Here is a 265,984-nt window from a genome sequence, read left to right as displayed (position 1 = left end):
TGTCCTGTCATGCTAGTCTGGTCCTGTTTAGCTGTCTCTGTCCTGTCATGCTAGTCTGGTCCTGTTTACCTGTCTCTGTCCTGTCATGCTAGTCTGGTCCTGTTTACCTGTCTCTGTCCTGTCATGCTAGTCTGGTCCTGTTTACCTGTCTCTGTCCTGTCATGCTAGTCTGGTCCTGTTTAGCTGTCTCTGTCCTGTCATGCTAGTCTGGTCCTGTTTACCTGTCTCTGTCCTGTCATGCTAGTCTGGTCCTGTTTAGCTGTCTCTGTCCTGTCATGCTAGTCTGGTCCTGTTTACCTGTCTCTGTCCTGTCATGCTAGTCTGGTCCTGTTTACCTGTCCCTGTCCTGTCATGCTAGTCTGGTCCTGTTTACCTGTCTCTGTCCTGTCATGCTAGTCTGGTCCTGTTTAGCTGTCTCTGTCTGTCCCTGTGCTGTAATGTTAGTCTGGCCCTGTTTAGCTGTCCCTGTCCTGTCATGTTAGTAGGGTCCTGTTTACCTGTCCCTGTCCATGTTAATCTGGTCCTGTTTAGCTGTCCCTGTCCTGTCATGTTAGTCTGGTCCTGTGTAGCTGTCCCTGTCCTGTCATGTTAGTCCGGTTCTGTTTAGCTGTCCTTGTCATGTTAGTCTGGTACTGTTTACCTGTCCCTGTCCATGTTAGTCTGGTCCTGTTTACCTGTCCCTTTCCTGTCATGTTAGTCTGGCCTTTTTAGCTGTCCCTGTCCTGTCATGATAGTCTGGTCCTGTTTACCTGTCCCTGTCCTGTCATGATAGTCTGGTCCTGTATACCTGTCCCTGTCCTGTCATGTTAATCTGGTCCTGTTTAGCTGTCCCTGTCCTGTCATGTTTGTCTGGTCCTGTTTACCTGTCCCTTTCCATGTTGGTCTGGTCCTTTAGCTGTCCCTGTCCCGTCATGTAAGTCTGGTCCTGTTTAGCTGTCCCTGTCCTGTCATGTTAGTCTGGTCCTGTTTACCTGTCGCTATCATGTTAGTCTGGTCCTGTTTAGCTGTCTCTGTCCTGTCATGTTAGTCTGGTCCTGTTTACCTGTCCCTGTCCTGTCATGTTAGTCTGGTCCTGTTTACCTGTCCCTGTGCTGTCATGTTAGTCTGGTCCTGTTTACCTGTCCCTGTCCTGTCATGTTAGTCTGGTCCTGTTTACCTGTCCCTGTGCTGTCATGTTAGTCTGGTCCTGTTTACCTGTCCCTGTCCTGTAATGCTAGTCTGGTCCTGTTTACCTGTCCCTGTGCTGTCATGTTAGTCTGGTCCTGTTTACCTGTCCCTGTCCATGTTAGTCCGGTCCTGTTTAGCTCTCCTTGTCATGTTAGTCTGGTACTGTTTAGCTGTCCTTGTCCATGTTAGTCTGGTCCTGTTTAGCTGTCCCTGTCCATGTTTGTCTGGTCCTGTTTAGCTGTCCCTGTGCTGTCATGTTAGTCTGGTCCTGTTTAGCTGTCCCTGTGCTGTCATGTTAGTCTGGTCCTGTTTAGCTGTCCCTGTGCTGTCATGTTAGTCTGGTCCTGTTTAGCTGTCTCTGTCCTGTCATGTTAGTCTGGTCCTGTTTAGCTGTCCCTGTCCTGTCATGTTTGTCTGGTCCTGTTTACCTGTCCCTGTCCATGTTAGTCTGGTCCTGTTTACCTGTCCCTGTCCTGTCATGTTAATCTGGTCCTGTTTAGCTGTCCCTGTGCTGTCATGTTAGTCTGGTCCTGTTTACCTATCCTTGTCCATGTTAGTCTGGTCCTGTTTAGCTGTCCCTGTCCTGTCATGTTTGTCTGGTCCTGTTTACCTGTCCCTTTCCATGTTGGTCTGGTCCTTTAGCTGTCCCTGTCCCGTCATGTAAGTCTGGTCCTGTTTAGCTGTCCCTGTCCTGTCATGTTAGTCTGGTCCTGTTTACCTGTCGCTATCATGTTAGTCTGGTCCTGTTTAGCTGTCTCTGTCCTGTCATGTTAGTCTGGTCCTGTTTACCTGTCCCTGTGCTGTCATGTTAGTCTGGTCCTGTTTACCTGTCCCTGTCCTGTCATGTTAGTCTGGTCCTGTTTACCTGTGCCTGTGCTGTCATGTTAGTCTGGTCCTGTTTACCTGTCCCTGTCCTGTCATGCTAGTCTGGTCCTGTTTACCTGTCCCTGTGCTGTCATGTTAGTCTGGTCCTGTTTACCTGTCCCTGTCCATGTTAGTCCGGTCCTGTTTAGCTGTCCTTGTCATGTTAGTCTGGTACTGTTTAGCTGTCCTTGTCCATGTTAGTCTGGTCCTGTTTAGCTGTCCCTGTCCTGTCATGTTTGTCTGGTCCTGTTTACCTGTCCCTTTCCATGTTGGTCTGGTCCTTTAGCTGTCCCTGTCCCGTCATGTAAGTCTGGTCCTGTTTAGCTGTCCCTGTCCTGTCATGTTAGTCTGGTCCTGTTTACCTGTCGCTATCATGTTAGTCTGGTCCTGTTTAGCTGTCTCTGTCCTGTCATGTTAGTCTGGTCCTGTTTACCTGTCCCTGTGCTGTCATGTTAGTCTGGTCCTGTTTACCTGTCCCTGTCCTGTCATGTTAGTCTGGTCCTGTTTACCTGTGCCTGTGCTGTCATGTTAGTCTGGTCCTGTTTACCTGTCCCTGTCCTGTCATGCTAGTCTGGTCCTGTTTACCTGTCCCTGTGCTGTCATGTTAGTCTGGTCCTGTTTACCTGTCCCTGTCCATGTTAGTCCGGTCCTGTTTAGCTGTCCTTGTCATGTTAGTCTGGTACTGTTTAGCTGTCCTTGTCCATGTTAGTCTGGTCCTGTTTAGCTGTCCCTGTCCATGTTAATCTGGTCCTGTTTAGCTGTCCCTGTGCTGTCATGTTAGTCTGGTCCTGTTTAGCTGTCCCTGTGCTGTCATGTTAGTCTGGTCCTGTTTAGCTGTCTCTGTCCTGTCATGTTAGTCTGGTCCTGTTTAGCTGTCCCTGTCCTGTCATGTTTGTCTGGTCCTGTTTACCTGTCCCTGTCCATGTTACACTGGTCCTGTTTACCTGTCCCTGTCCTGTCATGTTTGTCTGGTCCTGTTTACCTGTCCCTGTCCTGTCATGTTAGTCTGGTCCTGTTTACCTGTCCCTGTCCATGTTAGTCTGGTCCTGTTTACCTGTCCCTGTCCATGTTAGTCTGGTCCTGTTTACCTGTCCCTGTCCTGTCATGTTAGTCTGGTCCTGTTTATCCGTCTCTGTCCTGTCATGTTAGTCTGGTCCTGTTTACCTGTCCCTGTCCATGTTAATCTGGTGCTGTTTAGCTGTCCCTGTCCTGTCATGTTAGTCTGGTCCTGTTTAGCTGTCCCTGTGCTGTCATGTTAGTCTGGTCCTGTTTAGCTGTCCCTGTCCTGTCATGTTAGTCTGGTCCTGTTTAGCTGTCCCTGTCCTTGTCATGTTAGTCTGGTCCTGTTTAGCTGTCCCTGTCCTTGTCATGTTAGTCTGGTCCTGTTTGGCTGTCCCTGTCCTGTCATGTTAGTCTGGTCCTGTTTAGCTGTCCCTGTCCCTGTCCATGTTAGTCTGGTCCTGTTTACCTGTCCCTGTCCATGTTAGTCTGGTCCTGTTTACCTGTCCCTGTCCTTCAGCAGGTGCTTAACAGTCTTTTGTTTGTTTTTGGTGATTTTTGTGGGAGCAGGTTTTGGTGATTTTTGTGGGAGCAGGTTTTGGTGGTTTGTGTGGGAGCAGGTGTTGGTGGTTTGTGTGGGAGCAGGTTTTGTTGGTTTGTGTGGGATCAGGTTTTGGTGGTTTGTGTGGGAGCAGGATGTGGAGTTGGAGTGGAGGGAGGTTTGAAGTGTGTCCCTCCTGAAAGCGGCTGATGACTCTGTATGGGGAGACAGGTCTGACATTTAACTCCCAGCTGCTGTTGTGTGTCTGTCTGACAGCAGCAGCTCCCACTTCCAGCACCTCCTCTGAAACGCCACAACTCCCTGCTCCTGCTCCTGCTCCTGCTCCTGCTCCTGCTCCTGCTCCTGCTCCTGCTCCTGCTCCTGCTCCTGCTCCTTCTCCTGCTCCCTGCTCCCTGCTCCTGCTCCTGCTCCTGCTCCTGCTCCTGCTCCTGCTCCTGCTCCTTCTCCTGCTCCCTGCTCCTGCTCCCTGCTGTCAGCCCGACTACAGCAGGAGCTGGGAACCGCTTCACAAACCAGCTTCTACCACACACAACTTAACACACACCTTCACACGTCCACCAAACACACAACTTAACACACACCTTCACACGTCCGCCAAACACACAACTTAACTCACACCTTCACACGTCCACCAAACACACAACTTAACACACACCTTCACACGTCCGCCAAACACACAACTTAACACACACCTTCACACGTCCGCCAAACACACAACTTAACACACACCTTCACACGTCCACCAAACACACAACTTAACACACACCTTCACACATCCACCAAACACACAACTTAACACACACCTTCACACGTCCACCAAACACACAACTTAACTCACACCTTCACACGTCCGCCAAACACACAACTTAACACACACCTTCACACATCCACCAAACACACAACTTAACACACACCTTCACACGTCCACCAAACACACAACTTAACACACACCTTCACACGTCCGCCAAACACACAACTTAACACACACCTTCACACGTCCGCCAAACACACAACTTAACACACACCTTCACACGTCCGCCAAACACACAACTTAACACACACCTTCACACATCCACCAAACACACAACAACATGTGATGAGTTTTCCTACAGCGACCCCAACATTAGAAACAGTCAAACATTGGTTTTGTTCATATTTCCATGAAAGCTGTACACCGTGCTAAGATCATTAATAACATTATTAATAAGATTAGTACTAAGATCATTAATAACATTATTAATAATTATTAATAAGATTACTACTAAGATTAAGATTACTACTAAGATTATTAATAACATTATTACAAGTTTAATAGTAAGATTGATAATAATTATTAATAAGATTAGTACTGAGATACTAATATTATTAATAATTAAAATAAGATTAATACTAAGATTATTAATAAGATTAACAGTAAGATTATTAATACTTATTAATAACATTAGTACTAAGATACTAGTATTATTATGTAAGATTAGTGCTAAGGTTAATAGTAAGATTATTAATAATGTTTAATAAGATTAGTACTGTGTTAGGGTGATGTGTGACCCTAAGACAGGTGTGGGTCATGTGACCCTATAAAGTCGGGGGGGGTCCAGTGATTACATGCAGTCTCTCTGTGCAGAGTGCAGAGGGAAACCCCACCAGGTGGTCACACAGTCTGTGGTGAATGACGGCTCCTTTCTTCCTGCACGATAGATTTGGGCTTTACCACTCAATTAAGTTGCTTTATTTTGGAGGTTTAATGAAGGCGGCTCATACATGACCCTTAAGACCAGGGCGGCATACACAATGTGTGGACAACACGATGGCTAATGTGTGAGGATAGTTCAGCAGAGCTCTACGTGTGGGGTAGTTAATGCCTGCTGGGTCGTCTGGGTGGAGGTTTGGAAGGTGTCCTCCTGGCTCCAGGTCTGTTCAGACGGTTTGTGGCAGATTTCATGTTGGACCTCATGAAGCAAATTTAGAGAAGAGCTTGTAGCTGCTAAGTGTCCTGTGACGGCTCTGTTTGTTTTACTGGCAGGAAAGCTAGCAGGGTGGATCCTCTATCAGAGAACCGGGCTTTCTAAACTTGGACTAAGTCACGTTCCTGGTGGCCTTCGCTTTCTCAGCTCCCCGATTCTGCACCGCGGACTGGAAGTCTGGATTCCGCTTGACTCCTTGCTATTAGATCTGCTCTGCCACTTCCTGGTTGAGTGTTCACGAGTGGTCAGTGCTTTAACAGCTCTCAGACCAGGACCAGGATTTAATGATGTGCAGCTGTTCCTATGTGACACATGAGCCACCAACCCTGACAACTGAGGCCATTGCAAAACCCAGACCGAAATGGCCTGGCAATGTAAATCATCTCTCTCTCTCTCTCTCTCTCTAGCCCCCCGCCCCCCCCCCCCCCAGGGTTCTGCGGACAGAAATAACTTCAGTCTACTTTAGTTTGTTGATCTTCTCTGGTCTGGCATTGAGAGAAGTTCTGAGAATTAAATATAGGAGTAGGTCTACTCTTCTCTGATAGTCGCACAGAAAGAACTGATCAAAATACTCACACTTCCTCACGGTGAACTGCTAAAGAGGCGGTAAACCTGCTTTGGGTTTTTTTGTTCTTTATCTGGGCTGAAATCATGTTGGCATGACCCCAGGTTGGTCACACTGATCGCCCTGGAGTTAAATTTAACAACAAAAGAGGAGGGCATCAGCAGCTCGACAGTCCCCCGGCTGGTTTCCCTGCTCAGGCGTCCTGTGTTTGGCTAAAGGTTTGTTAACCAGAGAAACCAACGTTCTGGTTCCAGTCGTCTCTCAGCGTGGGCTGAGAACCAGCACCACCTGACTCTACATGGCGTGGTCTTCCTGGGGCTTTAACCATGACCCTGATGTGGCCAGGTATCCTTCTGCCCTGAGTGTGTACAACATATGACCTTATGACCTCTTCATCTTTCGGCTGCTCCTGTTAGGGGTCGCCACAGCGGATCAGCTGTTTCCATCTCCTCCCAGCACTACCCTAAACATGCCAGCACAGATACCCAGAACTACACAACACCAGCCAACACCACCTAACACAAGCCACACGTAGCCAAAACGTACCCAGAAGGACCTAAAACATGCCAGCACAGATACCCAGAACTACACAACACCAGCCAACACCACCCAACACAAGCCACAAGTAGCCAAAACAACCCACACATACCCAGAAGGACCTAAAACATGCCAGCACAGATACCCAAAACTACACAACACCAGCCAACACCACCTAACACAAGCCACACGTAGCCAAAACGTACCCAGAAGGACCTAAAACATGCCAGCACAGATACCCAAAACTACACAACACCAGCCAACACCACCCAACACAAGCCACACGTAGCCAAAACGTACCCAGAAGGACCTAAAACATACCAGCACAGATACCCAGAACTACACAACACCACCCAACACAAGCCACACGTAGCCAAAACGTACCCAGAAGGACCTAAAACATGCCAGCACAGATACCCAAAACTACACAACACCAGCCAACACCACCCAACACAAGCCACACGTAGCCAAAACGTACCCAGAAGGACCTAAAACATGCCAGCACAGATACCCAAAACTACACAACACCAGCCAACACCACCCAACACAAGCCACAAGTAGCCAAAACAACCCACACATACCCAGAAGGACCTAAAACATGCCAGCACAGATACACAAAACTACACAACACCAGCCAACACCAGCCAACACAAGCCACAAGTAGCCAAAACAACCCACACATACCCAGAAGGACCTAAAACATGCCAGCACAGATACCCAAAACTACACAACACTACACAACACCAGCCAACACCACCCAACACAAGCCACACGTAGCCAAAACAACCCAAACGTACCCAGAAGGACCTAAAACATGCCAGCACAGATACCCAAAACTACACAACACCACCCAACACAAGCCACACGTAGCCAAAACGTACCCAGAAGGACCTAAAACATGCCAGCACAGATACCCAAAACTACACAACACCACACAACACCAGCCAACACAAGCCACACGTAGCCAAAACGTACCCAGAAGGACCTAAAACATGCCAGCACAGATACCCAAAACTACACAACACCACACAACACCAGCCAACACAAGCCACAAGTAGCCAAAACAACCCACACGTACCCAGAAGGACCTAAAACATGCCAGCACAGATACCCAAAACTACACAACACCAGCCAACACCACCCAACACAAGCCACAAGTAGCCAAAACAACCCACACGTACCCAGAAGGACCTAAAACATGCCAGCACAGATACCCAAAACTACACAACACCAGCCAACACCACCCAACACAAGCCACACGTAGCCAAAACGTACCCAGAAGGACCTAAAACATGCCAGCACAGATACCCAAAACTACACAACACCAGCCAACACCACCCAACACAAGCCACACGTAGCCAAAACAACCCACACATACCCAGAAGGACCTAAAACATGCCAGCACAGATACCCAAAACTACACAACACCAGCCAACACAAGCCACACGTAGCCAAAACAACCCACACATACCCAGAAGGACCTAAAACATGCCAGCACAGATGCCCAAAACTACACAACACCAGCCAACACCACCCAACACAAGCCACACGTAGCCAAAACAACCCACACGTACCCAGAAGGACCTAAAACATGCCAGCACAGATACCCAAAACTACACAACACCAGCCAACACCACCCAACACAAGCCACAAGTAGCCAAAACAACCCACACATACCCAGAAGGACCTGAAACATGCCAGCACAGATACCCAAAACTACACAAAACCACACAACACCACCCAACACAAGCCACAAGTAGCCAAAACAGCTCAAACGTACCCAGAAGGACCTAAAACATGCCAGCACAGATACACAAAACTACACAACACCAGCCAACACCACCCAACACAAGCCACACGTAGCCGAAACAACCCAAACGTACCCAGAAGGACCTAAAACATGCCAGCACAGATACCCAAAACTACACAACACCAGCCAACACCACCCAACACAAGCCACAAGTAGCCAAAACAACCCACACATACCCAGAAGGACCTGAAACATGCCAGCACAGATACCCAAAACTACACAAAACCACACAACACCACCCAACACAAGCCACAAGTAGCCAAAACAGCTCAAACGTACCCAGAAGGACATAAACATGCCAGCACAGATACCCAAAACTACACAACACCAGCCAACACCACCCAACACAAGCCACAAGTAGCCAAAACAACCCACACATACCCAGAAGGACCTAAAACATGCCAGCACAGATACCCAAAACTACACAACACCAGCCAACACCACCCAACACAAGCCACACGTAGCCAAAACAGCTCAAACGTACCCAGAAGGACCTAAAACATGCCAGCAGATACCCAAAACTACACAACACCAGCCAACACCACCCAACACAAGCCACAAGTAGCCAAAACAACCCAAACGTACCCAGAAGGACCTAAAACATGCCAGCACAGATACCCAAAACTACACAACACCAGCCAACACCACCCAACACAAGCCACAAGTAGCCAAAACAACCCACACGTACCCAGAAGGACCTAAAACATACCAGCACAGATACCCAGAACTACACAACACCACCCAACACAAGCCACACGTAGCCAAAACGTACCCAGAAGGACCTAAAACATGCCAGCACAGATACCCAAAACTACACAACACCACACAACACCAGCCAACACAAGCCACAAGTAGCCAAAACAACCCACACGTACCCAGAAGGACCTAAAACATGCCAGCACAGATACCCAAAACTACACAACACCAGCCAACACCACCCAACACAAGCCACAAGTAGCCAAAACAACCCACACGTACCCAGAAGGACCTAAAACATGCCAGCACAGATACCCAAAACTACACAACACCAGCCAACACCACCCAACACAAGCCACAAGTAGCCAAAACAACCCACACGTACCCAGAAGGACCTAAAACATGCCAGCACAGATACCCAAAACTACACAACACCAGCCAACACCACCCAACACAAGCCACACGTAGCCAAAACGTACCCAGAAGGACCTAAAACATGCCAGCACAGATACCCAAAACTACACAACACCAGCCAACACCACCCAACACAAGCCACACGTAGCCAAAACAACCCACACATACCCAGAAGGACCTAAAACATGCCAGCACAGATACCCAAAACTACACAACACCAGCCAACACAAGCCACACGTAGCCAAAACAACCCACACATACCCAGAAGGACCTAAAACATGCCAGCACAGATGCCCAAAACTACACAACACCAGCCAACACCACCCAACACAAGCCACACGTAGCCAAAACGTACCCAGAAGGACCTAAAACATGCCAGCACAGATACCCAAAACTACACAACACCAGCCAACACCACCCAACACAAGCCACACGTAGCCAAAACAGCTCAAACGTACCCAGAAGGACCTAAAACATGCCAGCAGATACCCAAAACTACACAACACCAGCCAACACCACCCAACACAAGCCACAAGTAGCCAAAACAACCCAAACGTACCCAGAAGGACCTAAAACATGCCAGCACAGATACCCAAAACTACACAACACCAGCCAACACCACCCAACACAAGCCACAAGTAGCCAAAACAACCCACACGTACCCAGAAGGACCTAAAACATACCAGCACAGATACCCAGAACTACACAACACCACCCAACACAAGCCACACGTAGCCAAAACGTACCCAGAAGGACCTAAAACATGCCAGCACAGATACCCAAAACTACACAACACCACACAACACCAGCCAACACAAGCCACAAGTAGCCAAAACAACCCACACGTACCCAGAAGGACCTAAAACATGCCAGCACAGATACCCAAAACTACACAACACCAGCCAACACCACCCAACACAAGCCACAAGTAGCCAAAACAACCCACACGTACCCAGAAGGACCTAAAACATGCCAGCACAGATACCCAAAACTACACAACACCAGCCAACACCACCCAACACAAGCCACAAGTAGCCAAAACAACCCACACGTACCCAGAAGGACCTAAAACATGCCAGCACAGATACCCAAAACTACACAACACCAGCCAACACCACCCAACACAAGCCACACGTAGCCAAAACGTACCCAGAAGGACCTAAAACATGCCAGCACAGATACCCAAAACTACACAACACCAGCCAACACCACCCAACACAAGCCACACGTAGCCAAAACAACCCACACATACCCAGAAGGACCTAAAACATGCCAGCACAGATACCCAAAACTACACAACACCAGCCAACACAAGCCACACGTAGCCAAAACAACCCACACATACCCAGAAGGACCTAAAACATGCCAGCACAGATGCCCAAAACTACACAACACCAGCCAACACCACCCAACACAAGCCACACGTAGCCAAAACGTACCCAGAAGGACCTAAAACATGCCAGCACAGATACCCAAAACTACACAACACCAGCCAACACCACCCAACACAAGCCACACGTAGCCAAAACAACCCACACGTACCCAGAAGGACCTAAAACATGCCAGCACAGATACCCAAAACTACACAACACCAGCCAACACCACCCAACACAAGCCACAAGTAGCCAAAACAACCCACACGTACCCAGAAGGACCTAAAACATGCCAGCACAGATACCCAAAACTACACAACACCAGCCAACACCACCCAACACAAGCCACACGTAGCCAAAACAACCCAAACGTACCCAGAAGGACCTAAAACATGCCAGCACAGATACCCAAAACTACACAACACCAGCCAACACCACCCAACACAAGCCACAAGTAGCCAAAACAACCCACACGTACCCAGAAGGACCTAAAACATGCCAGCACAGATACCCAAAACTACACAACACCAGCCAACACCACCCAACACAAGCCACACGTAGCCAAAACAACCCACACGTACCCAGAAGGACCTAAAACATGCCAGCACAGATACCCAAAACTACACAACACCAGCCAACACCACCCAACACAAGCCACACGTAGCCAAAACAACCCACACATACCCAGAAGGACCTGAAACACGCCAGCACAGATACCCAAAACTACACAACACCAGCCAACACCACCCAACACAAGCCACAAGTAGCCAAAACAACCCACACGTACCCAGAAGGACCTGAAACATGCCAGCACAGATACCCAAAACTACACAAAACCACACAACACCACCCAACACAAGCCACAAGTAGCCAAAACAGCTCAAACGTACCCAGAAGGACCTAAAACATGCCAGCACAGATACACAAAACTACACAACACCAGCCAACACCACCCAACACAAGCCACACGTAGCCGAAACAACCCAAACGTACCCAGAAGGACCTAAAACATGCCAGCACAGATACCCAAAACTACACAACACCAGCCAACACCACCCAACACAAGCCACAAGTAGCCAAAACAACCCACACGTACCCAGAAGGACCTAAAACATACCAGCACAGATACCCAAAACTACACAACACCAGCCAACACCACCCAACACAAGCCACAAGTAGCCAAAACAACCCACACGTACCCAGAAGGACCTAAAACATGCCAGCACAGATACCCAAAACTACACAACACCAGCCAACACCACCCAACACAAGCCACACGTAGCCAAAACAACCCACACGTACCCAGAAGGACCTAAAACATGCCAGCACAGATACCCAAAACTACACAACACCAGCCAACACCACCCAACACAAGCCACACGTAGCCAAAACAACCCACACATACCCAGAAGGACCTGAAACACGCCAGCACAGATACCCAAAACTACACAACACCAGCCAACACCACCCAACACAAGCCACAAGTAGCCAAAACAACCCACACGTACCCAGAAGGACCTGAAACATGCCAGCACAGATACCCAAAACTACACAAAACCACACAACACCACCCAACACAAGCCACAAGTAGCCAAAACAGCTCAAACGTACCCAGAAGGACCTAAAACATGCCAGCACAGATACACAAAACTACACAACACCAGCCAACACCACCCAACACAAGCCACACGTAGCCGAAACAACCCAAACGTACCCAGAAGGACCTAAAACATGCCAGCACAGATACCCAAAACTACACAACACCAGCCAACACCACCCAACACAAGCCACAAGTAGCCAAAACAACCCACACATACCCAGAAGGACCTGAAACATGCCAGCACAGATACCCAAAACTACACAAAACCACACAACACCACCCAACACAAGCCACAAGTAGCCAAAGCAGCTCAAACGTACCCAGAAGGACATAAACATGCCAGCACAGATACCCAAAACTACACAACACCAGCCAACACCACCCAACACAAGCCACACGTAGCCAAAACAACCCACACATACCCAGAAGGACCTAAAACATGCCAGCACAGATACCCAAAACTACACAACACCACCCAACACCACCCAACACAAGCCACAAGTAGCCAAAACAACCCACACATACCCAGAAGGACCTAAAACATGCCAGCACAGATACCCAAAACTACACAACACCAGCCAACACCACCCAACACAAGCCACACGTAGCCAAAACAGCTCAAACGTACCCAGAAGGACCTAAAACATGCCAGCAGATACCCAAAACTACACAACACCAGCCAACACCACCCAACACAAGCCACAAGTAGCCAAAACAACCCAAACGTACCCAGAAGGACCTAAAACATGCCAGCACAGATACCCAAAACTACACAACACCAGCCAACACCACCCAACACAAGCCACAAGTAGCCAAAACAACCCACACGTACCCAGAAGGACCTGAAACATGCCAGCACAGATACCCAAAACTACACAACACCAGCCAACACCACCCAACACAAGCCACAAGTAGCCAAAACAACCCACACGTACCCAGAAGGACCTAAAACATGCCAGCACAGATACCCAAAACTACACAACACCAGCCAACACCACCCAACACAAGCCACACGTAGCCAAAACAGCTCAAACGTACCCAGAAGGACCTAAAACATGCCAGCACAGATACACAAAACTACACAACACCACCTAACACCACCCAACACAAGCCACACGTAGCCAAAACAGCTCAAACGTACCCAGAAGGACCTAAAACATGCCAGCACAGATACCCAAAACTACACAACACCAGCCAACACCACCCAACACAAGCCACAAGTAGCCAAAACAGCTCAAACGTACCCAGAAGGACCTAAGACATGCCAGCACAGATACCCAAAACTACACAAAACTACACAACACCAGCCAACACAAGCCACAAGTAGCCAAAACAGCTCAAACGTACCCAGAACGACCTAAGACATGCCAGCACAGATACACAAAACTACACAACACCACCCAACACCACCCAACACAAGCCACAAGTAGCCAAAACAGCTCAAACGTACCCAGAAGGACCTAAAACATGCCAGCACAGATACCCAAAACTACACAACACCACCCAACACCACCCAACACAAGCCACACGTAGCCAAAACAACCCACACGTACCCAGAAGGACCTGAAACACGCCAGCACAGATACCCAAAACTACACAACACCAGCCAACACCACCCAACACAAGCCACACGTAGCCAAAACAACCCAAACGTACCCAGAAGGACCTAAAACATGCCAGCACAGATACCCAAAACTACACAAAACTACACAACACCAGCCACTGAGGCAAATCTGTCATTTGCGATTTTGGGCTGTACAAATAAAAGAACCGAAAGTACCCAAAATAACCAGAAACTACCAAAAACAACCCCTACCCCTACTAATACTACTACTACTACCTACTACTACTACCCTAAAACAACCGGAAACTACCAAAAACAACCCCTACCACTACTACTACTACTACCCTAAAACAACCGGAAACTACCAAAAACAACCCCTACTACTACTACTACTACTACTACTACTACGACTAGTACTACTACCCTAAAACAACCGGAAACTATCAAAAACAACCCCTACTACTACTACTACGACTAGTACTACTACCCTAAAACAACCAGAAACTACCAAAAACAAACCCTACTACTACTACTACTACTACTACTACTACTACTACTGCTACTACTGCTACTACTGCTACTTTCGGCTGCTCCCGTTAGGGGGCGCCACAGTGGATCATCCGTCTCCATCTCTTCCTGTCCTCTGCGTCTTCCTCTGTCACACCAGCCACCTACATGTCCTCCCTCACCACCTCCATAAACCTCCTCTTTGGCCTTCCTCTTCTCCTCTTCCCTGGCAGCTCCATATTCAGCATCCTTCTCCCAGTATACCCAGCATCTCTCCTCCTCCACACATGTCCAAACCATCTCCATCTTGTCTCTCTTGCTTTGTCTCCAAACCGTCCAACCTGAGCTGTCCCTCTAATATACTCCTTCCTAATCCTGTCCTTCTTCATCACTCCCAGTGAAAACCTTATCATCTTCATCTCTGCCACCTCCACCTCCACCTCCTGTCTTTTCATCAGTGCCACTGTCTCCAAACCATACAACATAGCTGGTCTCACCACCATCTTGTAAACCAGGGATAGGCAACCTGGTCCAGAAAGGTCCGGTGTGGGTGCAGGTCTTTGTTCCAACCAAGCAGTTACACACCTGAGTCTACAAATCGAGGTCCTTAGCGAAGACTCTTGGATAACTAGTGGAATAAGGTGTGTAACTGCTTGGGTTATTATAACCAGCGGGGTGGGGGAGGGGCGGGTTCTGAAAAAGGGCCGGGGTACTGTAGAAAAGCATGCATTTAAAACAGAACAGAATGACATGCAGTGGGGTACTTTACCTACATCATATCGTGGGTGGTGCTGGAGCACAGCTGGAGGAGCAGGCAGTTAATATATAAAAATGTAACATCTACTAAAGGTCGACACATGTGCACCAGCTCATGGAGGCCACAGTGCTAACCACTGCACCACCCTGCTGCCCAGTCAACCAACCAGTCACTCAGTCAGTCAGTCAGTCTATATATACACGTATATATATAGACACACACAGCCCACTGCAGTACAACACACAGCCCACAGCAGTACAACACACAGCCCACAGCAGTACAACACACAGCCCACAGCAGTACAACACACAGCCCACAGCAGTACAACACACAGCCCACAGCAGTACAACACACAGCCCACAACAGTACAACACACAGCCCACAGCAGTACCACACACAGCCCACAACAGTACAACACACAGACAAAAACACATCCAAGAACTACAACAACACACATATCAAACCAACACACATATCATATATGCCAGCTCTCCCAGCCAGTCCAGCGCCAGCTCTCCCAGCCAGCCGACAAAGACCAGCCTTCCTGCCACTCCGGAAGCAGGTGGGGACATGTATTGGGCAGCATGGTGGTGCAGCGGTTAGCGCTGTTGCCTCACAACAAGAAGGTGCTGGGTTCGAACCCCAGGGTTTCTACCCGGCCAATTACCCCACTTCTCTGAGCCGTCCCGGTCTCTGCTCCACCCCCTCTGCTGATGCGGGGAGGGCTGCAGACTACCACATGCCTCCTCCCATACATGTGGAGTCACCAGCCGCTTCTCTTCACCTGACAGTGAGGAGTTTCACCAGGGGGACATAGCGCATGGGAGGATCACGCTATTCCCCCCAGTTCCCCCTCCCCCCCGAACAGGCACCCTGACTGACCAGAGGAGGCGCTAGTGCAGCGACCAGGACACATACCCACATCCGGCTTCCCACCCACAGACACGGCCAATTGTGTCCGTAGGGACGCCCGACCAAGCCGGAGGTAACGCGGGGATTCGAACCGGCGATCCCTGTGTTGGTAGGCAACGGAATGGACCGCCACGCTACCCGGATGCCCCAGGTGTGAATAGAGCTTTAAGGAAGAATTCTGACTTGGGTTTCAGTTTGAATCTTACTTTGACAACTCATCGACAGCCACATAATGAAAATCTAGACAGAAACATGTATCCTGTCCTGGAAGGTTCTGGAAGCAGAGGGGAGGGGTGAGTGTACTGTCAGTATTACACATAATGAAAATCTAGACAGAAACATGTATCCTGTCCTGGAAGGTTCTGGAAGGGGAGGGGTGAGTGTACTGTCAGTATTACACAAAATGAAAAACTAGACAGAAACATGTATCCTGTCCTGGAAGGTTCTGGAAGGGGAGGGGTGAGTGTACTGTCAGTATTACACATAATGGAAATCTAGACAGAAACATGTATCCTGTCCTGGAAGGTTCTGGAAGGGGAGGGGTGAGTGTACTGTCAGTATTACACACAATGAAAAACTACACAGAAACATGTATCCTGCCCTGGAAGGTTCTGGAAGGGGAGGGGTGAGTGTTCTGTCAGTATTACACACAATGAAAAACTACACAGAAACATGTATCCTGCCCTGGAAGGTTCTGGAAGGGGAGGGGTGAGTGTTCTGTCAGTATTACACATAATGAAAATCTAGACAGAAACATGTATCCTGTCCTGGAAGGTTCTGGAAGGAGAGGGGAGGGGTGAGTGTACTGTCAATAATGACAGACTTCCTTTTCAAGACAGTTAGCACCTGCGATGGTGTAGTGAAGTGAAAGCCACTGTATTGTGTCATTGTTCAGTTACAGTCACTGTGTCTCTGCATGTACCCATCCTATTGTATAGCAGCAGTGGGCAGCTGCAGCACCCGGGGACCAACTCCACTTCTTCTTTCCAATGCCTTGCTCAGGGGCACAGACAGGAGCATCAACCCTGACATGCATGTCTTTTTGAGGGTGGGGGGAAACACCCGGAGGAAACCCACGCAGACACGGGGAGAACATGCAAGCTCCACACAGAAAGGAGCTGGGACGGCCTGGGATTCGAACCCAGGACCTTCTTGCTGTGAGGAACAGTGCTGACCACTGGGCCACCGTGCCACCCATAATAGACCCGTTTCAGCTGTTTGGTTTCATCATTCTTCTTTTAATGGGAAGTGAAGAGATGAACCCTAACACCCAATCAGCTGTCCTGCCCTCCGCAAGCAGCATCAAGAAGACATGATCAGTAAGGTCAAATAAGCAAAAAATAAAGGACAAACCAGTATAGTTACTACTAATATCCCTGCTTTCAAGTGCTAGCTACATAGCTGATATATCAGACATAAGTATTGATCCAGCTCACATGTAGGGTTAGATTCTGGTTAGGCTAAAGAAGGTCAGGTAGTGACAACACATTGCTAGATGTTACCAAACCAGGAGTTTCACTTTACCACTATAAGCTTCACATGTGCGATCAGAGGACGCTGACCAGTCCATGTAGCCCCCCCTACAGGGATCCCTGGTGACATGTGAGATGGTACAGAATCAAATCAGGGTTTGGATGTGGAATCCTTCGTATTGATAGGAAGTGCGCATGTTGACACTGTTTGTTCCTGTGGCTGTAATGGGGGCAGCTGGCCTGTGACTGACAGAGACAGCCCATCTGTCCTTTTGGTCAGCAGCTATGTAATGAGTCAGGGAATCTCATCGCTTTACCATAGAGATGTCCTCGTCTTCTGAATCCATAGGTTCTAATGCCGCTAATGTTCTGGACGATGATCAAGCATAATGACACATCAGAGATCGGACCCAGACTCTGACCAAATCAAAGCTGGATTTAAATCAGGGGCTGACTGACAGGTGGGAGGTTGCATAAATGGCTGCCTCTCTCAGCATGCCCCCAGAGAGGCTGGCCAATAGCGAGGGGCCTTGTGGTGATGATGTAGATGTTCCCCTGGTATATAACCTTAAACAACCATATTGTGACTTCTGAGCAGTTGGAGCATTCCCAGCCTTGCCTCAGGTGTAGGGATTGCGTCGGGAAAGCAAAACTACACGGCTCAGTCACTGTGTAGTTTTGTTTTTTGGGGATATTTCGAGGGTCAACCATTCTCACCTTGGAATTTTCTGGAAAACATTCTGGATAAGGAGATTGTTGCTTTAGTCACCTGGGCTCTGTCCCATCAGTTCAAGGCACCCTTGTGGATACAAGTGAGTAGTTTGCTGCTTGTATCCATCTGCACCGTTCAGCCATTGTTGAACCAAATGTGTCATGTGATTGTGTGATGTTGGGGGTTTCTGGGCTCATTCACGTCTCACTGTTAGGAGAGAATGAGGGTGTGATTGGCTGCTCATGCATACTGAGTGCACTTTGTGTTTTTACTGAATTGATGTCTTAGATAAGGGCTGTTTGTGACAGCACCAGGGTTACCACATGCATGCAAATGGTGCAATGGTTTGGAAAAGCCAAGAATAGCCCCTGATAGCATCAGTGTGGCGTCTAAGCTGGGTAGCTATGTCTTTTTAAGGGAATCAGCGGCAGGGCTATCAGTTGTACCTCCAGCTATGTGCCACATGGTGTCTGTCAATCAAATGGGCAGGGGACAGGGTATTTTTGGCCACTGCCATATCTGTCCCTCAGATGCCAATCTTTAAGTATAACAAGTTAATTCCACTTTCCACAGAGCTCCTTTGTAATAAAGCGCTTGTAGGTACATGACTTTATTGGTCAGCGTTTGGTAAGAATGAAGAGTTTGCAGTAGTGGTGACTCGACTGTATGAACCATGTGAAGACGGGTTGGACAGCTCTAACAGACAGCAGCAGTCTATTCCAGGCCGTGCTAGTAGCAGCCCAGCAGCAGAACCTATCCCTGCAGGTTAATAGAAGAGGCCCGACTAGTAACCGCCTGCAGGTGTTCGGTTTACTGACAGTTCAGTAAGCTCACATGGCCCTACACTGGATATGTTATTAATAATGATGTTTTCATGTGCTGTGGTGTTGGATGCCATTTACATTTTAGCCCCTGAGTCCCTGCCCTTAATAAAGATCATTTATATGGATGCACACTTTGTTAATTAATGAGCTTAGATAGATAGATAGACAGACAAGATAGATAGATAGATAGACAGATAGACAAGATACATAGATAGACAGACAGACGAGATAGATAGATAGATAGATAGATAGATAGATAGATAGATAGATAGATAGATAGATAGATAGATAGATAGATAGATAGACAGACAGACAAGATAGATAGACAAACAGACAAGATAGATAGATAGATAGATGGATGGACGGACAGACAGACAGACAGACAGACAGACAGACAGACAAGATAGATAGATAGATAGATAGATAGATAGATAGATAGATAGATAGATAGATAGATAGATAGATAGATAGATAGATACTACTTTTTTGAGGTAGAGGATGCAGGATAGCACAGGTATTGTACTACAGATGTAAAGCTATAGATATCTTTAGTAGACCAGATGTAGGTTTTTGCAGTTTTGTTGGGTTAGGACTGAAGGGTTAGGATTGTTGGGTTAGGACTGATTGGAATCCAGCAGTGTTACTGGAGTGGGCCTCTTACCCAGCCCAGTAATAGTGACTAACAAAATAAGTGAATATGATGCTGTTTTTTCCATGGAGCCTGTGATTATACAGAGCTCTTCCTCAACACATTTGGAAAGTGACCGCAGAATAAATTGAGGCTGTCAGAAGTTTCCTCAGTCTGGCGGTGTTTAAATCCTCCACCAAGAAGACGAGATCGTTTCAGATCTTTATTTAAGCAATCAGTTTATGAAAAGAGCACGGAAAAAAGTTAGTATGATTTTAGAGAAAACTAGCTCATGTAAAGTATGATGGCTGAAGAAGCTTGGTCCTGGTTGTGTTTGTCATTGTTTTACAGGTTGTGTGTGTAGCAGGGCAGTGTTTTGACATGTGCAGCATGTGTTAGGAAAGAAAGTACGTGGTGGTGTTTTATCATAATACTTTTGGATTGATATGACGTAGAGTATTGTCTGATAATGGGTCATGTGCTGTATTACTGAGGGTCTGCACAGATAAAGAGGTGACCCATGAGACCAGAGGATATTATTAGTGGCTGACCTGGGACTGAACACTGAGGTCCACCACAGGAGTTATGTTGGGAGTCTGGTTAGTGTTTCCACTGCGTGAAGGGTAATGTGTTATGTAGGAGTTTTGATGTCATATGTGTAAGTCTCCATGACTTCAGCTGGCTGTTTTAAATTGAGCTTTGCTGCTGGGATTCAGTGGTAAGCATGTGTGAGACGTTGTCCAGGTTAGATGACGACTGATGAGTTAGCAGGCCTGCAGCTGCTGTTGTCCTCCAGCATCAACAGCAGAGATCAGGTACGGGGCAAAAATAACACATGGAAGATAAAGAATCAGAAAGCCTCGTTGGGGCTCCTTCTCTGCTGTTGTCGGACAGAGGGAAGCCTGGCTCCGTCTGAGCCTGGTTGCAAACCCAGTGAACTGGACTGAGATTAAAGCTGGACTGATGGGGGTAGCTAACAGGTGCAGAGGGAGCTGAGAGGAGCAGAAGTGATGACTTGGAGCTCCTGCCGGTCTATAAATACCCTGTAAATACCACGCCGCTCTCACTCAGTTATGGAGCCTGTCAGCTTCACAGAGAGCCTGGCTGAAACACTGCCATGTCAGATGATACTGAAGACCAAACTGAGCTGGACTTGTTCTTTATCCAGGAGACACAGCATTTATTAGCTTTACGTAAAATGCTGACTGACAACACTGCACAAAAGCCAGGTTGTGTTAAGTCTCATAATGCTTATCTTGGAATTTTCCTGGTAATGTAATACCCCACTGGCACGTATTATCTCTTGTTTCAAGAAAGTGCACTTGTCTCATGATTAGAAGACTTGCTAGGGAACATTTTCACTGAACAGGGAAAGAAATCTCAAAACAAGGAATCTTAGAACCAGGACCCTCATTTGACAATAGGACTTGTTTCAAGATATTTGTTTAAGAAAACAATGACAGTTATCATGAAGCAGGTGTACTTTCTAGAAACAAGCAAAACTTTCTGCCAGTGGGGTGAAACAGTTTTCCTCGTAATATCTTGAGATAAGCATTATGGGATGTAGAGTTCCTTGATAAGCTCGTGTGTTTTTGCAGCACTTACTGATGTCTAAAAACGCCTCAGAGTGGCACACAGGAAGCCCTCCCTAACAAAGATGAAGTGATCTGACTCCACCACTCGCTGGCTGGATCCAGACTGCCCTCATGTTAGGACAGAAATTCCACCGCTCACTGGCTGGATCCAGACTGCCCTCATGTTAGGACAGAAACTCCACCGCTCACTGGCTGGACCCAGACTGCCCTCATATTAGGACAGAAACTCCACTGCTTGCTGGCTGGATCCAGGCTGCCCTCATGTTAGGACAGAAATTCCACCGCTATCTGGCTGGATCCAGACTGCCCTCATGTTAGGATGGAAACTCTACTGCTCGCTGGCTACATTCAGACTGCCCTCATGTTAGGATGGAAATTCCACCGCTCGCTGGCTGGATCCAGACTGCCCTCATGTTAGGATGGAAACTCTACTGCTCGCTGGCTACATTCAGACTGCCCTCAGGTTCGGATGGAAATTCCACCGCTCGCTGGCTGGATCCAGACTGCCCTCATGTTAGGACGGAAATTCCACCGCTCGCTGGCTGGATCCAGACTACCCTCATGTTAGGACAGAAACTCCACCGCTCGCTGGCTGGATCCAGACTGCCCTCATGTTAGGATAGAAACTCCACCGCTCGCTGTCTGGATTCAGACTGCCCTCATGTTAGGACAGAAACTCCACCGCTCACTGGCTGGACCCAGACTGCCCTCATATTAGGACAGAAACTCCACTGCTCGCTGGCTGGATCCAGACTGCCCTCATGTTAGGACAGAAACTCTACTGCTCGCTGGCTGGATTCAGACTGCCCTCATGTTAGGACAGAAACTCTACTGCTCACTGGCTGGACCAAGACTGCCCTCACGTTAGGACAGAAATTCCACCGCTCGCTGGCTGGATCCAGACTGCCCTCATGTTAGGACAGAAACTCCACCGCTCACTGGCTGGATCCAGACTGCCCTCATATTAGGACGGAAATTCTACTGCTCACTGGCTGGATCCAGACTGCCCTCATGTTAGGACGGAAATTCCACCGCTCGCTGGCTGGATCCAGACTGCCCTCATATTAGGATGGAAACTCCACTGCTCGCTGGCTGGATCCAGACTGCCCTCATGTTAGGACGGAAACTCCACTGCTCGCTGGCTGGATTCAGACTGCCCTCATATTAGGACAGAAACTCCACCACTCACTGGCTGGATCCAGACTGCCCTCATGTTAGGACGGAAATTCCACCGCTCGCTGTCTGGATCCAGACTGCCCTCATATTAGGACGGAAACTCCACCACTCACTGGCTGGATTCAGACTGCCCTCATGTTAGGACAGAAATTCCACCGCTCGCTGGCTGGATCCAGACTGCCCTCATGTTAGGACGGAAACTCCACTGCTCGCTGGCTGGATTCAGACTGCCCTCATATTAGGACAGAAGCTCCACCACTCACTGGCTGGATTCAGACTGCCCTCATGTTAGGACAGAAATTCCACCGCTCACTGGCTGAATCCAGACTGCCCTCATATTAGGACAGAAACTCTACTGCTCGCTGGCGGGATCCAGACTGCCCTCATGTTAGGACAGAAACTCCACTGCTCACTGGCTGGATCCAGACTGCCCTCATGTTAGGACAGAAACTCCACCGCTTGCTGACTGGATTCAGACTGCCCTCATGTTAGGACAGAAATTCCACTGCTCGCTGGCTGGATCCAGACTGCCCTCTTGTTAGGATGGAAACTCCACCGCTCACTGGCTGGATCAGACTGCCCTCATGTTAGGACAGAAACTCCACCGCTCGCTGGCGGGATCCAGTCTGCCCTCATATTAGGACAGAAACTCTACTGCTCGCTGGCTGGATCCAGACTGCCCTCGTGTTAGGATGGAAACTTGTGGTCAGAGAGTGGAAAGCCTCCTCTGCACCAGCGCCATCTTGGTGGCACACTAGAGCAGTTCTCATAATGATAAGGTGGAGGAACACCACTTGAGAGGGGGGCGGCACCATTCTTACATACTGAGCGTTTAATGGCGTTTCCAGCTCATAACAATAACAGTAGCGTATAACATAGAATGCAGGTAACTGAGAGAGACACGTGGTTAGAATACCTGCTGACAAGCAGTGCTGTAAACTTCTAAGCACTTCACACATCACACTCATGTTTCTTTTCTTTTCTTTGTTTTTTGTCTCTTCTCTTTTTTTCTTTTTTCTGTCCTTATCTCAGTATGTCACTCCTACCTTGTATTTATTGCTGGTCTGGTTGTGTTTGTTTGTTTCCATCGTGTTCTGGTTTAACATCCTTGTCATTTGTAACTGAAATCTTTACATATATGTTTTGTTTATCGTGAAAAAAATAAATCTATTAATCATTAAAAAAATAAACTATTAATCATAAAAAAAGATTTCAAATGTGTAAAATTCTGTCACTGTTGAACTTGATGCTGTAGAAATAAAGCACGAAGTAGACTGTGGTCATGTGACTCCAGTATTAAGTCCAGCATTAAATCCAGCATTAAATCCAGTATTGAGTCCAGTATTAAGTCCAGTATCGAGTCCAGCATTAAGTCCAGCATTAAGTCCAGTATTGAGTCCAGTACTGAGTCCAGTATTAAGTCCAGTATCGAGTCCAGCATTAAGTCCAGTATTAAGTCCAGCATTAAGTCCAGTATTAAGTCCAGTATTGAGTCCAGTATTAAGTCCAGTATTGAGTCCAGTGTTGAGGCCAGCATTAAGTCCAGTATTGAGTTCAGTATTGAGTCCAGTATTAAGTCCAGCATTAAGTCCAGTATTGAGTCCAGTATTGAGTTCAGTATTAAGTCCAGTATTAAGTCCAGCATTAAGTCCAGTATTACGTCCAGTATTGAGTCCAGCATTAAGTTCAGTATTGAGTCCAGTATTAAGTCCAGTATTGAGTCCAGTATTAAGTCCAGTATTGAGTCCAGTATTAAGTCCAGCATTAAGTCCAGTATTGAGTCCAGTATTGAGTCCAGCATGGAGTCCAGTATTGAGTCCAGCATTAAGTCCAGTCTGTCTCTGCAGGGTGCCGACCAACATGTCAACACAGGCGCCAACGTTCACACAGCCGCTCCAGAGCGTTGTGGCACTTGAGGGTAGTGCTGCAACGTTCGAGGCTCAAGTTAGTGGTAAGACAGCCTTCATTCATTCCCTTCACAAGCACCTGTCAGTAAACTGAACAGAACGTCACTCAAGTCAACATGTAGCTGAAACCCAGTCTGCCGTTGGCCACACCGAGGGTCTGTACAAGTCCACTCGGTCACCTCTGTGGTGATGCAGTAAAACCCAGTCTGCCGTTGGCCACACCGAGGGTCTGTACAAGTCCACTCGGTCACCTCTGTGGTGATGCAGTAAAACCCAGTCTGCCGTTGGCCACACCGAGGGTCTGTACAAGTCCACTCGGTCACCTCTGTGGTGATGCAGTAAAACCCAGTCTGCTGTTGGCCACGCCGAGGGTCTGTACAAGTCCACTCGGTCACCTCTGTGGTGATGCAGTAAAACCCAGTCTGCCGTTGGCCACACCGAGGGTCTGTACAAGTCCACTCGGTCACCTCTGTGGTGATGCAGTAAAACCCAGTCTGCCGTTGGCCACGCCGAGGGTCTGTGAAGGTCCAGTCCAACATTATTAATGTCATGCGTTGCAACATGTCAGCACACTGCAGCACTGCTGGCTGTGAACCTTTAACTTGTGTGCATCCAGCCACCATGTCTTAGGGTACATTTGCCCGCTTGTATTTATTTACTGTGATCAAGTTAAAATGTCAGACCTCATTTAACACGGAATTTTCAACCAGCCACTTTGTTCTGCTGAGAGATACTGTTTTGTTCAGATGAAATTTGCATGGCAGAGCTGATTAGATTTCTAAATCATCACGAAAATGAACACATGCAACTGGTACTGGCTTTCTCTCAGCAGAGACTAGAACTCACAAATAATGCCGACTGTCCTGAACACAGCTGTGTTTAAAAGTGGATCCCAAAATGTCCGCAGGTTCTCCAGTTCCTGAGGTGAGCTGGTTCCGTGATGGCCAGGTTCTTTCTGCTGCCGCTTTGCCCGGCATCCAGATCTCGTTCAGCGACGGCCGCGCTGTTCTGAGGATCCCTGCTGTGACAGCCGCACACAGCGGAAGGTTTTCTGTTCGAGCCACCAATGGTGCTGGACAAGCCACTAGTACTGCTGAACTCCTAGTTACAGGTGAGACATCCGCTAATGCTTACTGAGGAGATGAAGGAGATGATGGAGCAGGCCCAGGAGATGATCCACTGGTTAATGAGATTAATCAATAGTTACTGAGGAGATGATGTACCAGGCACAGGAGATGATCCACTGGTTAATGAGATTAATCAATAGTTACTGAGGACATGATGTACCAGGCACAGCAGATGATCCACTGGTTAATGAGATTAATCAATAGTTACTGAGGAGATGATGGACCAGGCACAGGAGATGATCCAATGGTTAATGAGATTAATCAATAATTACTGAGGAGATGAAGGAGATAATGTTCCAGACACAGGAGATGATCCACTGGTTAATGAGGAGAGTAATTAATGGTTACTGAGGAGATGAAGGAGATGATGTACCAGACACAGGAGATGATCCACTGGTTAATGAGATTAATCAATAGTTACTGAGGAGATGAAGGAGATGATGTACCAGACACAGGAGATGATCCACGGGTTAATAAGGAGAGTAATTAATGGTTACTGAGGAGATGAAGGAGATGATGGAGCAGACACAGGAGATGATCCACGGGTTAATGAGGAGAGTAATTAATGGTTATTGAGGAGATGAAGGAGATAATGGACCAGACACAGGAGATGATCCAGTGGTTAATGAGGAGATTAATTAATGGTTACTGAGGAGATGAGGGAGATGATGGAGCAGACACAGGAGATGATCCAGTGGTTAATGAGGGGATTAATTAATGGTTACTGAGGAGATGAAGGAGATAATGGACCAGACACAGGAGATGATCCACGGGTTAATGAGGAGAGTAATTAATGGTTACTGAGGAGATGAAGGAGATAATGGAGCAGACACAGGAGATGATCCACGGGTTAATGAGGAGAGTAATTAATGGTTACTGAGGAAACATAACCTGCAAGTCCAGAGGTGAATTTGGGGTCTGTATCAAGTCCACACATAGCAGCAGCGGTGGCGTGGTGGTGGTCAGTTCAGGTCCAGCTATCTTCATGTGATTTATTTGACATATTGACCTTCTACATTTAGTCACGTGGCAGACACTTTAACCAGAGCCACTGACAGGGGAGTCGGTTATTAGCAGGGGGAACAAGTGTGGGCAGCTGGCATGACGGAGCGATACACAGGAAGTGTATCGTACCGAGAGTGTGCATGAAATCCAGACATCAGGTCTACGTATGTGCACCATACATACTGAGGCAGGAGCACAAAAGGACAAATGAAGTGCAGACGGTGAAAAACAGCGAGGCAGCAAGTGCAGGTGGAGGAGGGTTTCAGATCGGGCACCAGAAGATGGTGTCTGATGTATGGTGCAACAGTGGCAGGTCACGCTGAGCTCTGCTCCATGTCCCCTGACTTTAAGATGAGACTGCAGCTTGTCAGCCAGTCTCATGTGACTGTTCCTCTCCACCTCCAGCTGAGACTGCGCCACCCAACTTCATTCAGAGACTTCAGAGTTTGACCGTGAGACAAGGAAGCCAAGTGAGACTGGATGTCCGTGTAACAGGAATCCCTACACCTGTGGTCAAGTTCTACAGAGAGGGAGCTGAGATCCAGAGCTCTGCCGACTTTAGGATTGTTCAAGAAGGAGACCTTTACAGTTTGCTGATTGCCGAAGCCTTCCCGGAGGATTCTGGGACCTATTCTGTAAATGCCACCAACAGCAGTGGAAGGGCGACCTCGACTGCTGAACTGCTCGTTCAGGGTGAGTGAGACACCTGCTCTCTCTCTGTGTGTGTGTGTGCTCTGTGTGTGTGTCCGTGTGTGTGTGTGTGTGTGTGTGTGTGTGTGTGTGTGTGTGTGTGTGTGTGTGTGTGACTGGTGACTGTGTTACAGCAGTAGTCAGATGTATATATGTGGTGCCACAGATAACCTTACCTTCCCCATTCACATGAAATACATAGAGGTACACGAAATACATAGAGGTACACGAAATACATAGAGGTACACAAAATACATAGAGGTACATGAAATACATGGAGGTAGTACATGAAATACGTAGAGGTAGTACATGAAATACATACAAGTACATGAACTACATAGGGGTACATGAACTACATAGGGGTACATGAAATACATAGAGGTAAATGAACTACATAGGGGTACATGAAATAGATAGAGGTACATGAACCACATAGGGGTACATGAACTACATAGGGGTACATGAACTACATAGGGGTACATGAACTACATAGGGGTACATGAACCACATTGGGGTACATGAACTACATAGGGGTACATGGCGATAGAGGGAGATGTTAATAACTGATGAATGAATTCCATCTTTTTTTCTCAGGATCTGTTGTTATTTCATCAGACAACTGTGGGAATAATCCAACGGACAGCTGTGGGAATAACCCAACAGGCATCTGTGAGAATAATCCAACAGACATCTGTGGGAATAACCCAACAGACAGCTGTGGGAATAATCCAACAGACATCTGTGGGAATAATCCAACAGACAGCTGTGGGAATAATCCAACAGACAGCTGTGAGAATAATCCAACAGACAGCTTTGGGGATAATCCAACAGACATCTGTGGGAATAATCCAACAGACAGCTGTGGGAATAATCCAACAGACACCTGTGGGAATAATCCAACAGACAGCTATGGGAATAATCCAACAGACAGCTGTGGGAATAATCCAACAGCCATCTGTGGGAATAATCCAACAGACAGATGTGGGAATAATCCAACAGACATCTGTGGGGATAATCCAACAGACATCTGTGGGAATAATCCATCAAACATCTGTGGGAATAATCCAACAGACAGCTGTGGGAATAATCCAACAGACAGCTGTGGGAATAACCCAACAGACATCTGTGGGAATAATCCAACAGACAGCTGTGGGAATAACCCAACAGACAGCTGTGGGAATAACCCAACAGACAGCTGTGGGAATAACCCATCAAACAGCTGTGGGAATAATCCAACAGACAGCTGTGGGAATAATCCATCAGACAGCTGTGGGAATAATCCAACAGACAGCTGTGGGAATAATCCAACAGACAGATGTGGGAATAACCCAACAGACATCTGTGGGAATAACCCATCAAACAGCTGTGGGAATAATCCAACAGCCATCTGTGGGAATAATCCAACAGACAGATGTGGGAATAATCCAACAGACATCTGTGGGGATAATCCAACAGACATCTGTGGGAATAATCCATCAAACATCTGTGGGAATAATCCAACAGACAGCTGTGGGAATAATCCAACAGACAGCTGTGGGAATAACCCAACAGACATCTGTGGGAATAATCCAACAGACAGCTGTGGGAATAACCCAACAGACAGCTGTGGGAATAACCCATCAAACAGCTGTGGGAATAATCCAACAGACAGCTGTGGGAATAATCCATCAGACAGCTGTGGGAATAATCCAACAGACAGCTGTGGGAATAATCCAACAGACAGCTGTGGGAATAACCCAACAGACATCTGTGGGAATAACCCATCAAACAGCTGTGGGAATAATCCAACAGACAGCTGTGGGAATAATCCATCAGACAGCTGTGGGAATAATCCAACAGACAGCTGTGGGAATAATCCAACAGACAGCTGTGGGAATAATCCTCTTGGCATCTCATTTGTTGATTTGCCAAGACGGCTGTCATGAATCCAACACTTTGAAGAGTCTGTGCTCTTCTGTTGTTGGTCTTGCTTATTCGCCAAGAATCAAACGGTGCACAAAGAGCGACTGACTGGTAACCAGTCACCTCACTACTGACTGGTGAACAGTCACCTCACTACTGACTGGTAACCAGTCACCTCAATACTGACTGGTAACCAGTCACCTCACTACTGACTGGTAACCAGTCACCTCAATACTGACTGGTAAACAGTCATGTCAATACTGACTGGTAACCAGTCACCTCAATACTGACTGGTAAACAGTCATGTCAACACTGACTGGTAACCAGTCACCTCAATACTGACTGGTAAACAGTCATGTCAATACTGACTGGTAACCAGTCACCTCACTACTGACTGGTAACCAGTCACCTCAATACTGACTGGTAAACAGTCATGTCAATACTGACTGGTAACCAGTCACCTCAATACTGACTGGTAAACAGTCATGTCAATACTGACTGGTAACCAGTCACCTCAATACTGACTGGTAAACAGTCATGTCAATACTGACTGGTAACCAGTCACCTCACCACTGAATGGTAACCAGTCATGTCACTACTGACGTGTCTCTCTCCCTTGTGTCCAGGAGAGGAAGCTGTGCCTGCTAAGAAGACCAAGACTGTGGTTTCATCCTCGGAGATTTCCCAGACTCGTCAGGCCAGAGTGGAGAAGGTAGACCGGCCCACGAGCCTTGTATAACCTCAGTAGACCATGCCTTGTGGTTTCATGCACGACACACACGACACACACGACACACATGACACACATGACAGACACGACACACATGACAGACAGACGTCCGTAACATTTTCATCTCCTGCTCATCATCTTGATTACAGTGAAATTAGGAGAGAAAAGATGGTTCCTACTAAATTCTAAATTCTATGAAATTATAATGTGCTTCACAAAAACTAAGGATGCACCAATATCACTTTCCCACCGTTGATACCGATTCTGAGCAGCCGTCTTTAAGTACGAGACCGAGTACTGATCCAGCCCAGCTATTTCACTGGACACAACACACTCAGGCACTTGTTTTGGGTCAGGACACCAAAGGAGCCAGCTAGAACCCTTTTCCTCCACCGTTAAGGAAACCCAGAGTGTCTTTATTGCCCCTGGCCGGGAGGCAGGTTGCAGCCAGTATCTAGAAACTCTCACACGCACAAAACAGACACACACCAAGGCAGAACAGACACACACCAAGGTAGAACTGACACACACCAAGGCAGAACAGACACACACCACGGCAGAACTGACACACACCAAGGCAGAACTGACACACACCACGGCAGAACAGACACACACCAAGGCAGAACTGACACACACCACGGCAGAACTGACACACACCAAGGCAGAACTGACACACACCACGGAAGAACTGACACACACCAAGGTAGAACTGACACACACCAAGGCAGAACTGACACACACCAAGGCAGAACTGACACACACCAAGGCAGAACAGACACACACCAAGGCAGAACTGACACACACCAAGGCAGAACAGACACACACCAAGGCAGAACTGACACACACCAAGGCAGAACAGACACACACCAAGGCAGAACAGACACACACCAAGGCAGAACTGACACACACCACGGCAGAACTGACACACACCAAGGCAGAACTGACACACACCACGGCAGAACAGACACACACCACGGCAGAACTGACACACACCAAGGTAGAACTGACACACACCAAGGCAGAACTGACACACACCAAGGCAGAACAGACACACACCAAGGTAGAACTGACACACACCAAGGCAGAACTGACACACACCACGGCAGAACAGACACACACCACGGCAGAACAGACACACACCAAGGCAGAACAGACACACACCACGGCAGAACTGACACACACCAAGGCAGAACTGACACACACCAAGGCAGAACTGACACACACCACGGAAGAACTGACACACACCAAGGTAGAACTGACACACACCAAGGCAGAACTGACACACACCACGGCAGAACTGACACACACCAAGGCAGAACTGACACACACCAAGGCAGAACTGACACACACCAAGGCAGAACTGACACACACCACGGAAGAACTGACACACACCAAGGTAGAACTGACACACACCAAGGCAGAACTGACACACACCAAGGCAGAACTGACACACACCACGGCAGAACTGACACACACCAAGGCAGAACTGACACACACCACGGCAGAACTGACACACACCAAGGCAGAACTGACACACACCACGGAAGAACTGACACACACCAAGGTAGAACTGACACACACCAAGGCAGAACTGACACACACCAAGGCAGAACTGACACACACCAAGGCAGAACAGACACACACCAAGGCAGAACTGACACACACCAAGGCAGAACTGACACACACCAAGGTAGAACTGACACACACCAAGGCAGAACTGACACACACCAAGGTAGAACTGACACACACCAAGGCAGAACAGACACACACCAAGGCAGAACTGACACACACCAAGGCAGAACTGACACACACCAAGGTAGAACAGACACACACCAAGGCAGAACTGACACACACCACGGCAGAACTGACACACACCACGGCAGAACTGACACACACCAAGGCAGAACTGACACACACCAAGGCAGAACAGACACACACCAAGGTAGAACTGACACACACCACGGCAGAACTGACACACACCACGGCAGAACTGACACACACCAAGGCAGAACAGACACACACCAAGGAAGAACTGACACACACCAAGGCAGAACTGACACACACCAAGGCAGAACAGACACACACCAAGGCAGAACTGACACATCACTGACGGGCAACTCACAACAGCAGCACATGGCGGGCAGGAGGACCAAAGGACTTCAGACATACAGACCATGGAAACAAGCCGCCTGCAGACAACACGCCGTCGCTTGTAATACATGTGTAATAATACATGCATGTTGTAATACATGCTGGTAATAATACATGTGTAATAATAAATGCATGTTGTAATACATGCTAGTAATAATACATGCTGGTAATAATACATGCTTGCAGTAATACATGTTTGTAATAATACATGCTGGTAATAATACATGTTGGTAATAATGCATGTTGTAATAATACATGCTTGTAGTAATACATGTTGGTAGTAATACATGTTGGTAGTAATACATGCTGGTGATAATACATGTTCGTAATAATAAATGTTCGTAATAATACATGTTGGTAATAATACATGCTTGTAGTAACACATGTTTGTAATAATACATGCTGGTGATAATACATGTTCCTAATAAATGTTTGTAATAATACATGCTGGTAATAATGCATGTTGTAATAATACATGCTGGTAATAATACATGTTGTAGTAATACATGCTGGTAATAATACAAGTTGTAATAATACATTTTTGTAATAATACATGCTGGTAATAATACATGGTGGTAATAATGCATGTTGTAATAATACATGTTGGTAAAAATGCATGCTGGTAATAATACATGTTGGTAATAATACATGTTGGTAATAATGCATGCTGGTAATAATACATGTTGGTAATAATACATGCTGGTAATAACACATGTTGGTAATAATGCATGTTAGTAATAATACATGCTGGTAATAATACATGCTGGTAATAATACATGTTGGTAATAATGCATGTTGTAATAATACATGTTGGTAATAATGCATGTTGTAATAATACATGCTGGTAATAATACATGCTGGTAATAACACATGTTGTAGTAATACATGCTATCATGTGACATGCTACTCATGGCTTTTAGTGTGGAGTTGTAGTCTTTAGCCCATAGTTACTTCCGGTGTGGGAAGATGGCGGCGCTGACTCACGTTTGCGGCAGCCTCACCCAGCACCGATTCTGCAGGGTCTTTGTCCGGGTCTCCACCTGCGTCTAAGTTTGTGTCGTCGTGTGAAGTTGTTGTTTTGATCGTCGATGTCGCTTGGCTGGGAGAGCTGGCGCTGGCCTGGCTGGCAGGAAACACCGAAGCGGCCCGACAGGATGCAGAAGCGGGGCAGGCTAAGCTAACTGCTAGCTCACGGCCCTGCCCGAGAGGAAACACCGAGGCGGCCTGACAGGATGCAGAAGCGGGGCAGGCTAAGCTAACTGCTAGCTCACGGCCCTGCCCGAGAGTGAACACCGAGGCGGCCTGACAGGATGCAGACACGGGGCAGGCTAAGCTAACTGCTAGCTCACGGCCCTGCCCGAGAGGAAACACCAAGGCGGCCTGACAGGATGCAGAAGCGGGGCAGGCTAAGCTAATTGCTAGCTCACGGCCCTGCCCGAGAGGGAACACCGAGGCGGCCTGACAGGATGCAGACACGGGGCAGGCTAAGCTAACTGCTAGCCCACGGCCCTGCCCGAGAGGGAACACCGAGGTGGCCTGACAGGATGCAGAAGCGGGGCAGGCTAAGCTAACTGCTAGCCCATGCAGACCGGCAGCTCCGACAGTCATCCTGTCTGGCGCTGGTTCTCTGGACAGTGGAGTTTTTGGACCTTGTTGTACTGAGTGGACTGTGTTGTTGGCTGTTTTTGTATGTTTGTGGTGGTGTTGTTTTTCGAGGTTTTTGAATGTGGGTTTTTGTCGTTTGTGTTGCACTGCTGTGGGCTGGGGGGAACAGGGTTTTGTTTCTTTTGTGTACGTAGTACATATCATGAAATGACACATAAATTGTTCCTGATTCCTGATATCAATACATTTTAGCCGGGTATCAGCCCAGTATCCAGTACCAGTACTGGCACCGGTGCATCCCCGACACAAGCTACGAGTACTGCCAGAGGACTGGACATAGTTTGTTCTCAAGTTGAAATGACTCTTTCTTGTCTGGGTGTATGTAAATATAACCATTTGACCTGACAAGTATTGTGTTGACTTCAGATATTATGCTAGCTACAGATCCCACTGTGTGAAGTGTAAAGTACTGTGTTGGGTTTGTGTAGAACATCCCTGCAGGGAAGTGTTTTCCATGACGGGGCAGCCAGCAGAAACTAAACTGCTCTCCTCTGCCCTCTCCTGTGCTGCTTCATCAGAGAGTGGAGTCCAGGTTCCAGTCAACCACCATGATGGAGATGCAGGTGGAAGGTGGTGATATGATCCAGCATCTGGCACACAAGACCCCTCCACGAGTTCCTCCAAAGCCTACCTCCAAGTCCCCAACTCCACCCTCACTGGTATCCAGGAAGACAGCAGGACGTCAGCAGTCGCCTTCACCTGTCAGACACGTGAAGGCGCCCACTCCCGCACCTGTCAGGTATGAAGCACTGTCACACCCGCTGGTCTGTTTGTAGACTCACAATGGAGTCAATGCGGCAACCCTGTTGAGCAGTAACACAGTACAGACACACAGGATGTACAAAGAGAATCTGACAGCTCAGAGTCTGTGTAAAATGACCACACATATCACTCCTTATTGAATCATTAAAGCCAAGGGATTGTTTAGAGGTGGGAGCTGGGCGATGAGGTTAGTGGAGGTTGGTAATGAGAGCTTCTTCCCATCCCCAGGCCTACCTCTCCCTCCTCAAGACTCTCAGTGTCCCCCATCAGGCCTGTTAAGTCTCCCATCACAACACGCAAGCAGGTGGCCCTGGGAGCAGATGTGCTGCCACCCTGGAAGCAGGGTGACTATGTGACTGAGGCCAGTTATGCCAGTATGAGCGCCACAGCCACCCAGGTCCAAACCTCTGCCACTCGGATCCACATGGAGCAGCACTGGGAGCAGCAAGTCGCCGCTGTCAAAGAGGTAAGACAGAGATTGCTGTTTGCATGTCGTCCTCTAGTGGTGAAGGGCTGAATCTAGAGGGCTGTCTGGGCGTCATCTCACTGTTTAGCAAGTTAAGAGACAGACAGTACAGACAAACAAACTGATCTGACCGTCTGCCTGCTGGACTTGGATGGCTTTGACCCAAATGTTAAACTGGAAAAATATGTGTAAATAAATGTTGAATTTTATTCAAAATGATAACTCTTGTCCAAAATCAAATCCTGGGCTTTTTCGCATGCCCACAACCTCGTGCCATGTTTTCTTAAAAGCTCAGTGAGTTATGTGATGTTTTTATGGGCTAACCAGGTCAGAAGCAACAAGACCAGGGTGATGATGGGAGCAGATTTACAGCTATGGTACAGGCTGGTAGTGACACTGACAAACACAGCATTTCCTTCGCTGTCCTTTGAGATTCCAGACAGGACCCAGTCCCGATAGTCTTCTATCCATAGCTAAACTCTACTCTTCTTTTTCTTCTAGGACTCCCAAAGTCTGGTTTTTACTGCTGGATTTACCTTTGTATATGTGTTTTCTGACTTATTAATACTGGTTTTAACTACAGTATGTCCACTTTACTCTGATTTTATTCCTATAACAACCTGTGAGTCAGAAGTTAATTTCTTTTCAGTTTGGTTGCTAGTTTCTATCAGAAGTAGCCATTTTGACCGCTGACAGTGCTGCAACCCAGAATCCAGAAGGAGGAAATGATCCTGAGAGTCACCAGGAAATGATTACTCAACCTAATGATCATGGCTGCAGGGTTGCCTCATAAGACCAGCAGGGGCTGTGGAAGAAGTACTATGTCCCCTTAAACTCCACCGACTCAGGAAAATGGTTTTGAGCTGTGAGGTTTGGATATAAACCACAAGGGCATTGCTGTCCCCCTTGATAATCCAAACATATTCCATAACAAGGTTGTCTGTAGTCATGGAGAGGACTGGGCCATGCTCATAGAATGTGGAACAAAATCTGAAGATCCTGATGAGAGTCATCTAGAGACAGCAACAGCTGATTTAAACCAGAAGGAGACGAATTCAAACCCCCACATATCCCTCCTGCAGTACTCTGTGAATATATCTCCTCAAGAACACAGCTACCTTCCTTTCAATAAAGACATGGTCCCACCTCACACCCAAAGCATGCTCCATACATACCTTCTGTCGTCAGCTCAAATGAGATTCATCCTGTTCCTAAACAAGACAACTGCCCGTGTCACGGGAAGACCAAGGAGCAGGTATCTGTGAGTCTGTCAGAAGTGCAGACGACACTTTGGGTTTTGTATATTTTCACTGCTGCTCAGGCATTGGTTCCAACGTTTCTTGGCATCACTGTTTCTTCACTTTGACTTCTTGTGAGTGCTTGATCTCCCGCATGTTAAACAGTTCAGCACATTACTTCAGCTCTGGCTCAGTCACATTGCGCAACTTGAAAAAATGGTTTTTACAAGTTGTGCAGGTTTACTATGTCCTGTTAGTGTTCTTGTTGTATTATTTGCCACCAAACAGCTGCCATGGATGTGCTGAGATCTATGCGCTGTGTCCAACCCGCTGCCTGTTGTGTCTCTCAGGGTGGGGGAGGGGGAAAGGCAGAGGCGGTGGCCACAGTGATGGCTGCTGTTGATCTCGCTCGCGTTCGTCAGCCTGTGCATGTGGAGGGTGGTGGAGCTGAAGAGGAGGCGGTAGAGTCTCAGTTAAAGCACCAGGCCAGCATGGCTTCAGAACTTCAGGACCAGGCCAGCAGCACAGTAAGAACACAGGCTGAGCCAGTGGCTGCTGCTGCTGCTCAACACGTCCCAGCTGAAGCAAGCCTGCAGGTTTTCCAGGTTAGAAAGGACCTCGGCTCAGAGACATGACAAACTTAAGGGATTTTGTCCAGTCTGAGTTGTCTAGCTGGTACACAAGGCCAGTACAGTTTATTAAAAGCCTGCAAGATGAGCTTGTTGCTTTCCAAAAAAAATCTTTCGCTCTTTTCAGGAAATGATCATGAACAAGACCACACATATTTTGAATTAGTGACCTTTTAACGTGTTTTTCATTTTGATGTGTTTTTCTTTAATCATCATGCATCAGAATGGAAGACATGTAAAAGGTTTTGACTAGTAAGTAGCAGGTTTAGTAGTAGTAGTATTAGTTTCTTTAATCATCATGCATCAGAATGGAAGACATGTAAAAGGTTTTGACTAGTAAGTAGCAGGTTTAGTAGTAGTAGTATTAGTTTCTTTAATCATCATGCATCAGAATGGAAGACATGTAAAAGGTTTTGACTAGTAAGTAGCAGGTTTAGTAGTAGTAGTATTAGTTTCTTTAATCATCATGCAGCAAATTAAAATTCCTTTAGACTAACATGCAACCAGCCAGCATATTTGTCAGCACAGTAGTATAATTTCATTTACAGTACAATGGCAAAAGTTTGATAAAGTGGGCGTCCGGGTGGCGTGGCGGTCTATTCCGTTGCCTATCAACACGGGGATCGCCGGTTCGAATCCCCGTGTTACCTCCGGCTTGGTCGGGTGTCCTTACAGACATAATTGGCTGTGTCTGCGGGTGGGAAGCCGGATGTGGGTATGTGTCCTGGTCACTGCACTAGCACCTCCTCTGGTTGGTCGGGGCGCCTGTTCGGGGGGAGGGGGGACTGGGGGTACTAGCGTGATCCTCCCACACTGTACGTCCCCCTGGTGAAACTCCTCACTGTCAGGTGAAGAGAAGCGGCTGGTGACTCCACATGTATGGGAGGAGGCATGTGGTAGTCTGCAGCCCTCCCCGGATCAGCAGAGGGGGTGGAGCAGAGACCGGGACGGCTCGGAAGAGTGGGGTAATTGGCCAAGTACAATGGGGGAGAAAAAGGGGGGGGGGAGTTTGATAAAGCAGTTTGTCAGTTGTGCAGAGTTCTAGATATGGAAATTTTAAAAAAAAACACTGGAAACATATATTTTTTTTAACATTCTTGACTGCAACCGCTCAACCATCAACTCTGCTGGTTATTCTAGATACAAAGAACCACAGAGACCAGCAGCCATGTGGACACTGGTCTCGCACCATCCCCAGTTCCACATTTCACAGTCTCTAAAGTCACTGTCCCTAAACCTGACCCTAGCTATGAGGTAAGGACAGGAACCATCAGACAAGCAGTTGGAAATCATGTAAATAAAATGTCTGCATTGACTAAATGAGCTACATGATCATTAACCACATGTTCACCATGACATGAATTGACAAAGACGGGCTTCAGAACCTTAAAGCTGGATGATAAAGTTACGGAAGGCTCATAGTACCCAGTAAACAAGTTGTAACTGCTTGACTGATGTTGTGAACTGTAGTTTAGAAGAAAATTAACACAAAATAACAAACGTTCCTATGGAAAACATCCCCCCATCCATTAATCAATAAACACTAAATTCAGTAGCCTTTTCTAAAAGTTCATTACAGATAGCTTTTAATTTCCTCTCAATCTTTTTTAACAGTATTTTTGTTAAAACTAATATAGTTCCCTCCCCGTGCTGTGGCTTAACAACATAAACCAGATGATGTTTGGAATACATATTCTTTGCTGATGACACTGTTCTTCTTGGGCTGGTCAGGTTTCCAGGGCAGGCTCTGCCATTGCCACACTGCAGAAAGAGTTATCGTCTGCTACCGCTAGAAAAATCATCAAGCCGGTCAAGTCTCCCAGTCCTTCTCGTAGAGTTGTGGAGACACGGGGGACCCCTGAGCCCACGCCGCCTCCGTTTAAAGAGTTGGCTGACAAATATCACAGTCACTTTGACACTCAGTTACATGCAGGAGGAATGGGGACAATATATCAGGACTGGCAAACCCAGGTTTGTAATCCAGTTGAAAAGGCTGGATTTACACAGGAAGAGAAAACCTGATGTGTCGTCCTGATCCAGATCTGCTGGTTTCTCCTCATTAAACCAGCATACAAAAGCTCCAGATCTGATCAGAGAGGATTTAACATGAGATTTGTCTGTTTTCTGTGAAAATCCAGGCATAAATTAAGCACCCCTAATAAAGATTTGAATGTTGCTGCTAGATGCTACTGACAACCTCCTTCTCACCTCTTCAGCTCAATTCACCAGCCTCTGAAAGTGCCTGTTTTTCCCCTCTAAACATGCTGGACGTGAACAGCTCGTCCATACTCTTTTCTTCTGTGTGTTTTGCAATGAGATTTGCTTGAAGCTCCGTGCTAACATTCCTGTGACTGTTCTGCAGGTGGTTGAGATAGCAGCAGTGCCTTCTCCCAGTGAAGGAGTTGTTCCACCCACGCTGGTGGCTGTAAGTAGTCTGGTTTCTTCATAACCACTTAACGGATTTGTTTATTTGTGGTGAAAGTTTACAGATCTGCTTGGATTTTAAATGTCCCGTGCTTCCTCCCCAGGGTCTGAAGAACCTGACGGTAACAGAGGGGGAGTCTGTGACTCTGGAATGCCAGATCGACGGTCACCCCACCCCCACCATCATGTGGTTCAGAGAGGACTACAAAATCGAGAATTCCATTGACTTCCAGATCATTTATGAGAATGGATTTGCCCGTCTGGTGATCCGCGAGGCCTTTGCTGAAGACAGTGGCCGTTTCACCTGCACAGCTACCAGCGAGGCTGGAACTGTCAGCACGTCGTCCTACCTGCTTGTCCAGGGTCAGTTCAGACAAAGAGAAAAGGAGAGTGTGTGCGTTCTGCTTCGTAGAAGGTGCAAGGGTAATATCAAGGCAGAAACAAATATTTTCTTTAGATTATGTACAACATGTACAGGAGGTTTTCCCTTGACACTGCATTGAAGTAAGTTTTAGTGATGGTGGTTTACTGGAGTTTTCCTGTTACATGGTCTTTCGCTGTTCTACTTTTCAAACCTTCAAAGAAAATATTCTTCCAGCAGCCATCGGTACTGGCCCACCCGAGCAGCCATCTAAAACCATCCAATCCAACACATAATCCTACAGGGCAGATTGTAGACTCACTGTCTTTCTTTTCCAGTGTCGGAGGACATAGAGAGCCGAGAGGAGATTACTGCTGTCGCTCAGCAGGTTAAAGAGTGAGTATCAAGGCAGCTCTTATACTGCATGTTATTTACAAAAGACAAAGTGATGGACCATAAAGACATGGACAGCTCTTGAAGAACACCTGTGGAAGCTGAATGTCATAAGCAGATTTCCATATATATGTTTCTAACAAGGAAACCTTCATAAAACAGAGATTAAGACAACAATGAAAAAGGGTTTTAGATATTCAACGTCTCTAAAGGATGTTCCTTCTGGTTAAATGACTTGACATGGATGGAACTGCAGAAGCGAAGCTTGGGCCAAATGATTCTAATAAACCAAACTCTTCTCACAGAGTGACTGAGGAATCCAAAGAGGAGACCATGTCACAGGTGAGCGTCGCAGAGTCAGAAACGCCTGCAGCCACTGCACCCTTCTTCATCAAGAAGCCCACCGTCCAGAAGCTAGTGGAGGGAGGAAGTGTGGCCTTTGACTGCCAGGTGGGAGGAAGCCCCAAACCACACATTATCTGGAAGAAGAGTGGTGTGCCACTTACTACTGGATACAGGTACACACGTTCGAACACTTTTTTCTTCTTATGCTCTCAAGTAACTATATGCTGTGTTTTATTAATGACTATGTTGTTGTTTCCACCACCAGATACAAAGTCTCCTACAAAAAGGAGACTGGAGAGTGCAGATTAGAGATATCCATGACCTTCGCTGACGATGCTGGAGAGTATTCCATCTACATCAAGAACCAGGCCGGAGAGGCCTCGGCTTCAGCTGACCTGCTGGAGGAAGGTACATGTACAAGCACAGGGAATGGAACATCATAAGGAGGCAACTTTTTATTTTAGGATCACTAAGTGTAGTCAGTAAGTTACCTCAAAGTCCGTCTTACCCGCTCTACACCTGTTTATTCTGGATGGCGGCACGAATTCACGTTGGCGGCGGTCTCACCCAGTATCGTCCATGCAGTGTCTTTGTCCACGTCTGTGTCTAAGTTTGTTTTGTCTTCGTTTGATGGCTGGGGTTGCTGGCGCTGGATCGGCTGGGAGAGCTTGGGCTCAGGGACCACGGCCCTGCCTGAAGCTGCACCCGAGGAGGTAACACCAAGGACAGTCTGACAGGATGCGGAAGCGGGGCAGGCTAAGCTAACTGCTAGCCCATGCAGAACGGCAGTTCCGATAACACCGAGGGCGGTCTGGCAGTGGCGTCACCTAGTGTTGACTGTGTTTTAGTGTCATCATGTGGAGTGCGGGGAGGTGTGTTGAAGGTGGGAGAGCTGGCATTGGATCGGCTGGGGGAGCCAGGGACCACAGCCCTGCTGGAGCTGTACCCAAGGAGGAGGAAACATCGAGGGCGGTCTGACAGGACGCAGAAGCGGGGCAGGCTAAGCTAACTGCTAGCCCATGCAGACCGGCAGTCCTGAAAGTCATCCTGGCTGGCGTTTGCTCTCTCTGTCCAGTGGAATTTTTTGGACTGTGTTGCACTGAGTGGGCTGTGTTGGTAGTTGTTTTTTTTTGTTTTTGCATTGTTCTCTCTGTTTTTGTATGTTTTTGGTGGTGTCGTTTTTGGGAAATTTGGGATGTGTGCTTTTGTCTTTTGTGTCGCACTGCTGTGTGCTGGGGGAAATGGAATTTTGTTTCATTTGTGTACGCAAGTACATAAAAGAAATGACAATAAATTGTTCCCGAGTCCTGAAGGGCCCTCTTCTCATGCCTTTCCTGAAGTTCCTTCTGTAGAGTTCTCTCATCGGAGTCAGCGGTTTAAGTATAGACAATGTCTACTGTTTTTTACCATATCTTCCTGTTTCTCACTATGTGAATGTAAAGCCCTCTGAGACAGGAACTGGGATTTAGGACTGTAAACATGAACCTGACTTGTGTCACAGTGATAGACCAGAGCTTGACATAAAGTTAAAAAGTCACAGTCCAACATAACCTGGACATGTTTTGCTGTCCTTACAGAGGAGTACGAAGCCTACATGAAGAAACATGAAGCCGTTTTTAAGACTGAAGTGACAGCTGTGGTGCAGGAGCTCAGCGTGGTAGAAGTTCCCCCTGTTGTTGTTACCGAAGTGGAGCAGAGGACCACCACCGTCATCTCCGGACAGGTAGGAGCCACAGGCCAAACCATTTAAAACTTTGAAAACAAGGTCTTCCCTGCCTCTGAAACACTAGTTCTTTGCTTTTCGTGGTTGATTATTTTAGACATGTTAAATGTTGGAAAGCACTCAAAGTGGCCTGAATAAAGTGTTGGTTCTAAAAAAAAGACATGAAAAACCCAACAGAACCCTACGTGGTGCCTCATTTGGCTCTGACCTGATCATTTGAAGATCTAAAGGCTTTCCTGCCAGGAGATTTAAAACATTTCTAATATTAAATGTGTCCTCCATAGGAATTCCACATTTCTGCCTTTGAGCAGAGGATCATCCAGGAGATTGAGCTGCTGATCATGAAGATTACCTATAGAGAAATAGTGACAGAGGACGGAGAACTGATGCTGACCGCAACGGAGGATGAGGCTGCGCAGCCAGCCTTTGACACTCCAGTAAAAAACTACAGAATTATGGAGGGAATGGGCGTCACTTTCCACTGCAAATGCACTGGAATGCCACTGCCTAAGGTAAGGAAGAAAGCAGCTTTTAATGTATTCTGAGAGACGCAGTCAAAGAGGACACTCACATGGTCAAAGAAAACAGATAATGATTTAGTGGTTTCATCCCAACTCTGAAATAATGAGTGCCCCAGGTGACATGGGGTCAGATCCCACCAGATTATTCTGTTCTGTGTTTTCCTCACTCTGTCTACCCTGTTGCCCTTTCCTACAGCCTAACTAGACTAAAACATGCAAAGAATGTTTTGGTGTGGGCCAAATGTAAATATGTTTGCACAGAAAGTTGAGTCACAGAACCAAGGGGGGTCTAAGAGTACATCTGTCACCATCTTACAATGCTGTGATTGCAACTATTCCCCAACCCTCTGTGAACAGTACACATGGCCATTGTAACTCTACTTAATGGTCACAATAATTTGCATATGAAACTGGTGGTTGCTTTGGGTGGTTATGCCACTCTATTGTTTATAAGGGTGGGGACACCTACAGTCAGTGGAGACTGAAGAGGTCACTTAGATGATGATGAAACATTTCTGTCAATAAACGTTGTGCCCAGATGAACTGATTCAACTTTCTGTGATTTTCTTACCTGGATTATTGAGCATGCATCAAGACATAAATATGTTAACATTTCCTCAACATTGTTTTCTTCTTTCAACAGATTGTATGGTACAAAGATGGCAATCGCATCAAACATGGCGGTCGTTACCAGATGGAGGTTCTCCAGGACGGAAGAGCCAGCCTGCGTCTAGCCATGGTGCTGCCAGAGGATGAGGGTGTTTACACAGCCTTTGCCACTAACATGAAGGGGAATGCTGTCAGCTCTGGGAAGCTATATGTGGAGCCATCAGGGGCAGGAACACCTCAGAGATACACACCCCAGCCGGCGATGCAGAGAATCAGGTAGGACTCCACATATAACGTTTATTAGAAGTATAAACCCCTTGAGATGAACCGTCTCATTTTCGAGGGGGTCCTTAACAAAAATATACAGAAAATACAGTACATAAAGCAAAACAACTCAAGTACACTCACAGATACACAGATGAAAGCTCTCCCAGGCCAGACGATGCATTTAAAATAGATGGTAACCAGTGAAAATGTATTCTACATAGATTTGGGTGTTAACCAATTTAGTGACTCGTACATAAAAAAGTAATGGGTTCTATAAGGACACTTCAAAACAAAGCTACAGAAATTACTCTAAACTGCATTGAGAGGGCGAAGATGTGTTTCTGATAGACAATATCTGTATAATCTAGTATTGGTAATATCAACTGTGAAACAATTCTTTTCCTGACCTGTAGAATGGAAACACTTCTATCAGGAGAGACTAAGTGAATGAAGTGAAGATAATTATTTATTATAACAGATAATTTAACGGAAATGAATACATGTCAAGAAAGTCTTTGGCGCTTAGACTCAACAGGGAGATTTTTTTAATTGAGGGGCATCAGCCCTGAGGAGCAGCACAATAAGTCCCCCCATGGAGTAATTTTGTAATCGCTATAAATACCTTGGTGTTGATCTCATAATCGCTATAAATACCTTGGTGTTGATACTCTCTCAGGTCAACATCTCCTCGTACTCTGAGTCGTTCACCTGGACGTTCCTCTAGCCGTTCTCCTGGACGCTCTCCTGCTCGCAGGCTTGATGAGACAGACGAAGCTCAGCTGGAGAGACTCTACAAGCCTGTGTTTGCCATGAAGCCTTCTTCATGCAAATGCTCTGAGGGACAGACCGCCAGATTTGACCTGAAGGTTGTTGGCAGACCAATGCCAGACACATACTGGTTCCACAATGGTAAATGACATGCATCCAGTCTTCGCACAGTGCCAGAAACTTTTTTGATTTGGGTCATTCGCTTGTCAGTTACATTCCATTCACCCTCCTCTTCTCAGGACAACAAGTGGTCAGTGACTACACCCACAAGATAGTGGTAAAGGAGGATGGAACACAGTCCCTGATTATAGTTCCAGCCATGCCCCAAGACTCTGGAGAGTGGACAGTTGTTGCTCAGAACAGAGCTGGAAAATCCTCTGTCTCCATAACTCTCACCGTTGATGGTAAGATGATGGATCACGCTGCATACCATGTAAACATTTTTTTTTCCCAGAGAGGAAAATTTGGAAGAACATTTGGAGACCTAATTGTAGATTTCTTGACTAATTAGTGTTTTTTATTCACAGCTAAAGAAACTCTAGTGCGCCCACAGTTTATTGAGAAACTGAAGAACATCAGTGTAAAGAAAGGCACTCTGGTTGAGTTGGCTGTTAAAGCCATTGGAAACCCCATCCCTGACATTGTGTGGCTGAAAAACAGTGACATTATCACTCCACATAAGCATCCACATATCAAGTAAGTTTGGTACACTGTTGGTAATATGGCAACAAAAAGGAATGTTGATAAATTCACAGAACCATCAAAATAGTTGTTTTATTCATTGGAGCATTCAGTTCTGTCCACAACATAGATGTGGACAGAACGTCGATATTATTGTATGGAATAGAATCAAGCTAATATGCTCAATTACCAAGTTAATTGCAACTCCTTAAAGGTATACGTTGTAAGATTATGAACTCAATCTAGCCCATAACTGACCCTATGTATGTAGTGATACATATGTGGAGTAAGCCTTTTGTCAAACTAGAACGACCAAGATGGTCATCATGGGCATTTTGGATTTCAAAGTTTAATAACTTGGTGGGAAAAACGGGTACAGTCCTTGCTCTGTCCTAGAAACACACTAGCACCCTCCAGTGCGGAGAAATAGTTTAAACCTGATGTTTGATGATGTCCAACATGTCTGGTTACAGACGCCGTTACAGATGCACCATGACTACCACCGAGGCGTTGCAGTATTTACAGGCGTTGGACAGCGGCCATTTTAAATTGTTTAAAAATAGTATTAAAGTTGTTAAAATGTTAATTTTGGTGTCAGTTAGTTTCCTAACAGACTCACTAACATATGTGTACTGCTACACCCAACGTGACTCTTGTCCTATATTAGGGTTTTACAGCCAGCTAAACTCTCCCTTGCTTCATATCCTCCAAGGAACAGACCAGTGTTGTATATGGACGGGATTTAATAACAAGGAAGTGTGAAACTGAAAGTAAACATACAGAAAAGCATACATCAGTGTACAATACAAAATAGCTTACTCAATCTAGAATTACAGTTAGGATAACTAATCCTCTATTTTTCAGGAAACAACGGTAAGTATAAAACTAACATTGTCTTTGCAGGAATAAAATGTAAGTTGTAACTCATCAGGTATAGCACTGAACACTGCATTTACGCTAGCATCAAAGGTATAGCCTGAATGCCATCATTAAAATGTGCTGCCATACGTGTTACCAAAATTATACAAACTGTAGCAAATATGTAAAAAATACTTCAAAATAAAGACTCTAGCAGTGATGGATAATAGCTTTACTTACAGATATCGCCACTCAAAGGGGTAGAAACTAGGTGATGGCAAATGATGGAGCATGAATATTGCTGTGTTGTCACAGGAAAAGGAAGAGGAGGAAAAGGAAGTAGCTGAAACCGCGGTACTTATCGATGCCACTAGAAGGCAAAATACTCAAGATAATGGAACGATGCCCCTAGTGGCAGGGAGGCTCTAAAAATAAAGGAAACCGTTCCATTACAATATGTAATGCATTAATATCTCAACTGGGTGTTTATCTTGACAGAATGTAGAGTTTAAACACCGTTCCAGTAGTTTTTAAGTCCCGGTCGTTGTTTGTGACTGTTTCAATGTTTATTTGCAGTTCTTTTTTTACATTTCACGTTTTTAAAGGCCTTGTCACGTTTGTTAGATTAGCAATATGTGTTTTCCGTGTTGTTTTTCAGGTAATATTTTCACTTTTTCAATTTTGCTATTCAAGTTTGACCATGTCTCTCTGAAGTTTAAATTATTTAAAAATAGTATTAAAGTTGTTAAAATGTTAATCGTAGTGTCAGTTAGTTTCATAACAGACACACTACCATATGTAATGCTTTAATATCTCAATTGGGTATTTATCTTGACACAATATAGAATTTAGAAACCGTCCGTCATTTTGACTGCCCATGGTCGTTTTAGGTAGAAGTGAAATCCCGGTCATTCTAGTGTTAAATTCTCTCCCCATTGTAACGAATTCGGGAGGCAGTCTGGGAACCGCCGCAGCCGGGGCGCGAACCTGGATCTCCTGCACCACGGGCGACTACGTTAACCAGTCGATTAAAGCGTCTGACCCTAACGAGTCTATTTATCCGTGCACTTTACACTACCCCCCTCCTTCGGGAAGCGCATCCGATGGTCTCACGGCTCACCATCCCACTTCTGACACCAGTGTAGCGAATTCGGGGGGCAGTCCGGGAACCGCCACAGCCGGGACGCAAACCTGAATCTCCCGCGCCACGGGCGACTACGTTAATCAGTCGACTAAAGGGTCCGACCCGTTAGCCAAGGGCTAGCAAATCTATTCATCTGTGATCGTTACACTGTGAGGTTTGTTAGTGTTGACTGTATTTTGTTCAATTTGAAATACTGGAGTGTAAATTTGTTCCTCCCTTGCAGTCCAACACCCTTTATAAGTCAAAGAAGGGTGACTCAGTTCATCGGGATAAAATGTTTATTGACAGAAACGTTTCATGACTCAGTTACGTGACCTCTTCAGTCTAAACTGACTGCAGGTGTCCCCACCCTTATAAACGATACAGTGCCTAACGACCGAAACCAACGACCCGTTTCATATGCATATATCGGTGTGACCATTGATCATGTGTACTATTTAATGTGTACTATTTATCATTGGTCATGTGTACTATTCACAGAGGATCAATGGTCACACCCATATTTGCATATGAAACGGGTCATTGGTTTCGGTCGTTAGGCACTGTATTGCACTGTATTGTTTATAAGGGTGGGGATACCTGCAGTCAGTTTAGACTGACTGACTGACTGACTTGAGTGATGAAACGTATCTGTCAGTAAACGTTGTGTCCAGATGAACTGATTCACCCTTCTTTGACTTTCTTACCTGGATTATTGAGCATGCATAGAGACCCTTTATAAGTGTTCCAGTTCACCCAGTTCAACAGCGAAGAAGCACAAGTAGGGAGAATCGCTGAAGGGAAGCCCCGTGTCAGACAGAAAACCTCTGATCTGCCTCTCAGATAGCCTTACATAAAACAAGGACTTTGATAGAACACGCGCTACTGATGCCCACATGGTTAGCTGGTCAGCAGCACCTTTTACATTGCCAAACTTAATGATTTTTCTATCTTTGCTTTATCAGATCAGTTGGCTGAACTGAATCAGAACGATATCTGATTTTTTTCCCACTCCCCATCATTAGAACTGTAATGTTTTCTTTTAGTCTAAAGCAGGGGTCCCCAACCTTTTTTGCACCGTGGACTGGTTTAATAAACAATATTTTGGTGGACCAAGGGTGGGTTAACAACTACCGGAATATTGGTTAGACTTATAAATCAATAGTATAGTATCATAGCATTTAAAGTAATGTTTGGATATTGAACACACAGCGCATATTTTCCTAACATGACATTCATATAACAACACTGCAACTCACCTACTACTACTACTTTCGGCTGCTCCCGTTAGGGGGCGCCACAGCGGATCATCCGTCTCCATCTCTTCCTGTCCTCTGCATCTTCCTCTGTCACACCAGCCACCTGCACGTCCTCCCTCACCACATCCATAAACCTCCTCTTTGGCCTTCCTCTTCTCCTCTTCCCTGGCAGCTCCATATTCAGCATCCTTCTCCCAGTATACCCAGCATCTCTCCTCCACACATGTCCAAACCATCTCCATCTTGTCTCTCTTGCTTTGTCTCCAAACCGTCAAACCTGAGCTGCCCCTCTAATATACTCGTTCCTAATCCTGTCCTTCTTCGTCACTCCCAATGAAAATCTTATCATCTTCATCTCTGCCACCTCCAGCTCCTCCTCCTGTCTTTTCATCAGTGCCACTGTCTCCAAACCATACAACATAGCTGGTCTCACAACCATCTTGTAAACCTTCCCTTTAACTCTTGCTGGTACCCTTCTGTCACAAATCACTTCTGACACTCTTCTCCACCCACTCCACCCTGCCTGCACTCTCTTCTTCACCTCTCTCCTGCACTCCCCGTTACTTTGGACAGTTGACCCCAAGTATTTAAACTCATATGCCTTCGTCACCACCACTCCTTGCATCCTGACCATTCCACTGTCCTCCCTCTCATTCACGCATAGGTATTCTGTCTTGCTCCTGCTGACTTTCATTCCTCTTCTCTCCAGTGCATACCTCCACCTCTCCAGGCTCTCCTCCACCTGCACCCTACTCTCACTACAGATCACAATGTCATCCGCGAATATCATAGTCCGTGGAGACTCCTGCCTGATCTTGTCTGTCAACCTGTCCATCACTATTCCTAACAGGAAAGGGCTCAGAGCTGATCCTTGATGTAATCCCACCTCCACCTTGAACCCATCTGTCATTCCAACCACACACCTCACCACTGTCACACTTCCTTCATACATATCCTGCACCACTCCTACATACTTCTCTGCAACTCCCGACTTCCTCATACAATACCACACCTCCTCTCTCGGCACCCTGTCATATGCTTTCTCTAAATCTACAAAGACCCAATGTAACTCCTTCTGGCCTCCTCTATACTTCTCCATCAACATTCTCAAAGCAAACATCACATCTGTGGTGCTCTTTCGTGGCATGAAACCAAACTGCTGCTGCTGATCATCACCTCTCCTCCTCTTAACCTAGCTTCTATTACTCTTTCCCATATCTTCATGCTGTGGCTGATCAACTTTATACCTCTGTAGTTGATACAGTTCTGCACATCACCCTTGTTCTTGACAATCGGTACCAGTATGCTTCTTCTCCACTCCTCAGGCATCCTCTCACTTTCCAAGATTGTGTTAAACAATCTAGTTAAAAACTCCACTGCCATCTCTCCTAAACATCTCCATGCCTCCACAGGTATGTCATCAGGACCAACTGCCTTTCCACTCTTCATCCTCTTCATAGCTGCCCTCTCTTCCTCCTTGCTAATCCACTGAACTTCCTGATTCACTATCCCCACATCATCCAACCTTCTCTCTCTCTCATTTTCTTCATTCATCAGCCCCTATAAGTATTCCTTCCACCTTCTCAGCACACTCTCCTCGCTTGTCAACACATTTCCATCTCTATCCTTGATCACCCTAACCTGCTGCACATCCCTTGCAGCTCGGTCCCTCTGTCTAGCCAATTGGTACAAGTCCTTTTCTCCTTCCTTAGTGTCTAACCTGTCATACATTGCAACTCACCAATTTCATCAATTCTCCTGTGGTAGCTGAAAGAGGAACCTTTGCCACCTTGTTAGCTGCAGCTTCCCCCAACACTTCACGGCACATGTCCTTGGCAGCAGGCAGAACTTCGCTGATAGTGAAAGGCTTCTTAGCCTTAGCAGCATGACTAGCCACAAAATATCCTTAGCAATACGACTAGCCACTAAGTAGCCATGGCAATATGACTAGCCACTAAGTATGACGCTGTCAGAGCAGCAGCATGTATAGAAGTGGTGGCTCTCAGCACGTGCTTCTGTCCCGCTTACTCGCGTTGTTTTCTCTCAAAGAACTTCACAGGTTTGTGTTTAAGTGCAGGGTGCTTGGACTCAGGATGCCGAAGCAGTTTTGAGGCTTCATTGCCTCATTAGACAGCTTGTCACCACATATCACACACGGGCTCGGAGCATGCGAGTCACTGGTCGCAATAAAGCTGTATTTTGGGTACGAGTCATCGTATTTCCTATTTGAAGGAAGCTTTCTTTTTTCTTTTTCTTTTTTTTTTTGCTGTCTCGGCCTCTGTTGTCTCTGTGTTATCATCATCAATTAGAGCTTTTATGTCCCCTACCTCTTCCGAAGAAACTCTCAGGCGACATTTGTTTTTTACCGGTACTCATTGTAGCTAACTAGCTGCTAGTAGCAAGTTGACTTGAGTGCGTCTCTGAGTAATGAAGTTTGTAACCACTGGTCTGCTGAATGCCACGTGAATGAGTGATAAAATTACATCATTGTACACGCTTCAAGTATCTGTTTCAAATTAAAAGCCCTCTAGCATCACATGGGCCCGGGCTTTTGTTTGAATATTGTATACCATATTGTTTCCTTGCAGCCCAAAAGCAAATTTTTTGTGGCCCGGTGCTGGTCCGTGGCCCGGTGGTTGGGGGCCCCTGGTCTAAAGTATAGAATTATATTGACAAACATACCATCTGGTTTTATGGTTTTTTTTCTATTTCTGGGGATATTTTGTATTTATTTACTTCGACTTCGAATACTTTATCTGCCTAAAATCATTCATAAGTTAAAAAGACAGATATTAACATAATGTAATATCTATTTCCCAGGGTTGAAGGCACAAAAGGAGAGGCCAAATTCCAGATCCCTTCGCCAGCTGCCTCTGACAGTGCCTGGTATACAGCTACTGCTATCAACAAGGCTGGAAGAGATACTACTCGCTGTAGAGTCAATGTTGAGGTTGACTTTGCTGAACCTGAACCAGAGAGGAAGCTCATTATTCCAAAAGGAACCTACAAGGCCAAGGAGATTGCCCCTCCTGAAGTTGAACCCCTGCATCTTCGCTATGGCCAAGAGCAGTGGGAGGAGGGAGACCTTTATGACAAGGAGAAGCAGCAGAAACCACAGTTCAAGAAGAAGCTGACTTCTGTGAGAATGAAGCGCTTTGGTCCAGTTCATTTTGAGTGCAGATTGACTCCTATTGGTGACCCAACGATGGTAGTGGAGTGGTTGCATGATGGCAAACCCCTTGCAGCTGCCAACAGGTTGCGCATGGTCAATGAATTTGGCTACTGCAGTCTGGACTATGAAGTCGCTTATGCTAGAGACAGTGGTGTCATCACCTGCAGAGCTACAAACAAGTTTGGAGTAGACCAGACCTCGGCCACCCTGGTTGTCAAGGATGAGAAAGGTCTTGTTGAAGAAACACAGCTTCCTGAGGGCAGGAAGGGAGTACACCGAATGGATGAGATGGAGCGCGTGGCTCATGAGGGAGGACCCTATGGAGTCAGTGCTGAGGAGGAGGCTGAAAAGACTAAGCCTGAGATTGTCTTGGTTCCTGAACCAGCCCAAGTCCTGGAAGGTGACTCAGCAAGATTCCGTTGCAGAGTGACTGGTTATCCAACCCCTAAGGTTAACTGGTACCTCAATGGACAACTCATTTGCAAGAGCAAAAGATACAGACTTCGGTATGACGGTATCTATTATCTGGAGATTGTTGATATTAAGTCTTATGATTCTGGAGAGGTCAAAGTGGTGGCTGACAACATCCTGGGCTCAGCTGAACACACTGTGAAGTTGGAGATCCAACAGAAAGAGGACTTCAGAACCCATCTTCGCCGTGCTCCTGAAGGCAAGGCTGCTGAGACTGGCGCTGAGCTTGGTAAAACACCATTTGAGGTCCTGAAGGCTGAGAAACTTGCAGAGGAACCTCAGCCAAAAGAGGTGGTCAAACTTAAGAAGACCCACAGGATTGTGCATGAGAAAACCAAAGAGGAGTCAGAGGAGCTGAGAAGCAAGTTCAAGCGCAGGACAGAAGAAGGTTATTATGAGTCCATTACTGCTGTGGAGCTCAAGTCTCGAAAGAAGGATGAGTCCTATGAGGATCTGCTGAAGAAGACAAAGGAAGAGCTGCTGCATCGTGTCAAGGAGAGAGAGAAGGCTGAGAAGAAGAAGGAAGAAGAGCGCGGCAAAGTCACCGCTACACCACTAAAACCAGAGAGAATAAAGCTCTCAGCTAGCATGGAAGCTCCTAAGATCCTTGAACGTATCACCAGCCAGACGGTCGCACAGGATGATGAGGTTAAGTTCAGAGTCCGAGTGGTTGGCCGACCAGAACCTGAATGTCAGTGGTTCAAGAACGGCATCCAACTGGAGAAATCTGAACGTATCTACTGGTACTGGCCTGAGGACCATGTATGTGAATTAGTGATCAGAAATGTCAGAGCAGAGGATTCCGCTAGTGTCATGGTCAAAGCCATGAACATTGCTGGAGAGACTTCAAGCCATGCCTTCCTGTTGGTGCAAGGTAGAATAACTTTTAATCATTTATGGACACGTTTAACTAATAATCATGTATCAATTTTATAAATTTTCAAGGCCTAAATGAATGTGACTTGATGTGAAAATTTCTATTAATGCGTCATATTAATTTCTGTAGCAAAGCAAGTCATCACCTTCACACAGAAGCTGGGGGAGATCAATGCCAAGGAGAAGGACACCATGGCAGCCTTTGAGTGTGAGACCAATGAGCCTTTTGTCAAGGTTAAGTGGATGAAGAACAATATGGAGATCTTCTCTGGAGACAAATACAGGATGCACTCTGACAGAAACGTTCACTTCCTGTCGGTGCTGATCATCAATATGAAGGATGATGCAGAGTACAGCTGTGTTGTTGTAGATGACGAGAGTGTCAGAACCACAGCCAAGCTTAATGTTGAAGGTAGGCTGGACTCAGAACTCCCTAAGCAATGTTGGTCCTTTACATTTGTGGGGTGCTTTCAGTGTAATAACTTGGTAGAGCTGTCTAGGATGTCTGTTTAGGATCATTCTCTAATTATAACTGGTGAATAGAGAAAACAAGACTAACTAGCTTTGAGCCAGGAAAGGTAGCCATCCTCCATTCAGGCTCATTTTTATACTGCTGTTACTATTTTCAGAGTTTAGCGTTAGTGCAAGAAAATAACTTTTGACCCATGTTGTTCTGTTTGGAGTCGCATTTTGTTACTATTTTATTAGATTGTGAGATGGGGGACATTCACAATGTCTAGCAAGTAGTCTTGTACATGAGGTGTTGTCCTCAAAAGAGGACATTTTGCATTCAAGTCAGACTTGCAGCAGATAATACATCCAATACAGCCTTTAATACAAATTCAGATGTGTTTTGCATCTCCAAGACTGTGCATCTTTATGTAACAGGCCCATGGTTTTGCTTTCATTTCATTTGGATTGGTGAGTTTTAGCCATTGTTAGCCATGCTTTATGTAAGGGCAGGGCTGTCATTGTGTACATATGAAACCAAAACCGGCACAGTGACCTAAGCCTTGAAACCACTCACTGCTGTCCACTGAAAACAGGAACTTGGCCAAATTATCCAAGCATCACAACAGCATCGCATTTCCAAAAATATTTTTTTGGTTTTAGGTGGAAAATGTTGTGGACCTAATGTCACAAAACTTAACCAGCTAAAATAACACTCCATAAAATGAATCATTGCTAAGATATGAACTTTATCAATAGGTGACCCACTGGAGGTACTGAAGAACCTGGAGAACACTGAGGTGCCGGAGACCTACTCTGGAGAGTTTGAGTGTGTTGTGTCTCGTGAGGATGCCGAGGGCACCTGGTTCTTTGGAGACAAGGAGATCTCTCCAAGTAGTAAATATGTCATGTCCTCCCGCCGTGGAAGGCACACTCTGACTGTCAAAGATGTGAAGAAGGAGGATCAGGGAAAATACACCTTCAAAGTAGGCGATTTCAAGACAAGTGCCTCTCTGAAGATGAAGTGTGAGTACTGTAGCAGAAAAGAAATGTGTAAATAAATCATAAAAAGAACACAGAACTTCTAAAGTTTGGAGTTTTCATTTTGGTCAAATGACCTAACCACTATAAGAGTTTTACCTCTCTTTGTGGTGACTCAGCTTTTTATGCTGAGTTTTATGAAACCTTTTTTTTTATTGTGTCAACAATGTTTGTGTTGTTGCAGTGCGCCCCGTGACCCTGATGCAGCCCCTGAGTGACCTGACTGTCTGTGAGGGAGACATTGCTCAGATGGAGGTCAGGTTTTCCCAGGAGAATGTTGAAGGAACCTGGATGAAGAATGGTCAAGCCATCTCTGCCTCAGGTCGCATCCACATGGTTATCGACAAGCAGATCCACAAACTCCTGATTGAGGATACCAACAAGGATGACTACGGAAAGTACTCCTTTGTGGTTCCCGCCCAGGATATCTCAACCTCCGCCAAGCTCATCGTACAGAGTATGACATATGCACACACACACACACACACACACGCACAATGCTTTTCTATCTCTGACATTTTTGTCATTTTATAAGGGGCATAAAGGGCAGCATGGTGGCCCAGTGTGTTGGCTCACAGCAAGAAGGTCCTGGGTTCAAACCCCAGACTGTCCCAGGTCCTTTCTGTGTGGAGTTTGCATGTTCTCCCCATGTTTGTGTTGGTTTCCACTTGGTGTTCCAGTTTCCTTCCACAATCAAAGACATGTATGTTAGGGTTAATACTCCTGTCTGTGCCCCTGACCAATGCAGTAGCAAACAGAACTGGAGTTGGTACTCGGGCGCTGCACTACGGCTGCCCACTGCTCCTATCGCATAGGCTGGGTTAAACGCAGAGGTTGAATTTCTTGGTATACTTGCTTACAATGACAAGTAAAGTGACTTGTTTTCTTTGTTCAACTTCTATGTTCAACTTTTACTCAGATCATTTCATGTCATCTAAATTTATCAATAACGATACAGACGGACGTTACCCTTCAGCATCCAGACTGGACTGTATTCCTGATAGAGCATTTTGTTTTGTAGCTATTGGTGTTTTGGTGCCACTGAAGGACATCAGTGCTGTAGAGGGCACCAAGGCTGTTCTGGAAGCGAAGATCTCAGCCCAGGATGTCAGCTCAGTCAAGTGGTACCACAATGACAAGCTGGTGATGCCCAATGACCGAATCCACATGGTGGCCAAGGGAGCCAAGCAGCGTCTGGTCTTCACCAGAACCTTCGCCTCCGACGAGGGACAATACAAACTGATAGTTGGCAGAGCTGACACCAGCTGCAAATTTTCTGTTGAGAGTAAGTTGCACTATCACTAAAGCAATACATTATATAGTATAAACCTTCATCCTATTTTTTTTCTTTGTTTGGTTCCTTAATTGACTGTAGTTTGAGTGTTCCTTAATTGACTGTAGTCTTTGCCTTTAATAAATAGAATTTTATTTAATACTGTAATGTGGGGAAAAAAGGTATGCAAAAGCAACAAGTAAATAAATGTAATGATGTGGAGCTAAATGATTCTTCCTTGTAACAGCGGTCCAGATTGTGACACCAATGAAAGACAAGGTGTGCTCTGAGTCTGAGAACGTCACCTTTGAGGTTGAGGTTTCTCACCATGGCGTTCACGCTCTCTGGACCTTTAAAAAGCAGCCACTTAAAGCTGGGGCTAAGCACAAGATGGAGTCCAAGGGCAAACACTACACCATGACTGTTATGAATGCCATGAAGGATGAGGAGGGCGAGTACATGTTTGCAGCTGGGGAGAAGACATCGAGTGCCACACTCACAGTATCAGGTAAGCTGCCTTAGGTTTCATTTATTTACTTCAGTACTGGAATAATTATTAAGCCAGATCACTAACCAGGTAGTCACTCCAGAAACATCCATGGCTGGCCTAGCTATCGTTATTCTCATTATTTTTTTAATTTATTTTGCTGGGAGGGCTAAAATGTCAGCTAAACAGAGAGCAAACAGCATAACCTGTATTACTTTTTCTGAGCGGGGTTAGCCCTTGGGTCTACTGTTGGTTTTGATGGAACCTCCTGTTTTCCATCACCAGGTGGAGCCATCAAGAGGCCCCTGTGTGACTTGGTGGTGGCCGAGTCTCAGACGGTTGAGCTGGAGTGTGAAGTGGCCAACCCCTCTGCTGAGGGCAAGTGGCTTAAGGACGGCGAGCCAGTAGACTTCAGTGATAACGTAGTGAGTGAGGTGAAAGGAGCCGTCAGACGCCTGGTTATTGTCATCACCAAAGCAACAGACATTGGAGAGTACAGCTATCAGGTGGCCAGCTCCAAGACATCAGCCTATCTCAGAGTTGAGGGTAAGTTTTGGGTTCTCTAAAAAAATGTCTTTTGTTTCAACTGAATTGATGTTAAGATAGATTCACAGAGCCCTCCTGAAGTTGGTATGAAGTTTGATTTAAGACCAGTTGATATTAGAACATAAAACAAATCTGTGACACAGACATTATGTTTAACCAGTACCATCATTTGATCCCATAGCTGTGAAGGTGAAGAAGACATTGAAGAACCTGAATGTGGTTCAGACCCAGGAGGCCAAATTTAGTCTGGAGCTGACCCATGAGCATGTGAAGGGATCTCAGTGGATCAAGAATGGTGTAGAGATCCTCCCCAGTGACAAGTATGAAATAACGGTGGAGGGCGCGGTCCACACACTAAAGATCAAGAACTGCAACACACAAGATGAGTCTGTTTATTCATTCAAGCTGGGCAAACTGTCTGCAAGTGCCAGGCTGAATGTTGAGAGTAAGTCACTATTTTGCCTTTAAATAAGATATCAGTGGCGTCTGATAGGAATCTTACAGTATATTTAAAAATTAATAAAAAGGAGTCCCCTTGAATTTTGGAGATAAGATAGGGTTTATATTTGTGGGACATGAAAATAGCTCATCCAGCAGGAGACCATGTAAATGTTGGAATAAAAATACTAGTCACCAGGAGTGACACTAACATGTTAACTGGATTGCTGTGATGATGTCATGTCATTTTCACAACAGCCATTAAGATTCTGAAGAAGCCAAAGGATGTGACATCACTTTTGGGAGCCACTGCCACATTTGAGGTGGGGCTGTCAGAGGATGACATCGCAGTAAAATGGATGTTCAACAATGTGGAGCTGAAACCTAATGAGCATTACAAGATGTTCTCTGAGAAGAAAAGCCACAAGCTGGTTGTCCAGGATGTGGACAATGCCAAAGCGGGAGAGTACACTCTTGTGATCGGCCATTTGCATTGCAGTGCTCACCTCACTGTGGAGTGTAAGTGTCTGCTTCTAGCTCTGCGCATTAGCTGTGTTTGTTTGGTGTCACATACTTCTTTGTTGGTTCTTGTGCTTGTGGTTTTGAGTGCAGCCTTTGACACTGGGTGAGCCTCACAGGTATAACACTGGAAAGGTTTCAGTCCCATCTAACCAATCATGAGTCCTTTGTCTTGTTAAATACATTTCTCTTCAGAGAAAATTAGTTTTGTGTGGAGTGCCACAAGGTCCATTTTTGCGCTGCTTCAATTTTGTCTTTATATGTTACTACTAGGGCGGCACGGTGGCCAGTGGTTAGTGCGGTCGCCTCACAGAAGGAAGGTCCCGGGTTTGAGCCCCGGGGTAGTCCAACCTTGGGGGTCATCCCGGGTCGTCCTCTGTGTGGAGTTTGCGTGTTCTCCCCGTGTTTGCGTGGGTTTCCTCCGGGGGCTCCAGTTTCCTCCCACAGTCCAAAGACATGTAGGCCAGGTGAATCAATGACATGTAGGTCAGGTGACTCAAAGACATGTAGGTCAGGTGAATCGACCATACTGAATTGTCCCTAGGAATGAATGTGTGTGTGTGTGTGTGTGTGTGTGTGTCGGGCCTGGCGGGCTGTCCAGGGTGTCTCCCTACCTGCCGCCCAGTGACTGCTGGGATAGGCTCCAGCATCCCCGCGACCCTGAGAGCAGATAAGCGGTTTGAATGATGGATTGATGGATGTTATTGCTAGGGGCCATTATCCACAAGCATAAGACAGAATTCCATTGTTATGTGGATGACACTCGTCTTTATTGAGCTGTTACACCTGAGACTCTCAGCCTGCTGGGAAACCTCACAAATGTTCTTACCAGTTTGTATGGGTGACACAAAACTTCCTCCAACTCAGCCAAGAGAAAACAAAAGTTTTATTCATTATTGATAAAGAACAGAGAGAGACTGGTCTGTCATTTGACATGTTCTCTGCCAGGCCAGGAATCTGTTCCCCGTCGATTCAGCCCTGAGCTTCCAACCGCATGTTATGTAAACGCTATTTTATCATCTGAAGACATCAGAAGTTAGGCCTTTCCTCTCTCTGCCTGGTGTGGAGACACTGGTCCATGCGTTTGTTAGCAGTAGGCTCGACTACTAACAATGCCTTGCTCTCGGATCATCCAAGAAAACCCCTTCTACTTTGATTGATCTGTTCTATTGATCAGCTCTCAATCTGCTGTTTATTGATTTTGGGTTCTGTCTTTCTAATGTCATCAATTTCCCTTTGAATAATATCACTCTATTTAATTATTCTGTCATAACAGCTTCACCGTCTTAAGGTTGTAATTTGTATATTTCTCTTACAGTTCTTTATTTTTGTTTTACTTGTTTATTGACAGTTTTCTTCTTTTACCGGTACTTTCTTTTTATATATGCACGTTGATTTGATATAAAGTGCATTGCATTACATTTAGATGTATGAAATGTGCTGTGTAAGTAAAGTTTGACGGATTCATTGATTACTTCATTGACTGACAAATTGATCTTCTGTGTATCTGTTTTCTTCAGCTCTGCATGTCACCAAACCCCTGAAGAGTCTGGAGGTCCCAGAGACCCACGTGGCCGCTTTTGAATGTGAGGTTTCCCATTACAATGTCCCGTCCACCTGGCTGAAGAACGGCGTGGAGATTGAGATGAGTGAGAAGTTCAGGATCGTGGTCCAGGGTAAACTTCACCAGCTGAAGATCATGAACACCAGCACAGAGGACTCTGCAGAATACACCTTTGTCTGTGGAAACGACAGAGTCTCTGCAACCCTCACGGTTAACCGTAAGTTTTTATGCATTTTTCTCTACAACTGAATTTTAAAAATGTGTGCTCAGCAGTTTAGATTAAAACTGCAATAAAGGACTTTGACTTAAAGGATGACACATAACACATAATTTCTTGACCACTTTTAACCGGAAACCATTTAATACGTCAAAATGCATGAAGAGGTTGATAGCCTCTGTGTATAGCTTGATCGTCTGCAAATAAATGTCATTTAATTACAGAATGACAGTGTTGAGGGTTTTCAGTGGTTGCGTTGCAGCGACATACGTATATGTTCGTGACTGATTCTGAAAGGTTTGTTTAATTGTGATGTTCCAGCTATTCTGATCACGACGATGCTGCAGGATCTGAATGCTCAAGAAAAACAGACAATAACATTCGAAGTTCATGTCAACTATGAGGGAATCACCTACAAATGGCTGAAGAATGGTGTGGAGATCCGCTCAACTGACCGGTGTCAGGTCCGGTGTAAACAGCTAGCTCACACCCTGAGCCTCAGGAATGTTCACTTTGGAGACACTGCTGAGTACACCTTCATGGCTGGCTCTGCTGCTACAACAGCTAAGCTCTTTGTTGAAGGTGAGCCGACTGAATTCTGACTAAACCACATTTTATCTGTGGTACGTTTTCATTTCCTTACAAGCTCATCTCCCTCCCTTGCTTGATGCCCCGCAGCTCGTGTAGTAGAATTCACCAAACACCTGAGAGACCTGAAGATCACTGAGAAGAAGAGGGCAACCTTTGAATGTGAGGTTTCTGAGCCCAACGTCCAGGTTATGTGGATGAAGGATGGACAGGAGCTGGAGATGTCTGACAGGTAGCTGGCATGTTTAGAAATCCCATATATGTATGTATGGGTTCTTTCCCTCCAGCAACCATCGACTGAAATGAGCTTGCAGCTGTCATAAAATTGTGTTATTCAGTCCCCTTGTATAGTAGTGCTGCTCCCAACACCAGACTAGTTCTGCTTCTTGGCATCACTACCCTCTAAGGAGTAACGGTGGCGTTGCTGCTCTCTTCCTGACCAGTTTAGAAAAACTTGTTAAAGCGGATGATCCTTGTCATTACTCGCTCTGTTTCCTGTCATTTTTAGATATAAAATGACCTCGGACAAGTTTGCACACTGTCTGGTCCTGCCTTCGGTGCGTCAGTCTGATGCCGGGGAATACACTGTGGTGGCCGGGGCCAGCATGTCCAAGGGCTCTCTGACAGTCGAGGGGAGGGATGTTAAAATCTCCGAGCCTGCTGATAAAGACATCACGGTACGTTTACACACTATAAGCATGTACTCTGCTGTGTGAAGCTGCTACACAGAGTCTTTCACCGTTCACTTTCTAGAGAACCGACAGTAGCAAATAAAACCATCATAGTGAAGATAAGATATTTCTATATCAGGATTTAAAATGCCTGTCTCTGGGTCTCGTTCCCCACAAAATATGGCCAGATGGTTTCCGTCACCCAGACGGGATACACAGCCACAGTTAGAGATACGTCAGCTCATAACTGTATATCTTACAAGCAGCAGTTTCCCTGAAGCCCCGCCACATCCCTCGCTCTTGCCTTCTAAACTGGCACACGAGACACCAGAGGAGAAGCGGACGGCTGCGAGACAAGGACATCGTTCCTCTGTGAAACACTTTCGCGTGTGTCCACAGGGCAGCGCAAAGTCAACAGAAATCCAAAACTCCTCATGGAAGAGTTAAACTGGGGGGCGTCCGGGTAGCATGGCGGTCTATTCCGTTGCCTACCAACACGGGGCTCGCTGGTTCGAATCCCCGTTTTACCTCCGGCTTGGTCGGGCGTCCCTGTGGACACAGTTGGCCGTGTCTGCGGGTGGAAAGCCAGATGTTGGTATGGTTCCTGGTCACTGCACTAGCGCCACCTCTGGTCGGCCGGGCCGCCTGTTTCGGGGGGGGAGGGGGTACTGGGGGGAATAGCAGCATCCTCCCACACGCTACGTCCCCCTGGTGAAACTCCTCACTGTCAGGTGAAAAGAAGCGGCTGGTGACTCCACATGTATGGGAGGAGGCATGTGGTAGTCTGCAGCCCTCCCCGGATCAGCGGAGGGGGTGGAGCAGAGACCGGGACGGCTCGGAAGAGTGGGGTAATTGGCCGGGTACAATTGGGGTGAAAAGGGGAGGAAAGAAAAATGGAAGCTTTAAACTGGTTGATTTACATTATGTTCTTGCAGTTACTGGTTTGTGTTGTGCGGCAGGGCACACACAGAATGAGAAGTTGTTCTCAGTGCTTGTTTTTACATTTTACCTTCAGCAGATACTGTTCTCCAGAACAGCTCAATCCAACAGCAAAAGGAGGTTTCATTTCTACCTCCACTGGTCAGCTGTCACTTTTTTCCTTTTAACTGCTCCGGTCCAATGCAGAGGATGAGTTTCCCCAAGGGGAATAACAAAGTACATCTTAATCTCTGTCTTAATCTGATCACATTGGTGTTAGTCTAAAATGTGATGTGTTAGTAAAGAATATGCATCTCACTTTCAGGTTGTGGAGAAACAAAGAGCAACCTTTGAGTTTGAGGTCAATGAGGACGAGGTTGAGGGCCGCTGGCTGAGGAATGGAGTTGAGATCCAGTTGTCAGTTGAGGAGAGATTCCGCTATGTGGCCATCAGGAAAGTCCACCGTCTGACAATCTCTGAGGCCTACAGGAGTGATGCAGGGGAATACACCTTCATCGCTGGGAAGAACAGAAGCACCGTGAACCTTCATGTTAGAAGTAAGAGCTGGTTCACAAAGCTGCATTCTTCGGGATTCTCTCAGCATGTGTGCCGCTCTGGCCAAGACTTCATCTTTGACTTATCATGATCCAATTTTGATATTGTCATCTTAGCTTTGAATCTGTGTTTGATTTTTGTCCTCTAGCTGTTTATGTTAGTAGCCAGTGTTAGCTTGTCGTCTTTCTTCCGAAACATCCGCTTGTCAGTTTACATACTATGTACGTTGAGCTAACCAGAAACCATGAGAACAGATTAGATGCAAAGTGATTGTAGTCTATTAATCCTCCTTTCTGTGTACAAGACACCTAACGCTATCCCTTCCCCTCTCTCTGCAGTCCCAGAGCCTCCTCAGATAGTTCGCCACATGGAGCCCCAGTCGGTGGAAGCGGGTAAACCAGCTCGCTTCACAGTGGAGGTGACTGGCGTTCCCCATCCCCAGGTCTTCTGGTACAAGAACTCCCAGGCTCTGTCTGCCAGCTTCAAGTGTAAGTTCCTCCATGAGGGAAATGAGCACACACTGCTTCTGATGGAGGTCTTCCCAGAGGACGCCGCTGTCTACAACTGTCAGGCCAAGAGTGACTTCGGAGAGGCAACAAGCTCTGCAGCTCTGACTGTGGAAGGTATGTTAGAAATAGATCGCACCATGTCATCAAGACAGGGGACATCTATTTGGCCATTATCTCTGTTCATTCATTGACATAACACATCTTCCTACGAATAGTTATCTTACATTAACAGAGTTATTATTATGTCCTTGAGCATATGGGAAACTATCTAAAGCCGTATCAAATCTTTGGGTAGAAAGTGTGCATTTCACTTCATCTTCCCAGGTAGGTTTTTTTTTTGTGGCTGCTTTTGAAAGGATGTTTCTGTTCTTTAGTGTTATTTTACCAGGATATGTGGATAGGTGGTGAATTATTCACCATAAAACCAACCTGTTCTCTTTTCTTTCTTTCAGTTCCTGAGGTCATTTCTCCTGAGGCTGGGACTCCTCTATCTGCTCCCGTGATTGTCACTCCTCTTTGTGACCTTCGGGTCACAAAAGGACACCCTGCCAAGTTCCAGTGCACTGTGTCTGGGGAAGGTAAATGGCACTCATTAGTTAATGATGTTAAATCACAAGTCACAGAAAGGTGAATCAGTTCATGTGGACACAACGTTTATTGAGAGAAACATTTCATCACTCATCTGAGTGACCTCTTCAGTCTCCCCTGACTGCAGGTACCCCCACCCTTATAAACAATACAGTGACTGCAGGTACCCCCACCCTTACAAAACAATACAGTGGCATAATGACCAAAGATAACCACCAGTTTCCTATGCAAATTGCCGTGACCATTAACTAGACTTACAGTGGCATTGTGTACTATTCACAGAGGGTTGGGGAATAGTTGCAATCACAGCATTGTAAGATGGTGACAGATGTACTCTTAGCCCCCCACCCCCCACCCCCGGTTCAGGGATGGTCGGTCCCTCTTCACATAGATGGCCTCTTTGACTCCCTGTTCAAACCAGCGTTCCTCCCTATCAAGGATGGTCACATCCTCATCCCTGAAAGAGTGGCTACCGGCCTGTAGATGGTGTAGACTGTGGAGTCCTGGCCTGTAGATGGTGTAGACTGTGGAGTCCTGCCTGGCCTGTAGATGGTGTAGACTGTGGAGTCCTGGTCTGTAGATGTTGCAGACTGTTGAGTCCTGGTCTGTAGATGGTGTAGACTGTGGAGTCCTAGTCTGTAGACATTGCAGACTGTGGAGTCCTGGTCTGTAGACATTGCAGACTGTGGAGTCCTGGTCTGTAGATGTTGCAGACTGTGGAGTCCTGGTCTGTAGATGGTGTAGACTGTGGAGTCCTGGTCTGACATGTTAGCTGTCCTGTGTTGTGTCATCCTCTTGGCCAGCGTCTGTTTGGTTTCCCCGATGTACAAGTCACGACAATCCTCCTGGCACATAACAGCTACACTATATTGCTCTGTTTGTGCCGGGGGACCTGATCCTTGGGGTGGACCAACTCTGGCGCAGCGTGTTTTGGGGTTTGAAAGCAACTGAGATGAGGTGTTTGGAAAATACACATCTCAACTTTTCCAACACTCCCACCACATATACAGAATCACCACTGGTTTACACTTATGCAGCTGTTGTCCTTCTCCTCTCTTCGATCAGCTGGTGCACTGTTTGGACGTCTTGCTGGCTTTGACAAACACCAGTTAGAATAACCACACTTAACCAGGGCCTGCAAAACCGATCGTTGGTTTGGGTGGTTATGCCACTGTATTGTTTATAAGGGTGGGATACCGGCAGTCAGGTGAGACTGAAGCAGTCCCTTAGATGATGATGAAAAATTTCTCTCAGTAAACGTTGTGTCCACATGAACTGATCCAACTTTATGTGATGTCCTTACCTGGATTATTTGAGCATGCATCAGACATTAAATCACATGATATGATATGATATCCATGATATCTTTAAAGAGTTCTGAAGATACTCATGAAACGAAGATTATCAGTAAAGTTGAAACCATCCCAACAAGGATGTCACATTTCTCAGTTAACTGATAAAAGTCATGGACATTAGTCAACCAAGCTTTTGGTTTCCAGCTGAGTTTTACCGTTACATTGCAGAATGATTTAAGATGAAAATGTGTTTTCAGATGTGCAGGTTTCTTGGTTCTGTACTGACAGAGAGATCAGACAGTCAGACATCTACAGGATGTCTCATCATGGTGGGACTTGCCAGCTGGACATTTCCCATGTTCACCCCAATCAGGAAGGGGAATACTCTTGTGTTGTCAGAAACTCAGCAGGAATGGTCTCATGTGCTGCAACACTGACTGTTGACGGTGAGTTCTGTCAAAGAGCACCACACATAGTGTGCCATTGATATACCACTGAAATACATCATCATCATCATCATCATCATCATTATCTGTTATCACTGGTACACTGGTATGCACTGCATGTGATTCAGTAGTCACACTGAAATGTTACATGCAACACAGTGCACTCCTAAAAACAAATACTTTTCAGACAAGTACGTTAGCAACTGTCAAACTGTTTCCCACGAACAGCACTTCAGCACCCAGGGGCTACACTGCATCAAAATCTCAGCTAGCCTATCCACTTTTTCCAGAGAAAAAGTTTCTGTGGACCTTAAATCATATTTCACTGAGCAAATACAAGCCTGTACAGTTCATGGGGGGGGGGGGGGGGGGGCTAGGTTTCATCCTTTTGTGTCCAACATGCCAAAGCCAGAGATAACTTGGTTTTGGCATGGTTTGGTTTTCAGATAAGTTGGTTTCACACACACATGTGTTGTGTGTGTGACTATGTGTGGGTTTTCATCCAGTCCAACTTCACATCAGCTAACCTGACTAACATTTAAACACCTTCAGCCAGACAGGAGAGGACTAATTGGTAAAATGATGTGTTGGGCTGGAATGAAAACCCATTTTCACTCAGTTCTTCACAAGACACTATTCAGTGCGACTGATATACGTTAATCTGTGTTGCCCACATATAACGCTTGTCTCTCATTTTAATGAGATGAAAAGCACTGTTGCTTTCCTTCAGCATGCGGGACAACACATCCAGAAAGCAGCCAATACCGCTGGATGTAGTCTTTCTGTCACCCTCACTATAGGCACAGCTGATAACCTAATGGGTAACTTCTTATGTGTTGCATGATGGTCTATCTTCTCTTCCAAAATAAGAAGCCATTTAACTATAAGGACACCATTGCTTCTTGGGAATGATACATTGAGATACAGAAATGAACCTGGGAAATCCAATTTTCCAGGTTCAAGCAAGGAAATACTCCATTAGGTGTTTTTTGGCTCCGGTCAAGCTTGCATGATTGACAAGAGAAACCAGCCACTGTCCATTCCCTCACTGATCCTGACTGATCCCGCCTTCCATCACTCCACCCAACCGCACTCTAGGAAACAACCTGTAACACAAGTAACCTGGAGAAGTCAGTCACCACTGAATTGTTGACCTAATTCTTCTACTCTTTCTTATTGCCCAGATGAAAATACACGAGCCTTAGCTAGTGTGTCAAGCACTGGGGCTGAGACAATGATAAGTCAGAGAACAGAGGTTCAGTCAGAGGTCTTCCACTCCCTCTCAGTGGGTTCAACAGCCCACAGTGTTGAGTTTAATGAGACAGTGTTTGAGAGCTCCTCTCTGTCAACTTGGAAGACGGCTGAGGTTCAGCTGCAGAGTGTGAGCTCAGTGAAGAGGACATGTGAGAGCAGCAGTGATATCAATATCATGGCAAGCCCCAAATTGCTGATGGAGATGAGTGATGTCCAGGTGAGGAGTGGTGAGATGGCGGAGTTCAGCTGTTCGTTTGATGGGCAGCCCTTCACTGGGGTGGTGTGGGACCATAACGGCCAGAGTCTGGTGGACACAGACAGGGTGAGGAGCACTCAGAGGGGAGGGCTGTTGTCCCTGATGATCCACGCAGTTGGTCTGGAAGACCAGGGCGTGTATTGCTGCACTGCCTCCAACAAACATGGCAACAACAGTACCTGGGCTCAGCTGACAGTTGAAGGTGGTTACGCTTTGTTTTTTCAGTCTGTCTCTCCATGTGGTTCATCCAACCTCTCCATCTGCTTCTCCTGCTCTCTATCTACCTTCGTGCTTTAATATCTCCTCTTAGACTGTAACCTGGTAGATGGTAATGGATTAACAAATCTCTGGTGTTTCCAAATGTATCCAGTTTCCAGCGTTGCCCTGCTAACCTCATCCTTCCATCCTACTAACTCCTGTAGTGTGAAAAGCTTACAATAGTAATCTTATGCTCTTTGATCCCTAATCACTTTCCCTAACTTTATTCTTACCCAGCTAAAGAAGCACATGTCAAAGCAGAAACCCCCATCCCTACCGATTCTGTGCATAAAGTCTCACAGGCAGACAGGGAGACCTGTAGGGATTCTCCTGACCAAGACAAACAGGAGGTGCTAGAGAAACTGGGATCATCGCCTTCATCTTCTCAAAGGCCTTACAGTCTGATCAGCCACCTGTATTTCCCTGATGGCGTGCCTCATGAAGAGAGAGGTCAAGGCCTCTCCAGCCACTCTGACTTCTTGATCAAGCTGCCCCCTGACCTACTGCTTAAACACAGAGACAACGTCTCCCTATATTGCGTTATGAAAGGGGTCCCCACTCCTTTAGTTATTTGGCTGCACAACTTGTTGAATGTAGAGGATTATGTGTCTTATTCTCTAAAACACAATGGCCCCCTGTGCTGTCTAAATGTTAAGAAAGTGGGGTCCAGCCAAGGGGGCACTTACACTTGCAAAAATCTCAGCTCAGCTGGGGATGCTGAGAGCAGCACAGACATGAAAGGTTGGCATCTGCATGCTTTGGTCCTTCCATTAGCTTGGCCTTCCGCTCGACAAAATCCACATTTCACACTGCTTCTACCTACACTATTAAGAGCCACAGCCAGCAAAGACACTTCATACTGCCACACAACCTCTCAGAAGGTTTAACCTTTATGTTAAGGGCAGGTCACTGACCAAAACTTTGATAAGACAGAAAAACAGGGACACTCATATTGCTGAGCACTTTGTTCACTGAGTGACCAAACTGAAGCATGCAAGAATGTCAGTAAAAAGAAATTGACAATATGGATGCACGACGTGTCACTGATTCTAACAGTCTTGCTCCATATGGACCATATGTACAGTTAAGGGTCAGTGTTGTTAATTTAGAATGTCTCTTATATTTACAGCTACGGCAAAGGAGGAGGAACCTTCACCTCAAGTACAGGAGGAAGTGAAAGGTAAATAATCATCTCATCAGTCTGGCTGCAGTATGATACCCATGTCTTTAAGTTTTGTGAACACACTGTTGCTACATCTTGATAATAATTTTGAACTATGGTTCAAGTTGAAGATTTCATTATACATTCTCGGAATTGTACCTATTTTTGATAAGGGAATATATTTTACTTTGTGAATGTATTTTTGATTGTGTTCAGGTTCCAGTGATAAAACATCTGTATCGGGTTTTGGTTGGCACTTTACGTAGAAGAGAAAATGTCGACATAACCCTATATTTAATCAGCATTTTAGTCAAATAGAGCTCAGATATAAATGCCATAGCTTTCCATTTTGATTAATTTGCTTTCCATGCAGCGTATGATATTGTTGTTCAATGTATGTTACCTCTTAGAATGTCATTATTCTACTCAGCTTTCTCTAGCTCAACAATCGTGGTGGAAGAAGAAACCGAGGCATTTTACAGCACTGGTCTCCAGTTACCACACAAAACCAAAACACTTGAACTCAAGCCAGAACCCAAACAATACTCTAGCACTGTAGTAAAGAAGAAAGAAAAGCCAGTTTTCCTCAGCCAACTTTCCCCAGCAGCTGTGACTGCTGGGGAAACAGCTAGATTTACTGTGACAGTGTCTGGCTTCCCTAAGCCCACTGTTCAGTGGTTCCACAATGGATGTAGTATAACAGGTTCATCCATTTATAGATTCATTCACGAGAAAGATGAGTACAGCCTGGTCATTCACAAAGTTCAGAAAGAGTTTGAGGGAGAGTACTCCTGCACTGCCAGCAATAGGTTTGGCCAGTCAAGCTGCACGTCTTACCTACATGTTCAGGTGAAGGATCCAAAGAGAGAGGAAAAAAAGCTTGAGAGAAAGTTTGAACTACCTGGCAACCCACCAGAATTCACTAAAACAATAGAGTCAGCTGAGTCTATTGAGGGAGGTCAGATGTTCTTTAGGTACATTGTGACAGGAGACCCTCCTCCTGAGGTTCAGTGGCTCAAAGGGAGCCACCAGATCAAGCCTGGTGGTTTTGTCATTATAGTGGACAACCCAGATGGATCTGGCTTTATCAACATCAAAAGCCTCAAACAGGAGGATGGTGGCCTCTACACATGTAAGGCTTCTAACCAGTTTGGTGAGGCTTCCTGTACCGCTGAACTGGTGGTGATCAAGGAGTCTGTCTCTTTACCTCGCCAACAGGAACGACACACAGTAATTCAAAAGAAAGGATATAAAGTCTCTATGAATGAACAGGGTACAGAGTCCCACTTGTACCAGGCCATCCTCCCAGGACAAGATGGATCTGGATCAGATCAGATGATTTACACAATTGGCACAAAGGACAGCCAGATCATTTCTAGGGAGCAGGTGGGCCCCTTTAGAAAGTTAGATATTTCAGCTGCCACTTTTCATAGAGAGCAGGTCACCCGCCAGGCTGCAGTGCTGCAGTCTCATGAGGTAGAGGAGAGGGTGTCAGTGGCTCTTACCCATCCATCTCAGGTTTCAGCCATTCCTGTCAAACAGCTTCACATGGCAGCTTTTACATCTTCTGTCCAGGAGAGCCAGAAGATCATTGAACAGCACTCTGACCAGATCCAGAGTCCTGAGGTACTAGAACTCGAGTTTGCTAAAGAGCAGCCATCCAAGCTCATGTTGGCCATAGCTGAGGAAATCCTCCCTCTCACCACTGTGAGAGCAGAGGCCCTGACTGACAGAAAGAAAGAACAGGTCAGGACTTCTGCTGAACCCAGGCACATCGTCAGCAGTCACCAAGAAGAGTTTCCCCTCCCCATTCTGAAGGAAACATCAGCTCTCACCCAGAGGCCGGAGGAAGAAAAGAGTTTCAGGGTCACAGAGGGGGTAAAAATTTTATATTCAGCTCAGTCTACAGGGCAGTTACCCATAACAGAGAGACATACTGAGCCTCTGCCGGTTTTAGACTCAGCCACCAAATCCCTGATTGAGAAAGAACAGCCCAAACCAGTCATAGCGCCTGTCAGTGGGAGTGGAGTGATTTTATCGAAAGAACAGAAGTTTGAAATACAACAACCAATGCAGAGGAGTGTGATACCATCAAAAGACACAGTCTATATATCAGCCACGAGCATAGATGAAACCTATCCACTCCAGTCAGAACACTTGGGACAGATAATGTCTATAGAGTCTGCTGTGCATCCACATACGCAGCTAGAGGGAGAGAGACAGCTAAATCTACAGGTTATCACTGATCAGGATGTTTTACAGGCTGAGGGGAGATTCTCTTGTGAAAAGTCTTCACCAGAGCAGGCAGAAGTTAGCAAGAGTCCCACTAATTTATATTCAGTCACCCACGATAATCAGAGAACTGTGGTTTGTGAGGCAACTTCAGAGTTCTCAGCGAAGACTGACTCTATGTCCATTCAGCCAAAGAAAGAGGCACCACCAGCACTATATCTTCAGTCAATCCATCTTGCGGCAGCTTTACCCAAGGAGGACATACTTAACACTACCAAACCTGGCCAGCAGGTGGCAGCACAGAAGCAAGAAAAGGCAAGGAGACATGCAGCCACCACGGAGGAGAGAAGGAAGCTCACAGCAGATAATCACAGTGAGCTTGATGTGTCGGTGAAAGGAGTTCAGCCACAGTTTAGAACAGAACCTAGACCTCAGAACATTCTACGGGTGTTCTCTCAGCCCACACAGCTCTCAAAGGAGACTCCTTTCAGCAGCTACGTCAAACAGCAGCAAGCTTTAGTGCAGAAGGAGGAGCGTTGGAATGTGATGCATGTTTCCAGTGTAGAGGACAGCCAGGTCTTGCAGGAGGGTCATACTGACAATCTGAGTGCCATGGATAGATTCAGCTGTCAGACAGTCATAGAACCTAAAGTGCCCATGGTGCCAGTCCAGATTGAGGAGAAGGAGATCTCTACAGTGAGCAGTGTGCCTCTGGAGGCAGCAGAACAGGACTTTGCTGTTCAGATCCAGGAAGGTCAGTCAGTCAGACAGTCAATAGTAATGGATGAGAAACGAGTGTTGACTGGTGAGCTCTCTCAGGAAATCACCAAATCTGAGTCCACAAACGTTAGTGTCAACAAACAGCCTAAAGTGTCTCTCATGGCATCAGAGTCTAAAGACAGTACACCTCTTCCTAAGGAGATGACTTTTGTTATTAAGATCCCCAACCCCTCCAGTCTGAATATCAGACGTCAGCTGAAGGACGCTCTTCAGTCTGCTGTGGCCCGTGAACAGCCACTGTTACTGGCTGATGTTGTAGGGAGCTTGGAGGCTGTAGAGATACAGGGAGTCAAGGTTCAGAAAGAGCCCAAACGGACCATGTTTACTTACCTTATCACGACAACAGGTGCCCCCATGGAAATCACACTGGCTTTTGAAGGTGAATACCCACAGACTGCTGATCTCAGAACTGAACTTCAGGCAGCCCTCCACTCCATAGTTTACCAGGAGGCTCACGTTCTCACCTCAGACCAGCCTGGTACTATGCAGTTAGACAACCCTCAGAGGGTGCAGGTTACCTCAGGCCGCTCCAGGGAAATGATGTCATCCATGGTGGACACTGTCATCGTAGCAGAGAGTACAGTTGGTTTTCCTCCCACTAATTCCCTGTCTGCTACCATCAATACTGAAACCAATGTGTCTTTTCAGAGTGCCACTTTTCACAGACAGTCTGAGATCCATGAAGTCAGGCAGGTTAGCAGTCGAGAGAATAGGTCTCTGAGGAACCAGGGCAGGGATGCAGATGCTGCTGCTGCAACTGCCATAGTGCCCCTTGGCCAAGTCCCTATGGAGGAACATGTGGACATGTCCATCCACAGAGAAACTAGAGAGGAGTATCTCTCCGAGGCCATTATGATCAGTGAATCCTCAGACACTCTTGTAGATTATCCTGTACTCGTGGAGTCTCTGGAGGATATGTGCACAGAGGAAAACAGTGAGGTTGTATTTAGCACAACCATAAAGTATGTTGCAAAGGTAAACTGGTTTTTTAATGGACAATTGGTGAAATCTGGCAAAGAGTTCAAGTGTTCCAAAGACCACGACACATACATACTAATTATCAACAAAGTAATCAAGGAGAAGCATCAGGGAGAATATGTCTGTGAGGTTGAGAATGAAGCCGGCAAGACAACTACAACATCAAGACTCACTGTGGTCTCAAGAGGTTGGATGAAGGGTTGGGCAATCCTATCATATCATTATCAACTAACTTATTCCACTTGGAAAGTTTCACCTCTGTTGAGAACCTCAAAGCCCCCTTTTTTCCATGAATTGAAAGTCTTGGTGGCTATTCATTTTAATACTTTAAGTGGCATTTTTTTCTAGAACTCTTCCAAAATGTTTAAAAATCCACAACTGATGTTTATTTATTTATTTATTTACTTTAAGTTCTGAAATACTATTTGGAGAAATGAGGTTCCCATCAGAGAACAGCTACATGTTCACCTCGTCCAAGTTCATCCATTGTGTAACAACAAGATTTCAGACACGTGACCTCCATTTTACTTGCTCTGTTCTTTCAAAAAGTCTTCTTTCACCTCACATCTTAAACAGTCCATAGTTCTTCACTCCTGGTACATCTCACTGAGTGCTGAGACCTTCTTTTGCATGCTTTTTCTCCTCCTCTTCCTTCCCCTGTTCATTCAAGTCTTAAAACCAAACCTAATACCATCTTCCTCCTCCACAGTCCCACCAGGATAACTCCTGTCTGTCACCTTCCATCCTGTTTCATTTCACTTGTTAATAAACCTAAGTAGTAACCACTGGATTGCTCATTAACCTTGTCTTTCTGTTTTTTCTTTCTCCAGTCAAGCCTGTTTTCAGGCACAAAATTGTCCCCGTTGAGATCAACATTGGCAATACTGCCAAATTTGAATGTGAGATTGAGGATGCACCACATGTGAACTTCAAGTGGTTCAAGGATGGAAACCCCATCAAAGAAAGTGATAAATGCAGAATTATCAGTCGCATCAACAATTCCAGCATGGAGTTGTTGAGGCCGACCAAGGACGACAGTGGTGAATACACCTGTAAGGCCTCCAACCGGCATGGCTCTGACAGCTGCTCAGCCTCTCTCACTGTGACCGGTAAGAGCAACGCACGTTTTCTTCTCCCACTACGCTGGTCGGTGTGTTAGCTGAGGGTTGGACGGAATGAGCTGAGGTCAGAAATGTGATGACCTTCTATGTTCCACACAGCGTCTGCTGTTTTCCTCTTGTTGAACTCGCAGATGACACACAGTACTTAAAAGAGGCAAATGCAGTGTTAATATGATGCTCTGTTGTTCTCTGGCGGCTGTCTGCAAGACAGCAGTGCAGAATACTTCTCCTTTCACATTGCTCATTTGTAAAATGTCTGATCACTGCTGTGAGAGTTTCTTCTAAATGTAATATTTTGTTCAGTTTTTGGTTGGAGACGGGTTTTGAGAGGGACATGAGTAAGTTTTAAAGTCTTTCTAACTTACTTCTTCTTATTTTTAATCCTCATAGAACTATTTCCTCCTGCCTTTTTAACTAAACCTGAGCCTCTGACTGTATATGTTGGAAAGGAGGCCATGATACAGTGTGTGATAACAGGATCTGCTCCGCTCAGTATTGTTTGGCTAAAAGACAACCAAGCCTTACCCCATCTGCCAACACGCTACCACACTTCCTCTGAAAAGAATAATTACACTCTTGAGATAAGCAAACTTGGGCCAGCCGACCAAGGGGTTTATTTGTGTCAGGCGTCTAACAATGCTGGGTTAGCTGTGTGCAGCACAGAGCTGAGAGTCATTGACAAACCCAGGTTCACGAAGCCCCTTGGTCCAGTGTCGGCTGCTGTTGGGAACTCTCTTCACCTGGAGTGTCAGGTGGACGAGGACACGGGAGTAACTGTAGTCTGGACCCGAGGTGGTAGGAGGGTCCACCAATCCCCAGATTGTAAACTGTCTTTTGAAGATAAAATGGTTGCTCTTGATATCCTAAAGACTACTCTGAAAGACTGTGGAGAGTATGTTTGCTCAGTGACAAATGAGGCTGGAAGTGCAACATGCTCCACTTCGGTCAAGGTGCAAGGTAAGACCGGTTTAGTTCATTTTCATAGATGCTAAAATATTTGCGCTTTTGCAAATCTCCAGTACTGAACGTTAACATTTTCATCGTGAGGGTTGATAAAAATATCAGATGAAATTAGTATAAAAACAGCAGTTTCTGCTGCTTCTTTTAAAATCTTCATTCTTGATTTAATATCTTACCTCTTTCTCAATGCTGGGTTGTTATTTGAATATCAATGACTTTGCATGACATTGGCTCTTTGCAACAATCAAACTCCCACCAGAGCCCCCAGTCTTTGTGAAGAGACTGGAGCACACCGTGGTTTGGAAGCAAGGCAGTACTGCACGGCTGCAGTGCACTGTTAAAGGATCTCCCGAACTCCACACCACCTGGTTCTTAAATGACAGAGAGCTGTCTGCTGGAGACAGACATAACGTCACTCTGAAGGATGGGCTCGTCACTCTGGAGATAAAGGATGTGAGCTTTGATGACAGTGGAAACTACACCTGTGAGGTTCTGAATGTGGCTGGCTGTGAAAGCTGCAGTACTGAAGTCCTTGTAAAAGGTCTGTAGAGTTAGGTAGAATGCGAGCAGAATCAAAATGTGACATTTCAGTTGGATGAACTAAAAAGCTAATCAAACCATATGCTCCCTCTTAGACCCCCCCTCTTTTAGAAGGGAGTTATTTTCCATTGAAGCACTGAGAGGATCGATAGCCAGGTTTGAATGTGAGCTTGCAGGCTCTGCACCGTTCGAGGTGGTCTGGCTTAAGAATAAGAAGAGCCTATCTGCAGGTAAAAAATACGGCATAGTGTCCCACGGATCCATGTTGTGTCTGGAGATCCACTCATTTGAAAGTGCCGACATTGGGGAATATCAGTGTGTCATATCCAACGAGGTTGGCTCAGTATCTTCAAAGTCCGTGGCTAAACAGAAAGGTTAGTTATGAAGAGACACCCCGATATGACCGAATAACTGTCAGTGTGGTAGGTGTAGTCATTGTTGCTATGAAAATGTCTATTAATGCTATGATTCCAGAGCCGCCATCTTTCTCAAAAAGGATTGAGAGCGCCACAACGGTGTTGGGAAATGCAGTGAAGCTGCAGGGCACCATAAAAGGCTCAGCTCCCATCACTGTTAAATGGACAAAAGACTCCGAGATACTAAGAGATGATGATCCTAACATCACCATGGAGTTTGAGAGCAATGTTGCTCGACTCTTATTCTCATATGCTGAGCTAAAACACGGTGGCAAGTATGCCTGCCTAGCAGAGAATGAAGCAGGAAATCAGAAAAGTGAAGCTATTTTAACAATTCAAGGTTAGAAGACTTTCCTATTTTCTGTAAAAAATGTTGTTCTTGGTGGCATAGATGTTTAAAATATAAATGGTTCTGTTTAATTTTAGAACCTGCTAGAGTCCTAGAGAATACAAAGTCCATCAGTGTGACTGCAAGGGATTCTGCTTCCTTGGAGTGTACCGTCACTGGAAGCCCAGAGCTCAAAGTGAAATGGTTTAAAGACGGAAAGGAGATGACGAGTGGTCGAAAATATAAAATGACTGTGAAAGACAATACCGCCAGCTTAAAGATCCTTTCAGCAGAGAAAGGAGACGCCTCAGAATACAGAATGGAGGTGTCCAACAAAGTTGGGAAGGATCAGTGCACATGCTCAGTTACTGTCTTGGGTTAGTTTTAGTTGAGATTTTATGTTTGTTGCTATATGGTGATAACAGAAAGATTTGCAAAATGCATGTCTTTGTGATGATGATATTTTGATAAACAGATCGACCAGTTCAGCCATCTTTCACAAGAACTCTAAAGAAAACTGTTGGGAACATTGGTGACAACATTACCATGCAGTGCAGAGTGTCTGGATCCCAGCCCATGGCTGTGTCTTGGTTCAGAGAAGATAAGGAGATCCACAGTGATGGGAAATATAAGCTAGACTTCATGGAGAACACAGCCTCCCTGATGGTCATGAGTCTGGGCCAGAGTGATGGGGGACTTTTCACATGTCGGGCCACTAATAGTGCTGGACATGAAGAGACCAGCGGCACTTTGTGTGTGCACGGTCAGAAGAATTGAATTTCTCTTTAGTTACAAGTAGAAATATTCCCAGAACTAGGCAAGACATTACAAGCTGTTGTGGTTAATGAACAATTAACATTTATTTAAACATATCGATGCTGCTTTTCTTCCATAATGACTTTAGAACCACCGGTCTTCATAATAAAGCCTGAGTCCCAAGATGCCACACCAGGAAGCACTGTTTCCTTCAAATCAGCCTTCACTGGAACGGCTCCTCTGGCTGTCAAGTGGTTCAGAGAGGAAAAGGAGATTTCCACTGGAGGCACATATTTCATAAAGAAAGATTCCTCTTCGAGCTCCTTGGAGCTTCACTCAGTGAAACCTTTTGACTCTGCTAAGTACACATGCCAAGTGTCGAATGATGCTGGGAAGGTGGACTGCACTGCGGTCCTCTTCGTCAAAGGTGCCCTTTACTTTGTTTCCAATACCGAGAACCCAACCTCAATGTGCTGCTTGTTTTTTGTCCTAATTATTACTTCTAACTTACAGAACCACCGACATTTTCAATGAAGCTCGAGCCCTCGCAAATGGTGAAAATGGGGCAGTATCTGAAGTTGTCCTGCAAAGTGCTGGGCAGCCCTGTGATTAGCATCCAGTGGTTTAAAGATGGCATTGAAATCAGTTCAGACCACAGACAAACGATGTCATTCACCGACTCGGTTGCCTCTCTGGACATAGCAGACTGCCGTGTTGAGGACAGTGGAACTTATGTCTGTGAGGCATCCAGCGAGGCCGGTAGTGACCGCTGCAGCAGCACCGTGTTAGTCAAAGGTTGGTTCAGTATTAAGCATCACAGCTTTTACCCACCAGTCTTTACTGCCTTCAGATAACACTGTTGTCTCGTTCTTATAGAGCCTCCGGCATTTGTGAGGCCTTTTGACTCAGGAGAGCTTGTGAAGGGATCAGACGTTATAGTAGAAGGAACAGTTTCAGGCTCTGATCCTTTTGAAATAAGCTGCTACCACAATGACAAGCAGATCAGAAATGACAGAAGGCATAAGATCAGTGTTCACAACAGCACTGTCACTCTTCACATCTCCAAGTGCGAGGCTGGAGATGCTGGAACATACCAATGCACTGTAGCAAATTGTGTGGGAGAAACAACTTGCAGTTTCCACATGTCGCTGAAAGGTCAGTTTAAAATTGCAGCTTATTATGATTGAAAGCATCAATTTCTTTTTCACAGGAAGAGAAATACACGTCCTCCAAGTCTCCCCTTTCAGAGAGCCAGAGGAATATGGATCTTAGCCATAACGACCTCTGACCAACTAGAAATGGTAGTGTGATATGGTCTTCTCTCATTAGAGCCACCATGGTTTGTTGAGAGGCTAGAGGATGTGTTGTACCTTGTAGGCTCGCTCTTAGCTCTCTATGAAGTGCATGTTGTCTGGATCACTGTCCATGACTAGTTCCTGGATCGAGGATGATCATGAACTCACTGAGGACGAGCACATTAAGATGTCCTATGAAACCAAAGCTGCCATGTTGAATTTGAAAAATGGGTAACACTTTAGTATGGGGAACATAAAAACACTTAATTACTAGTGAATTAGTAATGGTCAAGATGTCACTTTAGTATGGGGAACATATTCTAAGTAACAAAAACTTAATTCCTAGTGAATTAGTAATGGTCAAGATGTCACTTTAGTATGGGGAACATATTCTAAGTAACAAAAACTTAATTACTAGTGAATTAGTAATGGTCAAGATGTCACTTTAGTATGGGGAACATATTCTAAGTAACAAAAACTTAATTACTAGTGAATTAGTAATGGTCAAGATGTCACTTTAGTATGGGGAACATATTCTAAGTAACAAAAACTTAATTACTAGTGAATTAGTAATGATCAAGATGTCACTTTAGTATGGGGAACATATTCTAAGTAACAAAAACTTAATTACTAGTGAATTAGTAATGATCAAGATGTCACTTTAGTATGGGGAACATATTCTAAGTAACAAAAACGTAATTTAGAGTAATTTAACACTATGAACACTTGTAGTTTTGTGTGTTGTTATGTAAGAACAGAGCACATTCATTAAGTGTTAGTAAGGGAGAATAACTCTTCTTGTGGTACTACCACCTTATAAAGGCCATACTAAGCAAAGCATATTGAGATGGTGCTACTAATAAGCAATAATTCTGAGGTTATAGAGGGAAAACTCATAGTTCATGGCTTACTGGTTGTATAATAAGGCCATGCAGAATAAGGCATTAATGAGTACGTAATAATGACCAATTAAGAGCCAATATGTTGCTAATTTGCATGCTAATAAGCACCTAATTAATGGTGACTACGTTCCCCATACTAAAGTGTTACCGAAAAATGTACAGATGACACACAGTGGGAAATATATCAGTCAGGCGTCAGAAGTCAAAGGTGTGTTGCTGTGCTCACAGTTACGAGTTTGTAAGACTTATGTAGCATTTGCTGGGAGTTGTTCCTTATCTGATGTGAGGGTCTAAGGACAGGATGTTGTGTTGCTGTAAAGCCCCCTGAGGCACGTTTGTAATTTGTGATGTTGGGCTACACAAATAAAACTGACTTGACAGAATTTTTCCATCTAGCAGTAGCTACTGTTAAAGTGTCGAGCATGAAACTGTGTCGATGGCCTCGACACTAAGTAGTCGCTTGTGCAGATGTGAATCTTTTTTTAAAAATTTTTTTTTATCTCAGAGCCAGCTAAGGTGACAGAGGAGGCCAAGTCTATCAGTGTGACTCAGGGGGATCCAGCCACACTAGAGGCCCGGTTCTCAGGCACCAGACCCCTGAAGGCCAGGTGGCTGAAGGGGGGCAAGGAGCTGACCTCAGGCCAGAGATATAAAGTACAGAGTACAGACAGCAGCTCCAGTCTGAAGATTGTTAAAACAGAGAAAAGTGATGGTGGTGAATACATATTTGAGGTTTCAAATGATGCAGGACACGGTACCTGCCAGGCCACACTCACTGTTCTAGGTCAGTTCATCACATGGAAAGGTCAAATGTGTATATTGTCATTATTTTAATTTAGACGTTTCTGTGTTAGAGGTGATCTTTTCATTCTAAAGAAAGTTCACACTATCTTTATCTCTACCAACGCCAGATCAAATAGTTCCTCCATCCTTCACAAGAAAACTGAAACAGATGGAGGGCATCAGAGGACTGTTTGCCCATCTGGAGTGTCTTGTGTCAGGCTCTTTACCCATCACTGTTCAGTGGTACAAAGATGAGAAAGAGATCCAGAGTGATGACAAACACAAATGTACATTCTTTGAGAACGTGGCTTTCCTGGAGATCTCTCGTCTTGACAGTAAAGATAGTGGCACCTACACCTGCATAGCTACAAACAAGGCTGGTGCTGGCCAGTGCTCCGGTACCATGTTGGTGAAAGGTTAGAACACATTTCACGGCCTCAGTATTTTCTTGCTCTGGTGCAAAATTAAACTTAAGTTTTGTGATCATCATGAGTTTACACTGCCTGTTGACACCTATGTGCTATCGGGCTTGAACTTAGTTTTTTGGCACGTGTGTTGTCGCCACCTGACTAGATCCTTACTTGTGTTGTATTAACTCTCACATGTATGTCGCTTTGGATAAAAGCGTCTGCTAAGTCAAATTGTAACATGAATTTATAAAAGTACACTTTTATACAGTTTTTTTCTGCCAACTAGAAGCCCCGTGTATTCTTGAATAGCCAGAGTCCATCAATGTTTTGTCTGAGACCTAAGTCCAGTTTTATGTCCTTTTTACTGGCACCCTGCCTTTGACCATGAATTGGTTTAAGGACTAAAAGGAGGTTTTATCCAGCCTTGACTGTTCCGTCATCAAAGACAACACCTCTAGTTCACTGGAGCTCCTCTTTGCCAAAGCCCCAGGCTCTGGAAACTACTACTACTGCTATACTACTACTGCTACTGCTACTGCTACTACTTTTGGCTGCTCCCGTTAGGGGGCGCCACAGCAGATCATCCGTCTCCATCTCTTCCTGTCCTCTGCATCTTCCCTGTCACACCAGCCACCTGCATGACCTCCCTCACCACATCCATAAACCTCCTCTTTGGCCTTCCTCTTCTCCTCTCCCCTGGCAGCTCCATATTCAGCATCCTTCTCCCAGTATACCCAGCATCTCTCCTCCACACATGTCCACACCATCTCAGTCTTGCGCTGTCCCTCAGTTACAATGGAGTGCAAAACTGATGGCTCGATGCCAGTCTCTGCAGAATGGAGTAAATTGTTGGTGAAAGGTTGGGCTATTCTCTTTTTTTGTCCACACCACAGCCAAACTATATATTTTTTCTCCATTTCATGACTCATCTGCCTTCATCTCTGCCTGCCCAGTCTACCGTTTCTTTTTTCCAGGATCATCTTTGTTGTCTTCAGCGGTTATTTTTTTTCAGCTAGCATCCCGTCATCTGTTTGTGTCATCCATACTTTCTATTTTTGTCAGATTTTCCGTAGTAACTCGTCTTTTTTGATTTTGCAGAGCCTCCTCGGTTTGTCCTGAAACTGCCTCCTGCTACCTTTGTGAAACAGTGTGAGGGACACCGCTTTGAGTGCAAGGTCACCAGCGCACATTCCCTGAGAGTGTGCTGGTTTAAAAATGACCAAAAGATAACAGATGGAAGCAACTATAAAACAATGCTTGTCAACTCCATGGCATATCTTCAACTGCGAACCACACAGTTTGAGGATAATGGAGTCTACACCTGTGAGATTCAAAATGATGCTGGCATTGAAAGCTGCAGCACCGTTCTCACGGTTCAAGGTGGACACCTCGCCTTCAGACTTCACATTGTGTGATATTGTACTGTGTAGCATGACCGTAAAGGAATGAAAATTGCTCTGGTCGCCATTTTGATTTTGGGTCTTGCGTTGCTGTCCAGTCATAGTAGTTTTGGGGATTCCTGTCTAAAATAACCCAAGCATGGAATTCAACGTGACCAACTGTTCTCTGCCCACAGTTTTATTTAGAAGTGATGCATTTCCTTGTGTGTATGAAAGCATAATCGAAAGGTCTTTAAAAAGATACATTTCTCTCTAATGTCCATGACGTGACCTTTGACTTGAAACTGACCCCTGGTCTTGTTCATCTCTGTGATCTTGTTATGACGTGACCAACAGTCCTGGTGCAGCACGAACACCACAGAATGACTCCTGTCCTCATTCAGTTTGTGGATACTGTTGAAGACTGTTTGGTTTACAGTGTGGGTCCTCCCTGCATGGAGAAAACATGAGCATGTGACTGTCAGCATTTCTCTGTTTCCATGAAATGCCCGTCCGCCCCCTTCCCGTTGCTTGAGAAGAAACAACTTGCTCACCATTAAACATTATCTTTGTTAATGTTTCTGGATTATATTTTCTAGAGTCCCCATCCTTTGTTAAAAAGCCAGACCCAGTGGAGGCCAGTAGAGGAAAAGATGTCAGCCTGTGCTGCGAGATATATGGTACGCCACCTTTCCAGGTTAACTGGTACAAAGCCAAAAGGCCCTTAAAGGAGAACAGGAAGTATAAGATTGTCACTGAGGCCAGCTGTACAACACTTCACATCATGAAGCTGGAGACAGCTGATGCTGGTCTTTACGAGTGCATGGTCTCAAACAATGTGGGAAGTGAGACCTGCCGTGCTACGGTTAGCCTAAAAGGTCAGTACAGCAAATCATCACTGGAGATGTTTAAAACAATACCAGTCCCCATTCAGTCACCTCTGTTCATCACTGCCTTTCCTTCACCACTCAGAACCACCAGCGTTCGTCAAGAAACTGAGTGACCAGTCTGTGACAGCAGGTCAGGACCTGACACTGACTGCTACAGTCAAAGGCTCCGAGCCCTTGACTGTGTCCTGGATTCAGGATAAGGATCACATCCTCAGAGATGGTGACAACAGGAAAATCACCTTTGAGAATAACGTGGTCACTTTAATAGTTCCTAAGTGCGACTCCGCTACTGCTGGCAAATACACTTGCCAACTCAGAAATGACTCTGGGGTTGTTGAGTGTGTCTCCCAAGTCACTGTTCTAGGTCTGTAGCACTCCAGATTGAGATTAGTTATGATATCAGTACATATTGTAGGATTCAGCTAGCTAAACACTTTCTTCCCAAACTTATAGAGCCCGCTGCTATTGTGGATAGCCCTGAGCACTTAAATGTGAAGTCGGAAGAGAATGCAGCGGTGGAAGTCACAGTGTCTGGCTCACCAGAACTGATAATCCACTGGTTCAAGGACGGCAAAAAGCTTTCTGCTGGTGCCAAGTACCAGATGTTGTTCTCAAAGAAGGTGGCCACCCTGAAGATAAGATCGGCTGACAAAGCCGATGCAGGAGAATACAAGTTAGAAGTGAAAAATGATGTTGGCACAGCATCCTGCAAGATTAAACTCTCTGTCTCAGGTCGGTACCCAAAGAAAACACGTCTTTTTGGATGTACTCATCGCCAACTGAAACTGCAATCACTGGCTATTAGTTCAGCAACACAACATTAATAATTGTCTTTTACAACAGATAAAATGATTCCACCAACTTTCATAAGGAAGCTGATGGACACCCATCTTGTTGTGGGTAAACCTGGTGAGATGGAGTGTAAGGTTGCTGGCACTGCTCCATTCACCACCTCCTGGTTCCATAAAGGCCAGGAGATCAAGAGTGGGCCAGACTATGACCTGAGCTTCAGTGGTAACACTTGCAAAATGAGAGTCCCAACTGTCAAGTTGTCTGACTCTGGAAAATACATGTGCAAAGCAGTTAACGCTGCAGGAGCCAGCGAGACAAGCGCTTCGGTGACAGTCACAGGTCAGCCTACGTAAAAAACACAAGCAGTGCCAACATGCAATAACAGCACATCCGTATTCATCATACAACACTTCTTTTTTGAACCCAGAAACTCCGTCATTCATCGAAACACCTGAGATGAAGGAAACATTGCCCGGCAAAGACGTAACTTTCTCAGCCAGGATTAAAGGCAGCGCCCCACTGAAGGTGAAATGGTTCAGGGGAGCAAAAGAAATGCTGCATGGAAGAGGCTGTGCGATCGCCCTGAAGGACAATGTCGCTACTCTGGTGCTTCGCAGAGTTGACAAGTCCTACGCTGGAGAGTACACATGCCAGGTTATAAATGATGCAGGGAAGGAGAGCTGCCCAGTTAACCTGTTTGTGAAAGGTTGGTTAGCATTACAAATGACATCAGGAACTCTCTATTTCCACGGTGAACGTGAGTAACTAATCACAGCTATACTTTCTTCAGAACCTGTCCGTTTTGTGAAGAAGTTGAGGGATATTTCCTCTGAAAAGGGCAAGCCTCTGAGGCTTGAGGTCACGTTTGCTGGAACCCCCAGGGTAAACGTAACTTGGCTGAAGGACGGTCAGTTCATATGGGCTTCTTACCAGTACAACGTGATAACCACAGACACCTCATGCATCCTGGAGATCCTTAACAGCGACAGGATGGAGGCAGCTGGTAGATACTCTTGTGAAGTAGACAACGGACTCGGAAGTGACAAATGTGAAGCACAAGTTTCTATTCTAGGTAACGCTGTTGACCCTTAATGTACACATCTTCTTTTTAGCATTTTAAATAACTTACCGTAAATCGTTCATTCACAGTTCATCATAGTCACATCTGCTAAAACACCATATTTTTCACTTCAGAACGGCCATACTTTGTTGAAAACATGCAGCCGGTGGAGGTAACGGTGGGTGATGCGGTTACCCTGGCATGCCGTGTTGCTGGCACCCCTGACATTTCAGTAGCTTGGTTTAAAGCTGATGGAAAGCTGCGTAAATCCAACACTTGCTCAATGGGCTTCTCAGGAGGCATTGCCACTTTGAAGCTGAGCCAGACAACTAAGTTTGATCACGGCGAATACATCTGCAAGGCCGAGAACCGCGTCGGCTCAGCCTCAGCAAGCTGTAATGTCACGGTTAAAGGTGAAAATTGTTTTCCCTTCTTTCTTGCAACATCTAAATTAACCCTGATTGTTCAAGTGATTTACTTTTTTCCTTTCAGAACTTGTCCATTTTTTCCCCAAGAAAAAAATAATCTTTAACAGATTTTAGGTCAGCCAGTTATTTTTGGGTGTGGTTGCTGGCTCCTCTCCTTGGAGGTTTCCTGACCTGGATATAGTAGATCACTGAAACCCACGGACAATATTTAATGTTTTTTACAGAAAACACAACAGGGGAATATTTATTTATGGCTACAAACACTGGAACTGAATCTTAACAATATTAATTCAGGATGTCCTAAGTTCTACACGAGTCTTTATGCTTGGTACCAGTAACATGTGAAGTTAGCCTGCAACTAAAACCCCTGCTAGCTTTAGCTTCATACCATGCTTTATAACTAATGGCCTCCTCACAAAGTGCACTAACCTGACATCATCATTGCTTCTCTCAGAACCTGTGCGCTTTGTCAAGAAACTGGACGATACTACTTTCATAGTAGGTCAGCCTCTGAAACTAGTGTGCACCTACACTGGTAGCCAGAGAACCACCGTCACCTGGAAGAAGGACGACAGGTTGATATGGGCTTCTTATCAGTACAATGTTAAAACCACAGACTCCACCTGCCTTCTGGAAATCCTCAACAGTGACAGGGAGGAAGCTGCTGGAAAATACACCTGTGAAATTTCCAACGGAGCTGGAACTGATGTGTGCCATGCACGTGTCAGTCTAGGTAAAGCCTCGAACACACTTCCTGTCTTCATTAACAACGATAGAGCTCTGCTGCTGTTTGTTAACATCCACAGTAGATCATATGAAACCACTCGATCTCAAGTCCTTTGAGGTCGCTGCATGTTCTACATCATATGGTGGCTAACATATCATACCATAGGCTAAATGCAACTAACCCAATCATTACTTCTCATAGAACCTGTGCGCTTCGTGAAAAAGCTGGAGGACACTTACTTCAGACTCGGCCAACCTTTACATCTCAAGTGCACCTACACTGGCAGCCAGAGAGTGTATGTGACGTGGAAGAAGGACGGGAAACTAATCTGGGCCTCTTATCAGTACAATGTCAAGACCACAGCTGACACCTGCATCTTGGAAATCCTCAACTGTGACAGAGAAGAAGCTGCTGGAAGATATACTTGTGAAGTCTCTAATGCTGAAGGAACAGATATCTGCCATGCTAATGTCAAGCTAGGTAAACAACCTCATGAGTGCACCTCATTAATAATGCCTTGCAATAATGCACTATTCATTTAAATAACTTGTAGCTTCATAACCGCTTTAGTGAGCGTCTCATCAGCTTCCTTGGTATAGACATAAAGCACAACCACGGTATAACACCGCCACTGCTTGTTAATCTCTCAGAGCCTGCCCGCTTCGTGAGCAAGCTGACAAACACTTTCTATAAAGTCGGCCATCCTCTGACGCTGAAGTGCAAGTTCACTGGCAGCCAGAGGATCTGCGTCAGCTGGATGAAAGATGGCAAACCTATCTGGGCCTCATACAAATACAACGTTAAGACTGTCGACGACTCCAGTACCTTGGAGGTTCTCAACAGCGACACGCGGGAAGCAGCTGGACAATACTCGTGCCAGGTTTCTAATTCCGAGGGCAGCGATATCTGCCACGCTGTGGTTAAGATAGGTAAAAACATCAGGAGACGGCTCATTCTTTTAATGTCATTAACCTCCAGCTCATTCATTTCAGTTCTTCAGTCAAGTCAACTGCAGCAACACATTTTTACGTATCACTTACATTCCTGCTGGACCTTTTTAATTACCCACAGAAAAAATGCTGCTAAAATGCTTATCAAGTATAAACTACCTTGCTGTTTTTATCTGGAACTTAAACAAACACAATCCTGTCACATGCCATTGCTTGCCACCATGCTAATATAAGCTACATGCAACTAACATAAGCATTACTTCCTGTAGAACCTGTGCATTTTGTAAAAAAGCTGGAGGACACCACGTGGAGGCTTGGCCATCCCCTGTCGCTGTACTGTGCTTACAGTGGCAGCCCCAGGGTCTCCGTAAGCTGGAAAAAAGATGACAAACCAATATGGGCCTCCTACAAATACAACGTCAAGACTACAGACGATGCTTGTGTCTTAGAGGTTCTCAACAGTGACAGGCTAGAGGCATCAGGAAGATACTCCTGTGAGATTTCTAACTCTGAGAACTCTGCTATCTGCTCTGCTCAGGTCACGCTAGGTAAACTATTCTGGCTGCATCTTATTTCATTCACATTCATCAGTAATCCTAACAACCATTCATTTCCTGTGTCAGCTCACTCCGTTTCACACCATCTCATTCATTCTGCTCAGTCACTGACAGCCAGCTAATGTCCCCCTTGCTTTTCTCAGAACCTGTGCGCTTTGTGAAAAAGTTAGAAGACACTACGTTTAGGGTGGGCCAGCCCCTGAAGCTCCAGGTCACATACACAGGCAGTCAGCATGTGTATGTGAGCTGGAGAAAAGACGGCAAGCCAATCTGGGCATCCTATCAGTATAACGTCAAGACCACAGACGACTCCTGCATCCTGGAGGTTCTCAACAGTGACAGAGAAGAAGCTGCGGGGAAATATTCCTGTGAGGTCTCCAACGCTAGTAGCTCTTCTGTCTGTCACGCTTATGTCAGAATAGGTAACAGTCCCTCAAAAAACACATCAGCTCTCTCCATTTTCTACCATCATTGGATATTGCTCATGATTTAAAATAAAACCCTTGCATGTACATCAGTTTGTCGCAAAATATTCTCACACCTTAACCTGCTGACATGGGACAGTAAAGTCAGGATGATGCAACTAACACCACTATTGCTTCTCTCAGAACCTGTGCGCTTTGTGGAAAAGCTAAGAGACACTGCTTACAGTCTGGGTGATCCCTTGAGTCTAAAATGCACATACGCTGGGAGCGAGAGAGTAAACGTGACCTGGAAGAAGGACGGCAAATTCATCTGGGCCTCGTACAAATACAACATGAAGACCGTTGATTCGTCGTGCGTTCTGGACATCCTCAACAGTGACAGAGAAGAAGCTGCTGGGCTTTATTCTTGTGAAGTGTCTAATGCAGGAGCTTCTGCCGTCTGTGATGCTTATGTCATGTGTAAAGCCTCTAAGAAAGGTAGAGCCTCAAACCCATCATCTCTGTCATCTCATATCCTAACGTTAACATCCAGGCGTATGGCTAAACTTTTAGAGCATAACCATAGACTTTTACATCATAATGAATGATAAATGAATTTTGTCATTTAGTTATAATTATAAATTCATTTGTGAATTATAATTATACATTTTGCATGCTCATCCTCAGCTTTGCACCTAATAAACAACCTTACTCCTCCCAGAACCTGCACGCTTTGTCAGAAAGCTGCAGCACATGACCTTCAGGGTGGGGGAGCGGCTGACTCTTAGGGTGGCATATACAGGCAGCCAGAGAATGTCTGTCGACTGGAAGAAAGATGGCCGACCCATCTGGGCCTCTTATCAGTACACTGTCCAGACCACCGACTGCAGCTGCATCTTGGAGGTTCTCAACAGTGACAGAGAAGCAGCTGCTGGAAGATACACATGTCAGATTTCCAACGCTGAAGGCTCTGATGTCTGCCATGCTTATGTCAGACTAGGTAACGCTAACCAACACTGTGCTTTGTGTGCAGCTTTCTCATTCACCTCATGCATGATTTACTTGCTGTAATTGCTACTGCCACTCATGCAACTCTACGTAGTTGGCATTTAGCCCTCCGTAATCCCATAAAGTACAACTGCCTCCATTCACATAGCCTGTCTTTCTACATATGAACATGTCTGTGGATTCCTTAAGCTACAACTGCTGCTGGTGTCAGGTTGTCTGTCTTCCTCCACATGAACGTGTCAGTGGTGTCTCTGTATGACTGACTTCAACATCACTCCTCTCAGATCCTGTACGCTTTGTCAAGAAGTTAGAGGACGTCTCCCATCAACTGGGTAAACCTCTGAAGCTCAAGTGCACGTACGCCGGTAGCCAGAGGGCCTCTGTCACCTGGAAGAAGGACGACAAGCTGATCTGGGCCTCTTATCAGTATAACGTTAAAACCACAGACTCCACCTGCGTCCTGGAGGTCCTCAACAGCGACAGACCCAACGCGGCTGGGAAATACACTTGTGAAATTTCCAATGCTTCAGGATCAGACACCTGTCATGCTCATGTCAGAATAGGTAACACACTAACACATTCATCTCAGCCCCAGCTAACCGCTAACGCTAACCAGCAGAGCAGTGTCACGTAGCTCAGTCCTGTGTGTCAGAGAGGAGCCACATCGTCATGTGGTGGAGGTGTTAAGAGCTACATCATCATGTGATGGAGGTGTCATGTAGCTCAGTCCTGTGTGTCAGAGAGGAGGTACATCATCATGTGATGGAGGTGTTAAGAGGTGCATCATCATGTAATGGAGGTGTCACATCGCTCAGTCCTGTCAGAGAAGTACATCATCATGTGATGGAGGTGTTACGAGGTACATCATCATGTGATGGAGGTGTCACGTAGCTCAGTCCTGTGTGTCAGAGAGGAGGTACATCATCATGTGATGGAGGTGTTAAGAGGTGCATCATCATGTAATGGAGGTGTCACGTAGCTCAGTCCCGTGTGTCAGAGAGGAGGTGCATCATCATGTGATGGAGGTGTTAAGAGGTGCACCATCATGTAATGGAGGCGTCATGTAGCTCAGTCCTGTCAGAGAAGTACATCATCATGTGATGGAGGTGTTAAGAGATGCATCATCATGTAATGGAGGTGTCACGTAGCTCAGTCCCGTGTGTCAGAGAGGAGGTGCATCATCATGTGATGGAGGTGTTAAGAGGTGCATCATCATGTAATGGAGGCGTCATGTAGCTCAGTCCTGTCAGAGAAGTACATCATCATGTGATGGAGGTGTTAAGAGGTGCATCATCATGTGATGGAGGCGTCACGTAGCTCAGTCCTGTCAGAGAAGTACATCATCATGTGATGGAGGTGTTAAGAGGTGCATCATCATGTGATGGAGGTGTTAAGAGGTACATCATCATGTGATGGAGGTGTCACGTAGCTCAGTCCTGTCAGAGAAGTACATCATCATGTGATGGAGGTGTTAAGAGGTGCATCATCATGTGATGTAGGTGTTAAGAGGTGCATCATCATGTGATGGAGGTGTCACGTAGCTCAGTCCTGTCAGAGAAGTACATCATCATGTGATGGAGGTGTTAAGAGGTGCATCATCATGTGATGTAGGTGTTAAGAGGTGCATCATCATGTGATGGAGGTGTCACGTAGCTCAGTCCTGTCAGAGAATTACATCATCATGTGATGGAGGTGTTAAGAGGTGCATCATCATGTGATGGAGGTGTTAAGAGGTACATCATCATGTGATGGAGGTGTTATATAGCTCAGTCCTGTCAGAGAGGAGGTACATCATCATGTGATGGAGGTGTTAAGAGGTACATCATCATGTGATGGGGGTGCTTGTTAAACAGGATGTCCGGTTTTTTGTTCATTGACTTGATCTTATTTGTGGCTGTGAAAAGGGGTTTCCTGTCTGTTCTTCTAGTCTGCACAGGTATGTGTGTGTGTGTTTGTGTGTGTGTGTGTGTGTGTGTGTGTGTGTGTTTGTGTATATACTACATATGTAATCTTAAACAGATGATTGTTTTTCCTTTGTGCCTTTTTCTGCAGGATCATTTTCTTTGGTGTGGTAAACTTTATGGCCCGGTGGCCTGCTGAACAATATCATTCAAATTCCTGACGTTGTCATGAATTCTTTACTTTTTCCTTTACTAACAGAATCAAAAGCCCCTCCAAACTTCACCAAGAGGCCTTCTGAATCCATGGAAGATTCAGAGGGTAAGATGCTGAGGATGGAGGGTCGTGTGTCTGGCTCCCAGCCCTTAACTGTCACCTGGTATAAGGACAACAATGAAATCCGCAGCTCTGACAAGTATGACATCAGCTTCAAGAACAACATGGCTGTGCTATGTATCCGAGCCTCCACCCTCTCTGACGGGGGCATGTACTCTTGTCAGGCCACTAATGAGGCTGGCAGAGCCTCCTGCCAGGTGGCGCTGCACATCTCAGGTTGGTGTGTTTGATGTAAAAGCAGACAAAGAGCGAGAGAGAGAAAGCACAAATCCTATATTCATACAACATTTCCATAACGTGTCAAACTGGGGGCGTCCGGGTGGTGTAGCGGTCTGTTCCGTTGCCTACCAACAGGGGGATCACCAGATCCAGTCCCCGTGTTACCACCGGCTTGGTCGGGCGTCCCTACAGACACATTGGCCGTGTCTGCGGGTGGGAAGCTGGATGTGGGTATGTGTCCTGGTCGCTGCACTAGCGCCTCCTCTGGTCGGTTGGGGCGCCTGTTCTCGGGGGAGGGGGAACTGGGGGGGAATAGCGTGATCCTCCCACGTGCTACGTCCCCCTGGTGAAACTCCTCGCTGTCAGGTGAAAAGAAGCGGCTGGTGACTCCACATGTATGGGAGGAGACACGTGGTAGTCTGCAGCCCTCCCCGGGTCAGCAGAGGGGTTGGAGCAGAGACCGGGACGGCTCAGAAGAGTGGGGTAATTGACCGGATACAATTGGGGAGAAAAAAAAGGGGGGGGGTGTCAAACTGGGTCTTGATTACATGAATGTATTTTGATATTTTGCAGTATACCTTCCATATGCAAGCCTTTTGAAAGAGGAAAAGTCATTTTCAAAATGTCTTTGTAGAAATAACTGAGTCATACTTGGTACAAAGGGGTTCATTGATTCTTTCATTCACCTGTTACTAAAATAAACTGTCCTCCTCCTTTTCTAACACCTCAGAGACTTCCACGCCTCCCAAGTTTGACATGCCTCTCAAAGCCATTACTGTTGATGAGGGCGAGAAGCTGAGCCTTAAGTGTCATGTGTGTGGCTCTCCCTCTTTGAAAATCCAGTGGATGAAGGACAGGAGAGAGCTTAAGTCCACAGGAGACACCAAAATCACATTTGTGGATGGCACAGCCTGTCTGGAGGTCAGCCGGGCCTCCAGGTCAGATGCAGGAGACTACCTGTGTAAGGCTAGCAATGCTGCCGGCAGTGAGTTCTGCAAGTCCAGGGTGACTGTGAAAGGTAACAAATGTGTGTTGACAAGAAAAGTAGCTCGTACCTTCAGATGGTTCTTGATTTGAGCTTTAGGTGGATGGGCCATGTGTTCTGAATGTGTTTTAAATGTGCTGGAAATGAAACAGGAAGTCAACAGATACACCAACGTCTCACACCAGTGCAGCTCTGGGAAGAGTATACCAGAACTTCTGGATTCCACTTAGTCATCTTTTAATACAGCATATAGCCTGTTGCCCCTTCATGACTGTTTTTGTCCTTCTCTTCCTGTCTTCTTTTTGTCTTAATCTCAACAGTAAAATAGATGGTTCTGAAAAGTTGTTGGGACCAATGACGCATTTGTCAAACAAAAAAACAACAACATCATGTAAAGGTAGTCAGTGTAGTCATTAGGCCTGGATTCTACTCGGTGATATGCGGTAAATGTTTTCTGATACTTTAATCGTTCACAATGATTGTGAAGTAGCCCTTGGAGACACCACAGAAGAAGTGACTTGCCATCATCAAAGTGTAGAGAAAGATCTACTTGAGGAATAGGTCAAATCTTGCTTGCCATTTATTACTACTGCTTGATACTGAGCATTTAGTCCTGGCACGAATATGTGCTACCTCTTTATGTCTGGTTTTGTGTTCCTCTTCTGGCCTGTTTACCTCCTATTGTGTTGTTTCTCACATCTCCTACATGGATTAATGATGTAACCCTCTTCCTGCTGCTGCTGCCTCAGCACTGAGCTGTGTGCCTTCTCCCTCAGATAAAGGAACCAAGGCTGGGCCAGCCGCCCCAGCAGCTCCCACTCCAGTCAAAAGGCTGGACAACCTGTTCTTCATCGAGGAGCCCAAGAACGTCACCGTCACGGAGAGTAAGTTCACACACTCGGGAAAACTGCTATAGACAGCAGCCTTCTCAGAGTGCAGCATGCAGATGTTACATATGAGAGAACGGTTACAGCAGTGATTATGGTAGCAGGGGTGGCACGGTGGTTAGTGCAGTCGCCTCACAGCAAGAACGTCCTGGGTTCGAGCCCTGGGGTAGTCCAACCTTGGGGGTCGTCCCATGTCGTCCTCTGTGTGGAGTTTGCATGTTCTCCCCGTGTCTGTGTGGGTTTCCTCCGGGTGGTCCAGTTTCCTCCCACAGTCCAAAGACATGTAGGTCAGGTGAATCAAAGACATGTAGGTCAGGAGGACCAAAGACATGTAGGTCAGGAGGACCAAAGACATGTAGGTCAGGTGAATCAAAGACATGTATAGGTCAGGTGAATCAAAGACATGTAGGTCAGGAGGACCAAAGACATGTAGGTCAGGAGGACCAAAGACATGTAGGTCAGGTGAATCAAAGACATGTAGGTCAGGTGACTCAAAGACATGTAGGTCAGGTGAATCAAAGACATGTAGGTCAGGTGAACCAAAGACATGTAGGTCAGGAGGACCAAAGACATGTAGGTCAGGTGAATCAAAGACATGTAGGTCAGGAGGACCAAAGACATGTAGGTCAGGTGAATCAAAGACATGTAGGTCAGGTGACTCAAAGACATGTGGGTCAGGTGAATCAAAGACATGTAGGTCAGGTGAATCAAAGACATGTATAGGTCAGGTGAACCAAAGACATGTAGGTCAGGAGGACCAAAGACATGTAGGTCAGGATGACCAAAGACATGTAGGTCAGGTGAATCAAAGACATGTAGGTCAGGAGGACCAAAGACATGTAGGTCAGGTGAATCAAAGACATGTAGGTCAGGAGGACCAAAGACATGTAGGTCAGGTGAATCAAAGACATGTAGGTCAGGTGACTCAAAGACACGTAGGTCAGGTGGATCAAAGACACGTAGGTCAGGTGAATCAAAGACACGTAGGTCAGGAGGATCAAAGACGTAGGTCAGGTGAATCAAAGACACGTAGGTCAGGTGAATCAAAGACACGTAGGTCAGGTGAATCAAAGACACGTAGGTCAGGTGAATCAAAGACATGTAGGTCAGGAGGACCAAAGACATGTAGGTCAGGAGGACCAAAGACATGTAGGTCAGGTGAATCAAAGACATGTAGGTCAGGTGACTCAAAGACATGTAGGTCAGGAGGACCAAAGACATGTAGGTCAGGAGGACCAAAGACATGTAGGTCAGGTGACTCAAAGACATGTAGGTCAGGTGACTCAAAGACATGTAGGTCAGGAGGACCAAAGACATGTAGGTCAGGTGACTCAAAGACATGTAGGTCAGGAGGACCAAAGACATGTAGGTCAGGAGGACCAAAGACATGTAGGTCAGGTGACTCAAAGACATGTAGGTCAGGTGACTCAAAGACATGTAGGTCAGGAGGACCAAAGACATGTAGGTCAGGAGGACCAAAGACATGTAGGTCAGGTGAATCAAAGACATGTAGGTCAGGTGACTCAAAGACATGTAGGTCAGGTGAATCAAAGACATGTAGGTCAGGTGACTCAAAGACATGTAGGTCTGGAGAATCACCGTACTAAATTGTCCCTAGGTAAGAATGTGTGTGTGTGTGTGTGGGGGGGGGGGGCTGTGATGGCTTGGCGGCCTGTCCAAGGTGCCTCCCAGTGACTGCTGGGATAGGCTTCAGCATCCCCACGACCCTGAGAGCAGGATAAGCGGTCAAGATAATGGATGGATGAATGGATTATGGTAGCAGACCTGTTGTAAAAAAAAAGAAGAAAAAAAGTTCATGGACCTCCTTTGTTTCTTCCTCATATTTCAGAGGGCACTGCCACCTTCATTGCCAAGATCAGTGGTGATCCCATCCCCAGTGTGAAATGGATGAAAGGCAAATGGAGACAAATCACACCTGGTGGCCGTATCTCTATTGAGCATAAAGGCCAGGAGGCCAAACTGGAGATCAGAGAAGTGACCAAGTCTGACTCAGGACAGTACAGATGTGTTGCCTCCAACAAACATGGAGAGATCGAATGTAGCGCTGACATGGAGGTTTCCAAAAAGGAGGAGGTTGAGGGAATGGGAGACTTCAGGGCTAAACTGAAGAAGTAAGTGTTTGTCAACAGAGATGTCTTTTTCATAACGTGTTTCTGTGTAATCGATTTTCAGACCAGTTTTTTCAAGTATTTGCTTCTTTGGTGAAACAGCAGCGTGGATGGAAGGTAAAAGGTGAGGGGCCATAACGGATTGTGGGGTAACATGGTGTGGAAGGAGGGAAACCTACATACGGGTGCTGTTGACAAGTGGGGACATCTGAGGTTATTCCATCATGGCTCTGTAATCACTGTTTCTGCATATCGCCATATTTGGCTTAGCAGGAAGGTGTTCTCCACCTTCAAAAATATCCTGTGGGGCATCCAGGTGGGGTAGCAGTCTATTCCGTTGCCTACCAACATGGGGAAGGGCGGTACGAATCCCTGTGTTACCTCCGGCTTGGTCGGGTGTCCCTACAGACACAATTGGCCGTGTCTGCAGGTGGGAAGCCAGATGTGCGTATGTGTGCTGGCTGCTGCACTAGCGCCTCCTCTGGTCAGTCGAGGCACCTATTCAGGGGGGAGGGGGAACTGGGGGGAACAGCGTGATCCTCCCACACGCTACGTACCCCTGGTGAAACTCCGCACTGTTAGGTGAAAAGAAGCGGCTGGCGACTCCACATGTATCGGAGGAGACATATGGTAGGTAGTCTGCAGCCCTCCCCAGATCAACAGAGGGGTTGGAGCAGGGACCAGGATGGTCAGAAGAGTGGGGTAATTAGCCAGGTACAATTGGGGAGAAAAAGTTGGGGGGGGAAATCCTGTGTATTGGATACAAAGACAAGACTGTTTGGGGTCTACAGGATTAAAGGTCTTTGATGGTCTTTCTACATTTTATGGAGATGTGTTAAGACCATCTGGCAGAGTCTAGGTACTTGAAGCTAGCTTCCACAGACCACCTGGCAGAGTCTAGGTACTTGAAGCTAGCTTCCACAGACCATCTGGTGGAGTCTAGGTACTTGAAGCTAGCTTCCACAGACCATCTGGTGGAGTCTAGGTACTTGAAGCTAGCTTCCACAGACCACCTGGCAGAGTCTAGGTACTTGAAGCTAGCTTTCACAGACCATCTGGCAGAGTCTAGGTACTTGAAGCTAGCTTCCACAGACCACCTTGTGGAGTCTAGGTACTTGAAGCTAGCTTCCACAAATGTCTTGCAAGGGTCATGAGTCATTGTACCTTTTCTAAGCACTTGACAGAGACTTCCATTGCATCTGTGCAGGACTCCATCCAAACAGAAGAGTCCCAAGAAGGAGGAAGAGGATATTGTTGAACTCCTGAGAGGTCATGACCCCAAAGACTATGAAAGAATCCTCCGTGAGCATGAAATATATGACTACCGTGCCATTCTTCAGGCCATTGAGGCCCTGAAGAGGGAGAAAGAGGCAGAAACTGGGAAAGTGGTGAGAGAAACAAAAACAGTGGACAGTCCTCGACTTGATGACACCTAAAGGCCAAATCTATCACTACGTTTGTCAAGTTCTGGTTAGGTCTAGCTTTGAGAACAGCGCAAAACTATGCTGTTAGCAAAAGGAGAACATTGCAAACAGCCTATGTGAAAAAAAAAGAAAAAGTATTTGCATAAATACCACCTATAATGTCATCTATTAAATTCAGATTCCAGGTCATGCATGTATTTAAGCGTGTGTTTAGATATATCCAGATATCCGCTCATGTTTTTTTTAAATTCATGCGATGGATTTTCATACTAGTGTGCCCTTTCAAGTCAGGGTAGAGAAGATCAACTGTGCCTAAATTGTTTCTCTTTTTCCACTCAACAACCCACATTCCCATCTCAACCGCCCCGTGCGGCGCTGCAGGAAGTGGAACATGGTGGCAGAGTTGAAGAGGAAGACATGGCTAGACTCATCCAGCAGCTGGAGGGACGTGTTGGCTCAGAGGTACTCTGGCTCTTTCTGAGACATTACAGGGGCTTTGTCAAAATAGCATGAACACTTTTATCATTTATTTTCATTTTCTGTAAATAAAGACACCCTTGTTAATATAATAATTATTAAATATTAGTATTTAATAATAATTATTAAAGGTATCATGGGATAATCAGTACATTAGCAGGGTACCTGGTCCCTTGTTATTATTGTTGTCATGTAATACAACTTTTCTTGTGTGTGTGTGTGTGTGTGTGTGTGTGTGTGTGTGTATATATATATATATATATATATGTATAGCGTTTTTTTCTGAAAGTCAAGTAAATTCTTTATAATTGCTTATGGCATGAAACAGACTTGTACTGTCTCATAAAGAATTTACTTGACTCACTGGATTATTTTGCTCCTTATTTGTTGAGAACTTTCCCTACCGTTGAGTGTTTCTTTAAACTAAGTTTTATATACTATATATTATATCAACATATTGATATTCCGCTCCTCATTAGTTGAGCACTTATAACACCATTGACGGTTTCGGAAAAAAATGCTATCTATCGTATATATATACACACACACACAGTTAACTAAGGCTACCAGTGTGATCTGTTGCGTCTGAGCAACAAGGTCCAATCAATCTCCATCTATTAAGTCCTGAAAATAATTGTGATTTCCAGCCTGTCACTGTGATAAAAGATGTCACAGACCAGTCAACCACAGAGAACGAGGTGGCAGTATTTGAGTGTCAAGTGAAGATTAACTACCCAGAGATCAGCCTGACCTGGTACAAGGGTACTCAGAAACTGGAGAACAGCAGCAAGTATGAGATCAGCACAGTGGGCGATCACCACTATCTGAAAATCAAAGACTGCGTCGTTAAGGATCAGGGCAGCTACCGTGTGGTGTGTGGCCCTCATATCTCCAGTGCAAAGCTCACTGTCACAGGTACGAGATAAAAATGTTCTGTCTTGTCTAGTTGACTCGCGTCTGTGTTTGTAGTTTAATGGCTTCCTCCATTTTGTTATCAGGAGCTGAACACAAGCCAGGTAAGGAGGGCTGATTGAACTAATTAAATATTTTTTTTCTTATATGTGTACTGTCTATGTCTTCTGTTTGATGGTGTTGTGTGCCCACATGTGTTGACGGGTCTAGCTTTGTAGAGTGCAAGTTGAATTTCCTCACAGGGACAATAAAGTATCTATCTATCTATCTATCTATCTATCTATCTATCTATCTATCTATCTATCTATCTATCTATCTATCTATCTATCTATCTATCTATCTATCTATCTATCTATCTATCTATCGGTCTGTCTGTCTATCTATTGGTCTGTCTGTCTGTCCGTCCGTCCGTCCGTCCGTCTAACATGGCTCACAGCTATGTTTTCACCACAGGAAGTAATCTACTGACCTCTTTGAACCTGTTGGTTTACATGCAGTAATGTTTGTGTTGTTATGTACCTCGTGGAGCTATGTTTTCTGTTCCTTCTCGTAAACAGCAATGTTTGTGTTATGTGCATCGTGGAGCTATGTTTTCTGTTCCTTCTGGTAAACAGTAATGTTTGTATTGTTATGTACCTCGTGGAGCTATGTTTTCTGTTCCTTCTGGTAAGCAGTAATGTTTGTGTTGTTATGTGCCTCGTGGAGTTATGTTTTCTGTTCCTTCTGGTAAGCAATAATGTTTGTGTTATGTACCTCGTAGACCTATGTTTTCTGTTCCTTCTGTGTAACATCTTCAATTTAACTGTGGTCAAGTCACAACAGATCAAAGTCACAATCTGAATAAAACCATCAATACAATGATCAAGTTTTTACTGTAATAGGAATACATTTTAAAACGTGTAGCTACTAAATTCTGTCATAAACCTTCATCTAAATCTACTCCAATTATCTGGTTTTAGCTGACCAAATTCAATTCACCAAAAGCATCCGAAGCATAGAGGTCAATGAGCGCCAGTCTGCAACCTTTGAGTGCAAGTTGTCCTTTGACAATGCTATCGTCACATGGTACAAAGACACATGGGAACTGAAAGAGAGCCCAAAATATAACTTCAGGACTGAGGGCCGACGACACTTTATGGTCATCCACAATGTAACTGCTGAGGATGAAGGTTTGTCCAGGAATATCAGTTTATTACAGTTAAAACTTTAAGTTGAACTTTTAAAAATGGTATTTCACTTTGGAGGAAAATTTTCACATATAGGCCTCACACCTCCGTAGAGGTTCAGGAGCAACGTCTAATTACTTCACAGCTCCACTATCAGCTCTGTCACGCTGGGCTGGTTTGTTTCCAGCTATCCATTTTGTAGTTGCCAACCAGAACATGACTTCTTCTAAACTTAGACCATGTACAGGGATAATGAGAAGAACATGGGAGTGACAGTGACTACAGGTCCCCAGAGAGACCAAATCTGTGGGTGCATGGTTCATTAACTCCCATAGAGGATTTGTACTAGAGTGAAAATATTTCAGCAAAGTGAATTATCACCAAGTCCTCAGTAAAGGGAATAAATGGCACTCAGTGTATATTCTTATCCATCACTGCCCCTTCAGGTGTTTACTCAGTCATAGCACGGTTGGAACCAATGGGAGAGGCTAAAAGCACAGCTGAGCTTTATCTTTCAGGAAAAGGTCTGTATATTAATTTACTAGTTAGTTTGTCAATACACCGAGCAGTATTCACCATTATAACACTTGCCTTTATTCTTCACAGAGATTGGGTTAGGAAAGGTTCCTTATGGTGAGTATTCTAAAAGTAGATAAGCTCACTAAACCACAGTAAAACTGAACATACCTGCTGTTCTAACAGTGTTTGTCTAGTGAAAACCTTGAATCTCATGTGGAATTGGATTCAAGGTTCAAAATGAGTTTGAAGGAGCTTATGCTCACCAGCCCATTTAATCTCGAGTAGTGAAGTAAGTTGTTATAGGTCTCAGTGTTCCACCAGTTCATGAGCATTTTTACCATATCAAATCTTGTAAAAAGACATTAATAAATGAATGACCATAATTAAACCTTTGATGCATTTCAAATTTTGGCTACGAAACTTCTCTCTCTAAAACTTTAGATGTCCCAGATACATCTATTCAAATACCACATGCACCGTCAATGGTTGTATTCAGAGGTAAGACTTGAACACTTCACTAGCTAACGTTCAACCTTAGCTCAACCCTCAAAGTGTCTTGTTAAATTTACCAATGTCTCGTTTTTCTACCCAAAGAATCATCGGAATTTTATCACTATGAAGAGAGAACAGAAGTTAAAGGTATATAGTCTTTCTGAACTCAAAATATTACTAATAATTGTTATTACCCTGAAATCTAATAATTTCAGCTCTTTACCATGGCTAGAATGAGGAAATTAAATATAGCATTCGTTAACATTAAACAATTACCCTTCATCTGTGCGATAAACCTAACATCATCATCATCATCATCATCATTAAACCATTATGAGACACATCTTAACTCGTTAATGAAAATTAATCCATCCATCATCACCTTGTCACCCTTAATAATACCCTGCCCTGTCTATTCATCCTTCATAAACTGCACCGGTCTGAACCAGTATGGAGTAAAGGTTTGTCATGTTGGATGTCACTACCCGGGTACTACAAATCAGTCTTAAAGGCAGTGCCTTGGTGTTGAATGTACTTCTCTGTCAGCCAATTATTCTTTAATATGGTAGCTAATGAAATTTGGACAGTTCAGGAAGAAATTATATCTCTTCAATATTCATCCATCCCAGGTATCAACATGACTTTCCCTGTCGACATAACAAACTTCATTAAGGTGTTCCTGGGTTAACCGTTCTTTTCTTGCCTGTTGTCATCTCTGTCATTTCTTTTCTCTGTCTCCTGTTTCTTTCCTCATTGCTTGTTGCTTCTGTGGTACATATCTCCCCATCTCATCCACGTCATTTGACTTTTTCTACTGTTTAACATGTATCGACTATATGTGATCTTGAGTCCTCAGCAGTGGGCTCTTCCTGTTAGGGTGTCATCTAAGTTCCCATTTTCTCCTTCACCAGAAGAAAGACAACCAATTGAAGAGATGGTTGAAAGGACACAAGTTGGAGTGAGAGAGGAACTCCCCCAAGGTACAAGCTGAAGGCAACGTCTGGCCGTTCTGAAGCGAGCCAGCAGACTAGTACATCATGCTGGGCTGCTCACATGCTTTACATGCTGTCATGTAGAACGCTCCAGCTATCTCAAAAGGCTTTTGTATGCACACTTCTAACCTCCACTTGTTTACACTGTGAATCGTCTTTGTCTCATACAGTATGAGTGTGGTGTCTTTCAGTATCTTATCTTGCTGCTGTACAAAAGTAGTTTTCATGTTTGTTTTAAATGTCTTGCACTGTTGTCACCATCTTATTAACCCTCACCAGTGCTGTCAGTAGATGGTAGAGCTTGGTGGTAGTACTATAACAATCCTATCTTGGGAGGATTGTTGTCACCATCTTATTAACCCTCACCAGTGCTGTCAGTAGATGGTAGAGTAGCCTGTAGAGCTTGGTGGTAGTACTATAACAATCCTATCTTGGGATTCTATCTTGAAGTTTCTGAAGTGTACAAGATACCAGAGGAGAAACCCTCTGCCCCTGCAGTCCAGCCTCCTGCTCCAGTCAAAGGTAGTCAAATGTACCTCTCTATTCATTTGTACTTCTGTTTCTCTGCATTCCTTTCTTAAATAAATGTCTGTCTTACTGCTGAAGCTGTAATTGCAATTCCGTCGTTACATGTATGCAGACGATCCTCTTCTTCCATGTTATTTGGAACAAACGCAATCTTACTGTATTTCTTAGTTTTTTGTAAACTTGGTAAAAAGCAGTGTTTGCTAAGTGTCAACACGAGTGGACAGAAGGTGAACTAGTTGATGATGTTTTTAAGTATCTGAACCCGAGAAGCCTGAGGCCCAGATTCCTCCAGCTGCTCCAGCTCAGCAAGAGGAGCCCTCAGTCCCACAAGGTATTGTGTTAATCACTCTTTTCTCTTAAACACTCTTTCATTCGTCATGCTGAGAACACGAAAATAAACCACAAAAATTAACGATGGAAAAACTGGTGACACCAAATAAAAACATCAACACAACTCCAACAAAGATTCATGCAGTTCCTCTTATTTCACAACATGTTCTGCACATTAAATGTTGAGCATTTATTTTTCAAATAATATCATGAGCCTTAGATAATATATTCAAAACCAAAGATGTCACGCTGAATATATTATGGCATATTATATTTTGGCCAATCCTTTATTAAACAAATCTCTGTACATATGCCAATCAAAAGCATTCTCTCACAGTGTGTGTGTGGTTTGTTTTGTACCTCTTCTTCACAGCACTGGCTGTTGTTTTTACTATGCCTGGGAAGTCTTTCACTTAAGATTGAGATTCTTTGTTGTTGGTTTGTTATCAGTCTGTCTGTTAGAAATGTTTTGTTTTGTCTTGTCCTATCTCTTAGAGCCTGTTCTTAATAGAGTCATGTGTTTACGTTGAATAAAAGTGATGTTTCTTGTCATCTTGAAGAACACACAACATACACAGAACCTGAACCAGAGGTAGTGACCATTCCAAGCAAGATCACCCCTGATATTTACCACCCTGAACCTACACCCAAGTCTAAACAACCTCCCCAGAAAGCTGTGGTGCTTGAGGCGCCAGTGGCCAAAGCTCAGCCTGAACCTGAACAACCACAGGCCAGGCCTACTCCCACAGAAACACCGGAGGCTCCTAAAGCTCTGCCTGAACCTGAACAACCACAGGCCAGGCCTACTCCCACAGAAACACCGGAGGCTCCTAAAGCTCTGCCTGAACCTGAACAACCACAGGCCAGGCCTACTCTCACAGAAACGCCAGAGGCTCCTAAAGCTCTGCCTGAACCTGAACAACCACAGGCCAGGCCTACTCCCACAGAAACGCCAGAGGCTCCTAAAGCTAGAGGTAAAGTAGAGAATGCTTTGCTTTACGCCTCTTCTCTTGGCAAGGTGCTATATTTCTGTCTTAGTTTTGTGTCTGTACCTTCATTACTGTTACATGTTTCACTAACAAGATGTTTGTCTTTACATACATCTAATCAAGTGTTTGGAGATACTTGTACTTTGGAAAATAAACACAAAAACTCAAAAAAATTCTTTTAAGTTCCTGAAGAACGCAAGGCTGAGCTGCCCAGGCAACCTGAACCAGCTCCACAGCCAGCAGCTCCAGAGAAAGGTAGATGTGATGAATCTCACAGAGATGTTTGGATGCATGTGGGTGGAACACCTTGTACTCTTTTCTTTAAATGCTAACCTCTTGAAGTGAATCAAACGTCAAATTTGTGTTGAACATCATCTAATAGATGTGAACTCATCAAACCAAAATTCTGGTCATTTGCCTTGTCATGGCTCTCTATTGAAGCCTTGAAAGAAAAAATAATGAGTGTTGGGCTTTTTCTGATACCATTGGCCCTCATAAGCTATTGCCAAACAGAAGGGCCTTATATTAATGCTATCTGAGTCTATTGATCCCATATGGGCTAACAAATACCCGGAGAGTGAAAAAACATTTGAATGCCCTCCTTAGTACCAACCATACTCAAGCCAGAAGAACCTGTAACTCAGACACCTGGGGAAAAGCTCGTTGTACCCAAGATTGAACCCATCCAAAGACAAGGTACTGGAAAGATTGTCTCTTTTTAAATAATCTTTGCAATCCTTGCGATATGTTATTTTTGTTTAAATAGATCTGCTTTGTTTTTGTCATGTTATGTGTTTTGTGTCTCAATTATTGAAATGTCTTGATGCATGCTCAATAATTCAGGTAAGGAAATCACAGAAAGTTGAATCAGTTCATCTGGACACAACTTTATTAACAGAAACGTTTCAGTGACCTCTTCAGTCTCAACTGACTGCAGGTGTCCCCACCCTTATCAACAATACAGTGGCATAACAACCCAAAGCAACCCCCAGTTTCATATGCAAATTACTGACCATTAACTAGAGTTACATTGGCCATGTGTACTATTCAGAGAGGATTGGAGAATAGTTGCAATCACAGTATTGTAAGATGGTGACAGATGTACTCTTAGGACCCCCCCCCCCCCGTCAAAGCCAGGAAGATGCCCAAACAGTGCACCAGCCGATAGAAGAGAGGAGAAAGACAACAGCTGTCTAAGCATAAACCAGTGGTGATTCTGTATGTGGTGGGAGTGTCGGAACAGTTGAGATGCATATTTTCCAAACACTGCATCTAGGTTTCTTCCAAGCCCAAAACACGCTGCACCAAAAGTTGGTCCCCCGGCACAAACAGAGCAATATAGTGTAGCTGTTAAGTGCCAGGAGGATTGCCGTGACTTGTACATTGGGGAAACTAAACAGACGCTGGCCAAGAGGATGTCACAACACAAGAGAGCTACCACGTCAGACCAGGACTCCACAGTCTACACCGTCTACAGGCCAGTGGCCACTCTTTCAGGGATGAGGATGTGACCATTCTTGATAGGGAGGAACGCTGGTTTGAACGGGGAGTCCAAGAGGCCATCTATGTGATGAGGGAATGACGTGAAACGTTTCTCTCAATAAACGTCCAGATGAACTGATTCAACTTTCTGTGACTTAATGATTTTTTTTTTATTTTGCCAGTATCTCAATGTTGAACACTCATTAGAGTGTGTGCTGTTCACTTAACATGTCTTCATATGTGCCCACAAGGTACTGAACTTATGTTATGTTCTTTTAAGTGTCTACTGTGCCCAGGCCAGAAGAACACATAGTTCACCTTAACTATTACCAAGGTTACTCCTCCTAAAACAGAACCAACTCCAAATAGAGGTTCTGCTGACCTTTTAAAGTCTTGAGTTGTCTATTTTATGTTTCTGCTTTTAAATAAATGCAGGAGTGTCTTTGTGATTTCGTTCAGTGTTCGACACTCGTTAGAGTGTGCCCTGTTGACTCCTTATAAGTCCCAGTCATCCAGCCTAGCCTGCAGGTTTAACAATACCTCCAATGTTTTCTTAAGTGCCAGCTGTACCCAGGCAAGAGGAACCAGTAACTCCATCACTCTTGGCTAAGGTTACACCACCCAAAACAGAAGCTGTTCCAACTAAAGGTACTGCAGTGATGCTGTTGATACTTAAGCTTATAATTCTTGGGATTAGCAGTACTGTTTTTTTGATCAAGTTTCATGTTCTTTATTTCTTGGCATGTGATATATCAATTTGAATCTATCATTCTAGATTTGTGACTTTCATGTGTCTTAGTGTATAATACATGAATAGTGATCTTTTTGACACATCTTTAGTGATATCTTTTTCAGTGTGCTTAGCACTCGTTAGAGTGTGGTATGCACATTTGGGTTGCTCTTACAAGCATAATCATCCGTATAATCATCTTATAAATTATCATTTCAAGTTGCCCTGGAATCAGAAACATATGTACCAGTCACTGGACCGCCAAGAAAACCACAGGCAGAAACTGGTAAACCTGAGCCAGAAGCACTAAGGTTGCCAAAGCATATCCCTGAGGAACCAAGGTCCGTCCTTCAAGCCCAAAGCTATACTCCAGAGTCAGCTAAGCTACTTCCTGTGACACCTAAAGAGCCACGACTTGTGACCAAGGAACTGAGTGAAGTTACTCAAGTAGTGTCAGAGCCAACTCCTGAAGTCCCAAGTCATGTGTCAGAGTCAGTTAAGCGACTTCCTGTGACACCTGAAGAGCCGCGACTTGTGACTAAGGAACTGAGTGAAGTTACTCAAATAGTGTCAGAGCCAACTCCTGAGGTCCCAAGTCATGTGTCAGAGTCAGTTAAGCGACTTCCTGTGACACCTAAAGACCCACGACTTGTGACTAAGGAACTGAGTGAAGTTACTCACATAGTGTCAGAGCCAACTCCTGAGGTCCCAAGTCATGTGTCAGAGTCAGTTAAGCGACTTCCTGTGACACCTAAAGAGCCACGACTTCTGACTAAGGAACTGATTGAAGTTACTCAAGTAGTGTCAAAGCCAACTCCTGAGGTCTCAAGTCATGTGTCAGAGTCAGCTAAACTACCTCCTGTGACACCTAAAGAGCCACGACTTGTGACTAAGGAACTGAGTGAAGTTACTCAAATAGTGTCAGAGCCAACTCCTGAGGTCCCAAGTCATGTGTCAGAGGCACCCAAGCCAGTCCCTGAATCAGGAACACGTGCCCCTGAGCAGCCAGGGCATGTTCTTCAGACAGCAAAGGCTGTCCAAGAAGCACCTAAGTATGTTCCAGAACCACCAAAGATACAAGAGCCTTTCACAGAGGTACCAAAGAAGTTTCCAGCAGCACCAAAAGCCATCACAGTGGAACCTGAGACAGTCCATCACACAGCAGTACTACCTGATGTTCCTGAAGTACCAAAACAAACACCTCAGGCTCAGAAGCCATCTCCTCAACCACAAGGTAGATATATGTGCAGAGATGATGAACAAGCTGAAAGTGAAGTACTTGGTTGATGATTCACTTTGATCTTTTCAATTTCACTCTTTATGCTTCATGTGTGATTTTTGTTCTGTCTGTCATATCGCAACAGCAAAATTGAAGGAGTTACCACAGGAAAAATTGGCAATAGCTAAACCAAAGCTGGAGCAAGTTACCCATGCTAAAGGTATGCTCAAAGTAAATGTTTCCCAGGGAAACTTTTTATAAATTTAGGACACATTTTCTCTTATTATTTCTAATTTGATTGAGTGCATTTATTTGAGTGCATTATTTACAATAGCGCCCCAGAGAACAGATCAAGTCACTACTGCTGCCAAGTTAGAAGACCAAACTCAACTTAAAGAAGTCCAACAGACAGGTAGTGGTTTATCAGACCCATCCACTTTCAGTCATGAAATAAAGATACCATAAGAATGCTAACAGTTGTGAAATATTTGTGTCCATTTTTGTTTTGTGTTGTCTGTCCTCTTCTTTGTCACCGCTCCATGGTGCAATTCTTGAATCTTGGGTTTTGTCTTGAAAGTGACCCCAATTCATCTGAGCACTGGCCACTGGGAAACAATAGCAGTGACTGAAGACAGAAAGGAATCTTATTTTAGGGAGGGTGTCAGTGGACAGACCTTTCTTGTAGAAGGTGAACATGTGCAACAGGAAGTTAGGACACATGAAAAGATAGATGAACGGATGGAACAAGATGTCTCTTTTAAAAGGAAGACAACACAACAAATGGTGACATCAAAGGAACAGGTTCTTTCACAGCACAGTGAAGATCAGCAGGTTGAAAATAGGCCTGATGAGTATTCCAGATGTGCAGAAAATGTAGTTGAACCACTAGAAGACACTGAGCTAACATGCACACAGTATGAGAGTGTACTGCCAGTGGATACTGAGCCGAAGAAAGTTACAGTTGCTGTCACTTATCGTGATCAAGGCTTCAGTAAAGCGGAAGAAATTGTTGCTCTGAGAGAAGATGTCTCATCTCAAAGGTCTGTGTCTCCCCCTCTTAAGAAAACTGCTCCTCTTTCAACCAAGACAGATGTAACATCTCTACCCAAAATGGCTTTTCCACTCAAGAAAGATACACTGATGTCTAACAAAACCACACAAGACGCTAAACTAAAACAAGTTAAAATACTTGAAATTTACACTGAGGAAATCCCAGGTACAGAAGACAAGTCATGTAAGCAGGTCGTTGGTGATTCAAACATATCCATGCATGCTGAAGTTGTTCAACAAGAACAAACTGCTTCTTCAGTGGAAGATGCTGACCCATGCAGAATTGCTGTTGAAAATAAGGAGGCCACTCCAAAGAGAGCAATTAAGCCTCAGGAAATCACTGATACTAAAGTAGCAGATTCTGTTCAAGAGGAAGTCCCACCTCAGAGATCTGTTTCTCCGCCTCTTGAGAAAAATTATTCACTTCCAACCAAGAAAGACGTAGTTTGTCCACCTAAAACAGCTGTTGCAGTGAAGACAGAAATTGATTCTCCTACTGAGACAGCCACTCCTACTGAGAGAACGGTAGTAGAACATAAAAAACAAGATTCTCTTGAAGAGGAAACTGCACCACCCCTGAAAACTCCTCCATCTGCAAGAGAGGCACCTCCTACAGATGTTATACCTCAGAAGAAAGCTCCTCTTGGGTCAAGAAAGGTTGCCCCTGACCAAGGAATTTCTCCAGTCACAAAAACTGTTCCAAGTCAGTGGGGTGGTTTTCCACCTAAAAACTTAGTCGATCTTGTGCAAGAAGTTTCCTCATCAAAGAAAGAAGAGACTAGAGAGAGAGATGTTTCTCCACCCTGTAAAGCAGCTGTTCCAACTGAGGTCACTGCCCCGCACAATGTTACACTTCCCAAGATGCCCGAAGACAGAGTTACTCCAACTGAAATACCTCCTCCTCCAAAACTAGTTACACCACAGAAAAAAGCCATGCCCCCCAAAGAAGAAACTGGTCCATTAGAAAAAACGGTCTCTCCTTTTAAAGTGTTTCCTTCTGAAACCGTGGTGGCAGTTTTAGCTAAACAGGGATCAGATGAAGAACAGCAAACCACCACAGCTGAACTTCCACCACCAAGAGAAGACAACTGCAGAGCGAAGACAGGAACAGTGAGGACTGAACAGCAGATCCCATTGAAAGGTATTAAGATATTCTTTCTGATCTGATTAGATCAGATTCACATGGTAGTCATAAGTTCAGCCCCTCTTCTAGTTCAGTTTGGAGATGTTAATCTAACATCTCAATCTTCAAATACTCTTGCATATGTCTTATTCTTCATAATAAACAAAGACCTCTTGAATAACAGAAGATACCGTAATGTCTCAAACTAGCAATGGCTCTAAGGAGTGCCTTCTTTATATCTGGGCTCTGGGCTCTTCTTTGAACCTTTCTTAGGTGGTCCATCTGTTGTCTCCTTTGATGTGTTTGTCAAAAAGTCTATTATGTGTTGTTTCTTCTAAAGCAGACCACAGAGTTTCTGCTGACCATGTCCCTGTTTCAGATGATATCACTCCTCAACAAGGTACGCAAAGTACTGAGGAGATGTCTTGGCTTGTCAACACCTTCCATCTTTATATGGGTTGTATGGGTTTTGTTATTTGTTTTTTCCTCCTGTCACTCATTCAGTCCTGCCTTGTCCTCCCCACTCATTCCTGTTCAAATCTATCATATTGTCTTCATGAATATTCTGTCTAATAATTGTTGTTTGTTTCAGTGTGTTGTCATGTCTTGGCTGAACTTGTTGTTGTCTTGGTGGTGACCTTTTGCATCTTTTATTCCCAAGTGTCTCCTCCAGAGAAAAAACCCTCTCCACCAACAACAAAGCCTTCTCCTCCTGGTCCTGCTGCCAAAGTCTCCCCCCCTACAGGTAGTTGGTCAACATATCTGTCTGCTCTTTATAACAGTATTGGCTGAGCAACAGGTGGCCATATTGTTTTTCTTGTTTTTGTTTTTGTTTCGTTTTTTCGTTTTATTGTTTGTCCCTTCCCTGTTGTCTCATTGTTGTCAAAATATCTTTGCTTGTATGTTTGCCAATGATTTATTAAATTAATTGGTGGTGACTTTTGGAATCTTGTTTTTATAAGTCTCACCTCCAGAAAAGAAACCATTTCCACCAACACCAAAGCCCTCAACTCCTCCTGCTCTTACTACCAAAGTCTCCCCTCCTGCAGGTAGTTTGTCTTGTCTGCCTTCTGTGTTAGCTAGCATCGTGTTAGCGCCCATGTTTGTGGAAAATGTTGGTTGTGTTTCAAAGAGAGTTTCTCTTAGTGAAACACAACTTCCTTTGTGTTTGGTCTGCTGTGTTTATTCAAAGCAGTCCACTCTTTTAGGGAGTTTGCCTGACGACTTAAACGTCAGCCAGAATGGTAATTAATTTGGGGTTCTTGTTGCTAAAGTTTCCATAGTGGCGGAGCCACAGGTTGTACCAGTTGAGAAGAAAGTCTCTCCCCCAGCCATAAAGGCTGAACCCTCTCCTGTGACAGAGCAAGCCTCCCCACCTGAAGGTAATATCATGTCTTTAATTGTCCTTCTTATTGCTCTCTTCTATTGTCTGTTGTATTGACTGTCACCTTGAGCATTTCTTATGTGGTTTACAACTGCACTCTTAACCAAAGCAATCAGGGTATTTTTGTGTCTGTTAATTTAATGGCTTGTTTTCCATAGAATCTATTTAGCTAGCTAGAGATTTTTAAGTATGTCACTAGTTTGTCATATAAATGATCATAAAACCTTGAGTGTGCCTGTTCATTTGTACAAGCTAAAATATACCATGACTGTTTGTAAAACATCTCTTGAAGCCTCTTTGGTATATTTACTCCACTAAAGTACTTGTGCAGTGATAAGCACAACATGTGATACTTTCTGCCATCTCAGGAAATCATTCAGTATTAAATGAGATCAAGTTGATGAAGAATTGCACTGACTGCTCTGCTGGAAAACTAGTCAATAGTGTGAGAAAATATTCTTGTGAACAGTAATCGGGAAAGAGAATCATGTAAATGATTTGTATTTCCCACTTCCTTATCCACCTCAAGAACCTACATGTTTTCATGTACAAGCTTAATTTGTCTTTGTAATGGGCAATGCCCATTGCTTTAACACTATTTGTAATTTTGTCTGTGCTAATAATGGTCTCAATCAAATTCTTGCAGACAAGGGGCCAGTTTCAGCACCTGCACCAACTAAAGGTATAATGAATGAGTTCTTCATTAATAAAAAGTAGTACAACTTTGTACATATTTGCTGCATTCTCGTCATAACTAGGAAACAATTTTTGTGTGGAATCTCAGTACTTATTCAGTGAGCTATTATGTGTGATTGTTGGTAATACCTTATGTGTCGAGTTGTGTTACAATGTTCAAAGGAGATGCCGAGTGTCTTGTTTGTATTTAAATTTGCTGTCTGTTTTGTCAAAAACAACAAAACAAAAAGTCTTTCCTACCTCAACAACAGCACCAGCAATGGGTAAAATTCCTATTCAAGAGACAAAAAAACCTGAAGCATCAAAGTTGAAGAGTAGATTCACTGGAATCCCCAAAGAGAAAGAGCCAGAGGTCATAAGGCTAAAGAAGGTTCCAGTGAAACTTCAAGAGCCTGAGAAGGAGGTCATAACTCATAAAGCCGAGGTAAAAAGACATTATGATCCAGAATTGACTGTTCATGGACTTCATGATAGAGATGATCGAGAGATAATAACAGTTGGGAGAATAGAACGAGTATTCACTGCAGAGGAACAGACTGTTCAGTTGGGCTATTTTGAAGAAAGTGAGAGGGTTGAAGTTGCACAAAAAATGGAGACGGTAGGATGGACTAGAACCCTGAAATCACATGCAGTCGAGGAACCCAAGGAGCAAAGTTTAATCAAGAAGAAAACAACTAAATTGCCTAATGTAGAAATGGTGCAAGAATCGACTAAACTGAAGCCATTTGAAAAACGGTTGTTGTCAGAGGAAGAGCCACAAAAAATCAAGTTGAAAAAGGTGCCCACCAAGCCCAAAGAGCCCGAGAAGGAAATCATAACTCATAAAGCAGAGGTAACAAGACAGTATGATGCAGAACTGACAGTCCAAGGAGTTCATGTTAGAGAAGATCGAGAGATAATAACAATTGGGAGAACAGAGTGCGTATTGCCTGCAGAGGAAAAGACATCTGAACTGGACCAGCTGGAGGAAGATGAAAGGGTGGAAATAAAAGATGAGAAAACACAAACAAAAAAAACTAAACTTTCAAAAGATATGGAGCCTGAACCAGGTTTGACAAAGAAGACTATTAAAAAATTACCAAAAAGCGAAGAGGAGAAAGAAATTGTTAACCTGAAACCATTTGAAAAGCATGCAAAATCGGAGACTGTTGAACCACCAAAAACTAAGAAAGAAAGTGAGGCAAAGAAAGATGGTGAACTAATACCATACAGGCAAGGTGGGACACCACAGAAGGAACAACCCACTAGTGCTCTAAGAGGACCAAAAGATGAGCCCACTCCTCTCCCCAAGATCCCTGACACAATTCCTGATATTACAAAAGACCAGGAGATTGCACCCAAGAAGAAGGTTGATAAAAGTTCAAAAGATGAAGAACCAGTAGATGCTGACAAGTTGCGCGCAAAGTCTAAAATCACATTCCCAGCAAATGAAGATAAGGAGCAGGTTGTATTGAAGCCTTTCACGAAGGTCCCCAGAGCTGAAGAAATGTCAGAATCTATAGCTGAGGAGGACAAGAAATCTATGGAAACCAAAGCACTCAGCCATACTCCAAGAGATGAAACTCCTAAAGAGCCAAAGGGGCTGCAGCTTAAAAAAGTGGAAAGAACAGGAACTCCTAAGATGGAAGCTGAAAAGCCAAAGGACAATGATATAGAGCCAGCTTTTGACTCCAAAAGACCCATACCTCCTCCAAGGGAGAAAGAAGAAGCACCACAGACAGAAGCACAAGAAAAGGGGAGAGAAATGCGACAGGAACATGTGGTGAGCATGAAGAAAGGTGTGGAACTGAAAAAGACCCCTTCACCAAGAGTAGATAAGGGAAAGGAAAAAGAGGAAGTAGCCTTAAAGCCTGTGGAACAGTTCAAGAAGGTTGAGCTGAAAAAGACCCCATCACCCAAGGCTGATAAACCAAAGCCTAAAGAACTGGAGTCATTTCCCATCGAGAAAAAGCCAAGTGTTGAAAAAGTCAAAAGGATTCCCAAAACGGTTTCACCCAAAGACTCCGATGAAGCTGTAACTCTCAAAAAGGAAAATGAGAAAGTAGCCTTAAAGCCTGTGGAACAGTTCAAGAAGGTTGAGCTGAAAAAGACCCCATCACCCAAGGCTGATAAACCAAAGCTTAAAGAACTGGAGTCATTTCCCATCGAGAAAAAGCCAAGTGTTGAACAAGTCAAAAGGATTCCCAAAACGGTTTCACCCAAAGACTCCGATGAAGTTGTAACTCTCAAAAAGGAAAATGAGAAAGTAGCCTTAAAGCCTGTGGAACAGTTCAAGAAGGTTGAGCTGAAAAAGACCCCATCACCCAAGGCTGATAAATCAAAGCCTAAAGAACTGGAGTCATTTCCCATCGAGAAAAAGCCAAGTATTGAAAAAGTCAAAAGGATTCCCAAAACAGTTTCACCCAAAGACTCCACTGAAGCTGTAACTCTCAAAAAGGTCCCTAAGAAGCCATCACTAGAGGAGAAGGCTATAGAACCAGTTAAGGTACCAGTGAAGCTTGGGAAAGGCAAAATTCCCATGATGAAGGAGGTTTCTCCTGGAGCTGTGCAACTCAGAAAAGTCTCCACCCAGCCTGAGGAGGAGGTCTTTGAAGAGGAGTATGGAGCCCAGGTGGAGGAAGAAGAGGAGGCCTGGAGCTGGGAGCTGGTTTCACAGGAGGACTGGGAAGGAGAAGGAGAGGATGGTGCAATGGAGACTCCAGGAATGCCTGGTGGCAAAAAAGGTGAGGTGAAAGCCACTGAACTCTCCAACCAACGAGCCTGGAGCCCATTTCATCCTGCCATAGATGACCCATCTAATCTTCATCCACTTCCTCATTTAATGATCTGATGCACCCATCTATCCATTGCTTCAACCACCCGTCCATTATTCTAATATATCCCGTGTGACATCATTCATCCATGCAGCTATTTATCATTAGCATTCCATTTTCTTCTTTTTGTTCATTTAGATGTCTGTCTCAGTTATGTCAGTGTCCATTTGATTTTGAGTGTCTCTTGAAATCACTGTTAATGGTGTTCAGTGGGACACTTAGCTCTATAAATCATCTTGTATCTAGTTATGTTCCTTGTCCCACTAATCATTCATTTGTCTGGGTTTAATCACATTGTCTTCATCTCCTTCATTCATTGCAGTGTGTGTTATATGTTGGTCCATTCAGCTTTGTTAATTTTGGATGTGAACAACATTTCTTAAAGAAGCAGCATGTTTCCTGTCAGCTATCATCTCCTTCCATCGTATCTTGGTTTCTGGTGCCACATTTATGCTTCAGAAAACTCTTCAAACGTAGAAGAAATCTCATCCTGTTGTTTTCTGTCCAGATGGAAAGCCAACAGAGGAGCCACCCAAAGGCAGAGGCAGGGGATTTGGGGGTGAGATTACGCTCTTAGCTCCCAGTGAACACGCTTCTCAAATATTGTTTGTCAAGTGTGTCAGTTGTGGTCAACTTTTCATTTTATATCCTTTAATCTTATTTCTCTTTTAACACTTGTAAGATCTTAAACATTCAATTGTTTAGGTCTGATTCTTCACTGTCATCATCATCATCGTCATATATGAAGTAATACATTTTTTTAAAATAATTTGTTTCTTCTTGGCTTTGCAGCAAGACAAACCCCATCTCCTGGTGATGGTGGCAGGGGAAGGGGCCTGAGGCCTGGTGGAAAAGGCCCATCACCACCAGAGGATCCTTTCGGAGGATTCAAACTGAAAGCTGTTCCTCTGAAGTTCATTAAGAAACTCCAAGACATTGTGTTAAAGGAGGCTGAGTCCATTGGCTCATCTGCTGTGTTTGACTGTGAGGTCTCACCCTCCACCGCTATAACTTCATGGATGAAGGATGGCAGCAACCTCCGTGAGAGCCCCAAGCACAAATTCACCTCTGATGGCAAAGATCGTAAGCTGAACATTATTGATGTCCAGCTGTCTGATACTGGTGAATACACCTGTGTGGCTAAGAATGCTGGCAAGGAAGTACAGTGCTCAGCTAAGCTCATTGTTGAAGGTAAACTGACTACTTTTAATTTTTGCCAACTTTTTGATGTTGCCCAAAGTAAATTATGAATAATGCATGGTTTCCTTGTGTTGCAGAGCTGCCTGTGAAATGGGTAAAGGAATTGGAAGAGGAGACCTCATGCATAAAAGGACAGCCAATGTACCTGACGTGTGAATTGAATAAAGAGAGAGATGTGGTTTGGAAGAGGAATGGTGAGGTCCTGAAGAAGAAGGCTGGCAAGGTGGCCATTAATATCATTGGATTGCAGCACGCAGTGACCATCCAGAACTCCACTGAGGAAGATGCTGGAGTCTACACATGTGAAGTGGCTGCTCAAGAAGATGTTAAGACGACAACCAACGTAAAAGTGATTGGTGAGCAGATGACAGCACCTGGTAGAGCTTGTGTTGCATTTTAAAGTTTGATCATCTCGGACATAATACAGCGGACTTTAATTTTGTTTAAACTTTGCCTCCTAACAGAAATCATCAAAGACTGGATTGTGAAACCACTGAGAGATCAACACGTCAAACCCAAAGCAGCCGCCACCTTCAAATGTGAGCTCTTCAAGGACACTCCCAACTGGAAGTGGCTCAAAGGAGAGAATGAGATTACGCCTTCTGATAAGGTGGAGATAAAGAAGGATGGAAAGGACATGACTCTTACCGTCAATAACTGCCAGCCTGATGATGTAGCGGAATATACCTTTGTGGTTGAGGACCGGAAATACTCAGCTAAGCTTACCCTTGGAGGTTGGTTATACACACACAACCAGAAAATAATATTGAAAATTAGTAAGATTGTGTGTCCTTGAATTGAAGTCGTGGGGCAGGAAACTTAAAATGTAATGTGTTTCATCTTTGTGAATTAATGATGCAATACGCCCTAATTACACTTTTCTCCTGCAGAGCGTGAGGCTGAGATTCTGAAACCTCTTGCCAGCATAGAGGTGGTTGAGAAAGAGGAAGCCAACTTTGATACTGAGATCTCTGAGGAGGACGTGGCTGGAGAATGGAAACTCAGGGGCCAAGTTCTGACAAGGTCACCGGTAAGACATGTTAAACCACATAACGGCCACTGGCCGGATTTGCTTTTCAGTTTTGCCTGTTTTTAATCGGAAAGTTCTTTCATTGTTCCTTCATCTGTGCAGACTGTTCTGAGCATTCATGTACATTTATTTGTATTTCAACAAATGCAAGTAATAATGACCACTTCAGATTTGAGTAAAAATCATTTAATTTTTTTTTTTTTTTTGCTCTCTCTTAGATGTGTGACATCCGGGCTGAGGGTGCGAAACGTTTCCTCACTCTGAAGAACGTTCAGCTGGACCAGGCTGGTGAAGTGTCCTACCAGGCTCTGAACGCCGTCACCAGCGCTGTGCTAACAGTCAAAGGTGCGCAACTGACAGAAATAGTCCTGAGTTCCATTATTGTCTGTGTGCTCTGAATGATTTGCCTTTGTGCTGGAGGGACGGGGGTTGCAGAGTGAATAAGGTAAGAACGGCAAAGGATGTGTTGACTTTGTGAGTAACTGCTTATTATTCACACCTCACAGAAATTGAAATGGGCTTTACTGTCCCGCTGAAGGATGTTTCTGTGCCTGAAAAGAAACAGGCTAAATTTGAATGCACCATCACAAAAGATGTGCCTAAGGTCATGTGGTTGAGGGGATCTGACATCATCACCCCAGGCCCTAAATATGACATCATTGATGATGGAAAGAAGCACATGCTAATTATAAATGGCTGTGAGTTTGATGATGAGGCACAGTACACTATTGAAGTTCTTGGCCAAAAATCGAGTGCTCAACTGACAGTGGAGGGTAAGTATTGGGCAATAAAACATCTTCAGTTCCCGTTCCTCCTCCGGAGGATCATCATATCGTTCCTTTGTTGTTTATATTGATGGATGCACTCTATGTTAACGGATGCATGGTTTTGTATGTGGCCATTTTGTGTACCCACCTGCTGTATTCCAGGCATGAGGCTCAAATTCGTCCAGCTACTGCAGGACCAAACAGTGAAAGAAGGTAAAACGGTTCGATTTGAGCTCGAGCTCACTCATGAGAATATTCCCGTGGTTTGGTATCGAAATGAAGTCAAACTCCACGTGAGCAGAACGGTGCTCACCCATGTTGATGGAAAGAAACATACGCTAGAAATGAGGATGTTGACTCTAGATGATACCTGCCAGATTAAGGCAGAGGCAAAAGGAATTTACTCAATGGCCAAACTGACGGTCATAGGTAACTGACATCAGTCCTTTTCTTTTATTCCTTCTTTCCATTTTGTCCCCATACCCTTGTCATGTGCCCGAGGAGAGAATGTACGTCTGCCTGTATTAACTGCCGGAACTTTGTGCCCCGTTTCAGAGGGAGACGCTGTCTTCATTGTGAAGCTGCAGGATTACACCGCTACAGAGAAGGATGAGGTCCTTCTGGAGTGTGAACTCAGCAAAGACGTCCCTGTCATGTGGTATCACAATGAGAAGGAGATCATTGCCTCCAAGATGGTGGTGATGAAGTCTGAGGGCACACGCAGGGTTCTGAACCTTAAGAAAGTGGAGGATAAAGATAAAGGAACATATGTATGTGATTGTGGAACAGACAAGACCATGGCCAAGGTGAACATTGAAGGTGAGACTGAAAAACAAGAGAAATTAACAGCAAAAATGCAGTCTCTTTAAACCAGCAATACTACGCACCAGTTTAGGAAGATAGAATTACTTCAATTATCTTTAAATAAGTACAACAATTCTGAACAAAAGCTAAATAACCGCTGTATTTCCCAGACTACATGTTGCGTTGAGGTATAAAAAACATGTTGCGAGGAGAAAAACACATGTACATTGCTTCGGTGCATGAGTCGCATTTCTGTGGTGGTGCAGTATTTTAAGCTGAGCCACAAGTCAAGTCAAGTTTATTTAGGTAGCACATTTAAAACGACCACAGTTGAACCAAATGCCTCACAAGCTTAAAATACAATATAAAATAAGTGACACATATGAATATAAAAATATATGTAAAAAGACATATTAAAATAAAGAAATTAAAATGTAAACAATAAAACATGAGAGTAAAAGTATATTTCCACAATAAAATCACGGTGTCAAGCTCAACTTGAATTGAATGCCAGCGAGAAGAGGTAGGTCTTTAACCAAGATTTAAAAGTCTCTAGGGTCTGGGCAGATCTTATAGAGTGTACTTACCAACTTACCAGTATACTGGTAAGTTGTTCCAGAGATCAGGGGCAGCTACTGCAAAGGCTCTGTCGCCCCTATTCTTAAGCCTGGATCTCGCAAGATTAAACAGTTTCACCTAGTGATTTAGAATGCAGTGTATTAGGGGCGTCCGGGTGGCGGGGCGGTCTATTCCGTTGCCTACCAACACGGGACTTGCCGGTTCGAATCCCCGTGTTACCTCCGGCTTGGTCGGGCGTCCCTACAGACACAGTTGGCTGTGTCTGCGGGTGGGAAGCCGGATGTGGGTATGTGTCCTGGTTGCTGCACTAGCGCCTCCTCTGGTCGGTCGGGGCGTCTGTGCGGGGGGGAACTGGGGGGAATAGTGTGGCCCTTCCATGCGCTACATCCCCCTGGTGAAACTCCTCACTGTCAGGTGAAAAGAAGCGGCTGGTGACTCCACATGTATGGGAGGAGGCATGTGGTAGTCTGCAGCCCTCCCCGGATCAGCAGAGGGGGTGGAGCAGAGACCAGGAAGAAAGACTTGGAAGAGTGGGGTAATTGGCCAAGTACAATTGGGGAGAAAAAGGGGGAAAATCCAAAGAAAAAAAGAATGCAGTGTAGTCATCCGACAGCATTACATGATGCTGCTTTGCAGTATTTGCAGTAGAAGTCCCAGGACCAGCCAGACGAGTAAAAAAACAGCAGCTGAGTCCGGGAAGTACGGTAATCTGCTCAGTTTTGCTGTCCAAGGATGCTTTGAGGGAGTATTTCCATTTTTGAAAAGTTTGTTTCTGATTTTTCAATCGTAGCTCGTGACATCAAGTTGGTTCGCCCGATGTATGGCGTGGAGCTGTTTGATGGAGAGACTGCTCGGTTCGAGGTGGAGATCTCTGAGGATGATGTTCATGGCCAGTGGAAACTTAATGGAGAAGTCCTGAATCCCTCTCCTGTAAGTTCCTCGTCAGCTGATCAGCAAAACAACGCAATATTTTATATCTAGGACCGTTTCAGTCCAGATACTATGGGTGATATAACATTGTACTGTCTTTGTCTCTGTTACCCTTGTTTTAATGTGCGATGTCACACGCTTCATGCTGTTTCTTCAATCTGCTGTTGACAGGATGTTGACATTGTGGAGGAGGGCGGGAAGCACACGCTGATCTTGTACAACTGCAAAGTGTCCCAGACAGGCGAGGTAGCATACTCTGCTGCCAATGCCAAGTGTTCTGCTAACCTGAAGGTCAAAGGTAAATGTAGACCTGCTTCATCGTGTCAGTCTGCCCTCCACTGGTGTCCTTTAAACATAACACATACTTTGCTAAAATCAACATTTTATAGCTCATTGGTCTTAAAAAGATTGCCTTCAGGTCATTTAGAAAGAGTGGCTAAAGAAGGAGTCCTTTATTCCACATGGAGGCAGTAACAGCTGTGTTGAGTTTCCTGACATCTGCGTGTAGGACCACACAGTTCTCAGTACGTCTTGCTCTTTTCAACATGGCCTCGTCTCTTCCAGAACTTCCTCTCAACTTCCTCACACCACTGAGTGACGTGCATGTATATGAGAAGGATGAGGCGAGGTTCGAGGTGGAGGTGTCCCGAGCGGCCAAGAGCGTTCGCTGGCTGAAGGGCTCTCAGGAGCTGGAGAATGATGAAAAGTACGAGATCATCCATGAGGGGAACATGCACACTCTGATGATCAGATCAGCTGTTTATGACGATGAGGCCAAGTACATATTTGAGGCTGAGGACAAGAGAACAACTGGCAAGCTCATCATCCAAGGTAACTGATGACGAGGACATTTACCAGAATATTCCATTTCAAAGCTTCAGTTGTGTATAGAGTACCCTAAGAAACAACAAAAATTCAGTTGATAAAATAATAATTACAAAAATGTCAATATATAAAGAGAACTCAAAACAAACAATTTGATAATATATTCAGGAACATATAGATATATATGTGTAAAATAAAGAGGAATTTCACCACTCATCATGTGCCCATCCGAAAAGTACTGACAGTATATATTGTCTATTAAAATTTGAGCTGTTTTGGTGTAACTCATATTTCCAAAAAAAACAGTCTTTCCCTATTCAGAGAGCCTGTCCCACAGTTACTACATGTACCAGCAAGCCAGTTACTACATGTACCAGCAAGCCAGTTACTACATGTACCAGCAAGCCAGTTACTACATGTACCATCAAACCAGTTACTACATGTACCAGCAAGCCAGTTACTACATGCACCATCAAACCAGTTACTACATGCATCAGCAAGCCAGTTACTACATGCACCATCAAACCAGTTACTACATGTACCAGCAAGCCAGTTACTACATGTACCATCAAGCCAGTTACTACATGCACGAACAAACCAGTTACTACATGTACCAGCAAGCCAGTTACTACATGTACCATCAAACCAGTTACTACATGTACCAGCAAGCCAGCTACTACATGCATCAGCAAGCCAGTTACTACATGTACCAGCAAGCCAGTTACTACATGCACGATCAAACCAGTTACTACATGTACCAGCAAGCCAGTTACTACATGCACGATCAAACCAGTTACTACATGTACCAGCAAGCCAGTTACTACATGCACCATCAAACCAGTTACTACATGTACCAGCAAGCCAGTTACTACATGCACCATCAAACCAGTTACTACATGTACCAGCAAGCCAGTTACTACATGCACCAGCAAGCAAGTTACTACATGTACCAGCAAGCCAGTTACTACATGCACCAGCAAGCCAGTTACTACATGTACCAGCGAGCCAGTTACTACATGTACCAGCAAACCAGTTACTACAAGCACCAGCAAGCCAGTTACTACATGCACCATCAAACCAGTTACCACATGTACCAGCGAGCCAGTTACTACATGCACCAGCAAGCCAGTTACTACATGTACCAGCGAGCCAGTTACTAGATCTACCAGCGAGCCAGTTACTACATGTACCATCAAGCAACTTACTACATGTACCAGCGAGCCAGTTACTACATGTACCAGCGAGCCAGTTACTACATGTACCAGCGAGCCAGTTACTACATGCACCAGCGAGCCAGTTACTACATGTACCAGCGAGCCAGTTACTACATGTACCAGCGAGCCAGTTACTACATGCACCATCAAACCAGTTACTACATGTACCAGCAAGCCAGTTACCACATGCACCCACAAGCCAGTTACTACATGTACCAGCAAGCCAGTTACTACATGTACCATCAAACCAGTTACCACATGCACCCACAAGCCAGTTACTACATGTACCAGCGAGCCAGTTACTACATGTACCAGCGAGCCAGTTACTACATGTATCAGCGAGCCAGTTACTACATGCACCATCAAACCAGTTACTACATGTACCAGCAAGCCAGTTACCACATGCACCCACAAGCCAGTTACTACATGTACCAGCGAGCCAGTTACTCCATGTACCAGCGAGCCAGTTACTACATGTACCATCAAACCAGTTACCACATGCACCCACAAGCCAGTTACTACATGTACCAGCGAGCCAGTTACTCCATGTACCAGCGAGCCAGTTACTACATGTACCAGCGAGCCAGTTACTACATGTACCAGCGAGCCAGTTACTACATGTACCAGCGAGCCAGTTACTACATGTACCAGCGAGCCAGTTACTACATGTACCAGCGAGCCAGTTACTACATGTATCAGCGAGCCAGTTACTACATGTACCATCAAGCACCTTACTACATGTATCAGCGAGCCAGTTACTACATGCACCATCAAACCAGTTACCACATGTACCAGCAAGCCAGTTACCACATGCACCCACAAGCCAGTTACTACATGTACCAGCGAGCGAGTTACTACATGTACCAGCGAGCCAGTTACTACATGTACCATCAAGCACCTTACTACATGTATCAGCGAGCCAGTTACTACATGCACCATCAAACCAGTTACCACATGTACCAGCAAGCCAGTTACCACATGCACCCACAAGCCAGTTACTACATGTACCAGCGAGCCAGTTACTCCATGTACCAGCGAGCCAGTTACTACATGTACCATCAAACCAGTTACCACATGCACCCACAAGCCAGTTACTACATGTACCAGCGAGCCAGTTACTACATGCACCATCAAACCAGTTACCACATGTACCAGCAAGCCAGTTACCACATGCACCCACAAGCCAGTTACTACATGTACCAGCGAGCGAGTTACTACATGTACCAGCGAGCCAGTTACTACATGTACCATCAAGCACCTTACTACATGTATCAGCGAGCCAGTTACTACATGCACCATCAAACCAGTTACCACATGTACCAGCAAGCCAGTTACCACATGCACCCACAAGCCAGTTACTACATGTACCAGCGAGCCAGTTACTCCATGTACCAGCGAGCCAGTTACTACATGTACCAGCGAGCCAGTTACTACATGTACCAGCGAGCCAGTTACTACATGTACCAGCGAGCCAGTTACTACATGTACCAGCGAGCCAGTTACTACATGTACCATCAAGCACCTTACTACATGTATCAGCGAGCCAGTTACTACATGTACCATCAAGCACCTTACTACATGTATCAGCGAGCCAGTTACTACATGCACCATCAAACCAGTTACCACATGTACCAGCAAGCCAGTTACCACATGCACCCACAAGCCAGTTACTACATGTACCAGCGAGCCAGTTACTGCATGTACCAGCGAGCCAGTTACTACATGTACCAGCGAGCCAGTTACTACATGTACCAGCGAGCCAGTTACTACATGTACCAGCGAGCCAGTTACTACATGTACCAGCGAGCCAGTTACTACATGTACCATCAAGCCAGTTACTACATGTACCAGCGAGCCAGTTACTACATGTACCAGCGAGCCAGTTACTACATGTACCAGCGAGCCATGCTGGGACAGGTTGCACATGAACACCAGCAGTCTGGAGGCTCCTGGCAGCTCGCCGTAACCGTCTGTACCACTACGTCAGTGGTAGCCTCCACCTCACTGCTGGATACGATAATAAATTAAGAAATACACAGAGAAATAGAGGAATAAATACACGTGAAATTAATTCTGAAAATGAATAGAAATAATATGGGGAAAAGCATAAAAACTCTTTTTCACACTAATTTATACTTCTAGAACATTTACAGATTTATCAACAATGTATTTTTGAATATATAAATTCAAATTGTGTTTTTAGTTGCTCTTTATATTTATTAATCTATTGTAGGCACTCACAGTTTTCATAAACGCATGTATAAACATAAATATATAGCTTTGCATCCGTACTTTCTTTTACTGAAAAGCCAGCCCATGCGGTTAAAAGTTTATTTAAGGCAGATGTTAAATCCCTGTAGACAAAAGAAAAAACTCTGCTCCTAAATCGCTTTCAGAGGCTGTGCCTTTTCTCCAGTTTCAGAGAAACAAGGAGCCCTCCATTTGCAAAAAAAACAAAACAAAATGATATACAAACTAGATATATATAGCTTTTATATATATATATATATATATATATATATATATATACATAGCTTTTTTTCAGAAACCATCAATGGTGTTGATAAAAGTGCTCAACAAATGAGGAGTGGAATATTAATGTTTTATAATATAATAATATCATGTAATATATAGTATACATAATATTTAAAATATATAATATAATATATTAATATTATTCCTCTTAATATCCTTATATATATACATATATATATATATGTTGAGTCTTCAGATGTACATCTCTTATTGCCCGTGGTCTTCCCTGCTGACAGGTATTCGCCTGGAGTTTGTCAAGCCTATCAAGGATGTGACGGTAAAGGAACGTGAGACAGCAGAGTTCAGTATTGAACTCTCACACGAGGACATCCAGGTTGCCTGGTACAAGAATGATGTTCGTCTGCACCCCAGCAAGGTCGTCCACATGTCGGATCAGGGCAAGATCCACACCCTGGCCTTCAAGGAGGTCACCATCGATGACACATCCATGATCAAGGTGGAGGCCATGGGCAAGACTGTGACAGCCATGCTTACTGTCATCGGTTAGTACGCCAATATTTCTGTCTTCCAGAGAAACACAAAAACCCTGCTTGGTAGGTTCAGACCATTCAAAGCAAGGTGGGATCTCGGCACCTGGTCCGTCAGACATCTTGAACCTCTGTTGTTTACAGGCGTGAAGATGTGGCGGATAGCACAATTTAAGAAATCCTCTGCACACTGCTTCTGAAAAACATCTCAAGTGTTTGTCCTGCCGTCGTCAGTACACGGACTTTCCTCGGGGCACAAGTGCTCACGCTCATGTTTCAGTTAGTTTGGCGGGTGAAAGGTTAAATAGTTTGTCAGTTTATTGTGGCAGGGGACAAAACAATCTACCGCTCCACTGATTTGGTCCAAAAATGAAATCTGTCATTGATTTGCAGAGGGAGACCTATACTTCACCTCTAAGCTGCAGAACTACACTGCTGTGGAGAAGGACGAGGTGAAGCTGGTCTGTGAACTGAGCAAGGCAGTAGCCGAGGTCAAATGGTTCAAAGATGGTAAAGAAATCACTCCCTCCAAGAATATTCTCATCCAGTCTGATGGCAAGAAGCGCATCCTGACGGTGAAGAGGGCAGAAAAGAGCAATATTGGAGCCTACACCTGTGACTGTGGCTCTGACAAGACCACGGCTAACCTGAACATCGAAGGTAATGCTTCTGGGCAACTCTGAGATCTAGCACTTCAGGGACTTAGCTGATTCCCTTTTTAACGGAAGAGTTTATGTCCTGTCTGACTGAGCTCATTAATGAACCTCTCTTCTGTCCCTCTTCAGAGCGGGACATTAAGGTGCTGCGTCCGCTGTACAGCGTGGAGGTAACAGAGACTGAGACAGCCAAGTTCGAGACAGAAATCTCTGAGGAGGAAGTCCATGGTAACTGGAAACTGAAAGGAGAGGCTCTCCGCCAGTCTGCCGTGAGTGAGCTTTGTTTTATTGAATGTTAAAAATGTACTGGAGGACTTGTCTTGATGCACGCTCAATAATCCAGGTAAGAACATCCCGGAAGGTTGAACCACTTCCTCTGAGCACAACGTTTACTGACAGAAACGTTTCATCATCATCTCAGTGACCTCTTCATTCTCCCCTGACTGCAGGTGTCCCCACCCTTATAAACAATACAGTGACTGCAGGTGTCCCCACCCTTATAAACAATACAGTGACTGCAGGTGTCCCCACCCTTATAAACAATACAGTGACTGCAGGTATCCCCACCCTTATAAACAATACAGTGGCTGCAGGTACCCCACCCTTATAAACAATACAGTGACTGCAGGTGTCCCCACCCTTATAAACAATACAGTGACTGCAGGTGTCCCCACCCTTATAAACAATACAGTGACTGCAGGTGTCCCCACCCTTATAAACAATACAGTGACTGCAGGTGTCCCCACCCTTATAAACAACACAGTGACTGCAGGTGTCCCCACCCTTATAAACAACACAGTGACTGCAGGTGTCCCCACCCTTATAAACAATACAGTGGTATAACCACCCAAACCAACCATCAGTTTCATATGCAAATAAGGGTGTGACCATCAACCAACGTCACAGTGGCCTTGTGTACTGTTCACAGAGGACTGGGGAATAGTTGCATCACTAGGGCTGCACAATATATCGAAAATTTACCTTCATCGCGATATCAACAAGCGTGATATACGTACCACAAAAGACTGCTTGAACTATGACAAACGGTATATGCAGTTTGTGTTGACTTCAGTGCCCCCTCCTGGAAAAAAGCCGGTAGTGTCACTTTGCTGATTGCGCCTCAGTAACAACAAACTATAATGTAAAAAATAAAATTGAAACATCAGTTACTCACTCTGTAAAACTGGTAAGACATCAGTTTTAAATGGAGACTGTTACATCATCATGTATACTATAAACTCCTAGTAGCTGCTATATTTAAATAGGCCTCCTAGATGTTGTGTTAAAGTGATGGAGAAGCTGCGTTGCCATGCAACCAAGTTGGTGGTATTTGTTCATTGTTGTATAGCGGCTGTAGCCAGGTGCATTTTGTTCAATTAAACCATGTTGCTGGAATGGAAATAATGCATGTCATGTGTTTATTCAGTGTGCACAGGCTGTTCATAGGCTGTTCATTGTCTGGGGTCTGTGTTAGCAGTAAACCTGAAGCAGAAAGACATTAAAACTGTATACGTCAATATTTGTTTATTTATCGTGAGTCAGATTGTCATCGCAATATTCAACAACGTTATGGCATATCGCATGTTTTCCTAATATCGTGCAGCCCTAGCAATCGCAGCATTGTAAAATGGTGACAGATGTACTCTTAGCCCCCACCCCCCACCCCCCCTCGGGTCAGGGATGGTCATTCCCTCTCACATAGATGGCCTCTTTGACTCCCCGTTCAAACCAGCGTTCCTCCCTATCAAGGATGTGCACATCCTCATGCTTGAAAGAGTGGCCACTGGCCTGTAGATGGTGTAGACTGTGGAGTCCTGGCCTGTAGATGATGTAGACTGTGGAGTCCTGGCCTGTAGATGGTGTAGACTGTGGAGTCCTGGTCTGTTGACTGTGGAGTCCTGGTCTGTACATGGTGTAGACTGTGGAGTCCTGGCCTGTAGATGATGTAGACTGTGGAGTCCTGGTCTGTACATGGTGTAGACTGTGGAGTCCTGGCCTGTAGATGGTGTAGACTGTGGAGTCCTGGCCTGTACATGGTGTAGACTGTGGAGTCCTGGCCTGTAGATGGTGTAGACTGTGGAGTCCTGGCCTGTAGATGGTGTAGACTGTGGAGTCCTGGTCTGTAGACTGTGGAGTCCTGGCCTGTACATGGTGTAGACTGTGGAGTCCTGGCCTGTAGATGGTGTAGACTGTGGAGTCCTGGCCTGTAGATGGTGTAGACTGTGGAGTCCTGGCCTGACGTGTTAGCTCTCCTGTGTTGTGCCATCCTCTCGACCAGCATCTGTTTAGTTTCCCCGATGTACAAGTCACAACAATACTCCTGGCACTTAACAGCTACACCACATTGCTCTGTTTACAGTTGGAAACTAGTTAATGGTCACACTCATATTTGCATGTGAAACTGGTCGTCAGTTTGGGTGGTTGTGCCACTGTATTGTTTGTAAGGGCGGGATACCTGCAGTCAGGTGAGACTGAAGAGGTCACTGAGATGATGATGAAATGTTTCTGTCGTGTCCAGATGAACTGATTCAACTTTCTGGGATACTGGAAGACTTGTTAGGAATGTGCACCGCTAGTAGAGAATTCCCATTGTAAGCTCAGGTTTGCCATTTTTCTGAAGAAGAAACAACATGGGAACGATTCAGTTTGGACAAAGACACCTAAGGATATTTAAGCATAATCTTAATTGTGTAAGACTACATGTACTTGAGCCGATTCCAAAGCCAAACGTTTGGTGTTCCTGTCTTCGTGTTGTCTAGGATGTGGAGATGAAGGAGGAGGGCACCAAGCACCTGCTGATCCTCTACAATGTCCGTATGGACATGGCAGGAGCTGTGGACTTCTCTGCAGCTAATGCTAAATCTGCAGCCCAGCTCAGAGTCAAAGGTTAGATTTTTTTTCTCTTTCACAATTTGATTTTTAAAAAATCCGCATCAGTAAATGCCTTGTTTTTGTTAAAAAAGCTTCTGTATATTCTTTCAGATTAGTTTTATTATTTCCCAGCTGAGTTATAATCTTCTCTGCAGTTTAGCTGTAGGAAACACTAATACGCTGTTGTCTCCTCATTTATTACCTCGCACGTATAAGTTAGGAGACACAAGCCTTACTGTTTTCTTTGTTGACCAAAACCAGTGTCTCTGTCTCTGCTGGAGCTTACAGCCAATCAGGTTGACCGGCTATTTTAAAGCCCCAACACCTTATCTAGAGTGGCTAGTCTGTGATTGGTGGGTCAGCATTGTGTCTCCCTCTAAATCTCCCTTTTCGGCAGATACATGTAAAGAACATTCTCAGCAGGCAAGAAAGTAGGCCAACCCAGCCAAGTTCTGCCCTGTTTCCTCAGTCAGGGTTACTCAGCAGAGTTGCTCTGCTGGTTGGATGATAGTCAGAGACTGGTGCGGAAGCTAACGTCGTCTTCTACTTCATTCCCAGCCCGTAGCATTGGTCTGCTAAGGCCTCTGAAGGACGTCACAGTGACTGCTGGGGAGACGGCAACCTTCGAATGTGATCTGTCCTACGAAGGCATTGTTGTGGAATGGTTCGTTGGAGGACAGAAGATGGAAGCAAGTGACAGGGTGAGGACAACAACATACAATATAGTGTAAATTAATACAACATGGTTTCCACTGGCCACACAGTACATTTTGATATTTGCACATATTAAGAGATTATCATACAGTCCCACTCACAGGGTTGGTTGAAGCGTTTTGTCACGGAATATCAGAGCTTACCTTCCCAATCCAAGCATATCTAGTTCATATCTAGACAGGGATGAGTTAGGTCTGTTTCATATCACTGGTTCATTATTAACTGTTAAAGCTGAAGAAGTGTGGTGTCTACAGAGTTCTGTTGGCTGAGGGGCTTTCTACATATAAGGGCCTGGTCACAGTTGGGGTCTAGCTGCTGAAGATAACAGTTGACTGTCCCATCATGCTCTGCATTTCTTTGGTTATTTATAACACTGTCAAGAGTTGGTGGTGACCAGAAGACTTGTATTCATGGAGAATGGTGGAGATTTCTTTACAATAAAAATGACAAGGAAAAAAGTACAGAGCAAACCAAGTAACAACATGCAGTTTTCCGTCATGCTCTTGTGCTTCACTGATGTCGTTAAAATAAGGTTACTGGTAGACTCATAGTGATCTGCTTATCCCATAGTGAGACGGCTCACACATGCTACTCAGAGAACTGGGGTTATGGAAGTAACCTGAAGTTTTCAGTCATGTTCTTGTACTTCATTTATATTTTTGAAATGAGGTTACTGGTAGACTCTGAGTAGTTTGTAGTGAAACTAAAAGTAATGAATAAAGATAAATCAATTAATTAGTCACTGAATGAATGAATGAAAGTAGTGTCATAAAGGATTGTGTTGCTGTGATTGGGTCAGGTGGTTACCCGGGCTGAGGGCAGGGCTCATGCTCTGACTGTCAGAGATGTCAAGCTGTCAGAGGCTGGCGAGGTCCAACTCACCGCCAAGGACTTCCAGACCACGGCTCAGCTCACTGTCAGGGGTAAGATGGAGATGTGCTGCAAAAACAACACTGGTAAAACCAGGTCAGGTTATTTTTCACAGTCACACCAGAGAGGTGGCTCATATGGAGACATTGAAGAGATTTATTTCCTGTATGTTCAGTACAGCTAATGGATTTGTGTTTTGAGACTTTTCTGCACAAAATGGAAGTTTATATTTCTCTCCTACTTTAATTTCAAGTTTTATCAGATTATTCCATCCATGACAGAGATGTCTTTATTGGTCTGTTGTGCTGTTTGCCACCCAGAGCCTCCTGTGGAGTTCACCAAGCCTCTGGAGGACCAGACGGTTGAAGAGGAGGCCACTGCTACTCTGGAGTGTGAAGTGTCCAGAGAGAACGCTGAGGTTTGTTGGTTCAGAGACGGACAGGAGATCCGCAAAACTAAGAAGTATGACATGATCGCCGATGGCCGCAAGAGAGCGCTCATCATCCATGACTGCGCTCCAGACGATGCCAAGATGTACACTTGTGATGCGAAGGAGTTCAAAACCTCCTGCTTCCTGGATGTTCAGCGTGAGTCCGAACCCCAACCAGAATAAATGGCTTTATGGTGTTTGTGACTGTTAGGTCACTTTAAATTGTTCCTCACAGTGACGGCCTGGTAACCGGGGATGGGGATTTAAAAGATGTGTCAGTGTAGGGTAAAATACTGCCAGATGTTGGAAAATAAGTATGACTATAATAGACTCTATATAACGGTCCAATATTGTGTATCAATCACGCTCCCCACAGTTCCTCATGTTGAGTTCACTAAGCCGCTCCATGATGTGGAAGTTGGAGAGAAGGAATCCGCCAGGTTCGAATGTGAAGTGTCTCGTGAGTCTGCTAAGGTAGGCCCTGTTTCAGACCAGCAGCTTTAAAAATACAAGAGCACAGCTTGGCTGAATAAATCACATCAACAAGCAGGTTAATCTGATTTTATTAACATGATGAGGGGAGTAGACATTAAGTTGAAGATGTTCGGGGCGTGCGGGTGGCATATCGGTCTATTCTGTTGCTTACCAACACGGGCTCGCCAGTTCGAATCCCCGTGTTACCTCCAGCTTGGTCAGGCGTCCCTACAGACACAATTGGCCGTGTCTGTGGATGGGTATGTGGGTATGTATCCTGGTTGCTACACTAGCGCCTCCTCTGGTTGGTCGGGGTGCCTGTTCAGGGGGAGGGAGAACTGGGGGAATAGCGTGATCCTCCCACCCCCTGGTGAAACTCCTCACTGTCAGGTGAAAAGAAGCGGCTGGTGACCCCACATGTATCGGAGGAGACATATGGCAGTCTGCAGCCCTCCCTGGATCAACAGAGGGGGTGGAGCAGTGACCGGGACAGTTCAGAAGAACGGGGTAATTGGCCAAGTACAATTGGGGAGAAAAAGGGAGAAAAAAAGTCCCAAAAAAAAAGGAAGATGTTCAAATGTCAGCTGTTGCCATAGCAGCCAACCTCAGTTGTGTGAAGGGTGACAAGACCAAAAAGGACATGTCCGGGCAGTCAATTATAATGGCATCAGTGATGTAATGCAGTGATTTGACTCCAACACCAGGAGGTAATTCATTATTTTTGGGATGTGATCATGTAGGTCAGCTGGTTCAAGGATGGTAATGAGATCAGGAAGGGGAAGAAGTATGAGATCATCGCCAAGGGAGTCCAGCGTATACTTATCGTCCACAAATCAGTATTCGATGATGAGGCTGAATATGAATGTGATGCCAGGACCTCCAGGACTTCTGGGCTGCTGACTGTCGTTGGTAAGGCTTAAAACGTAACATACCTTTACCCTGCGTTATCAATGGTTTGGCTTCGTCATGAGTTAAGTGAGTATTTCGTACATGTTGGGGGACATCTCGGCACTTGGTTACAGTAAAATGGACAAAATTGAAGGTGTAGGCTGTCCTTGTGATTTTGCAGCCTGCACTTCATGCCATCAAGGGCTCCATGAGATACTCACTGTGATACTGTCATCTCACAGAGGAAGCAGCCAGGTTCACCAAGAACCTGTCCAACGTTGAGGGAACAGAGACAGACAGCATGAAGATGATCTGTGAAGTTTCCAAGGCCAGTGCTGAGGTCACGTGGTACAAAGGAGAAGAGGAGCTGCCTGAGGGAGGCAGGTATGAGCAGATCATGGATGGAAAGAAGAGAATCCTGATCATCCAGGACTTGAGGATGGAGGATGCTGGAGAATACAACTGTAGGCTCAGTTCCAGCGCCAGGACATCAGCTACCCTTAAGCTGAATGGTAAGGATGTAGACGTAGACCAACAGCTGTAGCATTATTGTCGCCGCACACATCACGTCTAGCACTGCTCATCATAAGCAGTGCTAGACGTGATGTTGGGCTCAACATCATACAGGAAAATGTTTTGAGTGACTCGTGTTTTTGTCTGACATAGTATAGCACCTTTGAAGTGTAATGCACACCTAAAACCTTTGGCTAACCGTGTACTGAAAATGTAACAAATATAGAGTGAGCTGAAGAGAAACTATCATTATAACTGCACACATTTAGTCATTTAGCAGACACTTTTATCCACAGCCCCCCACAAGAGACTCAGCCATTACAGATACAGCCAAGTGGCACCAGGTGGCATCACAGACTGCTACATGGTAATCATACCACAGTAGTACGATATGAACGGAAGTGGTGGGAGGGGGAGGTGCTACATGGTAATCATACCACGGAAGTACGATATAAACCGTAGTGGTGGGAGGAGGAGGTGCTACATGGTAATCGTGCCATAGAAGTACGATATGAATGGTAGTGGTGGGAGGAGGAGGTGCTACATGGTAATCATACCACGGTAGTACGATATAAACTGTAGTGGTGGGAGGAGGAGGTGCTACATAGTAATCATACCACGGTAGTACGATATAAACCGTAGTGGTGGGAGGAGGAGGTGCTACATGGTAATCATACCATAGAAGTACGATATAAACGGTAGTGGTGGGAGGAGGAGGTGGTGCACAGTAATCATACCATAGAAGTACGATATGAACGGTAGTGGTGGGAGGAGGAGGTGCTACATGGTAATCATACCACGGTAGTACGATATAAACGGTAGTGGTGGGAGGAGGAGGTGGTGCACAGTAATCATACCATAGAAGTACGATATGAACGGTAGTGGTGGGAGGAGGAGGTGCTACATGGTAATCGTACCATGGAAGTACGTTATAAACCGTAGTGGTGGAAGGAGGAGGTGCTACATAGTAATCATACCATAGAAGTACGATATAAACCATAGTGGTGGGAGGCGGAGGTGCTACATAGTAATCATACCACAGAGTACAATATAAACCATAGTGGTGGGAGGAGGAGGTGCTAAATAGTAGTCATACCATAAAAATACGATATAAACGGTAGTGGTGGGAGGAGGAGGTGCTACATAGTAATCGTACCATGGAAGTACGATATAAACGGTAGTGGTGGGAGGAGGAGGTGGTGCATGGTAATCGTACCACGGAAGTACGATATAAACGGTAGTGGTGGGAGGAGGAGGTGGTGCATAGTAATCGTATTATGGAAGTATGATATAAACCATAGTTGTGGGAGGAGGAGGTGGTGCATAGTAATCGTACCATGGAAGTATGATATAAACCGTAGTGGTGGGAGGAGGAGGAGTTGCTACATAGTAATCGTACCACGGAAGTACATGTGACGGAGAGGTCACAGTCTAGTCTTTGTTGGCTCAACTTAGCATCTTACTTAGCATGAATGAAAATGACCTCTCAACTTTCTTCCTTCTCCAGAACTTGCTGCTGAGTTTATCTCCAGGCCTCAGAGCCAGGAGGTGGTGGAGGGAGAGAAGGCGGAGTTTGTCTGCTCTGTCTCCAAGGACACCTATGAGGTCAAATGGTTCAGAGGGGACAAGGAGCTTGAAGCCGGAGACAAGTACGATGTTGTCAGTGAAGGAAAGAGAAGAGCACTTATTGTGAAGCACTGTGAGACCAAGGACGAGGGAGGATTTGTTGCTTATATCGGCAGCGTAAGAGCCTCTGCTGATCTGTATGTGATTGGTGAGTCATTTGTCTTCTGTCTTGCTTTCAGAGCAAACATCTTAACCAAGGCACGTCCTCGTTTAGCAGATGAAACATGGGTTTCCTAAACGGTTATTTGTTCACATTATTCCAGAGAAATTGAAGATTATCACACCTATTAAAGACACGGAGGTGAAGGAGGGAAGCGAGGTGGTGTTCAACTGTGAGGTGAACTCAGAGGGAGCCAAGGCCAAGTGGCTGAAGAACGAAGAGACCATGTTTGAGAGCAGCAAGTTCATCATGGTCCAGAGAGACAACGTCTTCTCTCTCAGGATCAAAGATGCTCAGAAGGCAGATGAAGCCCATTACACCATCAGCCTGACCAACCACAGAGGAGAACAGGCCAAGTGCACCGCCTGTGCTAAAGTAGCAGGTAGATGACATCAAAATGACCATTTCTAAAGCTTGTTGAGGGGTAATGAAGAAGGCTTTTCATTTGGATTGATGTAATATTCTGTACCAGTTAACTAGAGTAAGGTCCACTTCAAACATGACTCAAAATCTGAACCGCTCACTCAGACAGACTGATAGACAGACACAGACAGACAGACAGACAGACACACTGATAGATAGACAGACAGACTGCTAGATAGACAGACAGACAGACAGACAGATAGATAGATAGATAGATAGATAGATAGATAGATAGATAGATAGATAGATAGATAGATAGATAGATAGATAGATAGATAGATAGATAGATAGACAAACAGACATATAGATAGATAGATAGATAGACAGACAGACAGACAGACAGACAGACAGACAGACAGACAGACAGACAGACAGACAGACAGACAGACAGATAGATAGATAGATAGATAGATAGATAGATAGATAGATAGATAGATAGATAGATAGATAGATAGATAGATAGATAGATAGACAAACAGACATAGACAGACAGGCAGACAGGCAGACAGACAGACAGAGACAGGCTTACAATAGATAGATAGATAGATAGATAGATAGATAGATAGATAGATAGATAGATAGATAGATAGATAGATAGATAGATAGATAGATAGATAGATAGATAGATCGATAGATCGATCGATCGATCGATCGATCGATAGAGACAGACAACAGATAGACAGACGGACAAACAGACAGATAGACAGACAGACAGATAGATAGACAGACAGACAGACAGAGACAGACAGACTGATAGATAGACAGACTTACAATAGATAGACAGACAGACAGACAGACAGACAGACAGACAGACAGACAGACAGATAGACAGATAGATAGATAGATAGATAGATAGATAGATAGACAGATAGAAAGACAGATAGACAGACAGACAGACAGACAGACAGACAGACAGACAGATAGATAGATAGATAGATAGATAGATAGATAGATAGATAGATAGATAGATAGATAGATAGATAGATAGATAGATAGATAGATAGACAGACAGACAGACAGACAGATAGATAGATAGACAGACGGACAAACAGACATATAGATAGACAGACAGATAGAAAGACAGATAGACAGACAGATAGATAGACAGATAGATAGACAGACAGATAGATAGATAGATAGACAGACAGACAACAGATAGACAGACAGACAAACAGACATATAGACAGACAGACAGATAGAAAGACAGATAGACAGACAGATAGATAGACAGATAGATAGACAGACAGACAGACAGACAGACAGAGACAGACAGACTGATAGATAGACAGACAGACAGACAGACAGACAGACAGACTTACAATAGATAGATAGATAGAAAGACAGACAGACAGACATAGATAGACAGACAGACAGATAGATAGATAGATAGATAGATAGATAGATAGATAGATAGATAGATAGATAGATAGATAGATAGATAGATAGATAGATAGATAGATAGATAGATAGATAGATAGATAGATAGATAGATAGATAGATAGACAGAGACAGAGAGACAGACAGATAGATAGATAGATAGATAGATAGATAGATAGATAGATAGATAGATAGATAGAAAGGAATAAAATAAGAATAAAATAAAATCTGTTTAGGTAAAATGCCATCTCACAAAAAGTCCTAAAAGTAGAAGAAACATGGTGTCTGGGTGGCGTGGCGGTCTATACCGTTGCCTGCCAACATGGGCATTGTCGGTTCGAATCCCTGTGTTACCTCCGGCTTGGTCGGGCGCCCCTACAGACACAGCTGGCCGTGTTTGCAGGTGGGAAGTCGGATGTGGGTATGTGTCCTGGTCGCTGCACTAGCGCCTCCTCTGGTCGGTCGGGGTGCCTGTTTAGGGGGGGGAGGGGAAACGGGGGAATAGTGTGATCCTCCCACGTGCTACGTCCCCCTGGTGAAACTCCTCACTGTCAGGTGAAAAGAAGCGGCTGGTGACTCCACATGTATGGGAGGAGACATGTGGTAGTCTGCAGCCCTCCCTGGATCAGCAGAGGGGGTGGAGCAGAGACCGGGACAGCTCGGAAAACAGGGTAATTGGCCAGGTACAATTGGGGGGAAAAAGGGGGGGGGGAGTAGAAGAAACACACAAAAGAATAGACCACAAACCAGGATGTGTCTTGTTTTGTTCCCACAGAGGAGAAGCTTAAGTTTCTGGATCCCATTGAGGACATTGAGACCCAAGAGAAGAAGACCATCACCTTCATGTGCAAGGTCAACAGACCTGAGGCCACTGTCAGGTGGATGAAGGCTGGTCAGGAAGTAAGCCTCAGCAAGCGTGTTGTGTACAGGGTGGACGGACGCAAACACACCCTGACCATCAAGGACTGCGGGATGGACGACGAGGGCGAGTACACTGCTGCTGTCGGCGATGTCAGATGTGCGGCAGAGCTCATTATTAGCGAGGCTCCGACGGACTTCACCACACAGCTCAGAGACCAAACCATCACTGAGTTTGAGGATGCAGAGTTCAGCTGCAAGCTGTCTAAGGAGAAGGCAGCAGTCAAGTGGTACAGAAACGGACGTGAGATCAGGGAGGGACCAAGGTGAGAGCGTGGCTTGAACACCTTATTTGGTAAAACCGGGACAAAGGTGCAGACAAACACATACTACAAAATATTAAATCAACCAAATGTCGTTCATTAATGTACAGTGTATTATTTTATATGAGTAAGTATTGCATACTGGTAGTGAGATTTGTTTTTAGAAAGTGTTGTTCACTGGGTTCACAGATACCACATGGAAAGAGATGGCAAGACATGTAGACTGATTGTGAAGGAGTGCCGGCCCGATGATGAGTGTGAATACGCCTGTGGTGTGGATGAGAGGAGATCCAGAGCAAGGCTGTTTGTGGAGGGTAAATACATCTGTTTACTTCAGTCTGGTTTTTCCCCAACTATTCAGGTCAAGCGGTTTCCTCTTCATGTAAACTCTGCCTCTTCACAGAGACCCCGGTGGAGATCGTCAGACCCCCACAGGATGTGTTTGAGCCGCCGGGTTCAGATGTTGTGTTTGAGGTGGAGCTCAACAAGGACAGAGTGGAAGTTAAGTGGATGAGGAACAACATGATTATAGTCCAGGGAGACAAGTACCAGATGATCAGTGAGAGCAAAGTCCACAGGCTGCAGGTGTGTGAGATCAGACCCCGTGACCAGGGAGAGTACAGGGTTGTGGCCAAGGACAAAGATGCCAAGGCCAAGCTGGAGCTGGCAGGTGAGTGAACCCCTTCCCCCACCCCTCCACCACACCTAAATACCCTGTGATCGCTGTTAATGATGGAACCCCCTGTGAAGGGTTGAGTAGAGGAACAGGCAACGTGGTGGCACATTTAATTCACTGTTAAACGTACAAATCCATGATTTGATATGTAGGGGTCCAAACTGAGGGGCCTGGGGGCCATATGCGCTGCAAAGCAGTGTGGCCCCCAGTACCAGCGGTGGTGGTGGGAACCCTATTGTAATCGCTAAGGTTTTCATTACAATGTACAATTCTATTTAGCACGTTATTCTTATTATTATTGTTATTATTGAATTCTTCCATCTGTAAATGTGGTATTGTAACAAACACCGTAAAAGTTATGTGTGTGACATTTTCGGGGGGGAGGGGGTGGAATAGCGCGCACGTCAGACACTGAAAATGACGCGTCTACCAGCAGGTGGCACTAAAGTCAAAGGCCAGCAACTCAATTCAATTCAGTTCAGTTTCCTTTGTATAGCCCAATATCACAACTTACAAGTGTGCCTCAGGGGGCTTAACAGCAACACAGCACCCTGTCCTTAGACCCTCTCATGGGATGAGGAGCACCTCCCTAACACTAAACCTCCCACATTGCACATCACACATTGGAAAACCTGACACGCTCGCGTTCCCTGAACTGAGTGAGCAGAAGGAGTGTCCTACTTTTCCAAACTCCTCTTAGTTTTTATGCATGTATTCACCGAACTGGGTTGAATCTCGAGATATAGACCACGCCCATTTCCGCCTATAATTTTTTTCCACAAAATTGTGAAATATGCTGAGCCTACTTTTTCGAACTCCTAGTCTGTAAGTCCGATCTGCATGAAACGTTGCACATGGACTGTATTGACCCTCATGATCAAAGTTATTAAAATCATTTTAACAATCCAAAAACTGTGAAAGTTATAAAGGAAAGCGTGATCCTCCCACGCGCTACGTCCCCCTGGTGAAACTCCTCACTGTCAGGTGAAGAGAAGCGGCTGGCGACTCCACATGTATGGGAGGAGGCACGTGGTAGTCTGCAGCCCTCCCCGGATCAGCAGAGGGGGTGGAAGAGGGAGCGGGACGGCTCGGAAGAGTGGGATAGTTGGGCAGATACAGTTGGGAGAAAAAGGGAACCCCCCCCCCCAAAAAAAAGTCAGGAAGGAACAGCTTTCTCCAGGTTTGCAGTCAAAACAGGAAGCGCTGCAACAATCGGTGCTTTCTACACGAAACGCGGCTCAGTAGTTCCCATGTCTCACCGAGGCTCTGTGCAAAATCTGGTGCCAATCAGCTACTCGGTAGTCCTTTTTTATAATTTTGCAAAATATGCGAAACCTACTTTTTCAAACGTGTCTTAGTTTGTAGGCATGTATTGCTGGAATGAAGCTGAATCTGGAGATGTGGGTGTAGGCCATGCCCATTCCCGCCAGTAAATTGTATCTGCAAAATTGTGAAAATGTGAAATATTCTTTTTCAAACTCCTCATAAACTGTAAGTTTGATCTGCACGAAACTTTGCACCTAGAGCTTCTGGAACCTCATGAAAAAGTTATTGAAATAATTTTAACAATCCAAAAAGTGTGAAAGTTATAAAGGAACAACTTCTAGGTTGCAGTCAAAACAGGAATTAGGAATTGTTGCATATCTTGGCAACAATCAGTCCTAATAACACGAAACTCAGCTTAGTAGTTTCCCTTGTTCTGTGGAGGCTCTGTTGCAAAATGTTCCACCAGTTGGCCATTAGGTGGCGCTTTTTTTACCAAATTGCAAAACATGCAAAACCTACTTTTTCAAACTCGACTTAGGTTGTAAGTCCAGTCTGCATTAAACAAACCCTAAATTACAATGACAGCTTCACCTTCAAATATCTGACAATTCACAAACCTATTGGCCTTATTACTGAAACGTGTACTACTACACTTATACTGTGTGACACTGTGCTGCCCTTTCACCCTGTCCTCGCACCAGTACAAACGATATATGACACTAGTACTGCAGCTGCTTAACCTCGCTCCTCAACACTATAAACCCTCTCCTTAAACGCCCCTCTGTGCTGCTGTCGACTCGCGGCTTCCATCAGGCCTGTGGGCCTGCAGGTCTGACTTGCATGGAGTCTGGGTCGCCGGGTGCAACCTTTGCAGGGGGCTTGGACCCTGGTAATATCTGCCTGCAGGTCTAGTTTATTAAGCCTTCTTTTATGTCTGTTGCAGCTGTTCCAAAGATCAAGACTACTGACCAGAATCTGACCACTGATGCTGGCAAGGCATTTGTCATGACTGTACCCTATGATGCATACCCTCGTGCTGATGCCGAGTGGTTCTTTGAGGGCACCAGTCTCCCAGTTCAGAACATCGACTCTTCCTCTGATAAGACCGAGTACCGCCTGAAGAGCCCAAGCAAGGAGGACCAGGGCAGGTACAAGGTGGTCATCAAGAACAAACATGGACATGGAGAAGCTTTCATTAATCTGGATGTCATTGGTGAGTCGAAATTATTCACAGACTGGATGATTAATTTTTCATTAGAAAAATCAAAAATGTGAAAAAAAAACCGAAGAGAAACAAGGTTTTCAAGAATCAAGTTGATTCATGATCAAGATGTATACTACTAAAAGATGCTGGCTTAATGTTCCAACTTCAAGTGTTCCCTTGGGTCAGTCAAGATTCCAGGTGGTCCCCTAGTTTAGCCAGATATCAAAGATGCTTGTTCAAGTCAAAATACTCCTCATTGCTGAATCAGTCACCTGTGGTTGTCAGATGTGCCTGGAGTTGTTAAGAACCTGCGGGTACTTGACACGGCTGATGGTGAGGTCAGCTTGGCCTGGGAGGAGCCTGAGAGCGATGGCGGGAGCAAGATCATTGCCTATGTTGTGGAGAGACGTGACGTCAAGCGTAAGACCTGGACGCTGGCCACAGATCGTGCTGACAGCCCAGAGTATTGCGTCAGTGGCCTTCAGAGAGACTCCATGTACCTGTTCAGAGTCTGTGCACGAAACCGAGTCGGCAGTGGACCCACTGTTACCACAGATGAAGCTGTCCAGGCCAAGAATAAGTTTGGTAAGTAAAGGTGTATAGTCTTCGCCGTTTTGTCGTTTTCATAATTTGTCTGTCATAGCTCCCAGTCAGACAATGATTTATGATGACTTGAGCTCATCTATCAGTTAGAGACTGGAAGATGTGCAGTCTAGATGAATGTTCCTCTTGTGTTTCTCCTACAAGACACACCTGATGCACCTGAGAATGTAAGGGTCGGTGTGGTGAACAGATATGGTGCTACTGTTACCTGGGAACCTCCCAAGTCTGATGGCGGTTCAGAAATCACTGCCTACATCATCGAGCTTCGTGACAGGACCTCTGTGAAGTGGGAGGCAGCCATGGTTTGTGGTGCAAATGATCGCTCTGCCACTCTGAATGATGTGGTGGAAAACAAGGAGTACATCTTCAGAGTAAGAGCTGAGAACAAGGCTGGCATTGGCAGGCCCAGCACTGCTACTGACCCAGTCAAGATTATGGACCCCATTGGTAAGGGCACAGCAGACCACTGGAGATGACTAGTTCACAATTTAGCATTTGATTTATTTCTACCATGACATGCAGCCAGATGTAAGGAATAAATCTACTAGTTTACAGTTTCAGGCCAGTTTGAGACTTACGAGAATCCTTTTGGAAATTATGGTTCAACACTTGAATAACAAGCTCAAGATTCAAATACGTTTAACTAAACACTTACAGAGAGGCCAAGTCCACCCCTGAACCCGAACTTCAATGATCAGACCAAGGCTGGAGTCACTCTGTCCTGGGAGACTCCTGCCAGCAACGGAGGCAGCATGATCACTGGCTACATCATCGAGAAGTGTGATGACGGCACCAACAAGTGGCTCAGATGTAATGCCAGGCTGTGCCAGGACCTCTCTTACAGGGTACTCTGCTTCATAAGAGATTACTTCTACCATGCCTTTCTAAAATTACTCAAGACAGTTCCTAACAGTTGCTGCTTGAATACTCAATGTCAGGATAACTATTCTTCATTTCATTGTGTATCTAGTTTTTTTCCACACAAAATATTCCTGAATTAGTAATTGGTTTAGTCATTTGATCATTTAACTATGAGCAAAAACTCCATGATACATTTACTTTTGAGTATTAAGGTAACGGTTCTCCTCTCCTGTGCAGGTGTCTGGTCTGAAGCCGGGGCAGAAGTATCACTACAGAGTGTGTGCGGAGAATGCTGCCGGTGTCTCAGATCCAGCAGAGCAGCTGGGACCACTGTTGGCTGATGATCCTCATGGTACGGAGCCGAAAGCCAGAGAAAAACTCTTTTACAAAGACACATCTGACAGTTTGTCCCTGAAAGCAAGACAGATCATTTGAAAAGCCTGACAGATCCATGTTCATTATGTCAATTGAGATTTACCCTGTAACAAATATTCCTTTGCCAAGGGGCCAGAGCACATTTTACTTTAAGGCAAACCAAAACATCTTCTCTCTTTCCAGTGGGTCCAACCCTGGACCTGAGTGCCTTCAGGAATGGTCTGGAGGTGATTGTTCCCAAGCCTCTCACCATCCACGTCCCCATCACTGGCTACCCAACTCCGGCTGCTAAGTGGACCTTCGCAGACAAGGAGCTGACCGCTGGAGAACGTGTCTCCATGGTGACCAAACCTACATATACAGAGCTGACTATCACTCCTAGTGTGCGTCCAGACAAGGGGACCTACACCCTGCACCTGGAAAATGATGTCACCTCTGTCTTTGGAGAGATTGAAGTCAATGTCATTGGTAAGGATAATGTCAGAACCCTGTTTCAGATCAGAAAACCTATGTAGCGTTGCCCCTCCTCCTATTGAAGAGAACAGAAAACCTGGAAATGTGAGAAGACATTTCACTGCACTAAACTGAGCCATTCGGTTCTGGGAGGTAGCAGACCTTCCAGAACCAAATCTGTAAGTTCAAGTTCCTGAGAGCAGCCGTTAAAGAGGGAGCTGATCACATTTGTCTTTTTGTTTACCAGCATCCCCAAGCGCTCCTAAGGACTTTAAGGTTGCTGAGGTGACAAGACACCACGTCCACCTCATGTGGGAGGCACCGGAACACGATGGAGGAAGTCCAGTCACCCACTACCAGATAGAGAAGAGAGAAGTGTCTCGTAAGACCTGGGTGAAGGTATATGTCCCTTTTTTTTATCTTTCTCTTCATGTAGTTTAAGATATCTATCAGACAAGTCATACATACTGCCATAAAAAAAAACACAGTCAGTTATTTCTCTGGTGGTGTGGATTTTCCAGGTGGCCACCGACGTGCTGGACCTGGAGCACACAGTGACTGATGTGATGGAGGGTAAGGACTACCTCTTCAGTGTCATAGCATGCAACAAATGTGGACCAGGAGAGCCAGCCTACATAGATGAGCCCGTCAACGTCTCTTCTCCTGCGAGTAAGTATTTCTGTCTGTCACATTAGGAGGCTTTAGGGGCGTCCGGGTGGCGTGGCGGTCTATTCCGTTGCCTACCAACACGGGGATCGCTGGTTCGAATTCACGTGTTACCTCCGGCTTGGTCGGGCGTCCCTACACACACAATTGACCGTGTCTGCGGGTGGGAGGCCGGATGGGTATGTGTCCTGGTCGCTGCAGTAGCGCCTCCTCTGGTCGGTCAAGGCACCTATTCGAGTGGGAGGGGGAACTGGGGGGAATAGCGTGATCCTCCCGTGTGCTACGTCCCCCTGGTGAAACTCCTCACTGTCAGATGAAAAGAAGCGGCTGGTGACTCCACATGTATGGGAGGAGACATGTGGTAGTCTGCAGCCCTCCCTGATCAGCAGAGGGGGTGGAGCAGTGACCGGGGTGGCTCAGAAGAGTGGGGTAATTGGCCGGATACAATTGGGGAGAAAAAGTGTGTGTGGGGGGGGGGGGGGAGGATTAGGAGGCTTTAAACGCTAAACTCGTGCTGAACTAAGCTGAACTCAGTAAATAGATAGCAGTAAAATCTGCGACGCTCAGAGACAGAGAAAAGCTGCTGTCCTGACACAGTTAAGAGGTGTCTGAATGAAGTAAACCAAACAGATATAACACGGCTACGCTGGAGTATCCTTCAGCAATTACCAAAGTAAGGTCAAAGGCAAAAAAGTCGGGCTAAATTTGTATTGTCTGGGATTCCTGTCCTTACTGTATGGCTGTCGTTCAGCTTGATGGTATTACCTTTAAAACGCTGTGACTGTGTCTGCAAAGTGCTGGACAGTACTACACAGTGAAATTCATGTGGCGTGTTGTATTTTAGTCTATTTCTATGATTGGCTTTTGGACTGGATTAATATTCAATCTGCTCCGTCTTCTGCTTCCCAGCTGTTCCGGATCCTCCTGAGAACCTCAAGTGGAGAGACAAGAGTGCCAAGGGCATCTTCCTGTCATGGGAGCCTCCCAGATACGATGGCGGCGCCCATATCAAAGGCTATGTGGTGGACAAGTGCCAGCGTGGAACAGACAAGTGGGAGCCCTGTGGAGACCCCATCCCTGAACTGAAGTAATACGCTGTTCCACGCTACCATCTCTCACACTAGCGCCACCACGGCCACCGTGTTGACCGTTTTGGATTGTCAAAGTTTAATAACTTGGTGGAAAAAAAAGATACAGACCTGCCACTCCCTGAATGCGCCTAAAATTGCAGATATTTGCGTTAAAATTCGTTTTCCAAAACTGTCAAAATGATGGCCTTGGTCGTTCTAGTGTTAAAAGGCTTGTTACCGGTAATGATATTGTTCACATCACCTCGCTAAACGGGTTCTTTACTACAAGTGCAAGGTATCCCCATCATGAGGAGACACACTTTTGCGTTTGTGTTAGTAAGAAGTTCATCAGCTTGATTAATAATATGTCATTCCTTAGTATTTGTTGCACAGTTATATGTGTATATATATATCTAAGAGGTGTGGTAAATGTGGGATCCAGGTTCCAGGTGACAGGTCTTATTGAGGCTCAGTGGTATGCCTACCGAGTGAGAGCCTTCAACAAGCTGGGATCAAGCAAACCCTGCAGGGCCACCGATGAGATCCTGGCTGTGGATCCAAAAGGTAAGCCAGCATCAGTAGACTAGCCTTCAGCTGACGCCATACCTAGGGGGAGGTTACAGCTGTTCTCCTGACCTACCCTCTTCTCTGTGTTTCTGCTGTCTGTCTTTGATCATGTTCCTGTGTGGTGAAGAAACAGGATGTCATCATGCAGGTCTTGTGTAACGTTTTTTCATCTCAACAGAGCCTCCAGAAATCCAGCTCGACGTCAAGCTGCTGGCCGGGCTGACAGCCAGGGCTGGAACCAAGATCGAGCTTCCCGCTGACGTTAAAGGAAAGCCCGACCCCAGAGTGAAGTGGACTAAGGCTGACCTGGTTCTGAGGGGTGATGACCGTGTCACCATTGACACTCAGCCTGGAAACTCCAAGGTGTCCATTGCCAACACGACCAGGGGAGACACTGCAACCTACATCATAGAGGCTGTCAACACCAGCGGACGTGCTACTGCCACTATTGATGTCAACATCCTCGGTACAGAACGTAGTTTATTATCCAAACACAGTTTCACAGCGTCCAGAACTTCAGAAGACTGGACAGACAGGATAATATATGTAGAATGATATAATATATTATAATGGAATAAAGTATTTGAATATGTATTATCAAATATAATATTCTCTTACATTTGATAATGGAATCCATGTACCACTTAAAGCTTTCCTAATATTTTATTCTAAGATTGAAGTCAGTAATTCAGAGATTATTCCTGTTTCTTCTGCAACCAACAGATAAACCTGGTCCTCCTGCTGCCTTTGACATCTCTGAGATTACCAACGAGTCCTGCTTCCTGGCCTGGAACCCTCCCAGAGATGACGGCGGCTCTCCCGTCACCAACTACATCGTTGAGAAGAGACGGACTGACAAGGAGGAATGGGTGAAGCTGTCGGTCACAGTGAAAGACACTACGTTCAAGGCCCGTAAACTCACTCCTCTGAAGGAGTACATCTTCAGGGTCAGCGCTGAGAACCAGTATGGTATCGGTGAACCCGCTGAGCATGTGCCAATCATTGCCAAGTACTCCTTTGGTAAGTCATCTACTATCGGATGCTCTACACTGTTTGTGAATTAAATGGACTGCATTTGATGTAGGGGTTTTCTAGCAGCAACAGCCACACAAGCATTGTCCAATCAACTAATGCCTCACATTCACCAATGCACGCACACTCATACACCCATGGTAGTGTCTACTGTGCATGGTAACAACCAGCTCATCAGAAGCAGTCATAACATTTTATACAATGTGCCACCCCATAATACCACATCATCAGTTCTATTTAATTATTTGGGCAGCACGGTGGTGCAATGGTTAGCGCTGTCGCCTCACAGCAAGAAGGTCCTGGGTTCGAACCTCGGGCTAGTCCAACCTTGGGGGTCATCCCAGGTTGTCCTCTGTATGGCGTTTGCATGTTCTTCCCGTGTCTGTGGTGGGTTTTATCCAGGTGCTCCGGTTTCCCCTACCCCACCATCAAAAGAAACATGCATGTTAGGGTTAATACTCCTGTCTGTGCCCCTGAGCAAGGCATGGTAAGACGAACTGGAGTTGGTCCCCAGGTGCTGCGTGAAGATACGATAAGATAACCTTTATTCATCCCCGGCGGGAAATTCAGGTGTACATAGCAGCAAAGAGGGTAAAGGGTAGAGTAACAGAGACAGACAGACAGACAGACAGACAGACAGACAGACAGACAGACAGACAGACAGACAGACAGACAGATAGACAGATAGATAGATAGATAGATAGATAGATAGTAGAGGTCAGACCCCTTGGGATCAGAACAATACTAAACCTAACATTAATACTAACAATACTAAACATCATAGATATGAGATCAGCATCTACACGTATATTCTGCATATATAGTATGTATTTATGTAGCATAGCATAGACACACATATGTAACAGTAGCGACTTGTACACTGTAAAACAGTACACCATGTGTAATACGCAAGGTACGGTACAGTCAGGTGGGTCACTAGGTCAAGGTACGGTACAGTCAGGTGGGTCACTAGGTCAAGGTACGGTACGGTCAGGTGGGTCACTAGGTCAAGGTACAGTATGGTCAGGTGGGTCACTAGGTCAAGGTACGGTACAGTCAGGTGGGTCACTAGGTCAAGGTACGGTACAGTCAGGTGGGTCACTAGGTCAAGGTACGGTACAGTCAGGTGGGTCACTAGGTCAAGGTACGGTACAGTCAGGTGGGTCACTAGGTCAAGGTACGGTACAGTCAGGTGGGTCACTAGGTCAAGGTACAGTACGGTCAGGTGGGTCACTAGGTCAAGGTACAGTATGGTCAGGTGGGTCACTAGGTCAAGGTACGGTACAGTCAGGTGGGTCACTAGGTCAAGGTACGGTACAGTCAGGTGGGTCACTAGGTCAAGGTACGGTACAGTCAGGTGGGTCACTAGGTCAAGGTACGGTAGAGTCAGGTGGGTCACTAGGTCAAGGTACGGTACAGTCAGGTGGGTCACTAGGTCAAGGTACGGTACAGTCAGGTGGGTCACTAGGTCAAGGTACGGTACAGTCAGGTGGGTCACTAGGTCAAGGTACAGTATGGTCAGGTGGGTCACTAGGTCAAGGTACGGTACAGTCAGGTGGGTCACTAGGTCAAGGTACGGTACAGTCAGGTGGGTCACTAGGTCAAGGTACGGTACAGTCAGGTGGGTCACTAGGTCAAGGTACAGTACAGTCAGGTGGGTCACTAGGTCAAGGTACGGTACAGTCAGGTGGGTCACTAGGTCAAGGTACAGTACAGTCAGGTGGGTCACTAGGTCAAGGTACGGTACAGTCAGGTGGGTCACTAGGTCAAGGTACGGTACAGTCAGGTGGGTCACTAGGTCAAGGTACAGTATGGTCAGGTGGGTCACTAGGTCAAGGTACAGTATGGTCAGGTGGGTCACTAGGTCAAGGTACGGTACAGTCAGGTGGGTCACTAGGTCAAGGTACGGTACAGTCAGGTGGATCACTAGGTCAAGGTACAGTTTGGTCAGATGGGTCACTAGGTCAAGGTACGGTACAGTCAGGTGGATCACTAGGTCAAGGTACGGTACAGTCAGGTGGGTCACTAGGTCAAGGTACAGTACGGTCAGGTGGGTCACTAGGTCAAGGTACGGTACAGTCAGGTGGGTCACTAGGTCAAGGTACAGTACGGTCAGGTGGGTCACTAGGTCAAGGTACGGTACAGTCAGGTGGGTCACTAGGTCAAGGTACGGTACAGTCAGGTGGGTCACTAGGTCAAGGTACAGTACGGTCAGGTGGGTCACTAGGTCAAGGTACAGTATGGTCAGGTGGGTCACTAGGTCAAGGTACGGTACAGTCAGGTGGGTCACTAGGTCAAGGTACAGTACGGTCAGGTGGATCACTAGGTCAAGGTACGGTACAGTCAGGTGGGTCACTAGGTCAAGGTACGGTACAGTCAGGTGGGTCACTAGGTCAAGGTACGGTACAGTCAGGTGGGTCACTAGGTCAAGGTACAGTACGGTCAGGTGGGTCACTAGGTCAAGGTACAGTATGGTCAGGTGGGTCACTAGGTCAAGGTACGGTACAGTCAGGTGGGTCACTAGGTCAAGGTACAGTACGGTCAGGTGGATCACTAGGTCAAGGTACGGTACAGTCAGGTGGATCACTAGGTCAAGGTACGGTACAGTCAGGTGGGTCACTAGGTCAAGGTACGGTACAGTCAGGTGGGTCACTAGGTCAAGGTACGGTACAGTCAGGTGGGTCACTAGGTCAAGGTACAGTATGGTCAGGTGGGTCACTAGGTCAAGGTACGGTACAGTCAGGTGGGTCACTAGGTCAAGGTACGGTACAGTCAGGTGGGTCACTAGGTCAAGGTACGGTACAGTCAGGTGGGTCACTAGGTCAAGGTACGGTACAGTCAGGTGGGTCACTAGGTCAAGGTACGGTACAGTCAGGTGGGTCACTAGGTCAAGGTACGGTACAGTCAGGTGGGTCACTAGCTCAGGTCACCCTTATCATAGGCGGCGGCCCACTGCTTCAGCTGCACAGAGCACAGCTAGGATGGCTTCATCTGCTGCAACTGAATTTCCCCAAGGGGGTTAATAAAGGACACTTAATTAATAATTAATTATGTGTCTCTGTGCAAATATGCTGAAACATTTCTCTAAATTGCTTAATGTGTTTACAGTGCAGACTTAACATTTATGAATTAATATTTCAAATGTAGTATGAAATGTAGTATGAATTTTTAGTATGAATTGTAGCATGAATTGTAGTATGAATTGTAGCATGAATTGTAGCATGAATTGTAGCATGAATTGTAGCATGAATTGTAGTATGAATTGCCGCCATTGAAATGGATTGAGGAATTTCAGTTCCGCTGATAGTTTGCACTGACCTTAAACTCCATCTGTCTCAGATCCTCCTGGTGCTCCGACCAGAGTGACCCCCTCAGACGTCGCCAAAGATGCTGTAACTCTGACCTGGTTCGAGCCAGATGAGGACGGTGGCAGTCCCATCATTGGATACTGGGTGGAGAAGTTCGATCCGGAGAGTGATAAGTGGATCCGATGTAACAAACTGCCTATTAAGGACACTACCTTCAGGTAATCGTCCTGGCATCAAATGAAGAACAGTAGATGCAGTATTTGTGTCCTGTAAAATTGAGATGTTTGGTAGATATTAAAATTCTTGTATCCCTAAAAACTGTTTTCATAACATCTAAATCATCAGGAAAATAATCTTTTCTGCCTAGTCATCTTGAGGAAACCATACTAACCCAGCTGCTCTGTACTTCCAGAGTGAAGGGCCTCCCCACCAAGAAGAAGTACAGGTTCCGTGTTCTGGCGGAGAATCTGGCTGGAAGTGGAGCGCCCAGTGAAGAGACAGCTCCAGTCCTCATCAAAGACCCCATTGGTACGTCACACATCGTTCAGGAACATTTCAGGCAGTTTCATGGCTGCCTTTTCAGCTTGTTTTGCAGTCTTCTGTTGCAGGAGGTATGGTTATCGTTGGTTTCCCCTGTGCTCCACTGCACGTTGCAACTTTTTGAAGGAGGATTCTGAGTGACGTTTTATAATTGTAACCTAATACTTTTGTTTCTCAGATCCTCCTTGGGCTCCTGGAAAGCCTTTCGTCAAGGAAATTGCGAAGACCTCAGCGTTCCTGATGTGGACCAGACCAGAACATGATGGAGGAGCCAAGATTGAAGGCTACATCATTGAATTCCAGAAGACAGGGAGTGAGGAGTGGATCCGCATTGCTGAGGATATTCCCCAGACAGAACACCAGCTGAAAGGACTGATAGAGAAGCAGGAGTACTCCTTCAGAGTCAAGGCCGTCAACAAGGCTGGGGAGAGTGAACCCAGTGACCCCAGTGACCCTGTGGTCTGCAAGGAGAGGCTCTGTAAGTCTGGGTTCTGCCACTTTATTCCAGTGGTACCAGTGTCACGGGTTGGGATTCAGAACTGTTGTTTGTCAGGAGAGTATAGTATCCTGTATCAAGTCTGGGCCCAAGATGCTAAATGCTGGAAGAGGAAAGAGAAAAAACTGTGCTTTATTAATAAAGGATAACAATTAATTCAATTAAATGACTTGGACTAAAATTTGCATTTCCATAATAATAGCAGAAATTTGATGACCGGTCGGCATAAACATATCCTTTCTCTTTCCATTCGCCAGACCCTCCCTCTGCTCCGCAGTGGCTCGATGTGACCAACATCACCAAGGTCAGCGCTGACCTGAAGTGGCAGGCTCCGAACAGTGACGGCGGCTCCCCCATCACCAACTACGTGGTGGAGAAGAGGGACGTCAGGCGTAAGGCATGGCAGACAGTTGACACCACTGTCAAGGAGCTGAAGTACACCGTCACCCCACTCAATGAGGGCTCCCTCTACGTGTTCCGTGTTGCTGCAGAGAATGCTGTGGGAATGGGGGAATTCTGTGAGCTGGAGGATGCTGTGCTGGCAAAGGACACGTTCAGTAAGTTGGGGATGACTGAAGAAATAATTCCTACTATTCAAAGAGAGGACTGGATGTGAATTTTGAATTTGAACTCTTGTCAGATAAATATTCTGCCACCAGAGTCCTCTTTAGAACTGATTTCAAAATGCATCCCACTGCAACACTGGCTATTCAAAAGCCATTTTGGTTTAACAGAATTACTTTACCCTAGTAATTGATTGTAGTGCAGTCGAATATTTTAAGTTCTAAGAAACCATGGTGCAAAGGTAGGATGGACATTTAAAAAAAAGGAGACAGTGGGACTCTGAGACAATGACATTTGCTGTGTCCTCTGCAGCGACTCCTGGACCTCCATATGCACTGACTGTGTTGGAGGTCACCAAAAGACATGTAGAGCTGAAATGGGAAGCTCCTAAGAGCAACGGTGGAAGACCCATCACAAAGTAAGCCAACAGACCACCGATGTCTGAAAACTGGTTATGTAACAGAAGAACCAAAATCACATTGTCTTCATGATGATCACACCTACTGGTGATACTGGACTGTCTTACATTGCTAACAACTCCAGAGGGGTCTAAGAAATACACCAGTCACTGTTCTATACAAGACAGTATATCCCTTGTTTCCCAGGTATGTCATTGAAAAGAAGGAGAAGATTGGAATTCGCTGGCTGAAGTGCTGTAAGACCCCAGACAAGCAGACCCAGTTCAAGGTGACTGATGTTGATGAAGGCTCAGAGGTCCAGTTCCAGGTCCGCGCTGAAAATGAGGCTGGAGTTGGAGATCCAAGCGAACCCACTGAGATTCTCACTATTGAGGACCCAACCAGTAAGGAGCTTTACAATTCATCACAGAATGAGAGTGATACAGAGCTAACCAAGTTGGTAAAATTATTTAATTACTATAGAAGAACACTGACGCATCCGGGTAGTGTAGCGGTCTACTCCGTTGCCTACCAACACGGGGATCGCCAGTTCGAATCCCCGTGTTATCGCCGGCTTGGGCGGGCGTCCCTACAGACACAATTGGCCGTGTCTACGGGAGGAAAGCTGGATGTGGGTATGTGTCCTTGTTGCTGCACTAGCGCCTCCTCTGGTAGGTTGGGGCACCTGTTCAGGGGGGAGGGGGAACTGGGGGGAATAGCGTGATCCTCCCACGCGCTACGTCCCCCTGGTGAAACTCCTCACTGTCAGGTGAAAAGAAGCGGCTGGTCACTCCACATGTAAGCCCTCCCCGGATCGACAGAGGGGGTGGAGCAGCGACCGGGATGGCTCAGAAAAGTGGGGTAATTGGCCGGATACAATTGAGGAGAAAAAGGGGGGAACAAAAAAAAAAAAGGCTGTCAAAAGATGGAAAAAGAAAAAGAACATTGACAATCAAATGTGATACTGAGGATATAAAGAAATGCATGACCAGGTCAGAAAAAACACCCAACTGAGTTTTAATTTGAAGTCTAAAAACATAAGACATGTCACAAATAGTTAAATCAGTAGATGCAGCATTACCTGATGGAAAACTGAAACTGTACTAAACAAATATAACCAAATCCCCTTTTAGATATCAGTCATATGTAATGAACTAATAGTAACATTTGAATATACTGTGTCACCCTTTTCCCAAGGCCCCCCATCTCCTCCTCGGGAGGTGGCAATCCCAGACGCAAGCAGGGAGCACATCAACGTTACTTGGAAGCCTCCTGCCAAGGATGGCGGTTCCCCCATCACTGGATACCATGTGGAGGTGGCTGAGGCCCGTCCTGAGCTAAAGTGGCTCAGGGTCAATAACAGACCCATCAAAGAGCTCCAGTTCAAGATTGATGACGGAATCAAACCAGAAAAGAAGTATGTGATTAGAGTCCGTGCCATCAACTCTCTTGGCGTCAGCGATCCATCTGAGATCTCTGACAAGGTCTTCACCAAGGATCCTGACTGTAAGTATAATGCTTATTAGCGCTTGATCCGTCATTGTGTCTCATCAAATTTCATTTAATAAAAGATGTTCAAAACAGAATGGTGTCTTCTCTGCTGATGGCATGTTAGCAGGTAGTCGTTGTTTTCACCTGATTACATAACTTTGTTGAGCACTACAAATATCTGATGTCTTAGTCCTCTGAAGAAAGTAAGAAATGCACCAAAATATTGCGATTCATCCTAATTAGTGATACCTCTGACTTGTCTCCAGGTGCCCCTACTATGGAGCTGGAGTCCCAGGATGTGGTGTTAGTTGAAGGAGAGAAGTTGCACCTCAACATCCCCTACAGAGCTATTCCCACTCCAAAAATGGTCTGGCAGAAAGACACAGTTGAGTGTAAGGCTGGTGACAGGCTGTCCATGACTGTTGAGATGAACAGCGCTCACCTGGAGCTGCTGAAGTGCACCCATGCAGACGCTGGCTCCTACATCATAACCCTGGAGAACAGCCTGGGAACCGCAACCGGAACCATCAACGTTAAAGTCATTGGTACGATGTTCTGTAATATCGACTAAGCCTGAGCTGGTTTGAGACTATAATGTAGAATGATGGCTCCTTCTATTTCATTCTGCCTTGATCTTACGTGCTTAGTATCTAATGGTGAGGCCATGGAAACATAGTATGACATTAGGGATTTTTAAATAGAATTTGATGGTAAGATAACGCCATTTTAATCCATAAAGAAGTGATAAAATAATCTATGAAGTCATTTGTGTCAAGTTATTCTACATAAGAGGCTTTTTGTAAGCACTACTGCTTCGCTCTTTATAGTCTTACCTCCTTTGAAAACCATGCAGGTCTTCCTGGTCAGTGCAAAGATATCAGCTCCAGCGATGTTACCAAGAATTCTGCCAAGATCAGCTGGGAGGCACCAGAGAATGATGGTGGTACCCCCATTGTCAGTTACACACTGGAGCGCCGCGAGGCCTCCAAGAAAACCTTTATGCCTGTCACGTCAGGGGAGAACATCCTTACCTACAATGTCAAGGACCTCTACCTGAACTGCGAGTATCACTTCCGGGTCAAGGCTGTCAACAAGGTTGGCGCTGGAGAGTATCTGGAGCTGCGTAACCCTGTCATCACAGAAGAAATCAAGCGTAAGTAAATTTAGTTTGCACCGAACAACCTTTGTAATACCAAGGGCAACTTAAAAAATGACTGTTGCATCATCTACTAAAGTTTTCAACAAAAAAAAATCAGTATTAATTTATCATTTTCATTTGATATCGCAGGATTCAATAAATGCTTATACCTACGTTGAGGTTTTTCAATACTTAATCCACAGAAAAACCAGACCCGCCCATCCAAGTTGAGGCCCACGAACCAACTTCCAAGTCCATCACCGTCACGTGGAAGGCTCCTGACTACGACGGGGGCTGTGCCATCCAAGGTTACGTCATAGAGAAGATCGAGAAGGAAGGAGACCGTTTTGAGAGGGTCAACCAAAACTTGGTGCCAGGGTACTCCTATGTGGTAACAGGCCTGAAGGAGGACGTGGAGTACCAGTTCAGAGTCAGAGCTGAGAATGCCGCTGGAGTCAGTGAACCGTCCCGCAGCACACCACTCATCAAGGCTGCTGACCCAGTCGGTAAGAAAAAGATACAGTACAGTACAGTAGGGTCAGTTGTCCTGATAGGAAGCCGTGTACATCGTGCAGAGTGGACAACACTGATGCTTAGGTTCTCTGTCTGGTCAGTCTGGTAGAATGAGCATACTGCGTTAATGTGCCAATGTAAAAACTAGTCCCGCTTCATTGCTTTTAAAGGTTCTACTCAAACCTCCTCAAATGAAATCCTAATCTTTGCAAATGTTATCCTTACATGCAGTCATTTAGCAGCTGTACGGTCAGTACTGCATTCAGTCACTCAACTGAGCCAACATTGTTTATACAGCAGCACTTCCCTTTACAACGGAAGGAAAGATTCTCCTGTACAGAGTCAGTCTCCATTAACTTGTGTCAGGCTTCACACAGACGCTACATATCACAGGAACGTTGAAATACACAACGCAAGTTCAACCAACAATAACATCTCCTGTATTCGCACATAGAAAAACCAACGGTCACCCTCCATGCCCGCGTGCAGTCCGGCTTGTGCATTAAGAAGGGTGAGGAGATTCGCATTGATGCCTACATATCTGGGTCACCCTACCCCAAAGTCACCTGGCTTAGGAATGATGAGGATGTCACTAAGGAGCCCACAAAGACGGTGGTCCCCATCATCAGGAAGAAAAAGACCAAGGCCAAGGTATGGCATCTTCATTCACTCGAACTCTACAGCTCTCATTGCAGTTTTATCTGGATGGATTATTGAAGAGCTCGTCAGTATTACCTCAGTATCAGAGAGGTTAGAGTGAAGAATAATTATCTTTATAATTTAATGATTCATTCATTTGTGGAAGGTGCCTGAGCCAGAGGAGGAGTTTGTGACACCTATTCGTGAGAGACTGGGTCTGGACCAGACTAAGAAAAGTCAGACGGCACTGATGATCCGTGACTCCATCAGAGCTGATCATGGAACCTTCACCGTCCTGGTGGAGAACACTCACGGTGCTGCCACCGCTTCCTGCGTCGTCAACGTCCTCGGTAACACAACAAACATCTCTGACTACTGTAACCAGTTTGCATCCTGACTTGTGAACCTACCTTATGTCTGTAGGCTACACAGTTTGGGTCTCTGCATGACTTCAGTGGTAGTTTGAATTTGTATTAATGACTCTGGCTCCTGTTTAACATGTTTAAATGATGGAACATTATTCAACTTAGATAAAATGATGCTGCTCATCTAAGATGGACAAATGCTTTCATGATGCACAGATAAGCCTGGTGCCCCCATCAACATCACGTTCGATGAGATCAGGAACAACTCAGTGATTTGCAACTGGGAGCCTCCTGTGGATGATGGTGGCAGCGAGATCCTCAACTACATCCTGGAGAAGAAGGACAACAAAAATGAAGAGATCGGCTGGATCACCATCACCTCCACCCTGAAGGGCACCAGCTGCCCCGTCAGCAAGCTGATTGAAGGGAAAGAATACATCTTCAGAGTCACTGCAGAGAACAAGTTTGGCTGTGGACCATCTTGCATCTCTGAGCCACTGGTTGCTAAGAACCAGTTTGGTAAGTATTAGTCCCATCTGCTTTTATTTTATTTTTTTGCACAATTTTAATTTGTTGTGTTTATTCAGCACCTTAATATACAAATAGACCTCTAAAGGCTGTTCGTCATTTCTAGGCTCTAAGACTACATCCCAATCTATTTATTTTTTGCTTAGAGTGAAAATGAGTAGGATTTCTGGACTCTGTTTGCCAATAGTTTTGTTTAAATATATGGAGTAATGTAAGTGGAAATGTCATGTCAGAATCAGAATCATGTTTATTTTTAAGAGTTCTTTTGCTTACAACCACAGTATGGGTGTTCTGTCACTGGGCTATGAAAGGGATCACTTGTAGTGTTGTGCACATGCTCCCAATAGACACCATGGGGCAAATACAGCTTATGCTAGGCTAACAGTCAACTGCTAGCAGTTTCTTAAGGCAGCTTCAAATCCCCCTGCAAAAGCCTCTCAAACAATATAGAAATCCATCTGAGAACAATACTTTAAAGCAAAAAAAAAAGGTCAATATTAGCACCAGACATAATCAAAGGCAATCATTTAACACCCCCATGCATTTGTACTTTGGACTGAAATGGGAATGGAACTGGAATCCCTTATTTGAGCATGACGTTTGCATCATACTTTAGAAGTCTAGTGAATGATAAAAGAGAAGCAGTAAAAAAAAAAAGAAAAGAAAAGATATGTGTGAAGAAGACCAAAGAAACCTAAGGTCTTATCAAGTGGCTACCTGTTAAGGGTAATTCCCCAGCGGAGACAAGAGATAGAGTGACTTTACAAATATTAACCATCACTCAATCTAAAAGAAAAACTCCACTGTACTGAACTCCCTCAACTCCAAGCTCATTCTCTCCTCTCCTCTCAGATCCTCCTGATGCTCCCAACACCCCCAGGATCCATGAGGTGACGGCTAGCACTGCCCAGATCTCCTGGCATGAGCCCAAGGACAACGGCAGCCCTATCTTGGGCTACTGGATTGAGAGGAAGGAGATTAACAGCAAGCACTGGACCAGGGTGAACCGTGCCCTGCTCAACTTGCTGGAGATGAAGATCACAGGCTTGATGGAAGGACTCACTTACATCTTCAGAGTGTGTGCTGAGAACTTGGCCGGGCCCGGACCTTTCAGTGAGCCCACAGACCGTACCATTGCCATGGATGCCATCTGTAAGTAGCCTATTTCACATGATGCCAAACTTGGATCAAAGGTCCATTTGCAGCAGCCATTTTGTTTCACATCTAGTTGATGTTCTAATAAATTTAGGATGTAAGATGGTTCAGATAAACGGAAGAGTATATCAAGAGTGTGCTGGAGGTGAAGAGGGTGTCGGAAAGAGTGATGAGTATGAAGCTGGAAATCGAAGGTGTGTTGATGAATGTTATCAGCGCATATGCCCCGCAAGTTGGGTGTGAGATGGAAGATAAAGAAGAATTCTGGAGTGAGTTGATTGACGTGGTGGAGAGGGTACCCAAGGAGGAGAGAGTGGTGATTGGAGTTGACTTCAGTGGGCATGTTGGTGAAGGGAACAGAGGTGATGAGGAGGTGATGGGTAGGTATGGTGTCAAGGAGAGAAATGTGGAAGGACAGATGGTGATGGATTTTGCGAAAAGGATGGAAATGGCTGAGGTGAATACATATTTCAAGAAGAGGGAGGAAGACAGGTTGACATACAAGAGTGGAGGAAAGTGCACACAGGTGGACTATATCTTATGTAGGAGGTGTGATCTAAAAGGGATTGGAGACTGCAAGGTGGTGACAGGGGAGAACGTAGCTAGGCAGCATTGGATGGTGGTCTGTAGGATGACTTTGGAGACCAAGAAGAGGAAGAGAGTGAAGACACAGCCGAAGATCAAATGGTGGAAGTTGAAGAAGGGAGACTGTTGTGTGGAGTTCAGGCAGGAGTTAAGACAGGCACTGGGTGGTAGTGAAGAGTTGCCAGATGGCTGGACAACCACTGCAGAAATAGTGAGGGAGACAGCTAGGAAGGTACTTGGTGTGTCATCAGGACAGAGGAAGGAAGACAAGGAGACTTGGTGGTGGAATGAGGAAGTACAGCAAAGTACACAGAGGAAGAGGTTGGCAAAGAAGAAGTGGGATAGTCAGAGCGATGAAGAAAGTAGACAGGAGTACAAGGAGACGCAGCGTAAAGCAAAGAGAGAGGTGGCAAAGGCAAAGGAAAAGGCGTATGGTGAGTTGTATGACAGATTAGACACTAAGGAAGGAGAAAAGGACTTGTACTGATTGGCTAGACAGAGAGACCAAGCTGCAAAGGATGTGCAGCAAGTTAGGGTGATGAAGGATAGAGATGGAAATGTGCTGACAAGCGAGGAGAGTGTGCTGAGAAGGTGGAAGGAGTACTTTGAGGGGCTGATGAATGAAGAAAATGAGAGAGAGAAGGTTGGATGATGTGGGGATAGTGAATCAGGAAGTTCAGTGGATTAGCAAGGAGGAAGAGAGGGCAGCTATGAAGAGGATGAAGAGTGGAAAGGCAGTTGGTCCTGATGACATACCTGTGGAGGCATGGAGGTGTTTAGGAGAGATAGCAGTGGAGTTTTTAACTAGATTGTTTAACAAAATCCTGGAAAGTGAGAGGAGGCCTGAGGAGTGGAGAAGAAGCATACTGGTACCGATTTTCAAGAACAAGGGTGATGTGCAGAACTGCAGCAACTACAGAGGTATAAAGTTGATCAGCCACAGCATGAAGATTTGGGAAAGAGTAATAGAAGCTAGGTTAAGAGGAGAGGTGATGATCAGCAGCAGCAGTATGGTTTCATGCCATGAAAGAGCACCACAGATGTGATGTTTGCTTTGAGAATGTTGATGGAGAAGTATAGAGAAGGCCAGAAGGAGTTACATTGGGTCTTTGTGGATTTAGAGAAAGCATACGACAGGGTGCCGAGAGAGGAGGTGTGGTATTGTATGAGGAAGTCGGGAGTTGCAGAGAAGTATGTAGGAGTGGTGCAGGATGTGTATGAGGGCAGTGTGACAGTGGTGAGGTGTGTGGTTGGAATGACAGATGGGTTCAAGATGGAGGTGGGATTACATCAAGGATCGGCTCTGAGCCCTTTCTTGTTTGCAGTGGTGATGGACAGGTTGATGGACAAGATCAGGCAGGAGTTTCCGTGGACTATGATGCTTGCAGATGACATTGTGATCTGTAGCAAGAGTAGGGTGCAGGTTGAGGAGAGCCTGGAGAGGTGGAGGTATGCACTGGAGAGAAGAGGAATGAAAGTCAGAAGGAGCAAGATGGAATACCTATGCATGAATGACAGGGAGGACAGTGGAATGGTGAGGATGCAAGGAATAGAGGTGTGGAAGGTGTATGAGTTTAAATACTTGAACTCAGCTGTCCAAAGTAATGGGGAGTGCAGAAGAGAGGTGAAGAAGAGAGTGTAGGCAGGGTGGAGTGGGTGGAGAAGAGAGTGCAGGCAGGGTGGAGTGGGTGGAGAAGAGTGTCAGGAGTGATGTGTGACAGAAGGGTACCAGCAAGAGTTAAAGGGAAGGTTTACAAGATGGTAGTGAGACCAGCTATGTTGTATGGTTTGGAGACAGTGGCACTGATGAAAAGACAGGAGGAGGAGCTGGAGGTGGCAGAGATGAAGATGATAAGATTTTCACTGGGAGTGATGAAGAAGGACAGGATTAGGAACGAGTATATTAGAGGGACAGCTCAGGTTGGACGGTTTTGAAACAAAGCAAGAGAGACAAGATGGAGATGGTTTGGACATGTGTGGAGGAGAGATGCTGGGTATACTGGGAGAAGGATGCTGAATATGGAGCTGCCAGGGAAGAGGAGAAGAGGAAGGCTAAAGAGGAGGTTTATGGATGTGGTGAGGGAGGACAGGCAGGTGGCTGGTGTGACAGAGGAAGATGCAGAGGACAGGAAGAGATGGAAACGGATGATCCGCTGTGGCGCCCCCTAACAGGAGCAGCTGAAAGTAGTAGTAGTAGTAGTAGTAGTAGTAGTAGTCATAGTCAGTGGTGCAGATAAACACCAAACAATTGACCAGATGAAGCTTTAGTATGTAAAAGGAAAATGGTAATTCAGTGGCTTTTATACAAGCCGTTGAATGACTGAATAAACATGGAAGTGGTCACCTGACATGGACTGGTGCTGCCACATGTCAACGATTTGTCGGATAACATTGGTAACGGTTGAAGCCAGATGCCAGCCTGTCAACACTGTAGCCTGCTAAGCTGTGAAGAAGCACATTACATGTTAAGCATCATAACACTGTTTAATACGTTCTATGTGTCATCAGTGCCACCTGGCCCTCCAACTCCATGGATTGTGGACACTGGGAAGGACTCTGTCATCGTGGCCTGGACGCCGCCTTTGTACAATGGTGGAGGAGATATCCTTGGCTACCACATTGAGAAGGTACTACAGACAGTGGAATGCAATAACCTTATAGTCTCAGTGGCAGACCTTTTAAGCCAGATTTTGGGATTTGAAGATATTATTTAAATGATTCACTTTATGCTTTTTCCAGATGATTTAAAAAAAGTAAATATCAAACATAATGGAGTATTATTTACAGGTACTGCATGTGATTTTTGGGCAGGATAACGTATCTGGCTTAACGTTCCTCATTGAATCTGGCCAAGAATTAGTCTTGTCTTTGGCCCTGCAGAGTAAACTGTCCTTTTCCACTTCCAGGTGGTGGCTGGGGAGAAGGACTGGACTCGCAGCACAGAGTTCAGGTGTAAGGAGCTTACCTACACGGTGACTGGACTGACCGAGGGAACAGACTACTACATCAGAGTCATCGCTGTCAATGATGCTGGCCCTGGAGCTCCTGGTGTTACCGAACCCATCACTGTCAAAGAACCTCAAGGTACTGGAAGCTCATTAGCAACTATGTGTGATGTTAAGGCAGTGTTGGAATCAACTGACCTTTCTTCATTTTTCATTATACTAAAGTTAACCACCTTGTTGTGGCACACTACTGACTTCACAGCAATCTGAACAGTTTATGAGATTATTTATATTTAATATATCATAAATATGCTACTATATAGTTCTAATAGTATGCTAATAGTAAGTTAGGGAGGAAACACTTGACTTCATTTAACATCATCAATACCATCAACAAAATTATGTTTACATTTATGTTTACACAATTAGTGGCATAAATACCACCAGTCACCTAATTGTTGTGCGTGATATGTTTGTTTCTGCTATTGTGTAACTGTATTGTTCATGATAATATCTGGAGTGTCTGTTGTTGTCCATGTATGTATTGTGCTGCAGAGTTTAATGTGTGCCAAAAACAAATTCCACCGGCCTTGGTCGTGTGGCTAATAAAACAGTTTAATCTAATCTAATCTAATCTAATCTAATCTAATCTAATCTAATGTTTACATTTCATCAGCTTTCAATAGATGACTGATGTGCTTTATTGTTTTTGTGTCTCAGAGCCTCCTGTGGTTGATTTTGATGCCTCAGTGAAGAATGGCGTGATCATCAAGGCTGGCGAGCCATTGAGGCTGCCTGCTGTAGTGACTGGTAGACCCCAGCCAGAGGTCAAATGGGCCAAAGACAACGCTGAGACCGACAAAGAGAGGGTGATCATTGATACAGAGGGCAAGAACAGTGTTCTCTTTATTAGGAAGGCTGTGAGAGCGGACCATGGAAACTACCAGATCTCTGGTACCAATAGCAGTGGAACCAAGACTGCCGAGACCAAAGTGGATGTCATGGGTAAGTGACTGTTGAGATGATGCAATCCAGAGAAATTTAACTATGATGAAATGTGTCACTAGAGATGGATTATGACTTGTGGTTTAGTTTTTTTAGCTAGTATGGCTAGTTTTTTACAAGATAAACTTTCTCATTATGTTTGTGAAAAAGCACTTGCGACAATGGCAAGATCAAATTTAGAAATTTAAAAGTATAATGATATTAAAATCTAGTTAACTAGTTAGCATATTGGCTTCTTTTGTGGTATCAAGAAAAACAAACCTAAATTAAGAAAATATGTGTGCCTCTAGATGTTCCTGGACCAGTGATGGACCTAAAGACGGTGGTGGTGACCAAGAAGAACATCATTCTGACCTGGTCTGACCCGCTGGACAATGGAGGAAGTGACATCATTGGCTATGAGGTGCTGAGGAAGGATGCCAAGATGAAGTTATTCCGTCAGCCCATTGAGACAGCCTCCTGTAAGTGTGACATCCAGGGCCTGCTGGTTGGAGAAGAATATGACTTCAGAGTGGTTGCCAGGAACAAGTATGGAGATGGAGCCCCATCTGACCTGGGACCTATCCTGGCTGTGGATCCTAAAGGTGAGGAAGATAATCCACAATATGTCTTTATGCATGCTCAATAATCCTTCAAAGAAGGTTGACTGAGTTCATCTGGACAAAACGTTTATTGACAATAAACACTGTGTCCAGATGAACTGAGTCAACCTTCTTTGAATCCACAATATGACTTCATTCTTCATCTGGCATTCAATGCATGGTATAATATTCAGTTATTCAACACTGAACTACAGATGCATTTTTAAGAAGATCAAATCTAGCGAGCTGATCAGTTTTACAAGATTACCAATGCACCAAGTAACAAGACATGGCAACATCAAGGCAACGGAGTTTTCTTTCTCCACATAGAGGTCATGTGCTTGAAAATAGGCATCTATCAGCTACTGCATCTGAACCTTAGAAATCAATGTTCAGGGGTGTCCAGGTGGCGTGGCGGTCTATTCCGTTGCCTACCAACACGGGGATCTCCGGTTCGAACCCCCGTGTTACCTCTGGCTTGGTCGGGCGTCCCTACAGACACAGTTGGCCGTGTCTGCGGGTGGGAAGCCGGATGTGGGTATGTGTCATGGTCGCTGCACTAGCGCCTCCTCTGGTTAGTCAGGGCGCCTGTTCGGGGGGAGGGGGAACTGGGGGGAATAGCGTGATCCTCCCACGTGCTACGTCCCCCTGGTGAAACTCCTCACTGTCAGGTGAAAAGAAGCGGCTGGTGACTCCACATGTATTGGAGGAGGCATGTGGTAGTCTGCAGCCCTCCCCGGATCGGCAGAGGGGGTGGAGCAGCGACCGGGACGGCTCAGAAGAGTGGGGTATTTGGCCAAGTATGCAATTGGGGAGAAAAAGAGGGAGAAAAAACCCCAAAGAAATCAATGTTTAGGTAGTGCCGTGAGTTTGATTTTCTAAAATCATGAACAAAGTAGAGAATAAAGATCATCCATTGTTCCTGACCTCCAGGTACTCCCTCTGCTCCTGAGAAACTTCATTACACTGACCGAGGGAAGACCTCCATCAGCCTAGCCTGGCAGCCCCCTCGCAGTGATGGAGGCAGCCCTATCATAGGATACTATGTGGAGAAAATGAGGTCCGACAGCAACGAGTTTGATGTCGCCAACCGTAAGATCTTCCAAGAATGCTGTGGTACAATTGAGAATCTGTCAGAGAGCCACGAATACCAGTTCCGTGTCAAGGCAGCAAACGAGGTTGGAAATGGAGATCCTTCCAAGCCCATCAGTGTCAAGATCCAGGATGATGAGAGTATGAAATACACACATACTGCCTTCATTCAGTTGCACATAAAAAAGGATTCTGGGTGGACACAGGGTCTAAGTGCCTTTGTCCCTTTTAAATGCTACAATTTCCTGCAGCACAAGTAATGTACAGCACCATCGTTTTCTTCCAGGATGTCTCTGACTTGATAAATGTGTTGTGTCCAAAGTTCCTCCAGCTATTACAATCATGAAGTTCTTCAAGAGCAACGCCATCATTGTGAAGAAGGGTGAAGCCATTGACATCCCAGCAGAGGTGATGGGTCTTCCTCTCCCAACCATCCAATGGGTGAAAAATGATGTGGTGATTGACAAGCCTGATGAGGAGAAGATGACCTTGGAGACAGAAGAGGTGAGAAAACATTTTTGATAAATTCTACAAATGCTAGTAATACAAAACCACAAAGACTAAAACTGCTGTTATCACAAATAGTGTGTCGTTATCTTATTCATTATTTTTTTATTCTATTGTTGCTGTGTTTTTTGTTCATGTCACCTTTCCATTTTTGTTGTGCTCTCGTATATTTCTGAGATTTGGAAACTGTTCCTTGGTGAGAACCAGATGAGGAATAAAAGGGTACCTGTCTTTCTTTTAAAAGGTGAACAAGACCACCCTAAGAACCAAGATTGCCATCCCTGAGACTGTCAGGCAGGATAAGGGCGACTACAAGCTGGTGGCTGAAAACTGTTACGGCAAAGCACAGCATGTCATCAGGGTGGAGATCCTTGGTGAGTAGACTTCTGAAAACGTGCTGTGGTTTAGATACAGATGTGATGCTGCCCATGAGCAGGAGATGTACATCTAGGCTCTCCTGGGATAGAAATGAATATCTTTACCCCCCCCCCCCCCCGCAGACCGCCCTCTGCCTCCAAGAAATATTGTGGTGTCTGACATCAAGGCTGAGTCCTGCTACCTGACCTGGGATGCCCCAGAGGACAATGGAGGAAGTGATATCACAAACTACATTGTGGAAAGGAGAGACGCCAGCAAGAAGAAGTCAGACTTCGAAGAGCTGACGATCAACCTGATCGACAGACGATATGGGGTGAGTCACAGTGTCCAAACCCGCCGCTGAAAACAAAAGCAAGGTAACGAATCAAAGCATAGATGAAGTTGTTTTTTTAAGAAATGTTACCTACACTTCATTTGTAATTCTCTGTCTCCTAGAAACAAATTGTGAATCTAACAAAGAAAATGATGCAGACAGTAATCTTGTGTTGATGATTTTACTTTTTTTGTGATGATATATTTGATGAAATCATATCTTATTTGCAATTGAAAGGCAACATACAGTTTATATAATACATCAAATCTGATGTCAGACTAACATAAATCAAATCTTTCATCCGCCTCTTCAGGTCTACAAGCTGTTCACCAATGGTGCCTACCAGTTCAGGATCAAGGCAGAGAACAAGTATGGAGTCAGTGACGGCTGTGACTCAGAGAAGGTCCAACTCAGAGATCCATTCGGCCTTCCGGGACCTCCACGCAACCCCAAGATCATCGCTGCTACAGCAACCACCATGACCCTCACTTGGGACCCTCCTCTGGACAACGGAGGCTCCACCATCCAGGGCTACTGGCTGGAGAAGAGGGAGAGGGGAGCGGTGTACTGGGGCCGTGTCAACAGGGCTCCGGTCACCAAGCCTGCCGTGAAGGGCCTGCAGTACACCGTGCTGAGGCTGATCGAAGGGACAGAGTACCAGTTCAGAGTGGCCGCCTGCAACGCCGCAGGGGTAGGACCACACAGCGAGGCTACCGAGTGTCGCTTTACTGTGGATCCATGCTGTGAGTACAAATCCTTTCTGGTGCTCTGCCTGACCGGGTATATGTCTTTCAGCTGAACATGTCATGTGTGTTCTTGAGAGGGAACTCGGGCATTATGACGGGACAGTATTTTCCACTGCAGTGGCTGTTTGCAGTGTCGGTTCTCTATTATTTTTTTTCAGTTTTATTCAGATTTTGTGATAGTTGCAGCTCATTACAAATATAACCCCACCCACCCACCCCCCACAACCTGTAACAGCAACAACATACCATTTACAATACAAGAAGACAGCAACACAACAACAAAACAACAGTACATCGACATTATGAGAGACAAGTAAGTAAAATAAAACTGGCAAGTTGGCAGACTGCTTGGACCGCACACTGTCAGCATGTAGTCAGCGACATTACGATGACTCACGTGTCTGAGAGCCCCTCAAATTACAGCCCCCCATCCACAGGAAGCCTCTGCAGGGCATTAAAGGATAATGTAAAGGGCTACCGTTTTGTGGTGATTTATAATTTGAACCCCTCAAAGAGTATTTAATTTTCTCCAACCCAAGAAAGAACATTGACATCTTTAATCCAATCCAACCCCCATTCCTTGTGCCCAGGCAATCTTTGTATTGTTCAGAGAACACATACCCAGTGACATAAGTTAGTAGATGTTGGAAATGTCTGCCCTCCGTTGGGGGAGTGAAATTATAAGCTTGTCCCAGGGTTGTTTGGGAGGGAGAACAGGAAAATTGGGGAAACAGGAGGAGACTTAGTGCCTAACCTGGAAACAACGGAAAAGATGAGATGGGGGTAGGGAGAACTTAGAGGCTAGGGTGGGGGAGCTAGCAAAAGTGTCCTTTACAAATAGTTCTTGGAATGTCCTTAAACCTTTCCTTTTCCAAAGAGAGAATGTGTCCTCCATCAAGGATGGGAAATAGGTGATTTCTATCGGTAGGGCCTGTTGGGTAGTTCAAGTCCCCCGCTTAATGTGCAGTAAGGATCTACTGACCCTGGGTGCACCACCTCCCCAGAGCAGCGTGGTGATGGCTTGGTTAACCGAACTAAAAATGGACTTGAGTAAAAACAGCGGGATGGATTGGAATAAGTAAAGAAACCTGGGTAAGCTGTTCATTTTAACAGCATTGATCCTACCTATGAGCGATAGTGGTAGGTTAGTTACCCCACCTCTGAAAGTCAGACTTCATTTGAGCAAAGAGGGGAGAAAACTCCCAGAGAAAAGGGTGGATAATGACCGAGTTACCCTCTCATCAAGATACAGTTCCCTGTTTTTTAATGTGAGTCTTTAAAACCACTCATTTTAATACAACTGAAGAAACAAAATGTTTGTTATTGTGAGTTATGGATGATGAAACTTCTCACTCAGCACCTCCTACCCCACCCGGCTGCCCCGAGATTAAAGACAAGACCAAGAGCAGTGTGACTCTCACTTGGAGCCCACCAGACAAAGATGGCGGCAGCCCCATCAAGGGTTACATTGTCGAGGTCCACGAGGAGGGCTCTCCAGACTGGAGGAGGGTGAATCCTGCTGACAAGCTCCACCCAACAACGGAGATCACCGTTCCTGACCTGAAGGAGGGCAAGAAGTGCAGGTTCAGGATTTACGCCGTGAACGCAGCAGGAAACTCTGAGCCCAGCGCCAAGACCGCCGACGTCCTGGTCCAAGACATCTTGAGTAAGCCTTTAGTATCATGTGGGCATCGTTTAACCAGGCTGTCAGCAGAGAAATAAAAGCTCTCACATTGTGCAGACGCACACAAGCACCTTCTCTAAAGGTCTCTAAAGGTCTCAGTAATCCAGGTCAGGAAATCACAGGAAGTTGAATCAGTTCATCCGGACACAACGTTGTGTCCAGATGAACTGATTCAACTTCCTGTGACCTTTTCTAAATACACAGATGTCATGTTGAAAGTTACATGTTCTTAAAACCTCCAACATATAGCCTGCACAACCTGAACATGCGCTGGCCTAATGCTGATGTGCGTGTCCCTTAGTTGAACCTACAGTCACTCTGGACGTGAGTGCCCATGACCTGCTGAACTGCAGAGCTGGCACCACCATCAAGATCCCCGCAACCATATCTGGAAGGCCTGTTCCTAAAGTCACCTGGGTCTTCGACGGACCTGCAGAGACAGAAAAGAAGAATGACCTCCACACTCTGCCTGTTGACTCAGAGGTAAAGGCATCACATCTGCAACCTAAACATCACATCTCCAACCTAAAGATCACATCTCCAACCTGAAGAGCTACGTGTATCTTCAGACAGGCGTATTACATGTGCATGTGTTTAGAGCCTCTGCTGAGAGGAGACGTTGCTGTTGTCAGGATGAAGATAGTTTGACATCCGGAGGTCATTTTTTTCCGGAGCTGATGGAAAATTATTTTCAAATTAACTGATTTAATCAAGGTTCCTACACAGTACGGAAAAGTATAGAATTTGATTTTAGTCATTTCCGGGTCTGGATAAGTATGGAAAAAAGAAAAGAAAGGATGGAAAAATATTTGTTTCCAGACCCCTGTTCTGTTTTCTAAAACATGAAATCCAGGATTTGTAAGTCAACTGCTCATATGAGCAGCGCGTGTGGTGGCGTTTGGAGCAGCCAGCCGGCCTGCGTAGGCAGCCAGCCAGTGCAGGCAGCCAGCCAGCGCAGCCAGCGTGTTTACCACTGTGTGAGACAGCGTGGGCCAGAGCGAGCGTGACGTTGTCAGAAACAAGGCAGGAAGTATAGCATGCGACTGAACGCATGCGACTGAACGCACACTCCTACGCGGAGCTGCCGCTACGCCTGCACGCCACAGCCTGCAGAACAGCCCCGCCCCAAGTGCCTCACCAACAACCCACATTAGCCACCAACCTAGTTTGAAAGAAAATGTGGCAGTATCTTTGAATTGCATGTATGGTGTACACATGTAGTGTACATATATCTAGTGTACACATATAGTGTACACATGTAGTGTACATTTATAGTGTACACGTACACCGCATCACACATCACCAAGTACCCAGCTTGTCTGAACACTTGTGAATTATGCAGTGATGTAGTTATCAGAACAGTAAACGGACTATCTTTTCTTTTTCTTTTTTTTGTGCATTTTTCCCCCTTTTCCTCCCCAATTGCACTTGGCCAATTACCCCGCTCCTCTGAGCCAATTACCCCGCTCCTCTGAGCCGTCCCGGTCGCTGCTCCCCCCCCCCCCCTCTGCTGATCGGGGGAGAGCTGCAGACTACCACATGCCTCCTCCCATACATGTGGAGTCACCAGCTGCTTCTTTTCACCTGACAGTGAGGAGTTTCACCAGGGGGACGTAGCGCGTGGGAGGATCACGCTGTTCCCCCCAGTTCCCCCTCCCCCCTGAACAGTTGCCCCTACCAACCAGAGGAGGCGCTAGTGCAGCGACCAGGACACATGCCCACATCCGGCTTCCCACCCGCAGACACGGCCGATTGTGTCTGTAGGGACGCCCGACCAAGGCGGAGGTAACACGGGGATTCAAACCGGTGATCCCCGTGTTGGTAGGCAACAGAATAGACCGCCACGCCGCCCGTACGCCCCAGACCGTCTTTTCTGCGTAAGGAAACCATATGGCGGCTTTCACCGTTGTTTCCATGGACACAGTGAATAAAGAAGGCTGCACAGACGCCGTGAAAATGAAATGACTTTACTTTGTTCAGCTCATTTTCAGTTCTTATTTATAAAAGAGACTACAAAATACGGGGGAACCATAATGTCATATTATTTATTCCGTAAGTTAAGGGAAAATAATACGAGTACGAGAAGCACCGGTTTGTCTGCTTCCTCTTTGGGCCGAGCTTATTGACAGTGGAACGTCGTCCAGCTCCCTGCATAGGACTGGACTGAACAGCCACAATGAGGAGATGCGATGCGAGTTATCCCAGGGCTGGCCTGACAATCCCAAACATAAAGCCTGGTTGGCTGAGTCTGGAAAATCTACGGAGAAATCTGGAACATTGAGTCTGGAAAAGTATGGAATTTGGAAATAGAAAACGTGTAGGAACCCTGTGTAATTGTACAGTTACTCAAAGGCTCTGGCAGTGTTTTCAGCGGTATTACCGTCATGGTGCTTAAACAAAGGCCCTGAAACACTGACATGACAGCGAGGGATCTGTCCCCTGAGCAGTCCTCTACATCACGTAGCCAGTCAGACAGAATGGCTTCTGAATAACCCTTCCTCCTTGTGACGTGTCCTCTCAGATCCACTCCACAGACACCACATCTGTGGTGATCCTGCCAGAGAGCAAGCTGAGCCACGCCGGCCGCTACATCATCAACGCAGAGAGCCCTGCTGGACACAAGGTGGTCAAAGTCCGAGTCAACGTACTGGGTATGGACTTCAACATGACCGGCCAATACTAGCGCAGTATTTAATAGCAGGTCAAAGATGTTTTCACAACAGTCATGATGTTGAACGTCAGAACTTTCCCACTCTGGAGGAAAAATCTATAGGATGTTTTTCTTCAGAGAGATAATCAATAAGTCTATAAAGTGACCTTTCCATCCATGATGTCTTTGTCCTAACCAGTGTTCTGTCTCGTTCTCAGATCTGCCGGGACCTCCCAGGGAGCTGAAGATCAGTGACGTCACCAGAGGAACCTGCAGGCTGACCTGGAAGGCCCCAGAGAATGATGGCGGGGAAAGAGTCAAGAGCTATTTCATCGAGAAAAAGACTGTGGAGGGCAAGGCCTGGACCAAGGTACCAGTACAGTTTATACTTGCTGCAAATCAGCTGCTTTTTTATCATAACCTTGAAAAGTCATGAAATGTTTTTACATGTTGAAGACATGTCAGGCAAAAAACCAAAGCATAGATTAAAAGTGAAATTGAAAGTACAAGTTTTAGAAATACCTTAACACACTGCACAATAAAAAAGAATACTGACATCAGTTTCCAGCAACAGTCTGGGAAGGTCAAATTGCCACAAGGTAGATGGTAACATCACTAACACCATGTGTGCCTTCTCCCCAGGTGAACCCAGCCTGTGCCGCCCAGTCCCTGGTGGTGGCAGACCTAATTGATGGTCAGGATTACCTGTTCCGCATCAGGGCTGAGAACCGCTTTGGCTTTGGACCTTACATTGAGACCATCCAGAGGACGAAGGCCAGAGATCCCATTTGTACGTCAGCAATAACTTCATTATACCTACAGAGCAGATAAAGTCTGGTTCAGCATAAATACTGTGTGGTTCATAAAACACTCAGCAATAATAACACAAGAGCACTTTTTATTAATACGTTTGTTGCAGTGGTACAAAAAACAGTTGTGTCCCAGAGGAAAACTCCATATGACGTCATTTGTAAAGTGGCAGAAGGTGGTTTCTACAACGTATACTCGTGTTGGATCAGTAATAGTTCTTCATAAAAGAACACTGTGGATCAGCACTTCAACCAACTAAAATAATTAAATAAATATTCTTCCTCTGCATCTCCAGATCCTCCTGACCCTCCCACGAGACTCAAAATCCAGGATGTGAAGAAAGGAACAGTGACTCTGACCTGGAAGGCTCCCAAGAATGATGGCGGTTCCCCGGTGACACACTACAGCGTGGAGCTGCTCTGCTGGGATGCTAGCAGCGGCCAGAAGGAGTCCTGGAGGAGGTACAAACCATCCTCTCCTTTCAACTCCTCACTACTGCTCTTAGTCGTAACTCATGACGCTTCTCTTTCCTTTCCCTGGTTTTGTTATCATGTTGTCGTCTTTCACATTTGATCTAAGGCACGGTCCGTTAACATAGTCCACCTCGCAACGCCACTTATTGCATGCCTAGCTGTCTTGGAAGGGAGACCTCTCCTCTGATGGTTTTTGTAGGTTTCTCTTGTTTCCTTTTCTCCAGAAAATGTTTTTTCCTTATTCAGATCGACGGTGTGAGCATAGAGGATGTTGCCTGCTGTGTCTACTTGTTCCTCACGTTGTAAACGTAAACCCACCCGACACTGGGTCTGGGATGTAGGGCATACAGTTAAACTTGACCTGACTTCACTTGAAAGGGGTCTGGATGAAAATGGGTGACTGTTTTCCTACAAAGCTGCTAATGGTTAGGAGGTTCATGAGGACCTTCTTGGTCAGGTCTACATTTGACCGTTGGTTGTTAGCAACTCTGGATAAGAGTCTTAACCAAGTGTCTGCCCTGTGCATTTTAGGTGCAACAGGAGAGATGTTGACACCACCACCTTTAAGGTGGAGGACCTAACAGAAGGAGATGAGTATGAGTTCAGAGTGAAGGCTCACAATGACGCCGGAGCCAGCAGACCCTCTTCTACTGCGGGACCAGTCCTGATCCAGGACCAGACATGTAAGACTATTAACTGGACACTGGCATTTGGGCTGGTTACATATTCAGTTAAATACTGTTAACAATAGATTTCACTAAATCTTGTACTTTTTTAATTTTAGGAAATCAATGCAGGGTAACAACATGTTTTGATTGCTCTCATCATCTAAAGTCTAATATCCGTTTATAAAAAAGAATAAACATCATCTTATGACAACTAATTCATACATAGACCATGCATTTTGAATCTTCCAGCATCATCACTGCGTTCTAGAAAAAAACATGTCATGACTTTTGTTGGCACCCAACTCAGACCCCTGAAATCAACCAAACCTCTTCCATTCTTCCTCCCAGGTGCTCCTTCCATCGAGCTGAAGGAGTTCATGGAGGTTGAGCAGGGTGCTGACATCAGCATTGTGGCTAAGATCTGCGGCTGTCCCTTCCCCACCCTCACTTGGTACAAGGCTCCTCCTCACAAGCCGGACGACAAGGTGGAGGTGCAGTATGACGAGCACATCAACAAGATTGTGTCAGACGACAGCTGCACCCTGCTGATCCAGCAGGGCAAGAGACCAGACACAGGCCTGTACACCCTGGTGGCCTCCAACAGCCTAGGCAAGGCCTCCAAGGAAATGAGGCTCAATGTCCTGGGTAAGAAGGAATTTGTTTTTGTAGAGTTATGAGTGTATTTGTCAGATCATTTGTATTTCATGTTAAATAGTTAGGGTTAGTCATCTAAACATGTGGTTCTGTTCTCGATGTACAGGCCGTCCTGGACCTCCCTCTGCTCCTATTAAGTTTGAAGAGATTGGAGTAAACAAGATCACCCTGTCCTGGCTGCCCCCTAAAGATGACGGTGGCTCCAAGGTCACCAACTACGTGATCTGGAGGCGCGTGGCCAGCCGGAACACATGGGTTCCTGTGACCAGCGAGCCCAAGGACAGGATCTGGACTGTGGAGCATCTGATGGAGGGACATGAGTATGTGTTCCGCATCATGGCCCAGAACAAGTATGGCGTGGGAGATCCTCTGGACAGTGAGCCTGAGGTGGCCAGGAATCTCCATAGTAAGTAAAGCCTAACTTTGTCAAACTTTGTCAAACATTTATTATTGATGTCATATTTGAATGGTGTCTTGCCTGCTATTTGGATGCAGATGTTAATACTGAGAATGAATTGTAACTTTATAGCCTTGAAGAAATTCATTTGGTTCTCTGGTTGTTATGAGTTCAGTCATGACCACAGACTTTCCATGAGTCATTTCACTACCTCTCTAAGTGTAAACACTATTCTACTTTTTATTCTACTGAAGTTAAATATTATTCTTACCACTTGTCCTCTCCCCCAGCTGTTCCGGGCCAATGTGAGAAGCCGACCATTTCAAATGTTACCATGGATTCCATGACCGTCAACTGGGAGGAGCCTGAGGATGATGGTGGCACCCCGATCACTGGCTATTGGCTGGAGCGCAAGGAGACAACCTCCAAGCGCTGGGCACGTGTGACCCGAGACCCAATTCGTCCCGGGGCCATGGGAGAGTGCTACGCTGTGACTGGACTCATTGACGGTTCCCAGTACCTTTTCCGTGTCACAGCTATCAACGCTGCTGGGCCTGGACCTGTCAGTGCCCCCACAGACCCAATCTTTGCCAGAGATCCCATCTGTAAGGATATCACCAGAACTAGCTGAGCCTTGATACCTGAGTCATCAGTTTATCTTAGCTGTAAAACTCATGTCATGCATTACGCTTAGCGTTTGCATTGATGTTTAATTTCTTAGGTTTAGCACTCATGTCATGTATTGTATTGGCACTGATATTATACACTGGCATTATGCACTGGTGTAGCTTTGGTCCCTATGGAGATACTTCTGAGTGAACATAGTAATGAACAAAAGAGTCTCAAGTCAAACCAAAATCCTCCCTCCAAAAAAGAAGTCTTGACTGGGTAAGTTTTTTGATAAGCTTTTGCATTTTCTCCACAAACCCTCCTGTCTGCCTCCTGTACAGCACCTCCCGCCCCACCCACCCCTAAGGTGTCTGGCTGGACCAAGTCCACAGTGGACCTGCAGTGGATTCCTCCTCTGAAGGATGGCGGTTCGAAGATTCTAGGTTACTGGGTGGAGTACAAAGAAGAAGGCACTGAGGCCTGGATCAAGGTGAGGACAGAAAGGGGACTGGAATATCTTCACCCCAAAATCTTTTCATTAATTTATGTAAAACAACGTGCTTCTGATTGTAAATGTATTGATCAGAAGCCGGTGCAGGACATTGCAGGCTGACTGCACAAATCTACATTTAGCAAAGAGAAAAAGAAAATAGATAGTTGGGAAGTTAGAATTGTCCTTAGTTGGGGAGGTTTATGAATTGGAAATTTGAGTCAAAAATAATATTAATTCATGCTCGAAAGGCAGATTCAGTTTATCTAGCTGTATAATTTATGCACTCATTTCTGATGTGCACTCCTCCAGCTTCATCCATCTGCCATAGATTCATAATTGTGTGATTGCTGGCTGCAGCAAATGCAGCAATCACAATTAGCTATCTTTGCTGTTTATTTTTGTAGCTATTATTGAGTGGTGGAACCGCTTCACTTGTCCCTCATATTATTGTGTGATTGCTGCACTTCACTATTTGTGATTGTCCTTCAGAATCTCAAGACTTTCCCTCACCTGCGCATTGTGCGTGGAGACTTGCTGTTTGTTAGCCTCGTTTAAAGCTAGGTTGATCATTTAAAGCTAGGTTGATTGTTTAATGCTAGATTTGTAGTGGTTATAGGGATACATAATTCCCCTTATTGAGCTGGTAGGAACGTTAGTTTACAGCTGCTGTTTCCTCGGTTCGGGTTTACAGTGACACACTTCCGCTGCGCGGGTATTTGTGTTGTTGTGGTAATGGTGAAGGAACAAATGGTGCACGTTGTGTAGCCGAAAGAGAAAGCTGTCACGACTCCTGCTTGAGCTCCTCTACACTGGTGTACCCGACGTTTGCTATCCGCAAGATAACGGATGATGCTACTAAATACTACCACGTGGTATCGGCGCTCGGGTGTTGGACTGCAACTAGAGTGGTGAGTCTCCTTACAAATCCTCCGGCGGCAGACAAATACAAGGGGCTCAAAGACCACCTCTTGAAGAGTTTTGAACTTTCCGACGCCGAGAGGGCCCACCGTCTCTTTTCTCTGCAAGGCTTGGGTGACAGCAAGCCATCCGAGCTCATGGACAAGATGCTGAATCTGCTGGGACCGGCGCACACACCGGATTTCCTCTTTGTCCAACTGTTTCTGCGACAGCTGCCTGCTCAGGTGCGGACCGCTTGGGCTAACACCAGCATTACCGATTGCTGCAAGCTAGCTGAAGAAGCTGACAAGTTCTTCCTGGCCAGCCAACAGCAGCTCACCCCTGCCCACCCCCACACGCCACCACCTGGTGACTCCATGGTGGTCGCCGCGGCACCCCCCGGTCGGAGACAGGAGCCTGGCCTGTGCTTTTACCATGCAAAGTTCGGGGCCAAGGCGAAAAAGTGCACCTCCCCGTGCAATTTCAGCTCGTCGGGAAACGCCAAGGCCGGCGCTCACTAGTGGCCATGGGCGTCGGCGTGGAGGACAACAGGCTACTTTTCCTGCAAGACTCCATCTCGGGGCGGCGTTTCCTATGCGACACCGGGGCGCAGAGGAGTGCCGTACCTGCATCGAGTGTGGACGCCCTGTCGGGCGCTCACGACCCTCCCATGGAAGCTGCTAACGGCAGCTCTATCCGTACGTACGGCACGAGGCACATTGACATGTGTTTTAACGGACAGCGGTTCAGCTGGGGTTTGGTCACCGCCGACGTGGCATTTCCCCTCCTCGGTGCAGATTTCCTTTGTGCTCATGGGCTGCTGGTGGACGTCAGGACTCGATGCCTGATTAACGCCGTCACCTTCGCTTCACACGCGTGTACACTCAGCGATACAGGCTCCGTCAGGCTGTCCAGCATGCTCTCCAACGAGGACGTGTTTCTCCATCTTCTCTCTGAGTTCCCTGACCTCACTCAGCCCACATTCTCGTCATCTACGATCAAACATGGGGTTGAGCACCACATCGTCACCACCGGCCCACCGGTGCACGCCCGAGCTCGGCGCCTCGACCCGACCAAGCTCTCTGTCGCCAAGGCGGAGTTTGAGAACATGGAGCGCCTCGGCATCATCCGCCGCTCCAGCAGCCCATGGGCTTCACCCCTCCACATAGTGCCTAAGCCTGGCGGTGGGTGGCGTCCATGTGGTGACTACCGTTGGCTCAATGACGCAACAACACCGGACCGCTACCCGATCCCTCACATCCAAGATTTCTCCGCCCACCTGGCTGGGAAACTGATCTTTTCCAAGGTGGACCTCGTCCGTGGATACCACCAGATGCCCGTCCATCCCGCTGATGTCCCCAAAACGGCTGTGACAACTCCGTTCAGACTGTTCGAGTTCCTGCGCATGACGTTTGGGCTCAAGAACGCCGCGCAGTCCTTCCAACGCCTCATGGACTCAGTATTGCGGGACCTGCCTTTCCTCTTTGTGTACCTGGATGACATCCTGGTCGCTAGCGCCTCCGTGTCCGAGCGCCTGTCCCACCCCTGTTCGAGAGGCTCAACCTGCAGGGGTTGATAGTTAACCCGGCCAAATGCCAGTTTGGTCTGAGCACCATCGACTTCCTGGGCCACCGGGTCACCAAGGACGGGGCGACCCCCATTCCATCTAAGGTGGATGCCATCACAGACTTTCCATGCCCACACACGGCCCAGTCCCTCCGGGAGTTCATTGGCATGGTGTCCTTCTACCACCGGTTCATCCCCCAGGCTGCCGATCTCCTCTGCCCCCTATATGAGGCTCTGAAGGGCACAGCCCCCAAACACGCCATGGACTGGTCTGCAGAGAGGGACAAGGCTTTTAAGGCTGTGAAGGCCGCCCTGGCTGACGCGGCGATGCTGGCACACCCTGTGTCTGGAGCGCCCATCGCCATCACGACGGATGCTCCGGACTACGCTGTCGGTGCGGTTTACGAGCAGTGGGGGAGCGGTGCGTAGCAGCCGCTTGCCTTCTTCAGCTGGGAGTTGAACCTGCGAGAGCGCAAATACAGCAACTTTGATCGTGAGCTGCTTGGCCTTTTCCTCGCTGTTAGGCACTTTCGTTTCCTACTGGAGGGCCGTCAGTTCACGGCTTTCATCAATCACAAACCGCTGGTGTTCGCGATGGCCAATGTGGCAGAGCCGTGGTCGGCCGGCCAGCAGCGACAGTTGGCCTACATCTCAGAGTTTACCACCGACATGAGGCATGTCGCTGGGAAGTCCAACCCGGTCGCCGACTGTCTCTCCCGGGCCATCGCTGGTGCCGCCCATTTGGGACTCGGTTACAGCCACATGGCGGCTGACCAGGCTGCCGACCCAGGAGTGCAGGCATGCAGGACCACCGTCACAGGGCTGCAGTTGGAGGATGTGGCTTTCGACGACGCCAGCGCCACACTCCTGTGCGATGTCTCTATGGGTCAGCCCCAAGCCGTCGGCTTGGAGGCGGTGGGTCTTCGACGCAGTCCATGGGCTGTCTCACCCTGGCAGAAAGCCTTCACAGAGGTTGGTGGCAGCAAAGTTTGTCTGGCATGGACTCAAAAAGGATGTGAGGGACTGGGCTGACACCTGTGTGGAGTGCCAACGCTCCAAAGCGCTCCTGATACCTTTCACGGTACCTGAGAGGAGGTTCGACCACGTGAATGTGGACTTGGTAGGCCCCCTAATCCCCTCCCGTGGTTTCACATACCTGCTCACCATGGTCGACAGGACCACGCGATGGCCAGAGTTCCGTCCCGCTTTCGTCCACGACAGCGCCTGAGGTTGCCCGAGCGTTCATCGGAACCTGGGTGACCGCTTTGACACCCCATCTGACCTCTCCTCGGACAGAGGGCCGCAATCCACGTCAGCGCTCTGGGAGGAGATGGCCGCGGGTTTAGGGGTGAGGCTCCATCGCACCACAGCGTAACACCCTCAGGTGAATGGATTGGTCGAGAGGTTCCATCGCTCGATGAAGGCCGCATTGCGGGCTACCCTCAAGGATGACCGCTGGGTCGAAAAACTGCCTTGGGTCATGCTTGGGCTCAGGACGGCCCCCAAGGAGGACCTCCAGTCCTCATCCGCCGAACTGGTCTACGGACAGCCACTTCGGGTCCTGGGGGATTTCCTTCCCACCGCCACAGCTCCCTGGTCTGCCAGCTGCCAGCGGACTGCGCTGCAGGAGGAAGCCAGGGCTTTTGCACCGGTCCCCACTTCTCAGCATGGCGGCTCTCAGTCCTATGTCCCCACGGAGCTGCGGTCGGCGGAGTATGTTTTCATCCGTCACGACGCGCACCGCGGTCCCCTGCAGCCACCCTACGACGGCCCATTTCGGGTACGGGACACTGGAGATAAGCACTTTGTGGTGGAGGTTGGCAGCAGGCTGCAGCGGGTGTCTGTGGACCGCCTCAAGCCTGCTCACCTGGACTTAGACCGCCCTGTTGGTCTGGCCCTGCCCCCACGGCGGGGGCGCCCCCCGGCCCTGCCCCCCTCCCCCGGCGAGCCGCCCCCTGCTTCCCCAGCCCCTCCCTTTCCCCGGTCCAGCTGTGAGGACTCTGCTGCTTTGCCTGCGGTTAACCAGCCCCCCAGCTCCTGTTCAGCGGAGCCGTTGGGGCAGAGAGATCCGCCCCCCTCGCCACACTGACTTGTCGTATTAAGGCGAATTCTGGGGGGACGTGTGTAGTGGTTATGGGGGTACATAATCCCCCTTATTGAGCTAGTAGGAACGTTAGTTTACAGCTGCTGTTTTCTCGGTTCGGGTTTACAGTGGTGCACTTCCGCTGCGTGGGTTTTTGTGTTGTTGTTGTAATGGTGGAAGGAATAAATGCTGCACGTTGTGTAGCCGAAAGAGAAAGTTGTCACGACTCCTGCTTGAGCTGTTCTACAGGTTGATCATTTAAGCTAGGTTGATCATTTAAGCTAGGTTGATCGTTTAAAAATTAGGTTGATTGTTTAAGCTAGGTTGATAGTTTAAGCTAGGTTGATGGTTTAAAGCTAGGTTGATCAGAGTGTAGTTTCCAAAGGTTTTCAATGCTATTTGATGTTGAATGTGTGGACTGGACCGCTCGTGCTTGGCTAGCGCTGCAGGCAGGTTGTTCAGGTCACAGTAGCCGGCACCTACCCACAGATTGTCCCGCTCTCTGGAAAACAGCAAACAAGGGAGGTAGTACAGCCTGCTGGTAGCATGGGAGCCGCATAGCCACGTTCCTTATGTACCCCTGCAGCTGGAACGATCGGATGATTTTCTGACCTTTACTCTGGTGGAGGTCAGGGAGAGCTGGTGTAGGCCTGCCTTGCTTGATGGCAAGTGATTTTTGTTGATACTCCAGTTTATTAAAACTCTGAAGACGTACGATTTTGCTCCGAAGTGTAGCTAAGCTGCTCAAATTCAAATGCGCTAGCTTGCTTTATTAATAGCACAAATATCTAGGACGTTGCAGTAATTTAGCACCTTGATGGCTCTGATTGACTCGAACTCCCGCCATAAGCAGTGCCTTGCCTCGTCTGCTGAGTTCGCCTTAAGCTATGCAGTACGCATGCGCAAACTCCGAAATTCACAGCAATAAAGGCCATCCTGAAAAAAGCAGTCTACCCTGCCCGCTGAAACAGTGGGTTAGCTTGTGCGCTATACGGTGTTTCACTCTTGGAAGTTTAAGGACTTAAAAAGGATAAGGACATAAAATATCATTAAAAATACATTATAGCACAGCAAACTTGTAATTAGAGTGAGATTTTGATATGTTGTATGGTTATTTGATTAAATTATCACCCTGACTGCACATCATTCATACAGCCACATTGCACAGGTGTGTCACATGTGATACAATCCTACAAACAGGGTGCTACAGTAACAATATAAAATCACATTTCTACACTTCTGTTGTCTTTAATAAGATGAAACGTCGTACACGATTTCTCCGTGAGCATGTGCACAACATACTGAAGCATGGCACCAACTGCTTCACCCTGTGGCCATTAATAAAACACCACCACATATCGTGAACGCATTATTCTATTACCATCGATTTTCAACTTAAATGTATACGTCAGCCAAGCAACAGCTGCAGATGCAGCAGTCACACGCATGTTCTTCAGGAAATGCACATTTGTTTAGTGTGTATTTTTTGTTGACAGGCCAAGGAGACGGAGATCAGAGGCACCAGGTTTGTGATCACGAATCTAAAGACTGGAGGACTCTACAGGTTCAGAGTCACAGCCTTTAATGCTGCTGGAAACAGTGAGCCTGGCGAGATTCCTGAAGCCCTGGAGGTCAACGACAGAACCAGTGAGTCTGTCTTCTCACAGCTCTGGAAAACAGATCAGATACATGTCAAGCTCTAAACAATAGGGTCTTTGGTGTGGAGGTTGATGCTCATAACTGATTTTTATCTACACTGAGATCCTCTGTGTGTTTTGTTACTTTATAAACTAATACTTTCATAGACTGTGATCAGTCAACCTAACCATTCACATTTCACTGATGGATAAAATATTGTTCTTTGTCCCTCCTGCAGTTGCTCCTGAAGTGGACCTGGATGCCTCAGTGAAGGAGAGGATGGTGGTCCATGCTGGAGGAGTGATCCGAATTATTGCCTATGTGTCTGGCCAGCCTGCTCCAGAGGTAACCTGGAACAGAGATGGAGCAGCTCTGCCCCCGGAGGCCACGATAGAAACGACAGCCATCAGCTCCTCTCTGGTCATCAAACCATGCACCAGGAGGCACCAGGGAGTTTACTCTCTAACTGCCAAGAATGCTGGAGGAGAGAAGAAGAAGAACATTACTGTGGAAGTACTGAGTAAGTTATTCCTTCTTGCTTGCTGTTTGATATCCATTGAAGAAGAAAACATGAACACTACACTGCAGAAGAAAATCCTAACGTCAATTCAACTTTATTGTCGTGTATTAGAATACAGTGAAGTTCTTGTGCTATGCCGGCACTCTCAGCCTTAACACAAGGACAAAGGACACAAGGACACGCCATCCCAAAAAAAATTTTTTTTAATATTGGTCCAAAACATAGGTGCAAACAATCTGGTTTAATGTTACTTGATTGTATATGTCTGTAAATGTGAATTATATCTTCCACAAAAACAACTAGAAGCAAATTGGACATGGAAATGGTGATCTAGTTAAGCCATCTAATTTACCTGATACTCATCTGTGTTGTTTCTTAGATGTCCCTGGGCCTGTGGGTATTCCCTTTACTGCCCAGAACCTGACCAGTGACTCCTGCAAGCTCAACTGGTTTTTCCCTGAAGACGATGGCGGCTCCGCTATCACCAACTATGTCATTGAGAAGCGCGAGGCCGAACGTAAGGCCTGGACCTCCCTGTCCTTCACCATTAACAGACACAGTGCTGTGGCTCATGGACTCACCATAGGCAAGGCATACTTCTTCAGAGTGGCAGCTGAGAACTCTATCGGCCTGGGACCCTTCACTGAGACAGCTGCTGAGCTTGTTATCAAGGATCCTATCAGTAAGTCTGTTCTGCTCAAACAAAAGCTGTGCTTCTCTCTCTGATAAAAGTAGACGTCTGTCACATGACAGCTGATGGCTTGATATGGGAGTGTCAAGCAGCAAGATAATTTTTCTAAGTTTATAGAATAAACATTTTTTTATAAAACCGAATAGGATGTCTTGTGTAGTAAGATGTTCTACATGTCTAATGTAATGTGGGATTTCATTCCAGATTTTAGTGCATGTGTGAAAAAATTATCTCTGACCATAGCTGTTTTCATAAACTGGTGCTAGAATAAGTGCATGTGAGCTTGATGTAGTGATGCGTTCTTGTTTTGTGTTGTGTCCTAGAAGGAGAGCAGTAAGTGCTGGATGGGAGTTATTGTTTTGGATCTGAAAGTAAAATTTAAAAGCCAGATTATTGGTGTAGTTTTGAAAAGTCAGGGCATTGGAGTGTGAAAGTGCAGTGCAGGGGTGAGTCCAAGGGGGAAGATTGCCATGGGTCATATTACTTTATTTTAGAGTCTTGCTATTGGTTCAATGGTTTCCTTTGTGGTGGGGGATCAGATTGGGAGACCGTAGGATATTGTTAAAAGAAGGATTGTGTGTAGATACGTGTCTGAGACAGGTTTGATCTTGTTATAAACATACAATTTAAAAATATGAACTACAAGAATCTGAATTAGTGGCATCAGATGAATAACCATGATCTGTCTATCATCCCCTAGCTGTTCCAGACCGTCCTGAAGACCTGGAGGTCACTGCAGTTACCAAAGACTACATCAGCGTCACCTGGAAGCCACCCAAATATGATGGTGGCGCCGAGGTCACCATGTACATCCTGGAGGCTCGAATGATCGGAAAGGACAAATTCACCAGACTGACCAAGGAGAAGCTTATGGAGAGGAGGTACACATATGACGGTCTAAGGGAGGGAGACACCTATGAGTTCAGGGTCATGGCAGTCAATGAGATCGGACCCAGCAAGCCCTCCTTCTCCACCAAGCCCATTACCTGCAAAGATGAACTGGGTAAGTGTTTGTAACTGGTTCATTTCTAGTTAGATGTTGAATTTAAATGGTCCTCTTGTTATGACTAAGCTGACTTTAACCTCCTTTTCTGTTTGCCAGCGCCCCCAACAATTGAACTGGACTTCCGTGATAAGATTATCATCCGTGTGGGTGAGAGTTGCCTACTACAGGGCCGCTACACTGGCAAGCCATCTCCCTCCATCGTGTGGCACAGGGACGAGGAGGAGCTGAAGGCTGACCAGCATATTATGTTTAAGAACACTCTGACCACCATGTCCCTGGGTCTGATGAAGGCCAAGCGTGAGCACAGTGGGAAATACATAGTGGTGGTAGAGAACAGCACGGGATCCAGGAAGGGCGTCTGTAACGTGACTGTTGTCGGTATGTGATCCAGTAGAACATGGTAGACCCAAGCCTTGCTCATAATCCAAGTAGAACATACAGAATTTCTGATCCATCCTTGCTGACATACATGTCTTGCTGCATGCTCAATAGTCCAGCTAAGAAAATCAAAGAAGGTTGAATCAGTTCATCTGGACACAACATTTATTGACAGATGAGTTTCGTCACTCATCTAAATGACCTCTTCAGTCTGAACTGACTGAAGAGGTCACTTCACTCAGTTGAGTAATGAAACATATCAATGATGAACTGATTCTTTGAGCTGCTGACATACACTACGTTGGTGATGATTTTAAACTTAACCTATGCTTTCTATAAACATCTGATTTGAGCAGAAAATTTCAGGATTATGAAGTTAAAATCAAAATTTCAATTGTTTTTTTCCCGACAGACCGCCCTTCTCCTCCTGTGGGTCCTGTGGTGTTTGAGGAGGTGCACAGGCAGTACATGGTGATCTCCTGGAAACCTCCTCTTGACAGTGGAGGAACTGAGATCTCCAATTATATCATCGAGAAGAGAGACACCAACAGGGATATGTGGACCACTGTCACTTCAGCCTCCACCAAGACTACATGCAAGGTGGGTCTATAAGGTGTAGGCTGTTTTCAGGCTAGCTGTTGTGTCGGCCACATGTTGTCTAAAAGTTAATGGTCTGCAAACTGGATTTATGCTTAGTGCACACACATACGAATGAATTAGAAACATATCAGAATGTTTGTATTGTTTTTTTGTCCTCCAGATTCCAAAGCTGATAGAGGGCAGGGAGTACATCATGAGGATCTCTGCTGAGAACATGTACGGTATCAGTGATCCCCTGGAGTCAGAGGAGATGAGAGCCAAGGATCTCTTCCGTATGTTCTACTTACTACTTACATCTTCAAATATTTAGAAAAATTACTTTGGTTGCTCATGTATTTAGGTATTCAGTATGTTCTCTGTCAGATGAATCTCATCTAATTTCATCTTTTACTATTATTTACTCACTTTTAGTTTTTTTTATTATTATTTCTTCCCCTTTTTGACCCAATTTGGCATGTCTGATTCCCTGTTCTCACAATGTCCCACCCCTGAACAACCTTGTGCCAGAGGCAACAATGGATTTCAAACTGGGTTTTAAACCGAACCTCTAGCAATTCAGTCTGCTGCACCACAGTTGTGTTACCTCTTAACCATGCTAACTCTGGGTATGTAAGAAATACTTCTGCTGATGTGTTCTTCCTAATGCCACGTTTCCTCACTAGGAGTACCAGAGGCCCCTGAAATGCCAAGTGTCAGAGAGGTCTACGCCACTAACGCCCTAGTGTTGTGGAATAGACCCCGTGATGGAGGCAAACCCATTACCAACTACATCCTGGAGAAGAAGGAGGTTTCTGCTAAGAGGTGGTCCCGTGCAACCAGAGACCCACTGTACCCAGCCACCCAGTTCAGAGTCCAGGACCTAATTGAAGGTTGCGAGTACGAGTTTAGGGTGATGGCTGAGAATGAGCTCGGAACCGGAGATCCCAGTGTCCCATCCAAACCTATTCTGGCCAAAGATCCTATTGGTGAGTCTGTTACCAAGGAGTCACCTTTCCTGTTTAGGGTATTTCATTCCTGTTAATTATATTGCAATAATTCCACATATGTTCAATTATTAAATAAACACTCCATATGCTCTTTTCCAAAACACGTAAACTTTCATAAATAATTTGCAACATTTCGTTCTTGGTCAAAATGAGAGATGGAGCTGTATAATTTGTGTTTTAAACAACATTCCCCGGTGTGCTCTTCTCAGTGCCTCCAAGTCCTCCAGTCACCCCTGAGGCCTACGACAAGACCAAGGACACAGTCAGTTTGAAGTGGCAGATGCCTCGCCATGATGGCAAGGGCAAGATCTTTGGTTATCTGGTTGAGTACCAGAAGCCCGGCGCTGTGGATTGGATGCAGGCTAATGAGTCTCCAGAGCAGTGCCCTGACCTCCACTATGTTGTGACAGGTCTGACTGATGGACAGGAATATACCTTCAGGATCTATACTGTCAATGCAGCAGGCAAATCTGAGCCTGCCTATGTCAAGGAAAACATCAAAGTCCATGACAGACTGGGTAAGAGTTGGACAGGTTATCATTTAGAAATAGCTTAAATTGTATTGACTTTGACATAAAATAAATGCTAGAATGTATTGTAATGCAAATTGATGCATTATCATCTACATTTTATCTAATAAATTCCATTTCTTCTAATGAGTTAATGATTATTAAACACAATAACATTTCAGCCTATGTAATATTAAGTACATTTTATAGAACTGCCTTGACGGTAGGATTCATGTTTCTCCATACAGAGGAGCCTGAGCTGCTGCTGGACGCCAACATGTCCCGTGACCACCTGGCCATGCTGGGCACGGACATCACCCTGAGCGCTACAATCAGGGGTGTGCCAACTCCTACTGTCAGCTGGAAGAAGAATGATGGAGACGCCCCATCCCACGCCACCATCGCTGTCACCACCGGTGGCAGCAAACTCTTCATCCCCAAGTGTGTCCGTCCTGACTCTGGCAACTATACTATCACTGCAGAGAACGCGGCCGGGAAGAAATCCGCTACCGTCGCAGTCCTCGTCCTGAGTGAGTGAAGCCGCCACTGGCATAAATATATCCTATATAAATATATCACACTACAGTCACCCAGGAGTTACCATAGTAATAGGCTATATGCACTGTGAAGTTGTGATGCAGTCTCAATGTGATTTGAAAGCTGGGGTCATTAACCTTCGTCTCAAAATTTATACAGAAAACCATTGATTCACAATTGGATATTCATTTTTGTTTAAGTTTTGAAACTTGTTTTAAATAGTTACGTTTTGAACAAAACCCACCTCCCAAATCAAAAGTGAAGTAAACACAATGATATGCAGGTTTTTATTTTCCTTGATATAATGTTTTGTCTAACCTATGGAACCTGTTTCCATCAGACAAGCCCTCTCCTCCCAGAGACCTGGTTATCACTGAGGTGACCAGTGAGTCTGCCTACCTCACATGGAAAGCCCCTGAGGACAATGGAGGTGCTGTGATCTCCCACTATGTGGTGGAGAAGAAGGACGTGGCTGCTGAGAACTGGGTGCCTGTCTCTGCAGCCAATAAGAAGCCAAGTCTGATGGCCATGTACCTTATGGAAGGCATCCAGTACCTCTTCAGAGTGGCTGCTGAGAACCAGTTTGGCAGGAGTGACTACGTGACAACCAAGACACCTATCAAGGCTGTGGATCCTCTCTGTGAGTGACCATGGAGATGTCAACACCTTCTACTCAATACTGATAACTATCCTACTGTATTATCTGATATACTATCCTACTATATTATCTGATATACTATCCCACTATATTTTCTGATATACTATCCTACTATATTATCTGATATACTATCCTGCTATATTATCTAGATATACTATCCTGCTGTGTTATCTAGATATACTATCCTACTGTATTATCTAGATAATGTCACTATGACAAAAAATAATAGTGAGAAACAGAGACACGATTAAATGCCAGTATTTATAGCTACCAAATAAACTTCTTTCCACTCAACTTTCAGATCCTCCTGGTCCACCCAAGAACCTGCACCACACTGATGCTGACAAGACTGAGGTGTGGCTGGAATGGGAGTGGCCCGATCGCACTGGAGGAAGTGAGATCACTGGCTTCATCGTTGAACACCAGGAAGATGGCCAGACTGACTGGGTCACCTTCAAGACTGTAAGCAACAACCACTGTCATGTGAGCAACCTGATGGAGGGCAAGACCTACCGCTTCAGAGTCAAGGCCCAGAATGCCATTGGCGTGAGCCGTCCTGATACCAGTGTGCCGGTCTCTTGTCAGGAGAAAACACGTAAGGCACATGAGACAAATTCACTTTATTATTGCAGCAGTTTACTTTGACATTTTTTTTCCTAAAGTGATTGACATATTATTATCAAGTGAGCATGTAATTTAAGAACATTCAGTTGTGTTATACCATCTTGATGCATGCTCAGTAGTCCAGGTAAGAAGATCACAGGACGGTGAATCAGGTCATCTGAACACAACGTTTATTGACAGATACGTTTCATCACTCATCTTATGCCCCTTTTCCACTGCATGGTACTGGTTCAACTCGACTCTGCTGTATTCGATTCTACTCGCTTTACTTTTTGGGATCTTGCCTGTGAATGTTCTCATTCATCCAGGTCATGGTTATCCAAAGGAGTTGAATCAAGTGCAACTGGACTTGGTATATATCCGTGAAGACGTTTCGCCTCTCATCCAAGAGGCTTCCTCAGTTCGGGCCTTTCTGACTAGACCAAGCTAGTCTGACTGGCTGGTGATGAGACTCAGAATTTATCCTCTAGGAGTCGTTGTCAGAACTATAGATGTCCATGGCTCTTTGTGTCCCGATGTTTACCAACGCTCGTCACTAACAGAGCCATAGATATGAGTGGCTCTTTTGTGTACCGATGTTTGGCCGCGCCCGTCGTTATCAGAGCTGTTGATATGCGTGGCCCTCCTGTGCTCCGATGTCCAGCCGGGCCCGTCGTTATCGGAGCTATTGATATGCATTTGTTTAGCAGCGACGGTCGTTGGGGGTGTTAGTTTCGACTTCATTATTCAGTAGTCATGAGAGTCGTTGGAGCCGTTAGTGAGCGACTGTTGTTCTTGGAGGCTAGGCTTCTTGAGTCTCCTGGGTAGAGATGAAAGGACGGCATTGTAAGTGGGAGATAGGTGGTGTCACAGACCTCCTCCTCTGTTGAGGGATGGTTTTTCCAGTTTCTCATAGATGGCTTCCTTCACCCCTCTTTCAAACCATCTATCGTCTCTGTCCAAAATGTGTACGTTGCTGTCCTGGAAGGAGTGTGTCTTCTCCTTTAGGTGTAGATAGACTGCTGAGTCTTGTCCTGAGGAGTGTGGCCTTCATGCATTTGTGTAGTGGTTGTTTGTTTTCTCCTATGTATAGGTCAGTGCAATCCTCATTGCATTGTACAGCATACACCAGACTGCTTTTCCGGGTGTGTGGTACACGGTCTTTGGGATGAACCAGTCTTTGTCGGAGTGTGTTGCTGGGTTTGAAGTATACCGGGATGCGATTTTTGTTGAAAATTCTCCTGAGTTTCTCGGAGACCCCAGAAACATACAGGATGACTGTGCTATTCCTTCTGTTCCTTTTCTCCTCGTCACTCACCCGGTTGGTCTTTTTGGGACGTGTTGCAGTTTTCACAAAGGTCCAACTGGGGTAGCTGCAGGTTTTTAAAGCTCCCCTCAGGTGTTTGTGTTCTTCTCATTGGGCCTGAGTGCTGCTGGGCACATTGTCAGCTCTGTGTTGCAGAGTTCTGATGATGCTCAGTTTGTGTTCCAGCGGGTGGTGTGAGTCGAAAAGTAGATATTGGTCTGTGTGTGTAGGTTTCCTGTAAACCCCAATGTGGAGGCTCAGGTCTTCCCCAATGTGGACGTCACAGTCCAAGAAGGGCAAACTGTTGTTCTTTACGTCTTCCCTTGTGAACTTAATGTTCTTGTCCACTGAGTTGATGTGTTTGGTAAATGCTTGCACCTCTTGTGTTTGGATTTTGACCCATGTGTCGTCCACATATCTGAACCAGTGGCTCGGAGGTGTTCCTCTGAAGGAGTTCAGGGCCCTGTGTTCTACCTCTTCCATATATAAGTTGGCCACAATGGGAGATACCGGTGAGCCCATTGCACAGCCGTGTTTCTGTCTGTAAAACTGGCCCCTGAATTGGAAATATGTAGTGTTCAAGCAAAGGTCCAGTAGTTGAGTTGGCAAATCTGGTCTGGGCTGAGGTTGGTCCTATTGTGGAGGGTGTCATCCCATAGCAAATGTTGCCTCACAGTTTCCAAAGCCTCCATGGTTGGGATGCAGGTGAATAACGAGGTCACGTCGTAGGATACCATGGTTCCATCTGGTTCCAGTTTTACGCCTTGGACCTTGTCCACAAAGTCAATGGAGTTTTGGATATGGTGAGGTGTTTCGTCCACTAAAGGGGTCAAGATGTTGGCTATATGTTTGGCAATGTTGTACGTGACCGAGTTTATGCTGCTGACGATGGGCCTGAGGGGGGTTCCATCTTTATGGATCTTAGGGAGTCCATATATGCATGGAATGTTATCTTGTGGGTAGAGACGGTGGTATTGTATCCGATCAATGGTTCCTCCTTTCTGTAGTTTCTGTAGGTACTCTATTATTCTCCTCTTGTAACCACTAGTAGGATCGCGTCTCAGAGGTTCATAGGTGTCGGTTTCTCTGAGTAATGACGTGATGTTGGCGTGGTAGTCTGTTGTGTTGAGGATAACCGTGCATCTCCCCTTATCTGCTGGAAGGATAGTGATGTTTTCATCCTTGCTCAGGGCTGTCACGGCTTTCCTTTCCTCCATGGTTAGGTTGGAAGAAGGGAGTTTTGCATTGGACAGAGCTGCTGATACCTTTAACCTAAGCTGTTCCGCCTCGGTTTCCGTTAGCTTGTTTTTCCTTATGGCTCACTCTGTGGATGTGATGAGGTCAACTATAGGTAGTTGTTTGGGTGTCATGGCGAAGTTCAGTCCTTTGGCTAAGACCTCCTTCTCTGATTGTGTTCCGATGTTTAGCCACGCCCGTCGTTATCAGAGGTATTGATGTGCGTGGCTCTTTGTGATCCGATGTTAAGCAGCGACAGTCGTTGGGGGTGTTAGTTTCGACTTCGTTAGTGCTCCATTCAGTGGTCATGAGTCGTTGGAGCTGTTAGTGACCGACTGTTGTTCTTGGAGGCTAAGCTACTTGAGTCTCCTGGAAAAACCATCCCTCAACAGAGGAGGAGGTCTGCGACACCACCTATCTCCCACTTACAATGCCGTCCTTTCATCTCTACCCAGTAGACTCAAGAAGCCTAGCCTCCAAGAACAACTAACAGCTCCAACGACTCACGACTCATGACCAAAGAGGATAACACTGAATGGAGCACTAACGAAGTCGAAACTAACACCCCCAACGACCGTCGCTGCTTAATATCGGATCACAAAGAGCCATGCACAGCAATACCTCTGATAACGACGGGCGTTGCTAAACATCGGAACACACAGAGCCATGGACATCAACAGCTCTGATAACGACTCCAAAGAGGATAAATATCTGAGTTTCATCACCAGCCAGTCAGACTAGCTTGGTCTAGTTAGAAAGGCACGAACTGAGGAAGCCTCTTGGATGAGAGGCGAAACGTCTTCACGGATATATACCAAGTCCAGTTGCACTCGATTCAATTCCTTTGTATTTTTGGGATCTTGTTTTCCACTGCAGATAGTACCCCCTCACGGGGCAGCCCCGCTGGTCATTTGTGGGCGTGTTGACTAGTTTTGTTTTTTTAAAGATTTTATTTATATTTAAATATTTGTATTTTATTTATTTATTTATTTATAGTGGTATTTTCCTGTCACCTTTTAGTATGGGCTCAGCTCACTCGGAACCTCAACGGAGGGGGTACCAAAAAAAAATACCTGGTACCAGTTACTATCCCTAACTTTTGCCCAGTGGAAAACAAAAAAAAGCGAGTAGAATTGAGTTGAGTCGAGCCGGTACCATGTAGTGGAAAAGGAGCATAAGTGACCTCTTCAATCTCCACTGACTGCAGGTATCCCCACCCTTATAAACAATACAGTGACTGCAGGTACCCCCACCCTTATAAACAATACAGTGACTGCAGGTACCCCACCCTTATAAACAATACAGTGACTGCAGGTACCCCCACCCTTATAAACAATACAGTGACTGCAGGTACCCCCACCCTTATAAACAATACAGTGACTGCAGGTACCCCACCCTTATAAACAATACAGTGACTGCAGGTACCCCACCCTTATAAACAATACAGTGACTGCAGGTATCCCCACCCTTGTAAACAATACAGTGGCATAACGACCCAAACCAATGACCAGTTTCATATGCAAATTGCCGTGACCATTAACTAGACTTACAATGGCCATGTGTACTTATCATGGCATTGTAAGATGGTGACAGATGTACTCTTAGACCCCCTCGGTTCAGGGATGTCCGTTCCCTCTTCACATAGATGGCCTCTTTGACTCCCTGTTCAAACCAACTTTCCTCCTTATCAAGGACGTGCACATCCTCATCCTTGAAAGAGTGGAAAGTGAAAGTTCACCAGGGAGGATGTGGAACATGACAGGTCAGCCTTCTTATACTGTGAAATTGCAGTTGGTGTTGGAGCACATTTGATTGTCAATGTTTACTGTAAACCAACACATCCTGATCAGTACTTACGGTTTGACTCTCGTCATCCACTGGAGCATAAACTAGGAGTCATCAGGATGCTGTACCACCAAGCTGACAATGTTCCACCAACACAGTGGCCGGGGAAGAGGAGAAATCCTACATTAGACAGGCCCTGGTTAAGTGTGGTTATCCTAACTGGGCGTTTGTCAAAGCCAGGAAGACCCCAAACAGTGCACCAGCTGATAGAAGACAGGAGAAGGACAACAGCTGTCTAAGCGTAAACCAGCGGTGATTCTGTATGTGGTGGGACTTTTGGAACAGTTGAGACGTGTATTTTCCAAACACCGCGTCTCAGTTGCTTTCAAACCCCAAAACACGCTGCACCAGAAGCTGGTCCACCCCAAAGATCAGGTCCCCCGGCACAAACAGAGCAATATGGTGTACGGTGGTAAGTGCCAGGAGGATTGCCGTGACTTGTACATTGGGGAAACCAAACAGACTCTGGCCAAGAGGATGGCACAACACAGGAGAGCTAACACGTCAGACCAGGACTCCACAGTCTACACAATCTACAAGCCAGGGCTCCACAGTCTACACCATCTACAGGCCAGGACTCCACAGTCTACACCATCTACAGACCAGGACTCCACAGTCTACACCATCTACAGGCCAGTGGCCACTCTTTCAGCAATGAGGATGTGCACGTCCTTGATAGGGAGGAATGCTGGTTTGAACAGGGAGTCAAAGAAGCCATCTATGGGAAGAGGGACCGACCATCCCTGAACGGGGGGGGGGGGGTGTTCTAAGAGTACATCTGTCACCATCTTAACAATGCTGTGACCGTATTCCCCAGTTCTCTGTGAATAGTACACATGGCCATGTAACTCTAGTTAATGGCCATGGCAATTTGCATATGAAACTGATCATATTTGCATATGAAACTGGTCGTTTTTTTCCATCGTTATACCACTGTATTGTTTATAAGGGTGGGGACACCTGCAGTCAGTTGAGACTGAAGTGGTCACTTAGGTGATGATGAAACGTATCTGTCAATAAATGTGTCCAGATGAACTGATTCAACGTTCTGTGGTTGTGTTATACCATTTTTCTGTTCAATATCTTCAAAGATGTTTTTTATGCTATATGCAGCATCATTTAAAACATGAAAAAAAAGTTCTCTTTCTTAAATACATTCATGTCTGCACAAATTCTTTACGTATATTCCTAATGTGTTCTTTCTAGTGCCACCGGTTATTGAAGTTGATGTGAAGCTCATTGAGGGTCTTGTGGTCAAAGCTGGCAATCCCATTGTCCTCCCAGCCAAGATGACAGGCATTCCCATTCCTACTGCCAAGTGGATGAGTGATGACAAGGAGATCATGTCAGAGGGTCGGTATAACATTGAGTCTGCTGGATCCTCCACCATCCTCAGCATCCCTCAGTCTGTGAGAGGAGACACTGGAGAGTACATTCTCACTGTGTCTAACCCAGCTGGCAGCAAGACGGTTGCTCTACACGTCACGGTGTTAGATGTCCCTGGTGCACCTATTGGACCTGTCAATATCATGGAGGTTGCCCCCGACCACATGATAATCCAGTGGAGGGCGCCCAAGGATGACGGCGGCACTCCCATCACAAACTACGTGGTTGAGAAAAAGGATGTTAAGAAGCCATGGGAGCCCTGGTCTGTTGTCCGCTCCAGTGGCACCAGCACTAAGGCCAAGGTGTCCAGGCTGGAGAAGGGTCGCGAGTACATTGTCCGTGTCCGTGCTGAGAACAAGATTGGTATTGGAGCTGGACTCGAGAGTCCTCCCACTATTGCTAAGCACATGTTCAACCCTCCCGGTCCTCCAGGCTTGCCAGAGTGCTCTGATATCACCGAGAATGCTGTGACTGTGCAGTGGACTCTGCCTGACTATGACGGAGGCAGCCCCATCAGTGGTTATGTGATTGAGCGAAGAGAAATGACTGGCAAGTGGATCCGTGTCAACAAGACTCCCGTACTGGACCTCAGATACAGAGTCTCGGGCCTGTTTGAAGGCAACACTTATGAGTTCAGAGTGTTTGCAGAAAACATTGCTGGTATCAGTGAGCCTTCTCCCATCTCTGACCCTGTCAAAGCCACCCGTGCCCTCACCAAGCCAGGACCCCCAGGCAATCCCAAATTGAAAGACTGGAGCAAGTCCTATGCTGACATCTGCTGGACCAAACCAACCAGAGATGGAGGCAGCCCCATCCTTGGCTATGTGGTTGAGGCCCAGAAGTCAGGCAGTGCCCAGTGGGATAGAATCAACAAAGACCTGATCAAGACGTATGCCTACAGAGTGCCAGGCCTGATTGAGGGAATGGAATACAGATTCCGCATCAGAGCCACCAACAAGATTGGAGACAGTGAACCCAGGGAGTTGACAGAGACTGTCCTGGCCAAGGACATCTTAGTGCCCCCAGAGATTGTTGTTGATGTGTCATGCCGTGACTCCCTGACCATCAGGGCAGGCCAGATCATCAGCCTGGTCACCAGGGTGAAAGGTAGACCTGACCCAGAAATCACATGGACCAAGGATGCCAGAGCCCTGGGCAGAGACAAGCGCACGGAGATGAACAATAACTACCCTGTGTGTGAGCTGGTTATTAATGATGCTGTCAGATCAGACTATGGCAAGTATGCCATTGTTGCCAAGAACAGTAGTGGACAGGCACAGGCTACTATCCTGGTCAATGTACTGGATACACCAGGACCTTGTCAGAACTTGAAGGTTGCTTATGTGACCAAGAACTCCTGCATGGTGTCCTGGGAGAACCCTGAGGACAACGGTGGCACTGAGATCACTCAGTACATCATTGAGTGCCGTCAGCCCAGCCAGAGAGGATGGACTGTGGTCTCTAATGACTGCACTAAGCGTCTATTGAAGGCCCCTCTCACACAGGGCTGTGAATACTTCTTCCGCGTGAGTGCAGAGAACAAGATTGGTGCCGGTCCAACCACTGAGACCAAGACAGCTGTGCTGGCTGTTGATCCAGTTGAGAAGCCAGGTGAACCCACTGACTTCCATATCTCTGAGATTGGCAAGACCTTCTGCTTCCTTAAGTGGAAGAAGCCAGACTATGATGGCGGTAGCCGTAACCTAAGTTATCACATTGAGAAGAAGCCCAAGGAGGCTGAAGAATGGGAGAGGCTGCACAAGGGAGCGATCAAGGAGACTTACTTTATGGCTGACAGGTGCATTGAGAACCAAATCTACCAGTTCAGAGTCCAGACTAAGAATGAGGGAGGAGAGAGCAACTGGGTGACCACAGCAGAAGTCCTGGTTAAAGAACAGCTTGTAGTACCTGAGATAAAGATAAAATTGGACGGCACACTGGTGGTCAAGGCGGGAGACGTCATCCCTATTGAGGCAACTATCAAGGGCAAGCCCCAGCCTGAATTCAAATGGACAAAGGATGACCGCACAGATGAGATCAGGAGAGGCCCTAGGACTCAGATTGAAGCTGGCACTGACTTCTCCAAATTGGTGGTTACAGGCGCCAGGCGCACTGACAGTGGTAAATATGTTATTACTGCCACTAACAATGCAGGAACCTGCTCTGCTCATGCTAAGGTCAACGTGCTTGACAGACCTGGTCCTATCAGGGATCTTAAGTTGTCCGGCATTACCACTGACAGATGCCACCTCTCCTGGGAGGTCCCTGAGGATGATGGTGGCTGTGAAATCTACAACTACATCATTGAGAAATGTGAGACCAAGAGAGAAGTTTGGTCTGTCCACTCCAATGCTGTAATCACCAACAAAGCTAATGTCACTCGCCTTATTGAGGGCAATGAGTATACTTTCAGAGTCCGCGCTGAGAATAAGATGGGCCCAGGCCCTGCAGTGCAGAGTGAACCCATTATTGCCGGCACCCAGTTCAGTGCACCTGACGCTCCTGAGCCACCTGAGGTCACAAAGATTGCCAAGGAGGAGATGGCTGTGCAGTGGTCACAACCCGAGAAAGATGGCGGAAAGCCAATCACAGGCTACCTTCTAGAAAAGAGGGAGGAGCATGCTGTCAGGTGGTCACCCGTCAACAAGGATCCAATCCCTGGAACACGTTTGACTGTTACAGGACTCCTTCCCCTCCATGACTACCAGTACAGAGTCAAGGCTGTCAATGAAATTGGAGTTGGCACCCCAAGCAAACCCTCACGTACTATTACTGCCAAGGATGCAGTTGGTAAGCAGCCAATCTTTCATTCACACTATATCTCACATTGTGTGTAGTATGATACAAAACATGGCATTGTAAGTTGTATAACAAAATAACAAACTAATCATATCTGTGTCTCATCAGAATCTGATTCTGATAGCAGCTACATTTTGTGGATGTATAATTATTACAAAATATATTGCTCTTTTTTCACAAACTGTTGTATTTTTTCCAGAACCGCCTGCACCTCCTACCAACATGAAGGTATTGGACAGCACCAAGTCCACTGTAACCCTTGGCTGGACAAAGCCTGTGTCTTATGGTGGTGCCCCTCTCATTGGTTATGTGGTGGAGATGAGGGTGAAGGGAACTGCCAAGAAAGGAGATGATGGCTGGAAGAGGTGTAATGTAGCAGCTCAGTTGGTAGTGTGTGAGTTCACCGTCACCAGTCTGGATGAGAAGCTGGAGTATGAATTCAGGGTGTCAGCTCAGAACCAGGTGGGCATGAGTCTGCCCTGCGATCTGGAAGGAGCTGTGATGCCCAAGGAGATCCTAGGTAAGAACTAAATAAGAGTAGAGCCATATTACTGTCAAGATCAAAAAAGTATTTAAATATGATTTTGTTGGATTAAATGTTTCTGATGTTTTTTGGTTTTACATCTAAGCACAGTGTTACGGCTATTATAATGCCATTCAGACATGAATTTTAAACTTAAGCCCAATTGGACCAGCAACCTGATATCCGATATTTTTTTCCCAAATGACAGAGGCTCCAGAGATTGATCTGGATGCCAACCTAAAACAGGGCCTGACTGTGAGAGCTGGCTGTCCCATCAGACTCTGTGCCACCATCAGAGGCAGGCCACCTCCCAAGGTCACCTGGAGGAGGATGGGTATTGACAACGTGGTCAGAAAGGGGCATGTGGACATCATTGACACCATGACTTTCCTGGTCATTCCTGACAGCACCCGTGATGACTCTGGAAAATACTGCTTGACACTGCAGAGTGTTGCTGGCGAGAAAGCTGTATTTGTCAACGTCAAGGTTCTGGGTATGTTCCAGTTTATAGGTATTTAACTATCCTCATAACAAGTAGGATTTACTATACATTAATCCTGCTTACAGACCTCTTCCAATCAAATTTTAAGATATAAGATGCGTTTTTTGAGCCTGTCCTTGGTACACTGCAGTATCAAAGCAGATATGCTCCACCATAGCATTGACTGCTTATCCTGCTCCTGATATGTCTTGTTACATTAACCTGTCACCTCATGGACATGTTAACAAGGCTAAAAACTCGATTTTCATCGGAGGGAGTCTTTAATGAAAATCTTTCTCCCCATTCCCAGTTGTGTACTCGGGATCATTGTCATGCTTCTTTGGACTTTATCCCCATTCCATCCATTATCTGAACCGTTTATCCTGCTCTCAGGGTCTTTAGTTAAAGATAAAATAGTGTGGGGGCATCCGGGTGGCGTAGCGGTCTATTCCGTCGCCTACCAACACGGGGATCTTCGGTTCGAATCCCCGTGTTACCTCCGGATTGGTCGGGTGTCCCTACAGACACAATTGGCCGTGTCTGTGGATGGGAAACCGGATGTGGGTGTGTGTCCTGGTCGCTGCACTAGCGCCTCCTGGTCAGTCAGGGCACCTGTTCAGGGGGGAGGGGGAACTGGGGGGAATAGCGTGATCCTCCCACGCGCTACGTCCCCCTGGTGAAACGCCACACTGTCAGGTGAAAAGAAGCGGCTGGTGACTCCACATAGTATATGGGAGGAGGCATGTGGTAGTCTGCAGCCCTCCCTGGATCACCAGAGGGGGTGGAGCAGAGACCAGGATGGTTCGGAAGAGTGGGGTAATTTACCGGGTACAGTTGGGGAGAAAAAAAAAAAAAAAAGATAAAACAGTGGCACACATTGAAAATGTATTAATAAAGCTTTAAATCAAGGGGTGGAAGACCAGATCAAGCATTCTTTTCAGAATAATGTAGGACCTGTGAATGGCATTAAAGGTATAACTGTGTTTAAGTTCATGATGAATGTTAAACTGTTTTAGAAAGTACAAATCTATTGTTCCCAATAGACACCCCAGGGCCTGTGATGAACATGGAGGCTACAGACATTAAACAGACATCTGCAGTGTTGTCATGGAACCCTCCAGAAAACGACGGTGGAAGCGAGGTCACTCACTATATCCTCGAGAAGCGTGAAATTGACCGTAAGACTTGGGCAACTGTCAAAGCTGAGATTGAGAAGGACAAGATTCCATTCAAGATCAGTGGGCTGATGCCAGGCACTGAGTACTACTTCAGAGTCAAAGCTGTCAATCAGTATGGTCCTGGAGTACCCAGGGTATCACCTACCTCCTACTTGGCATCTGATCCTGTCAGTAAGTATCATTCCCATCCACCCCGCTACACATCAAGCATACCTTATGAAGCATGAATGAATCTTACTTTATCCAAACACCTGCCATCACCGATCATTTTCAGGCAAACCTGATCCTTGTGAGAAGATTGAGGTGTTGGAGATTACCAAGAACAGTGCCACAGTGGGCTGGGTGAAACCCATGAGAGACGGAGGAGCCAAGATCGATGGATATGTGATTGAGTACGTGGAGGTCAAACCTCCTCCTGAGGCTCCGGCACCTGTGGAGGTTAGTTATGAGACAATGCTTGGAAAGAAAATGTCAACAACCCTCCGTTTTTCAGGTTATCTTACATAAGCCTTCTTACAAGGTACATTATTGCCTTGTTTTAATTGCAAAAATGAAAAACTCAAGTCAAAACACTAAATAAGCTCCAATGTACTGACTTCAATAAAGGACAATAAACCCATAACATGGACATACATGTACATACATACATACAACATGGACATGTAGTATTACAGTCCATTATCACACTCACTACTGTGTAAACCTTGAATTTTCAAATTGTTGATTGGTGATAATAAATATGATCAATACCCCTGAATTGCAAAAGGTTCCTGAGGGAGAGGAACCACCTCCTCCTGCTCCAGAGCCAGTGGTGGAGGAGGAAGACGAGGCAGAGCCTGAGAAGGAGGTGTGGAATGCCTACACCACAGTAAAGGGTCTAAGCATTGCCATCAGTGGACTCAAGGAGGGTAAGAGGTACAAGTTCAGAGTGGCAGCCAAGAACGTCATGGGATGCAGCTTGTTCACCGAGACCAGAGAGCCATGTGAGATCAAGGAGCAGATGTGTAAGTTCTCTTTAGACAACCAATCAGATTATTGACTTAAATGAAAACACAGATAGATCAGTTCTGTTAAACTTCATCACCTCTCAAAGCTTATAGATAATCTTCTTTCCTATCTACAGTGCCTCCAAAGATTGTTATGCCGGAGACTGTGGGTGCCAGAGCTGGAGCCAAGCTCAGGGTGGAGGCCGTGGTCTCTGGAAAACCATCTCCGTCCTGCAAATGGATGCGGGGCAAGGATGCTGTGGTGCCATCTAGCCGTCTGGCTGTCCACAAGTCTGGTAACCTGTGTGTGCTGATCATCAAGGATGTTTCCAGGACTGACAGTGGGGAGTACAGTCTGGTAGCGGAGAACAGTTCTGCTAAGACGGAACAAGCCCTGAACATCATCATCAGAGGTCTGTGTTCTTTTAATTCCTAAAAATAATGACTACATTGTGTGAATGACATATGAATTTAGATGTAAAACTGGAAAGCAAAGTATGGACTCAACAAATATAATCAAGAAAACGGGATGAAATGAAATAATGCTTTTAGGTGGTGTAGGAAGGGCTGATGTTTAAGCTTGACTGAACATTGGTCATCTCTGTGTGTTTCAGACATCCCTGGTCCTCCTGAGGGTCCAGTTGAAATCAGTGACATTGACTCTGACGCCTGCTCTCTATCCTGGAATAAACCCCTGGAGGACGGCGGCAGCAACATCACCAACTATGTAGTAGAGAAGTGTGATGTGAGCCGGGGCGACTGGGTCACTGCTCTCTCTTCTTGTGGAAAGACAGGCTGCAGGCTTGGCAAGCTCATCCCTGGGAAGGAGTACATCTTCCGCATCCGTGCAGAGAACCGCTTCGGAATCTCAGACGCCGTACAGTCTGACAGGATGGTTGCCAAGTTCCCCTTCGGTGTGTTTGACAGAATTATTTGTAATTGTTCCTCTAATGGGAATAGACTCCAGATTTATTAGACTGTTGCATGTTTATTTTCTGTTATGTTCATCAGATAATATGCTCTAATGTCAATACAGAAACAGGCTTGATCCTGTGTCCTCATTTTACTATGTTAAATCTGTTGCTATGAACAGAGGTCCCTGGTGAACCCCTCAACTGTCGCATCAACAAGACCAACAAGGACTGTATGTTTGTGGCCTGGGACAAACCCGAGAGCGACGGTGGCAGTCCCATCACTGGCTATTACATTGAGCGTAAAGAGAGGAACAGCTTGCTGTGGGTCAAGGCCAACGACACCGTTGTTCGTACTACCGAGTACCCCTGCGCCAGCCTTATTGAAGGCCTGGAGTACACATTCCGAGTGTCTGCCATCAACCGTGCTGGTCAGGGCAAACCAAGCAAGAAGACTGACTTTGTCACTGCCAGGACACCTGTTGGTAAGTTAACTGTGCAACATGTCACTGTGTACTTTTTTCCTCTTTAACCTCGTGTTGTCCACACATTCTGTATACGACCCTGGTCTTAAGGGTCACTTATGAGCCGCCTTCATTAAACCTCTAAATTAAAGCAACTTCATTTAATTTTAAACCCCAAATCTATTTTGCATGAAGAAGCAGCCTGTCATTCATCACAAACTGTGTGACTATCTGGGTTTTCCCTCTCCACGGTGCAGAAAGACTGCATGTAATCACTGGACACCCATTGTTTTTATAGGGTCACATGACCCACACATGTCTTAGGGTCCAACATGACCCTGAGACAATCTTAGTACCCTAGTGGTGTACAGCTTTCATGGAAATATGAACAAAAGCAACGTTTCACTGCTTCTAATGTTGGGGTCACTGTAGGAAAAGTCATCACATTTCAGGTTGAAAAAAGATAATTTAAGTCTTTTCTCTGCTGTTCAACACCGTTATGGGTCATTTTGACCCGAAGACAACAGTAAGGGTTAAACATCCATCCATCCATTATCCAAACTGCTTATCCTACTCTCAGGGTGGTGGGGATGCTGGAGCCTATCCCACCATGAACTCTGATTTTTATCAAATGTGAACATTCCCTACATGTAGACTCACTACGCGACAGAACTAATTTGACATTGATCAATTGAGGAATGCATACCTTACAATGGCATTATTCAAATGATGATGTGTATGTCCGGGTAGCGTAGTGGTCTATTCTGTGGCCTACCTACATGGGGCTCGCCAGGTCGAATCCCCCCTTTGTTGCCTCCGGCTTGGTCGGGCGTCCCTACAGACACAATTGGCCGTGTCTGCGGGTGGGAAGCCGGCTGTGGGTATGTGTCCTTGTCACTTCACTAGCGCCTCCTATGGTCGGTCGGGGTGCCTGTTCGGGGGGGAGGGGGAACTGGGGGGAATAGCATGATCCTCCCACGTGCTACGTCCCCCTGGTGAAACTCCTCACTGTCAGGTGAAAAGAAGTGGCTGGCGACTCCACATGTATGGGAGGAGGCATGTGGTAGTCTGCAGCCCTCCCCGGATCAGCAGAGGGGGTGGAGCAGAGACCGGGACGGCTCAGAAGAGTGGGGTAATTGGCCAAGTACAATTGGGGGGAAAAAATGATAAAAGTGTATAATTTTTCTAGATGACTCTTGATTTTTCTTTTTTTTCCCCCTTCATTCCTTCACAGACACACCAGGCAAACCAGACATCCTGGACGTTACCAAGAACTCGGTTACTCTGGTCTGGACCCGTCCAAAGAACGATGGTGGCAGCAAGATTATTGGTTACTATGTGGAGGCCTTGAGGTTGCCAGGAGATACCTGGGTGCGGTGTAACACCAGCAGCCAGAACTGCCCCAGAGAGGAGTACACAGTGACTGGCCTGGAGAGAGACCTGCAGTACCAATTCAGAGTCATTGCCAAAACCGCTGTTAACATGAGCAAAGCCTCCGAACCCACAGATCCTGTCCTCGTCTGTGCAGAGAACGGTATTGTTTTTAATCTGCCTTTCATTTGGCTGATATGGCTAGCTGACTAATCATCTAGTTTATTAGGCTGATATGGCTAGCTGACTGATTATCTAGTTTATTAGGCTAATATGGCTAGCTGACTAATCATCTAGTTTATTAGGCTAATATGGCTAGCTGACTGATTATCTAGTTTATTAGGCTAATATGGCTAGCTGACTAATCATCTAGTTTATTAGGCTAATATGGCTAGCTGACTAATCATCTAGTTTATTAGGCTAATATGGCTAGCTGACTAATCATCTAGTTTATTAGGCTAATATGGCTAGCTGACTGATTATCTAGTTTCACTGTTTGTCAAGTAAGTTAGCATATGCAAGGAATACTGGAAAAATACTAAGGACATAATGTAACATTCCAAAAGCAGACAGACCATGAGTGTCAAAAGAATGTCAATCTGATATGAGACTATTGTGTGTGCGCGCGCACACACACACACACACACACAACCCCTCAGACTTACCGCCTGGCAGGGATAATCACAACTCTTAACCATCGCCTCTTAACTCACTACAGTTCCACCAAGACTAGAGCTCGATGCCAAGATGCAGAAGGGTCTAACGGTGAAGGCTGGTGCCACGGTCCTCCTGGAGGCTGAGGTGTTTGGTAAACCCATGCCTAAGGTGACCTGGAAGAGAGGAGATGACAGCCTGAGATCTGCTGCAGGCCACATCATCACTCATCAGAGACACCACTTCCAACTGGAGATGACTGGAGTGACCAAGGAACACACTGGAACCTACACCATCTTGGCTGAGAATGCTAGTGGATCCAAGACTGCAGAGATTAGCCTCAAGGTTCTGGGTGAGTTGTCCTATCTATGGTTTGGATGTATTTTTTTCAACAGTTTTTCTGGTATTTTGGAGGTTTTTTTTATCTTAATAATCAGTAATTCTGTTTTCATGTTAAACACACAGATACAAATTGCTAATAGTTCACATCATAACATTTACAGAAACTATCTATCTATCCATCTATCTATCTATCTAATCCTAGCTACATATTCATATTACATTACTAGAGGAGTGCACTCAGTAAAGTGCAGCTCTCTGCCAGGTGTTTGTATCTCCCCTTCTCTGGTGTTCGAACTTGGTGAAAAACATTTTCTTCACCTATCGGGAGAAGGGAAATACTCCTACACAAGGACAGAAAAACCAGTGTTTTCCTATCATTATAAGACAGGTGCCAGCGCCCAATTCAATTGAACAGGAAATATGGGGGGGGGGGGGGTTAATATGCAGCACTCAAGCTAAAAAAATCTACCTAATAAAAACGTTTTGCCTGTCAGTCTGTGGATGTGCAGTCTCCTGGGAGGATCCTCGCACGAAAGCGAGCAAGTCTGACATGAAATGACAGAGATCAGCCATCATCATTTCAAAGCCCTTATTAAAGGACTTCAGATGTGCTTAACCGTCGTGGTTTTCATGATGTAAAATGAATCAAGGTGAAGGGCTGCTGTGCTGACTGACTTTCATTCATAAAACAACGGCGAGAAAACATAGCTCAGCCACGGGACTGTTTTATTGTAGCTACCGAGATGATTCCCAGCCGGGACTGATTAGGCCTACTCTTGATATTGTTAGAGCCGAGTTTTAACATGGGAGACTATGGCACTTCCTTGTGGGGGCGAAGTGAATACGGTGGGTTGTTGTCGGATCACCCAGTGTTCCTTCAGTTCTGCTGTGCTGAGATCAGCAGGGAAGGATTTGCTGACTTGAGAAATACAATCGACGTCTCGTTTACTTTCAAGACTCATACCCGAATACATAATGTTTTGGCTTTGACACGGCCACTGCCCGATCTGGCTCAGCCGCAGATGTGAGTCGCGCATGCGCACGGTTGACTCAGAGCGGGTGGCGACGGGGAGCAGTGTTGATCAAGCGAGCTAGAGAGTGAGTGAGGAGAGGGAGCGGCGGTAGCGAGAACAAACGTTTTTCAAAGGTTTTGAACCACCGCAACCATGAGCGGTTCTTGATCATACAGTCATAACTGTGTACAAAATATTTTAGGCTGATAGGTCCAGTAGTTTGCGAGTTTAGCTGCGGACACACACACACACACACACACACACACACACACACACACACACACACACACACACACACACATAATCCCCCCCAGGCTAAATCCATTTGATTTTAAATCTCATTAGAAATTATTGCAATACACCCCTGAACTCCCATAATACATTTCTCCTCCTCAGATATCCCTGGCCCCCCTACCAATGTCAAATACATTGAAGTGTTTGCCACCAATATCAAGGTGGCCTGGGAGCCTCCAGTGAAGGACGGTGGTGCAGCCATCACCAACTACATCATAGACAAGCGTGAGACCAGCAGAGCCAACTGGGCCCAGGTCGCATCTAAGATCAAGGGTGATGTCCATGAGTTAAATGTGGAGAAGCTGATCGATGGTCGGGAATACCAGTTCCGTATTCGGGCTGAGAATACTTGGGGAGTTGGAGAGCCCTTCATCACCAATCCAGTCATCAGCAAGAATCCATTCGGTAAGTCCAGTCTGTGCATTGCAGAATACCAATACTTAAGATACCCCTAGATTCAACAAACTGCCAAAAGGCCAACAAGAGTAGCAAGAGTACTGCCAGCTAACATAAAATGATTGAATGAAATGTTTACCTCAAATACAAAAATAAAAAACTCAATCAATATTACTAGTGCAGCAATTTTTACTGGAATTCAAACAAGGACCAAGGTCAAAGGATGAAAATTATATTGGGTCTAGAATGTAAACCTTCTTCATCTGCTACTCTTGTCACTGAAAACCAAACCCTGATCTCCTTCCAAGATGTCCCTGGCCGCTGCGAAGCCCCAGTGATCACCAATGTCACTAAGGATCACATGACTGTGAGCTGGAAGGAGCCAGTAGAGGATGGTAAATCCACCATCCTGGGTTACATTCTGGAGAAGAAGGAGAGCAAGGAGATAAACTGGACCAAGATGAACAGAAAGCCCATGTTGGAGAGGACTCTGGAGGTCAGCAACCTCACTGAGGGAACAGAGTATGAGTTTAGAGTCACCGCTGTCAACCGGGCAGGACCTGGAAAACCCAGTGAACCATCTGCTGGCGCCTATGCACAGGATCCCCTCAGTGAGTTGAAAAATCTCTGGAGTTCTCTGCCAGTGTTTTAAATGTATCATTTTAAAGTTAATCCAGTTATGAGATGTGTTCTTAAAAGTCCTTTCCTCTTAGTTAAACAGAAACTTGCCTTTTTTAGTTAGTGAACAAATCTGAAGCTCGTTCCACACCAAAGAAAACTTCTGTTTCTCAGAAATGTCCCAATGAAAGAAAACTTGAATAAATGTTTTAAATCTAACATGATTGTATGTCATCTACCTCAGGTCCTCCTGGACCAGTGTTGAACCCCAGTGTGACAGACACCACCCACAGCACCATCAGCCTCACTTGGACTGCCCCAGCCAACAATGGAGGCAGCCCCATCCTGGGCTACCTGGTGGAATGCAAGAGGACCAATGGAACTGACTGGATCCGTTGCAATGTCCCCAAGAACCTGCAGGAAACCAACTATATCATCCAGAACCTCATTGATAAGTCTGAGTACCACTGCCGCATCACAGCCGTCAACAAGGTTGGCTTCAGCGAGCCCTGTGAAGTTCCTGGCAAACACGTCGCTAAAGACATCATTGGTATGTTCCAATTGGTTACTCAGACATTTTATAAGAATGCTGTACAAATTAATTATTAGAAATAATGTTAAATAGTAAATAATTCTACCTGGGTTTTTATTGGATGCAGCTCTGTTATTGTGCAAAATACAAGAAACACTCCCATTCCTTACTTGACCGCAAAACTTGTGTGTGTGTGTGTGTGTGTGTGTGTGTGTGTGTAGTTCCTCCAGAGGCTGAGCTGAGTGCAGAGCTAAAAGAAGTGCTGGAGCTGCGTGCCGGAGCTACCATGAGACTACAGGCCACTATTAAGGGTCGTCCCACTCCTAAAGTCACCTGGGCCAAGATGAACACTAACATCAAGGACCGCCAAGGCATCATCATCAAGTCCACTGACACAGACACTCTGGTGCTGGTGGAGAGTGTCAACAGATATGATGCTGGCAAATACATCCTGAACCTGGACAGTACCAGTGGAATGAAGATGTACACTATCGTTGTCAAGGTCTTTGGTGAGTAAAGGACTCATCCATTTGTTTTAGTCATTTAGTAAATAAGAATTTTTGAAATCGTTCACAAGCTAAAAATGGTTTGATTTAGCTTATCTTTCATACCTACATTTACTTACTAAGTAGTCATTGCCTTTCATTACCTCCTACTATGTCTATGTTGTGTTTTCTCTGCAGACACTCCTGGGCCACCAGTCAACCTAATGGTGAAGGAGACGTCCAAGGACAGTGCCTCCATTGTGTGGGACACTCCTCTAATTAATGGCGGTTATGACATAACACACTACATTGTGGAAAAGAGGGATGCTGAGAGGAAGGCTTGGACCATGGTCTCCAACAACTGTGCCAAGACCTTCTTTAAGGTGTCAGACCTAGAGGCCGGCAGATCCTACTGCTTCAGAGTTTCTGCTGTCAACGAGTTGGGGGCCGGAGAGAACTGTGAGACTGCAGACGCCGTCAGAGCATCTGGTGGGTGTGCTGCTATTGGACTGTTCTTGGCTTTCTGTCAGTGTCATGGCTCTGTGACCATTTTCTGAGATTCCTTGAATCTCACAAATTTGTTTAAATACCACAAGTTGCTGGGAGTACCCGCCGCCTAGTGGCTTACTAATGAATCTACAATACAACTAACAATTTAGCTATTAACATCATTTTGTAAGTTATGGCTAGCTTTCAGTGACCTTAATTATTGCATTTTTCATTGCATAAATTGAATAAATTCAATAAAGGTCAATTGTGTTAGATAATTTATCACTCAGTTTTTAAAGTCAGTAAACAGAATAAAGTTCACCCATATTTTTAACTCTTCCAGAGGAACCCGGGCCTGTTATGGACTTCAAGACCCTGTTGGTCACCAAAGATTCATGCACCCTGAGCTGGAAGAAACCTCTCACTGATGGAGGAAGCCGCATCATCTGCTACGTCCTGGAGGTCCTCAATGGTGATGAAAAGTACAAAGAGCTGATGAGGTCCAAGAACATGCAGTACAGTGCCAAGGACCTGGTGGAGGGTAGAGAGTATAACTACAGAGTCAAAGCAGTGAATGACACTGGAGAGAGCGCTACAAAGGAGCTCACTGTGGTTGCCAAGGACCAGATCAGTAAGAGGCTTTTTATCTACTTACCACATTCAGAAGAACAACCAGAAATGTCAATTTTTTTTAAAAATTCTCAAAAGACCAGTGTAGTCACAAATGGAAATTCAATCCACATTGTTTGGAGTTAGTACTTAAAATGACCTTGAAGTCAGCAACATTCAAACTGAGCTATGAATACATAAACACAGGAAACAAAAGATGCCCTTTGTTGACACCCTCTTTCAGACCAGCACTGTGATGAGAACTAAGAAAAGGGTTGAAATATGCTGTCTTGTTTTTTTTCCTACCATCTATCAGTTCATCCTACCTGTGACTTGCGTGAGCTGCCCAACATGTGCTACATTGCCAAAGAAGGCAGCACAGTGCGCCTAAAGATCCCAATTATTGGTAAGCCTACACCTAAGGTCTCATGGAAGAAGGGAGAGGACGAGGATCTAACAGACACAGGCAGAGTCTGTGCTGAGTCTTCAGCTGTCAACACCACCTTGCTCATCAGGGACTGTCAGAGAAGTGATGCCTCAAAATACACCATCACCCTGAGGAACAGTGCAGGAACCAAGGAGTCTACCATCTTCATCAGGTAGGCTGGTCTCAATCCACCTTCACATAAAATGCTTCAAAATGATAAAACACAACATACTGCTCTTTTAGTATTCCCTTTAAGACATAAGACACGTTTACAAGATGCCACATTGTGACATCTTAATCTGTCACCATCTTACAATGCTGTGACTGCAACTATTCCCCAATCCTCTGTGAATAGTACACATGGCCATTGTAACTCTAGTTAATGGCCACGCCCATATTTACATATGAAACTGATGGTTGGTTTGGGTCGTTATGCCACTGTATTGTTTAAAGTGACCTCTTCAGTCTCAACTGACCTGCAGTCAGTTGAGATGAAGAGGTCACTTAGATGATGATGGAATGTTTCTGTTTCAAATTCAGTATCAAACTGTTTATTTGCATTGTCTCTTAAATAGATAAATAAAAAGTTGGAGATAAACAGGTAACCAGGGATTTAACCTGGTGATGCTGAAAGTGAACTGACTTCAGCTATGGCTAATGTGTCATGAAATTAAGGGCCTGTAATCCAATCTCTGGCTATTCAGAAAGACCTCATATTCAACTTGTAGATGAAGTTCACCTTATAAAGAAGTTGCAAAATGTTGTGTTGCTGGAAAATGTGATATTATAATCAGATACAGTTATGATTAACAGCAGAAAAAAAACAACAGAACAAAACTATGTAACTACTGTTACAATCTCCTGTCTGCTCTATCAGGGTTGTGGGCAAACCTGGCATCCCTGTCCATCCCATCAAGTTCAAGGATGTGACAGCCGACGGTGCCACGCTGAAGTGGGGTGCTCCCAAGGACGATGGTGGGTCAGAAATCACCAATTACATCCTGGAGAAGAGGGACTCTATCACCAATATGTGGGTGACAGTCTCCTCCTCTGTGGAGACCAACACCATGCGGGTCACTGGACTCCATGAGGGAACTGAGTACATTTTCAGGGTCTGTGCTGAGAACAAGTATGGTGTCGGAGAAGGGCTCAAGTCTGAACCCATTGTTGCTAAGCACCCATTCAGTAAGTGACTAAAAGTTGCGTGGGTTGTACTTTAAACTCCAAAGGTCCATTTTGAATTCTAAAGCAATCGGACTGTGATTTTACCATTTTTGCAGATGTACCTGATGCTCCTGCTCCACCTCAGATCGCGAGCATGCGCCATGATTCTGCCTACCTGGCCTGGTCTGACCCCAGGAAGACTGGAGGGTCTCCTATCACTGGTATGGTCACATTGTCAGCTTCAGTCAGTGCCTGCATTAAACTTTTCTGAGGAACATGAAAATATGATGGCTGTGGAAATGAAAAAAAAATCTATGTAGGCAGGTGATTTCACCAGGGCCTTATTTTTCTTCAGGCTACCATGTCGAGTTCAAGGAGAGGAACAGTATGTTGTGGAAAAGGTCAAACCAGACTGACCTGAGAATGAAGGAGCACAAGGTTACAGGGCTGACCGAGGGCCTGGAGTATGAATTTAGAGTCATGGCCATCAACCTGGCTGGTATTGGCAAACCCAGTGCTCCTACTGACCCGCATGTTGCCCTGGATGCCATTGGTAAGTGACAGATGAGTTTAGGGATGTTATATTAAAAATGTAATTTTAACTATAGGTTTGGGACAAAAGAGGATGAGAGTTCGATAGGCAAAGTTGGGAATATTAAATAAGAGAGTTGTTTAAAGAGTACAAATTCAATTAATGTACCTTGGGCTGATTTATCAGTTTCAGTGTGATATATAACTAACTTACTAGTTAGGGAGAGGTTTGTGGAATTCTGCTTTCCAAAAACACTGGCTGCTGTCCATTCAGATGCACCTGGTAGACCAGATGTGATCAGTATCACCAGGAGCACTGTGACCCTCCAGTGGACGGAGCCGGAGTGTGATGGCGGCCACAGGCTAACTGGGTACATCGTTGAGAGGCGCGACTTGCCTTCCAAGATCTGGGTGAAGGCCAACAACGTCAATGTGGTAGATCCTGCCTTCACTGTTAAAGAGCTTCAGGAGGGCTGCAAGTATGAGTTTAGAATTAGGGCCAAGAATGCTGCAGGTGCTCTGAGCCCACCCTCTGAGCAGACTGACACTCTGATCTGCAGAGATGAATATGGTGAGATTAACACATAAATACTCTTTCATACCAAAAATCATATAATATCACTGTACAAGTACAATGCTACTCAATTTGGTGTCCTGTCAAACTGTATGGTCTTTTATCCTGTACGTGTCTTCTTGTAACCAACAGCTGCACCAACCATCACCATTGATGCTCAAGTCAAGGAGGGTCTGACTGTCAAGGCTGGTGACACCATTGTCATCACTGCCACCAGCATTTTAGGCAAGCCTGCACCAACCTCATGCTGGTCCAAGGGAGGAAAATACTTCAAACCCTCTGACATTGTTCAAATCGAGACCACCCCCACCTCTTCCACCCTATCAGTCAAGTATGCCAGCAGGAAGGACTCTGGAGACTACACCATCACAGCGAGCAACCCCTTTGGCGTGAAGGAGGAGAATGTCAAGGTGAAGGTCCTGGATGTGCCTAGTGCCCCTGGTCCTATTGAGTCTAGTGGTATTTCCTCTGAGAAGGTCACCCTTACCTGGACGGCTCCCACTGAGGATGGAGGCTCCCCAATCAAGTACTACACCCTGGAGAAGAGGGAGACCAGCCGCCTGCTCTGGACTATACTGGAAGAGAAGGTGATTGACTGTCACTACGTGGCCAACAAGCTCATCCAGAGTAACGAGTACATCTTCAGAGTCTCTGCTGTCAATCAGTATGGTGCCAGTGAGCCATCTCACTCTGAGCCTGTCAAGATGGTCGATAGGTTTGGTATGTAACTTTTCAAAACGTTTCATATCTCTGTGGTTATTAAAACACTATCTTTTGTACTAAATGTATAAACTTGATTAGTCTTATTTAAGTTTAATGAATGTACTTTGTTCTGACTGTGTGTGAAGGTCCTCCTGGCCCACCATCTAAACCTGATGTTGAGAATGTCGGTGGGCATTCTGCCACCGTAACATGGAAGAGACCGGCTGAGGATGGAGGAAGTGACATCACAGGTTACTGCGTTGAGAAGAAGGAGAGGAAGGCCACAAGATGGGTCAGGGCATCCAAAAAGACCATTGCCGAGCTCAGCTATGAAGTTAAAGGTCTCACTGAGGGCCTAGAATACGAGTTCCGTGTTCTTGCTGAGAACATAGCTGGCTTTGGAGAACCAAGCGAACCATCTATGCCAGTTAGAACAAAAGTTGTTGCCTGTAAGTAGAGCATGCCATGTGGCTTTGCCACACTTTAAACCAAATGTTCTTAGTTGTCCTATAATCATGAGAAAATACTTTGTGGATGAAGAAAGTCTTGGTTAACAGAAATATTACCCTCTAAGTAGTGGGATGTAATGGTTCACATACATCATATATACCTTCGGTGCAAGCCTCAGGCCATGCAGAACAGTACACCTTTAATGGATCCGGGATTCACAGAAGCTTGCTTGTGTGTGTGTGTGTGTGCGTGTGTGCGTGCATGTGATTACATTTAAAATATATGTGCACAATTTTGACTAGGCTGTTGCCTATAGAAGATTTCAGGTTTTGCTGTGGGTAATCTGTAGAAAATAGTTTATGGAACCACTATTTCTGCTCCAACTCCCAGTAGTCAAATGTCAGATGTTGGCAAATGTCAAACTCTCCAAGTAAACCGAGCCTGCATATGTAATTGCAGATAAACGATGTGTTAGCACTGTTGTCACTTATGACCACCAGATACCATGTTGGCGTCTGCGATTTGAAAAGTAAACGGGCAAATAATTCATTGCCTTTTATAACAGTTCAATGGAAAAGAGAAATAAAGAAAGATCAATTATCAAAGATGCCAATATTCTAAAAAGCAATTTGAGAGAATTCTATGAAACATTGTTTTAAGGTTAATGGGCAGTCTTAGCAAGTCACCTTTAACATTTTTGCAAACTTATTACATTATCATATAATAAAATGAGTGTCCCTGACTCTCTCTAGTCATGATTTTTGTTGTTTATATATGATGAAAGTTAAAAATCTTCAGGAATGGGCATCTGGGTGATGTAGCAGTCTATTCCGTTGCCTACCAACACGGGGATCGCCAGTTCGAATCCCCATGTTGTCTCCGGCTTGGTTGGGCGTCCTTACAGACACAATTGGTTGTGCCTGCAGGTGGAAAGCCAGATGTGGGTATGTGTCCTGGTCACTAGCACCTCCTCTGGTCAGTCGGGGTGCCTGTTCAGGAGGGAGGGGGAACTGGGGAGAATAGCGTGATCCTCCCACGTGCTACATCCCCCTGGCAAAACTCCTCACTGTCAGGTGAAAAGAAGTGGCTGGTGATGCAACATGTATCGGAGGAGGCATGTGGTAGTCTGCAGCCCTCCCCGGATTGGCAGAGGGGGTGGAGCAGTGACCAGGACGGCTTGGAAGAGTGGGGTAATTGGCTGGATACAATTGGGAAGAAAAAGGCGGGGGAGGATCTTCAGGAATTCGTTAAATATGGTCACCTTAAAATACATTCATTCGGTGGCCCCCTTTTTTTTTTTAAAAACTAAGAACCAAAGACTCAAATAGAGGCTGAACCGTGAGTTTTGAGAACCATTAAACCCTAACTTGTGATGTGACTTTTTATCCAATTAACTATTAATCCCTTTATAATAATCCCTTGTTTTGTTTAGATGTGCCTGGACCTCCATTCAACCCAAGAGTTACAGACACAACGAAGACCAGTGCTAGTCTTAACTGGGGTAGACCTCTTGAGGATGGTGGACTTGAAGTTACTGGATACGTGATTGAGCACAAGAAGGAGGGAACAGAGGAATGGATCAAGGACACGCCATCCTCACTACTGAGGATTACAGAGTTTGTTGTTCCTGGGCTTGAGACTGGAGCAAAATACCACTTCAGAATCAGTGCAGTAAATGCTGAGGGGCAGGGTGAACCTGGTGAGACCCAGGAGCTGGTTGAGATTGTGGAGCGTGCAGCAGAGCCTGATCTGGAGCTTGATGTTGAGCTAAGGAGGACCCTCGTCGTCAGGGCTGGTTGCTCCATCCGCCTCTTTGTGCCAATCAAAGGACGCCCTGCTCCAGCCGTTACTTGGACCAAAGAGGGTGGTCCTGTTCCACGTGCCGTCATCGACAGCTCTGAGTCATTCACTATGCTTCTCATCCCTGACAGTTCGCGGATTGATGCGGGCAAATATGAGCTGACCCTTGAAAACTCAGCAGGGAAGAAGAGTGCCTCTGTTAATGTAAGAGTTCTGGACACACCAGGACCTCCACTGAATCTGAAGCCAATCAAAATTGACAAGGAGAGCATCACTCTTCAGTGGGAGATGCCTCTCATTGATGGTGGAGCCAAGATCACTAACTACATAATAGAGAAGAGAGAATCGACTCGTAAGGCTTACACTACTATTATTACACATTGCCCAACCACTTCAGTCAAGATCCCTGAGCTGGGAGAGGGCTGTGAATACTACTTTAGAGTACGTGCTGAGAATGAGTATGGCATCGGTGAGGCTGTTGAAACTTCAGATCCAATTCGTGCATCTCAGGCACCTACTCCCCCAGAGAGCATTATCCCTACTGATATTACTAAAAATTCAGTGAGTCTGGCATGGACCAAGCCAAAGTTTGATGGTGGCAGCAGAGTGACTGGATACGTACTTGAGGCTCAGAAGAAGGGAACTGATCAGTGGTCCCATGTGACAACAGTCAAGACCATGGATTACTCAGTAAAGAATCTAAATGAAAATGAGGAATACGTTTTCCGTGTAATGGCAGTCAACCAGTCTGGCAGAAGTGCTCCTCGTGACAGCAAGCCCATTGTAATCAAGGAGTCCACCTCCCTGCCTGAGTTTGACCTGCGTGGTGTGTGCCAGAAGACTATTATTGCTAAGGCAGGAGAGGACATAAAGGTCGAGATTCCAGTCATTGGACGTCCTAGACCAACTATTTCCTGGCAGAAGGATGGTGCTGCATTGAAGCTCACCCAGAGAACCAATGTGGAGACCACTTCTGCTACTGTAATCTTGACCATCAATGAATGCACAAGAGCTGACAGTGGCACATACACTATGACAGGGAAGAACATCATTGGTTCTGTGTCAGACAATATAATTGTTAAAGTGCATGATGTTCCTGGGCCTCCTAAAGGACCGATTAAAATTGAGGAAATATCTCGTACCTATTGCGTTTTTGCATGGGACACCCCTGAAAATGACGGTGGTGTTCCTATCAACAACTATGTGGTTGAGATCAGGGACACCACTACCCAAACTTGGATCGAGTTGTCTTCCACTATAATTCGCACCAAGTTCAAAGCCACTCGTCTGATCACTGGATCAGAATACCAGTTTAGAGTGAAAGCTAAGAACCGATATGGCACTGGACCTCCCATCACCTCAGAGGCAGTGGTGGCTGCTTATCCATTCAAGGTTCCTGGGCCTCCTGGCACTCCTAAGGTTATTGCATTCACTAAGGACACAATGACAGTAGGCTGGAATGAGCCTGTGTCCGATGGTGGAAATGAGGTTATTGGATACCACATTGAGAGGAAGGAGAGAAGCGGCATCGTGTGGCAGAGGATCAGTAAAGGAATAGTGAAAGGAAACATATTCAAATCCACAGGCCTGGAAGATGGAATTGCCTATGAGTTCCGTGCCATGGCTGAGAACATGGCTGGGATCGGTAAACCCAGTAAGGCCTCAGAGGCAATGCTAGCCCTTGACCCTGTGGACCCACCAGGTCAGCCAGTTCCTGTTTACGTTAATAAGAATGTGATCACTATTCAGTGGACAAAACCTGAATATGACGGTGGCTTCAAGATTACAGGCTACACAGTGGAGAAGAGAGATCTCCCTGATGGTCGTTGGATCAGAGCCAACTTCACTAACATCATTGAAACTACATTCACTGTTAGTGGTCTGACACAGGATGCTTCCTATGAGTTCCGTGTCATGGCCAGAAACTCAGCTGGTGCAGTTAGCGTGCCCTCTGAGCCTTCAGATCCAATCACCTGCAAGGATGACATTGTTGAGCCACGTATTATGGTTGATGCGATCTTTAAAGATGTTTTTCTTCTGAAGGCGGGGGAGACCTTCAAGCTTGACGCTGACATTGCTGGTCAACCAATCCCATCCATGGTCTGGACCAAGAATGGAAAGGAGGTTGAGAACACAATGAAATTGGAGGTTAAATTTACTGACCTGACAACCACTCTGATCAACAAGGACTCAGTCCGAAAAGATGGCGGAGAATTTGTTCTGACTGCCACTAACACTGGTGGATTTGCTAAGCACATATTCAATGTAAAAGTGCTCGACAGGCCTGGACCACCAGGTGGACCTATTAAAGTGTCTGATATCACAGCTGATAACTGTGTAATGACATGGAGTCCACCTGAAGATGACGGTGGTGCCAAAATTGACAGTTATGTTATTGAGAAGCGTGAGTCAAGCAGACTTGCATGGACTAATGTGGCTTCAGATCTGCAGGTCACACAGTACAAGGTGACTAAATTGCTCAAAGGAAATGAATACATCTTCAGAGTGATGGCAGTAAACAAATATGGAGTTGGCGAGCCTCTGGACTCAGAGCCAACAATTGCTGACAATCCTTACGTACGTCCAGATCCTCCACAGAGTCCAGAAGTGACAGCAGTCACTAAAGATTCAATGATTCTAATGTGGCAAGCACCCAGGAGTGATGGAGGTAGCCCCATCACAAACTACAACATTGAGAGGAAGGACAGAATTGGTCTCCGCTGGGTCAAATGCAACAAGAAAAAAGTCAAGGAGCTGCAGTTCAAGGTAACAAACCTTGTTGTAGGACATGAATATGAATTCAGAGTCATTGCTGAGAATGCTGCTGGATTGAGTGCACCAAGTACATCAAGTCCATTCTACAAGGCCACTGATACACTGTATCAGCCGGGATCTCCTTGCAACCCCAGAGTGCTGGACACAACCAAGTCCTCCATTACTGTTGCCTGGAACAAGCCTGTGTATGATGGCGGCTCCGATATCACTGGCTACATTGTGGAGACCTGCATTCCATCTGAGAAGGAGGAAGAGGAAGAGTGGACTATTGTTACACCCAAAGAAGGTCTCCTTGCCACCTCATTCACAATTATCAACCTGAAGGAGAACCAGGAGTACAAAATTAACATCTCAGCGGTCAACAGCGAAGGGATCGGAGAGGCGGCATCGGTACCTGGCAATCCCAAGGCTGAGGACAGATTCCTCCCGCCTGAGCTTGACTTGGATGCTGAGCTCCGTAAGGTTATCAGCCTCAGAGCATGTTGTTCACTGAGACTGTTTGTGCCCATCAGAGGCAGACCAGCACCTGAGGCTAAATGGACCAAAGAGGATGGTGAGCCTGTTGAGAGGGCAACTATCGAGAACACTACATCATACACATCACTAATCATTGAGAATGTCAACAGATTTGATAGTGGAAAGTACAATCTCACTGTAGAGAACAACTCTGGATCCAAGACAGTTACAGTACAGGTCAGGGTTCTTGATACACCAAGTGCTCCACAGAACCTCAAGATTAATGCAGTCACAAAAGAATCTGTCTCTCTGATTTGGGATCCTCCCGTAAATGATGGAGGAGTTAAGATTAAGAACTACATTGTTGAAAAGCGTGAGTCGACAAGGAAAGCATATGCCACAGTTAATGCAAACTGTCACCACACCACCTTCACAGTTGAACAGCTCCAGGAAGGATGCAACTACTACTTCAGAGTTTTGGCTGAGAATGAATATGGGATTGGTTTACCTATTGAGACAGGTGAATCAGTCAAGGTTTCTGAGAAACCACAGCCACCAGGTAAGGTCACCCTTAAGGATGTCACCAAGAACAGTGTCACCTTGTCCTGGGAAAAGCCAGAGCATGATGGAGGCAGCAGAGTTGGCTGTTATGTTGTTGAGATCCAGCCCAAAGGTGTTGATAAGTGGAGCCAGTCAATGATTGTGAAAGAAACTGAGGCCACTATAAGTGGACTTAATGCAGGTGAAGAATACATGTTCCGTGTATCAGCAAGAAATGAGAAAGGAACCAGTGACCCACGACAAATCGGGGTACCTGTGATTGTTAAGGATCTTGTAATTTCTCCAGCTGCCAAACTTCTGTTCAACACGTTCAGTGTGAAGGCAGGAGACGATCTCACAGTAGAGGTTCCATATATTGCTCGTCCCAAAGCTGCTGTGTCTTGGGTGAAAGATGGTGAGCCACTTAAGAGAACTACCAGGGTGAACTTTGGTGCCACAGACACAATGCTGAACCTCAAGATTAAGGAGGCTGCTAAAGATGATGTTGGCCACTACCGTATCACTCTTAGCAACACAGCTGGAGAGACTACAGCAGACATTGGCATTGTTGTTCTTGATAAACCAGGTCGGCCAGGTGGTCCAGTTAAAGTGGAGGAAGTCACTGCTGATAGTGTAACAATCTCCTGGAAACCACCAGAGTATGATGGCGGCTGCACCATAAACAACTACATTGTGGAGAAGAGAGACACATCGACCACTAACTGGATGGTTGTGTCTCCCAACTTAGCCAGGACAAAGATCAAGGCTGGCAGGTTGAGGACTGGCTGTGAGTATCAGTTCAGAATCACAGCAGAGAACAGATATGGAAAGGGTCCAGTTCTGGTCTCAGAGTGTGTTGTGGCCCAATACCCATACAAGCTCCCAGGACCCCCAGGAACACCTTCCATTGCAGCCTCCACTAAAGACAGCATGGTGGTGATATGGAATGAGCCTGTGAATGACGGTGGAAGCACAATCCTGGGCTACCATCTTGAATGCAAAGAAAGAAATAGTATTCTTTGGGTGAAACTGAACAAGTCCCTTATAACTGACCAAACCTTCAAGACCACTGGCCTAGAACCAGGAATGGAATATGAATATAGAGTATACGCTGAAAACATTGTTGGAATAGGCAAAGTAAGCAAAGTGTCTGAGGGTCACATTGCAAGAGATCCTTGTGATCCACCTGGTACCCCTGAGGCCACCAAAATCACCAAGGATTCTGTGACCATTACCTGGACCAAGCCTGAGTACGATGGTGGTGCAAAAGTCACTGGCTATGTAGTAGAGAAGAAGGAGCTGCCAGAGGGCCGCTGGCTGAAGGCTAACTTCACTAATGTCATTGAAACAGAATACACTGCCACAAGCCTTGTGAAAGACGAACAGTACGAGTTCCGTGTCATTGCCAGAAATGCTGCAGGGGTTTTTAGCAGTCCCTCTTACAGCACTGGTCCCATCACTGCCAAGGATGAGATCGAGCCACCTCGCATTAGCATTAGCCCAGAGTACACAAAGACTATTGTGGTCAATGCTGGAGAAAACTTCAAGATTGATGCAGATGTTCATGGCAAACCACTGCCCTCTATCCAGTGGATTAAGGGAGAGCAAGTGCTGGGCAACACTATTCATAGAGAGATTAAGAACACAAACACACAGGCTTGTATCACTGTGAAGGAGGCTAAACTTTCAGATGGAGGCCAATACACTCTGCTGCTGAATAATCTGGGTGGGGAAAAGGCTGTACAGGTTAATGTGGTTGTTCTGGATAAACCTGGGGAACCACAAGGGCCGCTTGTTGTCCAGGGCATCACTAAAGATAGATGCTGCCTTGCCTGGAAACCACCACTGCAAGATGGTGGCAGCAAGATCTCTCACTATATTGTGGAAAGGAGAGAGACAAGCAGGTTGGTATGGACTGTTGTTGAACCCAAAGTAGAAAATACTTGCCTGAAGGTTACCAAGCTCCTGGAAGGAAATGAGTACATTTTCAGAGTCTATGCAGTCAACCAGTTCGGAATGGGTGCACCTCTTGAGTCGGCTGCTGTCATAATTAAAGACCCATATGTGCCTCCTGGATCACCCAAGGGCTTAGAGATTTCAGATATTAAGAAGGATTCAATGGTATTAACCTGGGAGGCTCCTTCCGATGACGGAGGCAGTCCTATCACTGGGTACATCATCGAGAAACATGACAAGGAAGGTGTGAGGTGGACGAGATGCAACAGGAAGACAGTCACAGGCTTGACATTCAAGGTCACTGGACTCATGGAAAGTCATAATTACGAGTTCAGAGTAGCAGCTGAGAATGTTGTTGGTGTTGGTGAGCCAAGCTCTCCCACTGTCTTCTTTAAAGCTCTGGATCCTATCTTCAGGCCTGGACCACCACAAAACCCCAAAGTTACTGACACAACTAAGTCATCAGTCTTCCTGTCATGGGGCAAGCCTATGTATGATGGTGGCTGTGAGATTCAGGGGTATATTGTTGAGTACTGTACCACCACAGCAGCTCAAGAAGTAACTTCTGAGGCCCCTGTTGAAGCTTTAGTTGCTGCTCCCACAGAGACATCATCTGCAGATGTGCCAGCTGCAGAGGGGCCTGCTGAGGAATGGATAACGTGTACACCACCAACAGGCATCAAAAAGACCAAGTTTGAAGTTGTAAACATGAAGGAAAATCAGGCATATAGGTTTAGAGTCTGTGCCATCAACAAGGTTGGAGTTGGTGAGCATGCAGACATCTCTGGAGTTGTTGTTGCTCAGGACAGAGCAGAAGAACCAGACCTTGACATTGACCCAGAACTGAGGAAGATTGTGACCATCAAGGCTGGAGCTTCCTTGAGGCTGTTCATTCCCATCAGAGGAAGACCAGCTCCTACCATCAAGTGGGACAAAGATGAAGCTGCACTCAAGGAAACTGCTCAGGTTGAGGTGACGAGCAGTTACACCTCCCTTGTTATTGACAAGATGAGCAGAGTTGACAGTGGAAAATACACAATCACTGCAGAAAACTCCAGTGGAACTAAGTCCAGTTTTGTTGTGGTCCGTGTTCTCGACACACCAAGTGCTCCAGTCAATTTGAAGGTGAAGGAAATCACAAACCAGTCTGTTACACTGACATGGGAACCACCCCAGTTGGATGGTGGAGCCAAGATCAAAAACTACATTGTTGAGAAGAGGGAGAGCACACGCAAAACATATGCAGCTGTGGTAACAAATTGCCATGCTCTTTCATGGAGGGTTGAGCCACTTCAGGAGGGTTGCAGTTATTACTTCAGAGTCCTTGCTGAGAATTTACATGGTGTTGGCATGCCTGCAGCAACTGTTGACCCTCTCAAAGTCTCAGAGGTGCCTCAGTGCCCAAAGAACCTGATTGTTACTGATCAGACCAAGACAAGCATTTCTCTTGCCTGGGAGAAGCCTGAGTATGATGGAGGGAGCCGAGTTATGCAGTACCTACTGGAGGTTCAAGTTAAAGGTCAGGAAAAATGGTCTGGTGTTAACACATTCAAAACAATGGAAGCTACCGTCTCCAACCTAAACCAGGGAGAGGAATATCTATTTAGAGTCACAGCCATCAATGATAAGGGAAAGAGTGATCCCAGAGTTCTTGCTAGCCCAGTGATGGCCAAGGACTTGGTCTTTGAGCCAGACATTAGACCAGCATTCAGCAGCTACAGTGTCAAAGTAGGCAAAGACCTGAATGTTGATATTCCAATCTTTGGACGCCCTAAACCAACAGTGACATGGAGTAAGGATGGTGCTCCCCTGAAGTTCACTACCAGAGTCAACATTATAAATAAACCAACACACACAACTCTGAGCATCAAGGAAGCAGCAGGTGATGATGGAGGCATGTATGGCATAAGTGTTGCTAACTCAGCTGGAAAGAAGGACACAACCGTTGAAGTTACTGTTCTTGACAAGCCTGGTCCTCCATCTGGCCCTGTGAGGTTTGATGAAATCACAACTCAGAGTGTGACTCTGTCATGGGACCCACCAAAGCACAATGGTGGCTGCCAAATCTCCAACTACATTGTGCAAAAGAGAGACACTACTACATCAACATGGGAGAATGTCAGCATCAACTGTGCCAGAACCACAATCAAAGTGCTGAGGCTGAAGACTGGAGCTGAGTACCAATTCAAGATCATTGCTCAGAACCGCTATGGCAAGAGTTATGGTCTGGATTCATCTACCGTTGTGGCTCAGTACCCTTACAGAGAGCCAGGCCCGCCAGGCACTCCCTTCATTTCCTCTCTCTCCAAGGATCACCAGATTGTTGAGTGGCATGAACCCGTCTCAGATGGAGGCAGCTCTGTCCTTGGCTATCATCTTGAAAGAAAAGAGAGAAACAGCATCCTCTGGGTCAAGATCAACAAGACTCTTATTCATGAGACTAGTTTCAAAAGCCACCCATTGGAAGAAGGTGTCGAATATGAATACAGAGTTTATGCTGAGAATATCGTTGGCATTGGTAGGTGCAGCAAGCTCTCAGAAGGTTGTGTTGCCCGTGACCCATGTGATCCTCCTGGCACTCCAGAAGCTATCCATGTGACCAAAGATACCATTGTCATCCAGTGGACCAAGCCTGAGTATGATGGTGGCAGTACTATAACTGGTTACATTGTGGAGAAACGTGACCTGCCAGAAGGCCGCTGGATTAGAGCCAACTTCACTAATGTGATTGAGACCCAGTTCGCTGTCACTGGCCTGACTGAAAATGCACAGTATGACTTCAGAGTTATTGCTAAGAATGCTGTTGGAACTATCAGCAAGGCATCTTACAACAGTGGACCAATCATTGCCAGTGATGAAGTTGAGGCACCAAAATTCTCCATTGATCCCACATTCACTAAAACTATCATTATTGATGCTGGAGAGACATTCAGGCTAGATGCTGATGTCCAAGGCAAGCCACTGCCCACAATCCAGTGGTTTAAGGATGAGAAGCCAGTTGAGAATACACTCAGACTGGAGATCAAAAACACTGACAACCATGCCATGATCATTATTAAGGATTGTGTCAGAATTGATGGTGGGCTTTACACTCTCCAACTGACAAATGTAGCTGGAACTAAAACTGTTCCTTTCACTGTTGTGGTTCTGGACAGACCCAGCTCATGTGAAGGACCTCTCCACATTACTGGAGTTGCTGAAGATAGATGTACACTATCATGGCGTGCTCCTCTTCATGATGGAGGCAGTCCCATTGCACACTATGTCATTGAGAGGAGAGAGACCAGCCGCTTGGCTTGGACTGTTGTTTCCAACAGCTGTGATGCAACATATTACAAGGTCACCAAACTGCTAGAAGGCAATGAGTACATGTTCCGTGTCATGGCTGTTAACAGCTATGGTGTTAGTGAGCCTTTGGTGTCTGGAGGAGTGATCATGAAGACTCCATTTATTCCCCCTGGTCCACCACATGTTGAGGATGTCTCCAACATTGCCCATGATGGAATGACCATCACCTGGTCTGCTCCTGAGAGTGATGGTGGCAGTGAAATCACCAGCTATATTATTGAGAAGAAGGACAGAGCTGGAATCAGATGGACCAGGTGCAACAGGAAGAAGGTCACTGACCTCTCCTTCAGAGTGACAGGCCTCACCACTGACCATGAGTATGAGTTTAGAGTGGCAGCTGAGAATGTGTCTGGATTGGGTGAGCCAAGCCTGCCCACTTCATACTACAAGGCCTGTGATCCCAAGTATAAACCTGGTGCACCAGCATATGTGAATGTGATTGACTCTACAAAAATCTCAGTTACAGTGTCTTGGGGCAAGCCTCTGTTTGATGGTGGCTCTGCCATTCAGGGATACATTGTGGAGGTCTGCAAGGCAGAAGAGGAAGAATGGACTATGGTTACTCCACCCACCGGGCTGCGAGTCAACAAATATGAAATTACTAAGCTCACTGAGGGTCAAGAATACAAAATCCAGGTTTGTGCCTTGAACAAACTTGGAGTTGGTGAACCAGCTGCTGTTTCAGGAACAGCCAAGCCAGAGGAGAGGGTGGACCCACCTCAAATCCACCTGGACTCTGAGCTCAGGAAGGGAATTGTTTTGAAAGCTGGAGGTTCTGTCAGAATCAATATTCCATTCAAGGGCAGACCCACTCCAGAGATCAAGTGGACTAAGGATGAAAGTGACCTAAGTGACAAAGCAGTGATTGAGAGAGCACTCAACTACACACATTTGTCCATTGATTCGTGTGACAGGAGTGACTCTGGAAAATACACCCTGACTCTGACCAACAGTAGTGGTTGTGTGTCTGAATTTGTGTCTGTGAAAGTCCTGGATACACCCGGGGCCCCTATGAATCTTGCAGTCAAAGACATCAAGAAAGACTCTGTCACTCTGGTCTGGGATGCACCACTTATTGACGGAGGTTCAAAGATCAAAAACTATGTCATTGACAAACGTGAATCAACCAGGAAGGCATATGCCAATGTATCAACCAAATGCACCAAGACAACATTCAAGGTTGAGAACCTGGTTGAGGGTGCTATGTACTACTTCAGAGTCATGGCCGAAAATGAATATGGAATTGGTCAAGCAGTAGAAACCAAGACAGCTTCCAAGGCCTCTGAGGTGCCTCTGCCTGTTGGAAAAGTCTTCCTCACTGATGTCACCAAGGCCAGTGCATCTCTGGCTTGGGAGAAACCTGAGCACGATGGAGGCAGCAGAATTGGTGGCTACCTAATTGAGATGCAGCCTAAGGGCACAGACAAGTGGGGCGTTGCAACAAACACAAAGACATGCGAGGGCACTGTCACAGGTCTGAGTGCTGGAACAGAATATCTTTTCCGAATCATTGCATATAATGAGAAGGGGAAAAGTGAGCCCAAGCCACTTGCTGCACCTGTCATTGCCAGTGACATGACTATTGAGCCCAGCATTAAGATGCAATTCAACACTTACAGTGTACTAGCTGGAAAAGATCTGAAGATTGAGTTCCCTGTGATTGGCAGGCCAAAACCCAAAGTCTCCTGGACTATGGATGGTCAGTCTCTAAAGGTAACATCGAGAGTCAACGTGATCAATACGCCAACAACAACTGGCATTCAGATTACAGAGGCAAGGAGGGAAGACTTTGGTAAATATGTAATTACAGCAACTAATACTGCTGGCACAATCACTGAGGAGGTGGGCATTATTATTCTGGACAAGCCCGGCCCACCAACCGGTCCGCTCAAGGTTATTGAGGTGAGCAACACCTTTGTCCATCTTTCCTGGGAGCCCCCAGAATACACGGGTGGATGCCAGGTAAAGAACTACATAGTGGAGAAGAGAGACACTACCACCACAACGTGGCAGACAGTTACTGCACAGCTTGCTAGGACAGCATTCAAGATCACCAAGCTGAAAACAGGTGCTGAGTACCAGTTCAGAATTCTTGCTGAAAACAGATATGGAAAGGGCTTGTCCCTTGACTCCAAGGCCATTGTTGTGCAGTATCCATACAGACCACCTGGGCCCCCAGGGACACCATATGTGAAATCTGCAACCAAGGAGATGATGATCATTGAATGGAATGAGCCAGTTAACGATGGTGGCAGTGCAGTTCTTGGTTATCACCTGGAGAGCAAGGAGAGAAGTAGCATCCTGTGGAACAAACTCAACAAGACTCTCATCACTGACACTCAGTTCAAGATCTGCAACCTTGAGGAGGGCATTGGATATGAATTCAGAGTCTATGCTGAAAACATTGTTGGTATTGGCAGATGCAGCAAAGTGTCTGAATCATTTGTTGCCCGTGACCCGTGTGATCCTCCTGGTGCCCCTGAGGCTGTCACTATCTCTAAAAATCTCATTAAGATTCAGTGGACCAAGCCTCAGTATGATGGTGGCAGCAAAATAAACGGATATGTAGTGGAGAGGAAAGACTTAGCCTCTCCTGAGGGCCGCTGGGTAAGAGCCAACTTCACAAACATTATTGAGACTGAGTATACCATCACCGGCCTTACAGAGAATGAACAATATGAATTCAGAGTCATTGCAAGAAATGCTGCTGGAGTCTTCAGTGAGCCATCTGACAACTCTGGACCAATCACTGCTACTGATGAAATTGAACCACCAAGAGCTTCAATGGATCCAAAATACAAGGATGTCATTGTTGTTAATGCTGGAGAAAATCTGCTGCTCGATGCAGACATCTATGGCAAGCCAGCTCCTGATGTTCTCTGGCTGAAGGAGGGCAAGGAGATGGACAGGGCCCTGCGCATTGAAGTGAAAAACACACAGAAACGTGCGGCCATAACCATCAAGGATGTCACCAAGCTGGATAGTGGCCACTATGACCTCAGCCTCAAAAACCTGGGTGGCGTTAAGACCTTTCCAATCACTGTAAAGGTCCTGGATAAACCAGGTCCTCCTGCTGGACCCATCAGGGTGACTGGAGTCATGGCTGACAGATGCTTCCTTTCCTGGTCAGAGCCAACTCTGGATGGTGGAGCTAATATCATTCATTACATCCTGGAGAAGAGAGAGACTAGCAGGCTATCCTGGACAGTGGCCGCACCAAACATCCAGGCTCTGAACTACAAATTGACCAACTTGATGGCTGGAAATGAATATATTTTCAGAGTGAGGGCAGTTAACAAATATGGCATCGGTGACTATCTGGAGACTGAACCAGTCATTGCACGTAATCCATACAAGCCGCCGAGTGCTCCTGGAACTCCAGATGCAAGTCAGATCACAAAGGACTCAATGGTGCTCTCATGGACTGCACCAGAGCAAACTGGTGGGGCTGACATTGATGGTTACCACCTTGAGAAACGTGACAAGGATAGTGTGAGGTGGACCAAGTGCAACAGACAGAAGCTGAATGAAACCCACTTCAAGGTCACAGGACTTATGACAGATCACTTCTATGAGTTCCGTGTTGCTGCTGAGAATGAGGCAGGAATGGGAGACATGAGTGAGCTCTCCTTGTTCTACAGAGCATGTGATGCTACCACCCCACCTGGACCTCCACATCATCCAAAAGTGACAGACTACACCAAGTCCTCTGTATCATTGTCCTGGGGAAAACCTGATTTGGATGGTGGTGCCTACATCAAGGGATACATTGTTGAGATGAGGGAATATACACCAGTACCAGAACTAGCAGAGGAGGCAGAAGTAGCACCAGCAGTAGAGGCACTGGTTGAGAAGGAATGGGCCGTGTGCACACCACCCACTGGAATTCAGGCTACTAAGCTCACTATCACAGACCTGAAAGAAGGGGGAGAATACCAGTTCCGTGTCTGTGCCATCAACTCGGAAGGAGTAGGAGAGGCTGCTTATGTTCATGGAACTGTGGTCACTTCTGAGAAAGTGGAGGCACCAGAGATTGAGCTCGACGCTGACCTCAGAAAGGTAGTGTCTGTCCGTGCTGGTGGTACCCTACGTCTATTTGTCACCATCAGAGGAAGACCAGAGCCTGCTGTGAAGTGGGAGAAGGTGGAGGGTGTTCTCACTGAGCACGCTGTCACTGAGGCAACTAGCTCATATACTATGCTTGTCATTGACAATGTTAACCGCTTCGATAGCGGCAAATACTCGCTAACTCTAGAGAACAGCATTGGAACCAAAGCTGCTATTGTTGCTGTTAGAATTCTGGACACACCAAGTGCACCACAAAACTTTTCAGTCAAAGAGGTCAAGAGGGACTCAGTGACTCTTGCCTGGGATACCCCACTGACTGATGGTGGTGCTAAAATTACAAATTACATTGTGGAGAAGAGAGAGTCTGTCAGGAAGGCCTACACCACTGTAACCAGCAACTGCACAGCTAACTCATTCAAGGTGGAAGAGCTGCCTGAGGGTAGCATTTTCTACTTTAGAGTCTGTGCTGTTAACGAGTATGGGCAAGGACAGATGGTTGAAACAAAAGAAGTTAAAATATCTGAAGTGCCTCTGCCACCAGGCAAAGTCACTCTCACTGATGTAACAAAGACCAGTGTGTCACTCGCATGGCAGAAACCTACTCATGACGGTGGAAGCAAGGTCATGTGCTACAATGTTGAGTTTAAACCTAAGAGTGGTGATAAGTGGGGTACAGCATGCACAGTCAAGGTTCCAGAAGCAACTATTCCCAATCTGACCCCAAATGAATCCTACTCATTCCGAGTTGTTGCAATCAATGAGAAAGGAAAGAGTGAGCCCAAGGATCTTGGAGTACCTGTGGTTGCAAAGGATATTTCTATTGAGCCTTCTGTCGACTTGCTTTTCACTACATACAGTGTGAAGGTTGGAGACGACCTGACCCTTGAGGTCCCAGTGAGAGGAAGACCTAAACCTGTTGTATCCTGGAAAAAGGATGGCCTTCCTCTGAAGCAAACATCATCAGTGACAATCCTGAACACTGCAACTTCATCCAAAATCATCATCAAGGAGGCTGGCAGAGAGCATGTTGGCAAATATGAAATTACCCTGGCAAACACAGCAGGCACAATTACAGCTGATATGGGAGTTGTTGTCCTTGATAAACCAGGCCCACCTAAAGCAATCAAGGTTGATGCTGTGACCTCAGACAGCATCACACTTTCCTGGTGTCCACCAGATTATGATGGTGGCTGTTCAATCAGTAGCTATATTGTGGAGAAGAGAGATACAAACACACAAGAATGGCAGCTGATTGCTAGCAATGTTGCCAGAACTGCTTTTAAAGCCAGCCGTCTAACACATGGATCAGAGTATCAGTTCCGCATTTATGCTGTCAATCGTTATGGAAAGAGCACTTACCTAGATTCACCTGGAATCACTGCTCAGTACAACTTCAAGCAGCCTGGACCTCCTTCCACCCCTATAGTGAAGCTGGCTACCAAGTCCTACATGGTTGTGACTTGGAATGAGCCTGTCAATGATGGAGGCAGTACTGTTTTGGGCTATCATTTAGAGAGGAAGGAGCGCACTAGCATCCTCTGGACAAAGATGAACAGAGGCATGATCAAAGACACAGAATACAAAGTCAGTGCCATTGAGGAGGGTATGATGTATGAATACCGTGTCTATGCTGAGAATATTGCTGGCATTGGTAAATGCAGCAAAGTATGTGAAGCTGTTGCAGCTAGAGATCCATGTGATCCCCCGGGCACACCAGTGGTAAATACTATTACTAGAACATCTGTCTCTCTGTCTTGGGCTAAACCGGAGTATGATGGTGGAGCAAAGGTGTCTGGGTACATCATTGAATGCCGAGACCTTCCTGAAGGTCGCTGGACAAGGTGTAACTTCACCAATGTGCCAGAGACCCACTATGTTGTGACAGGCCTCACAGAAAACAGCCAGTGTGACTTCCGTGTCATAGCAAAGAATGCAGCTGGATTATTCAGTGAGCCATCCAACAACACTGGCTCCATCACTGTCAAGGATGATGTGGAACCACCTCGCATCATGATGGATGTCAAGTTTAGAGACACTGTGGTTGTGAAAGCAGGAGAAACCCTGAAGATCAATGCTGACCTAGCTGGGCGCCCTGCTCCTGTTGCCTCCTGGACCAAGGATGGAAAGGAAATTGAGTTGAGAGCCAGAGTCCAGATTGTTTCAACAGATACAAGCACATCTGTCATTGTGAAGGATTGCATCAGGAGAGACTCTGGTCAGTATGCCCTGACCTTGAAGAACGTTGCTGGAACAGTCACCATGCCAGTCAACTGTGTGATCCTTGATAGGCCAGGACCTTCAGCAGGACCTTTGCAGATCACAGGTCTCACAGCTGAAGAGTGTACTTTGTCATGGGGTCCACCACAGGAGGCTGGTGGCACCGAGATCACACACTACGTAGTTGAGAAACGTGAAACCAGTCGCTTGGCGTGGACACTTGTGAAGGGAGATCTCACAAAAACACACTACAAGGTCACAGGACTGCTAAAGGGCAATGAGTACATCTTCCGTATTTTAGCTGTCAACAAGCATGGCATTGGTGAAGCCCTTGAAAGTGAAGCTATCAAGGTTACAGATCCATATACTTTCCCCTCTGCTCCCACGAATGTTGAGGTCACTGACGTAACAGGGGATTCAATGACCCTCACCTGGGCCAAGCCAGCTGCTGATGGAGGCAGCCCTATCACAGGATATGTGATCGAGCGCCGTGAGAAGACAGGCATGCACTGGGTCCGTGTGAACAGAGAACCAGTGGTTGAATGCACCACAGTAGCAACGAAACTGCGCAAGGGTTATGAGTATGACTTCAGGGTTTATGCTGAAAATGCAGCTGGCCTGAGTCCCCCAAGTGACGCATCTGCATCGTTTAGAACAGAAGATGCTCTGGTTGTGCCTTCATGCCCAACCAAGCCAAAGGTTGTCAGCTCAACCAAGGACAGTGTGAGCATTGTCTGGAAACCACCAACTGCTGATGGTGGTGCTCCCATCCTGGGATACAGTGTAGAATACAGAGACTACATCTGCAAACCAGAACCAGAGGTGGAGGATGAAGAGGAAGAGGAAGAGTATGAAGAAGATGAGGATGTGCCTGAATCTCCCGAGGAACTAGCAAGATGGGTTGAAGCCATTCTTCTTACCAAAAGCTTGGAGTTCACCATCACTGGTCTCAAGACAGATGCAGAGTATGAATTCTCTGTTAAGGCAATAAATAAAGTTGGCAGCAGCTTACGTAGCCCCTACTCAGATGCAGCTGTGGCGATGGACAGAACAGCAGAGCCATCATTTGATGTTGATCCTGACCTGCGCAAGACACTGGTTGTAAAGCATGGCACGGCATTCACTCTGAATGTTCCATTCAAGGGTGAACCTGTGCCATCTGTGGCATGGGCTAAGGAAGGTGTTGATCTCAAGGTCAGAGGAACTATTGAATCAAGAGAATCCAGCACATCACTGACCATTGAGAATTCAACAAGGAATGACTCTGGTGAATATTCAGTCACCCTTGAGTCACCACTGGGAACAGCATCATTGCCAATGATTGTAAAGGTGCTTGACTCTCCTGGACCACCTGTTAATGTGAAGGTCACAGCAGTGACCAGAGACTCTGCCACCCTCACTTGGGAAGCTCCTGAAAATGATGGTGGTGATGCTGTGAAGGACTACCATATTGAAAAACGTGAAGCAAGTAAGAAGGCCTGGGTGACTGTGACCAGCAGCTGCCATGCACTGACATACAAGGTGAAAGACCTTCAAGAAGGAGCCATCTATTACTTCAGAGTTTTTGGAGAAAATGAGTATGGAGTGGGGGTCCCTCAGGATGCCAAGAATGGTACAAAGATTACAGGTAACATGCAGATGAAACATGTAAAACAAATGTAACTCTGTCTCACTTAGTAAAATATTTTCAATAATATTTCATACATTTCATTTCATTTCATACATATACCATTTCATATACATTTCATACATATACCAAGTCCAGCTGCACTTGATTCAACTCCTTTGGATAACCATGACCTGGATGAATGAGAACATTCACAGACAATATTTCATACACATTCCAAAACTGAAGTCTTCTCATGCATCACAAAATATGTGTATAGTATAATTAAATATTTGTCTACTTTACAGAGGTGCCAAGTCCACCCATGAAACTTGGAGTTGCAGATGTTACCAAGGACTGTGTTACAATTATGTGGACCAGACCAGAGTATGATGGAGGCAGCAGAGTGACTGGCTACCTTATTGATGCAGTAGAGAAAGGACAGACCAAATGGATTAAGTGTGCTACTGTCAGAACTATGATCCACACTATCAAGAGCCTGAGAGAGGGTGCAGAGTACTTTTTCAGAGTTCGTGCAGAGAACCATGCTGGGCTCAGTGAACCCAAGGAGATGATTGTACCGGTTGTTGTCAAGGAAATACATGGTATGATCTCAAGCTTGGCTTACACATGTTATAGCTTGCCTAACTTTTATTTTATTGCGTACTGTTAAGGTAACTTTACTTATTAGAATGTAATTAATCTCAACAGAGGCTCCAGAGTTTGATCTGAAGAATTACCCAAAGAACACAGTCTACGTGAGAGCAGGCTCCAACCTGACCTTTGAGATTCCTCTCACTGGTAGACCCATGCCAAAAGTGACCATGTCTAAGAATAATGTGCTCATCAAGGGATCAAAGAGACTGCTGACTGAGGTAACCCCAGAGAGTCTCATCATCACCCTCAACGAGAGCATCGCAAATGACTCCGGCAAATATGAAGTCACAGCATCCAATGTAGGTGGTACCACCAAGATCTTTATCATCTTTGTGGTGCTGGACAGACCAGGACCCCCTGTTGGCCCAGTTGAAATCGGAGAGGTTGGAGAAACCACAGTATGTTTGAAATGGGCTCCTCCAGAGTATGATGGTGGCAGCCCTGTCACCAACTACATCGTCCTCAGGTGTGAGACCAGCACCCCTAACTGGACCGAGGTCTCATCAAACATCGCTAGAAGTGCAATCAAGGTGACTAAGTTAACCAAAGGAGAGGAGTATCAGTTCAGAATCAAGGCTGAGAATCGCTATGGTATCAGTGACCACATTGACACCAAATCAGTCACAATCAAGCTACCATACAGTAAGTGAATTAATTTCATCTCAACATTGTGATCTTCGCAATCCTGTTACTTCATTCTTTGTTATTGAGAAATAATTGTCTGTTCGGTTTGTTTCATAATGTATTCATAACACAAACTGAGAGATTCAAAAGTTACGTCCAGTAGATATTCAGATGAGACACTATATTTAAATAATGATTGTATCCTTTATATTAGCTAAAAATTTGGAGGAAATGTTTGAAGGGGTAATAACTTACTTATCTGTTGTTGCTATGTGTCCTACTTTAGCATCAGTAACATGAATACAATTTTATCTACTTCAGCCATACCTGGACCTCCATCTACACCATGGGTCAGCTTTGTCTCTAGAGAGAGCCTAACTGTCTGTTGGCATGAGCCAGTTGTCGATGGGGGAAATACTGTGATTGGCTACCACCTCCAGATGAAGGAAAGGAGCAGCATCCTTTGGCAGAAGGTCAACAAGACCGCCATCCCAGCAACTCAGTGGAGGGTTACCAACATATGCCCTGGCCTCATCTATGAGTTCAAAGTAGCAGCTGAGAATGCAGCTGGTATTGGAAAGATCAGCAAGACATCTGAGGAGGTGCTGGCTATTGATGCCTGCGGTAAGTATTAAAAGTTGATTTACAGTTATGCTAGTCACTCAGTACTTACTGAAATGACAATTTACTCATTAATACTTGAGAAAATAGGTCAGAATCATTGTACTTACTACTTTTCTTGTTCCCTTGATTTTTGTGATGTTCCAGAACCCCCATCAAATGTGCGTGTCACAGAGGTCACTAAGAACTCAGTCACCCTTGCCTGGCAGAGGCCTCCATATGACGGTGGCAGTAAGATCACCGGATACAGCGTGGAAAGGAGGGATGCTGCCAACGGCAGATGGGTTAAGGCCAACTTCACCAACATCATTGAGATGGGCTTCACTGTGTCTGGACTAAACCAGGACGAGTCCTATGAGTTCAGAGTCTACGCCAAGAATGCTGTTGGCTCGGTCAGCAATCCATCTCTTATCGCTGGCCCAGTCAACTGTGTTGATTCATGTGGTGCGTTTTTTTTTTCTATAGTCAGATGATCGAACGGTTTGGTTGACAACAAATGTATTTACTTTTGCCGTCTATCACCTTTCAGGCGCTCCTGCCATTGACCTGCCACCAGAGTACCTAGATGTGGTGCAGTATAAGGCTGGAGCCTCAGTAAAGCTCAGAGTAGGAATCATTGCCAAGCCTCTGCCAACCATTGAGTGGCTCAAGGATGGAAAGGAGTTGGTGGCTTCCTCTACAGTGTCCATTGAGAGCACAACTGATTCCTCTGGTGTCCTGATCAAGGATGCAACTCGCCTCAACACAGGCACATATGAGATCAAGATCAAGAATGTTCTTGGCTCAGCATCTGCATCAATCAGGATTCAAATCCTAGGTATTTATATATATATAAATATATATATATATATACATATTAAAGCGATATAGCATAGTTATTTTTTCATTTAATTTTAACAAAGTGCATAGTGATTAATAGATTTGAGCGTCACATATATTTGTGTCAAATAGAAACGGATGATCCGCTGTGGCGACCTCTAACGGGAGCAGCCGAAAGTAGTGGTAGTAGTAGTAGTAGTAGATGTTGTATATTTGGGTCATCACATGCTATTTCTTTCCACCTAACCCCAGACAAACCTGGCCCTCCAGCTGGCAACATCACCTTCAATTCCATCACAGCAGACAGAATCATCCTGAGTTGGGAACCTGTGCCTGAGGCTGACCAGGGTGGTTTCAAGGTGACTCACTACATTGTTGAGAAGCGTGAGACCAGCCGAGTGATCTGGTCTACAGTCTCAGACAAGTTGGAACAGACCCATGTTAGTGTCGCCAAGCTTGTGAGAGGAAATGAATATGTGTTCAGAGTCATGGGTGTCAGTAAATATGGAGTCGGAGAACCTCTGGAATCTGAGCCAGTCATCGCTAAGAATGCTTTTGGTAGGTGGTTCATATGACAAGCTGTGGGAGTATGTTATATGATATGAATTGTAAACATGTCAAAAATTACTATGAAGCACATTTTAGCATTGACTGTTTTATAAACATTTAAACATTACTCCTTCACCTTCGGGTTTTTGTTCTACTTCATCTTAATGTTTGTGAGCAACTGAGTCAAATTTCACATATTTTGCACAAGTCTTGATACTGTAATCAAATTGTCTTTTATATTTGCATATTCCATTACCCTCACATGTCTCGGCTTCCTTCCCTCAGTCACGCCTGGTCAGCCTCGTACTCCTGAGGTGAACACTATCACCAAGTCTACCATGGTGGTTGAATGGGACAAACCAGGTGTTGATGGAGGCAGCACTGTCACTGGCTACTACCTGGAGAGACGTGATAAGAAGAGTCTGCGTTGGATCCGAGTTTACAAAGACCCCATCGCTGACATCAACCAGACTGTATACCATCTGACAGAAGGAAACGAATACCAGTACCGTGTCTGTGCCATCAACAAGGCTGGAGAAGGACCATTCTCTGACGTGTCTGACTACTACAAGGCTGCTGATCCAGTTGGCAAGTGCTAACTTCCAAATACAAAAACATGCTGTGACAGTCTTATTTTTGTCCTAGTTTTGCCGCACAACATGTTAAACTACTGAAGATTTGACTAGTTCCCCTTTCACTTAGCTTTATTCTTGATGTGTTTCTAACGACACTGTGTATTTTCAAAGTCAATAGACAGTTCTGCAATCAAACTTTCACAAAAGAAAATAAGCATAAGAGCGTACATGCAGACTGGAGACTGTGTTCATATTTAAAGGCTATGCTTTTAGATATGCGCACAAAAAACTCTGAAACAGAATATCACCTATCCTACATCTTTACCATCTACATCCCCTTAGTGTGATCTGTTTTCTGCTCATCAGAACTCCCAGATGAGCCTTGCAAGCTAAAGGTGGTGGATTCAACCAAGACCTCGATCACCCTGGGCTGGTCCAAGCCTGAATGGGATGGAGGCAGCGAGGTCACCAGCTACATGGTGGAGAAACTGGTCGAAAAAGAAGAAGAATGGGCCCTAATTACCTCCAAGGGAGAGGTCAAGACTACAGAGTACACAGTCCATGACCTGAAGCCAGACATAAACTACTTTTTCAGAGTGTCTGCTGTTAACTGTGCTGGCCGTGGAGAGCCCCTTGAAATGACCGAACCAGTACAGGCTAAAGATATCCTGGGTTTGTTGAACACACATTTAGAACCTTAAAATCATTTTGGGGGAATAGGCAATGCATGATGGTAACATTAAGTAAAAAAGTTGCTTTTCTTAGAAAGGTCAGTGCATGAATACTCACACCTCATATGATGAACATGCAAGTCATATACCTAAATAAGGTGAGGTTTGTGTGACGTGCTTTTTGTGTTCTTTATTATTTTACAGAGGAGGCCCAGGTTGACCCTGATGTGGCCATGAGAACGCATTACATTGTGAAGGCAGGCAAAGATGTGGAGCTGTCTGTTCCTCTGAAGGGCAGACCTGCTCCAAGTGTTTCCTGGAGCAAGGGAGAGGAATGCATCAACAATGACCCTAAATATGAGTTCCACCATTCAGACACCACCTCTGTCCTCGTGATGCGTGAGGTGACCAGGCTCGACACTGGCAAGTACATAGTCAAGATTGAGAACGGCGTGGGAGAACCTAAGACACTAACCCTCTCTGTGAAGGTCCAGGACACCCCCTCTCACTGTAGAAACCTGGTGCTGAAGGATGTGACCCGTGGAAGGGTCACCCTTTGCTGGGATCCTCCACTCCTGGATGGTGGTGCTGAGGTCACCAACTACATTGTTGAAAAGAGAGACTCCTCTAAGAGAGCCTACTCTGCAGTGACAAGCAAATGCATAGACACAACATATACCATTGAAGACCTTTCAGAGAAGACATCATTCTTCTTCCGTGTGTTGGCAGAGAATGAGAATGGTATTGGTGGTCCATGTGATACAGCTGAGCCAGTGAAAGCTACAGAGACCCCAGGACCCGTCAAGGAGGTTTCTATGAAGGATTCATCCAAGACCTCTGTCACTCTACAGTGGCTGAAGCCTGATTATGATGGTGGCAGCATCATTTCTGACTATGTCATTGAAAAGAGACTCAAAGATCAAGAAGAGTGGTCTCTGGGAGGCACCAGCAGACAATGTGAGTTTGAAGTGAAGAAACTTAAGGAGCACTCAGACATGCTCTTCAGAGTTGCTGCTAGGAATGAGAAGGGACAGGGCGACTTTGTTGAGGTTGGGCCCTTAAAGGTGATTGACTACATAATCACACCTGAGGCGTGCCTGGCAGACTACCCAGATGGTAGCGTCAGTGTACGCCTTGGTCACAATGTGCACATTGAGCTGCCATACAAAGGCAAGCCCAGACCTGCCATTCTGTGGCTGAAGGATAACCTACCTCTGAAGGAGAGCGATCAGATCCGTTTCAAGAAGACAGAAAACAAAGCTACTCTGATGATCAAGAATGTGAGGAAGGATAATGAGGGCAAATACACACTGACACTGGACAACAGTGTAAACAGAAAGTCTTTCCATATCCATGTTATCACCCTGGGACCCCCGTCAAAGCCTGTTGGACCCATTCGCCTGGATGAGGTGAGAGCTGAAAGCATCATGATCTCTTGGGACGAACCCAATGACGACGGTGGCGGAGACATCACCAGCTATTCTGTGGAGAAGCATGATACCTCCCAGCCTGACTGGAAGATGGCCTGTTCCAGTGTTGAGGGAACTCAGTTCAAGGTCCCCAACCTAATTAAGGGTGTTCAGTACCAGTTCAGAGTGTGTGCTGAGAACAGATACGGTGTCAGTGAGCCTCTGGTCTCACAGATGGTCATTGCCAAGCATCAGTTCAGGCCCCCAGGCCCACCAGGCAAGCCTGTGGTGTACAATGTCACCACTGATGGCATGACTATTCAGTGGGAGCAGCCTATTTATGATGGTGGCACGCCAATCCAGGGGTACCATGTGGAGAAGAAGGAGAAGAACAGTATCATGTGGCAGAAGGTCAACACTGTTCTGGTGATTGAGAGGGAATACAGGATTCTGGGCTTGATTGAGGGTCTAGAATACAACTTCAGAGTGTACGCCCAGAACGACGCTGGCTTTAGCCGCATGAGTGATGAGAGTAAGCCAACCATGGCCGTCTCTCCTGTTGGTATGTATTATTTTAAAAAATTCTGAACAGTGATTATGTCACTTAAAATTCCAAGTACATTTGTAAAATTGCTAAAATGATGTTCAACAAGGCTATTTTAAATTAAGATCCATAATTCATGATTTACTTTGATTAACGTCTTTATTCATGCTCAATCCAGGTCAGGAAATCACAGAAAGTTTAATCATTTCATCAGTTCAAGGTTGGGGGTTACCTGAAGTCAATTGAGACTGAAGAGGTCACTTGGATGAGTGATGAAAAGTTTCTCCCACAACGTTTTGTCCAGATGAACTGATTCACCTTTCTGTGATACTTTGATTAATGTGTAAAAATGATGAATCTTTCTTTTTTCAGACCCTCCTGGCCAACCTGACTATATTGACGTTACTAGTGACTCAGTGACCCTGAAATGGGATGCCCCCAAGCGAGATGGAGGCAGCAAGATCACGGGTTACAACCTTGAGAAACGCCAAGGAAAAGGCCGCTGGTTCAAGGCTAACTTGACCGATGTTCATGACTGCCAGTATACTGTCACTGGCCTAGCTACAAATGAGCGTTACGAGTTCAGAGTCATTGCCAGGAATGCTATTGGTGTTGTCAGTCCACCATCCAACTCTTCTGGCTTCATTGTGGTCAGAAGTGAGAATGGTGAGTGTTGAACAAATGAACTTTAGTTTCGGTTAGGTAGAAATACAGATTTACCAATGTGCATAACAGCCTCAAGAAATGAAAACTTTAAGACTCACTTAATTTAAACTACACAAAATACAAGTAAAATGTATAGCACTACAGTATAGCATAATACTAAACATTTTCAAAAACAAATTTGGTTAATTACTCTATTTCAGTTTCATTCTTCTGAAAATAAAGTACATTGACTCACCAATTTCTTCTCCAATCTAGCTTCTCCAAATATTGAGTTTGGCCCAGAGTACTTTGAGGGTCTCACAGTAAAGGCGGGGGACAACATCAGACTGAAGGTGACCATCAGTGGTCGCCCTGTTCCCAAGGTGGTTTGGTACAGGGATGGTGTAGAGGTCACCAAAAAAATGATGGATATCATCAATGTGGCTGGATCCAGCACTCTGTTTGTAAGGGATGCTGACCGTACACACCGTGGCCTTTACACCGTGGAGGCAACCAATGGCTCTGGGACAAAGAAGGAGAACATCATTGTGCAAGTCCAAGGTACACAATTTTGTCAGATTTCAAATCTTATCACAATTTTTAATCGATGAGTAAATTCTGCGAATTATGCTGTTTTAAAACAGATCCACTTGTTAATTTTTTATTCTTTGCTGCTGTGATTCAGACACCCCTGGAGAGCCAGTGGGACCTATCACTTTCAGCAACATTTCTGAGGGCAAGTGTACCCTGTCCTGGCATCCTCCAGAGAATGATGGCTGCTCTGAGGTCTCCCACTACATCATTGAAAAGCGCGAGACCTCCAAGATCTCCTGGGCTCTGGTGTCAGATGACAGCAAGGAGTGCACCTTCAATGCTACCAAGCTCATTAAAACCAATGAGTATCAGTTCAGGGTTTCTGCTGTTAACAAGTTTGGAGTAGGCAGACCTTTGGATTCTAGCCCCATTATTGCACGGATGCAATACAGTAAGTTCAAATATGAATATCAGTCTTTAGAGTTGATGATGATCATCATTTCCAAGATTAAAGAATTTTCTGATATGCACATACTCCACTAAAAATGATATATTGTTCCCAGTCACACTGAATTTACATTTGTCACAAAAATATGATGCTGACATTTTTACATTTTCTCCAGGTGGGTTACTGCATCTAAACTAACTGTAAACGTTTCCCCCAGCTACTCCTGATGCTCCAGGAACTCCCGATGCCACCGAGATGACAGGAGAGAGCATCACCCTGGCCTGGACCCCTCCCACATCTGATGGAGGAAACCCCATCCAGTACTACATCCTGGAGAAGCGTGAGAAAAAGACTGTCCGCTTCTACAAGGTGATCACTAAAAAACCCATTACTGAATGTGCTCACAAAGTGCTGAACCTGACAGAAGATATGGAGTATGAATTCCGCGTTATGGCTGTGAATGACGCCGGTGTCGGAGCTCCCAGCAACATTTCCATGGCCATCAAGGCTGCAGAGCCTAAGGATATACCATGTGCTCCATCAGTAGTCTGTGTGTCCGACTCAACCAACACTTCCATCAGTCTGGAATGGACCAAACCTGTAGATGATGGAGGCATGGAGATCTTGGGCTACATCATTGAGATGATAAAGGGACAAGCGGAGGAGTGGAAGAGAGTGAATGAGGAGCTGGCTGTTGAGACAACTTACATTGTGACTGGTCTGGAGACTGGAGCTGAGTACAAGTTCCGTGTCGCAGCTGTCAACCATGTGGGTAAGGGTGAGGAACGGGAGACTTCAGAATCTGCTCAAGCTGTAGACAGACTGACTCCACCACAAGTTGACATAGATGCCAGCTTCAAGCAGACACATATCATCAAGGCTGGTGGCTCAGTGTGTCTGGGCATCCATTTCAGAGGAAAGCCTGTTCCCACAGCCACCTGGGTGAAAGAAGATGGAGAGCTGGGCCACATGTCAGAGATTGTAACTACTGATGGTTACAGTTCACTGACAATTGAAAACTGCACCAGAAATGACTCAGGGAAATACACAATTACTCTGGAGAATACCAGCGGCAATAAGACCATTACTTTCAATGTCAAGGTGATGGATACCCCTGGACCTCCACAGGCTTTGGCCTTTAAGGAAGTGAGTAGAGGATCAGTCACACTAATCTGGGAGCCTCCTCTCAATGATGGTGGAGCCCGCATTCATCATTACATCATAGAGAGGCGCGAAGCCAGCCGCCGCACCTGGCAGCAATCTGGTGGCAAATGCACTCAACAAATTCTAAAGATCCAAGACCTGCTGGAAGGAGTGCCATACTTCTTCAAAGTCTCAGCGGAGAACCAGCATGGTCTGGGTGAGGCCTTTGAGCTTACTGAGCCTGTTATTGCTACAGCAGAGCCTGCAACTCCGAAGAGACTAGATGTTCTGGACACCACAGATAGTTCTGTGTCTCTTGGCTGGCTGAAACCAGAGCATGATGGCGGTAGCCGCATCCAATGCTTTGTTATTGAGGCTAAACTCAAGGGTACAGACAAATGGATCGTAGCTGGAAACACCAAGAACCTCACCCATGTGGTGGAGAAGCTTAACAAGGGTGATGAGTACGACTTCCGTGTAAAGGCCAAAAATGAAGCTGGCTTCAGCCAGCCTAGGGAGAGTTTAGCCGCTGTGCTGGTCAAGGAGCCACACATTGAACCTGCTGCTGACCTCAGTGAGATCACCAACCAGCTCATTACATGCAGGTCTGGTAAAACCTTTGTCATTGAGGTTCCCATCAGTGGTAGACCTGCTCCTAAGGTGAGCTGGAAGCTGGAGGAGATGAGGCTCAAGAACTCAGACAGAGTCTCCATCAAAGTGTCAAAGGATAAAACCAGCATCTCAGTCAAGGAGGCCATGAGAGGAGATGGAGGTAAATATTACCTGACTCTTGAGAACGTTGCAGGAACCAAGATCTTCACTGTCGAAGTCAATGTTATCGGAAGGCCCAGCCCTCCAAGTGGACCTATAGATATTTCCTCCATCACTTCGGAGTCCTGTGTGCTCGCCTGGGAGCCTCCAGAGGATGATGGTGGTACTGACATTACCAACTACATTGTGGAGAAGCGTGAGTCAGGCTCTACCGCCTGGCAGCTGGTCAATTCCAGTGTGAAGCGCACATCTCTTCATGTCAGTCACCTGACCAAGTACATGCAGTATACTTTCAGGATCTGTGCTGAAAACAGATTCGGCGTAAGCAAGTCCACCGAGTCCGAGACTATTGTTGCTGAGCATCCATTCAGTGAGTACAATTCGTCAAGCCAGTCTGTACTGAAGCTGAACTAGTATGCAGCAATGTAATGTCATATTTTTAGTGAGTATATTTTTCTAAAGGAATATTACAGTGGAATAATGTGATTCAAAATGAGCATGTAAGTAATGATTCACATTTAAATTGTTTATTAAAAACAAGCCCCAACAACAAAGAGTCACAGTTCTATTTTGTGTGGTTTTGCCATGTGTTTTCTGTGACCAAACTAAGTACTGCATCTTATTTTTATCACAGCACCTCCTGGCCCACCAACACGACCCACAGTCTTTGGTGTTACCGCCAATACCATGAACATCAAATGGGAGGAACCATACCATGATGGTGGCAGCAAGGTGACAGGCTACTGGATAGAGAGGAAGGAGAGAAATATCATCCTGTGGGTGAGGGAAAACAAAATCCCATGCTTTGAGTGCAACTACAAAGTGGAAGGTCTAGTTGAAGGCTTGGAGTACCAGTTTAGAATCTACGCCATGAACAGTGCCGGGCTGAGCAAAGCTAGCGAGGCCTCCAAGAGGACTGTGGCTCAGAACCCTGTTGGTGAGTATCAGTCCATTTCACTAATGTGTACAGTGATACTACATCCATTTTATAGATGTGTAAATAGCACAAATTTGAAAACCGTCCTGCCTTCAACATGGGAATGTTTGTCCCAAAGGCATTCAAAAAAGAGCTGAGAGGATAAGGCTCCCCGGGGAACCTAGTGAACAAAACTGAATAGAAAAGAATATTAACGGCGTCCGTGTGGCGTATCAGTCTATTCCTTTGCCTGCCAACACGGGGATCGTGTTACCTCGGGCTTGGTCAGGCGTCCCTACAGACACAATTGGCCGTGTCTGCTGGTGGGAAGCTGGACGTGGGTACGTGTTCTGGTCACTGCACTAGCGCCTCCTCTGGTTGGCCGGGGGTGCCTGTTCGGGGCTGGGGGGAATAGCGTTATCCTCCCACGCCCTACATCCCCCTGGTGAAACTCCTCACTGTCAGGTGAAAAGAAGCGGCTGGTGACTCCACATGTATCGGAGGAGGCATGTGGTAGTCTGCAGCCCTCCCCGGATTGGCAGAGGGGGCGGAGCAGCGAGCGGGACGGCTCGGAAGAGTGGGGTAATTGGCCGGGCACAATTGGGGAGAAAAGGGGGAGGGGAAATCCAATATACATATATACATATAAAGAAAAATCGTTCTCATTCTGTAGTGCTGAGACCTGTTATGCTGTTGTGTTGTTTAATCTGGTGAGTGTTTTGTAACTTTTTCTGTCCATTTCAGATCCACCAAGTAAGCCTGAAGTCACTAATGTTACCAGATCCACAGTCTCCCTGAAATGGTCTTCTCCACTAAATGATGGCGGCAGCCCTATCGTGGGATATATTATCGAGCGTAAGCCGTACACCCTGACAGGTGAAGGTCGCTGGTTGAAGTGTAATTATACTAATGTGACCGACACTTTCTTCACTGTCACCGCCCTGGGGGAGGGAGAGCCCTATGAGTTCAGAGTCATTGCTAAGAATGCCAATCAAGTCTTCAGTTTGCCCTCTGAGTCTACTGGTTCTGTGCAGTGCAAGACTGACTTCGGTAAGTACAGTACATTTCTATTCAGTCTCAGCATTTTGACAATAGCTTAAAACCATCCAGCAACAAAAGAGGACACATTTTTATTTTATCACAAATAGTACAACTGTTTATAGTAATTTATTCACATCACATCAAGTTTATTTGTATAGCCCACAATCAGAAGGTAGTCCCAAAGAGCATATGTTTTCTATCCAACAGAGCCTCCAAAGGCTAAGACACTCTGACAAATAAAAAATACAAATCAGATTATACAAAGTACGGCCTTTTCCTGCTTTACAGAGCCTCCAAAGGCCCAACTGGACAGCAAACTCCTGTCTGACACCGTGACCGTCAGAGCTGGTTCTGACCTTGTTCTGGATGCTGCTGTGGGTGGCAGGCCTGACCCGAAAGCCTCCTGGTCCAAGGGGAACAAGGAGCTGGAGCTGTGTGAGAAGTACCACCTGCAGTACACCCACACTAGAGCCATGGCCATCATCAAGTTCTGTGATCGGGACGATACTGGAAAGTACATCCTTACTGTCAGGAATGTCAGCGGAACCAAGACTGCTGAGGTTAACGTAAAAGTGCTTGGTGAGTTAGAGGTCTGATGTTTTTATATCATTAATTTTCAGTTTATGGAGCCACAAGATTTTTTATTTACATATGGTTCCAATAAGTACATTCTTCTTTCAGATACCCCTGGAGTGTGCGAGGGCAGCATCCAAATCAGCAAAATCACTGAAGAGTCCTGCAGTCTGAGCTGGAAGCCACCACTGGAGGATGGAGGTGATGACGTGACACACTACATTGTGGAGAGGAGGGACACCAACAGGCTCAACTGGGTTGTTATGGATGCAGAGTGCAAGGAACTGACCTGCAACATCACCAGATTGTTCAAGAACACAGAGTACTTGTTTAGAGTCAGAGGAGTCAACAAGTATGGACCTGGGGTCTACCTGCAGTCAGAGCCCATGATCGCCAGAAATACATTCAGTAAGTACAACTGCTGCCCGGTAGTTATGATCCCAAATCTGGCTCTGTCTTCTGTTTTAAGTGCTGAAATAGCTGATGTCTGTTTTATCACATATAAAGCGATAAAACAGATATTTATAAGCATTTATAAGAGATGTCTATAAGTTTTTATAAGAGATATTTATAAGGATTTATAAGAGATATTCATAAGCACTTTGCGTGTCTAGAAAAGCGCTATATAAATGTAATTATTATTATTATTAGCCTAGCATTTAAAATATCATCAGTGTACACTAAATATAAAATTGTCCAACATAGAACATAAACAAGTGGGACGGAAACAGATTGGGAAGAGGATAAAGATTAAATATTCAGTTAGGAATCTTAACCACCAAGAATGCATTTGATCTCTGTTCATAATAGTCAGTAGCACTTTGTTCTTAATGTTGTATTAACCTTTGATTAACACACATTATATTTTCCTCCAGCCGTGCCCTCTCCTCCTGGTGCTCCAGAGATCCTGGCATCAGGAAAAGACTTTGCCACCATTGAGTGGCTGAAGCCAGAGAGCGATGGTGGCAGTGAGATCATCCATTACCTGGTGGAGAGACGTGAGAGGAAGAGCGCTCGCTGGGTGAAGGTGAACAGAGATGGACACCACCTTGACACCACGCTGAAGGTGTCAGGTCTGACTGAAGGAAACATCTACCAGTTCAGAGTCACTGCTATCAACAAGGCTGGAGAGAGTGAAGCCAGCGAGGTTTCGCTCTATGTGGTCTGCAGAGTGCCCACATGTAAGTACTTATTTGGTCATACATTGTACATGCCTCGAGAAACAAAGTTATTTGTGCTGAAAAGAGTTTACTTCAAAATGCAAAATTTACTTCAAAATACTTCAAATAGCATTATCTACATCTAAAATTGACATCTCAGTCATTTCACAGATGCCCTTATCCAGAGCAGCTATAATGCAATAGTAGAATAAGCTCCGATTTTACTGTCTACTGTGACATGGAGTACAGGGTAATTAAACTTGAGGAAGTAAAATTTTCAGTATCACAGATATGTGGACATTCAGTCCTCTCTTCTCCCCTTTCAGGCACCCCTGCTGCTCCTTCCATCCCACGTATCAACGACACCCACGCTGACAGCATCAGTCTGGCATGGTCTCGTCCAGTGGAGGACGGAGGAGCCGATGTGATTGGCTACATTCTGGAGATGCAGGAGGCTGGAGCTGAGGAATGGACCAAGGCTCATGAGAAGACCCTGAGGGGTACAGAGCATGTGGTGACGGGTCTCTCTGCTGGTAAGAAGTACTGCTTCAGAGTGGCTGGCATCAACATTAACGGCACTGGAGACTTCAGCGAGCCATGTGCTGAGACAGAGCCAGTTGAGAGAATTGGTAAGTCTTCATCCTATTACTGAAAAAATCATCATGTCCACATTTTTCTGTACTTAACTATATTCTTCCTCTTCTTCATGACTCAGAAACTGTTTTAGATTTTAACATTTTGCATTTACATCTTATGCACTTAGCTAAGGCTCTTATATAGAGCCACTCAAAGGGTGTGCAAGCAGAATTAACTATAATGATGGTGAGCTAAGAACCTATGTGACATCTTTGAGGAATTTTTCTATTTTTGTAATAATCTCTGTCCTCCTGAACACAGAAACTCCTGACTTTGAGCTGGATGATGACCTAAAGAAGACAATTTGTCTCCGTGCCGGTGGCTCACTGCGTCTGTTTGTTACTGTGACTGGTCGCCCTGCCCCGGCAATTACTTGGAGCAAGCCTGGTGTCGATCTTCACAACCGTGGCTTCATTGAGGTCAACACCACCTCCACCACTCTCATCATTGACAAAGTGCACCGCTATGATGCAGGCAAATACACCTTGGTGGCTACAAACTCTGCGGGCAAGCAGGAGGTCAACATTCTTGTCAAGATCTATGGTAAGATTATGTAAACCCTAAAGAAATAAAATTACCTATATTTCTTAGACATTAAACTATCGCCGTTGTTCAGAGTGACTCAAAATGTTCCGTCGTAAATGAGAACACACATCTCAGAGGTCATGTGGCATGATAAACCTCTTTTGTGTAATGCCTATAAAAATAAAAATAAAAAAAACTATGAGTCAGTAAAATCAAGAGACACAATAAAAACAAGTAAGGTATAATTTAAGATTGACTAAAAATAAGTTAACTGAACGATGGCATGTCTTTGTAGATTCATTTCAGTCATCCAGGTAGTAAAACATCCAGAAGAGGTGTAAATCTATTCACTGGACTTTAGTTTTCAGTTTGGAGATGTTTAGCCATTCATAGAGACGGCTTCTTCAGTTCTGACGCCAGGTGGAGAAACCTCAATATTTGTCCTCGTAGTAGTGCCACTTGGTCTTTCTGAAAGAGGTTGTGAGCAGGGAGAGCCATTCAGAGCACACATCCTTCTGCCGCACTCTGAGCAATGAAACTGATCTTTCCTGCCTGAGCTTCTCAGGCAGCTGATTTCAGAGCCTAGAGACTTCGAGACTTGATTTAACGACTTAACAATGAACGTTTTTCTCCTTTAGATACTCCTGGGCCAACTGGACCAATCAAGATTAAGGAGCTGACCAAGGAGTCTGCCACCATCTCCTGGGATGCCCCTACTGTGGACGGTGGAGCACCCGTCAACAATTATATCATTGAGAGACGCGAGGCTTCCATGAGGGCCTATAAAACTGTGACCTCTAAGTGCAGCAAGACTTCCTTCAAGATTGACGGTCTGATGGAAGGCATGCTGTACTATTTCAGAGTCCTCCCAGAGAACATCTATGGAGTGGGTGAGCCCTGTGAAACCCCAGATGTCATCTTGGTATGTGAGGTGCCTCAACCTCCACACAAACTAGAGATGGTGGATGTTACTAAGACAACAGTCACTCTGGGATGGGAAAAGCCTGAGCACGATGGCGGCAGTAGGCTGACAGGCTACGTTATCGAGGCCTGTAAGTTCGGTACTGACAAGTGGATGAAGGTAGCCACAATGAAGACCATTGACTTTGAACACACTATTGAGAAACTGAATGAGAATGAGCAGTATCTGTTCAGAATCAGAGCTGTCAACAGCAGAGGAGCCAGTGAACCCAAAGAGATTGTTACAGCCATCACAGTAAAGGAACAAAGAGGTGAGACACAAGGACACATTAATAGTTTACCGTATAAATATACTTCACATACTGTGACTTTTTTTGTGGCAGTATAGAAATAAACATAACATAATATGTGACATATACAATATCACTCCCACAATAATTAGTGTAGGCAGTTGTATGCATATACATATTAATGTCTTTGACTTTCTCAAACAGTCATGCCTGTGGTGGACCTGTCCAGCATTCCTCAGAAGGTGGTCAATGTCCTTGCTGGTAAAACACTTGAGCTGGATCTGCCGATCATTGGCAGACCTCCGCCTGTCTGCTCCTGGTACTTTGCTGATAACAAGATGAAGGTTACAGACCGCATCAAGATCCAGAGCACTGGAAAGTTCTCCAAGCTCACCATGTCAGACACCACCATCGATGACACAGGAGACTACACTCTGGAAGTGAAGAATGCCACCGGAGTGACCACTGTGGTCATCAAAGTCATCGTCCTATGTAGGGAACTTCCCTCTCTTGAAATCTGTTTGTCTTTGTTTTCATCCTCCCAGAGAGCTCAATTCACATCTCTGTACATTTTAGGCATTTAGCTGAAGCTCGGAGTGAGTTTTAAGCGACAGTAAAATGAGCTTCAGTTCCTAGATCGCTGGTATTACTTGCAATCAATAGCAAGGATTGCATTTACAATTTAGCAGAGCTGAAGAAGTGATGCTCCTTTCCAGACACCCAAGTTGAACTGTAAAAGCCAGTTGAATATGACACTGTATCTTCTTACTTTTCACCAAAACTAGATCAACATTATAATGTTGGCCTTTTTCTTCCCAGCCAAACCTGATGAACCAACGGGACCAATCAGATTTGATGAGATTGACGCCACCTCTGTTACCTGTAGTTGGGATCCTCCAGTTAGAGATGGCGGAGCTCCCATCAGCGGTTATGCGGTGGAGCAGCGCGACGCCCACAGGCCCGGCTGGGTCCCCATCTGTGACTCTGTCAGCAGACCTACATTCAAGTTTGAGAACCTGATCGAGGGAGATGAGTATGTGTTCCGCGCAGCCGCTGTGAATCGCTACGGCACTGGAGAGTTCCTGCAGTCTGAGGTTGTGATGTGCAAGAGCCTCAAGAGTAAGAACCCCTTTCTTCCTAAATACACACATTTAGCTGGCACTTATTACTAGTAAGGAATTACTGTGGGATCAGGTGTAAACTAAAACAGGTTTAACCTGTATGACTCACAAAGCCAATATGGTAATAAAGTCTGAAATAACAAAACATTTCTATATTCGTAAACATATTGAATCATAGTTTTTTGTTTTGGTCTAATCTCTCAATGACTGTATCATGCCAATATATCTGATATCCTACTGAAGAACTGTAGAGTCCATCGGGATATTTTATATTATAGTAATTTAGCTGACAATATTGTCTTCCAATGAGTCGAACAGTTCAAAAAGCTTAGGACCTAGGACTTCCAAGTCCTAGATCACCAACATTGCAAGCATGAGCCAAGAAGAATGACATCAGTGGTCAGAACCACAGTGGCATGACAACCAATTTAACAATTACAATCATAACCCCCTGTCTCTAAGGCACAGATGAGATGGTATGGTGATGAGAACATGTTATTCCGTCCTCCACAGATGTTCCTGGACCTCCTGGCAGACCCATAGTGTCTGATGTGTCTCGTGATAGCATGACTGTAGCTTGGAACCCGCCAGAGGAGGACGGTGGTCTTGAAGTGTCTGGATACATCATAGAACGTAAAGAAGTCCGGTCAGACAGATGGGTGCGTGCCAACAAGAACCCTGTCACCATGACCAGATACAGGTCCACCGGCTTGATTGAGGGCCTGGAGTATGAACACCGAATCACTGCCATCAATGCCAGAGGAATGAGCAAACCAAGCCTGCTCTCCAAACCAGCCGTGGCTACAGATCCCATCGGTGAAAAATCAATCATATAAAAATCTTTCATTTATTGATAAAACACTACATTATTTGCATTTTGATTCTATGCATTCAGTGGTCCCTCCTATCCAGAGCAAATAACATGAGAAGAATAAGCTGAGGCTCACAGTTAGGGGACTTGTTTAGTATTTAAGCGCAACAAATCGAGTGATTCCCAATTGTCATTAGTCTTTTCTATACTTAATAATCTCTGCATAATTTTCAAAAAGATCAAAGTCTCTTAAATGTGTCTGTTATGAAGCTGCTGCCAGCAGTACTGAAAATTTTTTCATTGTTTCCTCAGATCCACCTGGATGCCCTCAGAATCCAAGAATCACAGACACCACCAAGTCCTCAGTGTCTCTGGCCTGGAGTCCACCTGATGATGAGGGAGATGCCAGAGTGGACGGCTACCTTATTGAGATGCAAAAGGTCGGCACCATGGCCTGGATTAAGTGCAACACCACACCTTCTATGATCTGTGAATATACACTGACCAGTATGCCTCAAGGAGAGGAGTTCAAGTTCCGTGTGATGGCCTGCAATGCCGGTGGCTCTGGAGAGCCTGCTGAAGTACCAGGAACTGTCACAGTTACTGAGATGCTTGGTAAGGACCAACAATGTTGTAAACTATAAAGGTGCAATATACATACATGTATGCTAAAGAACAGTAGCAAAATGTTTACATCTTAAGCATGAAAGCCCTTGCTCTTAAATGGGGTAGTTTACAATCCCAGTAATGGTAGAATAAGCTTTATTTTCTGGGTCACTAGCATTACAAGCAACTGATAGCAGAGAGGTCAAGGGTCAAAGCCACAGAAGCTATATAAAAGTGACCCAACAGAATACAGATACAGCAGAGAACTCTAGAAGTTTGAGAATTTTAGTGACTTGAAATTGTAACAGTTTCATAATTTCAAAGTAACAGACACCAGTGGACTGCTAGGTCAAATAATTCTTTTATTCAAAAGCACAATTACATTTTCCAACCCTTTGTGATCGCCAGAATCTCCTGACTATGACCTGGAGCTTAAATACAAAGATGTGTACGTGGTCAGACAAGGTGGAGTGGTGAGACTCTCCGTGCCCATCAAGGGTAAACCCCACCCAAGCTGTAAGTGGTCTAAAGACACCGGAGCAGTCTCCAGCAAGGGCATGATCGCCTCCACTGAGGACACCAGCGAATTAGTGATCAAAGGAGCTGAGAGGAGTGACTCTGGAATGTACAGCCTCCTCTTGGAGAACAAGGTCGGCAAGAAAAAGGCCCAGATCAAGGTCAAGGTCATTGGCCGCCCCAGTGCTCCTGAGGGACCACTGGTGTTTGAGGAGATCCGGGCCAGCTCTGTCAAGTTGTGCTGGAAGGCTCCTAGCGATGACGGTGGCACAGAGATCCTTGGCTACATTGTGGAGAGACGCGAGGCGGCCAGGAATGCCTGGTACACAGTGGACTCCAGAGTAACTGACACACAGCTGATGGTCAAAGGCTTGAAGGAGGGAACTGAGTACCACTTCAAGATCACCGCTGAGAACTCCTTTGGCATCAGTGCTTCTCTGAAATCAGAGCAGCCACTGGTCCCCAAGACTCCTCTGTGTGAGTACACATCCTCTCTGTTCATTTGTATGTTTTTCCTTTCACTGATTCATGTCTTTATATCTGTACATTCTTGCCATAAAGCTAATCCTCAAATCCCAGGCCAATTATGCTAAGCACAACAGTAGAAGAGGCTTAAATTTTAAGACTGTCAGAACTAATTAATATTAGTATGAGCAGGTAGAAAAACAATAATATGTACAAGCTGTGACACAAGCTATGAATTAAAATTATATGAATCTCTACTCTATGAAAAAGGTGCTCCTGAGTCACCAAGCACCCCACCAGAGATCATGGATGTCACCAAGAGCTCTGTGGCCCTGGCTTGGTCCCGACCCAAGGACGACGGTGGCTCCGCTATCACTGGCTACTTCATCGAGTACAAGGAGGTGTCAGCTGAAACCTGGTGTCGCCACCAAACCAAGATCACCTCCACCATGTTCACTCTGTCTGGCCTCACTCCTGACTCAGAGTGCCAATTCCGGGTCGTTGCCGTTAATGAAATTGGAGAGAGCGAGGCTGGATCTGTGTCTGATCCTGTTACATGCAAGGATCCATTTGGTCAGTTATGTTTTGCAATTCTATGATAATTAACTTCCTTCGTATCACTTTTCTTATGACAAAGTTAAAAAAAGAGCTTTACATCCAAAACAATTACATAATCTTAATGAAAAATTCGGAAGAAAAAAACTTTTTCAAAGAATAATCCAGGCAGATGCAAAAGCTTCTCTTATTACATTTAAGAAAGAACAGAACTTTTTGAATTGAAAATATTTTATTTCTATGTTTGTTTTTTCCAGACAAGCCAAGCCAGCCAGGTGAGATTGACACAGTGAATGTGATGAACAACTTCATCACCATCCGCTGGCAGGCTCCAGAGTGTGATGGTGGTAAAGAAGTTTTGGGCTACTGGGTGGAGTACAGGAAGTCTACTGAGAGCACCTGGCAGAAATGCAACAAACAGAGGCTGAAGGATAAGCAGTTCACAATGCCCGGCCTGGCCGAGGCCACCGAGTACGAGTTCAGAGTATTCGCTGAAAATGAGACCGGAATCAGTCGACCTCGTAGGACCGCCACATGCATTAAGACCAAACTGAGTGGTAAATAAATTCTTAACATTCTGGTCAATGTTATTCATGTCAGTGAACATGATATGAGATGATAAAATGACATGATTTCTGCAATAAGACCATGTTTTGTAATTGCAGTTGAAACTAAACCAAGTCTGAGGAAGGAAATGGATGAAGTAACTACTAAGCTTGGCCAGCCTGCCGTTATGAAGTGCCAGATCATTGGCAGACCTGTTCCTGAGATGAAATGGTACCATGCTGGTAAAGAGCTGGTTGAGTCCCGTAAGTACGAGATGAGCTCTGATGGCCGCAACCACTCCCTGTCGATCATGACTGACCAGCAGGAGGATGAGGGAGAGTATACCTGCAAAGCCATCAATGATGCAGGAGAGGCTGAGACCACAGGTGTGCTGGTATTAGAGGCCGCGCCGCAGTTCCACCCTGACTACCCACTGAAGGACACTTACTACGCTGGCCTGGGAACCACGCTGCGCATCCACGCTGTCTACGTCGGCCGCCCTGAGCCCAAGATCATGTGGCTCCATGGGGCCAAGACCCTGGAGAACACAGAGGACATTAGCATTGAGACCACGGAACACTACACTCATCTGATCATCAAGAACGTGCAGCGCAGAGTCCATGGAGGAAAATACAGGATCAGACTGCACAACCACTTTGGCAGAGCTGATACAGCATTTAATGTTGAAATCTATGGTATGTTTGAACAAATACATGTATGTGCTTTGGACATAAAGTGGATGCAGAATATATAAAGATGCCATGTAAGCTCATATACTGTTATTCTTTAAAATACTTAATACACTAGTATATAGTATAGCATTCATTATTTTATTCCTAATAAATGATCAAAGTTTTACTTTTCACCTAAATCAATCTGTGTTTTTAATACAGGATGTTTACAGAGGCCACTTTTGTCATTTTACTAATATGGTAACTGCAGTTTATAAACAAAGCCCCCATAAGTAATACTGATGGCTTTTTTTTTCCAGACAAACCCGAAATGCCTCAGGGCCCCATCGTCCTGGATGCTCTGCTGAAGAATTCTGTCATTATCAGCTGGAAGGCTCCCAAGGACAATGGTGGCACCATGATTACCAACTACATCGTGGAGAAGCGTGAGGACAAGGAAGGTACCGAGTGGGAACTGGTATCGTCATCTATCAATGGCACTTCGTGCCGTGTACCAAACCTGATCGACAGCGCTGGATACTTCTTCCGTGTATATGCTCAGAACCGCTATGGTAATAGCGAGCCACTGGAACTGACTGCACCAATCCTCATCAAGAGCCAACTGGGTGAGTTGAGTCAACATCTTTTTCCTGCAATCACTACATTATAGGAAATACTCTACACAGAATATTCGTCATATATTATTTATTGCATTCAGCTTTTTACTTCTCTGTCCATATTTTACCTTGTATAGTTTTGTGTCTTACTTTAATAATCCCACAATGTAAAATTACTGATATGTGAAAACCTTTTTGGGAAAATTAAAGACTAATATTTTAACATGTATTAATACTATAATATATTTATGAATAAAATATGCTGTAGTACAATGGAGTAACCTTAATAATTCAGTGTTTTAAGGAAAAAAATTACAAAACCATTGTGAAATTTATTTCATTATCGCAAACATCCTTATTTCAAGAATGCTTCCAAGCAAAGAGAGTTACACGGGGCACATGCAAGGTAAATGAAAACAATGATTTCTAATGTACCATCTTATCTTCCTGTCACAGAGAAACCATCTCCACCTCTGTCACCTGTTGTCTCTGGAATTACCAAAGACTCCTGCGTCATGTCCTGGAAGCCTCCCATCAGCGATGGTGGTTCCAAGATCAAAAGCTACTGTCTTGAGAAGAAAGAGAAGAAGGGTGAATGGAGTCGAGTGACAGCCGATGAGATTAAACAGACTGTGTTCTCCGTGAAGCGGCTGACTGAGGGCACAGAGTACATTTTCCGTGTGAAATGCGAAAACCTTGGAGGAGAGAGCGATTACAGTGAGGAGACTGCTCCCATCATTCCTGCCACAGCAGTCGAGGTTCGAGCTCCTGCCTTCAAGGAGGAGCTGAGGAACATGAGTGTCAAATACAAGAGCAATGCAACCCTGGTCTGCAAGATCACAGGACAACCCAAACCCGTGATTAAATGGTTCAGACGAGGCAAGGAGATCCACTCTGATGGGAAGAAGATCAAAATCCAAGAGTTTAAGGGTGGTTACCATCAGCTGGTTATCACTGAGGCTGATGAGGAAGACTCCACTGTGTACCAGATCAGAGCCACCAACCAGGGAGGCTCCATCTGTGCTACAGTATCTCTGGATGTTGAAGGTAAACTCATATAAAAATATTCACTTAAGTCATTTATAATTACATTCAATAAAAGTTTGTAATTACACTATTGACTAAATTTAATATACTCCATTTTTAAATGATAAAATTATTTTATTACATTTGTAAGTAAGTACATTTAACCTACAATTGACTTTTGCGACAGTCCATGTTGAGATTGAAATGATTAAGGTATTTTTCTTGCTCCTAGTTCCTGCCAAGATTCACCTACCAAAGAACCTGAAGGATAAGGAAGCCATCCCTGCCCTGCGTGGAGAGGTGGTCAACATCAAGATTCCATTCAGTGGCAAACCAGACCCAGTCATCACATGGCAGAAGGGACAGGACCTCATTGACAATAATGGCTATTACCAGGTCATTGTCACCAGATCGTTCACTTCTCTGGTCTTCCCCAATGGAGTGGAAAAGAAGGATGCTGGTTTTTACATTGTCTGTGCCAAGAACAGATTTGGTATCGACCAGCAGACAGTTGAGCTGGATGTGGCTGACGTGCCTGATCCTCCACGTGGTGTCAAAGCTAGCGACATCTCCAGGGACTCAGTTACACTCAACTGGGTTGCCCCAGCTAATGATGGAGGCAGCAAGGTCATCAGCTACATCATAGAGAAATCCCCCACCACTGCAGAGAGATGGGAACGCGTTGCCCAGGCCCGTGACACTCACTACACCGTCATCAACCTATATGGAGGAACCAGCTACCAGTTCAGAGTCATTGCAGAAAATAAATTTGGCCAGAGTGCGCCATCTGAAACCAGTGGCCCTGTCATGACCAAGGAGGACAAATCCAGAGTCTTGCTGTATGACAAGGAGGTTGATGATGCTGGCCATGTGGACAAAGGCAAAACTCCTCACTCCAGTGCAAGCAATGTGCACAATAAATATGCCATTGCAGAAGAGCTGGGCAGGGGACAGTTTGGTGTTGTCCACCGCTGTGTTGACATCAAATCTGAGAAGACCTACATGGCTAAATTCTTCAAAGTGAGGGGAGCAGATCAAGCCATTGTTAAGAAGGAAATTGCAACACTGAATATTGCTAAACACACTAACTTCCTCCTCCTTCATGAGTCCTTTGATAGCCCCGAGGAGCTGGTGTTGATCTATGACTTCATCTCTGGAGTTGATATCTTCGAGCGCTTTAACACAGCTGACTTTGAACTTAATGAGCGTGAAATTGTAAACTACATCAGGCAAATCTGCTCAGCTCTAGAGTTCCTGCATGCTGAGAGCTATGGCGTCTTCGACATCAGACCTGAGAACATTGTGTACACCACAAGAACCAGCTCTAATGTGAAGATCATCGAGTTGGGCCAGGCAAGGCACCTGACTCCTGGAGAACAGATCAAGATTCAGTATACCATAGCTGAGTATGCTGCTCCTGAGATCCACCAGTGTGACATGGTTAGCTCCGTGACTGACATGTGGCCTGTCGGAATTCTTGCCTATGTGCTGCTGAGTGGCCTCAATCCATTCACTGCTGAAACCAACCAGCAGATGATTGATAACATTTCTAACGCAGCCTACAGCTATGAGGATGATTCCTTCAAACAGGTCAGTGTTGAGTCATTAGATTTCACAGACCGCCTGATCACCAAAGACCGCAAGCATCGTATGACAGCTGCAGAGGCTCTAGAGCATCCTTGGCTCAAGAAAGCTCCAGAGGAGCTCAGCACCCGAATGATCCAGACCAGTAGACATAAGAGATACTACCAGGCCATGGTGAGAAAGGATTGGAACACTGTTGTCTCTGCAGCTCGTGTGGCCAGTGGTGGCTCAATCAGATCCCAGAGAGGAGTCTTTGTTGCCAAGGTGAAGATTGCACCATTTGAGCATGGCCCTCTTGCAGGCCAGATTGGCCATTCAGTTGTGAATGAGGGAGACAGCTTCAAGTTTATCTGCAACATTGAGAACTATGACAGCAACACCGAAGTGACATGGTACTGTGGGGTCAGACAGCTTGAGGCTGGAGATAAGTATGAGATTGAGTATGAGGATGGTTTGGCTGTAATCACCATCAACAAGGTCACCAGAGCAGATGATGGCACTTACAGATGCAAGATTGTCAATGAGTATGGTGAAGACAGTGCCTATGCAGAACTTTTTGTCAATGGTGTCCGATCATACCGTGACTTCTTCACAAATCGACTGGTGAAGAAGGTAAAGCGCAGGGTTGACACTGCTAGAATGCTTCAGAAGCCACCTGAGTTCACTCTGCCTTTGGTCAACCGTACAGCCTATATTGGAGAAGATGTGCGCTTTGGTGTCACCATCACTGTTCACCCTGAACCTCGCGTTACCTGGCTTAAGTCTGGACAGAAGCTTATCCCTGGATACGATGACAGGAAATACACCTTCATCAGCGACAAGGGTCTGTACCAGCTGATTATTCACAACCTTGAGGAGAATGATGATGCTGAATACAGCGTGGTAGCCCGTAACAGGTATGGTGATGACAGCTGCAAGGCCCGTTTGACAGTTATCCCTCGACCCAAACCAGCAGACAACACCCTGAGGCCCATGTTCAAACGCCTGCTTGCCAATGTTGAGTGCAGGGAAGGCCAGAATGTCCGTTTTGAGATCAGAGTATCTGGACATCCCACACTAAAGTGGGAGAAGGATGGCATGCCTTTGGCCTTCGGTCCATCTATTGAGGTAGTCCATGAAGGCCTGGATTACTTTATCTTGCATGTGAGGGACACTCTCCCTGAAGACTCTGGTGTGTATAGAGTAACTGCCACCAACTCTGCAGGATCTGCTAGTTGCCAGGCCACCCTAAAGGTTGAACGTGTCATTCGTATGAAGCAGGAGTTTGAGGTTAGTGAGAAGGACAGGAAGAAGCTGGCTGAAAAAGAAGAAATGAACAAGAAGGTGCGACTGTCCCAGATTCTGGCTGGCACTGACGTCATGCCTCTGCCTCCTGTGGCAATGCAAGCTGTCAGGGAAGCAGCCACCATGTTCAAGCCTGCCGTGACAACCAAGAAGGGTGAAAAGACTGAGGCTGAGGTTCAAAAGGAAAAAGAGGAGAGGAAGAAGAGGGCAGATGAGAAGAGGCTACGTATGCCATATGTTGTACCCACTCCTCGAATCATTAATCCAGCTGTACTGGAGGAGGATGTAGAAATCAAGCACTTCAAGCCCCTCTCTGACATGAAGTGGTACAAGAAGCTGCGTGATCAATATGAGTTCCCTGAGCCCATGGACAAGATAGCACAGAAAAGGATGAAGCGTATTCGTCTCTCACGGTGGGAGCAGTTCTATGAGATGCCTCTGCCAAGAATCAAGGACCATTATAAGCCAAAATGGCGCATCTCTTCTATGACCCAGGATGACCTGGAGACTGTGAGGCCTGCAAGGCGGCGTACTGTTTCACCTGAGATGGAGGCCTACTACAGGATCAGGAGGAGGTCTCTGGGAGATTTGTCTGATGAGGAGCTGCTGTTGCCTGTGGATGAGTATCTGTCCATGAAGCGAACAGAGGAGGAGAGGCTCCGACTTGAAGAAGAGCTTGAACTTGGCTATTCGGCTTCTCCACGCAGCCTCAGCCCTGTTCACTTTGAACTGTCTGCCCTGCGCCCTTCATCACCAAGAAGAATCTATAGTGAAGATGAGGAAGGAGAAGAAGTCAAACGATACGACTCCTACCGTATCCCATCCAAATATGAGGCTGGACCAAGCTTCCTTGACCTGCGCCAGCGTCATGACAGGACCACATACAGACCTCCCAGACAAAAGCAGATGGTTTATGAGGAAAGGGAGGACCAGGAGCTGCTGCGCCCCCACAAAACAGTTCAGAGAATCACATCTTACAAGAGTGAACTGAAACGTATGGAGTTTGATGAAAAGACCAGAGTCTCCAAAAAGGAAAAGACTGTGACTGTCTCCACGGTCTCTGAGGGAGTTGAATCAGAGTACTTGACTTCTGTTGCCTCTACATATATCCCTAAACCAATCAAGAAACCTGAACCAATTGAGCCTGAGAGGAGAATACCTACCTCTGATAAAGCTGCCAAAGTAGTAGAGCCCCTCCCTAAGGTTGATTTCATGTCCAGATATGAGGAGAGAAAGCAGGCTCTAAGATCTGAGAGACGCTCCATGGAGAGAAAGGTGGAGGTGGTGACACAGGCTCCCTTCAGTCTGGACCATGCCCCACGTGTAACCATCAGGATGCGCTCTCACCGTGTGCCATATGGTTCAACCACCAAGTTCACAATGAACATCCAGGCCAAACCTGAGCCTGAGATCAAGTGGTTCCACAATGGAAAAGAGATCCAGCAGAGCAGGAAGTACCACATGACCAACCTGAGTGGAGTTCTGACTCTCCAGATTACAGACTGCGTGACTGAGGATGCTGGCACCTACCGTGTGGTTGTCAAAAATGTCAAGGGAGAGACTTCTGATTACGCCACCTTGGATGTATCTGGAGCAGAATATGCCGCCTTCTCTTCATTTCGGAAGGATGAAGAGCCCCCATCCTCACACCTCCCTGAGATGACAAGGACAGAAGTGTACCATGTGTCCTCCTCTAAGACAGAAGTAAAGGAAATGGTGAAGGAGACTGTAAAAGTTGAAACAACTGCTGTTGTTGAGAAGAAAAAGGAAAAGCCTAGCCTTCCAGCCAAGATCATTAGCAGACCGCAGTCCCTCACTGTGGAAGAGGGAGGCCTTGCCAGATTTGAGTGTGAAGTCGATGGTGAACCAGCACCTTCCATCACCTGGTTGCATGAAGGAGCTGTCATTGGTTCCTCTGTACGTCACCACATCATCTCCACCCAGTACAGCTCCTCTTTTGAGATTACCTCTGTTGAAATGTCAGATGAAGGTAGCTACACTCTGCTGGTGGAGAATGCTGGAGGCAAACAGGAGGCTCATTTCAGTCTGACCATCCGCAAATCCGAATCCAGGGACAAAGTAGTGGCTCCCCCTAGGGTCACTTCCCCGGAGGCCAAGTCCCCTCTTTCCAAGTCCCCTGAACCAATAAAATCTCCCCAGAGAGTAAAGTCACCTGAACCAATTAAGTCACCTCAGAGAGTAAAGTCTCCATCCTCAGCCAAGTCCCCTCTACCATCTGAGAAGGAGAGGATGATGTCTCCACTCAAATCACCAAAGAGAGTGATGTCACCAACTCTTGAAAAGAAGCCTTCCTTCTCAACTGGGCTAAGTGATGTCACAGCAGCCACTGGCTCCCCTGAACCAATAAAATCTCCCCAGAGAGTAAAGTCACCTGAACCAATAAAATCTCCCCAGAGAGTAAGGTCACCTGAACCAATAAAATCTCCCCAGAGAGTAAAGTCACCTGAACCAATTAAGTCACCTCAGAGAGTAAAGTCTCCATCCTCAGCCAAGTCCCCTATACCATCTGAGAAGGACAGGATGATGTCTCCACTCAAATCACCAAAAAGAGTGATGTCACCAACTCTTGAAAAGAAGCCTTCCTTCTCCACTGGGCTAAGTGATGTCACAGCAGCCACTGACTCCATAGTAAAGCTGACAGTGAACGTGTCAGGAGAGCCAAAACCCATAATCTCATGGACAAAAGATGGAAAGGTATGTAGATAGTTGAACTTTGCATCAAACAAAGAGAAATCCATGACAGATTGCTATGATGGACTTTGGAGAAGTTTATAATAACTTGTATGACCTCAGATATGACAAAATGTTCTTTACCATCGGTAGGTTCTGTCTCAGGGTGGAAAGTATGAAATCTTTGAGGAGCACAGATCAGCACATCTTGAGATCTATGAATCAGAGATCTCTGACAGTGGTGTATACACATGCACTGCTACCAGCAGTGCTGGAGCAGTGTCTACATCCTGCACAGTCATTGTAAAAGGTAAGAGAGACTATTTGGATTGACTTGCTGTATAGAAGAATGCAAATGATAAACTTGTTTAATCATCTTTTCTCGACCCATAAAAATTGCACAAATACAGAAATATGCACATGACACAAAAATGGCACTTCTGTACTTCTGTCCACAGGCTCCAAAACAAAAACTGAAATCTCGGAGCAAATTATGAAAAAGGAAATTGCCCACGAGGAAATTAAGTCTTATACACAAGAAGTCAAGGCCTCCCACAGCCAGATGTCCATCACAGAGGGTCAGTCTCTGACTCTTAGAGCCAACATCTCTGGAGCTTCTAGTGTCAGGTGGATCCTGAATGGAGTAGACCTGGAAAACTCAGAGCAGTACAGATATGGAGTGTCTGGGAATGACCAGACCCTGACCATAAGGTCAGTCAGCCAACATGAACAGGGAATAATCACATGTCAAGCTATGACAGAGCATGGCCTGGTGAAGTGTCATTTTGACACCACAGTCTCAGACAAGTGCCCAGATGCACCCCACTTCCTACTGCGGCCAAGATCCCAGAATGTGAACAGGGGACAAAATGTCAAATTCACATGTGAAATTGCAGGAGAGCCTTCCCCTGAAGTGGAGTGGCTGAAAGACAACATACTAGTAAGTACATCAGATTTATTTTGGTGAAATAAAGTTGAATCAGTTCATCTAGACATTTATTAGGAGATACTAAAACCTTCTCCCAATAAAAGTTGTGTGCATATGAACTGATTTAACTTTCTGTGATTTCCTTACCTGGATTATTGAGCATGCATAAAGATATTTTGATGTTTCACATTTGACATAAAACAAGCCATTTGAATAAAACAAGTATGATTAAAAGAAATGTCGTTTAATTCCAAGATCACACATTTTATTTGGTCAGTATTGTCCATTTTATAAGATAAAAATATCCAATATTAGGTTTGCGAGAAAGTTTCACCTCTGTATGAAAACTGACATTAAGGAAAATTCATATGAAGGTCAGAATATCCAATGGAATTTGACTGAATTCAATCTCTCTTTGCAGGTATCTGTTACATCAAATCTGAGGCTGAGCCGCTCTAGGAATGTGTACACATTTGAGATATGTGAGGCCACAGTAGCAGACAGTGGGAAATACACAGTAAAAGCCAAGAATCAATATGGACAGTGTTCTGCAACATCCTCTCTCAACGTCATCTGTAAGTTTTGTTCTGCACTCCAATTAAATATTCTATTCTTAAGTGTGTTCAATAGCTTGGATACTTTGCTTTGTTAAGTAAGAAAGAAAAGGGTTTATTTATATGGCACCTTTTTAAAATGGTTACAAAGTGCTGCACAAGATACAGATACAGAAAAAATAACATACACATAGTTATACAGAAAAGTAAAACTTACAGCCCCATTACAGAGAAGGCAAGTGGATTTTGAGAAGTTTTTTAAAGCTGTTTACAGACTTGGCTGATCTAACGGAGGGAAGGGGGAGACTATTCCAGAGGGACGGGGCCCTTACAGCAAACACACAGCCACCCTTGGATTTGCGGAGGGAGTGGGGTATAAATAAGAGACCGTGGTTGGAAGATCTGAGTGGCCTAGAGGTGGATTAAGGATGCAAAATTTTTGAAATATATAAAGGGGCGAGACCATGTAGGGCCTTCCTTATATGATAAGCGGTACCCTGAAGTCTATTCTATAATTTACTGGGAGCCAATGAAGGGATGCGAGGATTGGTGTGATGTGGGATCTAAGATTGGTATTGGTTACCAGCTTGGCTGCAGTGTTTTGCACGAGTTGCAAGCAGGACAGGGCTGCTTGGCTGAGATAAGTAAAGAGCGTTTCAGTAGTCAAGGTGTGAGAAATTTAGGATATGGATTAGTAATTCACAATCTGTGGTTGATAGCATTGATTAGATTTTTGCAATGTTCTGGAGTTGGAAAAAGTAGGTTTGCACAAGCTTTTTATATGTAGGTCGAAATTCAGATTTTGGTCAAACAGTACACCCAGATTTTTTGAGGAGGGTTTAACATTGGTGGCCAGAGGGCCGATACAGGGTTTCACTTGAGACAGACTTATTAGGACCAATAAAGGAGAAACTCAGTTTTATCTGAATTGAGCTGAAGGAAATCGAGTGACATCCATTCCTTAATAGCAGCCAGGCAGTCATGAAGGATACCAATATTACCCATATCATTTAGCTTAGCTGATAAATACAGCTTCATGTCACCAGCATAGCAGTGGTGAGAGATGCAATTGAACTGGCTAACCAGATTGCCTAGAGGTAACATGTAGATTGAGAAAAGGATGAGACCGAGGATTGAACCTGCAGAATTCCACAGAGTATAGGAGCAGTTGAGGACACAAAGTTGTCTATGGCAACCTGAAACTTCCTGTTGGACAGATAGGACGAGAGCCAACTGAGAGCAGAGCCTGAGATACCAACCCACTTATTTAAATGTTCAGCCAAGATGGGGTGATCAAAAGCAAATCAAAAGCAGCAGTTAAGTCAAACAAGACCAGGATAGAATGTGGAATTTACTGAAAATGTTGTGTCCTTCGATGACCTGAAGGAGTTGCTGTGCAACGATTTTTTTCAAGAATTTTGGAGATGAATGGAAGTTCTGAAATAGGTCTGTAGTTATTTGATAGGGTTGGATCAAGGGCAGGTTTTTTTTTAATAAGTTGGACACCAGCCAGAGGTGAGACAAAGATTAATAATGGAGAGCAAGCTAAGGCCCAGGGTAGGCAGGACCTCTATAAGGAATTTGGAGGAGATTACATCTAAAAGACAAGAGGGCAGGCGCATATGGGATACAATGTCAATGAGGTTGTGCAGAGAGATGGGGGAGAAATCAGACAAGAGAGTAGGACAGTAAACTGATGAATCGGGGGGAATATTAGCAATGTTAAAATTAGAACAAATGTTATGTTTTAAGTTTCTTTTCTGTTAGAAACTTGAATTGTTCACAGGAGACATCCTGTTTTAACTAATTTTTAGATGTAAAACACTTCATGGACCTGGATTTTAACTCAGTCTCTCCCACAATCTTTTGATAAATGTTAAGTATTTCTGATGTGCCAGTTTTGCTTTTCTGGGTTGTTGGTTAGCTAAAAAGAGGATTCAGACGAGCTAACTTTAGGCTCTGTTGAACAGCTAGCAAAGCATCTATTTTACACTGTCAGTGTTACGTGTCTGGTCAGGATATGATGTAAATGATGTGTCATGTTAATACTAGCCCTACTTCCAATTACAAACTGCAGACAATGATCCTGTCACATTACAGTTGTGCTTCACACCTGTGATAATGGTAGGACGTCCGGGTAGCGTGGTGGTCTATTCCGTTGCCTACCAGCACGGGGCTCGCCAGTTCGAATCCCCGTGTTACCTTCGGCTTGGTTGGGCGTCCCTACAGACACAATTGGCTGTGTCTTTGGGTGGGAAGCCGGATGTGGGTATGTGTCCTGGTCGCTGCACTAGCGCCTCCTCTTGTCAGTCAGGGTGCCTGTTCGGGGGGGAGGGGGAACTGGGGGGAATAGCGTGATCCTCCTACGTACTACTTCCCCCTGGTGAAACTCCTCACTGTCAGGTGAAAAGAAGCGGCTGGTGACTCCACATGTATAGGAGGAGGCATGTGGTAGTCTGCAGCCTCCCCGGATCAGCAGAGGGGGTGGAGCAGCGACCGGGATGGCTCGGAAGAGTGGGGCAATTGGCCAGATACAATTGGGAAGAAAAAGGGAGAAAAAATTCCCAGAAAAAAAAAAAGTTGGACATCCAAGGTACTCGGGCAACACAGTTCTTACTATTGAAGATATTCCATCCAGTACTGCGTAGTGAATGGAATATGTCTGCCATGTAACAGCCATGAAACATCATGTTGTTATTCATGTGCTTTTCATTTGCATTGTCACAGCTCTTGTTGAAGAACCAACAAAAATGATTATAATGGAGCAAAGAGCTTCTGGTGCTACCAGCATGCAAGAAAGTATTTCTGCTTCTTCGGTTCATATGGAGGCTGCCGGTTACAGCAGCTCTCATTCTGCTGCTGCTGAGATTTCATTTGAGAGCATGTCAGCGACTAGCATGTCCGCCATGATGGCTGAGTCAATGGTTACTATGAGCTCCAGCAGCAAAATGACGGAAATATCTACTCACTCACATGTAGAGGCCTCCTCCACCCTGAGGTACTGCTACAACTACTTGCCCTTACAACTGTTGTTGACTGTGATTGTAAGTGGCTCTTGAGTAATCTGAGCATCTTGGTAAATAAATACAATGTAATGTCTGGAATGAAGTGTTTGTGTTGTGTGTGTCTGTTTTCTGATGATGTTGCAAAGATACAAAATGCTGGAGATATGATTATCTACTCTTTGATAACAGGCCCTCCATCAAAGATCAACACCCTGGAGATCAGTTCTAAGTCAGACAAGTTCCTGACAGCATCAGAGAGGACTCTGCTTACCGGGGACTTGACGATGCTCAGCATGTCTGCAGTGAAGGAGAAAGATACTGGAGCCAACACCCGCCAACTGTCCAGCGAGCTCAGCTTCCCATCTGCAGCTGCTAACCTTCACATTCGGTCCATGTAAAGAAAGCAAAAACAAAAACAAAACATCAAGTAATCTCTATTCCCATGTCCCTCATTCACAACCTTCTTATTTATTGAATTAGCAAAAATAATCCTTGCTTGATGAAGACCTGGATTTCTGTTCTTGTAAATATGAACTATTTTTATACCAAACTTGACATTAATTTATGCCAAACTAAAGTCTAAAGTTGTTATAGAATGTGCCATAATGGAAAGTTATGACTTGAGATTTTTGAACCACTTTTCTGTGACATGTACATAATGTATATAGCCGAATTTAACGGTTATGAAAGAATGTATGCAGTTATTTATGACAATATTAACTGAAACAAAATGAAACTGAATGTTTGAAAGGAGAAAGTTTCACTTGAAACGAATACCCTGGAGAACTTAGAAACTAAAACACTGTGCCTCAACAAGAAGTTGAAGTCTTAAGATTGCCTCAGCAGGTAGAGAGGCTCCCTGTTGATGTTATGAACCAGAATCAGAGACAATGTTATTATGTGCACACCTCTGTGCAGTATTAAAATATGAATTGTAACATGGGCATAAGACCCTGACTGCTGTTTACTTTACCCTCATGTTAAGCAGCAGGAACTGGTCTTGTGTTCAGACTGACTATGTCATACCACAAGTTCAATGACATGCTCACGGTGCGAGCGGCCTGCACTTTGGGCTTCTAATTATTCTATGTGCACTGTTTCTGGCAAAGGACAGTTGGATCAGCTTTACAAAAGTAACACCTCCTGGCCATAAACAAACAAAAGTCAATGCAAGTACTTCTTTGCAGAAGCAGTGCCACCTCGGAGGATGACTCGGTAACGTGTTGTGTGTTTGAGTGTGTTCTTAGATTTTAGTAATTTCACTTTGTCACTAGTCAGGGTCTTCACAAGCCGACTCACCACAGAGATTCCATCTCCTGTGAAACAAAAAAGACTTAAGTTGTGTTGTTGTTGTGCCCTGCACTTTGATTCAATTGATCTGTTGATGTAGAAGTACCATTATAAACATCCTCCTTGAGTTTTGTGCATTACTGATTTAATAAAGCATGATTTCAGCACTACAGAAGCTGTCTCGTCTTCTCTGTGTGGCCTGTCCTTCTCAGTTGTCTGCTGTATCTTCATGATCATTCTCACTATCTTTACCCACACCATCTGACAGACAAAACAAGGAATTCAGATGTGTTGTGTAGTCTGTAAAATCTCTTAAATGGTACAATGGTGTACCACCACAAGGTTTGGGTAAAAAAAAAATAAAGAAAAAAGGTGGCTCCTTTAGGAATCATGACTACACACACACACACACACACACATACAACCACTCCTCTGTTCCATCCACAGTCACACACATACACACACACACACACAAACAACTACTTCTCTGTTCCATCCACAGTCACACAAGGTGTTCCCCAAGGTTCTGTACTCGGCCCACTCCTTTTCATCATCTACATCCTCCCTCTTGGTCAAATTCTCCGCCATTTCAACTTGGACTTCCACTGTTATGCTGATGACACCCAGATATACCTCAGCACCAAATCCCCTCACAATCCACCCCTCTCTCACATCGACTCCTGTCTGTCTGCAGTTAAAGTCTGGATGCAGCAAAACCTCCTCAAACTCAACAGTGACAAAACTGAACTCCTCTTCATTGGCTCCAAGTCCACTCTCAGCCAAATCAACAACCTTGCACTCACCATCGATGGCACTACTGTCTCCCCTTCCCCCCAGGCACGCAACCTTGGTGTGATCCTTGATCCCACCCTCTCCCTTGAGCCACATATCCCCCAAATGGTCAAACCCTCCTTCTACCACCTTCGCAACATTGCAAAAATAAGATCCTCTCTCACTCGCCCTGCTGCTGAGATACTGATCCATGCCTTCATCTCCTCCCGCCTTGATTACTGCAACTCACTCCTCTATGGCATCAGTGCTAGCTCTATCAAGAGACTCCAATTGGTCCAGAACGCATCCGCCCGACTTTTAACTTTCACCAAATCCTGGCACCACATCACCCCAGTCCTAAAAGACCTCCACTGGGTACCCATTGCCCACCGGATCAATTACAAAATCCTGGTTCTTACTTATAAAGCCCTTCAAAAACTGGCTCCCCCATACCTCACCAATCTCCTCGCCCCCTACCAACCCTCTCGGTCCGTCAGGTCCACCTCAGCCTCCCTTTTCTTTACCCCCAGGTCCAACCTCCGCGGCTTTGGTGACTGAGCCTTCTCCAGGGCAGCTCCCAGGCTCTGGAGCTTACTCCCTGCAAATCATTAGAGACTCAGAATTCCTCCCACTCTTCCAATCCCGTCTCAAGACACACCTTTAGTCCATTGCCTTCTCGTGCCCCCCCCCCCGTCCTCTCGTTTACCCCTGGTCTGGGGCAGGCTGGGGACTGAGCGCTCGACCTGCCCCCTCCCTCAACTCCCTCCCCAAGCACACTGGACACTGCTGCGCTCTGCCCACATTCAGGTCATGGTTGGGACTCACCTCTTCAGACTTCATCTATGATTTATGTGATTTATGATGTTTGTTTTTCTTTCCCATTTGTATGTGTCTAAGTGGGAGAGTACTGCTGGCGTCACGTGTGGCTGCTGCTTCTCCCTCTCGTAGCCCCCCTTCCCATCCACCCCTGTATGTCTGTGTTGTGTTTATCTGTGGTCTTGTTTCACCTCGTTTATTGTAAAGCGACTGAGTATTAGAAAAGCGCTATATAAGTTTAATTTATTATTGTTATTGTTCAGTATGCCATATTTACTGTTTCTTTTTTCAATCTATTAAATTCAAGAAATAAAGAGTAAGTCTGTGTTTTAGTTTGCAGAAATTGCATATTTGTTGATAGTTCGTTCGCTAGAGAGATTGTGTTGATTTATTTTCACGTAGAGATGATAAAACATGCAGTTAGCCTTGGGGGGTTCGAACCTTTACACAGCTCTGCATTTTGTCAGATTCCTGTTAGAAACACAGTCATAGTAAACAGTCACACACTGACCTGACAACCTCGTTGTTGTGCTGGATACTGGTGCAGCATCAGGGCCCAGGCTGGCTTAGCATGGAATATAGAAGAACAGATAGTAGTTCCCATGATTCTCTAGAACAACCTGATCCTCCAGCCAGTCCCATGTCTTTCTGTGTGTGTGTGTGGGGGGGGGGGTGGCGTTGACTTTGTTGCCACAGTCAGCATTCCTACAAGGAAAACAGACTGCCTGTCCAGTTGAGCGTTTGTAGGAAAGTCTGCATGTTCACTAGTCCGTGCCTATGTATATGCACGCCTTCCACTTCTGTGTGTGTGTGTGTGTGTGTGTGTGTGTGTGTGTGTATATATATATATATATGTTAAAAGAAACATTAAACAGTAGGGAAAGTGCTCAACAATTAAGGAGCAAAATAATCCAGTGAGTCAAGAAAATCCTTTATGAGACAGTACAAGCCTGTTACATCCCGTAAGCATCATCAGCTGTCAGTAAAGCTACTCGAGGAAAGAACACGGCTGTAATTGCGGATGAACCGTTTGTAGAAGTTGGCAAAACCGAGGAACCTCTGAAGCTGCTTACGGCTGGTCGGGCTTGGCCACTCAAGAACCGCTCTGACCTTGGCGGGGTCCATTCTCACCTGCCCATCGGCCACGATGTAGCCCAGGAAGGTGACTGAAGCAGCATGTAATTCGCATTTCTCTGCTTTTACGAAAAGGCGGTTCTCCAGAAGCCGTTGAAGGACTTGGCGGACGTGCATGACATGCTCTGACAGGTCTCTGGAAAAAATCAGGATATCATCCAGGTAAACAAAAACGAAACGATCCAACATGTCACGTAGGACGTCATTGACCAGACTCTGGAAGACAGCTGGGGCATTAGTGAGACCAAACGGCATCACCAGATATTCAAAATGCCCCAGGGGGGTGTTGAAGGCAGTCTTCCATTCATCTCCGTCTCGAACCCAGACCAGGTGGTAAGCATTGCGGAGGTCTAGTTTAGTGAACACTGTGGCTCCCTGGAGAGAATCAAAAGCGGAAATCATGAGGGGCAGAGGGTACTTATTCTTGACTGTGATGTTATTGAGGCCTCTATAGTCAATACACGGCCGGAGGGTCTTGTCCTTCTCGGCCACAAAAAAGAACCCCGCACCAAGGGGTGACGATGAAGGGCGAATAAGACCAGCAGCCAAGGAGTCCTTGATGTACCTCTCCATGGACTCCCGCTCAGGCTTGGAGAGGCTATATAGACGGCTGCTGGGGAGGGGAGCGCCCGGCAGCAGGTCAATAGCGCAATCATAGGGGCGATGAGGAGGCAGGGAGAGAGCTTGCTGCTTGTTGAACACGGCTTGGAGGTCATGGTACTCTGGAGGCACCAGTGACAGGTCAGAGGTCTCAGAGCTTGACACCTGACAGGGGACAGACTGAGGCAGAGCAGACTGGAGGCATATGGCATGACAGACGGGACTCCAACTTGAAATTCTGGCCGATGACCAATCAATATGGGGACTACGCTTAACCAGCCAGGGATGACCAAGTATAATGGGAACAAATGGAGAATTGATAACAAAAAAACTTAACTCCTCTTGATGGTTTCCCGACAACAGGAGGCGCACAGACTCGGTCTTAGAGGTTATCCGGGCCAGGAGACGTCCATCCAGGGCAATAGCTTCAAGAGGCTGGTCCAGACTCACAGTGGCAAGACCTAACTGCTTCACAACACTTGCATCCAAAAAGCTTTCATCAGCTCCAGAGTCAATTAAAGCCAAAAGTTTAGTGGACTGACCTTTAAAACTGATGGTAGCTTGCAACTGGGTACGTGGACGAGGAGACAGAGGGCAGACAGTTGGGCTCGCGAGGATGTGGCGTTGAAGCTCCTCCGGGTTGAGCCGGAAGCGGCCGAGTTGCATCGGCTCCGAAGCTGGGGAAGAGTCACGCCTCGGGCTTTCTCGGAGGACGTCAGCAAGGGGGTTGCAGAGGGGGGCGGTGTGCGTCGTGACGGATGAACACGTAGTCCGCTGACTGCAGACCTGGGGGCACCTGGGACACCGGAGCGCCGTGTTGGGCGGTAGGGACGGGTGTGAAAGCTCTGACCCCGTCCAGCAAGGAGGCTCGTTGGTCCACAGCTGACCAGGGACGCGTTGCGTTGGGCATGAAATCGCCTGGGACTCGCAGCGGCGTGCCGTACACCAGCTCCGCAGAGGAGGCTTGTAGGTCTTCCTTCGGGGCGGTCCGCAGGCCCAGCATGACCCATGGGAGCTTGTCGACCCAGTTGCAGTCCTTGAGAGTAGCCCGAAGCGCAGCCTTCATGGACCGGTGGAAGCGCTCACATAGGCCGTTCGCCTGAGGGTGGTAGGCGGTAGTGCGATGAAGCTTGACGCCCAGAGCCTCACCCACAGCACTCCATAGCTCTGAGGTAAACTGTGGCCCGCGGTCAGATGAAAGGTCGGAAGGCGTACCGAAACGTGAGACCCACGACCCAATAAAAGCCCGGGCCACATCAGCAGACGTCGTGGATGCCAGGGGAAGAGCTTCAGGCCAGCGCGTAGTCCTGTCCACCACAGTGAAGAGGTAGGTGAACCCATGGGAGGGGGGTAGGGGACCAATCAGGTCGACGTGGAGATGGTCAAATCGTCTCTCCGGCACTGCGAAGCGTTCCAGGGGCGCCTTAATGTGGCGGTGTATCTTAGCCCGCTGACAGGCAACACACGAGTCGGCCCATGCTTTCACGTCTCTCTTAAGTCCCTCCCACACAAACTTAGCAGAGGTCAGGCGCACGGATGGCTTACCGCCTGGATGAGAGAGGCCGTGCACAGCTTCAAACACGGGGCGTCTCCAGCTGTCCCGGATGATGGGCCTGGGCTGTCCTGTGGAGACGTCACACAGGAGGGTGACACCCGTGTCGCTGAAAGGAACGTCCTGCAGGCGGAGCCCCGTGTCGGAGGTCCAGAGACGGAGGATGCTCGGGTCCGTGG

General features: G+C 45.7%; 1 protein-coding gene across 1 annotated transcript; it reads left to right on the top strand.

The window, feature by feature from the left end:
- Nucleotides 1-24,558: 24,558 nt before the first annotated feature.
- On the top strand, nucleotides 24,559-261,107 carry LOC130120436 (titin-like). The gene is given in 237 exon segments (XM_056288972.1): nucleotides 24,559-24,649; nucleotides 25,513-25,716; nucleotides 27,143-27,430; nucleotides 29,956-30,041; nucleotides 34,394-34,614; nucleotides 34,866-35,103; nucleotides 36,692-36,946; nucleotides 38,111-38,224; nucleotides 38,702-38,941; nucleotides 39,333-39,395; nucleotides 39,499-39,757; nucleotides 40,094-40,151; nucleotides 40,454-40,666; nucleotides 40,759-40,901; nucleotides 42,071-42,258; nucleotides 42,501-42,728; nucleotides 43,381-43,622; nucleotides 44,290-44,522; nucleotides 44,621-44,785; nucleotides 44,909-45,077; nucleotides 51,123-52,819; nucleotides 52,952-53,233; nucleotides 54,031-54,297; nucleotides 54,497-54,769; nucleotides 55,334-55,597; nucleotides 55,833-56,093; nucleotides 56,358-56,618; nucleotides 56,800-57,063; nucleotides 57,315-57,575; nucleotides 59,096-59,356; nucleotides 59,678-59,938; nucleotides 60,035-60,176; nucleotides 60,453-60,621; nucleotides 61,859-62,090; nucleotides 62,427-62,711; nucleotides 63,050-63,175; nucleotides 64,738-64,926; nucleotides 66,111-66,638; nucleotides 66,932-67,435; nucleotides 67,824-67,874; nucleotides 68,287-72,033; nucleotides 72,677-72,955; nucleotides 73,358-73,924; nucleotides 74,187-74,468; nucleotides 74,563-74,841; nucleotides 74,942-75,223; nucleotides 75,310-75,588; nucleotides 75,687-75,974; nucleotides 76,116-76,394; nucleotides 76,481-76,762; nucleotides 76,844-77,122; nucleotides 77,297-77,349; nucleotides 77,351-77,493; nucleotides 78,307-78,398; nucleotides 78,670-78,948; nucleotides 79,076-79,363; nucleotides 79,644-79,847; nucleotides 80,456-80,737; nucleotides 81,336-81,614; nucleotides 81,709-81,990; nucleotides 82,080-82,358; nucleotides 82,470-82,757; nucleotides 82,846-83,124; nucleotides 83,209-83,490; nucleotides 83,613-83,900; nucleotides 85,284-85,562; nucleotides 85,853-86,131; nucleotides 86,284-86,526; nucleotides 86,749-87,042; nucleotides 87,266-87,544; nucleotides 87,837-88,115; nucleotides 89,713-90,003; nucleotides 90,737-91,024; nucleotides 91,768-91,875; nucleotides 93,728-94,010; nucleotides 95,215-95,395; nucleotides 95,813-95,893; nucleotides 96,556-96,853; nucleotides 97,349-97,385; nucleotides 97,634-97,989; nucleotides 98,433-98,510; nucleotides 98,593-98,619; nucleotides 98,947-99,003; nucleotides 99,100-99,144; nucleotides 101,408-101,821; nucleotides 104,269-105,143; nucleotides 107,781-107,840; nucleotides 110,812-112,243; nucleotides 113,126-113,524; nucleotides 113,611-113,889; nucleotides 113,998-114,267; nucleotides 114,424-114,563; nucleotides 114,782-114,908; nucleotides 115,070-115,336; nucleotides 115,493-115,759; nucleotides 115,886-116,149; nucleotides 117,504-117,643; nucleotides 117,815-117,941; nucleotides 118,208-118,474; nucleotides 122,454-122,720; nucleotides 123,099-123,365; nucleotides 123,491-123,630; nucleotides 126,121-126,247; nucleotides 126,791-126,933; nucleotides 127,746-127,869; nucleotides 128,137-128,403; nucleotides 128,623-128,720; nucleotides 129,461-129,629; nucleotides 129,851-130,120; nucleotides 131,629-131,895; nucleotides 132,011-132,289; nucleotides 134,483-134,891; nucleotides 135,078-135,202; nucleotides 135,292-135,558; nucleotides 137,774-138,043; nucleotides 138,320-138,619; nucleotides 138,782-139,084; nucleotides 139,295-139,482; nucleotides 139,736-139,850; nucleotides 140,057-140,341; nucleotides 140,574-140,725; nucleotides 140,848-140,995; nucleotides 141,902-142,079; nucleotides 142,505-142,626; nucleotides 142,808-143,095; nucleotides 143,353-143,649; nucleotides 147,001-147,187; nucleotides 147,382-147,497; nucleotides 147,688-147,987; nucleotides 148,263-148,562; nucleotides 148,882-148,987; nucleotides 149,175-149,371; nucleotides 150,165-150,473; nucleotides 150,725-151,003; nucleotides 151,312-151,611; nucleotides 151,800-152,102; nucleotides 152,564-152,760; nucleotides 152,924-153,098; nucleotides 153,330-153,632; nucleotides 154,494-154,793; nucleotides 157,890-158,008; nucleotides 158,288-158,465; nucleotides 159,047-159,331; nucleotides 159,622-159,915; nucleotides 160,846-161,145; nucleotides 161,327-161,508; nucleotides 161,756-161,885; nucleotides 162,012-162,202; nucleotides 162,516-162,945; nucleotides 164,306-164,614; nucleotides 164,934-165,115; nucleotides 167,154-167,283; nucleotides 167,501-167,652; nucleotides 167,925-168,072; nucleotides 168,388-168,553; nucleotides 169,097-169,248; nucleotides 169,582-169,878; nucleotides 169,994-170,293; nucleotides 170,575-170,889; nucleotides 171,235-171,383; nucleotides 177,429-177,579; nucleotides 177,809-178,090; nucleotides 178,470-178,772; nucleotides 179,482-179,784; nucleotides 179,884-180,165; nucleotides 180,578-180,765; nucleotides 180,926-181,037; nucleotides 181,428-181,730; nucleotides 181,961-182,269; nucleotides 182,509-182,790; nucleotides 183,138-183,437; nucleotides 183,757-184,050; nucleotides 189,652-192,621; nucleotides 192,830-193,150; nucleotides 193,362-193,646; nucleotides 194,678-194,983; nucleotides 195,087-195,208; nucleotides 195,633-195,816; nucleotides 195,936-196,211; nucleotides 196,413-196,714; nucleotides 196,894-197,194; nucleotides 198,408-198,707; nucleotides 199,263-199,550; nucleotides 200,950-201,252; nucleotides 201,552-201,854; nucleotides 202,106-202,411; nucleotides 202,615-202,902; nucleotides 203,077-203,367; nucleotides 203,711-203,998; nucleotides 204,293-204,575; nucleotides 205,281-205,588; nucleotides 205,684-205,788; nucleotides 205,923-206,120; nucleotides 206,373-206,669; nucleotides 206,805-207,392; nucleotides 207,521-207,823; nucleotides 209,257-215,900; nucleotides 215,988-222,494; nucleotides 222,552-225,832; nucleotides 225,881-226,611; nucleotides 226,899-227,195; nucleotides 227,302-227,889; nucleotides 228,193-228,495; nucleotides 228,640-228,936; nucleotides 229,022-229,309; nucleotides 229,564-229,869; nucleotides 230,146-230,448; nucleotides 230,802-231,107; nucleotides 231,311-233,077; nucleotides 233,432-233,725; nucleotides 233,981-234,265; nucleotides 234,390-234,689; nucleotides 234,904-236,970; nucleotides 237,235-237,537; nucleotides 238,261-238,566; nucleotides 238,846-239,136; nucleotides 239,239-239,538; nucleotides 240,006-240,311; nucleotides 240,617-240,919; nucleotides 241,188-241,469; nucleotides 242,090-242,683; nucleotides 242,867-243,154; nucleotides 243,482-243,781; nucleotides 244,297-244,599; nucleotides 244,907-245,209; nucleotides 245,609-246,193; nucleotides 246,452-246,754; nucleotides 246,994-247,293; nucleotides 247,402-247,977; nucleotides 248,274-248,579; nucleotides 249,027-249,617; nucleotides 249,829-255,179; nucleotides 255,309-255,465; nucleotides 255,614-256,095; nucleotides 256,505-256,658; nucleotides 259,365-259,635; nucleotides 259,832-261,107. Coding segments are annotated over 237 exon segments (93,378 nt in total). The 3' UTR covers nucleotides 259,872-261,107.
- The last annotated feature ends 4,877 nt before the right edge of the window (nucleotides 261,108-265,984 follow it).

This window comes from Lampris incognitus, chromosome 11, assembly GCF_029633865.1.
Source record: "Lampris incognitus isolate fLamInc1 chromosome 11, fLamInc1.hap2, whole genome shotgun sequence".
Classification (NCBI taxonomy): Eukaryota; Metazoa; Chordata; class Actinopteri; order Lampriformes; family Lampridae; genus Lampris; species Lampris incognitus.
This window is presented reverse-complemented; position numbering and strand designations above follow the sequence as displayed.